The sequence below is a fragment of the Phalacrocorax aristotelis genome, chromosome 2 (assembly GCF_949628215.1).
Source record: "Phalacrocorax aristotelis chromosome 2, bGulAri2.1, whole genome shotgun sequence".
Lineage (NCBI taxonomy): Eukaryota > Metazoa > Chordata > Aves > Suliformes > Phalacrocoracidae > Phalacrocorax > Phalacrocorax aristotelis.
Genome location: NC_134277.1, coordinates 104,404,420 through 104,692,777, shown reverse-complemented (window position 1 = coordinate 104,692,777; position 288,358 = coordinate 104,404,420). Strand labels below are relative to the sequence as shown.

The 288,358-nt window shown below is 39.8% G+C and overlaps 4 protein-coding genes and 1 long non-coding RNA gene across 7 annotated transcripts; 2 read left to right on the top strand and 3 right to left on the bottom strand.

Moving 5' to 3' along the window:
* Positions 1-69,614: 69,614 nt before the first annotated feature.
* On the bottom strand, positions 69,615-197,759 carry FBXO15 (F-box protein 15). 2 transcript variants are annotated; one of them, XM_075084583.1, is made up of 11 exons: positions 197,562-197,759; positions 193,904-194,023; positions 191,783-191,887; positions 188,195-188,437; positions 187,709-187,918; positions 185,695-185,824; positions 183,251-183,333; positions 181,900-182,045; positions 133,238-133,350; positions 87,623-87,743; positions 69,615-69,687 (listed from the first exon to the last, which is right to left on the bottom strand). In XM_075084583.1, the coding sequence occupies exons 1-10, from the start codon at positions 197,678-197,680 to the stop codon at positions 87,645-87,647; spliced, it is 1,368 nt and encodes a 455-aa protein (XP_074940684.1). In that variant the 5' UTR covers positions 197,681-197,759; the 3' UTR covers positions 69,615-69,687; positions 87,623-87,644. The 2 variants fall into 2 exon arrangements, with proteins under 2 accessions (XP_074940684.1, XP_074940683.1); XM_075084582.1 differs by lacking the exons at positions 69,615-69,687; positions 87,623-87,743; positions 133,238-133,350 and adding exons at positions 172,552-174,100; positions 177,639-177,763 and having other exon boundaries at positions 197,562-197,754.
* A 1,249-nt stretch (positions 197,760-199,008) lies between these two features.
* On the top strand, positions 199,009-205,159 carry TIMM21 (translocase of inner mitochondrial membrane 21). Its single transcript, XM_075084584.1, has 6 exons — positions 199,009-199,542; positions 200,796-200,858; positions 200,958-201,055; positions 202,409-202,482; positions 204,491-204,596; positions 204,691-205,159. Exons 1-6 carry the CDS (start codon positions 199,227-199,229, stop codon positions 204,781-204,783), a joined length of 750 nt encoding a protein of 249 aa, XP_074940685.1. The 5' UTR covers positions 199,009-199,226; the 3' UTR covers positions 204,784-205,159.
* A 13,620-nt stretch (positions 205,160-218,779) lies between these two features.
* LOC142053934 (uncharacterized) lies at positions 218,780-244,535 on the bottom strand. 2 transcript variants are annotated; one of them, XR_012659378.1, is made up of 5 exons: positions 244,044-244,533; positions 226,058-226,097; positions 224,712-224,824; positions 224,343-224,420; positions 218,780-219,462 (listed from the first exon to the last, which is right to left on the bottom strand). It is a non-coding gene; the product is annotated as an uncharacterized LOC142053934 (long non-coding RNA). The 2 variants fall into 2 exon arrangements; XR_012659379.1 differs by lacking the exon at positions 218,780-219,462 and adding an exon at positions 223,212-223,644 and having other exon boundaries at positions 244,044-244,535.
* Positions 244,536-253,523: 8,988 nt separating this feature from the next.
* CYB5A (cytochrome b5 type A) lies at positions 253,524-268,076 on the bottom strand. Its single transcript, XM_075084580.1, has 5 exons — positions 267,728-268,076; positions 259,763-259,891; positions 258,072-258,101; positions 255,517-255,551; positions 253,524-254,695 (listed from the first exon to the last, which is right to left on the bottom strand). The coding sequence occupies exons 1-5, from the start codon at positions 267,869-267,871 to the stop codon at positions 254,617-254,619; spliced, it is 417 nt and encodes a 138-aa protein (XP_074940681.1). The 5' UTR covers positions 267,872-268,076; the 3' UTR covers positions 253,524-254,616.
* C2H18orf63 (chromosome 2 C18orf63 homolog) lies at positions 268,077-287,302 on the top strand. Its single transcript, XM_075084581.1, has 15 exons — positions 268,077-269,374; positions 271,125-271,245; positions 271,538-271,707; positions 272,382-272,460; positions 273,806-273,862; positions 275,280-275,391; positions 276,623-276,664; positions 277,652-277,728; positions 279,129-279,238; positions 279,887-279,983; positions 280,082-280,167; positions 280,726-280,909; positions 282,008-283,084; positions 284,062-284,178; positions 286,550-287,302. Exons 3-15 carry the CDS (start codon positions 271,574-271,576, stop codon positions 286,604-286,606), a joined length of 2,229 nt encoding a protein of 742 aa, XP_074940682.1. The 5' UTR covers positions 268,077-269,374; positions 271,125-271,245; positions 271,538-271,573; the 3' UTR covers positions 286,607-287,302.
* Positions 287,303-288,358: the final 1,056 nt, after the last annotated feature.

Here is a 288,358-nt window from a genome sequence, read left to right as displayed (position 1 = left end):
GAGCAAGCAGTGACAATTGCTGGCAGTGGCAAGAGGGCCTAAAGAGAGGGAAGGGAAAGTGGAGCCATAGTGGAGTGGCTCTAACACTCTTGTAGCAAACAAGGTTGCAACACAGGGCAATGAGATCAAGCATGCTCTGTGGATGAAGAGAAGTCCATATATTCCCTCAGTGCCAAGAAAAGCATCAATGTAAAACAGACTCTTAAAAGCCTGGACATGAAGGCTGGTCTTTCCTGAAAAATTTGCTAATCATTCCTCATTCCTGATGGTGTTCATGCTTCTGCAGAAAAAGGGAGGGAAAGATCAATTCTTTCATCAGTCTGTGAAAGAAATCATTGCATATATTTACATTGGATGTACTTACATTTCTACATGCAAATGACCCTTTTTAATCCAACTTCATCCCCCTAGAATCCCAGCAACTAACTCAGAGCACGGACAGAGCATAAGTACTAGAAAAAAACATTTAAAGAGTTCACCTGAAGGGAGAAAGAAGACAAAGACTAGGACCAAATCCTGATAGTTTCTTACCTCACAAAAGTCAGAGGCACTTTGCCTGCCCTGGCATCTCAGCCCTGAGTCATCATCTGGTGCTGACAAACCCTCCTTTCCCTCCCTGTTCCACATAATTTGAGGCTTTTTTACTTAACAGTTTGCTGTAACCAAGCCCAGGATAAGTAATAACCAGTGAATCCCAAAAGGTTTCAAGGTTTAATTCAGAGAAACATCTGAAGGGCTTTATATTCCTTTAAACTTAATGAGCTGAATAGCTCATAGGAATCAGGTCTCTCTTGACATTTCCAGTAACTTGTTTTTAACAAAGATTGAAATATTAAAACTGCTTCTCCTTTTGTTTCAACATTTCTTTATATTTTCCTAAGCAAAATCAGATACAATAGATTTGGGGGGGGGGAGAGGGAACAACAGAGAATGAAATTAAAGAAACACTATTTAAACGTACCTCAAGTTTCAAACAAAAAAAATCAGAAACAGTCTGACATTCTATCATAACAATATCTTCTTCAGTATTTTTTTACTTGAAATTTGCTTTTTGGGCTATTGAACAGGCCTAGATCTGAATTATTATCCTTGGATAACACAATCCTTGTGTACAAACAGCATTTATTTTCCGTAGCTCATGACCTGACACCTAAACTTTGTTTTAGTCTCAGTACGGACATAATAAAAGATAGGCAGAAACGTCACTAACTTGCTATGTGCAGCCTTGAAATCCAGTCACAGATGAGGTTTTTAAAATAAGCAAAGCTGATTCTGTTCAAATACACATGTAAGATTTTTAGAACAACCTTTCTTAATGTGCATTTTTCTTGTATGATAATTTTAGGTCTTTGCAAAGTGTCAGCCTGTGTGATTTCAAAGTTACATGATAGGACTACTCAATACTAATGTACATGCATCCTTGATAATTCTACCCCCACGGGGTTAATTTCCGTTTAATAACCAATTTCATTCCTATTCTCCATGCAGCGGCTGTCCTCTGCAGCCATGGCGCTACGTCACCCTATGACACAGTTAAGGTAAAAATGCATTCTGGAACAGATCGTTCCCTGCTGTAATTCCTTTGAAGCCAACTCATTTCCATCAAGGGTGCACTCAGATCACAGTCTTTTAAATTGGATCCCTCAGTACTTATTGAAGGTAATCCAGAGAATTACTTGTTTCTAAAAAATTATCATGAAACTTTTTCAGATACTACTGTGTACTATTTCAAGGCAGGATAATTTTATTTATAATATTAGTCTAATCTAAAACACAAAATAGCTTCTGAACTTTCCAAGACACAATTTCCTTTTAAGTACCTGAAGTGAAAAGGTCATACCAAAGATATTCTGAGTGGATTTAATAAACTGATAATAGGTCTGGGTCTCCAGTCCTTAAGTAGGGCTTGTCTTTGCTTACTTACCCCTAGTTTCCAGAACACAGAAAAGATTACAAATGCTACTTCATCAGATGTTAAACCAATTATCGCTACTTTTCTCTTAAACATAACATCTTTTTCCATTCCCTTTCATTTTGCCTTGTGTTGCTCAGTCTTTTTGACCTCCGAACACAGATGACAGGAGCTATTCCAACTGTATTTTTATATTTTTATGATCTGGATGTTTTTCCTCCACGTCCTAACCTGTCTTTAACAAGGCTAAGAGGTTGCATTAGTCTCAGGAATATAGAAATAGCTAAACTTTTGAGTTTCACATCAAATTTAATACCAAGAGCAGAGAAAGAGTATTTTATGTAATGTCAAAAATGAACCATGCCAGTTTGCTTGAATTCAAGGGGCAAGTAGGTCATCCCATAAAACCAAAATCAAATAGTCCACAATACATTTAGTATTTCAGTTAACCAACAAGGAGGCTACAATCACACCAACTGTATCATGTTAACAGATATGACTTTTCCCCCCCACAGAATATTAAAATTACAGTGCCAGTAGTAAAACAAAAAAGGTCTAGCATGATACTGTCAAAACGATGTATATGCTTGGGCGGTTTTTTGTCTTGAAAGCCAGACACTTTATCCCCAGTAAGGCAGGAACTTATTTTGAAATGTTCTATTTAACATTAGTACAGTCTCACCCTGAGCACTGCGTGCAGTTCTGGGCCCCACATTTAAGAAGGATGTGAAGATCCTCGAATGCGTTCAGAGGAGGGCAACACAGCTGGTGAAAGGGCTGGAAAGTATGTCCTGTGAGGAGTGGTTAATGACTCTGGGTTTGTCTAGTTTGCTGGAACGGAGGCTGATGGGTGACCTCACAGCTCTCTACAGCTTCCTGAGGAGGGGACGTGGAGAGGGAGGTGCTGATCTCTTCTTCCTGGGATCCAGTGATAGGATGTGTGGCAATAGCTCAAAGCTGCACCAGGAGAGGTTCAGCCTGGACATTAGGAAGCATTTCTTTACTGAGAGGATGGTCAAACACTGGACAGGTTTCCTAGAGAGGTGGTCAATGCCCCAAGCCTGTCAGTGTTTAAGAAGCATTTGGACAATGCCCTTAATAACAAGCTTTAACTTGGTCGGCCCTGACGTCGTCAGGCAGTTGGACTAGATGGTCATTGTAGGTCCCTTCCAACTGAACTATTCTATTCTTTTCTATTCTAAAACTTAAAAATTTCAAAAACTCTTAGAAAAAGACAGTTATCTCCTGCTAACCTACACTGAAAAAGTTTTGCTATCAGTAGGACTTGACCCATTTTCATGAAGCAAAGAACAATACAGTCCCCTCCTCACCCATTAAAAGAGCAAGAGCTGAACACCTTCTTTTGTCCTCTGCCATTTCTCCCAACGCTGCCATGCTGGGTCTGCCAATCTTGTCTCTGTCTTTCTTTGCTGTTCCCAATGCAGTTTGTCCCAGGAGATTGAGACAAGCTTCAAGTTAGTGGCGCTGGTCTGCAGAGGACTGGGAGACTAAGAGATAAATTTCCCTTTACTCTGTCAGCTAAATCTGCTTCTTAGTCATGTTGCAATGCGTGTGAATCAGCTGTAAATAGAGAATACCTTTACACCCTGGAAAAAAACCAGGTGATAACCCCTGCTGTTGTGCACATGAATCCCACACTGTCCAACAGCTGGACTTGCACAGAATACCACTATATCAGACATGAGCTATGCTTGGTCAGAGCAAGCTCCATCTTGCCTACCTTTTCCTGCCTCTGATGATTATCAACAGTAAGCACCTACATATAAAAACTAGGCAAATATGTAGCAACTTTTCCTGAATATTCTCTCAGCCCTTGACTTCAGAAGGAATTTCTGTGGAAATTCAGATTCTGCCCACTTTCTCCTGAAAAAAAGGGGACAAAAGAAACTGAACTGTAACAGTTATTGGTCCCCAGAATTGGTAACTGTGTTGCTGGTGTAACAAAATTTAAAGGTCAATGTACCATCTATAGTGTAGAATCTCTAACCACATTTTACCATCAGCTCCTAGGTGTCAATATCTCATGTTCACATAAAACCAGAGACCCACAGAACTGCATACCCATTGTAATAATTGACTGTTTTATTTATAATTTCTTTAATTCAGTGGAGAAAAATGTACTTTTTGGTGCATCTGACCTAGGCTAAACAAATAAAACAATGCATCAAATCATGTTTTCTCCTTATTTTCCCACAAAAACCCACTATTAATAGAAAGCACTCTATAATTAAGAATAGATTAGGTATCTAAATATTTGGTGCAACCTTAAAACTGCAGGTTTCCCAGACAGACATATCCTTCCCCGGTACAAAATTGTGTGCACCTCAGAAACTCAGCTTGAATTTTATACTAAGGTTGCACAAGTAATTAAGTAACATATTTCTTACGAAGGCTACCGCTTCCTATGTATAAATAAAACATTGAGACTTGGTATGCATACCATTATTTGGACATATGTTAAAATTCCTGATTGCAGCTGGCTAATTGCTCTATGATTTTAGATACTACAGTGTCCGTTTTTAATTCTGTCACTTGTCTGCTGTGCCAAAATCACTCACAGGAGCAGAACCTACAATTAAAACTTCTGCAATATGCAAAGAGGGACAGGAATGTGAATAATGTGCATGTAACAGAACTAGATGAGGTCAACCTTTGGCCTATCTGTTTCCTGAATTCAACTGATCTTCAGCAGGGCTTCGTTGCAATCCTGCCACGACATCTAAATGTATGTGACACAGAATGAGCTCAGTCCCTCAGAAACAGAAAAGAAAGGAAGGAATTAATCCACTGCTGTGTTATTAAGCAGTTAAAAGTACTATACAAACATGACACTTGTATAAAATCATGAAATCAAGGCAATGGAAATGCAAAAAGCCTGATAGTGTCACTGCCTTGTAGTGTAATCATTTCACTGCATGCTTTTGTATTTCTTCCTCCGAGACCTCGTCTACTAGAAGCTAAGTAACTCTATAAGTACATCAACCCTCATTAATTTCGACAGTCGCTACCTTCATAGCTGAAAAAACTACTTCAAATTACTACAGGAGTATAGCTTAAGAGGTGAAAGTCAGAATGCATATTACTCTAAAGAGTAACTTAAGATTTTTAAAATGATCTTGTGAATTGAGGATTCAGCATTTTCAAATTCTCAAAAGTTGCAACATAACGCCTTTATTTTTCTTCCTAGACACAGCTTAATTTTTCCCTCCTGCACCTACCAGATATCAAGAAGCTTCATCCTTTCCTCCTTAAGCATATCAGCTTTCCAGCCACACATTATCCCACACACCAGATTATGTACCCTGCTTCCTTTCTGCATATTTCTTTCAGGGCACTACCACTCCTGAATAGACAATAGAGACAGTCTGCGAAGGCAGGCAGGCCAGAATCCTTATGTGCTTCGTGATTACCCAAGGCAATTATAACTTTGCTCTTGGAAGAAGCTGGAGGGCAATGTTTATCATCATTACTGAGAGAAGCCCATAGGTTCAGATCCATTGAAAATGCTGGAAGAACACAGCCATTTTTGGAAAGTTAAAGTTACAGTTCCTTCAAAGATGATGAATTAATGTCTCAGTTTGTGCTTAAGAAGGTGTCAGTTGCAGAAAATGGTACTGTCTCCTTAATATTTTTTTGACAATATAAGCACGTGAGAACATGTCACAATTCACTCCCCTAACAACATTAAAACACATACCTTGAGGTTGATTTGTTCTGCTCATTCCAGACTCTTTCTTGAAGATGCCTCTTTTTCTTCGATGACTGCATGCCTAGTTGAGATGGCAGCAAAACTTACACAAGGAAAATGTGACTGAAACACACATCCTTAAGTATGGCACTGGCCCTGGTCAGTCACAAAGTCTGGAGGAGAAAATATCCCCAAGTCGGTGACACTCCAGATATGCAATTAATTGCCTACTGAAAGGGAGGACCAGCACCAATATGTCTCTGAGTCAATTGGTGATGAACAAGCACAACATAAGCGTGAATATGAGAAAACCCTTAAGAGAACTTGAAATAAAGTACTTCAGGTTCTTTCTCTTTTGCCATTCTTCACCCTGAAAATAATGCACCCTTCAAGCCCTAAATTATAGAGCATATAAAAATATACCACCTATGAAATGCTGACCATATAAAAAATTAACATCTTCCAAAATATATCTCTGGTGTTGATGTTCATATTTCTAGCACTAGTGTTCATATAATGAACACCTTAAAAAGGGAATAAACTTCAATAAAACAAAGACTATCATATATACTTCCTGGTTAGAAGCAGGATAGGAATCACAGAACCACAGGTTGGAAGGGACCTCAGGGATCATCTAATACAACAAAAAGTCACTGATGGGGATAGTTGCTGTGGATCAACAATAAGAACTATGGAAGTTAATGCTTATGAAAATGAGATCTCAACATCAGCAGTTCAACAGTTCAGTACCTAAACATTAATGCTAGAAATACTGTTTTGGAATAAATTGCTCGGTTTCTTTTTGGATTATCACCATCACTTCATTACATGAGCAGAAAAGCAGATGGTAATACCCCTCAAGAGATCAGCTGTTTTCTTGCTGAAAAAGACTTAAAATAGCAGAAAAGAGATCAACATTAAGAACTGTATGTGCCAAAAGCTAACTTCTAGTAGTGTATGATTACCACTCTTCAGTAAGCTTAGAAGAGAAAATTTCCATTGTCAAATGTTTTTTATGTCAACCATCACCACTTTTGGAGGTGATAATTAGTCAGCTAACACTCCATGAGGAACATAAACTGAAAACATAATATGTTTTTTTCTAAATAAAATAAGAAGAATAATTACTCTTCCATTGCTGCAACATCCCAAAGACAATAAAAGGAAACAGGTCTGAAAGTTGAGATAAAACAGGATAAACACAAGGCATCCTTCAGCAGCAATCTTCTAATTTTAAGTTCTAACTTCCACTAAAGGTTGAACTCCTTCTGACAAATTCAGTTCTACTCATATTCTCCTATTATGCTCCTTCCTGGACAGATTCAACAAATTATTTTGCATAAGAATACCTGCAGATTATCTCATAACCAACTTCTCAGAATTTAATCAGCAAGAATTTAGTCATATACTTACTGGTTTGCCATGATAGAAGTTAACTTTTTTCATTAGATCCTATTATGTTTACTATACTTATTGCACCTACAAAACCCACTAAAATCAGTTTAAATCTCCTTACTCTTAAAACTGAACTCTCTGCTAAGCCTATTTCAGAGATAATAATTTGCTAGATTTATAGTGAGTGCGTTCTAAATTGATTAATCAGAGTGTCTTGAGAATAAAGGTTGCAAGACCTATTCTGATTAAAGCAGCAATTTTAGCAATTTATGGAATTTTTTCTGAAACAAACTCCTTTGGGGCTGAGGTTGTTTATTGTTTGGCCTCAGTTCCATAACCTGGAGAAGGAGAGGGTACAGTATCAGTTAGTTATCCTTATATTTGTTTTTAGAAATTATTATCCTTATATTTGTCTTTAGAAATTATTAAAACTGCTACGATTTTTTGTGATATTCTAAGTTTTCTTAAGAAGTGTAGAAAATAACACATTTCACAGCAATATCAGACAGTATATGTATGCAAAAAAAAAAACAAAACGGATGTTTTAAAGGGAGGAGTTTAAAAGGCTTTTTAAGAAAGAGATGCCCAAACTACATGAGAGCTGTTAAAAAGCAGTACTTTTCCCAGTTTGGGAAACACAATGGCTTTTTTTGTTATTGTTTTAGAGTGGCAGCTAAACAGACATGATGACAGGTGTCCATGAGAGGAGTTGCTTGGCAGGGGGTGGATCAGAAGAGGAATGATACTAGATATGATAGTACTCTGAAGAGGATTATCTTCCCAGGATTGCTGTGGTGCCTCGCTTTGCCAGGCACTTAACTCTGCAAGGGGCCGGGGGTTTTGGAGACTGATTCAGCAAAATATCCTAATAGCAAATATATCCTTAAATATATCTACACAAAATGCCCTAGTGTAATATTACACACACCTTTAAACCAGCTTAATCTCCACGAGCCGTCTGTCTACAAAAATAATATTGTTGCACATAACCTCAGTCAGAAAAGCGCCAGACTACAAGCTTATGACACCTGCCCCCATAATCAGAGATACAATCTGCAGGACAAATTAGCCTGAATTGTTTGCTACACTTCCACTGATAATACTACTACCATGAGATTAAATATTTCTACACTATACTCCAGTTTCCACTACAAGCAACACAAGAAGCAATATGCCTCATCAGGTCAACTAGTCAGGAAAGAAACCCCACAGAGCAACCCCCAAACTAGAGAGATTCTCAAGTGTGCAAACCAAGACTTTGCCTGGTCTATATCCTTAGATCATTAAGCCATACCAACACTCATATTCCAGTGTAAGGAGGACTGTAGGCACATTAGCTATGCCCCTGGGCACTTCATTATCACTGACCTTTAAAATTCATCAAACTTCATCAGCAATAACTCAACAAAGAATGAAGGCACCAGTGCAGATGCCCTGAATGCTGACAATGTAAAGTGTTGACAACATACACAAACTCCAAAAAAAAAAAGCAAAACATTTTGTGTTTTCTGTGTGAACAGCCACATAACAAAGGCACTCCTGTAATTGTACTTGGCTCAGTATTTCATTGGATAGAAGGCTGCTTCTTTCATTCAAAACCCAAAATCCTTAGAATCCATTGCTGACATTTCATCTGCCACTATATAAGACCATCCTGTGTAAATTAGAGGATATATGTTCACATACAAATAGAGAGACAAGAGATTAATTCATTGCATTTAAAGGTGTCAGACAGGGCCAGGCTAGTAAGTCAGGTATCTGTAATTAGGGAACTGAAGCTTACATGTTCTTGCAGAATAGGCAGAACTGGAAAACAATTTTAATGTTTCTTTTTCTTTCCTTCATCTTCTGTCCTGAATAAACAAATAAAGTCCCTTAATTCTTCCCCACATACTTCACTGAGGGATGGATGAAATGGATCAAACCAAATATAGAGAAAATCTTAAAAAAATACATCACCTTGACCAGGGACGATGCAAGCAAGAGACTACAGTATGAGACTCTGGTAACAGGATCCTGGGACAGGTTCACTCTTAAAGCTTACCAAAAGACATTCAGGGTCTTCACCTTTTGTTGATAACTGAATGATTTCTTCTCACATAAACAGGCATTGAATCTGTCTAATGTTTATTACATTTATCTCTCCCCAATTCTTCAGTAACCGCCATTCTAACTCTAAAAGAGAGGGCTTTTGAGATGATAACTTGAGCAGTTCTTCTGTTGGCTGAAGACATAATACACCAAGCACTTACACAAGAATCTGCTGTTGGAATACCTAAACCTGAGTACCTGAGTCTAAGAGCAGCAAAATTGCTTAGCTTTAGCCATATTGCCAAATTCAGTCAGTACCCAAGATATGGTGACAGGCATTCCCTATTACTATATCATCAATACAACCCTTCAAAATTATCTTTCCATCCACTGAACCAGTTAGTTCTGAGAAACAGCAAAGACAAGGAACAGTTTATAATCTATCATTTACATTATCCTCTTTTATTGATCATAAGCTCAAATGTATCCCTATCGCAGGAATTATTTAAAACTCACTGAATTTCTCAGTACTGTACCTTCTTCCCTAATGAAAAATGTCCTTTAATTGCGCAAGCCTGTAAGGCCTGACTGACTTTGGCACTAGAGCTATGTTTGACTATCCTCATAGTACCTCTCTGCTTTGTTCTAGAGGTGTAATTCCATGTAATGTGGACATATAAGATCTTGCTATCTGTTTGAAAAGTCAGCTTGGGTTTCACAAAGCTAGCAAAATTCACCGAGGCCTTAGTCAAAATGGTTCCCACAGACCACAGTGCTCCACAGCACTACTGGTACCGAATTATCTCAGTTAAAGCCAACCAAGGTACACCTAATATGAGCTCCAGCCACACCTTGGAACCTGACCAGTGATGGGTTATTTATCCTCAGAATAATGTGCAGGAGTGTCTCTATTTTGTTTCCTATTACATTAACTTCTATACACCATAGTTTCAGCCAGGAAGCATTTTGAACAAAGAACATAAAATAACATTTGAATATTCCTTCATATGCTCTCTGAAGGATAGACTTTACACCAAGTATTAAAGAGGAGTTTCTATCAAGATCTTTCAAGCAGTATTCTATTTCAAGTATGAGAAAGATCTAGGAAGATAATGGCAGTACATCTCAAATAATGCAAAGTATTACCATTTTTATTTTGTTAGATTAACACATGCAGCAATTTCTAACATCAAGCTGCTCAACACATACTACACAGGTTCCATTACTGTTGTTTACGCTCAGTCAATATTTTAAAAAAACCAAGTCCACGTTTTACAGGTCTGCACAGGGCTAAGTAAGAAAATAGAAAGATAGAGTTTATGAACCAGATTTTTAAAAAAGCTTGTGCCAGCTTTACTCACCTTCCAATGTCAATGATAGTAGACAACACAGCCAACACAGGCCTATGTTTTTCAGAATCATATTCTATCCTTTTATGCTTTTTCTAGAGTACAGCTCATAAGAACCTCTACTAATAAACAATAGCTTGGAGCTGAATTGGCCTCCAGTAAAAACAGTGATCTGAATACTGTGGACACACAGTATGTTAAAAATCTGTTTTTATTTATTTTCACTTAAGAAACATGCTATATTTTAGAAGACTTCTCTACACTTCACAATATTTTAAAAACACAAGATCACAGAGAAGAAAGAAAATCCTCTTGGGCAACCTCACACTGGTGTGCTAATAGTGAGCATAGCTATTCCTAGTCAGCAACAAGCTTGGAAACAAGGTGACATGCTCCACTTTAGGTAGAACTGAGGCATTAATTGGAACAAACTATCACTTTGCTTGAGAAAAATCATAGGTTGTAGTTGCATTACTATTTTGAATCACCAGTCAGACCCACCCTAATGAAAAGGGTGAGTTTTAGGCCCTGATTGATTTCTGGGTGCTATGCTGAAAAGAAAGTATAGGAGCACAGTCCACCCACAGTGCACTTAAAGTAATTCAGAGCTGACAGGCAATAAAAGAAATATTGTTCCTCTTCTTATTTAGAAGAACAAGAATAGCTACATGCAATTTTATTTTTGAATTTGATAAGTGAAAAATGACTCATTTTATTAGACAAAGACCATTTAAAATGTTAAAAAAGCCTGCTGCTATAATTTGCATATTTTGAAAAAGAAATTGGTTCATCACAGAACATTTAAATATAGTATTATGAGATATGTGAAAGCCTGTAGATATAACAAATGGTTTACACCATATTGCTTTTCAGTTTTGTGTTACATTAATGGTCATAAAAAGTACACAATAAAAATCTTATGTAGCTGTTCATTTGTCATTTGATGTTTTGGACTATCAAGATAGGCATGATTGGAAGACAAAATCAAATTGCTCTGCTGAAAGACAGTAATAAAACAAAAAGAAATGGACTAAAAGGGAGAACCTGTTTTGAATCGTATGCCTCTTCCCTGCATTTACACATGGACGTGTCCATCAAAACTGCAACGGCAAATCATCACACGTGTCTCACAAAGTATATAACAAACTGACCTTGTAGCTTTGTTGCATTGCTAGTTCTGTGCCCCAAATCAGGCAGGTAATGAATATTTTACAGGTTGAGAGGTTGTCCTCAAATGCACATACCATTACCTCTCTCATACACACTTTAATTAATATATGTTGGTATAGCTGATAGTCATCTTTCCTCCCCCTATCCTTTTCCCATCTGGGCCATCAAGACAGAATGAGTGGCGTGGAGGCAAGATATACTTACACACCCAAGCAGGAAACATTTCAGTCAGGCTGCCTAGATAGATGTTAATATAGATGTAAAGTAAAATCTCAAGATAGGTTTAAAATATCATGTTGACACCATTAGAAACTCACTATAGAATTACCACTTTCCTATGTATAGTCAAAGCTTAAATATCCTCTATTTTGCCAGTTACTTAGTTTTGAAAGCTTAATTTAAGAGGGATAGTGGGGGAAAAAAAACCTCTAGGAGTCAGAGTAGGAGTCAGAAAAGATGATTTAGTATTTAAGTCACTGAGCTGGAATTCAGGACACACAGTTCAACCAAGTTCACTGCAGACATTTTTGTGTAATTTTAAAACCATCTAATTGAATCTCTCCATAAATCTCTTTTGTCTACAGTTTATTTAGGCTATAAACTCTGTGGGGAAAGAAGCGGGTTTTCTATGTGTATGAATGTTGCACCTAGCTCACTGGGCCTTGCGATGGCCACTTACACCTGAAAAATTAATAATGAGGTTGTACAACCTTTGTGCTTCCCCCACCACTCACACCTGAGAGGAGGACGGATGAGCCCCCAAAGAACATCTGCAAAGCAAATCGATTATCCTTCCCCCAAAACCTTCCTTCCTTCAGACACCCACAAATAAACTCAACTGCAGCTAGAAGTGGTGCGCTCAGAAACCAGTGCTACGCCAGCCAGTATCATCTGGCATTTTGTTTTACTCTCCCCATTTTCCCTGTGGATATTGTCTCTCTGTCCCGTGTTTTTACACCATCTAACAACAGAGTCCTGATCCATGACTTGGGATTATGGCACTCCTATTTTACCAAAAAACCCCACTCCCAACACACCACCCTGAGGGCTCCTGGGGATCCCCTGCTCCTCCCAGCCCCTAGGGAGCCCCCAGCCTGGGAGGCACCCTGACAGTGATTTTGATGCACCATTTTTACTCATTTGAAGAATAACAGTACAGTGGAATCCTGCGTAAACCACAGAGCTTTTATAAATTTTTATTTTATAGTAAAATAATTTTACATTTTTCTATAAAATTGGTGATAATAAGCACTGCAACCAGAGGTCTTAGGCTACAAACTATTTCATAGCTTTATTTCTCTGAATTTTTCTTGGTCTGTGGTCTCTTTAATTCTATCAAGTCCCTCAGTGAAACTTAGCTAAAAGTACACTTCTTATCAGGATGTAGGAAGGAGAGAGGGAATTGTAATCAAAGGTGTTACAACAGTTTTGCATTTCTTTTAATTTTATATTTCTTTTTAAGTGAAAATCATTTCAATGCTATTTAACCTAGCTGACAAAAAGTTAAAATCAGTGCAAAAGCAGAAGCAGAGAAAATGAGCACATCTAGAAATGAGAAAAGGTGAATTTGCAAGAAAAAAAACTTATGAAAAAGGTCTAGAATGAAATGGATTCATTTTTTGCAGGAAGCTTACTTCCCCTTTTTCACATTTTGAATCATTATCGTGTAATGAATCATTTTCACAGAACATTAATATCTCACATGGCTTTTTTACTTGTTAGGTGATGCAGCATTATAAGCTTTTCATTATGGAAAAAGGAAATTAGTGTTACTAACTTTATAGTGCAAAGTTCTTTACTCGGTGAATGAACTTGTCACAAATGTTAATAATTTTTTCTTTTTTTTTTTTTAATTTGGGAAAAGCTCTATGTATTATACCAGGCCAATTGCCCACATGCTTGTAAAAGTCTATGAAGGAAAGGGCAAAACTGCAACACCGATAACCAATCCAGCATTTCCTGATGAGATCTTGCTGATCTCAGTAATTCTGGGAACATGCTTGGCCCATCTAAGAAGTTGGAGAATAGCTAATGAATCAATGTGAGGTCCAATTTTCAAATGGGCCCAGAGTGAAATGTCACATGTGATCTCTTCATCCGCTTCACAGCACATAAAAGGTGCAAGTTTGTACACTGACATATAGAGTGAGGTAGAGTTCTGTATCTACCATATGCACAATAACCAACATGTTAAGGGTTCTGTGCAGAAAAATTATCTCCTTATGACATTTACATAAAGTGCAGCAGATCTGAAAATTGTCATATCCAAATTTGGAGCACAAACATTTGGTGGTTTAGGTTCTGTCAGTACAATTTCCATTTTAAAGGTTGGAAATGGAGAGAGAGGTTGTGATTGGCACCAATTATTTGAGTAGTATAACACGTAATCCTGATTTTTAATTCCAGTTCAGTAGATGATAAAAAACTTGCTTTGAAACATCATGCAAGGATTGCAGGTGGTCAGCAGATAATGAAAGATCCTGTTTACAGTAGCTAAAATATTTTAATTCTGAGGAAGTGATCATTACCTAGAGTTGAGAAGCAGTGTAGTCCTATACTTTTTGTGATAGTCCAGAGAACAACCTTATGATGTTAGAGATTCAGTTTTGCATCAGAGCAGCCCAAGAAGAAAATAGTGCTTTGAGTTACACCAAGAAGATATTTCAGTGGAGGTTTCCAGCTGCTCAATGTCAGTCTAGCTATCAAAGCTCCTTTTTCCTCTCTTTCACATCAGCAAGCTCTGATTTAGGGGGAAAGACTGAAGGGGGGGGGGGGGAGGGGGCGGGGAAAAGCACTGCAGAGCAAAGCTTAGAGAAACCCTGCAAGTTGTTCTGGAAATGTACAGCCATCTTCCATGCAGCCTTGTTCTGGGTATTTGAATGTTGTCAAGGACAGCTCCAGGCACAGATGAAGTCACTAGCTGCCTAAGGCAGGACACTGCAGAAGGCAGCAAGAGAGCCATGAGTACTCTGCCCTGTCAGTCTGTGCCAGTTCACCAACATGCCAAGCTTGTTATTACAGTCATTGTCAAATAGAGAGGCAGAAGGTCTTTCTTTTTTGGGGGGGGAAAAAAGTGTGTGTGCATGTGCGTGTATATATATGTATGTATTTCCACTTCTTCCTTCTCATTCTTCACCTTAACAATAGATTATGTCAAAGGAAAAAGTAGAAAGACAAAATATGTGCTATTCACAGTTAAATACAGAAAAGCTTACAAATTACCAGATCCAATTTTGGATATCCAAAATAGAGTCCCAAACCATTATCAGCACTTATCGTTTAGGAAGATGTTAAAATATCTGACTTGATAATTAAAAATGGAATTTATATGTATAGGTCCAAGATACAGGGCATACATACTTTTTTTTTTTTTTTTTAGTATGGGCAAGATGCTTTTGAACATCTAAGTTCTGTGGAAATTTCTCTATCAAATGGCATTTCATTTTGGATTAAACCTACCTTTACTAAATCAAGTTCTATTAAGCATAAATTGTTCACTACTGACCCAATTATGTAACTTGTGTGTGTACTTACCTGCCCACATGCACTCTGGCAAATGCTATAATTACCCTGATGAATCACAAATAGAATTTTCATTTTACCTCGCAAGTACCAGAAAGCAGAGGCTAGAACATGACTTGATTATATAAATGCTACCTTATTTCCAGGAATGACGACAGAGCTGGTAAAAGGTGTTGTTAAATATAGCTCTAAATGAGCCACCCTGTTCAGCAGATAGAGAGAAAACAAAATTCAGAATAATATAGAGAGAAAATAACAAAGGAGGAAAGACCTGAAAAAAAATCACCACAGACTGATATAAAAGCTGGAAGACAAAAAAACACCAATAAGCTGAAATTAAAAGCCTTCATAGGAAGGACGTTGAAGTGGGAAGACAGAAAACATATTACATAATGTAATACTCAAAAGGCAGGAAACACACAGCTGTGATTCTTCTCCACTTTTCTAATGTACTTAAAGCCACTCATTTCCACACAGACTATACATATGAAGCCACTGAAAAGTGCCAGCTACTTCTCCCGGTGTTCACTGTAATTTGCACTCAGCTGAATACCTCCATATCCTTTTTCTGAAGGGCGCTTATTTCAAATGCACTGGGACAGGAGGATACAAACTTTTTTTCTTACAGATACGTAATGCCATGGTGAAGTCCAGCTGTGTTCTGTCTTCTGACAACTCTTCAGATCATGTAAACCAGAAGGTGAGAAGGACATGAGAACATCTGCAAAGCTATTAAGAGAACTAGATGAGAGTGTCCTTGAGTTCTGCACTGTAGGACCCAAGAGATAACACCAGCTTTGGTTTGTTCTGGCTTTCCTTTTTCGGAAGAAATGTTAGAAAATACTTCCTATATTTGCTTAGAAATTGATTGTGGAACTCCCAGCTACTGTAGCTACATTTCCATAGAATGGCATCATGATTTATGAAGGCATCTTTACTTAGAAAAATGTTTAAGCAAATACTTCATGGGAATTTTCTTGGGAGGTAAATGTGTGCCTTCTGAAACAGCTACTGAAAATCACGATAACTTCTAATCCACCTGAGGGTTATTAGGTTACCAATCAAAATTTTTTTAATTATTTAAATTCACACCTTCTAATTATAAACTTTAAAAATATCTAGAAAAATAATATATATTTTGATATAGTTATGTTCTGATGCATGGGACTGAATTTGAGGTTCTGTTTCTCTGTTCTTAAATGTTGATTCTCTCTTTTTAAATCTTAATTAGAAATTATTAGGGGGTGGGAGAGTTTGTTTTTTTGTTTAATTTCTTTATATTTTTAGGGGAAGAAGGTACTATTTTTCCTGGTAAAAAAAATCCTAGTCTGGCTTTGATAAGAACACACAAGAACAAATGCAGAACCAGTTTCTAAAATTTAAAAAGACTGGAGTAGCAGCTAACACGGCTTTTTTAAAAACAAAACTTGTTAAACCCACCTAAATGCCTTTATGGCAGGGTAACAGGCCTTACAAACAGAGGAGATGCTGTAGGTGTTATACAGCTCAATGTCTGGCACTGTTTCATGTGACATTTTCAAAGCAAGCTAGAGCAAATAAGTCTAGCTGAAATTGCTTTTATGTGGATGCAAAAGAAAAAAAAAATGCTTACAGAGTATCAGTGGTTCACAGTTAAACTGTGATGAAGGATGTACTAGGTTACAGTGGTCTCTCCAGGATCTGGTACTATTCAGTACTGTCAGCAAACTATGGTAAAAGTAATAGGCTTATGAGATTGGAAGAAGATAGGAAGCTGGAACAGGCTGCAAATACACTGAGGGAAAGATTATAACTCCAAACAAATTAGAAAAATGACCTAAAAAAAGAGGAAAACAAAAATCATTAGATACATGCTTATGGGAATAATCCAACTTGCACAAACAGAGAATGGCAAAACTGACCTTAAAATTCAGTCCACAGTGAATCATGACCTTGAATATAGTCAACCTAGTGCTGTAAAAAACCTGCAAAGCACCATGCAGAATGCATAAGCAGGAGCATAACAACAAGTAACACATCTTCTTCAGTCCATACTCTTAAGTCTTCAGTTGTAAGATCTTGCCCAGTTTGGGGATCCACAGTTCAGGAAGGGCACGATCAACTGCAAACCATCCAGAGAATGATCCGAGATCTTGGAAACCTATTCTATGAGAAAAGGCTACTAGAAAGGCTGAAGAGAAGTATGATAACTGTCCTCAAATGCATAAATGGGTGTTACAAAGAGGAAAGAAATTTTGCAGAAGTAATGGGATGAAATTGCAGCAAGAAATAACTAAATTAGATATTTAGGACATCTTTCTAGTGGTGAAGAAGGTGGAACACAAAAACATATCCCCTACAGAGATGTCTCCCATCACTGGAGACCTTTGAGGATAACAAACACCTGTCAAAAGTTTTATTTATTTATATGTGCTTGTCCCACCATGAAATGAGATTACTTAGGTGATCTCTGAAAGGCCCATCTGATTTTGTTTTTGTTGGTTTCTTTAAATCTACAACTTTTTTTCAAAAGGGAAGAAAGGGAAGAACGTGAAGGAAACAGAATTTTTATTATTTATATAGTTAATAATTTTCACTATTCATGTAAAGATTAAAGTTATAAAAAAATATTACAAAATATTTACTTGTTCATTACCACTACTGCAAAATTTCATATCCTTGTAAGGCTAATCATGGTTCCATTTTGTACCTCAGGAAACATGATTTCCCCTCCTTCTCCCCTATAGAAGAGACAGGAGGGGCTTGTATCTTAGTTTTGTAAGAGGTAGCCATGCCCTTCAGCGATGATCATCACCTGCACCTTGGAAGCAACTCACTGTCTTGACTTCCTTTCTTCATTATTTGCCCAAACCTCTTTATGCTCCAAATATATTCTACCTACCATGGACATAAACATGGATTTATATATTTAAAAGCTCTAGAATATTCTTGCTTTGGAGAGTTCTTCAAAGTAATAGTAGAAATATTCCCTGTTTTCATATAGAGCAGACATTTTCCACGTTTGACTAATAACACCAACTGACCATTTCAACTCAGTAAAGGAAACATACAAAGCAGATCCATTTCTAGTTTTTTCCTCAAGACACTCTAAAGTATTTAAATCACAACTAGCTCCAAGTCTGAATTCTCAACTATCCCACATCTAAGGGCTAATTGAGACATCAAACCTAAGTATTGCTAGCAAAAACTTACATGTACTGAGCCATTTAAGGAGTTGTGTCCACTCTAATGTGCACAAAGCTTTGCTACTTTGTGATGCTTTTAAAGCCTGGATCATAACATCATCTTGCTCTGCAGAGGTATGTTTTGCACAATGAAAACAGCATTATTTCCAGACAAAAATATCTACATCTCTCACTAACCTTTTGAATTACACCTAAATGGCAGATATGCTACTTAAATATATACATTTATTCTTAAAGCTGGTAACTGTCATTACGGAAAGGCTTGATTGCTAGCAACACAGCTGTCATCTCTTACACGTCTGCATTAGTAAGTGCAAGATACTTATTCCTGCAGAACACCCCTTGAACACAGTATTAATAACACTGCCTCTAACATTTGCAAGTATTCAGCCTATGGAAGTAAATGGACGGCATATGAAAATTGTAGAATCCATTCTAAATAAAGAGGTACATAATTACATATTACCTACACGCATTTTGGCTGTGATACACTGCCAGAGCAGGACACCCCCTCTAGTCAGTACAGGCAAGGACAGAGTTCAATCTTTTTCATTGTATTGGACACTCAGGGAGAAATTCAAAGAAACGAGGCTTTTGAAAAAAACTCCAGCTTCTTTCAATGATGCACTTTTGGATTATGCAATCTGGAGGTGAAAAATTTATGTTCCTAAATTAATGATTTTACGCACTATTTCAAATGGAATCCAGGATCATACTGACTTTTCCCCTATGAATGCGGTGTAGGTAAAATAGGCAAACTGGTATGAACAACTCTATATTACCACAATACTTTATTCTATACAAACAAAATAATTTAAGCCTTAATTGCAATATAAACCTGTCAAAGTCTCTACCCACTATCAATGATCTACCTTAAAATCAATTATGCACTTTCATATCCAGGCCCAGACTTGTTCAAGAAAAGACATAGCCTACTTTGGAAAACACATATTATTATGTTTGCATATTCTAAGATATTTCCACAGGTATATAAAATTTTACTCCTTTTTTACCTTTCTCAAAGTGTCTCCTAAAACCTGTTATATTCTACACTGGGATTTTTCCCATCCTACTCTTTCATTATATATTCTTCATTTGTAGTAAGGTCACATTTCCGTAAAGAAAAGAGTTTTGATGGTACGCGTGAGAAAAATCCAACACTTCCTAAATGCAACACAGACCTAAAACCCAACAGTAGTTTGCACTTTATGAAGAGGAGAAAAGCAATTTTGATGCTTGATTAAAAGTATTTATCCACAAACAGTAACAGCAAAAATCAGCTAAATATTAAAAGAAATGTAGTTTAATCCGATTTCTATTCATCAGTGAGAACAATACGTATAAAAATAAAAATCTGAAATTCAGATTCTAATTACACTTAAAATACAGCCAAACATTCTATTTTTCTTTCAAAATCTGGAGAGTTTTTCCTTAGAGTCAAAACCAATGAAATATTTCATCATCATCTGATATTAATTAATGGCTTTGTATTGACCTCAGTGCGCACAGATGTTTTGCAAGGTGCATTCTGTTAAAAGCTACTGATAGTCTAAACACTTCACAGTAACTAGCTCTGTCTTCCTCCTCCTTGCGTTTCTCATGCCCTGAGCTAATTAAAACTAGGAATGATTACTAGCAATTTAGTGAAAAAGGCAATAATCTTCACATTTACTGAAATTGTTTTGACTTGGTACAACACTTATATTTTCCAAGCTAATCTGTAAACTAAACAACAAAGAGCACTAGATGTAAAGAAGGTTAAAATGTGAAATCCAGAGCAAAGACAATCAATGAAGATGCAATCGTTCATGGGAACGCAGAGTAGCTGTGGGAAGTCAAGAAGAGCTTATTAATTAGGCAGTGCTATTAACTTAACAGCCCAGAAAAAGCAATGTTTTGCTGAATCAAGACATTACTTTATTGCTAATATGTAAGCAGACATATGAACAGGCAGAGAGCATCATGTCCTTCCTGGCACTCAGAAGCATATTCCTGTTTGCCTACAATCTGAGCAACAGCCCCCACCCTAAACCTAGACTGTTGTATATGGGCATGCACAGCCATATATTTTGAGAAAATAAGTTTATGTTTCATAAAGTCAAGAGGTTAACACTCAATCTCATGTTCTGTGTCTGTGACAAATTAAAAAGCTTCAGTGAGTTTAAGCTGATGGACTTGTAGAGCAAACCAAGAAGTGCACAAGACCCTCCAGCAGTCAATATCCTCACATCCCTAACATTACCTGAAGAACTGGGTCTTCCACCACATGCTGTCCTAAATGGTGAAGATTTGTGATACACAACAGCCCCAGAAAAAGTAGCTGGCCTCACTTTAGTGGGAACAGAATAATCAGAATCTGAGTACAGTTATCCGCTGCTTTATATCAATTAAAGCTATCAAATTTGACATGCTTTTATAACCCTTCGAATTTCCAGTCCCTAAAGTCTCTGTTGCTGTCCCACACCAACTGGAATTCACTGGTACCAAGTACTCACTGTTGTGGAGATGCAGAAACAGTTTGATAGCCACACCTGAGATAAATCTGGAAGAGAAGGGCTTGTATAACCCTGTAGAGATCCTACCAAGGCCACCGACAGCTGTAATCTCACGCCTCTGTCTGTGACCATCTTCCCCACCTTTCTGCCAGTTACAGATCTTGTGGCACAGCTTATGGAGTGAAAGGAATGCAAGCTTTTCAATACAAAGTTTAGCACCTTGCTTAAGGCTACTTTTACCAGCAGCATTGACTCACTACTGGCCTTTACCTGGGAGCAGCTGAGGTACAAATATGTTTTGGTTTTTTGACTTTGCAGTGATAGCACTAGCTTCAAGCAGGAAGATGGTAACCATCCATTGGTAAGGACCACCGTAGCTGTTTCCTAAGGGATGGCAAGCAGAATCCTAACTGAACTTCCAGCCTAAATCAAGCCTACTAAAGTAAAACTGCCAGGAACATGGCTATCCTTGAAGCCAGCTGACAAGGATCAGTCTGCATTTATGATGGTAGAACCTTTTAGCCTCTGACCCAAACTGGCTACATGCTAAGACCTGTCAGGAGTGGGCCCTGACACATTTTTAACTCCATTTATGCCCAGGTACTATTTCACAGTGATTCACTCCAGTGCCTGGCAACCTTCCTAGGGAACAAATTAAAAGTACATGTGTAGATACAGAAACCTTTTTGGCATTGTCAAAATCCAGCTTATGGATGCATGAGTTGGTGTTCAGACTAGGCGGGGAATGACATTTTCTTTTCCTCACACCATTAAGTTGTTAAGGTGCAAGAGATTTCTGCCAGTTCCTTATGTAATAATGTATCATAACATGCTATCTTTTTGGACAGGATCTTTGACTGTATCATAAGATCATACCTTTCTGGTTCTTTTCATTCTTAAACTTGTAAGACCAAACATCGGAGCCATAAAATAACATCAAATTTTCATTCGTCATCTCAAAATGGCAAATCTTTGTTTACTCTTAAGACTGACACTTCAAAATGTCAGACTTTCTTTACATACACTTTTTTCCACAGCACAAGTTTATTTATAATTTTAAGAATACTTGGATGAAGTGGTATCATATATAACAAACAAGTCAGATAAACCAAAAACAGGTCAAAGGGCTAATACTATTTTCCACTCAGTGGAGCTATGGCAGAACATAGCCACCTGGCATCACAGAACTCTTCCAGGAATCTAATCAAAGAAGAGCTGAAAACACCACAAACACAGGCTACTCAAAAATAAGAGGTACTGGAAATTTCCAGAGAGACATGTTCATGGGTTTTCTAACATTCAAGTTAATTTTTTTTTCCAACTTATATTTTGATCCTCAGCTAGAGTGAATCTCTAAAGTTGTTGCGCTGCGTCTGTACTTCTTCTTGTGAACTTGTACTTCAACTTGTGAACAGCTTACTGAAAACCCCCTGTATTTATGCCAGCATCATTTTAAAATGACAGCCAGCTTTGGCAGTCAAGAAGCTGAACCAGATGCTCCGATGCAATTTCTGGAAACTGAAAATAAAAATACGACAATTCAGAATCCTGATAGGGAAGGTCTAGTACTAAAAAATATCTTGTCTGATCTCCAGAGCACACAGCACAAGAAGACTCCACATTTGGAGGAGCTCAGGCGTAACATCATGGAGCTACTTCAGCACATGCTGAGTGTGCTGGTTTTTTCTAGCTCCCAACGAAGTTTCACAAGCTGTGCTGAGCTCCTAGCTGCTAAAGCTAGATTGCTGGCAGTCTCTAAGTTAGCTAACATAAAGCCTATCTCATACAAATACAGATTACACTGAAGCTTTGATACTTTTTTCCACAGAATAGACATTAGTATATTCTGTCATAACTGCTTTTCTAGGGAAGACACAGAAAACTTGCCTCATATAGGGTTTTTTTTGTAGCTGCTCTGTAGCACAATGAATTGCACTGTTGCAGTCACTATGATAACATATTCCCATGTACGTTAAGCAAGATGTTTAACAAGGTACAATGTCTTATAATGTTTCTGCATTTTACTTTTTACACATGCTCTCTCTGTACCTCAAGTACTGCAAAATATCCCATATTGAATAGAAGGCAACTGCTATTGTGTGGGCTTTTTTTTCACCTGGGCTTTCCCTTTTTCATTCCTACCAGGGCAGACGAAATCATTGGCACCCTTGTTCCTTTTTGTTACCAAAAGGTGTCTGGAAATTTTGTGATACTAGCACTATTCTCTCTGCTCCGAACACTAAGCCTAGCAGGTTAACTTCTTTATGGAGGAAAAAGTCTGGGAATATTTCAGTGTAACTGGTTTCCTTAATATATCTATTTGCTACCCATGGAATAGAAATTGTCATCCTGCTTTAGCCTACTCCACCCAGGGACCTCTGCCAAAGAGGAGACTCGGGAGGACATACTTTCCAACACCCATATTGAAGTGTGATGATCTAATCAATACTTCTAAGTCATCTTTTGCATTAATACCTCTACTACCAAAAAGACGGAATATCTTGAGATTCCAACGCTAAGGGGATGGGGTTAGCTTTAATATTTTGAAGCATGAAAGTATTTCCTTTTTAAAAGTGTCCACACAGTGATATTCAGCCAAGTATTAAACCATTCTACTACTGCAAAGATATGCATCTTAGATGAAATTGTCATTGACGAAATTCTTACCCTACCAATAGGCCCAGGTTTTCACTTAAGCTGCAACAAATTAAATAGAACTCTTCATTATGCAGCAAAAATTAGATACCTCCAGAGTAGGAAACAAACTCAGGATGTAGCACACAGGTTTACTCTACGGAGATGTGTAAGGTTTTTTTTAACCCAGGATTGTATCAGTGATCCTGTTTGCCAGTGGAGTCCACACACAGCTGCACCTGCACAGCTGAAAAGATAATAAACTACAGCAAGGGAACCAGCCTCTGGGAAAAGAGGAAGATTTTACAGATGAAAAACAGCTCACCACGAGACTATGCTCTGACACCGGGCTCAGGGTTTTGTATTATTTCCTCCCACTTGTCTTAGAGACAACTTGTTAAAAACATGCATACAAAAGATGTATCCTTTTGTAATAAATTAAAGTAAAATGCTATTCCTTCTCTAGACTTCGAAATACTTTAGCACCCACAAAACATTGAACAAGCTCCCATCAGTCAGCGGAAAGTCTTTTAGTAATGCTAATGAGCTTTGTATCAAAACCAATAAAGGTTCCTGTCATTATCACCTGTTATCACCTTATATTTAGAGAGCTACATTCCCACATTTATAATAGAAATATAATTAGCTGCTAGCTTTGCTTAAGATCAACATCACATTTACAGAATGATAAGAAACATGATTTGATTAGCCTAGTGAGTTTTGTCATCTCTCCCTCATTTTCATTCCTTTTTTTTTTCTTATTCATTTAATCAAAGGTATATAATTAAAAATTGTATAGAAATGCTAAGACTTTTGTAGAGTATCAAGTTTGCCATTGGCCCTGCTGGAAGAGGCTGTTGATTTCACTAATGCGTTTTTTCTATCCAGTCTCTCAGCAACAGGTAATAAATTTCATTCTTTGCTGCCTGGACCTGAATAACCAGCTTTTCAACAACTAAACTTCTGTTGGAGACAGAACGGAAGAGTTAGCAATTCACCTGCGCACCTTCAGTGCAAATGTTGCCTCTCCAGGGAAGATTAAATTGATGCCCTTAGCATAGCTAGACAAAAAAGTAAGGATTCAGCAGAATAAATTTTTGCAAATGTACTGGCTAGCAAAATCAGACCAAATGCTGCAGGAAACTCAGCTTAAATCATTGTCTCAGCAGCATGGGGGAGTTCTGCTTTTCTATTTTTTTAATGAAATCCTATCAATGGAGAATAAAATGTGCAGGATGGCAAACAATGCTGTCAGATAGTAGATATCAAACAGGATTTTTTTCTCCCACCTCTGAGGGACTATAGCCATGGGCAACCCACACCAGGACAGGGACAGAAGGACCAAGGACTACAGCCATGGGTGACACACACTGGGGCAGAGGAGCAACAGAGAGAAAGTGTTATATGTGGTCCCCAGCCTCCTGCACTGCCTCGCCAAAGGGATTGGGAGGCATTGAATGTAACACCCAGAGAAAGGGAAGGTGAGACCACGGTGGGGGAGGAGGTGTGTCGGAATGAAATTGAGGTGGAGGGAGGGGAGGCTCTTTCCCAAGATGTTTGATTGTTTATTTTCTGTCTCTTATACCCTGAATCAGTGATGAAAATTTTGTGTTAATCAGCAATAATTAGCAAAAATAAGTAAAAATCCAAGGTGAGCTACTTCTGCCTGCAACAATGGGTAATATAGGTATCCTGCCTATATCTACCTATCAGCTAGATGCCTCAAACTCTGAAAGCGACGCAGGTAAGTTTTTATTGCATTTCATGCCTTTTTCCCATGACTACCATTATCAGCTGTGAGGCACCCAAATTCTGTTCACATTCCACTGAGATGAAAAAGAACCTGAAGTACCAAGTTCAGGCTAGATGTAAAGAACTAGCTGTAAAGAGCAGGGATTTTCCTGCTGTGGTCAGGTTGTCAGAACAAGATCCAGCTGATCTTCTGCCATATCATTCTCCTTGCTATTAGAGATCTCTTAAATCATGGCTTCTATTACCTGCCTATACAGGGAAACAAATGTCACCTAAAAAATCTGAAAACAGGTACAAACAATAAACTGCCTCTTTTAACATGCTGTTTTGCTGATGAATACAAAACTAAAGAAGTACATATAAATTCTAAGTGGGGAAGAAGCTATCAATCTTACTTCACCAGTATTTTGGAATAAGAACAGTTCCACAATCCTCAAGTCACTAATAACACGGTCCTTTGATAATTTGTTTTCAAATCTTATAACATGAGTTTATGTGTGAATGTTCATTTGTCTGAAATATTAGAGTGCCAATATACAAAGATAGTAACAGAAGCCAACTGTCAGAGGATTACATGAGACAAAATACATCATCACATCTCTCAGAAACTGCATTTTCACTTGCTTTTCTGGGCTTAGATTTTTGTCATGTATTTGGTTCTAGAAATATGAGATTGTTACTATAATATGAAAACAATAAAAACAGCTGAAACTTGAAAGGACTATAGGATTAACTGTCAATAAGAATGAAAACCTGAGTGTTTTATTTTTGTTTCAGATATAATTTTGGATCCAGAAACCAATTTGCATAATTTACCAGCACAATGATCGTTAGGGATTTAAGGGGACTCTGTAGTGCAGTTGCACATTTGTTGTGTGTTTACATTTTGCTGTCAGCCTAGAAATACCTAGAACTAAAATAATAAACAGCTACCAAATGCCTTTGTGGACCTAGACATAAGCTCCTGGGAGCTAGTAAGCACCGACATGAAGGAAACCCCTAATTTTAGAGGAACTTTTTCCACTTTTCAGACTAAACATACCCTAACCGTATGCCTGTTAGGATGACAGGTACTGCATATTCATCTCATGACTGCATTCACTGGAGGCTTCCAGCCAGGGTGAGAGTCACCTTATTCTGTCTCTAAAAGTTCAAGATCTGATCCAGATGTGTTTACTATGAGAAGTATGGTGAGTACTCAGAAACCATCCCTTACCCTAAGCCGCTAGGAAATCGTCAAATTCAGCAAAAAAAATTTGCACTATTATGTATTAGAGCTGTATTTGGATGATGTCTGTATCATTCCCAAAGGTTCATTATTGGTTTTACTTTCAGTTCAGAACCAGCTCCTTCCTCTCCCATGGTGGCACTCAAGATGTGTTAATAAAATAAATAGTTTTGCGCATCACATAGGGATAATGAAAGCTCCCATATTTGTGTAAGAATATCTAATCATGAAATAATTTTACATAAAAATATTTACTATAAATGAGTTAAAGTCACTATCATACAAGTGGGATTTTGGCTACCTCATTTAAAAAAAAAAAATTTAATCCATTGCCTCTCCCCTCCTTCCTCCCAAACTTTAGAAAGTATTTAAGGTTACAGAATATATAGTCTGAGAAATCTTCATGATATCAAAAACCTAAATTGTATAGATAAAACTCAGAAGCAAAGTTAAAATAACACACCAATGCAGATGAAGAAATTGTAACGGAAACACCGAACTGTAGAAATTGGAGACTTTTCATCTTGGATGCAGAAATGATGATTCTGTGATGTTTGTCATAGGAAGGAGGGGAGGAGGTGGTAGAGTACTTTCATACTAGCTAAATATAGTGCCAAATTCAAAAGCCATGAAGGTAATACTGCTGCAATTGAAAAGATGAAAACTTCAGTTTCATAACCCACAATACTTATGTTCAACATCACAGCTGACTTAACTTCAAATACATATTTTACCCACATCATACTTTATTATTTCCTTGCTGGAGTTGCTCTCCTTTTAATTTAAAAAGAAAAAAAAAAAAAAAAAGAAAAAAAAAAAAGAGGTTTTTCACTACAGCTTCTAAAATAAAAAATGATTATTAAAAAAATAGTCTTTAAAACTGAATTCACAAGATAACAGTTATTTGAATGTTTAAAAGAACTACCCTGGTGACTTCAACTGCACAAGTAACTCTGCCTATTTGATTTTTTTAAAGTTTACTATTAAAATCAGAGGATCAAATTGTAAAAAAATAAAACTTTTAAAAAAAGTGAAAGTTACTTACATTTTTAAGACAAACATTGGTAAACACAACCTTGGAGGAATTTTGCATCAGGAGAATGTTTTGAGGCCTTTTTGGGGTTTAAAAGAAATATTAGGGGTAGGGTTACAATAGACAGCAAGAGAAAGCCAGGATCTCCAGCTGTAGCAGCCTCAGCAAGCGGTTGCCTAAACTAGCGTGAGCTGCAAAAACTTCTTTTTTCAGCAGAAAATTTGTGGTTACTGTTAAATTAGAGAAGGAAAAGGTTAGATCTTCAGGTGCAGCGGGGCTGGGAAGCAGCTGCCCAGGCAAAGAGCAGGTGCAAAGGGAGCTGTCCTAGAAGAAAGTTCGCATCAGGGCCATGCCTCCAGGGTTCTGCGGATTTTTAGCATTATTTTTAGAATGTAGGTTAAGGCACAGAGAAAGCCTAGATTTTCCTGTGAGTGGGGCTATTAAGTGACTGTCTTCTTAGGTGTATGCTTCCACTGCTTCTGAGCTGGAGGAAACTCTTCTTCACTTATTGAAGTGGGGGGGGGGCATATATCTGAGTTTGTTTAAGGTAAGGTTATTCTCATGTTTCCTCAGGTCAAGCTCAGTTACATCAGCGGTATTCTTAGGATAGCCCAGTCATCACTACCTTGGTGAACTCGACCTCTTCCTCTGATGCACTTTCATACAGTATTCAACTGTAAAAAAAAAAAAAAAAAAAAAAAAGCCACTGGCCATTTAATATTCATCCATCTATTTTGCATTTTTAGCAGTTTAACTCATTGCCTTTAGTCATTTTGTTCTATAAAATTTGTCCTAGGAAAGAACTAGAAAGGGGTTAGGAAGCCCTATTTGTGCTTTGTGGTTAAATTCTCATTTTACTTACAGTGGCATCAATTTGGTATGTTAGGTAAAATAGTGAAATTATTCAGTGAGTAATAGGTGAAAACTATTTCACATCTCCTGAATCATAGCAAATGGCAAAGTGTTTCTAACAGCTCTTAAATCAACTGTCCTCTGTCCTGAGAGGCATCTTAATCTTTATCATTATCACATTACTTACTAATTGGTTCAGTACCATTAAGAAACAGCACTATGGGAAGATCTCCAGGCATTACAAACCTAAGGGCAATCATGATAGTTATGGCCTGGCTTTTTCTGACTCTGTGATTCCCTCTTTGCCTCTACCTGAGGTTCACCTTGCTCTGAGCTGGATGCTACACAAACACTTCCTTCAGGGTAACCATGGGAACCGAACTCAGAGCACCATCTGGGATGTGAAGGCTTGACCAATGTTTTTAACTTGCAGTGATGCTTTGTTTTAAGGATCCAGGCCTATCAGTACAAAGGCTTTTACAAATCAGTGCTTTCCCTGCCTGAAAAACACAGTGAAGGTCAGTGGTTGAAAATATTAATTCTGCATTTCAAGCAGAGATTTATAGTTCAGTGTAGAAAATTGTCCTTTTCAGTGAATAACAGCAGCAATAAGAAAATAAAACCATCTATCATGAAGGCAGGAATTCTTAGTAATCCCATGACCAATTTAAACAATGCACACATAGAACTGGAAATCTTTAGTTCTCTTTCTGTGTAACCCACTGGCTGTTAATCTTGCCAAGTCAGTCAAACCACCTGTGCTCTCTGTCTCTGTGCATTAACCTACATCAAGTACATAAATACTTAGTTGCTGAGCCATTTCATTAATACAAGTTTGTTAAGCTGATTTCCCAGACAGAGATAGTACTGGTGACCTTAATATAAAAAGTTATGATTGGTCATAGTGAGATGGTATGGCCAAGACAACTTGAATGTAAGAAAACTGTAACCTACAAAGCCTCCTGAGTAGCCACAACTGAACTGGATATCTAAGAAAAACATGATATCATCTGAGATTTATTCCATATTCTTTGTTTTGTTTGGACCATAAATATTCCAAACACAGTTTCTTCTTCCATTTGAGCTTCTGCTGCCTGACTGGTAAAAATGTTTTGGGTTTTGGTTTTGTTTTTTCCCACTTAAGAGAATTTTGTTTATGTTTAATTTTTTTCAGAAAGATTCAGGACTGACTAGGCTGCATTTTAGTGACTGACCCATTCTTAACACAATAATTTGCCCTCATCTTTGTTTATACCTTGACCCTAACCACCCCTCCACCTCCCTTTCCTCACTAATAAACAATTACTCCTAGATTGGCACACAGAGCAACTTAGTATGTACTCCCAGGGATGCCAGTGCTGACTAAAGTGGTAGTCTAAAGCTCAGATGGGTGGAAATGTGCCTTTTTAATAACACACCAAGTGCACAGAAATCCACAATTTAACTGCAAGAGGTTTATGTTAATACGAGCATAATGTTAGCTGCCCACTCTGCTTTCCCACCCTTTCAACCTTCATGACATGCAAGTTTCTATTGTGTTCAGCTTTAAACTGTATAGCTGTCCTCTATCCATTACCTGTAACAGCAATCCCAGACTTCATTTTGCCTCAAACAATATTGCAGTATCACACTAGGATATACCACTGGGTTTAATGGATCCCTGACTCTTCAAATCTACTGACTGCATTCACTCACAACTAAAAAACAGCATCTGTAATGACCCAATCTAAAGGAATCTTATTCTAATTTTTACTGCCTAAGGCTTTAGTAATAATCGACTGTCACCCTTTGAACAAGCATTACATAGAGGTTTTCATGAACACATGTGTAGAACATACCAAGTGAAGTCTGAGGTCAATTAGGCAAATTTCAGGTTTATCTGCACAACTCTTTTCTGTTTTCCAATAAATGCATCACTTGGAAAACACGACCAGTAATGTAGGCACTTTTGCAGTAACATAAAGTATTCTCTTGCTTTCACCACAAACCATAAATGGATTTCGAACTGTGCTAAAATCCTCCTTCCTCTCTATAAAAAAGTAAAGCAAAAATTTTTATATAGCATTAGATTACTGTATATTTATTGCTTGTTTTTTTGTAATTGTTGATGCTGTTACAATGCCAAAGCTAATTTCTTAGAGGCCAGTAGCTGTCAAGCCTGTATTTACTTTGATTCTAATGCTGCCTTCTAATCAACAAGCCAAATTGATGTTCTCAGGAGAAAGTTAAGAAATCAGGCAGCAAGTATTTCAAATCAAATTGATGTGGTAAAAACATAAGCTCTGCCACGACGGCATTTACCCTAGAGGAGGAATTATATTTGAGCCTGTTACTATCCAACAACTCAGACAGCATTTCAGAGATGAAGGGTCTTTTATTTTCCTAAAATAAAAAACACTGAATAACATTCTTATCAAAATGCTGGGACTGTGTAAATAGAAGGAACATAAATATCAAATACTCTGTTTCTGAAAGAGGACATCATCTTATTTCTACCATATTTGGAAGGTGTTTGGCACACCACTGCTTTTTGGTTGTCTGAATGTCTCTACACCCCCAGTCATTACCTTGCCTACCACATGCTCACTCTGGCAGAGCCAATCTTTACAAGCATATATAGCTGATAAAACATTCTTCCCAATGTGGAAATAAATATTACTAAAATCGTAAGTACTACTGTAGAGTAAACAAATGTGTGGGGTAATAAAGTGCCTAAAGACTTTGCTGTGGAGTCCTTAAAGGAATGAATCCTCATTTATTTGCAGAAGCTTTCCCTGAATTTACCCTTGTGTTTTCTCTTCTAATATCCCACATCTGTGGATAAGGCACAAAACACACTTTTGAGAATACAAGGTAATAAATGAGGGAGCAGTAAACTGCATCTTCTAGCACTGGAGAAGAAAAGAAAAAAAAAAACACTTCCTAGACTCTGATACTAAAAGCAGAACTCACCCCTGACCCCCACACCTGCATCTACATTACAGAGGGACATATTATGGGGCACACATAACAGGATGATGTACCACAGCCTCCCATGCAGTCCTTGTCTCTGACTAGATACTTCAACCAACGTAAAGACAACCATGTCATATGCCTTGGGGTTTTCTCAAGAAGAAAACCAAGCAGGCAAGAAGCCAATACTGTTTTTCTGCAAATCCTCCGATGTCGATGCTGGGGGTGCATACCTGTTTGCAGGCAGACCTGGCCAGCTGTAGCTCTCGGGAAGCAATGCCAACACACCCCCCACAGCAATTACATAGCATCAAGGTCACGAAAGCTGCTCAATTTCTTTATTTAGTATTATTCAATACTGTTATTATTCCAGCACAGTTACCAACCTTTTCTCCTAGTCAGACACCTTTGTTTTGTATTTTCTGATTTATTCAGACGTGATCAGATGTTTTTCTTTCCAGAGATGAGTTCTCAGAGCATCTTTGCTACAGATCAATACTCTGAGTCTGGACATCCAAGGACAGGCTCTCACAATCTTTGAGTCCAAAGCAGCTCATGAGAGCTACAGGTCATGCAAGTATGAACTACGTAATAAGTCTCAGCAGAAAATGCTGCCAAGTCCACTTGGATTTTTTTTCCATACCCACCAATGAAGAAAACAGACATTAGACTGCAACAGATCTTGTTTTCTGTGTGCTCTTCTTTCTTCCTCGGTCACATAATTGCCTATACTCCGCACATTTCTTCTGTTCACAGCAATTCACCTCCAAGCAAGGCACAGCAAGGCCCAGGAGAACAGTTTACAGACCAAATGCAAGGTCAGCAACAAAAGCTCTGATCACAAAGCAGTGATTTTAGGGAATAATATTTATCCCATTTATCTTTTGTTTATTACCATCATTTAAGCCATTCTGGTCTGTGAGCTGTTATCCAAAGGAACCATTCTCCTCCACACAGCATTGAGTATTCAACTTCTGCCACTCTCATCATACCGGTGCATTCTCTTTCCTATGTTAAGTGCCATCACCCGTTATCATCAGCAGTTTCAAATAGCTCCCCTGTGGAAACTAGAGTTTTATTATATATAGGCTCCAAATTTATTAGCCTTACCATGAATGTCACTAGAAAAGAATGTTTCAAAACTAAGAGAGGTAAAAACAATATAAATACAGGTAAAACAGCCTAGCTAACACTTCATCTTTGTGATAAATTAATGATTAAAATTACAATAAAATTGGGGTTTTATTGTCTTATCTATAACATGTGAGTTTCATTCTAAGATTCCTCCACTGTTATGGCTTCACATAAAGGTGCATACAAACATGTAAATCTGTCCCATATACAAACGTTGAACATCAGAATACGCATGCTTAGCTGCACAAAAAAAAGTCATGCCAACATACATCCATACTGCTAATTGTTGGCTTGATCTGATGAATAGTGAGCTGGCATCAGGACATTAGAACCTCAAGCAACAGAGGAGCTTACTCAGAGTCACATAATTTTCATGTTACAAATAAGAAACAAATACCAGATACGTTACAGAGGAGGGGGATCACTGGGGTATTTTTCTTCCCTACATCAGACAACTAAAAAGTCCTATAATTGACACCAAAAAAAAAAAAATCCAAAACCACAGAAAACCAAAAGCTCTTTCCTTATTTGAACATACTGGGTTGGTTTTTCTTCTAAAAGATGACGCACAGTAATAATATTTTGTCCTAGGAATCAGAAGGAAGCCAAAGTGTTCACCCAAGGATCAGAATCACGGGCATTCTGTGGATCATATCCCTTATAACATTCTGTGGTGATAAAAACCTGGTCTCATCTTCAAAAATTATTTACACTAGATCTTCATGTGCATGTTTCTTTCCATTTATTGTCATAATAACATATGCAAACTACTATACAGACAATACGTGCAAAGTAGCCATTTGCACGGAATTATTCTGGAAGTATGTGAAAAACAAAGTCAGCATTTGCAGATGAATTATGTATTTAAAATCAATACACATCATTAGTTTTTACACGGGCTTGAAATTCCTTTTACCTATGACAGGTATGTGATGATCAACAGACTTTCCTCAGATTTTGCATTTCAACCTCTGATTTAGCTAAAAGATTCGTAAAACTTCAGTTAGTAACCCTGCCTTTAGTTGCCTTCATAACCAGTATGTAAGGATTGATTTTAAAAGACTTCTACTGGTACTTTTGACAAGGTCATTCGGCACTTAAACTCCAAAGTTTATTCTGAGTGTCTGATATTTAAAATATCCCCAAAAATAGAGGAGAACTTTTGACATCTGGCATGTATGGCAGCATATTAATAACACTTCAGGTATATTTGTTCCGAACGCTATGAAATACCAGACATGTTTTTCTTCTTAAGGATACCCAGCACTGACAACACAGAGAATGAATGTTGAGTTTCTAAATTTAATACACAATTCAGTCACTGGCCCAGTGTTATAGCATACCTGTTTCAACAAATGGAACAGAAGTATTCATTCAATTCCTTCCAAACCTATAAAGATGTAAGTAAAAGAAGTATTACTAATTAATCCACCTAAATGTTTGTTATTTCTGCAAGGCTAGATTTGCAAGTAGAAGTAGTGTTATGTCTTCGTTTGGTTTTTGTTTGTTTGTGTTTCATTTGTTTGTTTGTTTGCTTGTTTTTTTTACAGTTAGGTAGCATACTTGAAGGGACGGACAAGCTTTTGGGCACATGAGCTCTCTAAGTCTGAAACAGAAGCCGCAAAGTCCAAAACCAAATACAATTTGAGCATAATTCCTCTTAGTTTCACCTGAGTCGCAGTTAAAGCACCTTAAAGAAAACCAAGGTGAACACAGTGGATAAAAGGAATGTTAACACAGAGAGGTCATGCCACAGTCAGATAACTCCTAAAGGCATACCTCATGAGACACACAAAAGGCAACAGGTGAAGAAGATAATACTGTGGCACAAAATTTAGGGTCCAGCAGCACCCTGAACTTCAGGTCCCAGGTTTGTTTTTGGGTGGTGTCCAGCCTTTGAGGATCAAGACCAAGGGACCACAGATCTCTTCTGTGAGATATTCTCACTTTGGTTCTTGTTCGTTTCTGATTGTGTATGAGTGTTCACTCCAAAATTGTTCAGATCCATCTAAATTTTTTTGAATTATATAAAACACCATAATTCTAGGACCAGTAAACCTTAGATTCAGTGACTGGTTCAGAGTATCCTCAAGAAGACACTTTCCAGTGTTGGTCTAATAGCTGTAATGTTCATCACTTCTCTTTAAGGTTGTAAAATATATTTTAAAAAATCCTAATTTTCTGCTTGATTCACATGAAAATAGCTTTGGCATTTATGAAAAATAACATATTTAAAAAAAAAAATAAGGAGCTGTTCTCAATAGCCTTTTAAGAACAACAGATAATCAAAACCAGCTAAACAGTTGCTACTGCAGAGACAAGAGCTAAATTTTATCACTATGTTTTAGGTCCACAGCTATATGGCATATGTTCTGCACTTCTTATTAACACTAAAATTAGCCAGAGTTATTTGCAAAGCAGCAGGAAATTCCACCATCCAACAGGACAGAGAGATTCTTTCTTTCTTTCCCCTTCCCCAGAAAGCAATGAGAGGAAAGGGGAATTTGGACTTCATGGACAGCCTCAGAAAAGAAAAGAGCAGAAGGAAATGCCAAGCCTTGATTATACAAAGGAAAGGGAGAAAAGATAGAAAAAGATAGAAAAGAGAGGAAAAGACAGAACGCTGTCAAACTCAGTGCTCCATTCACCTTCCTCTCACAGGGACTTGTGTCTCACTCTGATTAAAACCTTGGTAGCTAGCCTTATATCAAACATCCCAGAAGTTCAACTTGGTAAAGATTCATGGTGTCAGATCCATCTCTACAATGAACAAATCTTGCCAAGGTGTGTGTTTAGCTCATGTACTGCATAATATTTTTAATTTCCACATAACAGAGATCTCTTTGCTCTATCCATTCTTGCACTGCCCAGTAAATTTCACAGCAAGGAAAAATACGTTTGCAATACAGATGGAAATTATATCATTATAATCTTCTAACATACCAGGAAGACATGGGAAGTTTTAGGCCTAAAAGAAGTCAAAGAAGATGACCAGACAAGAAGTAGTAATTCTAAAGGAAAATATCATTGGTCAGCATATGACTTCAATTATTTTCTGGTTTTGAACTTACCAAACAGAAAGATGGGGTTTTGTTTTCCAAAGAAGAAAATATATTTGTACAAAAATTAAACTGCAGTCTTTTAACAGATACCATGTTAGTTTGACATACCCTGGTCATAAAGACAACAAAATAAATTATTCTATATAAACAGTGCTCACACTGCTAAGCGTCTGCAGAAAAATGTGCACACACAAAATGATTCAGCACATTCATTGCCAGGTTTTTAAATGGCTTTACATAATTTAATGAAATTTAAATACAGTAAAAGGGTAAAGCTTTGATGCCCAAACTCTCATTTCAATATTTTCTTTTTCATGAAGTAAGCAGAAATCCCCCATAGAGAGAGGCTTTAATTAGCTTTCTTCTAATCAGATTTAGAAATTAGACAAATAGATGGCTCAGAATGTATCTACTTTGTTTAGGATAAAAATGATTCCCAAGAGAACTTGAGACTGCAGCATTTCCTGTAACATAAATAGTGAAGTCTGTGTGGGAGGAGGCCTTATATCAAAATAATTTGGTAAAGATTACCATAACAGAGATGTTTAGGGTTTAGATTCTTCTCTCATCCCACATAATTTTTTTTTTTTTTTCCCTTCACATTTGAGTGAGTCAAGTAATGCAGATCTCCTGTCAAAGAGTGCCAAAAAAATTTGGTTCTTTTGAAAAGCCCTGTTTGCATAAGCCCATTTATGCACTTGAGCTTCTCTTCCCGAGTAGCTCTTCAGCTCTGTGCCGTGGTGCCTTTTTAACAGGAAACCTGAATAATGTCGAGCAAACCTGGGGCAGAAAAACACGTTTTTACATCCAATCTAAAGCCCTAAGTAGGATACAGCTCTAATTCTGGGTCAGAGTTACGTGAAAGTAGTAAACAGCTCCCTGTTTACTCCTATTTTAGGAGCAGAAACAATGGCTCTTCCAGTCTCAGTACAGGAAAAGACATGGACAACTTTGGAAAGTTTCTCAGTATAAACTGTCCACAGCTTGAAGGTGTGTGCTCCTGAATACATTTCCACAATAAGCTCAGGTGCATCTGCACCCCAGCAAACAATTTGAAGTGTACCTCCGCAGTGTCTGTCCTCAGAACTAACTCAGGCTGAAACTGTTCGCCATGTTAACGCGGCTGTAGCTGTTACAAGTTATGTGCCTGAGGAACGCAGAGAAGCAGGGAGTGTAGCGTGCCTGAGGGCTTTAGCCTGCATTTAGCATTATTGATACAATTCAAGTCACTTTAATTACATTAGAATTATCAGCATCAATTTTAGCTAATGAACTTAGGTATTTTCTTTCCCGAGCTTTTGAGGGCACCACATAGTCCTGCTCATATCTTAGTTGCTAAACTCTTCAAGGTCATAGTTTAACTACATAGTGGTTTTGACAGAATTTTCCAGTCCTTTTCATATTTTTTCTGTACACTGTCAGTGATTAACAAGACTTATCATACAAGTCTTGATCCAGAAAAGCACTTAAAGCAGTGCATAACTTTTGATTTCTTGACCTGACCATTTAATCTGACAAGACCAGGCAGACGCTTGTAGTTAAAGGCATGTTCCACTGCTTTGCTATTTATAAGTGAAAATGTTTACCACTATACAAAGAGAAACACAGCCAGGTAAAACATATCCCTCCTTTGGGTAAAATATAATGTTCTCAGATTTAATCCTTGGAGTATGCATGAATTTACTTACAATCTTGACATTTCCCCTGAAGATGCTCTTCAGGACAGGTCTTATTCTCAACTGCACTGGGAAAAATCAAGTCACAGATTTCTTCAGGCAGCTTTTTGTAGTAATTTCTTTATATTTAAGTATACAGGACCCAGCAGATTCACTTAAATCAAATGTCCTGTCTATTATCCTAAAATACACTAACCTCATTCTTCTGTCTCTCAATTTCAGCAGCAATTTTGTTCCACATCTCATTACGCTAATAAAGGGGGAAACCTGACTAACCAGAGAGTTCTAAAAGAATTTAGACCTAACAATCACCTAAACTCAAAGTAAATTGGTATTGCAATGAAAAGGCTTGAAAAACTCTACCATATCTGAGGCTTACCAAAAGCAACACTTAGAAAACTAGATTTTGACAACAGAAGTAAATACAGGTAGTTTACAAAGCATCTAACCATTAAACTGTATTTATTTGCTTGTTACACTACTAAACCTAAACAGTTCTCATGAAAGAGCTACTCATCTGGAGAGGTTTTATGCAAGGGACATTATGAAAACAGCCAAGCAACTCTTTTCAGTAAAGATTGGTATTTATTAGTAAGGCCTATTTATGAAATCCTGGAGATTAGACAGATAACTTGCGCCCGAAATTCAAAAAACTCTCAAACAAAAAAAGACCTCAAAATTGATATTCCAGGCTAGAGCAGAACATTGGAAAATGTCGTAAAGAAACAGGAAAGTGATAGTGACTTCCTGACTAAGTGCCTGACAGACTGTCCAACTATAATACGCACTAAATACCACACAGTTTCATAGATCATTAGTAACCAGATTGGTTACTCGAATCTCCACCTAAACAGATAATTTTGAAATATCTGCAAACATCCTGACACATCTGGGAATGTGTTTGCCCATCTCCCAGTCTCTTTATCCCAGCCATGCATTACAGCTCCTGTCTAATAAAGGAAATATTATTTTAATAATCTTATTGCAGTGAAAAAATTACAGTTCTAAACTGGATAGTGTCAACTCAACATGACAAAAAGTGTCCGTAACATTTGTCTGCTTTCTAGGAACAGCCAACTAAGATTTCAAGCCACTATCTCAATAGAGTAATAAATAGCATTAGTAAGTGGTGGTGTAAGCTGCATTCTGCATGACTGTACCAGTGTGTATAGCCCTATTCTGTAAATACTCACCTCCTGCAATGAACAGATCACTCAGTTCTCTGCATTGCTCCTTCTGTGGCCACTGTACTGACCATGATAACAAAACCAGAAACATACCAAATGAGAGCAACAGGTGATTTCACGTTGGTCACTGTAAACCTTGACCAAAGAACGCTCTGTTCAATATATCCACATTTCCTTCCTTATCCGACTCATAGGATACTTTCATGGAAGATATTTGACAACAGTTTGTGTTTTCAGCTGGTGCAAATAGATTCAAACGGAGAGGAACTTGCCATGTTGTAAAGCTGGAAGAAATAAGCATAATTTGAAAGTCAAAGCTGCTTATACCCTTTTGCAGATGTCAATACACCCACCAGCTTTAGAGAAAACATGAGAAGGCAGAAAATAGAGCAGGAGTTAGATACAGAGCTCCAAGAGTTTCATCCAGTCACTACTGGCTCTGGGAAGAACACGCCAATGCCAGCCAGCACCAGCCTCTGCCTCTGAATGTGCCTGCTCCCTTGCGCTGCCCACAACATAGGGCAGAGAACTAAGGGAGGAGGGGGGAGACCAAGTACAGTAGCCAGGCTTCCACAGAAATAAAATCTATTCAGCTTCACTCCTCACACCTAGGTGCGCACTCTAGAAAATTCACCAAACCGTAAGGGTTTCCAGCTGACTGGGATGTCTTTTTTCCTAAAGAATAATAAAAAAAACATTGTTCAGGATGTTTTAAGATTATTATTGTTGCTTTCTCCATTCTCCTGCCTGCCAAACTTCACCATTTTGTGAGACAGTATGCACTCAGAGAAATTACAAGGAACCTATTTTGTTTGCTTTTGGGTTTTCTGTCTAAACTATATAAAACCCCTGTGAAAAAAAGCATTATCACTTTGTCTCTCAAACATACAGCTTTTAAAGTCATTACAGAAGCAGAGAACAATCTATGGAAAAAATGTAGAGAATTGTGTACTTTGAAGTAAAAATAGAAAATACTCAGCTGCATACTTTTAAGTCATTGTACTTCAAAAGCATCATTCTGATTATCTCTCTTTCGGGAATTGTGCCAGTGCTAGCTGGAAAAAACACTCTTATCTAGCCATCAGCTACAAAATAGAAAAACAAATTGCAAGAATTATTGAGCTTTTGGAGTTTGGAATGATTGAGACCTAGTTAAAGAAACACATGCTACTTTGATTACATAGCAGCCTCTACTATGTGTACTCAAATAAGAATATACTATAATACAAGATTTCAAACAACATACTGAAAAATTAAATAGTGTCCCTGTATCCTGCTTTGTTTGGGGGGGTGTGCTGTCATAAGACAAACCCTTGTACCTTCCAGAATTATGTATATTCATGTCAGTTTACAAACTGAAGTCCCATGATAGCTAAGAAAGGAAGGACGTTAGTATAAAAGCAGAAAGACAGCAAGAAGGTCACTGTACAGCAAATTACAGAAAAATTTAAGTAAGTGATTTTTAGTCAAAAGTTATTAAAGTTCATGTGAAAAAGTATATATCCAAGTGAACAATCTACAGAATTTTGCCTAATTTCTTAGCCAGCTCAGTCCAAGGGTGTCTGTGATCACATTTGCCCCATGCAAAGAGCACTCACAAACCAGAAGAGCACTGCACAAGCTGGTATATTCCAGTTCCAGAGCATCCCAACACTGGTTCACATCTTGAAAGCAGCATAGCCTCAGCAGTAGCCGTTTTGTAAGCAGCATAGCTTCAGCAGGACTATGGACTTTGAGACTACACCAGTATGGTTACAAGTCAGCCCAAAGGAGCCTGAGTATCTTGGTCCCTGTGCTCCACAGCATGGCTTGGATCAGTCAGAAAGGTTACTTCAGAATCCTGAGTACTGGCATCACACCAAGAGCACTACGGAGTTCACAAAGTATCTTAAGTCCCTTAATCAATTTCCATATGTTATTACCATCAACATTTTAAATACCCAGCATGTCAGAGTTAAAATAATTTTATTTCCTGTACCCATATACCCCAGGCAGTAAGCACTAAAGTGCTATGAGAATGTCTCCAATTTCAGTGCAATTTCATGGCCGTAGTGACCGTGAGATGGTCGGTTTAGGATACTGCATGGTAGAAGCAGGGCAACAACTCAGATTACAACCTTGGACATGGAGAGGGCCAACTTTGGCCTCTTCAGAGATCTGCTAGGAGGTATCCCATGGGCTAGGGCTCTAGAAGGCAGGGAGGTCCAAGAGAGCTGGACAGTACTCAAGGACCAGTTCCTCTGAGCTCAAGACTGGTGCATCCCCAGGAGGAAGAAGTCAGGCAGAGGAGCCAAGAGACCCACACGGATGAGCAAAGAGCTTCTAGAGAAACTCAAATGGAAGAAGGAGGTTCACAGTACATGGAAAAAGGAACTGGCCACTTGGGAGGAATATAGGAATGTTGTCAGGGTATGCAGAGATGTGATGAGGAAGGCCAAGGCCCACTTGGAATTAACCCTGGGAGGGATGTCAAAGATAACAAGAAGGGCTTCTTCAAATACATCAGCAGTAAAAGAAAGACTGGGGATAGAGTGGGCCCACTGCTGAACAAGGAAGGGGCCCTGGTAACACAGGATACAGAGAAGGCGGAGTTACTGAATGCCTTCTTTGCCTTGGTCTTTACTGCTAAGGCTGGCCCTCAGGCATCTCAGCCCCCAGAAGAGAGAGAAAAAGTCTGGAGAAAGGAAGACCTACCATCGGTTGAGAAGGATTGGGTCAGAGGTCACCTATGCAAACTGGATCCTCACAAATCCATGGGCCCCGATGGGATGCACCCACGAGTCCTGAGGGAACTGGTGGATGTTCTTGCTGAGCCACTCTCCATCATCTTTCAAAGGTCACAGAGGACAGGAGAGGTGCCTGAGGACTGGAGCGTAGCCAATGTCACTCCAGTCTTCAAAAAGGGCAAGGAGGAGGACTTGGGAAACTATAGGCCAGTCAGCCTCACCTCCGTCCCTGGAAAGGTGATAGAGCAGTTTATTCTGGAGGACATCTCCAGGTATGTAGAGGAGAAGAAGGATATCAGAAACAGTCAACCTGGATTCACCAAGGGAAGATCATGCTTGACCAACCTGATAGCCTTCTACGATGGCGTAACTGGCTGGGTCGATGAAGGGAGAGCAGTGGATGTTGTCTATCTTGACTTCGGTAAGGCATTTGTAACTGTCTCCCATAGCATCCTCACAAGCAAGCTAAGGAAGTGTGGGTTGGATGAGTGGACAGTGAGGTGGACAGAGAACTGGCTCAACAACAGAACTCAGAGTGTCGTGATCAGTGGAGCAGAGTCTGGATGGAGACCTGTCACTAGTGGTGTTCCCCAGGGGTCTGTGCTGGGTCCATTCCTGTTCAACATATTCATTACTGGCCTGGATGAAGGGATAGAGTGCACCCTCAGTAAGTTTGCTGATGATACCAAGCTGGGATGAGTGGCTGACACACTGGAAGGCTGTGCTGCCATCCAGCGAGACCTGGACAGGCTGGGGAGCTGGGCCAAGGGGAACCTCATGAAATTCAACAAGAGCAAGTGCAAGGTCCTGCACCTGGGGAGGAACAACCCCATGCACCAGTACAGGCTGGGGGCTGAATTACTAGAAAGCGGCTCTGTTGAGAAGGACCTGGGAGTGCTGGTGGACTACAAGTTGACCATGAGCCAGCACTGTGCCCTTGTGGCCAAGAAGGCCAACAATATCCTGGGCTGCATTAAAAGGAGTGCAGCCAGCAGGCCAAGGAATGTTATCCTCCCCCTCTACTCTGCCCCAGTGAGGCCACATCTGGAGTACTGTGTCCAGTTTTGGGCTCCCCACTTTAAGAAGGACAGGGAACTGCTCAAGCAAGTCCAGCAGACAGCTACCAAGATGATCAGGGGAATGAAGCATCTCCCTTGTGAAGAAAGGCTGAGAGACTTGGGTCTGTTCAGCCTGGAGAAGAGAAGAGTGAGGGGGGATTTCATAAATACCTATAAATATCTAAAGGGTGGGTGTCAGGACAATGGGACTAGACTCTTTTCATTAGTGCCCGATGACAGGACAAGGGGCAATGGGCACAAGTTGGAACACAGGAAGTTCCAACTGAATATGAGGAAAAACTTCTTTCCTGTGAGGGTGCCAGAGCAGCGGAACAGGCTGCCCAGGGAGGCTGCGTAGTCCCTTCCCTGGAGACATTCAAAACCTGCCTCAACGCATTCCTGTGCCCCCTGCTCTGGGTGTGCCTGCTCAAGCAGGGGGGTTGGACAAGATGATCTCCAGAGGTCCCTTCCAACCTCTACCATGCTGTGATTCTGTGATTTTTCCTGTGTCTTTGCAGTTAACTGAAAACTATGTCGCAGCAAGAAAGAACAAGCTAAAAGGAACATGACACTGAAGCCTGGTATTGAGTTTGGTGCTTTGTAAAAGTGTCTTGTTTCTCATCTCTGCTTGCATCAGCAGGGGAAGCCCCCACTTCAGGTTCTCTGTGGCTGCCTTAAGTGTTCCTCCATGCAACATGCAGGGTTTTTTACAAATCCTATTTCGATATCTATAGTGTATAAGTCAACTGACTGAACCTATATCCCAGAAATTTTGTTGCCTCCTAAGCATAAAGATGCATCAGAGCTGAAATCCTATTATTAGTTGCTAGCCCCTCTTACATGTGACACAGATGGCAGTCCCAGCATCACTGACACCAGACCAGCCAAAAGCACCAATCCCATCTGGGTTTGGCACAGGTATAAAACTGCCTGTCTGATACGGCTGCTATGCCCCAATTTATGGTTCATGGAAGTTTCATTCTTTCTTGTGTCATCTGCAGAAAAAATTATGATACATCATCAAGACAGAGCGGCATGGAAAAATGATAGCAGATCCATTGTAAAGTCTTCAGTGCATACTTAGCTTATCTAAGTATTTTTAACAAAAGCAAACCATCACAGTAAGCTTATCAGTTTTTCAGCACTTCACATCATACAGTCATGGGTTTTTTTTATCTGATCAGAGGAGTCTTAAAACCCAATTAATGGACTTCATGGTCAAGCCACAGCCTCACCATCACCATTTTAACTCCTTGGAACCAGGCCAGACTGCTTAGCTGGAAGGAGTATTAACCAACAAACAGACTTGAAACTGGAAGGGGTATAGAGTTTTGCTATGCCTAACTTAGAAAACCTGCTCTCCTAGCAGATCCACGAAGCTCCTTTTAGTATCATTACATGCATGCAGAGCAATTATGTTAATTCTGCTAATTAGTCAGTATGGGTGAAGCTGTGGCCAAGATACAGTTTCCCAGCCCTTTCCCCATTATAAGCTGTTAGAAACTCCAGAAAAAGACTCAGCAACTCTTGGTAAAATTTGTTCCTATTTGGATTTAATCCAAGCCATTCTACACAATTCCATTAAAGCACAGCAAACGAGGCTAGGCATTAATGCATAACTGAAGTAGGTTTTATGCTGTCAACATGGATCAGATTCAGACTGGCTCCATTCCAGAATTATGCTTTTAAAAGCTTATTTAGAAACAAATTACATAGAAGATAAACAAGCAATTAACCAATCTCCCAAGAAGCTAACAATCAAAATACTCTGTGCCGATGTATTAAACATATTAGGTTGTTGCCTTCGTCTATCACTTGGTTCTGCATTACCTATGCTATGTGACTTTCAGCCAGAGCAAGGTCATAGTTAATTGACATAAGTGCATGCCACCATTTCTTAATTTTAAATTACATGTTTTTGTTTTAAGTACACAGCAATATGCTGAAAGTAAGATGGAATACAGATCAAGGAATGAAAATTTACAGATTCCATATGTACATTGTGATTTTCAGAGTACTCAGAAGGTAGGCTCACAAATATGCTGTTCACAAGTCTGAATGCATATCCAAACTGTGTATATTTACAGCTGTGTGATATGAATGACTTCCAGTTTAACTACCTGTATTTGTCACCTTAACATTGATACCAGCTTTCATTACTTCAAAATTAATATGGGGCCAAACCCCAATCACTTTATTCACATTGTTACATTAAAATCTCATAAGAGATGAGGCAGCTTGGAGTTCAGTCACATCTCTGCACGTTGTAAATTTTCATTTGATTTAATGAAAATTAAATCTCTGTCTGATTTGACAGAGAGGCTGGGGCCTAGTTTCTTGTTTCTGCTGAAGTTTGGGAATGAAACAGGCAGAGTTTAAGACAGTCACTTCTTAGTATGCTCAGGAACAGGGCTTTATAAACCCAAGGTCATTGGGAAAATCTGAAGCAATTGTTCAAAGCCCTTACTTTGCATGCTTTTAAGGTTAGCAAGACTCCAACTAGAAAAGGTAGTGACAGCCAAGAGCCAGAATAAGTGACATAATTCTGTCTGTAAGACCACATAAGAAAGATTTCACCACTTCGGGCTCAGTTGTTTCAGGTTAAGATTACAAGGTAACTGCCCTACTCAGAAAATATATTTGTCACATAGTGCCTGGCCAGTGATCTATTATACATCTCTGACTCTTCCTTACAAAGGATCAGCTAGCTTAGCCTATGTATCCCTTCAATGCATTTTTGTATATCTGCCTCCTTCTACTGAACCTCTCGCTTCCTCCTTTCCACAGTTGTGCTATGAGTGATCATTTTTTTTTTCTTTTCCCCCAAAAATCCCTCATGTATCACTTCCAGATGTGAGCTTGTCTTCTCCTCCTGTTTCAAAGTCATATGGCATTGAGCTAACTGAATTATTTTGATACATATTTATTTGCCTCTTTGATCAAGCTGTTGTTCACAGGTGCATACTATTATAGATCTCAATTCTCAATTTATCATCAAATTTCTACAGCTCTACTTATTTAAAAAAAATATGGTTACTCATGTCCTTTGTTACATTAACATGGCTTTTTTTTTTTCTGTTCCTCCTATCCAATGTATGTGCATAATTACTAGTTATAGCTATTGAGGGTGGAGTTAACAAACTACAATCATAGGCATGAGTATGAATGGGGCACTCTTCATGGGCAGAACCCTAATGAAGGGGGGTCCAACTACCCTAGCAAGCAAATGCCACTGTCAGAGGATAACCAAGGCTTATATTCACCCATGGCAGTTCCTCTCATTCTGCCTTGACAAGGCACAAATCTCTGAGCATATTTTCTTCCCACTTTAATTTTCACGCTATTCCAATTTCTGAAAAAAACACCAATGGAGAACACCATGGTGAGGAAAGAGCATGTAGTCTCAAACCAGTAAGGAGATGAATTTAACTTTGTTTCAACTTAATGTTTCATATACCTAATTTGGGAGGGGAAGACCTTGCTACAGGGCTAGAATAATAGTCACAATGAGACACAGAAAGTAACAAATGGCTCTTATAGTCAGGCTTCACTTTACATACTTCAGTTTTGTATTCTTATGTTGGTGGAAAGATTCAAAACATCTTCAAGGCATGGAGAAATTGACCATATTTGCAGGACTTGAGGAAAGATGGATTTACATGGATGTAAATATGTATACCACTGCAGTAGAAGTGAGAAATTCCTAAAAGAACTTGATCCTGGAAGTAAGTGGGTCGCTACTTCTCCTACCTGTATCTTTCGTGCCTTGATACAGTGTTCCCAGTAGCTTCTTTCAAGCTAAGGTCTCTGTCCATCCACCAGCTACTCATCCAATGTCTGGTCTATTGAGGCTCTCTGAGGTACCTTGACAGAGTCCTGCCTGGAATACCTAGAAAAAACATCACCCCACACTGAACAAAGAAAACAGAATTTGGAAAGGACATATGCAGTCCATTCCTGCACCAACGCATCTTCTGGTTTTCACACAAAAATACTTCCTTTCAACTCTCATCTGACATCGCAAGTGATAGAGACCATTGTCAGCAGTAGACCCACATCAGCTGTATATGTGGCTCCCATCCAAAGACAGCACCAACTGCCACATTGCATATAAATAGCTGTCACTCTATCAGTGTCTCACATGTGTGTCACTCAGTAGCTAAATTTGATACTGGGCAAAATTTGCTGGAAGGCAATTAAGTTCAGCAGCTTTGGAGATGACCAAAGTGACTGCTGTACTCAGCACAGACATACCTCAGGGACAATGTATACACACACCTGCCTGGGACCACCTTCAAAGACAGCTTCCTCCACAGACATGGTATCATGGTTTAGCCCTAGTCAGGAACTAAGCACCACACAGCCACTCACTCACTCCCCCCAACCTCCCATGGGATGGGGGAGAGAATCAGAAATGTAAAAATGAGAAAGCTCATGGGTTGAGATAAAGACAGTTTAACAGGTAAAGCACAAGCCGTGCACACAAGCGAAGCAAAACAAGGAATTCATTCACTGCTTCCCATGGGCAGGCAGGTGTTCAGCCATCTCCAGGAAAGCAGGGCTCCGTCACGTGTAACAATTATTTGGGAAGACAAACACCATCACTCCGAATGTCCCCCCCTTCCTCCTTCTTCTCCCCGCTTTATATGCTGAGCGTGACATCGTATGGTATAGAATATCCCTTTGGTCAGTTGGAGTCAGCTGTCCTGGCTGCGTCCCCTCCCAGGTTTTTGTGCACCTGGCAGAGCATGGGAAGCTGGAAAAGTCCTTAACTAGTGTAAGCGCTGCTTAGCAACAGCTAAAACTTCTCCACATTATCAACACTGTTTTCAGAATAAATCCACAAAACAGCCCCATACTAGCTACTATGAAGAAACTTAACTCTATCCCAGCTGAAACCAGGACAGATGGCCTAAGAGCTTGAGTCCTGAAAACAACTATCAGAAAGGTGGATCAGACTCCTGTAGAGTCTGGATACAGCACTGTTTCTTTGGAGCTCCCCTTTTGGTGCTCCACCTAGTTTCCTCCAAGTCAGCTGTCAGAGCTCTTTCCTTACCTGGCAGCTACTCTGGATGGAGAGATTTGCCCGTCTTCTTTGTCGAGGATCTGAACCAAGGTGAGCTCATCCTCCTGCCTAAACCTCTCAGTTCAGAAAGAGGCAAACTGTTGTGGGGACAAGTAAGCCCCACTGAATGACACACTGTACCTTCTGACCCATACACCTCCCTGTGTGCTGAGGAGGTGCCTAACCCCACACACTTTCGAACATACACACCAACTCAAAGATGGGTCCATACTCACTTCTAAGCACCTCATGTCATGTAACTAGAAACTAGAGATCTTTGTCAAGAATTCTTGGAGCTCTCTTAATAAAGCAGGAATGAAGGCTGTCATCTTAAAGAAGTGCTGGAATTGGGATGACCAGGCAGAAATAACAGTATGCCTTAGCCCTAAGTGTTGAAAAGGAAAAGGGGCATCCTGCTCTGTGAAATAATTCAGCTGAACCAAGGAGCTAGGGAGAAGTGTTGAACAGCGTGATCTATTTGAGTCGTCAAGTTTGACAGCAAATATAGGCTCTTGGGAAGCATGCTGAAGGCTGCCAGCTGACACCTTTGAGCTGTCTCAGGGACAGCCTTCTGCTAAATGGTGCTGGTATAAAATAATAGAAATCCTGCAGCACAATAAACAGTGGTGGGTAGGTAACAAGATGCCTGTGTACAGAACTCAGAAGGAGGACAAGTGTTGAAGGGCCTTGTAAGGGTGTTGTAAAAGGCTGTGATATAAGTGTCGGGTCTGACCACATCTGAGGCCGTTGGCAGAGTGAGTCATACACACATTATCCATTTTTTGTTACTATTTTTTACATTGACCTATTCTTTCCTGTCTGCAAAATCCTTAGAAAGCAAACAGTAACACCATGAATATGCTATAGTTATTAGGAATATTCCAGCTATTCAGCTTGTGTACTAGAATGCTGAGGTACAAAGGTGCATCACTCAGGTGGGATGCAGACAGCTACATTTTCATCTCCCTGTTCAGCCACAGACTTCATGCATGCCCTATACCACCAATACAATCATTCTGGAAAGTGGGACTACATCCATCTGCAAAGTCAGAATAGTAATACTTCTGCAGGGGTATTACAACCATAATGGTCTGATATATATGCAGAACAACTGTATAAGCTCTGCTATACGGGGGTCATACCTTAAAGCAAATGGGAAGGCAGTGGATGTACGTGTTCATATGCAACCAAGTGAATGACAGCACAACTCGTTCAGCAGCTCTACAGCAATGTCATTTGTCCATGTTTTCCTCACACCTATCTTGCCCTATATTATTTGCAGCTGAAGAAACAGCCTAGGTGCAGCAAATGCAAGAGAACATCATTGAGAAGCTGAAGGGCTACAACACAGCCACACCATGGCAGCCTTTCAGAGATGTTACACTCACTTTTCTGTATTTCTTCTGTGAAGTAGAAGCAGGACCACAATTAAGTAAATCTTTGGATGCATCCTTTTCATGGCTACTTGGAGCCAGCACACACAAAGCATTTTGTTCTCTCCCTACGAAGTATTCTTTCTACAAAAAGAACCCACACTGTGCCTGCATGTCAGAATTCAATAAGATAACACAGACAAGAACAAAGCAAAGAAAACTTTGAAACTTTAGACAACTGTATGAAGGTTTTCCACATGCTGATGTGGGCCTCAGCAGCAGTAAGGGAGCAATTTTTATATGCTAATGAACTGTTCCTCTATACAAAGCACAAAGCCCTCTCCTTCAAAACCAGGCATGTAAGTCATATCTTTGTCTTACTAACCTTTTCCTCAGGAAAATACACAGTTGTCTGTAACTGCATAACTAAAAAATTCTGAATTTAGGCCAAGATTATTTTTTATCACTTACTCCGTAACCCAGCACAGCACCACAGTGCCTTATGCAAATCACTTTTTCTCCTCTTATTAAGTAAAGTGTCACAGAACTCTTGGCCAATTTGCAATGTATAAAAGTGAGACCTGCTGAAAGTACCCACAAGAAGAAGTGGCACTTCAGCTTCCCATCTTCAGAACAGAAGACAGATATGGGCGTGCAGGCTGCAGGAAAGCACGGTTCACCAGAATCATCAGCAAATCCTTGACTATACACAGGGCTTGAATTTCCACATTCAGAGGAATCATTTCTGTAAACAGGTGTTCTGGCAATGGTCTAACTTACTAATGGGGCTGTTGCAAAAGAACAGTTGCAAAGATGAAAAGCCTGCTCTTGTATCCTTGCAGTCGTATATCATTAGATTCTGCAATACGGCGGTCGTATTTCTACAGCTCCCAAATTGGAGTGATATAAATTTTTCAAAAATATGTCAAAATACTTTTTCTTAATGCTTTTTCATGCATCTATTTGGCCACCTTTCAAACAGCCCTACCACTTTACACTGCACAAACAGAACTAAGACATGGGCCCAATCCTGCAACTCTTACTTGCTTGTATAATTCCTCACACTACCCCACTACAGAAATTGAATCTCTCCTGCTCCCAACTGCATCTGCTCTCCTAGATTCCCCATGCTGCTCATGTCCTCATGCATTGCCCCAGTTATTCCTCACTTCTATTGTCCTTAGGTGTCCTTCTAGTAGGAAAAAATACATATTTACATAATAAAAACATGTAAATAAGCAAGTGTACATATGGTAATATTTGTACCAAATTCTGTTCACACTCTTAACAATATCAAGAACTTAATCCTTGCAGCTGACTTCATTTTCTCTTAAATATCTTCAGTGTATGTTACCTGTCAATTATCCTGATAATTAACCTCCTCTAAAGATGAAGGAATGTGTTTTGTTTCTGACTTTAGTTTCACAGGAGAGAAATACTCAGTATGTTAGGTCTTCTTCCTGTTAGCAGTTATCACCCTCCATGTTGTGAGAGGATAGCTAGCTTTCTTGAGCCAGCTTGAACTGGCAAAGAGATAAGCAGAGTCCTTTACCTTTTATTAATTTACTATAGCAAGTACTTTCCCTCTCCTGCTCTGCTACACTTAGAAGTTGCTCTTAGTTGCTAACAACTTTTTTTTAAAAGAAGCAATGAAATAAGTTTTTCATACTTGCAAATCTCCCATATTTCCAAACAATGTATTTCTAAAACATATGGTGTACATACAGTAAAAAGAAACAAATAATGCTGACAAATACTACTTGAAGAACATTAACATGAGATTTAATGCAGTGTCACTCCATTGTAAAGGAATGTAGAAGAAAATCATGGCAGCCTTTTAAAATATTTTAAATTCATGTTTTTATTGCATGTTTAAACCTTACCAGTTTTTGTAGTCTACGGGTTTTCAGAACTGCTAGTGATCTGCAGAGAAAATGCTCAAGTGGCATGCCAGTTTCTTTGGAAAGGCTCTTTCCTCAGTACACAAGCCAAAAAGCTGCTATTGCTGATAAGAGGTAGCCTGATCTATCAAACCTCCTAGCAAGCAAAGCCAAGCATTTCTTGTCCTCCTCTCATCCAGAAGTTTAACATCCTTTGATCTCAAAGCTGGGAAGATGTTTACTACTTTTCCCAGGCAGCCCATTTCCCCCCACATTCTTTCCATAAGTGAAGTGGTGCCTCTGGCCAACTACTGCCACAGAGGCTGACCAGCAAGGCTGAGATCAGGGACCCCAGCCAGCTTCTGAAACTCTCCTGCTCCCAACCACATCTGTTCTCCTAGAGTCCCCATGCTGCTCACGTCCTCATGCATTGCCCCAGCTCTTACTCCTTGTTGCTCCTTAGGTGTCATTACCTCTTTTCCCCTCTTTACCACCAAAACTCCCAGGCTCTGAGACCCCAATTTTACAGGTGACTTCTGAGGATATGAGGAGATGACAGTGGGATATTCTTATCTCCATTTCCTCTATCGCACTCCCTCCCTTATCTCATGCCTGGCTGATGGGAATGTTCCTCTACAGATTCCGCTGCACTAGTACCTCACCTGCTGATAAGAAAACATGAGTTTGAGTACAAGTTTCAATATGAGCGAGGCCAGTGTTTAATAGGGATATTTTTTCTAGTTTTAGTGACACTGCCAATGTCAGAGCCCAAATTTTAATGAGTGACAAACGCCTACTGATTTTGAGACAAGTTTTCTTTCCCTTCATGCACACACACACTTTTGCCTTTTTTCACAGGCTGAAACAAGAGTTTTTGAAACAGGACTTTGTAGGTGATGGGACAAATTATCTGTTGACTCCAACTACAAAAAATTTTATAATTTTTTGCAACTGTAGTTGCAACTGCAACTACAAAAAAATTTTATATATACATGGACTGGTAAAAGTCAACACTACTGCAATTAGCAAAAGGCATGTAGACACACCTTATGGCAATAAAAAGTTAGCTGTATGGACACCATTGGAACTAACATAGAGTGAAACCACTCTGCTGGGACTATGGTTAAAGAAATACTACCTACTCGGCATCTTTCACCCTGAGAAATGCCAACTCTTTAATACTATCAACAGAAACTAAAATGTAATGCCAAGACTATAACACTCACCACCGTTGGTTGATGCTCTATGGAAAGAAAGTGGAAACTTCATTGCTGTGCTTGAAGGAAAGAATAATCTAGCAAAACAGTAACATAACTCCTCACACTGGAAATGAAGCAAGGTAAAAGGACTGGCACCTTCTTTTCAGCAGGTTTTCAACAGACTCAGAAATGCTTCGAAGTATTACAAATAGGGTTTTCTTGACAGAAAATGAAGCCTTCTGAACTTCTTGCCATCTCACCCCTTACCTCTATGAAAAGGAACCAGATGTTTCAGATGTGATTGCTCAAAGAGAGCTGCTTGTGTCTATATTTAGAACTGTGAAAATCAAATGGTCTAAAATCCATGAAAAGTGGTTTGTTTGTTTTTTAATCTAGTAATTTAGCATTGGGACAAAAGTGCCTTTCAATTTAGAACTCTAAATGTGAAGAACTGGTTCTCAGAATTATTAAAAACACACAACTGTCACTGACGTAAAAACCCAGTTCACAGGGTCATGGGGCAGGGGGTGGTGTGTCCTATTATTGTAAATTATCAAACTTGGCTTCCTCTCACTTCAGAGTGAACTAAACACATCAGTCATCTTTAAAGCAAAGTAAATTCAGAAAAGCAGGGGGAAAAAGACCCAAGATCCACAGTTCTTTTCTCTTGAAAGAAAGTTTTGATTTCAGCAGAGAATATGGTTTTATTCCCTGAAAAGATTACTTCCAACTCCTGTGTTACCAATATCATAAATACACAGATCTCATTGGGTAACATCAACTCAAGAAGAAACCATGTTTTAATTTATCATTTGCTATATTCCTGAAGGTTTGTGAGAAGATCATAACTTTTATATACAAACTTGTATTACATATAAATAACATCTATTTAAATGAAATTTTAATACAGCAAAAAAATAATCTGACCACTACCCTCCAGAACACCTTTGAGATTGTCTCTCTCAGAATGTTGACAAAGCCTTAAGGGTATTTTAAATCATTTTGTTTAATGTAATCCCTTTTACATGGTTCTGCTGTGTTCTATTACAATCTTAACAGTTTCCGTAGGAGCAGCCAGGGAATAGAATTGCCTTGGGCGTATCAAGAGATGTTTGTCCATCAGTGCTTGAGAGGACAGTCAGTTGCTGCTGCTGCTGCTGCTATCACATGTTTCTTTGATAAGTTATAACAGAATAATCAGTATGGAATTGTGAGATTAAAACAGGAGAGTTATTATAAAGGAGTTCAGCTTCCTAGAAAGCTGCCTAGAAGTGTCTTGCTAGTTCAACTGAAGTAAGCAATACTGATTGTTAGAGGTGCATTAATTCAGGAAAATAACTAGCCAGAACACCCCATTAATTCTAACCCAAAGCCACAAATAAAACACCTGTTTAAAAGTAATGGACTTTATGTCACTGACAGGGTAACATTTTACCTGACAGTATATTCTCACGAAGATTGTGCAAGTCATCTACTTGACTCCCAGCAACTATCACAATAATTATTGCCTTATCGGTCGATATTAATAAAACAAAGCATGCACACAGTACATGTGCAGGATTAAAGCCTACATGTTTGTAGCTATGAGGTTTATCAAAGAATCACAGAATCCCAGGTTGGAAGGGACCTCAGGGATCATCTAGTCCAACCTTTCTAGGAAGAGCACACTCTAGACAAGATGGCCCAGCACCCTGTCCAGGGGACTCTTGAAGGTGTCCAACATTTATGTGTTATTTCAAGCAATGGTGTAATAGTCCTGTTCCAACACCTTTTCTGTCTTTGCAAGTCTAAGTTATTTGATTCAGATTTTTACAGCAAAATACAAACTGCAAAACAGACTGCCCAAAATATTAATATGCAAGGCTCAGTTTGATGCACATGTTCTTTCTGAAAAAATAGAAGAATAACCCATGCACATACACCAATACAAAGCTTATCAAGAAGCTACTGTAAAACTTGTATTCTAAGGTCTACCTACAAAGCATAGTATAGATCAGCTTTTCTCAAACTGGAGCTCAAAATAGGCTGCAATCACACAATCGTTCTCTCTTCTACTACTTTTGGTATCACACAGCCGGATTCTGTGGAGATCCCGCCACAGAAACAGAACCTCACATGCAAATTAAACACATTGTTCATTGTTGAGTTGAAAAAAGAAGGTTAAAAATCTAAAACTCAGAGCTAACCATGCACTTGTGTGTATTAATGTATTAAACAACTCAGATAAAATTCTGACATCAATAATGGCCACATCCATGCTATTCTTTCAGATCTACTTGGGACTAGACTCCAGCCAGTATATTTATATCATTCAGAACTAGTTCTAGTAACTCAGTTCCGTGTAAACGCATCCAGCTGAAAAAACACCATTGAAAATATGCCAGAAAGTGATAGGGCTAAAGGGATAAGCAGAATTAAAAGACCTAATAAAAAGCCAATGAGATGATAGGAAGATTTTAACGTGTTCCATTTGTTAGATGCTAGTTCAGTATTTGCAGCAGAACAATCTTTACTTGCAAGTCAAGCAAACCGCAGAGGAGATGAGGTATATTCTCAGACTTTACTGTTTAGTTATTTCAAATTTGAAGGTAATGCTGTGCACCAGCTTGGGTCTTCATTTTTTTATTAATGGTGTTGACTAGAAAAACTGTTCCTAGCTGTGCAACTTCAGAAGCAGTTTTCTGAACAATCATTCAAGTGGTGGTTTATGACTATCAAAAGATGCAGTTTACAGGAGAAGTCAGCCACCTCTAAAAATGGTAACAGCTCATGTTTCAGTTCAAATACTAAGTTAAAAAGGAACAAACTTCATGAACAGCTTTGTAGTCTGAGCCCAAACTTTGATTTATGCTGTCCATCTCACTGGTTTTAGTCTTATCAGAACTCAGTTTGTAGGGCCTGGCACATATGCGTTAGTGTATATTGGCAGTGGAGGTGGTTTTTGACAGAGATGGGGACACCTGAGGATATGATAAAAAGGGTTAATGACAGCAGAGAATCCTGGGTCTTAAAGAATCAGATAAGGAAACTTTTATAAAATCTGCTTGGGATATTTTTATAAAATCAGCTTCAACACAAGTCAAATTTAAAAGCAAAAAATATAGTTCAAGTAACAAAGCTTTTAAAATCTGATTACTGTCTTAGTGGTGTTATGCTATCTTTCTGCATGTAATTTATTAAGTGCATAAATAAAAAAGATATAAAGAAAGATTTTTACTTTACTAATTAATTCCGAGAAGTTTTTAAAAGGCGTATAGAGAAACCCTTGTAAAATACAAAAGTTATTGCTACACTACTGAATGTAACAGGCCAGGGAGTCCTCTTGCCTTAGGAACCGAGCGCAGCGCAGGACAGCTCAGTTTATAGCTACGTGGCTGCACTGTCCTCTGTTCAAAATACCCCACAGTAGCCACAGCCAGCTTCCCACTGGAAATAACCCTCGCAAGAACCATGCCCAGGGAGCAGCTAGAAGAGTGCTAGTTGGAAGGAACCAAACGATGTGCTAATGAGTAGTATAAATGCTGGTCCTCAAAGGTCATTCTCTTCTTTACCAGCAAAGGCATAATTAAAGATTCTTTGCACCATTCAGTATTAATGCAAGACTCCAAATAACACTAATGAAATCAATACAATGAGTCAAGAATAATGTCCATTACCAGCTTATTCATCTATTATTTCCCTGAAGCTACTTAATGTTTATAAAAAGTACACCAAATTACATTTTACTAGTTTTATTAGATGCTCTTTTGGCACAGCAAAAATCCAGATGATGCTATATTTTAATTTTAAAATGTACTTATTTCATGGAGAACCTCTTAATCTTTTTCACTTTTAATCAGTCATTCTATATTATCATCTCCAGCTTGAATTTTTTAAATTCATAATTAACACAGAATGAACTCTCCGTAACTGAACAGAATTTCAATGAAAATGAAGATTTCCTTCAGTGGGAGAGATTTTAAGGGTAAGCAGTGAACTCAGATGACTGGCATTGTATTACTTCTGATGGTCTCCGGCACTAAGCCTAGAACACTGCTATAGGTGAAGCGTTCACCTAATTCTGATGAGTGGAGAAAGGGGGCAACAGACGTGAGAAACCAAAAGCTGTTGAATTCTTCACAGTAGCAAAATTTCAGCCAACAACATGCTTTTTCCATTTGCATTTTTGCTGTTATGGTGACTTTGACACCTTATATCTGAACATTCACATTTAAATCAGGGAGGGAGGAAATTAATAAAAAGTAAACCAGTAGTGGACAAGCTAAATATTTGGGTTTTTTTCTTTTTCCATGAAAAGCAGCCATTTGAAAATACTAAGCAGCACCAGTGGCAGTAATTTTTAGCATGGCACAACAAGGTCAATACGTTATTAACTTTACAATTCTTTGGGTAATAGATGAGACATGTTGAAGCAGCTTTTGGTTCATTTGGTATTATCCTCGTTATGGCTTTAGCTGGCACAAGGGATCAATATTTCTGAGCATTACACTAGTCCTGAACAGACAGAAGGACATATTGTTTATTTGGCTGCCTAGCGATATCTGACACAGGAGCCTATCGATTATATTATGGTATGAAAACCAGTGCCAACTAAAAGGATTGTTAACAGAACACCACGGTATGGTTACTCAAGAGCTGATTATTCAGGAGCAATCAAAAGATTAAACCTGGCAAATAATATTTAATCTTGAGGTTGGCTCTCTAGCAATCTCTGCTTTTTTAATCTTGCAAGGCTACTTCTCACTGACTTTAAATATTCATTTTATGAAGTGGTGCAGGATTCCCCAGAATCTACTTGATTTCAATTGCCAACAGTTAAAGCCTTTGGCAAAAATTATCCATTTAAGCAAATACAGCAGCTAGGCAGGAGATGGAATTACATTACTTTCCTACAGCTAGTTATGTTCTTGCCCAGTGTGTCCATTATTGTCCAGAAGCTTTTACAAGCACCATTACCCTAGACCCTTTAAAAACTGGCTGTAATGCAAGGTTAAATCTCTCAACTGCATTAAATCTCAATTCAAACAACCTCATTGTTATCACATATGCATTACTATTAGAGACACTCATTAGCACATCTATAGTTAAAACTAAGTTGTGGTTTTATAGCAAGTATCAGGTACGGAAATTTGATCTGAGGCCAAAAATGTCTACTGGGATCATTTGGATTCCTCTGTCTAGTCAGGAGCAGCCACAAGAATTTATTAAAATGAAAGGACATTTTGCAAATATAAGCTTTTCCCTACTGCCCCATCCCTTGCAATCAAAACCGTGTTCACCCACCAGCTAAGATAGGGAGAATATTCTGAAACCAGTTGAGAAAGAAACCTTAGACATACATAGGGTAAAAGAGAAGAGACAGGATGAAATAGCCTAATCCATGTCATAGACTTCTGGGAGTGAGGCCATCTGTATTGCAATACTTCACTTAATATCAAGCCTTTCCTCTGCATCGCTTGTGGCATTTGAAGATCTTTTAATATACTTATGATATATAATGGGCTGCATCTTGTACATTCTAACAAATGTTACAAAGGCCAATTAAGGCTTCCTACATATGGAAAAAGTGTAAAATTTAATTAAGATATCTGTCTTTAGAGTACAGACAATGGACAGCATCTGTTTTGTTTCTCAGCTTGAAACTCTCAAAATGGGATTGATAGGATCACAGAGAACCCTCTGGAAGGAGGAGCAGATTACTTCTGCTCTAGAGAGTATGCTGAGGGGTAAAATCTTTTTAGACTGGGATGAGGCACACAGACTTTAGGATGGGAAGAGGCAGAGAATGAGACTGAGGATGGAAAAAGCTCTCAGCATACTAAAGAGACTAAGACATTTCTGAGAGGAACAGGAAAGAAACACACAACCCAGTCCTTCCTGGTGGACCACACACCAGAGGAACACACAGGCTCTGATGCAACTCAAAACACATTAAACCCCCCAGATAGGTCCAGACACAGGAGACAGGACATAGGGACAGATTCATAAATCTTTTTGGTTTTCTTACTTATTCTTTTATTTTAAAGTTACCTATTAAGTTTTCCTCCTAATAAAACCTTTTCTAAAAGTTATTTTTAGAATCTTACAATTCAGGTCAGAAGCACCACAGGTATTTTTTGAGAATCCTCACTGTAAGGACAAATAGACCCACCTGAGGTCAATGGCTAAATATGGATTCTTAGTCAGGGGAAAAAAAAAAAAAGCCAAAACATATTTTAAATGATATAAGCATAAGATTCAGATGCTCTAACTTGATTCTTGATTCAGATGCACTAACTTGAACTCTCTAACTCTTTTTACCAGATAGTTTGAAGGAAAACACTTATTAAAGAAATATAACAATAATCAGGTCCTGAACTTAATGCAATGAACTCAGTTTTCTTGTAAAAGCAATAGATACTGTTATTATGTAAGATTTCCTTATTCTTGGGATAGGCTTATTCTTATTTTCCTCCTCTCATTGCGCCATACCAGAAATTTTTTGTCACCTATTACCTATTGTGACAGTCATACATAATTTAACTCAAGCCTTCCTGTTTCTCTCTTCCTGTTCCTGAGAACTCTCAATTTGGCTACGATTCTTACCAAACTGACCAGAAGAGCGGGCAAGGATCCACCGTTGTTTCACTATAATTTTACAATGTTGAAGTAGATACATTGATATACTTTACAGCCACTTTCTTTCACAGAACTTTTTGTTCTGTTGTCCATTTACAACTTTGGCCAAAACTGTAGGATTTATTCTTTCAACAATAAAAGCACACTTTTGGAAAGGTTGAAGGAAAACGGTCAAGGGATTTTCAGTTTAAAAGCTCTGACTTAAAATGGTTTGCAAGATTACCCTTTTAAAGATCAAGTGTTATGAAATTAAACGTTCACCAAATGTTTGAAAGGATCTTCAAAGGAGACATCAAGGGATGCAGAAGCATTTTGAGATAAAGGGCATTATAAAAGGCCTTGATACACAGCAGCAGTCAGCATTGCATGTTAGAAAAAGCAAAGAATCTTTCTAAATAAGTTGTGGGGGCAAGTTTTCCACAGATGTGCTTTATGTTACAATCACATTCACCAACATTCAGCTACACTATTAAGAAATAATATTTATCAGGGCTTGTTTGGTGCTAGTCGTTATGCGGTAAGAATAGAAAAGAGAAGAAACAGAAATGCATAGGAGCAGCCTTCACTCCCATTCTTTTGTCAACAGAGTGACAGCTAACCAGGTGCAAAAACCTCCTTGAAAAATATTGCATCTGCATGTCCTGGAATCACAGCAGAAGTTTTTGTTACAAAGATAGCCTTTCAAAACAAAAACTTCAGACAACTGGTCTGTCATGTTGTTTACTTTAGACAGGCAAGTAACATAGCTGCCGAACAAGCTAGAATATGCAGCCCTTAGACTAAGTGCAAGCTTTGGTTTTTCGTTTCTAAATAGGGTTGTTACAAACAACAACAACAAAAAAAACAAACAAACCACTTCTGAGTTCCTCAATAATTTATTTTGGTTAGCTAGGGAACCACCAGGAGTACTCAAAACTACACAGAGACAAATTCTGTTGTCTTATTTTCTCGTGTAGAACTTCACTGAACAAATGCTCCTTCTCTCAGTTAGGGTATTTATGGATTAAGACAAAACAAATTGCAAGGGTGGCAAAATGTGTTTGTTGGTGACCAAACTGAACAAGCACTAAGTGCGGGAATACCTTGCCTGTTTCTGAAGAGATCAGCCAGGTTTTACGGTTTGCTAATTGTTTCCACGAGACCTTCACTTCTGGTTCCCACAACCTTCTGTTCCTTTCCATTGTCAGAAAGCTCTTTCTGTGGATTCCTAGGGTTAGTCGCTTTTTTTCCTGTTCCATACGTTAAGGCTGCAGAAGCAGAGCAGCGGGGATATTAATGGAGTGCTAAGTAGAGCAGCGGGAAGGTAAATGGAGCAGCAGCCAGCAAACAACCAAAAGCTGAAGGAAAATACTTGGTGAATTGCTTCTTTCCCTCCTTAGCACTGAACTACATGACGGTGAACTGCAAAAGTACTTATTTATTAAAACCCATGTGACATACTAGATGTAGAAGCTGAAGGAGAGCAGGCTGTTTAGATTTGTTAAAGATGTATTGTCTAGACCAAGGGCATCAATATATTCTAACTATTCTTTAAAATTTACTGTGGGATGGTCAGAACCAGAAAAAAAAAATAATCTACAACTTTATTTCACAGAGTCTCTATCACAATATGTAAAGTACCTCCCGTTTCTTTTTTCCCAAGATATCAACTAATGATTATTTCAAGGGACAAAAACCTCACCAAACAGCATAGGAAAATAATGTGTCCAATTCTCTTGCCATGAAGACTTCATTACATATCTGTTTAGAAATAGCTTTTAACAGAAACGACAGCAGCATCAAAATTAAGTAGTTCTAGATGGATGTTTTCCCTCATTTATCTGTAACAATAGGTTCTGGCCTTTTGATATTGTCAGATTTTTTGAAAGCAATAGGTGGGTTTGGTATATTTTCATAATTGCCTCTGGATGTTATGCCAAAGTTGAGTGTTTTTCAAATAAACAAAAGGCTTACAACTAAAACTTTTCAGTTCCAACATACAGTTGCTACTGTATTCTTTTTACACATCATTACGTATCTAAGCCTCTTTCGGCATTGCACCAGCAGAGGCAACTGCTACTTGTCCAATGGATGCCTTTGTTCCTCCTCCTCTTCCACTTGCAAAGAGAAAAATGCATGCAAAGTTTTCCAGGTGCTACTACTGTTAGCTTTTTGCTTTATCTTTTTGTGCGGTGAATAGCATTGAAATATACATTAGCTGAACTTTACATCACTGTTCAATGCAATATCATACAAGATTAGAAGATGTTTTAATTTTAAGAACTGTTTTACATGCACACTCATTCTTTCATAGTCAAATGCTCACAGGAATGAAGATGCACGTTTCCAAGCAGTCTGTGCAAGATGACTTGTGGTGAACATGGCGATCAAGGATCATCAACAACCACTGAATTCTTAGTATGTCTTCTGTCGTAGGCTGGGAACGTGCTGGCTTTTGGATGTAACTTTTATACAGTTTATGACTTGACAGTGACTGCAAACTTTTAATCCTGTGTCACCTCTATGACTCATTAAACAACACATATTCACCCTTTGTGTCTTCTTTTCTACCTATAGCCTGTCCTTTAGTTTAGGCTTTCTTTTGATTCCCTAAACTGAATGTTACTGAGAAACTGCATGCAGATGTGCTATGATTTTATTAAAATACCGACCTAGATGCCATCAACACATATAATTCTTTTACCTCTTCTTTCACCATTTCCTCTAGTGCTTTCACACCCAAATATTCCCATTCATACATTCTTTATACTAACAGTAACATTTCTATTGCATATTTCTATAATCCTTTCACCTGAACTTTAGTCTAATCACATCACGTAACTTCTGCTTCAATCGTATGACTCTACTGAGAATCAATGTCATTCTTTCCAGACTGAAGCCCTGAAGCAAAGATTAAAGTCTGTCACACTTAGAGTAAATATGAGATATCTAGAGACTTTCATTTTCTCAGAATGATTCTAAACCTAACTGTAGTTCTTAACAAAATCACCTCTTTCAAGATCAAGAAAGCACCCTCAGTATGTTTGTGGATGATACTAAACTGAGGGGAGCACTTGACATACTGGAAGGCTGGGCTGCCTTTCAGAGACATGAAAGGTCTGAAAAAATTACTCTACAGAAACCTTATGAAGTTCAACAATGGCAAATGCAAAATCCTGCATCTGGAAGGAACAGAACAAGCTGATGATGTCTGTCTGGGGAGCATCTTTGCAGAAAAGCACCTAGGTGTCTTAGTGGACAAAACGTTGAGCATGAATCTACAGCATGGCTTTGCAGCAAAGAGGACTAACCACATACTGAACTGCCTTAGCAAGAACATAGCTAGCAGCTCAAGGGAACTCCCCTCAATTCAGCAGCTGTGAGACAGCATCTGGAGCACTGTGTTCACTTTTGGGCTTCCCAGTCAAGAAAGGTATGGGCATACTATAGCAGGTCCAGCAGAGGACAGTCGATACCATTAGGAGGCTGGAGCATACTATCTGCGAGAAGGGGCTGACACAGCTGAGGTTGTTCAGTCTGAAAAAGAGACTGCTACAGGTGTGGGTGTGAGTGAGGTATGTGTGTGTGTCTTACTTCCCTCTTTAAATACACCCTAATGGAAAGTATCAGTGAAGCTAGATGGAGCCAGACTCCTCTCAGAAGTGCATAGTGACAGACTGAGAGGCAACATGTACAAGTTGCAGCATGGGAAAGTCCAATCTGGTTTCAGGTAAAAACTTTTTAACTCTCAGGGTCCTCAAACACTGAGCAGGAGCCCAGGGCAGTGGTATTATTTCCATCCTTGGAGATATTCGGCATTTAACTGGACAGAGTATCAAGTAACCTGATATAACTTGAGCCTGTTTTGTCCCTTCCAACACAAATTATCCTATGAGTACTAAAGAAGCCTTTGCAATCAAATGCTCCCTGTAGTCTTATTCACATGAATGAAAATCTGGCAGAAGAATACAGTTACAAAGTTTTAGTTAAAAACACTAATCATTTGGTAATGAAAAGGAAAAAAAAATCAAGTTACCTAATTTGTGCCAAACATCTGGAATAGGGGCATACTACTGTTTAAGTCACCTAGCACTTTTCCAGATATTTTCCAAAGTCTGCATTTCAATTTCTGCCACACATGTACAAGATGCTTTCCTTTTAATGAAAAAGTTAGAGAGGAAACAATATCTTGTTTAACGAATACTTCAAAGTTAAATTGAGTTTCCAGGAGGATAAAAAGCTGACAGTTCTCTGCCTATATCCAGTCCATTTCTAATTCCGGGGATGTATATGAGTGTCCCCATGCACCTGTAACAGGTTCCAGGAGGGGGAACTACAGAATTATTATCCTACTGCTTTAGTCTCAAATCTGACATCTAAACGTCCTCTTATTCCTAGACTGGTATTTTCTGTGAACGCTGACTAGTTGCCTATTTGACTGAAATGGCAAAAGCCTTTATTACAAGAATCTAAAAGTGTGTGTTTTCCCAGTAGGGCAACCGTTACTCATAGAAAATAGATTTCAAACTCTAACAACCTTGTTTTTATCAGACTGTATTAGGAAACAACTGACCCTGACTTCTCTGCTGTGCTTTGGAATTGTAATACCCTAAACCCTCGTTTTAGATAAAGTAGCTTCAGGGACTATTTTAAATTTATGCAACTCATACTAATTCTAAGGGTAAAGTAGTTTTCCCCTATTGTTAAGCAACCAAATCAAGAGTGTCAGTCAGTCAGTCAGTCATTTGGTATCTTTTCCTAGTTAATGGGGGAAGATTATCATCCCAGAGGATGGTTCAGCCTCTTATACAGAGATACTTACACAAGAGTTGCCAGACGTTGTTACAGAGAAAACCTTGATCACTAGATCTCAGATGGATAACGTTAAAAGATCACATATTCTCTGGGCCTACCTGGAGTGAGAACATACATGATACTACTTGCCTGATTTGGTGTCGGAGCAGGAAATGGATATGATCTCTCTCACCAACAAAGAGCTCTCCTATACCATACCAGTCTCAGCAGAACCCCTTATTGAGAATGTTCCATGCATTTTTTGATATAGTTTAGTTTTCCCTTATGTTTTAAGGAGTTAAATCTCACTTCAAACATCTGGTATTCATCTAAATCCCTTCATACTAATTTTCAAAGTCACGATAGTCACATACTAGTCTTCCTTTAAGCCACTGTTATTAAATAGAAGCAAGAGTTAAATCACTTAATAGTCTTATTTTTTAAGAAAAAAGTGTTTTCACTCATAGATCAAAGTCTTAACTTCAGTATGTTTCAACATCCATCTGCGTCCACCTGTGTAACAACACAGATTTGTAAATTCAGGAGCTATATATTAATTTAAGAAATATATCTAGCTTCTTAGCATTCATATGTATATATATGTCTATATACAATAGATATTTTTGTAGATGTTCCTTAATCCAATTATCCCAAAAAGCTTGTCTAAGGCTTAGTGATCTTCACATCCACAAGATACTGAGAAGTAGATACAAATGACACTGATAAGAGCAGTGTCAAATGTATTTTTCCTTCGCTTTTCAGTTTTGTGGTTGCAAAAATTAAAATGTTAAGCAAACTGAATACAAAATGTGATGCACCATCAACAACAGCCAACATATACTTAATATTGTCCTTATTTCGCTTGTTCTATACAGCAAGATATATTTCTTATTAAATAACTACACTGGGACTATTCAATTGGTTGTGAAAATTTTTGCTTGAATAACCACATAAAATTGTATGACAAAGTATTTCTAAAGACTTATAAAAGTTAAGACCCAGAAAAAAGTTAAAATGTTTTAAGTTGAAGTCTTAAAGAAGAATTCAAAAAACAGTTAATCAACTAAATGCCTACTTGTCACTGAAATTCACTGAAGTTGGGAACTTCTTTCCTACCCTTTGAAAAAAACAAATGTGTAGTCCCCTGTAGAGGCACTCAGTTTTCAGAAAAACTGAGCAACAGCCTTCATGGAGGGAAAAATAACCACTGTCTACTTTTGCAATCAAGTTAAGTTAAAAAAAAAAGACAAAGTCAACCCCTGAATCAGGATTCTTTCTAATTTTAGGACTAACACAAACGTCACTACCTCTATGCTGCCCATATGTATTTCACACAGATTTACAGAATAGTGGGAAAAGTCCATCTGAAAACATGCCAAGACCAGATTTGGTCTTAAAAAATCTTTGGTAATTTAAAAAATTAGGTCCATGTCTTCTGCTTTATATTTTAACACACCTAAAAATTCATTTTCAAGTTGATACCTGAAAGCAGACTGAAGGGAAGGAGAAAAGAGGAAATACCTGGTTTCTTCTCCCTCATCCTCCCCCTTTTTATTTTGTCTGATATATGGGTGATTTTTCAGCTGTCGTTACCGTGTTCTGACTATAAGGATCTGTCAAAGGCTGCCATCCAACTCTCTAAGCAAAGGTCACTCAGTGGCAGGGATTGGGAAGTATTAGAGAGCTTACAAGGAGAAAGAGATAATGACAAAATCCAGTGTTTTAAGCCCCTTGCCATACTCCTCCCACAAAATCCTCATAATGAACTTTCTATGCTATGAGATTTTGGGTTTTTTTAATCAACACTGTGTTGTAAGTTTCACTGAAAATAAATTATATATTTTGCTACATCTCTTCATATCCTGGTTCAGCCCGCTGGATTTCAGCTACCAATGTACAGAACAGATTAAAAAATAAGCAAGCACCAGTCTCTAAAATAATCTCTATACAGGCCACCTGATTCACAAACATCTCTTATCCTCAGAAGCAAAATCAGGTCAACAGTGAATTATGTTTTAACCTATTAGTATCCAAAACACCTAATAACCCATGAAGTATCAAATGAGCCTACAACCATATGTGTAGATCAGAAGTTAAAACAGCTTCTCACAGTGCATTGCGACAAGCATGCTTAATGGCTTCCCAATAAGAACAAAGGTGAAGCAAAAGCAGTCAAAGAGGAAAATGCCAAATTATAAGCTTGAAACCTCCACAATTCAACATGTTAGAAAAGAAACTACAGCAGGATTTGATAAACTACTTGGTTGAGTCAACAGAAGAATGAATTATTGTGGAAAACAATCAGGTCACGTGAAGATAATTAGACATGCTTCTCATCTAAATGTACTAGTTCTCTGATGTAAGGCTCTATAGTTATTATATTACTGACAAATAATACAGTTGTTATATTAGTGACAAATAATTACCGTATGTGCCTAGTTATACAGGGTATTACAGCGTTCAAGTAAAAAAAAGAAACACCTGCATCTTTGCGATTTTCTTGGGCAAAACTGCTGAATCATTTTGGTGATTTTGGAGTTGCTCTCCATTTTGGCAAGAGAGCAGCTCTGTGGAAAGGGGCCTGTGGGGTCCTGGTGGACAGAAAGCTCAACATGAGTGAACAGTGCTGCTGCTGCGGCCAAGAAGGCCAACAGGATGCTGGGTGGCATCAAAAAGGGCATCACCAGCAGAGATAAAGAAGTCATTATCCCGCTCTACTCAGCGCTTGTCAGGCCACACCTGGAGTGCTGTGTACAGTTCTGGTCCCCGCTCTACAAAAAGGATGTGGACAGGCTGGAAGGGGTCCAGAGAAGGGCCACCAAGATGATCAAAGGACTGGGAAGCTGCCATATGAGGATAGGCTGAGAGAGCTGGGTTTGTTCAGCCTTGGGAAAAGAAGGCTCAGAGGGGATCTCATCACCGTGTACCAGTACTTAAGGGGAAGCTACAAAGAAGATGGAGACTCCCTTTTTACACGGAGTCACAGGGAGAGGACAAGGGGGAATGGACACAAGTTGCTCTTGGGGAGATTCCGATTGGACACCAGAGGGAAATTTTTCACACTGAGGACAGTCACCCATTGGAATAATCTCCCCAGGGAAGTGGTTGACTCGGCCACGTTGGACACCTTCAAGAGTCCCCTGGACAGGGTGCTGGGCCATCTTGTCTAGAGTGTGCTCTTTCCAGAAAGGTTGGACTAGATGATCCCTGAGGTCCCTTCCAACCTGGGATTCTGTGAAGAAAATAGTGAAGAGCAGTAACACAGAGTGCAGAGCTGGAGCCTCCAAAATTTCAGATGGGACCCTGCATCATCAATTGAAGAGATGCTCTAGAGCATCAGGATGGGTTAGAGGGCCAGTCCACATTCCACATCCAGCCACTGGCAAGAAAATAACTTGCTTTTAGAAAATCAAAGTGTGAGAGACAGGTATGGACCAGGCTTGATTGCTTCTGGGATTTTCTTGAAAGACATTCTCAATCTCAGCCACTTCCTCACCAGAGTATGTGCCAGGCAGAGCTAGCAGGCAAGGAAAACACTTCTCTATCCATCTCACATCAAGTGTCATTAAAAAAGGAAGACAATTCATTTTATAAATCCTCTTAGCCTAATGTCAGATTACTTATATCAGAATGCCTTAACTGATACCATATTGTTACTATATGGCAAAATTAAGCATATGTGAATCTTTTATTTATCAAACGCTAAGACCTTTAACACTTCAGATATTCTTTTGCCATTTTAGAGTTAATGCTATATTTTCTGCACTTGTAATTGATTTCCTTACAGTAATCATAAATATTGAAAATCATTTTTACTTTAAAAATATTGAAAAGTGCTTTCATCTATAGCTATTCTGCCATATGTCTGCAGTATAGGATCTCGTGACAGGTTATAATCAGTTAGAAGAAAAACAAAATTCTGGTATCATTAAAGCTATAGATGTTCCTTCATATCTTCCTAGGTAGAAGCTAGCACAGGAACTTTTTCCTCCTAATCTTCCATCCATCTCCCTCTCTTCAAAAGAGGCTTCACTGAGCAAATGAGAAACATCACGGAAATTTTTACCTTGGTCAGAATTTTCAGTTTCTCCTTAAATCGTAATGCGATTGCATGCCAAGCGCTTTGGGGTATACCTGATCTATGGTCTCTGCAGTAGTATTCCAGTTAAGGACTCTGCATAGAGTAGGAAAATACTTGCTGAATATTCAGCCACATATTTTAGTTACGCTGTTTGTTACTTTCATATTTTGTTTCCATCAACGAATTAGCACTAATATAAATGTTCATAAAAGCAGTATTTCTTTGTTTACAAAGTCCAATATTTCAAGGAAGTGCTTCAAGAGTCTTTCTTAAGTTTTGTTTGTAAAATTCAGCATCTACAGTAAGTACTGCATCACTCCCATTCCACTCATCCTCCCTGGGCAAGTTCTAAAACTAGTTAATACACTATGAATGGCAAATGCTGCCAGCTAACCTGCAGGCTATGTTAATTTAGTTATTTAAATTATAACCTACCTTTATATAATGCACTGGGTGTTACTGAATCTGCTGTCCCACATGAGATCCTCAACGTATTTCTGCCGAAAGCGGTCAGAGACTCAACATCACATTTCTAAAACTCGGTCAAAGCAGAACTCTACAGCTGACTCTGGGGGAAAGGAGGAAGATGAAAGGAAACGTGGCAAGGTCAACTGAAGGAGTAACAAATTACTTACCAAAACATTTTTAGTGTTGACAGTAGTTCAAGGCTATTTTTAACACAATTTGAAAAATGCAAGAAAAGAAAGAGGAGAAAACGAGACTATTACATTGAAAAGACAAAGGAGAGAAGTAAGAACATCCTTAGGTGCAGTAATTTTAGATGCTACTGAACATCAACAGTCGCACTGGGAATAGAGTTGAAGTGTTCCAAGAGACAGTGAAAGTAAAGGATCACAAGCAAGATAATGCATCCTTGAGCAGTTCTAAGTCAGCTTAGTGAGTGACAGCAGTAACTACCCAGGCTTTCCAATGTGTTACTGGGTTATTAAAAGCTAAGAAGAATTCAAGATTAGCGATGCATCACCTTGTTCTAGGTGAAAGCAAATTATGATGATTTAAATGACGTGCACATTTTAATTAAAAATATTTTCATTAATTGAATCCAACTAAATATTTCAACTCACACAGTTACACAAGTCACCATAACATAACATTAAAAAACCCCACCCTATATTACACGCTGACATTAAGAAATTTTCATCAAAAAAAATTCTGTAAAACCTCGAGTACTAAAATAGCTTTTTATAGATCAAAGCAATGGACTTTAATATTTTAATGAAATGCAAAATAACAAGATTATTGAGAAACACTTGTGAACTTAAGGAGTCTCTTTATGGATGTTGCTACTCTAATCTATAATTCTACCAATAGTAACTCCAGTAAAGGGGTGAAAGGCTTTAGACATTCCAACTGCCATCTCCTTTTTTCATACCCAACATGCAATACTCAGCGCTCTGCCAAAATCAGCCTGCTCATACAGGCTCTTGCATCAATAAAACCAGGGAGATGCTTGAAGATCTTCTCAAAGCATATACCTGGTGATTAGCCACTATATGTCTCAGAAGGTACAAGCTCAGTGTACTTTTTAGAGGAGCACACAGCAGGGACTATCACGTTATGCTGAAGAGAAACTTATTTTCATTACAAGACATTTCTTACCTTTCACTCACTTACATGGAAGTGTATACTTTAAAATTAACACAGAATGTATTTTTGCCTTGACCATCTCTTCATGTCTCCAAATTAAAAACACTGACTCCTTTTTCCTGCTCTTAAGATCAATTACCTTCCATGTGGCAGCAAGCTCTTCCATTTCTTATTTACATTCAATTTTCAGCCATTTTGTTAGAAGAAAACAAATAAAATCATGCAAACAACCTCAATCTTAGAGCTAACAGTTGTATACAGATTAGGTTAGGCTAAAATTATTTACATTGATACTTTAAATTGGCTGTTAAGGGGAAAAAGGACTTCAGACAGATGATCTGATCTTGGCTTCCACAGACTTGCTATACAGCAAGTCAAAATTGCTTCTTTATGGCTACAAAAACCTGTAATTAATTGCTGTAAGTCAAAAAAGACCATAGTTACTGATTCTTGGGCATTTACTTTAATCCCAAAGTCCAATAGAAAATACACATTTATTCATAGATTTATGTCTAAAAATCACTTAACACCTGCAAGGAGCAAAACAGATGCCTTATTTTATGTATAGTTTGGTGGCAGATTAATAGGAAAAGAATAATATTAACAAAATATTAAAAACAAGTTAGTACTGTTAAAACTGTGATTGTATTCTCAAGAGTATATTCACTTCCAGAAAGTTACAATATACATGTTAGCATGTCACAGAATATTTTGCATGTACAGAGCCAGAAACACCTAATGCTCAATGCTTGCAAAGGTGAAAATTTGCTCTTTAGAGAATATATCAAAATGTCTAAAAATTACATCAAAGAACAAGTACTATGGAAGTCATTTGAAGTGTTGTAGACAGTCGACTGTTGGGGTGGGGGAGGCTTGCAACACTGATATCAATACGAGATTGTGCTAAATATCCCATTCTCTCTTTGCATGCACTGGCACTATGCAAACAGTGGCACGAAACAAGGTTCTTCAGGGTGTATTCTGTCCACAAGCCCAGGTATGCACACACGTACATCTACCGAGGCATCCTATATGTGAGAATAATGAAGAGAAAGGTTAGTCTTAAACACTTTTCATTTACCTTGGTCATTTAATGCTCTACCTACAGCTGTCCAAAGAATGTTCCCTTTGAGTTCTGAAGGCAGTTAAGCCAATTCATAACTAGCACAGAGTTTACATTAAATTTTTCACATGCCTTCTACAGATGTACTAAAAATTGCCAGAACGGACCCACAGGAACTATTGCAACTGTGAATCTAACTACACCTCCAAATCAAAACTCTGTTAAAGTTGATATTAACTGGACACATTAAATAAGAATAAGGTACATTTTAGAGTACTAATTACATCTCTGCAAACAAGTGCTAAGTTTGCTGGATTCTAGATATGATAGCTGAGAAAATGTGTTGTTAATATGCATCTACAACATTATGTTATCTGTCTCTGAAATTCTCGGAGGAGTACTCTCTTCCTCTATCAAGATCAATTCATGAGTTATGGAGAATAATTTAAAAAGGATAGCGTTTTTCCTATATAAGAAATAATCAACCGCAAATGAAGCTGAACAAAGTCCTAGAGAGTTTTAAGTTTCTGGTACTCCATTAACATCACTAGGGTCATAAAAATAGTCTGACAAATACTAACGTTCTAAAAGGGACTGTGTTTAAATTGATTTTAAGTCAAAATAATAAATTACTTTTCTTGTACGTTCTAGGAAAGCTCCTTGTGTATTGCTGCTTGCTGTACTGCTGTAGAGCTTATCATCTTACTGTGCTGTGCCATGGAACATTTTGATAACAGCAATGGCCGGGTGCCTGGGCTGGCAGATGGCCTGGGCATCACTGCTGTTTCTGTGCTGCTGCACTGGACAGGCTAGAACTGCAATGTGAATTTGAGTCGACGGGACTGTGACCTGTGGATGGGTCCATGTGGGAGCAGGACACCCCGAAGCATCTGTGGCTGTGGATAAGTCCACACCAAAGCAGGAGCATCTCGAACTGTCCGTGGCCATGGTTATGTCTGTGCTGCAGCAGCAGGTACACCTCTGAAGGGATTGTGACCCAAGGATAAGTCCACACTGGAGAAGGTACACCTTGAAGCATCTTTGGGTGTGGATAAGTCCGTGCTGCATCAAGTACACTTTGAAGAATCAGAGCCTGTGTATGAGGTCATGCTGGAGCACCTCAAAGTGTGTGGCTGTGGCTAAGCCCATGACAGAGCAGGTACACACCTGGAGGGACTGCAGCCATGAGCAAGGCCATGTTGGAACAGGTACCGCTGAGCAGTGCTTACACAGAGTCAAGGCCTTTTCTGTTTCTCACCCCACCCCACCAGGGAGCGGGCTGGGGGAGCACAAGAAGTTGGATGGGGACGCAGCCAGGACAGCTGACCCAAACTGACCAACGGGATATTCCATACCATATGATGTCATGCTTCAGCATATAAACTGGGGGGGGGTGGGGAAGAAGGAAGGAAGGGATGGACATTCAGAGTGATGGCGTTTGTCTTCCCAAATAATTGTTACACGTGATGGAGCCCTGCTTTCCTGGAGGTGGCTGAACACCTGCCTGCCCATGGGAAGTAGTGAATGGATGCCTTGTTTTGCTTTGCTTGCACGTGCACGGCTTGTGCTGTACCTATTAAACTGCCTTTATCTCAATCCACGAGTTTTCTTTTCCAATTCTCTCCCCCATGCCATGGGGGAAAGTGAATGAGCAGCTGGGTGGTGCGTAGTTGCTTGGCGGGGTCAAACCACAACAGAGTGCATTATGTGATCTTGGGTAGGAAACAGTAAATTCTTTGAACATGAAAAAACAGACTCCCTGCTTAAAGGTGGTTGGAGTACAGTATTACAACACTATGAAAAAAATTATTTATTTTTGGTTTACATGTTTTTCTCCTTAATATTATGCTAATGCCAGGTTCTGTTTTGAAATTACAGAATTTATCTAAGCAATAGAGAATTACAAAAACAAAAGCAGGAAAGAGGAAGCAAAGGACCAAATCTGTAATTTTACAGTTTCTTTCATCCAGAAAAGTTTTTGCTATTTGTCTAGATTATGATTCTTATCAATGCAGTTTCTGAGCTTTTTACATCTATTAATGGCTTTGTGCTCCCCAAATAACTCTGAGACAGAAATATAAACTGCTAGTTTATAGAGAAAATGAATAATCCTTCCTTCACTTAAAAACACACAAAAATACTTTGGGCAACACTGGAAAGTGAATGCACATTCAGATGTACATCTCATTTATTAAGTTAGTTTTCCTTCCTGGTAAGGATGGATGTGACAGTAGCTCATGTAGTAACAAATACTTTACATGTATTAAGTCTCAGTAATAGCAAAGGAATAGCCCCAAAAGGGATCTAATTTACGCCCAGCCAGTAACTTACATCACCAGTGGAACTGGAAACAAACTCCCTGAACTTGCATCTATGATGTCAGAAAAGCATTTACAAAATGACTACATTTACGCATTTTGCAGTATAATTTGATCAGAAAAAAACAAAGGGATAAATACAGCAAAAAAGATATTTCACTTCCACTTGAAATAGAGGATTAGCCCAAAAGAAGGAAAGTAGATGGAAGGGGCAGCCATGTTTGCATGTCCCATCACATATAGCTTCTGCTGTTGAAAACCTGGGAAATCAAGAGAAAATTGAGCCCAGAAGACTATGTAACCTGCAACTATGCCGCATATTTTTTTCTGCTGACTAGCATGCTTAAAATGCTTATCCTCCTGAACTTAAGAAGTTATAACAGCAACAAAACTGTTCAAGAATGAAAACTTGTTTGTCTTATTACCTTTGAGAACTGCAGCAATGCCTGCTTTTGAGAAGTATCCTTTTAACCTTGAAAAGGATTGGTGTCTTCATGCAGTGATGTATGGGGATATCTGCTCAGTAGTTATGAGCAATCACTTCACCTTGCAGGTTATATCTATCAGTAGACATCTATGCATTTGCACGAACCAGTTAATCACTACATTGTATGGGCATTGGCTGGATTTATAACCACAACTTTAATAGTGCAGTTGAATCCAGTTTTAATGTTCGGGGAAATTATGTCACTACTGTGACAAAATTAGAAGTTTCAAGAGGGGGAAATAAAATAAAACCACAAAACAAACAAAAAATTCAAAACAAAACACAGGTAAGGTTCATCTTTGGAATTCTGATGCCATATCAAATTTTTTGTATGCAATTTTAATCCAAATAACACTTAAAAACCACTACTGTAAGACAAAACAATAAACATCTGACAAACCCTATTATATCCATGACTCAGATGTAAAACAGCAGACTAACTTTCCGTCCAGCAATGCCCCAAATTACTCAAAATGTCATTTTGACTCCTTTTTAGAAGCTTCTTGCTTTTGTATGCAATCTAATAATCAGCTATTCAGGACAGCAAGGAGGTAGCTCAAGGAGTGGATTGCAATAAGAATACAGATGTCACTAGCAATGAAAAAAAAAGCAATGGGAATTACTCTGTGACATCTTAGGGCACTAATGTAACATATATTTTAGCTTTATTCAGAACATTGAATGTGTAAGTCCCCAAGTCCTCAAGTTTTTCATCTAAGAATCTGGGAAACGTTCTTAAAAAATGAAAACCATTAAGAGCAATAATAACTAAAACCCAAAACCAAGAAAAAAAAACTCACAAAATAACACTCCAATACCCACCTTCCATTTCTGTAACATCAACAGGCAGGGTTAAACCATTTCACTTTCTGTTTCTCAGATACTAATACAGTAATTCCCCCCTCCTCTACCTACCCAACACAAAATACAAAAGCCATGGATTGAGATGCCTTTGCCTTCTATGTTTTACTGGTTCGTTCAACAGCCTTAAAGCCTCCTGTCACACTTAGGCTGTCACATATTTAGACTTTCCTGGGCATATCTTCTTTTCCCACTTGGACATTTCTACTTCATATACTACATTGGGGTGGGTTGTCCCTGGCTGGATGCCAGGTGTCCGCCAAAGACACTCTATCACTCCCCTCCTCACCTTGACAGGGGAGAGAAAATATAACCAAAGGCTTGTGGGCTGAGGTAAGGTCAAGGAGAGATCACTCACCAATTACTGTCATGGGCAAAACAGAATTGGCTTGGGGAAATGAGTTTAATTTAATTACCAGTTAAATCAGAGTAGGGTAATGAGAAATAAAAACAAATCTTAAAAACACCTTCCTCCCAAGCTCAACTTCACTCCCAATTTCTCTACCTCCTCCCCTGTAAGTGGGGCAGGAGGACAGGGAATCAGGGTTGAGGTCAGTTCATCACACATCACCTCTGCCATGCCTTCTTCCTCAGGGGAGGACTCCTCACACTCTTCCCCTGCTCCAGTGTGGGCTCCGCTCTCCACAGGTCCACAGGTCCTGCCAGGAGCCTGCTCCAGCACAGGCTTCCCATGGGGTCACAGCCTCCTTCAGGCATCTTCCTGCTCTGGTGTGGGGTTCTCCACGGGCTGCATGTGGATATCTGCTGCACAGTTAACCTCCCTGGGCTGCAGGGGCACAGCCTGCGTCAACACCGTATTCACCACGGGCTGCAGGGGAATCTCTGCTCTGGCATGTGGAGCACCTCCTCCCCCTCCTTCTTCACTGACCTGGGTGTCTGCAGGGTTGTTTCTCTCACATATTTTCACTCCTCTCCCTGGCTGCAATTGCACAGGGTTTTTTTTCCTGCTTCTTAAATATGCTATCAGAGAGGTGCTACCACCATCATTGATGGGCTCGGCCTTGGCCAGTGGTGGGTCCATCTTGGAGCCAGCCAGCATGGGCTCTATTGGACATGGGGGAAGCTTCTAGCAGCTTCTCACAGAAGCCACCCCTGTAGACCCCACTGCCGAAACCTTGCCACGCAACGCCAGTACAACACATCTTTTGTATCTGAGACTTGACAGCGCCACCATGCATCATAAAAATATGTAAGTGTATGCATTTCCAACCAAGAAATTTTGAAGAACAAGATGCCATTGTAGGGAATTAGGAATGGCCCAAGACTTTTCTTGCTAGAAAGCACCATATTTACAGAGCTGCATATTACATTTGATGTCAAAATAACACCAGCAGAGAACTGAGCCACTCTTATCAAAACGTTCTCCAACTGAGTGAAGTTTGAGACAGTGAAGACTATTGTGTAACCCTCTACTTAGGTGGCCTTCACAGAGGAGCGCAGGCATGACAGAGTGAGTGGAAGGGACACGATGGAAAGAATGGATTTAGCAAAGCCAATTCAGTAATGCTCAAGAGTAGTCTGTGTCCATATGTATGCATTTGTCTGTCTACATTGTGTATGATCCTCTTTGTTGTGAAAGAAGTAATAACTCCGCAAGCCTAAGGAAGACCAGTCAAACAATACAGGAAAGACAATCACTTTTCCCTACTATAGATGGCACCATCAGCTTTAAGGAAAGCAATATTTTTGTCATTACCTCTGCAGAATCCCAACTTTCCTTTGACTCAAAGTACAGTCAGCAATTGCCTTAATATCAGGGCTCAAAGAGCAGAAGAGAAGCTGTGGAGCTGTTGAAAATACATGAGCCACAGGCAGGGACCAAATGAATGAGCGCTATGTATAACACATGAGATTTGACAGATCTGTAGTAGCTGCTGCTAAATGATTCACAGCCCTAAGAGAACCAAGCTGACAACCTCAGAAATCTTTCAGAGAAATACTGCTTTTGTCAGCCAAATCACAAGTATTTTTAAAGCCTTCCAAAAGAAAATGAGCAAAGTTCCTCAAGACCAAGGAATAGTAAGAGCAACATGAGTGGCACTTGAGGATCAGAGAGGTAAAAAGAAATTAAGAGGTAAAACTTTAAACATGATAGATTAGATTTAAATCAACTTCTCAACAGTTAAACAGAGGGCAAGCATAAACAAACAGAAAAAAAAAACCCACATAAATATAAACCCTCCATCCTTATGGCTTTTTGTGTATAGACATAACAAAACTGAGATGACAGTAGGACCAGAGCTGTTACTCTGTGCTGATGAGAAACACAAATTTAACAACAGTCAAAATGCCATCACTTCAAAATGTGTCACAGACAAGGTTCCTCAGCAACTAGTTTTCTAATCCTATCTACTGAAAGAAGCTTCTCTGAGTGCAACAATGCATAAGACATCTCCAAAATTCCTGGTTAACATGACAGCTTTGTACAGGCAGTACTTGCTTATGCATAAAGGTAAGGGCCGTACATGTTGAAAGCACATGATTCTTCAGATACCTGCTCTTGGAAGGTTCTTGCAAACACTTGTCATCTCAGAGCAGAAAGGACCGGTAATATATTTGCTAGGGGAGAAAAAAAAAGAAAAAGTCTTTCACTCCAGATACTCCAGATATAAATACTGTTAACTTACCCTACAATAGAATATAAACATACAAGACCCCCAGTTCATCTTGAGTTTAGAAATACACATGGAAATATAATATGTATGCCTTTGAAATCCAGATTACCTCTCCCTCCTTGCAACATCACAAGCAGAAACCAAGCCTTACTTCAGTACTGGATTTGATGGATTTATATGCATCATTTATATTCCCTGTTCCTGGGAATCAATATCTCACTGCTTCAGCTAGCCAAAAATCCAAGCCACTTCTCAGTGCAACCTTCCTGCCACAATTCAACTGACAAGTACACAGCTGCATTAAAATTTAATGGACTTCCTAGATAAACACTTGCTTGAAGACCTATGCAGAGACCTGGGGAAATTACAGTAATTATACTCAAATCAACCACTTCTACCCATCTACAAAGTTAAGTAAAACAGTTTAACATTTTCATTAAAAAGGAGAAAATGAGGTAAGTAAACAGAATAGCAAGAATTAATTCCTAAAGTATAACCAAAGCCATAAAATTTCAGTCTTTCCCTCTGCAGAAGCAACTGAACTCTTCAGCCAGCTGCTTGCTTTCCCTTCACTCCAGTAGCCACCGTCCACAGTTTGAGGCTTAAGGCTTCTAGATAGCAAAGCCTGATTTGGCTGCACTGATCTGCTGGTCTCAGCCAGGCACCCGTTAGTCTGCAAGCCATGTCTCATCTGCAGCTTCCACCAGCCACGCCTTACATCCAAAGCTCCTCTAATTTTTTTCTTTACCAACATGTATTTTGCTGTTTGAGATCTTAGAAATTTCTTTACTGTGTTGAGAACGAAACAGTCTCTCAGCTCACTGGAAACCTCAGCAACAACTTGTGTCTCGGTCCAGAAGAGATGTGCCTTTCTTCTCTCTTTTCTAGGTTGTTCTAGGTTGTTTCCTTTCCGTGTTTAGATGAGTGACTTATAACTTTTCTTTTCTATTAGAATGCATCTTAAATATATCACTACATCTTGAACAACACAATCGTGTTTCAGGTCTATTTGTTAAGCCTTTCTTTGAGTCTCCTCCTTTCCAGCAGATACATATCAACAAACTGTATCTTCCAGCACCACTCCCCTTCCAGTTCCTGGGGAGGGTCAAAGACAGGGATTTAGCTTTTTGCTTCATCGGCTTGCCTCCGAGTCTTTCTGCCATTGCTCTTATAACATTTATCCTTCCTTTTGTTACCTGAGGATTTCACATGAAGGAGACCAACGCTCTGCAGAGCAAGCATCTGGTTCAACAATCCATACGCATTTGTACTCGCACCCAGATTCCTGAGTAAGTTTTCTAAAAAGATTATTTTCATTAGCTATGAACAGACTAATCCCTGCCTGGTCCATACTGCCTTTGGAATTATCCTCTTTCACCTATTAAGTCTGTGTTTTTCAGATTTGTCAAAATAAAAAAGTTACACAAAGTGTCTTCAAGGCTTCAGATGGCTAGTTCGGTACAATGACTGGTTAAAACACTAACATCTGTTTCTATCACTATTATGCTCATTCATGCTTTATGGAGGTGGAGGAAACAGAAATATATTTCTTTAATGTCTATTGCAAAAGGGAATTGAGAAAAGTTGTGAAAGATAAAGCAGCAGTACTGCCACAAACAGTAAAAATATTTAGGATTGGTATAAGGTGGTGTTTTTCATAATCAAATTTCTGCTCAGCATTAGGAGGAAGCAACTACTTCTGTGAAGTTTTAAATATGTCATACAGCAGTATGTCTCAGGTACCATGCAAATAGACTAGCAATATTTCTAATTGAGAAAACTGTGTATTAACTAGTAACATGCTTGAAGGAAAAAGTTAATAGATTGACTTATTTTAAGTTGCTGAAACAGGGCAATGGGACAGAATAAATAACAAAGGAACAGAAACCAAAAGCAGGAAGTTAAGTCAAAAAGGAAGGTTTGAGGGGGAAAAAATGGGTAAGAACTTTTTTACTTACACTGCTGTAAGAAAGCAAGACTGCTCTTGTAGTTGCTGACCCTGTGATGATATGGAACAGCCTGTTTGGTAAACAGTATTTGATATTTACCAGCAGACTCTCAAAGGGAAAATCTCTATGGGTATTCGAACCTCCTTTTGCTTTTCCTAAACATGTCAGTGAAGAAAGATATCTCATGCTTTTAGCCACCATCAACAGAGAAAGATAAAACTGAATCCATCTAACTCATTCCTAGTGAATGCAATCTTGAGAACAAATGTTCCTTCTCTCCCATACACACACACACATCCCTAGTGACAGCAATACAAAAAATTTGAGCATACTTAGGTGAGCAAGAACAAATTGTTTAGTAAACAAAGTTAACAGTAATCGAACGTGCAAAACTGCCTTATCTGAATCACATATAAAAGCCGTTCAAAAAAAGGCAACTACTTACGTAAAATATGTTTAAGTCTCCACATTTAAGTATGCGCAGGAGTGCTAGCTAATTGTGTGTACACATATCTATCTTTGCATTTGGAAGTTTTTTCAGAGTTTTCTTTTTCTGCAATGAATTATAACATGTCACACTACACTCAGCCATGGCATAGTTGATAACAAGGACTACTACAGAGTTGTATCTTGCACACTGAAGTTATGACTAATACAAGATACTGATTTAATAAGCTGAAAGAGACATAGCAAGTCTATTTTTATTCTTCAACAGTCCAGTATTTGTTACAGATAAAGCTATTTAAAGGCATAAGTGAATATATTTATTTGCTAATACTGCTAGGGGAAAAGAGTGTTGACGTAAAGAATAAAATCACTAATAATGGTCATTCATTTTCCCTAGGCAATGCTAGAATTTCACACCCTTAGAACTGCACAAAGCCTAGGAAGCAACCCTGTTCCTAAAATCATTTACTCCAAATAGAAAAGTGTTCTAATACGGCCAAATCTCATAAAAGTGGAAAATTTAAATCACAAATTTGAGATGTACATTTTTCAATCTGACTTGTTAAAAGATTTTTTTTTTTAATGTATTGACATAAACATTCATTTTGTTGCAAAAATGCAAGGCAAAATAATGTCTGTTTCATGTTTCCCCAGCTGAAAAATACAAATTATATCTGTGAAATGTTGATGTGTGTTTCATATTTTCTAGTTCGATTTAAAACAAACTGTCTCTCTCCCAGCTTATTCTTTCAATTTTTACCCCCATATTTAAACCAATTTCCTTGGTCTTACTGGTTAAGTTCTGTCCAGTTCCTAAGCCAATTATCTGGAACTCGGGAGCTGGGTGCTTACTTCTGTGTAAACTTCCTAACCAACAGGTAAAGCAAGAATCAAGTAGTAGCAACTCATTAGGTGAGTTACTCCCATACCTAACAGAAATTTGTTAGAAGAACCTGATAAAATATGATCCCATGTAAATTAGTGCATATCATTCTGGTTTTAATGCTTCTCAGCTGACACCAAGAAATACAAACATGGACCCTGGAGTATGGGGCAACAGAGTCCCAGTGTTCATACAGGACTAAATGCTCTTCACAGCTCCCTAGAAGGATTTAATGAGTCATGCACAGCACATACTTCCCACACACTTCTAGAATTAGGCATTTTAAAACATTACAGCCACAAATATTTCTGTTTCTCAGTGGCTGGAGTACACCTTGTATCCAGTAGCTCAGCGGCTAAATCAGTTGTTCAGGAAAGCACTATGCAATGTAGCCTCTTCAGCCTAAGGTTGAAATACATATATTTCACCACAGAAGGAACACCTTTGGCATACACAGCTGTCTGGTCTGAGATAATTTACCCTCCCCTTGAAGCTGTGCCTCTTAGTAAACTGTGATTCATGATTTACTAGACCAGAAAGCGGACTGACTCATTGCAAGAGTATGACCCTCTCCTCTGGGGATAAGGATGTTCTCTTGGGAGAATACCTCAACCCCTTCACCATGACTATATGCAGAATCTCATTGAATTGCATGAACACATGATGGTCTGCTGTCAACAAATACTTAGGCCCACATGAGGCCAAGAGCTAGCTAAGCTTGACCTTACCAGTCAAAATATAAGCTGAGTCTGTGATACTACAGCTAATAATACAGTTACAAGACAGAAAAATGCAGGAAGTGATCCATAAGGTGATACTGCCTACTGAGCATTAAAGGTAAAAGAATCCTCACTAGTCTCATTCTCATTCAAAAACCATAGTGACTGTGGTAGACTGACACCAGCTAGCAAGTAAGTCCCCATGCAGTCAGTTACTCACCACCCCCAGCAGGACGGGGGAGAGAACTGGAAGGGCAAAAAGTGAGTAAAATAAGTGAGTATAATAAGTGAGGAAAAAGAAAAAAAGCAATCACTCCCCGCCAGCAGACCAATGCCCACAAGTCCACCAGCAAAAGCTGCCTTGGAAAAAACTCTTCCCAGTTTTTATTGCTGAGCATGACATATATGCTATGGGATATCTCTCTGGTCAGTTTGTGTCAGCTGTCCCAGCTGTGTCACCCCCCCCAGCCTCTTGCCTACCCCCAACCTACTCCTTGAGGGGACGAAGTGAGAAACAGAGAAAGCCTTGATGCTGTGCAAGGACTGTTCAGCAATAAATAAAACATCAGTGTGTTAACAAAACTCTTTTTTGGTCACCAGTCTAAAACACAGTACCATATAGGCTTCTACAAAGAAAATTAGCCAAATTTTCCACCCCAGCCAAACCCAGTACACACATAATCAGCTTGGACCACTTTCACGCTCCTTTTGATTTCCGTGTCCCTATGTTTTGTCTTCCTTCATAGAACCAGATGCATAAACAAGCAGAACTATCTTATGACTTTCAGCTCATGAAACTGACTTTTTTTTCTCCCACTTATGAAGACTTGGATGTTCAGGCACTGGCTTGAGATACTGCATCTAGCTGCTATAAATCAGGATTTCCTTTTAGTAAAATCATTGTCATTCAGCCAGTACCCGTGGGAGCACGGGGATGCTGTGAGATGAGAAATATTAACATGTGGAATGGCTGAGGGCATAATAGCACACCTGCTGCTATCACCGCAGCCCATGGAGGGCAAATGAACTTAATTCTTCACTTTCTGTATGCCTACAAATAGTTCATTTTCAAAAAGAGCACTATATCTAAACTGTAGATGAATATGTTCTAGAAAGACTACACATTATGGCAGGAACAACACGGAAAGATCTCATTGTGAACCAAATCAACACCTACACCAACAATCACTCATCTCCAGACTTTGAGAGGATTTACAGTTGGAGGCAAATACTACACTTTCCAACCTCTGACTTACTTGTAACAAGCACCAAGATCTTGGTAACTGGAGCTCTACAGCTGCAAAACATTACACAATCATAACATGATTACAAAATGATCAACAACAGTTGCAGCTTAACAACAGTGATACAAAGCTGTCAGCGCAGGCTACAGACCAAATGCTCACCCAGTTCAGTTTCTTTAGTGGCATTTTGGCACGGCAGCCAGACGGACATCTGGTCTGGCTGGTGCTTTGTAACACATAAGGAAGACTTAAGTGGGACCAGCTCAACTCAGGCAGAGACAGCCCTCCTTCTAAAGGAAGGAGGAGAGCGTGTTGTCACACTCCCGCATTTCAGCTGCCCTCTGCTTGCTCTACCAGCTCTGGGGAGGTTTTACCACCTGAGAGAAAGGCACCCCAACCCATGACACACAATTATTTACAGCAGTAGTTTACCATGGCTGCAGTAAGCATGCAAGCATGGCATAGATCTGTTGTTTGCTTCTTGGCCCTGGGAATGTTAGGTCTAAATTAGGCCTACAAGTGTTTCCTGACTCCATAAATAATAAACTCATTTTCAGCTGTTGCCAAACAAAAGAACCAGGAAGACTGAAATTAACATTAATTCTGGCACATTAACACTGGCATAACAAGGGACTTGTTTCACCTTAGCAACCTTGCCTGCATCCCAGTATCCTTTTATAGAAGACATTGTATAGCCTGCATCCCATGTGATGTTACTCTCCTATTCAAGCCAATTAGAATTTTTCAAGTAGGATTTCCTGCTACCATGTATTTCAAGATATATTGAGGATGTTCCCATCATTTATTATGTAATGTCATCAGTAAAACCAAATCTTCCTAGGCAAACGCTGTCTATATTATAGTACATATTGATTAAATACATGATTTAGAAAATTAAACGGTCAATGAAACAACAAAAAGCTTTTTTCTAGGATGAGATATTTTCAACAGGCAAGATTATTCTCTCTTGCTTTAACTCGTTTACAAACTTCCATGACAAAAATTTGCGTTCTCCTTGATTAGTATATCCTATATTCTATATGTTAATGAAGATATTTTTTTCTTCATCACTTATGGGATGCAACTATGGTCATAAGGTATGATGCAAAAACCCTCTGGGACATGATATGCTCCTAGCTGAGTGAAGTTTCACTGAAGGATATTGTTTTTTTCAGACTAAAGGATCCAGCCTTAGCTGGCTTTACTGAGCACAGGAAAACTACATACTACTGTTTAGATCCAACCCCATGCCCTATTTGGTTGCATTTGGGTACCAGGTACCCAATTGTCTCCTATGCTGTAGCCTTTACAAAGTGAATACCAGATTCCCATATATAGCATACAGGAGGAGAATAATAGAATCATAGAATGCCCTGAGTTGGAAGGGACCAATAAGGATCAAAGCCCATCTCCTGTCCCTGCATAGGACAATCCCAAAATTCACATCATGTGTCTGAGGGCATTGTCCAAATGCTTCCTGAATATCATCAGGCTTGGCACCTTGACTCCCTGGGGAGCCTGTTCCAGTGCTCCACCACCCTCTGGGTGAAGAACCTTTTCCTAATACCCAACCTAAACCTCCCCTGGCACACTTTCCTGCCATTCCCTTGGGTTCTATCATTGGTTACCAGAGAGGAGAGATCAGCACCTGCCCCTCCTCCTCCCCTGGTGAGGAAGCTGCAGACCACGATGAGGTCTGCCCTCAGTCTCAACTTCTCCAGGCTGAACAAACCAAGTGACTTTAGCCACTCCTTGTATGGTTTCTGCTCTAAAGCCTTCACCAACTTTGTGGCCCTCCTCTGGACACTCTCTAGTAGCTTTGAATCCCTAATATACATCCAGTTGTGATGGTGCCCAGCTTGCAGAGGTGTTTGTGAGGACAGCATGTAGTTCCTTTCACACTTCTCACCCTGAAGGACAACACAGAGCTGACTACTGTGCAGCCACCGTGCCTACAGCCTGAGTCTCCACTCCATTTCACGTGTCATGATTGTGCAATGGAAATCAATGAAGTTACAGAGCCAGAAAATTGGTGAAACAGAGACTGGCCCTCACTCCCTGAAGGGGCTTCAGTTCACTGCTGGGAGAAACAATCCTTGAAAATACATTTGTCAATCTGGTTCCATTTATATCAATTAAAAGTATTGCTTTTGACTTCAAGGACATCTAGTCATATTTGTGTCCTGTTCAGAAAGTACTTGAGAAGCTCTTCAAGGGAAAGGTCTTTTAATCAGGTAGAGGTTAAAACCCCTGCACATGCTAATGATGCATGGCTTTTAAACAAAGTTATCAATACTCTTTAAATTTGAAGACAAAAGGTATTCAAATGTTCTAATGCAAAACAGCAGGTTTCAGGTCAAATTTTTTAAATGGCTATGATTAATCCTCTACATCTGACATAAAGAAAAGATCTGCAATAGATGTAAATTTAATCTAGGGCTGGCAATTTACACAAGATAAATTTTAAGTTATATGCAAAAATACACTCGCTTTTAAAAAAAATTCATTAATTCACATGAAACAGATCATGCAGTGAACTGCAGTTTACCAGCAGAGAGTGGGACACACTTAACGAAATGATGGCTAGTGATTCATACAGTGAACTTCACTTACAGTCTCACCAATCACTGCTGATGTTTGTTAAATAAAGGACAGGTTAATTACATGATACAGCCTAGCTAAGATGGTAACATATCCCTCCAGTTAAAGTTGTTTTCAAGTTTTTCACACTGATCCAACCAAAAGTTAATATATTGGACTAATTTTTTTCATATGAAATAGAAAATGCCATATAACATGAATAAAGAAATGGATTATAAAGGGTTTTTGCCATCTTGCCTTAAAATAGAGAATATCATGTGACACTATCAGGCATGTAAGCTCAACGTAGGAGCTCAGTTAACCGAGGAACACAGCATGGGAGTAACACTGAAAAGACATACTGTGTTTCAACCTTAAAAAAAAAAAAGAGAGAAAAACGTTTTGATTACTATTTTGTTGCAAAATATTTAGAGAGGTGGATATAGAATGAGATTAAGTTTTGGATTATTAAAGGGCATGAGAAATTAAACAAGTAGAGCATACATTTCTGTTTTAAAAGGAGAGTAAAGGAGAGAACAAAGAACAAAACCACAGTCTTTTTTCATTATGCCATTATTTCAGACTCTTCCTACAGAAGAGTAAGGGTAAAAGTGAGAAAACTCATGGGTTGAGATAAAGCCAGTCTAACAGGTAAAGCACAAGCCGTGCACACAAGCAAAGCAAAACAAGGAATTTATTCACTGCTTCCCATGGGCAGGCAGGGGTTCAGCCATCTCCAGGAAAGCAGGGCTCCATCACACATAACGGTTACTTGGGAAGACAAAATGCCATAACTCTGAACGTCCCCCCCTTCCTCCTTCTTCCCCCAGCTCTATATGCTGAGCATGACGTCATATGGCATGGGATATCCCTTTGGTCAGTTGGGGTCAGCTGTCCCAGCTGTGTCCCCTCCCAGCTTCTTGTGCCCCCCCCCAGCCTGCTCGTTGGCAGGCCAGTATAAGAAGCTGCAAAGTCCTTAACTGCTTAGCAACAACTAAAACATCAGTACATTATCAGCATTATTCACATCTTGAAACCAAAACACAGCACTATACCAGGTACTAGAAAGAAAATTAACTCTATCCCAGCCAAAACCAGGACACCTCACATTTGAAGATGATATTTAAAAAGATCAATCCTGGCTGAAATCATCAGACTATCGTTTTTTAAAGGTGCCTATGGTTGGGAAGGTTACTTCAATAGAAACTGGCTGTTCAGATGCCTGCCTGCGAAAGTTTTATCCCCTATCAAGCCACGTTTAGCCTGAAGCAAAGTTAGACCTAAGATAAAAATCTTGACAAATTAAAATGTCTTTTGAATGGGAAGTTAATCTTTTTTTTTTTTTTTAAAGTATATATATTTAAGTGTATATACGTATTTTGCAAGAGCCCAAGGCATTGCAGAAATTACCAGAAACAAACATTTAACAGTTATAATCATTAACCACAGCAATTTTTTTACACTTTTCAGGAGGACAGAGCATCTGCTGAGCCATACAAGCAGTTTACGGCAAGTGTCCTGAAAATACACCAGAGTGCCATACACTCGGAGAGAAGCCACATCCACTTATGCAAATTAGCGTGTATTATTGGTAGATGTTCTTTTTTTTTTTTTTTGTAGGATGCCAGTCTGCGTAGCAGCATACATTCATTGAAGTACCAAATGCCCTCTGCTTTCCCCGACTTGAACAGCAGCGGCACATGTTCCGCATCCTGGAGGAGAGTTCAGTGCAGGTCTGAGTGCCTAGTGAATTACTGGCCTCATCTAACAAAGCACAGCCGTTTCACATTCTGTTTATAGACGCATCATGGTGATGCATAGACCTTGCCAAAGGGAGAATTATATAGCAACACTCTTTACAGTTAAAGAAACTTAGCTAAAAATATAGGTCTTACAGCAAATTGTGCTCCTATTTCCTTGTGATTTTTCCATTAACAGATTTAACTAAAAATAATGGAGTTTTAATAAAAATAAGATGTTACTAAATCAGATATAGTGTGGATCTTTAAATGCATCTTTACGAATCTCTCTCTATTCAACTTCATAAATGAAAGAATAGATTTTGATTAATTTTAAGAAACACAGTTACATGAGCCAGCTTTTCCCCTCTGTCACATAGGAAGGATTACAAACAGGTTGTGGCTGAGCTTCTGAGCTTCCACTGTAACGTCTCACCCTTGTGCACCACCCCAGGGAACTGTTCATCATTATAACCTGTAGGGGAATAGACAGGGATCGGCGACCGGAAGATTACGGGATGTGACGGAAAGATAGACTCCTCCCCATAGGAGTGGCAGGAACAGGAAGCGCAAGAGCTATATAAGCGTGTGACGCAGCTAAATAAACGGACATTTTGTGTCCATCATATTGATGTCTGTGCATCACTGTCCCCAGGGTGGGTAGAGCCTTGTGTCCCGGAGATATGCGGCCCAAGATAAGTTCTCCCGTAGAAGCGTACAGCTACAATAACCACTGCCCTCCTTTGAGCATGAAGGGCTAACACGCCACAGGGAGTCTTCTCCTATGATTGTTGAACTCAAAATGTTTTGGTCAGACATGAAAGAGGGGAAGTGGATGAAAACCAGCCTGATCGACGCAGCATCTGCAGGGAGGCCAAAAAGCTGCACGTTGGTAGCGCACAGGCAGGACTATGATCATAGAATCATAGAATGTCCTGAGTTGGAAGGGACCCTCAAGGATCTTCAAGTCCATCTCCTGTCCCTGCACAGGACAACCCCAAAATTCACATATGTGTCTGAGGGCATTGTCCAAATGCTTCCTGAATATTGACAGGCTTGGCATGGAGACTGCCTCCACGGGGACCCTGTTCCAGTCCTCCACCACCCTCTGGGTGAAGAATGTTTTCCTAATATCAGCGTTGAAGACTGAGGTAAAGAAAACATTAAATATCTCTGCTTTACCTATGTCCCTGTTTGTGAGGTGACCATGCTCACCAAGTAATGGGTCAATGTTATTTCTGGCCTGCCTTTTGCCATTAACATATTTTTAAAAGCCCTTTTTATAGTCCCTCACGGTACCAGCCAACTTCAACTCCAGTTGAGCTTTGGCCACATGAACTTCCTTCCTACAGTGGTGAACAGCATCTCTGTAGTCCTCCCATGTCACCTGACCTTGCTTCCACTGGCCATATACTTTCTTTTTTCGCCTTATTTCTAGAGGAATAGCCCTGCTTAGCCAAGCCAGCCTTCTGCCTCACCTGCTTAACTTCCTACACTTCAGAATTGCCTGCTCCTGTGCTTTTAGGAGGTGGTACTTAAAAAGCGACCAACACTGAGGGACCCCGGCACCTTTGAAAGCTTTTGCCGAGGAGACCTGATGAAGTGGTACCCTGAGCAACCTGAAATCTGCTCTCCTCATATCCGGAGTTGAGGTCTTGCTGTCAGTTTTCCTCCTGTTACCATAGATTTTAAACTTGATTGTTTCATGGTCACTGTGGCCAAGGCAGCCATCAATCACTGCTTCACCCATGAGACCTTCTTTGCTAATAAGCAACAAATTGAGGAAGGCACCTTTCCTGGTTGGTTCCCTTACCACCTGTACCAAGAAGTTGTCATCCAGATGGTTTAGGAATCTTCTGGACCTGTTTGTACCAGCTGTGTGCTAGTCCCAGTTGACAAGTTGAAGTCCCCCACAGGACTTAGAGGCACCCTGTAATTCCTTAAAGAATAACTCATCATTGTCATCATCCTGGCAGGGTGGCCTATAGTAGGCTCCCATGACAACATTTGTTTATTTGTCTGTCCCCTAATCCTTACCCAGAGGCTTTCAACTGTGCCATCACCAACTGCAAGCTCCTGGTGATACGGATGTTGTCATGAAACTGCACAGCTGTTGGGACAGTCTCAACTTGATTTTGATGCAGTCCACCAACAGCGTCTGGAAAAGAGAAAGCAGAGATGAGCTGAGTTGGTTAAGTCATATTTCCCTTCATATTTTGTCAGGGCAATAGAGAAAGCCCACTTTCACTCTTAACGCTGCCCCAGTAACTGAAAGAATAACAGGTTGCGCAGGATTCAGTGCCAGTTTTGATAAGGCAAAAAGATTCTAATTTCTCTTCACTATAATTGAGCACAAGCTGGCTTGTTAGGAATGCTGAAAAAGTACCAATGACCTGATGAAGTCCATTGTTCATGCTAGGAAATGCACCCTCGTCAAAGCTGGGACTTTCTCACTGGCACACCAATTCCAGCTGAGTTTATGGGACGACAATCACTGTGCACTGGCTCTGTGCTCACATGAAAGAAAACAACTTTAAAAGCTAAACTTTCCAATACAGTTCACAGAACTTCTTAAAGCTCTTTCTAACTCCATTGTGGAATAAAAACAAATTTAATACCTATGAAAGTGTTCAGAACATGGAGTATTACCAATCTGCCCGGCACTTTAAACGCTGTGCAGTGGTTCCAGCTTTTGGAAATTTTATTCATCCCAGCTTCCTCTCACTACAGTGAGTAATTGTTCTGTTTCAACGATTTTCATAGATCATCCCTCTTTATTTCCTTCTAAACAATGCATTTCTATTCAAAACACTGATCAACACTCTCCTCTCAAAAAATAAAACACTACCATATAGCAGTTCCAAGTTTTATCCTGTAGGCCTATCACTCACCTCATTCTTTGGGGCTCTTTGCTCTCAGGTGGTTTCAGGCTGAAGCAGTTAGATAAAAGACTGCCCAAGTACAATGATGCTACCACAATAAATGGTAGGCAGGCAATATCATCACCTGAGCACCAGCACTGCAGCAAGCACCATGCTACGCTGTAACGAGGAGCTCGGTTACAGAAGATGATTTCATGAACTGAAGTTTTGAATGCTTACTAGATTGTAAATCCTATGGCGACATTTCCAAGAGTAGACACGCTTTATTAATGTGCCATTACAAACATTTTTATATTCTTTCTCTCCCCATGCATCCTCACAATCAGTTATCACTTGCACTGTCCCACAGGCATGGCCTAGTGCTGACTCAGTGGGAATTAGTCTTGACTGCACCACTGTACATCACCTATATTAGCTTTTTTCTTAAAAGGCTCCCACTTAGATCCTGCTGTTTTATAGTTTAACTTAGATTCTGCTGTTTTATAATTCAGGTGTAGCACTCAGAAGGGTTTGGTTTTACTTTGAGATGTGTTTAACAGAACTGTACCTAAAACCATCATTCACTTTTATTGAAATCATTCATGGTGTAAGTTTTAGTCTAAATGAAAAAGAACATAGCATTTCTACAGTGCTAAAATACAGGACCTTTTTCTACGCAGAAAAAAAGAAGTGTTGTTACAGAGTAAAGACTTAGTATTTAAATGTTTGGTTTATTTTTTCCTCAGTGTTCCACAGTCAGTGGAGTTCTCAGTACTCAGGTACTACAAGAACAGATCTGGGCTCAGATCCACAGTGTTAGTGTACAGTATGTCCCTTTCCTGAGGTTCAATATACAGTGGGGTATTTTGTACAACGTAAGTCTCATTCAAACCCTCTGCACACAAACAACTGTTACCCAAGAGAAATGAGTAAGAATCCTTCAGCTGGAGAGTGGAGGACTTTGCTCAACTTCTTTTTACAGGTATTAGGCACCAGTACTTAGTTTCAAGGATGGCCTTCACGAAAGGCAGGCAGGAGCTGTGAAAAAATCAGTGGGCTATTATCACATTTCATCTTGTGTTCTTCACAGCACTTCAGACAATCCATTTTAGATCCTAAACATTTTGATCCACAGCCTATGGCAGGTCAGCTCAACATTTACCAAGGTCTGAAAAAGAAAGGTACTGGCTCTACCTTTGCTGGTCCATCCAGGCACAGCTTGGCTATGAAGCTGAGCTACAGCTGGCCCTGAGAACCCTGCGCTGCATCTCTCTCTGCTTCTAGTGCCGTCTAATTCTCTGCCAAGAAAAAGCCAGTTGAGGGAAATCTAAATGCCTTCTGCTATTTCTGGCACAGGGAAGGACTGCAAGGTATTGTTGTATCCATCTGCATTTTCAGCACTGAAGAGCAGGTTGTTTATTCCATGTCAGGCATCGGATTTCCCCATATGAAAGGCAGAAATACATGCATTGCCACAGACACAGATTAGGGAAAGTAAAACAAAATCACTCAAAAAAAAAAAACCAAAAAAACCAAGAACCCCAAGAGGAATCATGGTGGGTCACCTCTCTTACGGTTTTCTACAATGAGCTGATCACAGAGTGGCTGCGTGTTTGCTGACAGCCAGATAGTTACCATGGAAAGTTTTATAAAAATAAAGATACAAAACAACAATTACAGTAACACTGATAAATCAAGTAGACCCTTAGCTATACATTGTACCACATTATATGTGGAGCACTGAGGTACTTGATGAAGGCACTGCAACCACCAGAAAGATTTTCTACCTGAATTGAAGCACGAATTAATAGAATTCACAAGATGTGATGCAAATATCAAGGTGCGTCTAGCACTGGCATTGCTTTTGCTAACTTGCATAACTTCATCAAATTTATGACTTTGTTTCAGCTCCCAATAATTTCTGAGCAACTGGGTGGATATCTGCTTCTCAGTTTTATAGCATTGACATGTCTTGCAAAAGCTTATTTTCCAAAATCCTGAACTTCTAACCCAAAGCATCGATATAGGGGTACTTAAATTAGTTTTCCTGCTCTCCAGTTAGTAGACCCTCCTCTACAAGTTCAAAATTAAACATTTGACATCTATTCTAGTTTCCTGCCTAGGAAAATAGAAAGAAATCCTTGGAGACTTTACGTACCCAGTACCCTACTTGAATCCGAAGGAGCTGATATTTAACATCTCTACACATCTAGGTATTGTATACGTGCAATGCATGATTTATGCCTCTGTGTGTGTATATGCGTGTGTCTATATGGCTATTTGTTGCGTATACACATAACGTGTATGCAGTAAATAAAGAAGTCAGCTCAATGCACAAACTAATCATAGATAGAAATATATTTTATTGCTACTTTCCATTTATTAAGTCATGTTCAAAAAACTCCAGGGCCTAAAAAGAGCTAGTCTGGCCCTCAAGTAGCAATGGCTGAGCTAAAATCCATTCAATCACTTCACCCCTCTGCCACTTCTCCCTTCATAAGCAGGGAGGATGTATCCAAGCAAAGTGGCTTATTACTAATTGCAAAATCTTCATTAACATTGCATTATGTGCCTCTCAGCTATAGAGGACTGACAATGCAAAAGATGTCAAGAGCTTATCAAAACGTGCATATAAATCCTTGGTCCAATATTCAACATGAATATACTAGCAGCCTCTGCTTCAACAGCCCAAACTGGATAAAGGGTTGTTTATCAGCTGCTAACCAGGAACAAAAAGGAAATAACCTTAATTTCCCAAACACTCAGAGCTGTTTACATCATTCTTGTGCCCTTTAGGTAATTAGGCATCACTTCAGAATGAGAAATCCTCACTGTAGTACAAAGATATCTGGCTGTAAACAGAGCCATCTATGGCACTTCTATTTGTAGAAAAGTCCTAAAAACAAAAAGACAGCTAGGAGAGGTCTTTCTCAGAGGCATCCAGAGCTTAAAGGAAGTCACTCCATAAGGACCACAGATACTTCAAACTCAGGAGAAAGGATTCTAGACAAGAAATACCAAAACAAATAGGAAGGCATCTTTTTGCTCAGGTGTAAGAGGAAGACTGCATCTTACATTTGTTTCACTTGTAACTTGTCTACAAATGCCTAATCAAAAATCTGACCTCAGATAGAGTGATGTAGTGAAGGCATGACATTAAAGGGTGATCACAGCCCAACGTGGATTTAAATGGAACCAACAGCTGTGGATTGTTTTCGCAAGGGCAACAAACCAGGATAGAGCAAGGTGGTATTCCAGCAACGGCCAGGGCACACCACCTCCGAGCCGTGTTCCCATGCAGCCACAGATATGCACCGAGAGCGCTTCAGAGTCCACAAAGGATCACTTTTTGGAATGTGTTACTGACTGTAAGGTAAGACTCATTTCTGCAGGTGCAAAATGGCAAGCTCCTCACCCATGTGCTGATCAAGGGGCTAACACCCTCCATCTCTGAGCAAAGCCTCATGTTTTTAGCAATGGATAACAGCAAACAGGATATGGAGAACACTCCGAACCTCTTTTGTACTTTCCACCTTTTTCCTGCTTCTCCAGGAGACCAGGGGAGTCAGCGCTGGAGCTCTGGCAGAACATACATTATTAAGAGTAGCACTTACAACTGCGACCAGCCGTAATGAACCAAATGAGTAAACATCCAACATCCTTTATCCAAGTTTAATTCTACAACTGTATCAAAACAGAATCAGCTACTCTGGAACAGAAGTAAAAAGCTTTCCCAGAGTCATGAACAGATTTTTGGATTTCAGACCTTTCTTCCACTTTTTCTTTACTGAATAATATATTTTAATGCCACTGAGTGAGAAGCCTCACTGAGCACTTCTTACATAGAACTGAGATCCCAGATGGTATCCTACTGTACTTTGGATAATACTTTTATCTGAGCTACAGTCAGTGATAATTAGAAATTAATAGCTCAAGGCACATAGTATCCTGAGAAACCTATCAACCTATTTTTTAATCTTGAAATTAAAGTCCAAACACTTCCCATCATGCAAAAGACTCTATGCATTCTAGAAATATTTCAGTCATTAATGTAGCATTCCATTTACTTATAGCCAGCAGTATACTAATTAAAGTCAACATGGGATTTGGAGATGACCTGGTAGATTTCTTCCTTCTTTTTCACTTACTTAATATCTGATGGCTATCTTTAATACTGTTAAGATTCAAATACAGATGCATGCAATTTAAAAAACCATTTCCTAAAAATCTCAGGTTTTTTACTGATTCTGCCTGGGATGGAGTTAACTTTCTTCATAGCAGCCTGTATAGTGCTGCGCTTTGCGTTTGTAGCTAAAGCAGTGTTGGTGCCACACCAATGTTTTGGCTATTGTTGAACACTGCTCGCACGGCACCGAGGCTTCCTCTCCAACCTCACACACACAGAGGCCAGTAGGCTGGGGGTGGGCAAGAGGGTGGGAAGGGACACAGGCAGGACAGCTGACCCCACCTGACCAAAGGGATATTCCCTACCATAAAAGTTGTGCTCAGCAATAAAATCTCAAAGAAACTGGCAGGACGCAGGAGCATTCATTATGGCATTTGTCTTCCCAAGAAATCATTACACTCATTTGAGAGGGGAGTGAGAGAGAGGTAGGGTGGGTGTTCTGCTGCTTGGTGGGGTCAACCCACCCCATTGCTCTTTCTGAAAATTTTCTGTAGTTGACTATCTCCCTTGCCTCCTGTGCATTTCCTTTACTGCATCCAAATCACCACTTAAGTGATCTAGCAAAAGCATAGCTTCTCCAGTTGAAAATAGGCCACCTCTGACTTCAAGCTGATCTTGGTAACAAAGTCATAAAAATTTCAGAACAAAAAGTAAGCAAATAATCTGAAACAAGGAGTTAATTTAATTTATTATATACATATAGGCAAAATGTTTTCCAAATACTGAGCTTTGAGGGTCGTTATTTTTCAACAAATAATACATGAGAAAGATCATGTGTTTCTATTAAGGGCACCAATATCACCCTCCAATTTTGGTGCAAGCTGATCAACTTCTCCTGCTGATAACCAATTGATCAATATTTACTAGAACAGTATGAAGAACTACTTAACAATTTCAGGAAACTATTCTTTTACATAGACAAGACTTTCACAGTGCAACTATTTAATATTCCAGAAATACCCATGCAGTGATAATTCTGTTTAAACATTTATGCAAGTGAGGCCCCAGCTCCATCAGAACCCACTATGTTGGGAAACAAGCTTCTCAGATGATAATAGTCTGCTTCTGCCCTACATCCCTGTGGCACAGGGACACCACCTTTCTTTACTGATAAGACACCAAGGTAAATAAGAAAGACCTTGAGTCCCAGTGCCCAGCTTACTCTCCTGACCTTGCAAATTTGATAGGCAGACTGTAAGGAGTGAGCAACCAGTTTCCATGTGTATACAAGCAAACATAGGGGTAAGAGAACAGCCTGCCCATATCTAAGCAGGATGCACCAAATATTGAGTTAACACTAATTAAAGGCAAGTCTTAAAATGCTTTGAAATCCCAAGTCCTCCACCTTAACACCTGCAAATAACCTGTTATCTCCCAGTTCCACATCAACCTTAATACCAGTGAAAAACCAATAATTATATTTCAACTGCCAAAGTTACAAATCCTCACAGAAAGGGGTGGGCATTATTAAAAAGTTCTCATGGAAAGGAAATAAGCGCGTCTGAAACTATTTAAACACCAAACATACAACTATTACTGAGGAAAACTGGCAACATGTGAAATGTTCTTTTGAAAGCAAAGTGAAGTATCGGAAAAGGAGTTCTGCAAAATGAATGAAGGCAAGATCATACTGATTTGGTTAGTCTTTGCCATTGTGTCAGTTTTCCTTCTTTATGCTTCAAGTCTCAACAAGCCTAAACAAAGATTAAGGAAACCTATTTAATGTGTCCTCATCGGAAAAAGACTGTAGAACGGCTACAGAAATACTTGTGAATAGCATTGCATTTTGTTGTTGCCTATCGGTATGTAGCACACCATGCTAAATTCAATACATATGAACAATAAACTGATTTCAATTTCCATGCAAAAAAAGCAATTCATTGTGCTGACTACAAACTGTACGGGGTGGTGGGGGGGGAGGTGGAAGTGAAAATCAATGAAAAGCATGGTTATTTGATTATATGGACAGGTTTAATTGCTGACACAAACAAGTGTACTCTTCAAAGTCAGGAGTACAAAAGGCTTCCATTAATCCTTTGCATACTTTCTTTCAGTGGCTAATAACAATGAAACCAACACTAACTCCCTGGCTACATATAGAATATAAAGTAACAACCTACAAACATTAACATTTCAAGAGCAAAGAAAATGTTTTCAGTATCTCTTTACTAGCAAAGAACACAGAAAATTAAAATGGCAAAGATCTTCACATAACTGGACTGTATTACATTTGATGGCAACAGCTTCCACCTTTACCATATTTTCAACACTTCTCAGAAGCAGAGGACAGTTGTGGCCTAACATACTACATAAGGGACAGAGACAGCACACACTTGTCTCTTACATCCATTTATTGCTGCAATAATGTAAGAGAGGATGCCACACAAAAATAATGCTGCAAGACCTCCTTCAGGAAATTAATAATGCCATAGGAAAGCTCATTTACAGCACATCATTCACAGCAGTTAAGCTTAAAGCCTCCAAACACTACCCATTTAGGCGTTGCAGAAGTGCATAGCTGGACTCTGATTCAGCTGGTGAGCGGTGGAAAGGAAATATTAATGCCTATATGGCCTTTTCCAAGTGAAAAATATTCTTCATCCTAAAAATAGTCCACCCTCTTCTGGCATATCTACTCCTGCTTAGAGAAGAGAGTTTCAAACTGAAAAGCCTGCAGTCTAAATAGCATCTCTTGTCTTTTATTGTAGTCTTACAAAGACAACTGCAGCAGAGAGATGAAGACAACAGACCAGGAGAATGCACACAAAAAAACCCAAACTGTGCTTTTATCAAATATCACCCCTCCTCTTCCCTCATCTTTCACGTAGGGAATACCTGAAAGCTCACACTAATAAAAGAATAAGCATTTGCTTGAAAGTAAGGGGCTGAGAGGACAAACATAGGGACACCTTACTAAGGAGCAGTCATCGTTTTGCAAGCAGATACCACCAAAGACACTGAAAAGGCTACTCCTGAGGCTGGTCCCTTTTGGAAGAACAAAACCATTATCTGACAAGAAAACTCAGCATCTCATCCACATTCCCTTACACTTTGTACCTAATACTGAAATAGCTTCCCTCCCATTAAAGTCTGAATAAAACCATATTAATCTTCAGAAATATTTTCACACTGTCTTCAGGTCAGCAGAAAAACTTAGAAAATGAAGAAGCCACCCAGAACAGCTGTTAATAAAAAAAATACTACAGTGTTTTGAGTTTGTGGGGTTGGGGGTGCTCCTAAACAAGCAACTGAGAAGAAGTGACAAGTGCCTTGGTGAAACCAACAGGACTTCTAAGCTAAGCTGGTTTTGGTCTAAAACCCTGACTACGCTCTTGCTTCTTAGGGTCCTTAAGGTTTAATACTTTGCACGTTGGGCCTTTATTGGCTCAGATTTGCTAACAGTTTGCCGCTTTGTTCTGGTTTCAAAAGGCTCTGCAGTTGGAACAAGAACTAATCAGAACATGTCCAGTGAAACATGTCAGTTTTCACCTGGAAGATATCCAAGATGTGGTAGGAACAGGTTCCAGCTAAAGAGATCAAAAATAAAACCTTGGCCTTTCAAAATTGAAAATGGGAACTCCTGTGCAATTGTGCTGTGCACCACCATCAAAACACTCCAGTTTTGTTCTAATGTGGAAATAAAAAATAATTTAAAAAAAAGCCACAGCCTGCAATCTTCAAAAAATGGATGAGAAACAGAACTGTGCTCTCTGGTCACTTTGACTAAAATACTCAAGATACTCAACACCTAGCAATGTATGGCATTGAACTACTTTGTTATAATTTTAAGGAAAAAGAATGAAGGAACCTACTAAATCAGTACTGTGTCACTATTTTTCACTAGAAGCATACAAACTTGAAGTTACTTTCAACAGCTCTTAACTTCTCAGTGTTTAGACAGTATTTTAAGTAGAACCTCCAGGCCTGCATTACATGGTCTCATTTGAAAGTATGACACCAGCATGTTCTGAGAGCGTAGGGGTAGAGATGGGCTCACACTAGCACACATGTTCTTATGCCAGAGACATCACCAGACTCATCTGCTGTAACAAAATGAGGATGAAAGGAAGTATCAGTTTGGGATCTTCCTTTGTTTCTTCCTGCTTTACCAAGATATCTTCCTTTATCATTTGCACAAAATTCATTATGGGCTTTTTGAAGTAAAACATTGTGAATCAGGTCTTACAGACTGTGCCATATATCTGGTTCTTCAGACTCTAAACCCAGCTCCATGTTAGCACAGTCACCACTTAAACATAATTACCTAATGATCTAGAAGAATATCAACTATATGCAAAAAATGCACAAGCATAAGAAATATTATGTAATTCTAAACAAAAATCAAATGCCAACAATATTTCCCCGTAGTGTTGGATGTGTATGTGTAAGAGAAGAATGATACATTCCTTAAAAAATTACTGTCCTAATTTATGAAATCCTCCAGATGTATTTCACAAAGCTTGTCTGTCCCTAATCACCTTTTTTTTATGTTCCTTAATGTAACATTGCCAGATAGTCAAAGACTCCTTCACAGCTTATAGTGGGGACGCTGGAGTGCCTTTCTACCTAAAGTAACAAACTACATTCTCATCAGAGATTTGCAAATCCTATGGAGTCACTTACATTTGGAAACCAAATTCAAAGTCTGGAGATCAAAATAAGCAATGAGCACACACGACAGTCTCTTTGCCATGTTCAGGGATTTTATCATATGCTGTGATTAAAAAAATAAAATCCAGTGTGATCCAACACTACAGGTATTTTACTGCACATCACACCCAGCAAATGTTTTATGGAGCTGCATTTACAAAAACCCCACAGATTTTGCAACTGTTTTGAATCGATGCTGCTTCTGGGATTTCTTTATAATCTATATGTTCAGCTAGTACCATATACATGGACGGGAATGGGTCATGACATCTAGCCCCTCTGTTCAGACAACGTAGTGCAACAGCCACTCAGTCCAGCAGATTGCTTTGATGACTGCTTTACACATCCTTGCACAGAGCAGCCACAAAGAACTTGCTCAGACTTTGCAACATACCTGAGGCTTGCAATAAAAGGGCCATAGACAGAACTGCAATTTGACACAGGAAGAAGAAATAATATTTTAGCATTGCCAATGCCTTGCACTCCTGTGGGGCCAAAGAACTTGTTACCTGGGATCCCGAGGCGCTCCCAAGCAGCTAGCCATGCTGTACATTACACACAAACCACAGCTTCCCCATGGACTCTGTCAGACTTGGCAAATACAACAAGGAAAGAAAAAGGATTTTCTCTCCTGATCCCCACAGCTGGTACAACAGGTTAACACATCAACACACACCAGTCAGCCCCTACAAGCAAATCCTTCTCTACTAATAGACAAGTTCAAAGCTTCACAAAAAGATTAACACCATCACCCTTACCATCACTATGCCTGAAGGTGGTGGACCCTCACTCTGTCTGGGTACAGCTGTTAGCACCCATACCATGACACCTTTATTCTATTACCGCCATGTCATACGATTAACGCACAGACACATCAGAGTTGAGGTGAGGATTTCACTGCTTTTCACCTCTCATTTCCCCTCAGTCCCTCACCTTCTCAGAACATTATCACCCCGGAAAGCCCTTCTTGTTTTGCAGTTTCTACTACACATACATATTTCATTAAATGTTTGTATATTCTCAACCTTCATTCTCCTGTCTGCACGTATTGATTTCAATCACCCTCCACTATTATTGTCTTCTCACAACTGAGTTATTGGTATGAAGTACTTTAAACTCATCTGTGTGAAAAATAACCATGGACAAAGCAAACTGCATTGCTTTAAAGGTTTCTTTTAATAGTTCAATATAGTCACAAATTAACTTTCTGCAAAATAAAACATGAAAAGCCTCCACTATAAATAGAGTTCCTGTGAAAAGTCATCTTACTCCACTGAAAACACCATACTCAAAAGGTAAAAATAAAGAGCCTTTCAAGAAAAATAGTCTAAGTGGGGGTAAAACTTCCCCCTCTCTTTTTTATTTGTGAAGTTTAAACTTTCTCTGTAGGTTTAAATCTCTTCCCACCTCCTTTTCAGCCAGAAAACCAAAAGCACTGGGGTCCCAGTGACGAGGAATGACTCACCCACAAGTGCTGAGTCACAATCACACCACATACAGTCTTACATCTTGATGGAGCATCAAATTCAATAGCTTTGCTTAGTCATTTGAGTTTGCTGTAATTCCTATATTCACTCGATTCCAAAACTTCGATTTCTGATTTCTTATTTTTGCTCGCAATATATATATTCAGTTATATAACTCTTATACAACTCTTAAAGCTGAATTTTTGCAAGCCACCACTAATCCTAAATCAGATCCCAAGCTTAAGACACAAGGTGTGTCACATCAAATCCAAGTGGCCAGTATGCCACAGGGCACATTGGTTTCACTTGGAACTGCTGACCTTCCACTCCTTGGACACCTACAGAGAATGCCAGCTGACATCTGAAGACACATGCATTAGGACTTCATCCTGCCCTGACTCATTTCAGCAACAACCTACCATCAGCTTAAAAGCCTGCCCTTTCCCTAGGAGGGTTCCTCAGCCTGACAAGGTCAGACACAGGAAGCGAGTGTTCAGCACTTCGCGCAGAGGATAAAGTATTTGACCATGATTAAACAAGTCAGTGTTGGAGCGACAGATTTCCAATTGCTTAGTCATTTCAGTTTGTTACCTTTTGTCCTCTCTGGAGGTAGACAAAGCAAAATTACTTTACCCAACTGTTTATCTGTTCGTCCATTTATTTATATACAGAAGCTGCTAAGTTTGGCCAGAACTCAACAAAGGTAATTAATAAATATATTTCTTTCCGCAGGAATTTACAGCAATGTTTCATCTAATTACTCTTAGCATTTCAGCCATAATCCTGAGAACTTCTCTTAAAGGTTGCAGGCAGGCTAGCATGGGGGGATGAAGGAAACTCATCACTGACAGAGGGAAAGGCAGACTCAGTAAATAAGTTTCTGATTACTACCACAATGCAATACCTACAGGAGGTAATTATCATCATACTGTTATTTGTTCTTCTGTCTTCAGGCACAGTTTTTGTGTTTCTTCACTGTCCATTTCTGCAGCAGCTGCACTTACATGTTTTATGCTGGTTTAGTGGTTAATAAGTCTGTTGTGCTGAAGGCACACGGTCAGTTAAGTACTCTGGAAAATTTTCCTTTATGAAAAGGTGCTTTGAGGAAAGCAAGGGTCAGCTCTGTAGATTTCTAGGCATAAAACAGACAACACACACTCAGATATAGTTCACAGAAATTGTACAATAAAGGTTGGATGTCTTTACCCTTGCTGAGGGATAACTACAGCTTTGAAGCTTCTTTGGCCAGCTATTCCGACCTCAGCAAGATTCAATAATAGCATTAAAAAAAAAAAAAGCCAACTGAAAAAGTAAGCATTTGGCCTTTGGTCATAAGAAATTAAGTTGCAGGCTGTATGTTTTCCATGGGCTGAGGTTCCCAAGTCCTCCTCCTCCTCTTCCTTCTCTTCAGAGCTTTGATGTGAGAAATGTTGGAAAGCTGCCATTGATATCAAAACTGACCATCAGGACCCTCAGCTGGAGAGAAAAAAAGGCAGAACACCAGGACAAATGTACTAAATACTATACCAATAACATACTTATATAAGGCTCATGCTTATTCATTCAAACTGTAAAAAGGCACTTTTAAAATCTTCAAATCCTGTTTTTAAAAGGGCCATCCACTCATGCAACTCAGTGACCTTGGTACATTGTAAAAGCCAATACAGTTACCGAAGACTGATTTCAATAACTTTCTGGAAAGGATCCAAAGCAGCTTTTCATTCTGCAGTCTCTGCATCAGAGAAAACATCCTAATACAGAGAAAGGAAGACAGACTGTATCTGCTCTTGAACCTGGTGTAAGAAACATGCAGTTTGTGGCTACCACCACAAACTAATACTTTACAACATATTTTCTATGGGAGTGTCAGACAACAACACCCTGCTTACCATGGCTACACGCCAAGGCTAGCAATGAACTACCACATTTCTATTCCTGCATCAAATAGTGCAATGTTTGCTTCAATACAACTTCTTTTTTTTAGAAGCAGAAGAATTTTACTTAAGAATGGTGGGGTTTTGTCCATTGTAGGCAAGGGAAAGTGCTGCAATGCTGCTGTTTTGCTTTTTAAAACACCTCATTACTAATAGCAAATATCCAGTAGTTTGGTAGCTGTGTGATTGAGCATATTTAAAATATAGTATTCTACCACTGGACCCATCAAACCAAAGAAACAAAAAAAACCCCCAACCGACACTGGTAATTTTTGCAGTAGCTAAGTGTACCGAGATATTAGTCTATACACACAAATGAGGATCTTCTCATTCAGAATACAAATCTCTCCAATACTTAAATGCTCCATCAGGAGTCTTGGACTGCACCTCTCTGCACACAATTTAAGCTGATTTCTACAGGATGTCAAACAAATATATTCATAGGGACAGAGCATTACTAAAACAAATACCAAGACATGAAGAAAACCAGACTTTAACCAATAATTGAACAGAGCCAGTCCAGTCTCTCTTCTGTGATAGCACTGCTCATGATTTCTTTGCACATCTCATCGGAAACTATTTAAACAATGGCCTTTTCATATTTTTGTTCTCACAGATCTTTCTGTGAAATATTTATTCATGGCAAAGTGGACTATATTGTTTATTCGTGATTGGTCCAATAGTGCTTTTTTGTTCACTGGATGTGCAGTGCTTGCAATGAAGTTTGAAGTAAGGAAGCTTGCCAAAACTCTAAAGAAAAAAGCCCAGGAAGTTCAAGGTTCACCAGCCTGTTAGCAGGGGGAAAAAAGGAAAAGAGTAAAAAAAAAAAAAAAAAAAAAAATCACATCCTTTTAAGGTTTCAGGCCTGGCTTCAGAGCAAACTCCTTCAGGAAGATGCCTTAGTGCACTCTCAGGTCTTTAAGTGACCCAGCAAGACTTAAGAAGAAGTCTAAGAGATGTGGTGAATCAAGAACTCATTATGATACTGCTGTCAGGCCCCTCATCCATCAGATATGTCCGAGGAGGAAAGCCACTTAAGTGGTTACAGATAAGGTCTAACCCTTAAAAACTGCCAGAATTGAAAGAACACTAAGTACTCAGCATTACTCCTGAGGGCTTTTTGTACTGTATTTATTAAAAAAAAAAAAAACAAAACCAAAAACCAACACACAAACAACAACAAAAATAAAACCACCAAAAAAAACCCACACCACCAAAACAACTCCAAAACAAAGAAACGAGATTAAGGGGTAACTTGTATTTCTGAATCAAAGCACAAGTTTATAAATTGTATAAAGGCACCCATTTCTATCTGCATGGCCTCTTTATGAGTTATCCAGGTCAGTGTATTTGTCATCACACATTTTCTTTTCAAGCTTTCATAGGGTACAGGGGAAAAAGACATGTCTAACCATGTCAAATGATCCGCAGAATTCTGACAGACGTCACATACAGATTAGCAAATTTGAGATCAAAATTAGGAAATAAAATGTTAAGATATTCTTGTTCAAGTAATTACCAAGCACACTGCAGCCAAAACTAACATATCCTAATGTGTCAGTATACCACTTCCTTTACGTTTCCTGTCTAGAGGAACTTTGCTGCACACTTTTCACATTTGCAGTTTGGCCTACTTCAATTTATGTGGGGAGCAAGTGCCACATGAGGGATATCATGGAAAACTAGTTAGACAAGGTGCCTTTACTCTTTTATTCTTGAGTTGTATCTTGACTATCCTCTTTCTCTTGATCTCTTAAAATGAGATAGAGAAATCTGTGAAGTAAGAAAGCTTTGCCACAAAATCAGGTGTTCTCAGAACAGTGTAACTGCATTGCTGATTAGACAAGTGTTTTATCAATTGCAAGTCCATAGCTTCTCTTCCCCACCCCCATTTTTTTCAAATAATAATGAATACTAGTTAATTATAAATTGCTCAAATCTTGCACAACTGCAGCAGCAGTCCAAACAGATAAAATTCTTAAAGATATGCTTAATGACATGCTATAAGCACAAATTAACCAAGGCAAATACTTTCTTCAAGATTCTATTTTGCAAGTATAATATCACGTAAATTCTTCATCGCATTTGCCCATCCATGCTCATCTTTCCCAACATAAGTATCTTTGAGATCAGCATTTAACTCCCCAATCAGTACTACATCTTCCATCAAGGACTCCATTGTTTTACTTTCCAATAATATTAAAACAACATCCTGCCATCCTTCCTTAGGATCAAAATAAGGTAGTATTGCTCCTATTTTCTGCTACAATTATCAAATCTTACTACTTTGGTTCTGTGCTTGTTCCGTTTTATGCTCTGGATAACTCATTAAAATTTAGCAAGTTCTGCCCCCCATTATAACCCTAATATTCCAACTTTTCTTCTTTTCCTACCTTCATTGTAGATTAAAATATTATGCAGGTAAACTCTTGAGTACTTTTAGGCACCACCTAACTCAGTTTTACAACAGTGACATGAATCCTTCAAGTGCAACCACAATACAAGTTCAAAATCCTTCAAATCCAGCAAATAAAAAGCATGATTTTCCTCACGCAGTTCTAGACAGGAGGCAAAGGACCCCAAAACTTGCATCTTCACCAGCATGAAATAACTTACTTTCAGCACCAGCTTCAAGATCCTCAAACACTATCTTAGCAGGGACTCCAGATTAAAAACATTAAAATTGCTTATAAGTAATCAAAATGTTCTCCTGAGGGGGAAAGAAAGAAAATCAAGTCCTTTAGGACTTACCAAAAAAAAACCACAAACCCTAACAAACAGAAAAAAAGCCAAAACCAGCCAAAGTAGGTATCCTTTGTCATGGCAGGTTCAAGCAGTACTCTAGTACTTTTCCAGTATTTAAGACTCAAAAAAAAAAAAACAAACAACCCACCACAAAGCAAAATAAAACAAAAAAAAAAAAAGAAAAGAAACTAGAAACCCATTATTTTACAGGCCTTCTAAAATTTTTATGTTACAGAGGCAGAAGACTCTTCATATTTCTGGTCAAAGTGAAAGCAAGAAGCACAAGAAGGAATTTGAAGTAGTTTGCATGAAACATCCATGTCAGTTTTGTACATCCTAAAGAACTAGATATTAATGTAAATAACAAAAATAGACTTGATAGAAGTGTTTATGGGCTAATTTCAGTTTTCCTAAGATCCTAGAAGTAGCCGTTACTAGTTATGTCACCACATTACAGTTAACAGCACAAACAAGCAGCAACTCTTCCAGCCACCACCTAAAGCTGTGGTGCATACATTTTATAAAAAAGTAGGACAAAACCTGACATACAGTTTAAAAGCATTAACGCATCAGAGAATGCATTTGTACAACCTTATTTTCAGAACCTTCATAATATGCCAAGTCTTTGTCATCAGAAAACTTCGGCTGAGCAATATGGCACCACCACGACAAGGGGGTCAGTCAGCCGTTCTCACAGCTGCTTTGCAACCCGAAAGAAAAGGATTACTGACGGCAGTTCTGCTGACAAGGAGACGCTGCTGGCAGGAAGACGTGTGCCACTATGTTACTTTCCAGCTGGCCTCCACAGACAGTAATGCTCCTGTACTTTGTCATGTGTACAAGGTGCCATTGAATCCTCTGATCCAATTGCTCAACCTGAGTAAAAAAGCTGATGGAGGATTTCAGCTTTTCTGTTATCCAGTTTGTTATTGAAGCATCTTTTGTGCTATTACTCTTTCTTGTTTCCCCCCTAGATATAACTGTTAGTCTGATGCATCTGTGCTGTAATTACTAACAAATGGCCCAGTTACAAAAGCTCTTACCTTACTGTAGTCAGATGGGGGCAAAATATGGGATCTTTATATAGATATTGCTGTAAACACACCAGTACTGTATATAAGAAATTCATATATATTTGAGACCTTCTTAGATAAAGATATACGTCGCCCTCACATTATTTTCACCTCCATCTAACTCACTGGATTTTTACTTTTTTCCTGCACAGAGTCCCTCAGTCAATTACAGCAGGTAGCAAAAGCCTTTCATCTTTCTTGGACAAAGTAAGGCAGCAGGAGCAAGGAAGTTGGGGGCAGAAGTAACTGTTGTCAAAAACAAGCTTTCATTTTTTTCAAAGGGAAAACCTACCAACCACATTGGGTGAACAAAAGACTATCACCATCTTATCGTGCCCGTAACAGAATCAAAGTGCCAGAAAAGTTTCCAGAGATCATCTAGTCTGTCCTCAAGCTGGATTGTATATATCTAAAGCAGTATGTATGGCTAATTCAACCCACTTGTAATAAGTAATCATTTCACACAATTCAGAATTTAGCTATACAGTATGTGATACCGAGAGGAAGGCAAGAAAGCCCCAACAGAAATAGGGGCTTGATATTCTAACTCTGGGACAGGATTAATGCTTGCACATCTGAAGGCTGAACAAAAGAGCTGATAGCAGTGAGAGGTATTTTTCATTGCAAAATAGCCCCCAGTTTTGTTTTCCCTCCAGTGATGCTCTTTTTTCCTTTAACCTACTCCTTGAAAAACAGAACCTGCGTTCTGAGGTGATTAGGAGATGCAGCCTGATCACTAAGGACACTTCTGGCACTCCAACACCCTCTTAGGTTTTATCCAGAGTGGGAGGAGCAGCTTGAGATGGTGATAACCAAGACAACCAGGGATAGATATTTGGGTATAAAAAACTTAAAACAAGTTTTGTGCATAGACTTCTGTATTTTAACAGAACTTTAATTTTTGTAGAAATGGAAATCCTCAAGGAAAACCAGAAAATCTATTTACTCTAGACTCACCCCAAAGTCCTTCTTTTATTTTTCATTTACAAGAAACAACCTACTGTATACAGAATGCAATAATTTTTTGAAAATATACAGACCTGAAAGCTACAAGTTTTCTCTCATAAAGCTGGTAGGGAAAGAGACAGAAATAAAGAGGCAAAAGGATTTTCCCGCCTCACAAGATTTTCCCTCATTTTTCCCTGCCCCAGCAAAAAAACTCTACAGCCAGTAAAGCCACCTTGATTTCACTTCTAACACTGCCACATACAACCACGTATGAGGCTCAGTTCACACTAGCTTAGAGATACACATTAAGCCACCGTAGCTTTCCTCAGTAGTGTACAGCTATCACACTGTTCATCGCGACACAAACAGCAGGACTGCCTTTGGAGAAGAATCAAACCAGTGGAAACATTCCTACATAGATGGGGTCCTGCAGATGAACCCAATTTTGTCAGCACCATGAAAGAGGCATTCTCGTAGCTGCTAAAGAAAATTGATCCCTCCCCATTTTGTGTTACAGAAGAACCAGCTGTTGAAACTCAGCATATGCCAGTGCAGCCCCATCTGCTCAACACTGGCTGCAGAAGGGCATACACAGTGAAATACAGAAAGAGAAAACGGGATCCTATACAGCCCGTCCTTTGAAGAACAGAGGGTAAGGTAAAGATTTTTGTATGTCTCTAGGCCACAAAGCAAGTCAGAATTCACTTCTGATCCTTCACTTATCGCTATTGCCATGCAAGTCATTATGTTCTTTGAGATATTTTGCTGTCCATGCATCCCCACACTAAAGCAAATCCTCAGTAAATGGCACTTGTTATCCAAGGTCCAGACAACATCTAAGCTTCGAAGAGAGCACAGCAAATGCGAAGAGGCTTGTCTGCATTCACTTTCCCAAGACTACCTGTACCTTTCACCAGGATCAGCAGCGTCCTTCATTCACAGTAAGTACTGTTTGTGGAAATCTGTGCAGAGCCCTGGGTCCCGAGTGGCCTCTCCCATGGCTCCTCCTTCAGGCTCTGGCAACCATCCAGCATCTCCCCCGAGGTGTGCAGCAAACATCCCCACAGATGTGACCCTGTTCTCATGAGAGTCCAAGGAGCCAGCTGGATCCACAGGACGACAGTCCAACCTCTCCCCTAGAAAGGTGACATTGATTACACCACCCCAGTAAGACAAACCCAGATGGCTTTCCCTAGCGATTATGTTCCTGAAGACACCACCTCATGCAACAGTGAATGACATTTCACAAGGTGTCATGCAGAGGCTCCAGAGGCTTAGTCTGTAGATGAATGCACTTCTGTAAAAGCATAATTAGGTCTCCTGTATACACACATTGAATTACCTCTTCCCATTGCCAGGCAGCTCAGTCTAATAGCTCCTAAACAACAAACAGGATTGACTTCATCTTTCTGTTTAACTTGTCTTTGAAGCTACAAACTAGCCAAGGGACTTTGCAAGTAACTGAGCTGTAACTGAGCACTTGAAAGTTCATTTAAAATTAGTCTGGGTCTTTGCAAAACCATGGGTAGTACCAGTACCAGAGCTTCCTTTCTTCTCTCAGAAGTGCTGGGGGGTTTTTAAACTTTACTTCTAAAATATACAAAACATTTTGTAAGCCAAACCCAATGTATTTCCTTTTCCCACCCCCAAGGAATCTAGCCTCAGGCAGGTAAAGGCGGCTCTCTGAAGACAGTCCTATCTTCTAGTCTGAGCAATTAATCATCTTAATAACTGTATACTGTGGAAAAAGTCAAAGAAAGCACTTCATAAAAGCAAATCCTATATTTTACTGTTTCTCTCTTTAGAAAATTTAGGAAAAAAAAAAAACAACTAAAAAAAACCCCAAAACCCAAAACCAAACAAACTGATGAACTTTGAAACTATGTAACTTCAAAGTTTTCCCAACTGGCGGAACATACTGGATGATTTATAAATGTGTTCTGTAAGTAGAAGGATGAACTGCTAATGGCAAGTCACAGTTTGTGCACCAATTCTTTAAAAAACATTTTGAGTAAGGACATATTTTTGATCCAATACACTTGCATAAAGATATCACTATTGCTTGAATTGATACTGAATACCAAAAAAAACATTTTTGGAAAAAAAAACCCAACCCAAAACTAATCAAGAACTCCAACCAGCAACCTAAAAAGACCTCACCCTGTGATATTACAGTTGCACTATGCGAGCTAACAGAAATAAGCTGTTTGCTAAAAGGCTATTTAGAGAAGACCATTGTCAGTACTTAATAGCTGACATGGACCATTGAGTAGGCAAAGCATCTCTGTTCTGCAGAGTGAAAACTGCTTACCTGGGACAGATCTACTAAGCTGTGCAGCTTCATTGATAGGAACAGAATTATAGACATGACAGTACCACCGAGGATATTAGATCATAAAGGAATGAGACTAAAAGATTACTGTAGTAACTGATGGACTGTTAGGGCCTGGCAAGTCTATTATTTTTTCCACTCCTGATTTCTTAGCATTGTCATTCCACTGCTAATTACCTAATTAAAGGAGCTGTGTGATATTAACAGCACATCTACTTCTTACAGAGAACACTGAAGATTAAGAACACATGGTCCCTTGCCACCTTTGGAACAATGACAGAAGCAACATTAGCAAAAGAAACAGCATGCTTTTTATTAAAAAGTCCCTAAATTCTCCAAGAACATCAAGTTGATAACCTGCTGACAAACAGAGCACCTGCGAGTTACCCCCAGCCTCAGAACACCAAGCAAATGCCACATACGATGAAACACAAAATTTACAATCCCAGTGTAAGATGAGAGGAGCTAAAACTTCATGGGGAAACAGACAATTCATCTGTCATTTTAGGTATTGCATATCATGATTCACAGTGTCAGCATATAGATGCAAGCTTTTACTTAGCAGCTTGCAAACAACTGTCAGGAAAGTGTTGGGGTGGCTTGATTTGCTGATAGGCTTGGGGTGCAGGCAGTGCTCTCAATGGGCAGCGGAGGCCAAGAATCCTGGAAGCAAGATTAGTTCACAAATATGAAATGGCAGCAGAACTTGATGCACTGCCTGGACTTTAAAAACAGAGTAAGAAAATGCCATGCAGAGGAAGCATGAAAAGCTTTCTGTTTCAAATATCTTCTCTCTTAGCAGTGTGAGTGGGTCCAAAAGCAGGATGACTCTTCTAAAGTAGCTCAACTTTCTAAAAATTAAACCATGGATCAGTAGTTTTACAAGTACTTTATTCCTGTCCGCTTTGTGCCAAAATGATCAAATATCAGCTTATTCCTCAAGCTCGGCCTAATTCACCATATTCTACTAGTGATACTAAGTGGCTTAATTTTCAGATGTTCAGTTAACAGCCTCTTAAAAGAAAAGATCTCATTTTGAAAGGCAAAGCAATAATTCAGCATTTCTAGAAAGCAAAGAGTGCCATGGAGGTGCCTCACTCGGTGAATAAAATTGGCGCATGCAACCGTTCTAACTGCTTTTTAAAATACCGGCCTTAGTGTTGAGCAAAATAAGCAACCCATCAGGACAGTTGCACATGTTCTTTTAGCCAAACTTACAAAAAAATCCCCTCATTTTATCTCCTACTATTCCCTTTATTCCCAATTTCTTCTCTTGCCTTGCCTGCAGCCCTTCCTAAACGTATAGTCAACACTATGCACAGACTTATTCAAACAAACAAAATCACAGTAGTGGGACAACTATTGATCCCATCTTTATAATTTTTAGATTGTGCTCAAGAACCGAAAAATGGTTTTCACTTTGATTGCTCCAAGGCCAATAGCATGCTTCACAGGCTGAAGGACTGATGCAGGTCATCATAAAACATCCCTTGAATTTCTTCAGTACTGTGAAATTTTTCATTGTGTTATCACAAAGTCATCAATTTCAGTACATATTCATTTGAATAAATAGTCGATTCATACCTGAGAACTATCTATACGTTCAGTTTTATACAGACTCAGGGGTATACATTCTACCTTTACTTCTGTCAACTTAAAACTTTAAATTGAAGTTGTTGGAAGGATTTTCTTTAATGATGTTCATTATTACCATCAGTAACAAGCTCAGGTTCTGGAATACTGGCAAAGTTTTAGCTCTTCATAGCGCCCCCCTAATACTTTTGAAATATTTTGAGAAACTGATCCTTCACACCAAATGTTCCCAAGCATAGCCTCTAGAAGCTGCATTAAAAATCTGTAGCTTATCAGTTTAGCCATGTTAAAGAATGTTTTTACAGCAATTTTTCACAGTACCTCCAAGGAACATAGCAATTCTCGGAAAACATTCAAATTAACCATAGTCCACTAGTCCTTAAAGTATGGGAACCTCCAATTTAAAAGACAACCAAGTTGCAACATGCTGCTGTCTCGAAAATGTCCAGCTGCAGGTGACTTTAGAAAGCTCCAAAATGTTTTGTCCAAGCATGAAAGACTAGATTTGTCATAGTATTAGTCTGCACTACATAGGCTCAAGAGGATTTAAGCTAACAGCATATTCAACCATTGAGCAGAATAACTGCCAATTTACTTCCAAACTCATCATTTTGAGTACCATAGCAGTTATAGTTCCCTCTAAATTCTGTAGCTGAGATTACTAGGGTGCAACATTTACTGTAACAGAAGAAAATATTAAATCAAACCAACCAGTTAATTTGTCTTACTAGCCAAAGACCTTGCTAGAAGTCACAAAACCCAATTTTTTTTCATTCATGCTGAGGTCCCCACAGTATATTTTTACTAACTGCACCATCTACTGGCAGAATCTTAAAACTGTTTTCAATCTATTCCCCCTACATACAAATTTTGATACTTCAGTGACTCTCAATCATCTAACAACCCTTGGAAGATCACAGGCAATTTCTGTGATGTTCATAAAAGACAATAAGAAAAGCAAATCAATTTTCAGACTTAAACTAGCTATTAGTATGCCTTTACCTCAACTGGAAAACAGTACCTAAATCAAAGAAAACGGAAATCACTCTTAGGAAGCACTACTGTTTTAATAGCTGAACTACCTCTAGCACCACCCCCCAAAAGAAAACAAAACAAAAAGATCCATAAGACACGAAATATTTCCACAGATCTGGTTAGTGTAATTTCAAAAAAAAAAAAAAAAAAAAAGAAAAGAAAAAAAGCAGGACCACAGAAACTAAACTTTGAAAAAGGACTGCATGAGAAAACAAATCTAGATGGTGTGCCTGATAACTGGGATAGCCAAAGAAAATACTATCATTCTTATTTTTACTTTTTCGTGCATTCAAAGTTTACAACTCATACTCGTGCCAAAGCAAGCAAAGTGAAAACAAGCAAATAAGTCACCTGTGTACCATCTAGCCCATAAACATCAACTGGTACCAATGTTATATCAGTAACACCAGTGACTGATTACTGGGGCATCATAGCAGTAACAGATCACTGGTAGGCTTTCCCCAAACAAAACACTATTTCCCAGTGCTCCGCAGTTTTTAAAAAAGTTTCATAATACAGACTGGATCTGTCTTAAACTTAAATAGCAACAGGAACAGCAAAAAAATATACAGTTCATGTTCAGAAACAGTCACTGATCACAGTAAGCTCATCTTTTCATTTTTATCAGGTCATTTAAAACCACTTCTGTCCTTGGCTATATTTTGCTGGGCTCAAAGTCTTCCCCTCCTCTTGCCTGCAGTGTCCCTGCCATTCTTCACTGGAAAGAAAAAAACCAAAACACTGGACCAGTTCTCTGCCTGCTTCTCTCTGACACATGACAAGCTGTCATCACTTCTACTTGGAAGGGACATTTATTCAAAACATACTCTATCAAGTACACAAAGCCACTCTCCTGTATCTAAAATGAGGGACCTGGAAACACTTCCAAGCTTCCAGCAGAGATCCACATCGTAACTGCGTAAGTCTGTAACAGAACAAGACCTGGGGACGTTCACTGCTCCCTCACCTTTGAGCCTCATTTTTCTTATGACAAGAAGCAGGAATAAGAGCTACCATATGCTCTGGCCAAGCCCTTGATCTGGAGGAGTCTGGGTCAGGGATCACAGAGCACACCGCAGGACAAGGGCATTGTGCAGTTGCACTCAAGCATGAAGATGAGCAGGGAGGAGAAGAGAGAACACAGGCATGCCACCCAGAAAGATCACCCAGCTCTTTGCTGACATACAAGAAATGCTGGCTTCTGAAGGTTGGTTAGCGTGCTGCATCACATCCTTGCTAGGTACCTAGAGCAAGCTCTGTGAATACATGCCTCGCTTTCCCAGAAAGCTTCTGTATCAGCAGTTGATCACAGGGTCCATACCTTTGCTCACGTTAAAGGGCGAAAACCATCATATGCAGGTATAAAGAGAAGCTAGTCCAGGCCATCTGTAAGAGCTCAAATTTAAAAAATGGTTGCAAATTCCTCTGAAGTTTTGGCCATTGATCTAAGCAAAACACAAGGTTAGATAAATTACTAGCCCTATTCAGAAAGGCAACATCTATCCTCCTTAAGATCTACATTACCAATGGGCTGTTTTTACCTCAGAACAAGGGACTAAATAGTCTTCCTACACACACCAATTGCCACTAAATTACCATGAGATCTACTCCAGCCCACACAAGAATCTATTTGTACCCACACTGCAGTTTTGGCAGTACATCAGTTACTTTGACAACCCTCACAACTGTAAGAATACGTATAAACCTTGATCCAAAGATAAAATACTGCTTTCATTTAGCTTAAAATAGCATTAGATAAGCAAACCTGCCAGCTTTATTAGAACACCTTGCTGTTCTATTATGTTCTAGGGGAAACCATCTTCTCCCTTTTACCTCTGCCTTTCTGGTAATTTGCAGCAATACACCAGGGAATACAAAGAGCTCAAAACCTGCAGCTGACTCCCCGTGTCAGCCATGCTAACTATTTACTCCAGGTGCCTTTCATTCAAATTTAGCAGCTTGCAGACTTTCACTGTCCATTTGTTAGGTGAAGGTAAATTGGTGATCTTTTGTTCTGCGTAGTTTTAAAAGGCAGATAATTGCAGACAGATAATCATGGGTATAGCCTGTAGCCTACCATCAGTCCAGATGTACACCCTGCTGACCTGTAAAGAGACAGGAATCAGTGTCAGAAAGATGCTGCCTTATGAATTTAAAAGGCCCCAGGGAAGAAGGAATGAAGGCACTACATACCTCTCCATTTTTACTTCTTTCTATTAGTGATTATTTCTGATGCTTCGCTGGTTTGAAAGACTCAGTGATTGAATACATCAATTGTTTGTGCAACGTGTCCTTGCCCCTCCTTTCTGTACAGCTCAGTAATTTGTCTCAAAGTTATACATGACCAGATACACATCCACTAGTTGACTCCAGGTGCCCCAATAGTGCAGCCATGAATTTGGCTTCACAGCTTCTGCGCGCTGCCACCTTTCCCAAAATTTCCAAAGCTATCCATACTAGGATCAAAGAGGCTGCTCTACCCTGGTCACAGCCCTGCAGCTCCTACTACCCTGAAAAGGCTCTTCGTGTTGTAAGGAGTAGCAAACCTTCAGAGCAGAGTGACACTCAGCTGTTCAACACTACCAATTTGGGAACCATTATCTTAAAGGCTGAAGTATGAGTCTTTCTCTGTTTTCAGCTCTACATCTGCACCAACAACAACTGGTCTTTGTTTTGCCTGGGTTCTTCAGCTGCCTCCGTGCCTCTCCAGGCTTTTTTATTGCCAGAGCTCTTCTCCCCTACAAAGTACGCCTGCTTAGAGTATATCAAAGCTAACTGGAATGTGGAAAAAATCAAATGGTCAGCCAGAAGTCGAGGATTACAGAAAGTGGAAATTTTCTCTCCCTGACATATTCAAACACTCAAACAGTCTAATTTGGAAGGCAAGTGAATATAGTACCTGCAAAATAGCATTAAAAAATAGTTAATCTCCTTGCTTTCAAGGAATTGTGCAGGATTTTGAAAACAAACACATATTAAGAAGGCTTTTATCCCTCTTTCTATTGATATTACAGCTTGAACACTGTAAAAAAATTAATTTTATCACTGATATTGCAGTAAGTTTGTTAAAGAAAATATACCACCTATCAAATGCTGTGAAGCAAGTAAGCAATCAAAGACTATTTAAGAATAAAAGATAAATGGAAGAGGGAATGGGAGAAAAGAAGGAAAAATATTTATGGCAATTCCTGTGATGCAGGAGTATTTCATTATACTGTTAAAATAGCATTTTCACAATGTAATTATACCACAGAGTAGGAATGATTTCGCTATAAATTTACAGGCTTGGCTTGCTAGGCTTGAGCAGGCAGAAAGAACTTTTATCTCAATGGTCCCTGACACAATATTGCTACACAAAGATAACACCTTCTAACTTTTTTAATTAGTTCCACATGCAACTCCGTACACATTTGGAAATTAGGAACCAGAAGAATGTAGTTTTTCCTAAAGTCTTGAAAAAAGAAAACATCATTTTGTAAAGTTCATCTCCAAGTACAAAACACATTAACATCCACATGCTCTCACCTAACCTCCACTGGTCTCAGGAAGCAGATACTCAATCTTCTTCCATGTAAAAATCAAGAGATACAGAAAATTATAGAAAAGAAAAAATAATAGGCCTATCTAGGCTTAAGTTACACTAAAACATGAGCAGACATTCATTAATAATCTACACATCTGTAGATTATTAATGAGCCTTTTGCCAATTTCTGCCATTACGGTTTCATTAAGATGTAACATTCATCCTTCTCTGCCTAAAAGGGCTTAGAAGGCGCTCAGCAACACAGAGGAAGGGCTGAACACAGGTGTCAGGGAGCAGGGGTCTGCTCTGCAAGGGAAGCCAGGCTGGGATCACCGCCCAGGCAGGGCATTGCCCCACAGAACTTGAGCAGAGCCAGGGTGGGGCCAGTACCAGGGGCTGGAGTCCATCACACAAGGTGAGATAGGGTCAGGGTCAGTCTGGGATGTTCAGGCAACAAGTCAGGACTGCTAGAGGCAGAGCTCTGACCAGGGCTCCATGCCACAGATCAAGGTCCCAGGTGAGGCTGGTCAGGGCAATTAAGGCTCTGAAGCAATTAAGGCTCCCTGAGCCACGATAATAGGCACTCATTGCAATAGCATGGTGCTATAACAGCAGCTAAAGCTTATAGCCTTTGTTGGTTTGTTTCCTATGGTTCTACTTCACCTTTCTCAGTACAAGTGCCTTAGTTAGCTTTGTCTCTTTACTCTGCGATATACATGCTAGCTACTACTTACTCCAAACTGTTTTGCATTTTCCTGCAAGAAAAGAACACCCCTCACAGGACTATCTGCTTGCCTTTCCTGGAAAGAATAGCTTGTTCTTTTCACAGGAAGATGTGGAAAAATAAGAACACCTTACTTCAACCTCAATTGCAGGACTCTCTTTTCTTCCTTAGCTATGGTCGTTGCCTTATCTCTGACAAAATATTCACACCATAACAGTTAGTGACAGTCCTTTGTGATTAGTCACCAGTTTCTTCTCTGCGCTGTGATCTTACTGACACCTTCTGCTCTGACCAAGCTGCAAAGCTATAGGATAGCAGTCAGTCACCTATTTTAGCTGGGATAGCTGCCCTCCCATGTTCCAGAAAGGCACCCCAAAACTACCTTGATGATCACCAACGTCAAGCGGAATGATGCAATCTCCATTCTACAGTACAGGAAGAACACAAGGAAAGTATATTTTTTCTTAAAATTCACATTTAGACATATTTAGAGCAAGAAATAATGTACGCTCCAGAATACCTAATGCCAAATTTTATTTAAATAATGCCATATCTATTGAATCCAGAAACTCAGATGATAAATTAGAGACACTTGGAAGGGAAACAAATCTTCAAGTAGGCTAGTTAAAAATACCTTTATATTAGCCAATTTTATTGTTTTATTGAAAATATATCACCTGTTACAATGGCAATACCAAAAAATATTTTGTGAAGGCAAAGTAACATACTTCTATTATGCACAACTATTTTCCATTTGTTGAAGTGGAATTTATAGTTGATGAAGGTGAACAGAGGTGTTTGCAGCTGCCTCAGATGCTTCCCAGCTCAACTGAGGAGTTTCTAAATGAGAGAAACTAGTAGGCAAGTACTGTGAATGCATATGCATATGCATTGTATACAATGCCAGCAGTCTGCCAAATACAGCAAAACATTTTGAACATATCAGGAGGGGGAATAAGGACTTCTTTGGGTTTTGAACTGATATTTGACTTCTTGATGTCCAAGAAGTTTGAATAAAAGCCTGATTAAATGACACCTACCCAACGTTCACCTCATTGACCTAGTGGGGGACCACGTAGTATAAGGATCTAAAAACAAAAGTTAGCTGCAAATTCAAGGGCATAAAGAGCAACTTCTTCACCTACACATGGTTTAGCTTGTTGAATTCAAACCCACAGCCATCATTTAGATGCAGCACCTTCTAAAAAATATATTGAAACAAGACTAGCCAGAATTGTTATTTCACAATACTACAAAGCATTTTAAGAACTCGTTTTTCATGGTGTGGATTAATTTCTTGGTGCATGTCAAAATGAGCTGATGTTCAGGGATATCAGCCCTACCCTGCCAACTGTATGAACCACACGCTGCTTTGTCTTATTCAGCATCTGTGCCTTATTTTGAGCACAACTCCAGCTGTAACAGCCATGTAAATCTGGAATACATCCAGTAAAGTTAATGAACATGATTCAGATTTTTACCAGTCTGAGAGTAGTTTGGGGCTTCAGTAGACAAACGGACCACAGGCTGTGAAACAAGCATATTGAGAATGAGGAAGTCCATTTGTTTAAGGACAAGGATGAAAATAAGCATGAACAGCTGCCCCCGTCACTTGCCAGTCCATCTAAATGAGGCAAGATTCCAACTGGAAAGAATTGCACAAATATATTACAGAGCATATGAAAGCACTAAAGGCTGCAGGGACAGCTTTACTTTAGAGGTTTCCTGAACCGTAGGGTCTACTTCACAAAACTGGATCCTGTTTGCAAAATAAAATCCTTAACTTCATAGTTATTTGAGTACTTAAGTTTTGAAAACTTCCTCCTTGCCAGTCTCTCCTCTCCCTACTTAAGTCAAAAGAAATTAACTTAAACAAGGCATACCTGCCGGGGCAGCGGTGGACAGGATTCTAGTAGATTGTGATTTGCATTCAGCTCTCATTTTCTTTGAATACAGATATATATATATTTTTATATAGTTATATGTGTGTGTTATCCCATACAGGTGTAAGGATCCATTTTTTGTGAGCACTTCACAGAAGACTCAATGTTATTTAGCACCTATCGCCCACAGAGATCCTGGGACCCAGCTAGAGTTCCTAAACAAGCAGATAGTATAATTATAAAAATAATACATTTCTGCAAGAAGTTTTCAAAGTTAACAATCTAATTTAACATTGTTCCTATCATACTCAGAGCTGCCCATGTATTTCTACCATCCTCTTCAGTTAGGTAAACACACTAACAGAAAAGCACTTTCCAGTGGGACCATTATAGTAACAGCTGCTTCAGTTTTCAGTTTGTACAGAAATTTCAAACAGCCATAGCTGATATATTTTTTCAGTGATAACCAGTGAAAAGCCTTGAGCTCAAAAATCTCCAAAGAAAAAAATCTCCTGTGCCCTCTTAAGTGATTTTACAGCAGAAACAGAATTACTCACATGAAGTGCAAGCAATGCCACTTCCAACATGTAGTCTTATGTCCTCATCCTCCCATCCCTAAGCCTGCTTGCTCTCTGCTGTAAAGGCTATCTTAGCCTATTTTAAACCCAAAGGAATAAAGCAGTAACTCACTTCATTATGATCCACAAATGTTAAAACATAAGTGATCCATATCCAGCCTGCAAAACCAGACTGGAACAGCAGTTAGCTGTAATTTTAAAAATCTCTCAAAAATTGACAATACAGGCTGAGAAGCTTATTTAGCACAGTGGTTTTCCTTTGAGGTTGAAGTATTCTGTCTGCGGGAAGTAACTGTCCTGTCAAGGAGGTTTCCTGTCCTTGCAAGTTACTTCTGTACCTAGAGACTGATAGGTGGCACCACTCCCTTGCATAAAGGTTAGCGGATGACTTTTCCCCAAAATGCCCACCATTGAATCTTGGGCTACACCACATTCTGAACTCCGCCAGAATGCTGGGACTAGAAATCAGAATTTTGATCGTAAAAGTGTCAACATGGCTTTCAACAGCTAACCATCTGAGCTCTTCACAAGCCTTTCAGCTTTCTGTTTTCCATGCCCTTCAAAGAGCAGAGGTAGTGAGGAAAGAACAATTTAATTTAATAAGAAGTCTCTCTCAGAGAAAGAAGCTGAATGAACCTTGGTTTCCAAGACTTATGCCAGTACTATAGCCACTGAGGCATCCTTCCTCCCTATGTTCCCCTCTGCTGAAAGTTCTCACCGTAGAAGAAAAATCTTTCACTAGCAGTTAATTTATTTCCCTAAGATTATGCTATTTCAAAGTGTTATCTTCACACAAAGCAAAACATTATGAAACCACTCATGAAGAAAAAAAAAAAGGGTATTTGCTTCTGCACCTCTCACTCTGAAACCCTGTCTGCCTCGTTGGGATACTGCCATAGGGGCATGCTATAACACCGAAGCCAATGCTGAATGTCACTTACTTGGCAATGACAACTGCAAATGCAAAAAAGGCCAACTGTGCATTGACATTTTGTGTCCAATTCACACATTTACACACCTCATTTGCTGGACTCACTATTTGTATTCTTTCAAAATGAGACTGAAAAAGGGTTGTTTCATTTAGGGAAAATGGAATCAAAACAAAAATGAGTGCAGCTGACTCAAGAAAAAGAAATAGATGGAAAATTAGCTTATTCTCAAAGTGTCAGGACTATTTCTCTGCTTTTAAACTTCTTGGCTTATGATTTTCACATCAGAATAAGTCAAAACTCCTATCAGCATTCCTGTCGAGTCATATATTTTATAGAAGCAAGTAGATATTTAATATCATTCTTACTACCATTGCTCATGAAAATGTATTAAAGGCCATTTGGTCTCGTGGCAGTCCTTAAAATCAGATTTTGTCCTATACTAGCACTGGAGAGATTTTGCAAACTTGCATGAGTGCCGATATCCTGGCCTGGCCCGTGAGAAACTGAAGTTCAAACATCTCTTTGCCAGAGGCAGGAAAATCTATGCTAAAAACCTTTGACTGAAGCTGAGAGCAAGAACTTCAGTCCATGTATCCCAAATCCCAATATCTAACCACCAAACTTCTGTTTCCATCTCTATTTATTGAAATCTCTACTCTTCATGCCCTCTGTTACCTATTAATTCTACTCAGATCAAGCGTAACTTCAAGAACTCAGAGGTAATATAATTTCTTAGCAGCTGTTTTACATAATACTCCTTTAACAGGACTGTGTATAAAAGTAACAGTACATAAGCACACAGGTGTGTGCTAGGCATGGAAGGAAAGTCCCAAAAGTTAACACTAAATTTCACGAGCAGGGGCCTAAACTGAGAACTAGAACATGAAATCCTAATGCAAAAAAAACAAATGCTGCTGAAGAGCCTTTCCAACAGCGTAGAGCTTAATTTCTGCCTAATCAGCAGCCACCTGTAACTGTGAAACCCCATGTCCTTTCATCAGGCCCTAACTACAGTCAGCCCACAAAGCACAAAAAAAAAACATTGAACATGATTCTCCCCAGTGTCAGTTTGCTGAGGACAGTGATCATGCAGCTCTGATACATCACTGTAGTTCCAACTGCGTGGTATTTTTCCAATTTGTTAACACAGTGCTCTTTGGGGAATAGAAGCACTACCTAAAATTCAAGATGTAGTAAAAGTTCTCTGTTGGAAACACAAATTGTATTTTAAATTATGTGGTTTGTTTCGGTTTCTTAAAAAGAAGAAATCTACTTTGGAGGTGAAGTTTTGAAAGGGATAAAGTGATACAGAAAGAAGAAAAATTTCATGTAAGCTTTCAGTCATCCCTACAGTCAATCCAACTCTTTAATGCTTCCCCCACCAAACCCTACAGTTTCCTAAACCTGGTCTCCTGTGGTTTAAGGAACTATGGTTTCCCGTTGTAGGAAAACTATGGGGACTTATTTTAATGTAACACTGATCTGTGCCAAGAAACAACTTAGTGTGGTGTTGCAATAAAATATATTAACTAGTTAAGGAACAGAATATCTTTATTTCCTCTAATCAGTGTATGTCTGCATTTGATAGACTGTCAATTTTTTACCAAAGATGGACTATGCTGTTTGGGTTTTAATAAAGACAGTGCATAACAAACTAACATTTAAAAGAAATTTCAAAGCAGACTTTCTTTTTCAACACAGTTAAGAGCATTAATATTTTCTCTTGCCTTCAGTGAAAACAACAAGGATTTACACCTCTGATGTTATTAGCCATTTTAGCCATTCTTTATTTCTCCAAACATCTGCAAACTATGGTACTGAAAAGAAAAATACATTTAGGAGCTGTTCATATTGTCCACAGCTGAACTCATTAACTTCAACACCACCTCCCCGGTTTCAAAAGAAAGAGGTAACTGACAGAAATAAAAAGGGTGAAGAATGAAATAAATAGATGCAGGTTAAGAAGGATGGCAAACCTTGCACTTTGATGAAGTGGCTTACTGAAAATTGAGAACACAGTTGAGAGGCAGCCACTGGCACATTAAACTGGTATTAATCAAGCTGAACTTGTTAACAAGGAGAGAAGTAAGGTTTGTTTATTCTCTGTCTCCAATTCAGCAGTAACAGAAGCATATGCATGAAAAAAAATAGCATCCTACTTATTATATCCTATTATATCCTATTATATCCTACATCCTACTTACTATATCTTAGTGAAAGAAAGAACAAACATCTAAGAGCTAAAATGCAGCCCAAGGTAGGTTCTTTATAGCTGGTCATAGGTAATTATCACTAAAATCTCCCCCATTAAGGTCTAAATGACCGAGTCAGGACTTAGAGCAAAAATCCTAAGCAGCTGAGAACCTAGTTAAGAGTATCTGAAGCAAGAGGAAAAGAAAAACCTGTTTGTATTTCTCATTGCAGAAAAAGACCAGCAGACCAGCTGAACACAAGGCCACGACAAGGGCTAACCCAATAGTGTGTTTGTAGTTAGTGATTACTTCCCTTTGTGCAGCACCTACAAACACACACCTGGAACAGTGTCCAGTTTGGGGCTTCCCATTGTAAGACAGACACTGACAAACTGGACATGGTTCAGTGGAGGGACACTAACATGGTTGGGGACTAGCGCACAGGGCATACACAAGGAGACGATGAGGGAAATGGGTGTCTTTAGCTTGAAGACAAGAAGGATAATGGGACCAAATCACTTTCTGCTTCCTCATGGGTGGTTGTAGGGAAGATGGAGCTACAGTTTTCCCAGATGAGCACAGTGAAAGGACAAGAGTGAAGAGGGCTTTAAACTAAAGTTGCCAGAGGAAGGGAAACTCAGTCCATCCTCCTCCCAGCAGTTTGATGCCAGTGCCAACAGTAGTTGTCCAGAGCCTGGAGGAGGATCACAGGTCAGCAAGAGAGCACCTGAACAGCAGCACAAAGGAATTCCAGACACTCCAGAAAATAAGTCAGCTTCATTGGAGGCCCAACTTAAATGCCTCTGTGCAAATGCATGTAGCATGGGGAATAAAAAAGAAGAGCTAGAGACATGCGCAGACCTGCAGGGCTATGATCCTCTTGGCATCACAGAGGCATGGTGGGATGGCTTCTATGACTGGAGTGTTGGAATGGAAGGATACAGGCTCTCTAGGAAGGACAGACAGGGGAGACAAGGAGGGGGTGTCACCCTCTCTGTCAATGACCAGCTGGAGCACATGGAGCTCTGCCTGGGGATGGATGAGGAGCCAACCGAGAGTTTATGGGTCAGGATTAAAGGGAGGGCAGGGACAGGTGACATTGTGGTGGGGGTCTGCTACAGGCCACCTGACCAGGAAGACTGAGAAGATGAGGCCCTGTATAAACAGACAGGAGCAGCCTCATGATCACAAGCCCTGGTCCTCATGGAGGAATTCAGCCACCCCAATATCTGTTGGAGGGACAACATAGCACACCATAAGCAATCCTGGAGGTTCCTGGAATGTGTTGGTGATAACTTCCTCTCCAAGTGACAAGGAAGCCAACAAGGAGAGGTACTACGCTGGACCTTGTTCTCACCAACAAGGAGGGGCTGGTGGGGAAGGGCAGCCTTCACGGCAGTGACCACAAAATGGTGGAGTTCAAGATCCTTAGGGCACCAAGGAGGGTGCACAGCAAGGTCACCACCCTGGATTTCAGGAGAGCAGACTTGGGCCTCTTCAGGGATCTGCTTGGTCGAGTACCATGGGACAAAGCCCTGGAGGGAAGAGGGGCCCAAGAAAGCTCGTTAATGTTCAAGGATCACCTCCTCCAAGCTCAGGAGCGATGCATCCCAACAGACAGGAAGTCAGGCAAAATCACCAGGAGGCCTGCATGGATGAACAAGGAGCTCCTGGGAAAACTCAAACACAAAAGAGGAAACCTACAGAGAGTGGAAGCAAGAACAGGTACCCTGGGAGGAATACAACGAAATTGTCCAAGAGACAGGGATCACGGTAGGAAAGCTAACGCTCTGATAGAATTAAATCTGGCCAGGGATGTCAAGGGCAACAAGAAAAGCTTCTATAGGTGCATCACTGATAACAGGAGGAATAGGGAAAATGTGAGCCCTCTCTAGAAGGAGACAGGAGACCTGGTTACCTGGGATATGAAGAAGGCTGAGGTACTCAATGACTTTTTTGCCTCAGCCTTCACCAGCAAGTGCTCAAGCCACACCGTCCAAGTCATAGAAGGCAAAAGCAGGGACTGGGAGAATGAAGAACTGCCCACTGTAGGAGAAGGTCAGGTTCAAGACCATCTAAGGAACATGAAGGTGCACCTGTCCATGGGACCTGGTGAGATGCATTGGTGAGTCCTGAGGGAACTGGCAGATGAAGTTGCTAAATTACTATCCTTCATATTTGAGAAGCTGTGGCAGTCCAGTGAGGTTCCCACTGACTGGAAATGGGGAAAAATAACCCCAATTTTTAAAAAAGGGAAAAAAGGAAGATGCGGGGAACTACAGGCCAGTCACTCTCACCTCTGTGCCTGGCAAGACCATGGAGCAGATCCTCCTGGAAACTATGCTAAGGCACATGGAAAATAAGGAGGTGACTGGTGACAGCCAACGTGGCTTCACCAAGGGCAAATCGTGCCTGACAAATGTGGTGGCCTTCTACGATGGGATTATTGTGTTGGTAGGTAAGGGAAGAGCAACTGACGTCATCTACCTGGACTTGTGCAAAACATTTGAAACTGTCCCACAAAACAGCCTTGTCTCTAAATTGTACAGACATGGATTTGACAGATGGACCACTTGGTAGATAAGGAATTGGCTGGATGGCCACCCTCAAAGAGTCACAGTCAACAGCTCAACATCTGAGTGGAGACCAGTGACAAGTAACTTTCCTCAGGGGTTGGTACTGGGACAAGTGCTGTTTAACATCTTTGTTAGTGAAATGGACAGTGGGATTGAAGGTACCCTCAGAAAGTTTTCTGATGACACCAAGCTGTGTGGCATGGTCAACATGCTGGATGGAAGGGATGCCATCCAGCAGGACCTTGACAGGCTTGAGAGGCGGTCCTGTGTGAACCTCATGAAGCTCAGCAAGACCAAGTGCAAGGTCCTGCACATCGGTCAGGGAAATCCCAAGCACAAATACAGGCTGGGCAGAGAATGGATTGAGAGCAGCCCTGCAGAGAAGGACTTGGGGGTGTGTTGCAAATGCAGGTTTGTGGATACGGCTGACTACACTAAACTGTCACAAACACAGCCTTGTGTATCCTGCACACTATACCAAATATTCGGGAATATGATTTCTTACACAGCTTTAGTTAGTAATTTAAGATTTATCAATATTTTGGAGATAGATCACAATATTACGTTGAGTAATTCTTAAAAGCATTAGGCAATTTAAAACAGCAATTTGATAGAATTTTTTACAGTCAACCTAGCGACTTAATTAAAGATTTGAGAATGGCAAGGTTCACTCTTTTACTTACAGAGGAGAAGTGCACAAAGGAAAACTGAGGTATACTCGAGTTAGAGTGGGATTGTGGATGCAGGGGATAAGGGGGACCCTCCCGTTGAGTCACGAGGTTGAGAATAGACCCCGTTGTTTTCTAAACTTCTTACAAAGAGAAGTCTAGGTGCAGCTAGGTCCAATCTTAGTCTCAGACTTGGTCAACGGTTTATAACGACAGGGATAATATCTATTCAAATTGCACACACACATACACACACCAAGGTTAACCTGTGAATAAAATTTCCCTTTCTGTGAGTTTCACAAATTACTCACTTTCATGTGCTGCCATTCATCAGTGCACAGCTGGCAAACCTCGGAAATCAGGCCTCTGAGTCCTCGCAAAATCATCGGCAGATGATCTTTCAGTCCTTTCGAAATCTACCCTGAGAGGCGTACCAGCCCAGGGGGAGATACAGGGTCACACAGCCCGCTGTGGTCCCAGAGAGTTCAAAGGGTCTCCCTCTTGGATTGTTATAGGATTGAGATGATTGGCTTCGGTCAATATTTTACATTCTGGCCACAATTATGATACACAGGTCAGGGAGAAGATGGCCCAGGTGCGGACAGAGATTTCCTGGCACCCAAGTGGTTATGACCAAGATAACAGCAAGATGGGTCTTATCCTGAGACCTCAGGGTGGTCGTCATGTGCCATTCAGGCAGGACATGGCCCAGGTGTGGACAGAGATTGCCTGGCACCCAAGTCATTATGACTAAGATAACAACACAATAGGGCTCATTCTGGGATCCCGGGAGGGGGGCGGGGAGTGGGTTGCGGGGCTGCACCACCACAGGGTATTTGGCTGATGAGAACCTTAACATGACCTGGTAATCTATGCTTGCAGCCCAGAAAGCAAACCATATCCTGGGCTGCATCAAAAGAAGTGCGACCAGCACGTTGAGGGGCGTGATTCTCCCCTTCTACATTGCTCTCATGAGACCCCACCCACATTCAACTCTGGGCCCCCAACATATGAAGGACATGGGCCTGTTGGAGCTAGTCCAGAAGAGGGTCACAAAGATGATCAGGGGCTGGAGCACCTCTCCTAAGAAGACAGGCTGAGAGGGTTGGGGTTGTTCAGCCAGGAGAAGAGAAGGCTCCAGGGAGAGGGACTTTTTACAAGGGCATGTAGTGGTAGGACTAGGGGTAATGGCTTTAAACTGAAAAAGAGTAGATTTAGATTAGATATAAGGAAGAAATTCTTCACTATGAGGGTGGTGAGACACTGGACCAGGTTGCTCAGAAGTTGTGGATGCCCCATCCCTGGCAGTGTTCAAAGCCAGGCTGGATGGGGCTTTGAGCAACCTGGGCTAGTGGAAGGTGTCCCTGCCCATAGCAGGCGGGGTTGGAACTAAATGATCTTTAAGGTCCCTTCCAACGCAAACCATTCTGTGATTCTAAGAGCAACAGTCACTAGTTGCAATACTGCAAAGTACTGCTAGATATAAAAGGGAAAAAAGGTTCACAGTGAGCATGGATAAAAGTACTAGAACAGATTGCCATGAGAGGTCTGTGGATCTACAGTCTTGGAGCTTTAAAGTTTAAAACTTTACAGCACAAGGCCATAAGCACCCTGACTTAACTTTGAAGCTATTCAGCCCTTGTTTCAAGCAGGGCCTTGATGTGATCTTCACTGGTCCCTTTCAACATTGTCATTGTAGAATTCAAGGATTTCTGGACTTTATTTTTAAATATAGTTGCCCAATATTATGCTCTAGGTAAAGCTAGACAAGTTCTTCTTTCATGTCACCAAGTGCTAAGAATGATTCTACACAGGTCAAGAATCCAGCAGGTATGGAGAAAATCAATGTACTTCCCACCCAAGGACTCAGATTCTGGTGTGCTCATGAACTGGAGCAATGTAAATGATAGTAGTGATAGCTGTCACACAAACAGGTGGAAGAAACAGAGCAACGTCTCATACCAGGTAAAAAGCGTTTATGTGAACAGTAGTTGGAAAATGCATCCAGTCATTGTAGCCTCAGCTTTGTAGCTGCATTAAAAAGGATTTTTTGTTTCACTTTAGATTTGTTATCTGTAGTCAGACTGTGTCCTCCAATGTCAACCATGCATTAGCAGTACGCATTCCCATCATGAGCTATCATACAGAATATGGAGAAAAGCCTGCACCGTGACCTCGGCCATTCTATAGGTTTCAGTTAACTGCACCTACCAAACTGTTTTAACAGAGAAGTTCAGCTTCCCCAGTGGCCCTTGATTTGTGTGATATAACTTCAAACACTTACTTTCATTTGAAAGCCAATTACAGAGTATGGTGGTTTCTATTTTGGTAAAATAAGAATTTAGTTATATTGAGAGCCAAGAAAATGGAGGACCTAGAAGAACCGTGGGAACTGCCTTCTGCAGCAAAGGTCTTCCGTACCTTCTAAATTCAGTCTCTCTATTCTACCCTGCCTGGTATGATACTAAATACTTCATATGCCCAAAGAGTATAATCTGATTCCTTCAAACAGAAGACCTCCTTTTCATTAATTAAAAACAAAGAAGCCAAACTAAACTTATTGTCTAGTGACAGTGGTACCATATCTTAAAAATAGCTACTGGGATACTGTGTCATCATCTAATTACAGCAATACTGAGGCAAGTGGAAACCATACCTTGAGGGAATAACAAAGTTGCCTGAAAAGCTCATCTATCTAAGATAGTAAGAAATATCTGTATTAATGGATTTAGGCATCAGGATTAAACATTAATCCAGTGTATCAGTGGAGTATTACAAAAAAAAAAACACCTTGAGTTTGCATTTGCATCCAACTAACATTTATACTATTTAACATAGTATTGGTTCACACTTTCTTTTTGCTTCTATGAAGAAAAACACATTTACTGTTAGAAATTTATTTATGAAAATGTAACCCTCTCTCTTCCTGCCGCCTAGGTCAATTTATATCTTGTGAAAACCTACACCTTCCAATATATTTCTTGTCTCATTAGAAGGTAATGCACACCTAGCAGTCACAGCAACCCCTCTTCTGCCCCAGGAATCCTTGGGGTTGCTGCACAGATTTCTTCCTGTCTTTCAACTGATTAAGGAAATGTTCCGGCGGCACTCTACTGGGAGAAGAAGCACTCACCATCCCTCTGTAGAAAGAAATGTCATTATCTGGAAAGTAATGAACAAGCAGAAGACCACTTCTTCAGCCTCAAAATCAAGTGACTTTTACAGGGGAAGCCTGAACTCCAGTCCATGTTCTCAGGATGTTGTTGGTTTGATTATTACACACACACACCCTACTCCCTTGCCCTTTCTGCATATCCAATGGCTAACCAAAAATCAGGTGACATTTATCTTGCTCCCTGCCCACATTCACAGCAACATGCAAAAGGTCCAAATGAAGAAGAAACAATTGTCGCTCACCTCTACACAAAAATTCATTATTTACTCATCTAAAGAGATGACGACTGATATTCAACTCCCTCTGCAGTTGACGGGAAGCATGCCTTCTCCTGTGTGAGGCAAACTAAGAATAATGTTACAAACTGTATTTTTCCAACTATTTTTGACATCCCAACCCAAATCTGTCCACGTACAACAGGTATAATATGAGACTGAGCTTTTGCAGAAATAAGCTGCTACATACAGAACCTACTGTTGAGCTCCCAGAGGCACCAGAGGGAGGCAAGATCTTTGGCTCAGGGAAGATCCTGGCATGAAGAGTTATAAAATGAAGGTAAACTTCCTAGAAATAACCAGACTTCAAGTCAGAAAAAGTTAAGATGCAGAGAAGAGCATCAGGCCCAGAATGTTTTGGGTTCAATACTCGAGGGGTGGCAAAGAAAAGGATTGTCTTGCTCCTACTTAAGCATCAAAAAGCCACATAATTTGGATTCCTGATCCCTTTTTCATATATAGCTGCAGAACCAGTAATATTACAAACCAATCTGACCATTTCATAATAGGAAAAGATTCCTCAAGTGAAAGTTTATTGTAGGAAAACTGATGTTCCTAATCCAGTCAGGACTGAGAGTTCATCATTCAAGTTTGCAATGTTTTTCCACAGATTGGAATAAAAAAACAAACAAAAACAAAAACAAAAAACAACTGCCAGAGCACTGAACACAGCACTGCTTCCCACACCCACAGGTCCTCAGCCTCGGGAAGGCTCTTCCGACAGACTATCTCACCAGGCTCCTGACAAACTCAAAAATTTGTGTGTCACTACTCCCACTACCAACTTCAGGCAGCCAAAGAGATAATAAACAATAAGGACCATATGATTCCCTAAGGCAGAAGGAAAATGAAATCAGTACTTATTTCTGTGAAAGTGTCATCGTTTTCATGGACAATCAGCTGCTGGTGGCCATCAGGTGCTCACCATTGCTGTTCATTACCCAGTAATAGGGCAGAGAACAGACAAAGGTGTTCTTCCTAACGACTTCCAATCCCCATTTCCAAACAAACACACACACACCAAATGCTGCACTTCGAGGTTTCTGTACAATTCATTAATGTTCATTCTCTTAATCAAGTAAGGCATTCTGTAATCATGCAATAGATTCTTAAACAGAGAGCTTGCCTAGCTTTCCTTGGAAGCCTTAACTTTTATCGCTGAGCAGAAGTCATGAGTGTCTTTATTATTTTTTTTTAAGATCTAGGAAGTAATTAGCTGTATTCCCAATACTTCTCCTTTAACAGCAAGGCAAGTGTTATTTCTTACATAGCTATATTATGGCTGCGCTCAGGGATACTCTTCGGTATATTACAGAACCTTGTTTATTGCTCTCAATTTTTCCACAAGCTCTTCCCTGCCACATCAGTTTAAAAAAAAGAGAGGAACCGAAGTCATATCCTTCGCCACTAGATACCACGCAATACCAGCTGTTACAGTCATAAGTAGAACTCATCCTATTTTCATAGGAACCAAACAGCTGCAAAAGAACTAACATCTAAGCATCTACGTATCATAATTTGGTAACAAATACGTTAAGTGTACATAAACATAATTGTTAAAAGGTTACATATCACTAAGTACAAGGGTGTTTGGACATCTTTCCTCGTACAGGAGTCATTTTCAAATGACACCTCAACCACATGCTGAAATTTGGAATAGGAGTGCTGATGAGAAAGGGCCAAGCACAGCTTCATCAGATTCGTGGGTTCAATTCAATACCTGTGGCTAATGCAAGCTTTTCTACCCATCTGTATTTTTATATTGGGAGAATTCTACTTTTCAGATGCATAATATTCTGTGTGTTTCTTCCTTTGGATGCCATTTTTCAAATGTGATTTTGCCTATTTCATAGAATCTGCTTTTCTATTTCAAATATTGCCTTTTTAATGGGAATTAAATGATGATTTACATGAAAAAAGATGACTAAAAAGGAGCACCACATATCCCCACATATCCTCACATTCAGAATCACCAAGTAATTGCAGTGATTGTTCTGACCTTGTAATTCAGCTTAGCAAGGATGCTAACAGAAAAAGGTCTTGACAAGTTATCCCACTAGGTAATTTGATATTTTAGATCAAATAGTGATTTGGTGTTCATTTACATCGTTAGTCACATACAGTAGACAGAACTACACCAGTGTTAGTTCTTACAGCTTTTTTTCACAACTGTTGCCTGAACCAAGAGATGGTGGTAAAACAGCATAGTACTGACATCTTCTGGCATAGTTTTATTGAAGACCATGAACCACTTAGTCTGATCAATTCAGTAAGCGGGCCAAACTCAGTATTGTAGGCATTGATCAGATTCAGTCCAAAATTATGTATGATTTCATCTAACCCCAGGAATGGACACAGACACAATGTAAAGAAAATACGAACTTACTACCAACTCCCAAGCACCATATCACACCGTGGTTATCCAGCAAATTTCAGGCAGTCACACTGCAGAGTCTGTTTTCAGTGCCACCATCTACAGAATGCCCTACGTTTGATATGATATAATTTCCCAGGACAGACTTGCTGGTGTCCCCACATTAATGAACAATGAAGTCTCAGAAGAAAATATTCAGGAGATTTTTCCAGTTGTGGAAAGAGTAGTACATATTCAATAGCTGTCACTTATTTTCTGCAGAGCTTCAATGCTTCTATACATGATAACAATAAGATTTTCATGCCTAAAATTAACAACGTGCACAGGTGTCTGTCTGGACTGGGCTGAAAGCATGGCTAGGCCAGTGACCCTGTTACATGGTTTAACTCACACACAAAAGCCACCAAGGCCTTTGGGAAAGATGCAGGGTTCCCGAGTTACTGTCGTCACAGAACCCACCACATTTTTTTATTTTGCAAAAGATAGACTAACATCAGTGATAGTTTTCAGTCAATAAATGTGATCATTTGACTCTGCACATTTAACGTTCTGCTAGCACATTCAATTGGCTAAGACAACTTTACTCCTAAAAAAAATGGTGTTGGTGTCCAGTTCAATATAAATCAATCATCTTCCTCTCTAGAGACACTTCTTCAGTGACAAGCAATGAGGTTTTTCTATCCTAAGCCACCGGTTTTGTGCTCCACGGCAATGCTCATGAGCTACTTGTAAAAGACCCACAAAAGATAACCAAGAAAAACAACCTTACTTCTACTGGAACTTTATGTATAATACCATAGAATAGAATTTTGAAATAAATGCAAGAACAGTCCATTGCTCAAGCAGACAATAGGTGAAATGCTCTGCACACCACCTTGGTCTAAGGTGGTATAACACCGAAATGTATAGTTTCGCTGCTGAAGGAAGACATCCCCAGACATGGAAGATGGCATTCACATTTGCATAATTGTCCATTTGTAATAAGGTCATGTTCTGCAGCTCATATATGTTTTGAACACTTCTCCGCAGCTGTAGCCTCATCAGAATCAAACGTGACCTTCTAAATATGCTCTAACTCTTCTAACATTATTCAGAACCAACTCCATTTAAATCAGCAGAGCTGCTTGCAGACCAACGTGCTGCTGAGCTGAATAAAAGAAACAGGTCTTTGCATATCTAATTGTTTAGCACCTCATATCTTAGAATGAAAACAGGATAGAGGCTCATGTAGGAATTATTCCTCCTAACAGGAAGAACAATGCTGTGACTTAAATATGTTCAATTCAGTTTAAAAACACCAAAAAAACAAAAACACACACTTTTTTTTTTTTTCTGAGAATACTATGATTTCAAGGAATGTATAATAGCTTCACATTTATCCTCTGCAGGTAGAAAGATGCAGGACTGATGGACTGAACATGAAAAAGCTTGAGCCACTGACTTCAAGCAATCTATAAATTCTTGTGGAATCTTTAAAATCATTAATTACTAGGAAGGCTTCCTCATCCCTCCACCCTTTCATATTACGAACTGGAAAGAATAACATGGAGCTGAATCTCATAAAAGACGACAAATTAACAATCCTAAAGAATGACTGGTCAAAAGACAGCCCAAACCTCTCCTTCAGCTGACAATTAACAAAATCATAAAACCCCATCTTCCAGATGAAGCAGGGAGGAGAGAAGTTGATTCCACACTTCCCAAAAGTTAGGGAGGGAGAGAAGAAATTTAGAAGTGCATCCGCCAGACCTTGCAAAAGCATTTTCAATGCAAGGATTTACTGATGTTACACATTCTACCAAAACTCATACTCCCACCTATTCGGCCAGTTCAGAAACTGAACAAAAACTGAAAAACTTGCTGGGCAACAAAAAGAAAATACAGTTTGAATAAGGAATAAATTGCTATAAAAATGGTTAATGAATGGTTGGATTTGCATGGAACAATGAAGTTAGTCTGCTTTTAGACTTTACATAAACAAAAAACTGAAAGTTCAGATGATAAACAGGCAGCAAGATCTCCCACATGAAGCAGGTACAAGCCAACCTAGGTGCAGTGTCAGTGAGTGTTGCCAAGGGAGCACTCAGCAAGTCTGTAAACTATTTTTAATCATTGCTAAATTAGTTTGTTGGAATTTTGGAACTATTTTATCTATATGCATACACCTCCCCAAGTTCACTGATGCAGAGCAGCTTCTGCAGGCTGAGCAGCCGAGATTCAGAGGAAGAGAAACAACGACCTGAACATTTTCTTTTTTTGTTTCCAAATGACACACTGAGGATGCGGAGGGGGGTAAATATATCAGTATCCTGAAGAGCAATGAAAACAACTAATTTTCCAACTTCATTAGAAGCATTCATTTTTGGTTTTTAAGCCTTGGAAAAGGCTATAACTTATACAGTAAGAAAACTGACAAAATGTACTCTCTGTTACTACATATTTGGTTCTTGTAAGATAATGCTAAATGAAATTACTGCTTCTAAGATACATACAGTGTCGCAGCTCCTGTCCCAGGAAGTAGCTTGTTTCAGGGACTTAAACATCGCTACCTGGCTGACAAAAGCAAAGGCTTCCCCAGTATATACCCCCCACCTTTAATAAAAGGCAAGGTTGTTTCTACTTAGACATGCCTACATACAATGGTTTCAAATTCTATTTGCTCTACTCTTTTATCTTTATCTCTCCCACCTCTTGGAAATCTCTGCCCAAGCACCAACATGAAGCAACGAACTGCCTAGTCAACCATTGTAGCCCAGGTGATAAAGCAGAGAGAAAAACAGTTTTCCTGCTTGTCCTGGTTTCAGCCGGGATAGAGTTGATTTTCTTCATAGTAGCTAGTGTGGGGCCATGTTTTGGATTTGTGCTGGGAACAGTGGTGATAATGTGGAGATGTTTTAGCTGTTGCTAAGTAGCGCTTACACTGGTCAATGACTTTTTCAGCTCCCCATGCTCTGCCGGGTGCACAAGAACCTAGGAGGGGACACAGCCAGGACAGCTGACCCCAACTGACCACGGTATATCCCATACCATATGACATCATGCTCAGCATATAGAGCTGGGGAAGAAGAAGGAAGGGGGGCACATTTGGAGTGATGGTGTTTGTCTTCCCAAGGAACGATTACATGTGATGGAGCCCCGCTTTCCTGGAGGTGGCTGAACACCTGCCTGCCCATGAGAAGTAGCGAGTGAATTCCTTGTTTTGCTTTGCTTCCACGCATAGCTTTTCCTTTACATATTAAACTGTCTTTATCTCAACCCATGAGTTTCCTCGCTTCTATCCTTCCGATTCTCTCCCCTGTCCCACCAGGAAGGGAGTGAGTGAGCAGCTGCGTGGTGCTTGGTTGCTGACTGGGGCTAAACCATGACACTGCTATGTGCTATTGCTGCTCTCTCTCCCTATCTACACATCACTCCAAATAGACCCATATAATCCATGCCCTGCCCCCACAAAGAAAAATCAAGGACACCTCTTCTCCACATATCCTGTGCAACAAGAAAATATAGAAACATTCTTGAAAAACCTCTGAAAGCACTGGTGTGCAGGGCAAGCCCATCTCTAAAACCTTACAGAAATATCTAAAATTTTGGCACATAAGAATTTAGTTTCACTGCATAGGAGTGGTCTGGCCAACGATTAAACTTCAAGGTCAGAGTATTGTGTTATCCTCTTGGTGGCTCCTAATTCATAAACAAGCAGAATTACGCAGGAAGCATTTAATCAAGAAGTACATTATGTGGGATGGTGATGATCATTTCATCCACTACTGTGCCTTTTCTAAAGTGCAGGACTGAAAAAAAGAGCTATTTTCCCAGTTCTGTTATATCTTAAATAGATTCTAATTACTAATTGGAAAGAAATAGCTTTTATAATTTCTTTTTCTCAACACTTTTCTGAATAATCAGTAGACATTGTCAACTGTCAAATGCACCTGAAGGCATAACTGAGGACAGGAAAAATGATCCTGATTAACTGCATGGTTGCATCTGAATCTCCCAGACATCCAGACAGGCAATTCCGTTGCACAATGTGATAAGCAGCATCCTGTAAAAGAAGAAAAAAAAAAGTCACACAAACAAAAATCAGAATACTAGCTAATTGGACACATGTTTTCATCCATTAGATATGGAGATAACTGGTTCAGAAAGAGTTAAGACTTGCAGTTAATTTGTCAATTCCTTTTGTCGTGTGAGAGACCACCACTAACCTTCCGCAACATCATTATAAAAGTATGACGTATGGTACAGACAACAGTTTATTGTTCTAAGATTAGGTAAAATAAATAATAGCAGCAGATTAATTTCTAGTTTCGCAGTTACCATTGCCCTTTATTTATCCTTTTGGTTTTTTTATCACGCATTTCTTCTTCCAGCTCTCATGAATTCTATAAACTGCTTCATTTAGAAAACACCACAGCTAAGCCAGCTCTCTTCCCACCCCCAGCACCAAGCAAAAAGGAAGGGAGCACAGTCACTCTATTAGCATCTGCCAACTTCCTCCAGGCTGCTCCAGGTAGAGCAGATTAAAAGCAAACACTTGCACACAGATTTCTCAGCAAGCAGTTCTTAAAGAACATGAATTAAAATGATTGCTTGGTGGATGGGAAAGCAGTCATAAAACCAGTAAACACAAATCTGAGATATCACCCAGTTATGAAATATTTATCCTTGTTACACCTCACTGAAGCTACCCATCACTGAAAATGGTCCTAGCTATTAATCAGCCAGATTCTTGCACTTCAAAAGCAACTCGCTGATCATCAAATGACTTCCCGCCACCTGTCAGGCAGACCCTAGAACATGCAGCACAGTAATACACCAACTTTATTCCTTTTGCAGACGGGACTAAGGACTTTAAAAAAGCAGGTTTAGCAGAAATTTCTCCCTGGTAAATTCCCCTTCCCAGCCCCTTTTCCAAAAAAATAGTAACCAAAACAGCCAGTTGACCATTTGACCGAATATTCATTTTCATGCAAAGATTTCAGTTTTTCAGTCATTCCTCCCACCAAGTCACGTCTAATGTAATTTTTTTCATTCTGAAGTCAGCACTTGGATTCAATTAAAAATAATGACTCAACCTAAAAATGATGCAATGCAAAAATGTGGATTTAAAAAACAAACGGTTTCAGGTTGTGCTGAGATTGTTCAAACTTAAAAAATAAAAATTCTCATAAGAGCAGATATTTCCAGACCACTTGACCCCAGGGGCTTCAGTGCCACCCCTACCTATCACGAGAAAGCCTGAATGAACTCTAACCATTCCATAAGCACCAATTCAGTTTTTAAGAGGTGCTCAAATAAAAGTATGAAAAAAAGGAGGGTGAGAAGTTTAAACTCATGCAGTGTCACAGGAAAGACTCTGTGAAGATGAAGCATTCACAGAAATATCTGCTTGTTTTTTACCTCTCTCTAGAGATCAAGTTTTCATACAGCAGTCTACGTACCCCTAGACAACGCTGCACTACACTGAGCCAGCGTCACCACTCAGTTCATACTAGATATTCACTTCTGAATAGGACAGCCCAGTCATCCCCACTTCCTATGCTTTGGTTCGATTCCCAAAGTGGTTGGAGAGCACATGAGCTTGATTCCTTTCAGGTGAAGCCAAACCAAAGGTGCAACTGCTTATGGGTGGGTGCTCAGTCCACAGGATCAGACTAGACTAGGTAAGATCAGATCAGGTAAGATCCCTAGATGTACAGCACAGGTACTGGTTCCTCTGCAGCAAATGTTTTGCCTTTGAGATCCACTGAAAATGAGCTCCATTACTTCCCAGCATATTCACAGGCAGTAAGGGTTCCCCCAGAGGCAAGTTACCTGTGTGTGCTCATCCACCAACATAAATGAAATTTTTTAAATGCTCTCACTGGAGAATTCCATTCTTTCTCGTTCCATAAATCAATAAAGCAAAACCAACTGCCCTGGGTAGTTATTATTACAAAGAATAGCTATATATGTTTTATTTTCAGAAGCAGAAACCCACACTCGTTCTTTTTACCTCTGCCAGAGGCAAAAAAAGATTAACTTCACAGTCCTGCTCTAAAAGCCAAGCTGAATTCTTTGTGAGCTCTGCAATCCTCACCAGTGAGCAGTGTCTCTGTATCTTGTGCCTGTTGTTTATAGCCAGTGGGAAACCCAGCATTGTGAAGGGGAACATATTTAACTAACTGATAGTAGTAGAAATTGAAGGGTACCTGTCAGTCCAGAGAGAAAGTGCTGAAAGTGCAATTTGCACTTTGCCTGTCTCTACATTAATGATTAATTTTATGTCAAACTGCAGTAATTGCTGCTCAGATCCTCACATCTTCACCACAGCTAGAGAACAAATTCAGAATTAAATATTTACATGAAACAATCAAAACGTGCTTTAGATTCCTATTGCCACCAGTTACTAATTCAACTGTACTTTAATGAGAACATATACCTTGAACTAAATTAAAGCTTTCAACCATTCCATACTTACATTATTCTCAAAATGTGACAACCTTGCACTTTTTAAATTATGTTTAACATAATAAAAATCCTATTTGCTTCATTTCTAGAAGTATGGCTATTTGAATCAAAAAACTGTCTTAAGTTTCTGAAAAAGGGAAGAAAAAGCCAACCTTGTCCTTCAAAACACACACCTGTGTTTTACAAAGCCTTCATTGAACAAAAATGCCTTTAGCCCAAAACACTATCGTTTCCTAAAAGTCATCTTGTTTCCTTAAAAAGAGGTAACTGGGCTAATAATCTTTTAAAATTCCTTATTATATACACATTTTGTGGTAATTTGAAACATGCTAGGACAATCGTTAAAATTGTAACTCAGTACAGAATCATTGAGAATTCAATAAGGACAGGGTTTGTATCACACCCCTAATACATTATTTAAAAGACTTTAGCACTTCTGTTATGCAGCAGCCTTCCCATATTCAAAAGAAGAGAAACATGCCTGCATCAATGTACTGTGATTTGTCACCTGGTCTCTCAATGCGGTATTAGCAGCTTAAGAGCCTTTGGGAAAGCCAAACACTCTGATTGAGGGCGAGTCCCTCCAAGGAAACATTTTTCAGCATTCAGAGAGCTTTCAGAAAAGCACTGGTACAGGAGCCAGAAGTGTGGTATCTCACAGCTTCTCTAAGTCAGCCTTTGACATGATAGTACAGAATGTGGAACTGGTTTCATAGAAGCTAAATTACTGCAAAACATTAAAAAAAGTGCCAGTTTAAAAAAAATGTTCATTTATCTTAAGTTTCTGGTCCCTCTGAAGTGACATGGAAAAGCACTACAGGAAAGTTTAACCCCTGGCTTGTGGCTGGGGTCACTGTTTTCTGAAGGTTCTTCCTCCACGCTGCTTCAGCGCGGGGCTGCCCCTTTAGCTTTCTGCTTAAAGTACAAGAGAAATCCTATGGGAGCAGCTGGGCAAATATAGCACAATGCTGGCTCAAGATAGTACATCCACTCTGTCTTTTGCATGAATTTTATTATCCAACTGCACAGGTCAGAAAAAAAGCTGCTGCACACTCCAGCCCAGCCCCAGAAGGAGTGTCCCTGAAGCATCTACCAGAGACAGATAACCTGCAGGCGGCTCTAATGCAGGTACTCAGCCTCCTCGCACAACCAAAAGCATCACGATTCTCTGGATGAGGGCTAGGCGGACAGATCAACTGTGCAGTACACAGCTGGTCAGAGGTACAACCTTTTGCTCAGAAGGAAATTATAAAGTTTCTAAACTATTCTAAATAGTTTTTTGAGGTTGAAGTTTAGAAACTTTGCTGGCCAAGTGAAACTTGTGACACCAATTGCACTGCTTCCTGGCATGCACTGCATGGCAAGAACCAGGCCAAGGGCAAATGTAACATCAGAGTTCACAGACACTTAGAGGTAGAACAGAAATAATTTTTAAGCCTTTGCCAGCTAGGGATTTAGTTTCCATTAGAAAGGAAAAAACCGAATCTGTCAGTAGTGACAGAGCTGACTAACAGGCATATAATTGTGCAATGCAACGTCTGCTACTTGCCAATAACGTATTACATCAATAGCTAAATGACTCAGTCACAAATCAATACAACTAACTCAGTTGTTCTTACTCATACATAAACATTCCAGATTATTTAAAATACAGCACTAGATTTACCTTCTCGGGGCAGAGCTTTGGAGCAGATGAGGTCTGCGCAATGCTCATGCTTTCAGAGCTCCGCATACAAAACAGGAAAACAAAGTGTTACGTAATCTATGCCAAATAGCCATCAGGCTATTCCCACATAAGAAATATTGCATTTTACCATCCACAGCTGGTCATCTAGAGGTCTTTATATGCCCCAGTATGACAGATTTAGTTTTCCTCACTTTCTTTATCAGGCAAACTGCTATCATCTTAGAAACTGATCATCTTTGCTCTGTCCAACCGTGGAGGTAAAAAAATATTGATCAAGGACCAAAAGTTGGTCCACATTTTGCCACCATTGCAGAAGATTTTCAAGAACATGGTTAACCTGTCAGTAGTCCTAACAAAGTGAAGGCATTCATTCATATGCCCACCCAATTCAGCAAGGTACATATCCATGTTTATGTTCAGACTGGAAGTATCTTCAGCACACTAATTAAAACATCAAGATGGCTGATCAACCCAAATGAGATGGCAAATTCCTGAAAAATACTGATTTTAGATATTGATTCAAATATTTAAACTACATTTGCATCAAGCTTTAGCTAGCAAAACAAACAAACAACAAAAATCTATTACAAGTAACACCCCGGTGATTGCACATTCAGATAAGGATAGTAGATATGTTTAAACACATGAAGCCAAACTATGCTCACAAAGTTTCAGATTCCTTTTGGGAATAAAGTTTTTAAAGTACTTTGATGACACAAAGGTTGGGTTTACTTTTCCTTGAGTCTTCTAAGATTCCTCTTATATCATCAGCTCTTTTTGTCCTCCAAAGCCTTTATATCACATTTACTAGATACAAGCCTGAACCGTTGAAGCCAGAATTATTGAAGATCTGACAAAACTTTTTCATCTCCAGAGGGCTCTGCACAGGGTGGAGCAGAGGCCCAAAACACCTCTTCAGCCCACCTGTTCACTGGAGCTTCAGCTCTTCAGCCTCCTCTACACTCTAGTTTTTAATTCCTTAGCCATGTGTTATGACTTAATGAAGAGACGATCTTACAGGTAAATCAATGACCTTACTGCATGTGACATTTCCTATGTTCCCGCACAGTAAAAAGCTGAGTATCATAATCTGGTCCGTAGGGCCCTTTTCCCTAAACTAAGTACAGTATATATGTAAACTGCCTATGCATGGATAGGCAGCTTTCACACCAAAAATAAAAATATAAACCCACTCTAAACCCCAAGTAGATTTGTAAAAGAAATGATGTGTGAACCACTGTGTGAATCCCTTTAAAAACAATACTCACTTACATGTAGCTCTAGACAGAGTACAGCAACAGTCACCACAGGTAAGACATGACTTAAAGACAGCCACAAGGATTGGAAAAATACAGAACAAATTCTTCTGACAAATCAGGAAAAACATACAGTCTAGTGCAAGCTATATAAGAAGGGGGATGAAATATCCTGCAAGTCTGCTTCACATTCTTCCACAGTACCAAATATCTAACTCCACGGTCAAGCAGGCAATTAGCAACTAGATCTCTGCAAGAAGTGGTCAAGGAAAAGTAACAGAAGGAAAACAAACCAAGGCCGATTCAAACTAGTGTGGACTTCAAGGCATAGGTCTGCAGCAACTGATGTTGTACTGTAGAGAAACACATTAGAATATATAGAAAATTATTCACCAGTGAAACAATGTACCATCTTTTGGAGATGAACTGAGTCAGTGTTCTGTTACACTAACTTTCCTGCAAGGAAAAAGATGAACCTTAATTGCACCCCCTGGCTCACTGGCTGGTGTAACCCAAAACATCCAGGCGGATTCATCAGTATGTGTAGACCAGCAGCAAATTTTATTTGCTATCTATAAACTAGGTAGAAGCTGTTTCTGAAGTCTCTATTCCTCTGAAAGGAGGAAATTAATTTGAATTTATACTTGAGAAGAGCAAAAAGTACTGTAGGAGGGAAGGAGGACTGGATATGGTTGGAGCAGTCTGTGATGCCCATCCTATAATCTCTTATTTTGAACGCCCTGTGGACCTTCTACAAATGGGGCTGAAACATCGTAAACTCTTAAATCAGAGCTTTAGGCAGAGACCTGAAGTCAGCCAGCCAGAGTCTGTCTGTACTGAAACACTTTCTTTAGTTAGAACTGTCACATCTCTAATGTTAAAATGGAATTATTTAGATCATTTACAACATGCTAAGTGTGTGAAGTGTGTGATTAAGCCACTGTTTCCTGAACAGGAATATAGCTGTCGCTTGCTGAAAAATAAAAATATTTTATTTTGAAAGGTAAAATTTATGCGTATGCAAATTCAGCTGTTATTTGAGCCAAATGAATTCCTATATTTTACAGTTACAGTTAACAAACAAGGAAGACCAGATCTAGCAGCCAAATTATAATTGCAGGGAGCCCTACACTGAACCAGCTTCCATGGACTTCTGCTAGCATCAGGACACCTATAGTCCCCCTTCTAAAACAGAAAACTGGAATACTTCTAAGGTATCAACAGAGGCCAGCACATCCACCAGGTTTGTGAATGGAAATGACATGGCCTCAGAAAAACCAGCACTCTGCTCCCTGGCAATTCCATATATGAATAATAAAGTAACAGCAAGCATAAAGCATTTGTGACATTATCCCTCAAAGCCCATGAGATGACACTGCACATTTGATGCACACATGAAGACAGGATCAGCTAGGTACATTTCAGTCATTCCTGGCTCTCCTTACATTGCCAAGGTAGAAACATGACACCTTGGCGCTACTCCAATTTTTGCTGAGTAAAATGTACCAAAGCAAGGGCAGCCTGCCCCATTGCTGGGCTGTCCTCATGGGGAAAAATTGGTTCCTCACTTGCAGTCCAAACCCCTTATTTCAACTTTTACAAGTGGCCTTTTGCCTCCTGCCCACGCATGGCTGGTCGTTCTCCTCTATAACCTCCCTCAGGCTTGCAGGGCTCCTGCTAGGTGCCCTCGAAGCTGTCCCTACCCCAGGCTGAAGGAGCCCTTGTCCCTCAGCCTCTCCCCACAGGGCAAGGGCTCTCACCCTGACCATCCCAGGGCCTCTGCTGAACTCACTCCAGTTTATCAATGTCTGCCTTGCACTGGGGAGGGGGGGTTGTCCAAAGCTGGATGCAGTAGTCCAGATACAGCCTAACAAGTTACAAGGAAAAGGGGATAATCACCCCCCTTGATCTGTGGTTAATGGAGCTTGACTTGTAGGTTATGTGACCGCAAGCAGAGTTCTTGTTCCTCCTAATTGTTTCCTAAGCTGCATGCATTTATATACATGTTTTGCAAAGGTGTCTTTTGCCCTGGTTTATCATTCCTTAAGCTTCTCTTGTGCCTGTCATTCTTCATCCTCACCTACAGTATCCTTACTTCCCACGTTGCTCCTTTCTTAGGCTCTCCTCACCAGTTGGCCAGCCTGTTTGCAAAGGTGCTTTTGCTCCCTTTGGTCTGGTAGATTCTCCTCTCCCCAGCAATCCTTGATCTTCAAAGAGGGTCCTGCAGTTGTAAAAGCTAGCTTCCTCTCTACAACACCAGCTCTAGCTGGGTCCCTAGACAGACAGGTCAATCTATTTTCCATCGTGCCTGGTGCAGCACAGATTGCTTCCCTCCTCCTGCAGCCCTTCAGCCAGCACACTCCTCCTACAGGCAGGCCACCACATCCCCCTCCCCTGCCCCAGCCCCAGCTCAACCTCCAGGGCTTTGCTGAAAGCCCACACTGTGCCAGGGGAGCAGCTGGAGCAGAGGCCCTGCCCTGCAGAGCAACAGTGTTCAATGGCAGCCACTGAGCAGACCTGCACCATCTTCAGTAGAGTTTGGCCAGTCTCTAATAGTGTAAAGATTTACAAAATTTCCTTAATGCAGATTCTTTCTCAAAAAATTACTGATATCTGTCCCCTGGTAGAAACAGGCCCTGGAATCAACAGGGCCCTTCCTGATCCAACACAGCAATCCCTAAGTGTAATTTTGCTCATAGGAAGGCTAATAAATAAATAAGATCACACCCCTTTATACAGTTGCCTCTTCAAGAAACAGGCACTATCCAGTTTTCATTCTGCACCTAGCCGTAACAGGCCTTTTCTAGCTTTTCAGTCTAATAACAGCTGATAAAAAAGGGAAGCCCAAACAACTTGCAGAAGTCTCAGAAGGGCATCATGAGCAGAGAGACACAGACAGGGCACAGGCATGGAGCAGTTGCACTTGCCATGGCCACTGAGAGTAATTAGTGCACAAAATTATGCAAGAGTATCAAGCAAAAATTAGACTTCTTATAAAGTCAAATTTTTCACTCCCAGTGGTGATGGTCAGTGCTGTTGTGAGAGTTGTAACAGCCCCCAAGAGATGGCAAATATATACATGCACTTTTAATCACTGCAAAATGCTGACACTTGTTTCTGCCCCAAATCCTATTGAAAGGCCTGTTTCATATATTGAATCTAACACTCTCATATACATATTTTAGGCACACAGTTATTATATACCAATGCTAATATAATGACTGTCAGCTATCAAAAGGTTTTTTAGAAAAAGCTTCCTGCAACTTATTTCAAATTGAGCTTGAATAAGTACCTCTCTGTAGAAAAGTGCTCTACTGAATCTTTAAAAGCAACTCTGAATTCAATTTCTATTATAACAAACCTGATGTTCGCTGCTCCCTGACTTTGCCCAGCTCACTTGTAGACATTTGGGGTTTTCTTGCTCCTGCACCTTCCACGAGCCCTGCCAAAGACCATTCAAAATATCAGCTTTGGGCAGAACTCATAACAGAAAAACTGTTAGCATTTTGGAGTGGTTAATGCAAACAAAAACAAGCTGTGCCCTTACTCCATAGGAATTTATTTTCCAGGTAAATCCTTTCCTTGATATGTCTTGTTGGAGAGTAACTCCATGACGCAAAGTAGCTCTCTCTAAGGTGCTCTCTGTGTTCCCCAGGAAGGTGGAAAGCTGGGCTGGGGGCCAGGAAGCATCATCACAGGGACTTGCATGCTTGAATTTCTCCTTGAGTTTTCCTGCTTGAGCACGCCAAGGTAAAACTGAGTTTGTATGGCTTTGATATGAAATCAGAACCTAGAAGTCCTCCAAGTCAGAACTGGGGGCCTTCTGCAGTACAGGAGCAGAATATTAAAAGGCCTTTGTAGAGTCCTGCCAGCAGGTCAAGAGAGGTGATCCTTCCCCTCTACTCAGTACTGTTGTGGCCACAGCTGGAGTGCTCGGTCCGGTTGTGGGCTCCCCAATACATGAGAGACGTGGATATACTGGAGAGAGTCCAGCAGAGGGCCACAGGCATAATGAAGGGACGGAAGCACTTCTCCAATGAGAAAAGGCTGAGAAAGCTGGGACTGTTCAGTCCGGAGAAGAGAAGCCTTGCAGAGGATTTCATCAATGTGGACAAATATCTGAAGAGAGGGTGCAAAGAAGATGGAGCCAGGCCCTTCTCAGTGGTGCCCGGTGACAGGACAAGAAGCAGTGGGCATAAACTGAAAAACAGGTGGCTCCACCTGAAGATGAGGAAACACTGCTTTGCTGTGAAGGCGACTAAACACTGGCACATGCTGCCTGGAGAGGTTGTGAAGTCTCCATCCTTGAAGATATTCAAAAGCTGTCTGGACACGGTCCTGGGCAACTGGCTCCAGGTGGCCCTGCCCAAGCAGGGAGGTGGGCCAGACGCCCTCCAGAGGTGCCTTCTAACCTCTACCATTCTGTGATTCTGTACTTACATGTTGTTATCATTTAAATTCCTAACCCAGTAGGCACATGATGGAGGGTGACAACAAAAAACAAAAAAGAAAGAAAAAAAGGCTACAGACTTTGCACTGTATACAGAGGAAGAGCAGGCTCAGTGCTTGCAAGTGTTTTTTTGCCATTTTGTTTACACCTTGCTTTACTTAAAACAGAATTATTACACAGCTTTTCTATCTCATGGCCTGCATGAGCTCTACATTCCCACCCTATTTCCTCCCTTTTAAAAGAGAAAAAAATTATTGACTTTCACCCCTCCAACAAGATGTCAGAACTCATCTCTCCTGTGCTGTGCAGTAATATTAGTTACTAACAGCCACAGAAAACCTTTACAAAGTCTCAGGGTGAAGTCTCAGGTATTCGTTATGACAATGACATCTTGCAAAATGTAAAAAGCTAGTCAGAATGTATTAAGTCCCCCATAAATTAAAGGTGGTATTTAATTCTGTTCTTAAGCCCTCAGTTCTGGCTGCTCTCCAAGAGCAGAACACAAGCTAGCCGTTTCTAAGAGTGGGAACCGATCTGAATAATCATGGGTGAATGTCACATATAGTCCAAACAAATCCATTTACCACTCAATAAATGAGAGACTAATAATTGATTCTTCCTATAAAGTGAGATCTGGGGTTTCTAGAAATCACATTAGATTTTTCCCTAGTCATAAATTCGTATTTACACCTGGCTCCACTGACACATACTTATATAATCAAAGGAAGATATTGATCCACTTTATTAGGCATGAAAAGCATTTAATTTCATGCTGGACGCAAGGGCAAATGGAAACATTTTGAAACAGTGGGCTTTTAAATATTTACTCTGAATAAAAAATAGTAGCAAGATGTGAATACATGATTAAATCAAAGTAACAGTATGCTATCCTACTAATCTAGAAATAAAATTCACTCCCATCAAATATTATCACTCGTTCAAAACACGTTAATTACATAGCATTTTCCTTGTACCTTTTTCCTTCCTGATCCCATTCGTTTCCTATTTTAAGTCAAACTGGTTTTTGTGTGACCTTAAGAAACAAAAGAATAACAGACAAAGAACAAACAAAGAAAATCAAGAACAACATGAAAACTTCAAACTGTTTAGTGAGCTACCTGAAGGCTTTTAACAGAAGGATTGACAGAGATGTCATTTTCTAGCTACTAACAATTGAATTATTATTATGATTAGTCACACAGAATTTAAGAAGACTGATACTTGATGGAAAAAAAAAATACTTCAAGTTTTAATGTATTTTAAAAAGGATGCCAGACGAAGAAAAGCTTTACCTATTTCACCTAGGTACTTGTGGAAAGGCTGTCAAAATCAGGTAAGAAAATAATGCACGTATCTGAAGATTCAGGCTACAGATAACAGTTAAGAAAACTTGATCTTACAGAAACATGAATTCCTAAAGCATTTTCCCAATTTACTATAAAAGAAAGTTTTCCCAACACATTCAATATGAAAAAACAAAACAAACAAAAAAAAACCCAACAAACAAAACCCCACACAAACCAAAATCAAAGCAAAAATGTGGGTTTGTGTCAATAAGTTTTAGCACCACACAAGATACAGACGCTAATTTGATCTCGGCATGCTACAGTGAAAGAAAACAAGCTCAATCTGAAGGCAACCAAAAAAAGTCAGAGTTATGAGCTAGATTTTCAGCTCATTTGCGCCAACTGAGAATCTCAGTCATATACTTGTGCAACCACCGTGTACAGGTGTTGCTTTACTGCCATGGTGCTATATAAGAGTAACAAACACCTCCACCTGGAACTCTTAATTATAGATGACAAAATATAAATCACTAGCTTGTTGCAGCATTGGAGGCCTCAAGATGTGATCCATCATGTCTACATCCCAAGAAATAAATTAATCCCTCTGTTTTGTTTAGCAGAAGGCAAAGATTTATTACATTTATTTATAAGCATGATCCTATTGTAAGAAACAATGAGGGCCATGCTTGCCTTGAGTCCATTCTTCTGGCATTGCCTATAGCATTTTGCACTGATATCATTTGATACCCATCCTCTGCAAGCATAAAACAAGAGATTATGGTGCAAGGCAGTAAAGAAGCAAGTGCTGTATCTTAATACAAAGTGAATCCCATGGGATATTTGCTCATATGAAGAGCCGTCCTATTCATGAACCTCCATGAATTACAAAAAAAATCACAATATGATCCAGGCACATAAGACTATTAAATGTTCACTGAAAAGCATCAGCTACTTACATATATGTGTGTATGTGTGTGTCTATATATATGAACAAATGTAGTTTGTCCAAATCACTAGTTATTGTAACCTAGGCAGAAGTGGTTCTTCAGCTGCTCACTCTCAGATGTTACAAAAAATGCTACAAACAAGCCTGAAAAAATCTGGAAATTTAACAGCCTTGAATAGTGACAACCGTGTTTCAGTGATGATACGAGGACAATCAGAATTTGACGGGGCGGGGGGGGATTTTTGGCAATTGAAATCAATTCAGTTGGGGTACTGAATAAGGGTTTCACACAATTATTGTATTTCACTATTCTCTAGGCTCACCCATGTTGTTTTGCAATATGATGTATAGGTCAGGAATGCAGGCAGGAACTTTTTAATAGAAGGAAAAATTGGCTGGGCTGTGGAGACACTCTGCCAGGAAGAACAGCAGGTGAACATATCAGTTGTATGTGTATCATAAGGTACTATATCCACAGCAAGGCTAAATTACTCTTCAGAAACAAACTTCCTTGACCATCATAACTGTGATCACCAACATGAAGGTATATGCTTCTACTGATGATACAAACATAGAACTTTATAGTCCAGCCAAGCAGAAAAAGCCCAAATTCTAGACTAAGTCTATGCATACTAAAAAGACAATGAAAAATGCTTTGTTGTTTCATATGAGAAAGGCTTTTCATACAAAGAGTATTTGGGGGGTGTTTTGTCTCTCCTTTTTCAGAAGGTTTTAATTGCCAATTATGTGCACTGTCGTTCCCAATAGCACAGAGCTGTGGATACATGATAGGCCATAAGGCCTGCAAACAAGTATGGATGTACGTGGCATGTCAGCATTTTGACAAAAAAAATCCTGCTACTTGACACACACAAAAAAATATCACCACAAGTATTATATATCTGAACAAAGTTGTCAGAGCGCTAGATTCCTGAGAAAAGCAACCAACAATAACACAACAGCTGCTTAAAAAAACAACCAATCAAAAACCTTTCCAGTCTGTAACAAGATGCATGTTCTCACTAGAAACACAATATTGCTATTGGTAGTAGAGGATCTTCACTGAAAAGGATTAGCAAAATTATGCAATTTAGGAAATTAATCCTCCATAAAGTTCCAGGAAGGGGTTGTGGTTTCTCATACGTTTTGTGAATAATTAAACTCCTGATTTAGGTGAGTTTATAATCACACGCTCATTAAATTGTAAAGGTGTAAATTAAGCCTTACTGCCACAGATCAGATATATCCAATCAAGGCTCAGGTCACTGCTGTCTTAAATCCAAGGTTGATGAAAAAACCAAAACCAATTACAACAGTAGTGGCACTTATCTTCCCTCCCCATCTCTCAGAGAACCGAAATCTATTGGGTAGCTCAAAGGATAAATATTCACAGTGCCACTCTAGCTACATCCAGCTGCCACAGACTTGTGTTACCAATTATGGCTTGCTCCATCCTGTATGAGGGCAGCAGCAGACCCACTTCCTTCATTACACACACTGCCAGTCTTAAGATTAGTGCTACAGAAGACACAAACACCTTTGTGTTGATCTCTGCAGTAAGGCAAAGAAGACTTGGATGGATACAAGACCTAATGCAATCTGCAAAAGTCAACAACAGCTTGTCCACTGCGTTAAACTCTGTGTAAACAGCCAATGTACTGAAAGCTGTTTTGTTTCCTCAGATTCCCTGCACAATTGATCCATAATCATCTGAGTGCTCACTGAAGCTTAGTATCCTACCTTTTTCCATTGATTGCAAATTGCCTGTTCAGTTCCCTAACCTGTCTTTCAGCCAAAGTTGTGCTCAGTGGAAAAGGCAGTTTGCAGTGTCTGGCTGTTCTAGAAACAGCAATGCAATCACACAGAGTATGCTGGTTCAGAGTTTGATTCCTCTGAGAGGTATCCTTGTTGTTTTCTTTCAGCCTTGGGGGGATATATAAATGCAGAGTTTAAATTGAGCCCACGTCATAGGTTCCCAAACCTCTGCATGAGGTAGCAGGAGAGCTAGAAAACCTTTTTGAAACAAGATTGCTGAACTCACTACAGTTAAATCCCCATGTACAAGTGCTAACATCACAAAAATGCTCATCAGACTTGGCAATAATTGGCTAATCAGCTGGTAAGCTTGCTAAAGAAGCCATGAATGGGAAGGCTGAAGAGACAACTACCTTCTCCTCCAAAGAGTGGTAAGGCCACAGACAGAGGTGGATCACCGTGGAGAAATGCCACCGCCACCAATGTCTGTGCTTTGTTAATTAGTTCCTAGGACCAAATAGTTAAATCAGTTTCTAGGACTGCCGAATACTTTTTCTTTAGAAGGCAAGAAAAATAGTAGGTCTAAGTTAGCAAGTCAGGTTCTGATGAAGAGCATATCCAGGTAGAAGAAAAATAGAAGTCTTTTAAATTCATATTTAATAGCAATTAATCTGCAAGAAAAAAGCAGGGCTGTGTGATCCAGTTGGTGGTGATCCAAGAAAGAAGCAATTGACACAAATATCAGACCTGTCCAGACTAAAACACTTGTCTGAAATATTTAAACCAACTGTGTTCTAAAGAGGAAAAAAATAGCTCAAAAAATATTTCTGTAAAAAACAGTAAGAGTTTCAAGAAATATTTTAATACCCCTTCCATTTCCATTTGTTCCCCCAAATCAGTAAGCAAGAAGGCAGCTGTGTAGCCTTTGGGGTAGGTTTTTTATTTGTCTTAAACAAAAAAGATGTAGTAACCTTTAATTCCTCTCAAATAAGAGGTTTCAGGACACAGGGGTGTGTACTATTTCCTTTATAGATGGGCCTAAACAAAGACTGGCCAGAATTCCCTACTGTGAATGTTGTTCTTTGATCTATTTGAACTCAAACTACTTTAAGTAAAATGTTTAAATTAACATGCACAAAAACCTCAGCATGCCACTGATAATGAAATGAGAAAATCAGCAAAGCCTAGTGTAAAACTTTAATTGATTCTGAGGGTTTTTTTGGTCAGTTAGAAAGTTAATTTATCTTCCCTATCAGCTGGCAGTGATCTGCAGGATAATGAATGCAAGTGAAAGAGGGTTCATTTATTTCTTGACTAGCAAATGCACGGTTGTCTTAACTCACACAAAATAGTTTTTAAAGAAACCCCAGTGAACTGGAATGTATGTTAGTTGCTTTTATACTGTTTCCAGATGATCAGCAACATGAAATTCTGAGTTTTTATTAAGCTTAAAAATACAATGCTGTCTTTAAAACAATGTACCTATACATTTCATGCTTCCTTCCTTCATTTCTCACAGCTTGTTTTTCAGGCTAAGAAAATCCTATGCTCAGAGAAGACAGGAAAATTGTATATTACTGCTAACTTGTAAGTGAGGTTATCCACAACTGCTTTCAAAAGGTGCTAAGTATTTTCAAAGTTCTCTGTCTTTCTAATTTAAACTTTTTCCAAGGAAGATATCCATTTCGTTGTTTAACCCTAATGATACATAAAGCCCACATCTGGTGCTGCACAGGTGCCGGATTGTGGCTGTCCCTCTTACCCTCCAACACTTCCCTAGTTCCACTGAGCAGATTTAGGCTAGCATCCAATCATCCAGCAAAGAGCATGCATGTAACTTCAGAAAATGAGTAGCGCCATTAACTTTAACAGACAGCCCGTGTGCTTAGACATGGACATGCATGTGTTGTAAAACCAGATCACCAGTTTACTACTACCATTTAAAAGTTTACAGGCATCCTCACAGGGCAAAGAGAAAAAAAAAACCAAACCAACCACTGCAGTAGTGAACATATTAATGACACTCTCATTTTCTCATTACTGAGAAAAAATGGTAGACTTCAGTACCAAAGAAATTAATGTACCTGTTCACCTTCCTAAAGCAAAGCATTCTTGACATTCTTTCTCCTCCAGGAACAGAAATAAGTTCAGTAACTCAAGGCAGGGTTCATTCTTCTTGAAAATGTAAACATAAGGTACACCTAGTACTTCAACCTTGCTCCTCTTGCAAAGGCAGACAATTATCTACTACAATAAAGAATGACAGAACATGACCAGGATACTCTACTGTGCTGCACACACGGCATAATCTGTCACTTCACTGTTCATTCACTGGAAAGATGGTTTTGAGCATGTTTATTGTTATCTCTTTCTTTTCATCCATTTGTGTATGCACTGGTATGAGAGGACTTACAAGAGAGGCTTTAAATATCAGAGGAAATCTGTTCTGTGTCTTTTTCCTCTGAGAAGCCCTGAAAGCAGAGATGGTGGGAAGTGCTGCTTGATCAATGACTCCCAGGTTGCACTGCAGCAAGAGGCTCAAAGAAATCTGCAACAGAAGGCGCAATGACAGTGGATCCTTCACAAACACTTCTCTGACAATAAGACACTCTATTCAATTAATAGAAACTAAATTCAGCTTTAGAAGTCCCAGAATGAAAATGGTTAGCAGGTGGGAGAATATTCTAGCAAATAATCCTCACAGGCTTGCTCTAGCCTTCTGCTCTCCCCAAGGCTTTCTTTTAGCCACTGTTGAGGAAGTAAAAAAGACAAAAAGGACTTCTCAAAGACAGCCTGCTGAAAAAGAGTTGGACTGTAGCCAGACAGTGTCCCCCATGAACACCGCCCTAATGTCCTTAAAGTCACATCTAATTATTTTCATTTTCTTATTACCAGAAATTATGGGTTTTTTTCTGGAATAAACACGGTGCAGGAATACAAATTCTGCCTTTTGCTGCCTTGTAAGAATATTAGACTTGTGCCTTAAATATCATGGCACCAGTTTATTAAAAGAGAGAGGGATAAGTTAGCTCAAAGAGTTTGCTACAATAATTTAACAGGTATTATAGTAAAATCTGAATAAACAAGTTACACTAGCAGAGTATGTAGGTATTGCATAATGCAACATTGTGATGCATGAACAAGACATTAATTACAAGATCAGAAATTCTAGATACTGAGTAATGGATTTTTGCCTTAAACTATTTAAAAAGTACAAAACTCATACTAGAGTCTCTAGTTCAAGTTTATACAAGCTGATGGAAAAAAACCCAAACTGGTCAGGAAAGGAACAAAATCAAGAAGCAGCAATGCGATTTATGCAGGACTGACAGAAACCAGCAGAAAGTAAGTACTTATGGGTTCTAAGTATTACAGGCTCTAAAATAAGTATTTATGGGCTCTACAATAAGGACTTACAGGCTCTAAGATCAGGTTGGACTCAGACTAAAAGTCAGCCCAAAGCAAGGTTTTGCAGCCAAGTTCTGCACTTCCAAAGCCAGGTTTTATTGGTGAAAGCAGCTGACAGAACCTCACCTACAGCTTTATAAATAGTCCATCTGCAGTCTTCTTCCACCCCTGAAGGAAGTCCTGGCCACACTGTCAAACTTCAGAGCTATCTGTCTGTCTGCTTCCATATGCCTTTCACCCACATGGTTCTCTTGCATTTGAGCAGTGCTCAAGGACTCTAAACCCCGCAGAAATGTTGCCATCACAGTGAGTGCTTTACGAGGGCTGCAGGAGGTAACGATTCAGGATATGCAAGTCCATTAATTGATCATTTTACATTTAGCTCCAGCAGGCAATCTTAGCTACATGCTGAGCCATAGCAGTTGCTTTCTAAGCAAACACTTTCTCAAGTGAATGCTCCTGTACTCTCAAAACAGCTTTGCCTTTTTTTAATAATCTTTTAGAAGACAAAAAACATCCTGCAGCAAATTCTTTCTTCTTTCAAAAACTACTTCCAACTGTGAGGATTTGACAGGAATTGTAATTTCACTAGTACAGCTACAGCACACAAACCATCTCATATATATATATTCTTTCCATTCATGTTTTAAAATCTCTATTACCAGCTTCTCTGTAGGTGTCTTCCAACTTACTGCCGGATCACCTGTTTTCTAATGCTAAAACAGATTCACATGACAAATATTTTGTGCTATGAAAAAAACTTCATCTTGCTTAATAGTCCAGCCTTTTCTTTCCAGTTCAGTAAAGGCACATTGCAGCAGGCCAGGATTTTTCTAAGTTCTTTCAACTTATAGAAAGTGTAATACTACATTCCTACAAGAAAAACCTTAGTAGAGGAATATAGACAAAGTTTTCATTAAAAAAAACCCTACATGCTGTAGGCTATTATTCTGGATTTTATTTTTTAAATCCAGCTTTGATAATTTTGAAAATATCTGCCTAAGAAATTCCATGACTGACCTCTCATGACAGCGTGTGACAAATCTGCATTTTGAGACTTTGGAATTAACAAAGGATATGAATAGTACATTTCCATCACCTCTACGTCTCCAGTATCTTGGCAAGCCCAAGTTAATTGTCACTCAGAATGCCTTTACATTTAAGTCATTTTAGTCTGAAAAAAAGCAACCCAAGCCAACAGAAACTCAACTGGTCAAGTTCACAGAAGAAACACATGTGCAAGTCTAAGTAGTCAGCATATTGCTGGGCATGTAGAATATTTCTAAGTTTTAGAGGTTTCAGATAAACTCTTGTAACACAGGCCCTCACCTGAGACGGAAAATAACAGAACACAGACATTTCACAGAACCATTGTACCAATCAATTTTTTTCAAACAGATCTGGAAAGTTTTGCCATTTCCTAATGCTTAAAAATGCGATCTTCCCAATCACCAGGTGGGGGGTGGGGGCAGGAAAAAAAATCAAAGTTTGCCATGATCCCATTAAAAAGTATGAGAGATACAAGCAAAGTAATAAACATTTAAATGGCAACTGCAGTATATTTTTTGACCTTTATATAAAACAGAAAGTCTGTAAGAAAACCTAAGTCTGATATTTTTCCCATTTAAAAATCAGAGTTCTTTCCATTTTTCTAAGAACAGAGCTTATTATTTTCTTAAGGGAACAGGGTGTTTGTTTCCCAACCCCATTTTGTTAATTAACCTTACCGAGTAAGGCCAAAGGAAGCAACTGTAGCTTCTATAGTATCAGCTGTGACAGGACCATGTTGCTTACAAAACCTAATTCAGTAGAGAAGTTGCATGTACCATGGCAGTGCACAGCCTGGTTTCAGTACAGTGTTTTTTTTAAATCCCACACAAGCATTATTTGTGATATTTCACATAAGCTCTTCTGTAAGCTACAAAGTCATCACATGACATCAAATATGTTGTATTAGCAACCAAGAATAAAAGCAAGCACATGAACAGGTAGTTCTCCACACAGGAGATACTTGGAAATGTGCTATAACTACAGATTAGAGGTAGTAATGAACACCAAATTAGGAAGGGTGGCAATCTTCTTTTCTACTCCAGTGTTTTAATTGGAAATTAATTGGAAATTGGAAGGAGGAGATATTGGGAAAGAGGAATGGTTTTAACGTTCAAAGTTTTAATTGAGTCTCTAGTTGAGAAATACCAGAAGTGGGCGTAGTCCAGAAGTGGGCTTACACCTAAAAAGTTTACCTGAAATTTCATGAGGTATTTTTTTCTTCAGTGGGTCACTGCGTCAATACCATGAATTAATCAGATCAAAAAAAGGGTAGTTTTCTATTTGTCCATGAAAATGAGAAGATTCTTATCTTTTCCTAGGCAACCAGGGGAATACAAGCACTAAGTCCCTTGTTTCACTCACAGTGTACCACCACCCCTCTGCCACCCAACACATAAATGACACATAAGAGGTAATGATTGTAGTGTATAGTACTCAAAGCTCTCAATCCTTGTCAAACTGCCTCTGTAGCAGATGAAAAGAAGAAGCAAATCATGCTCCAAATTTTAAAGAGTCTTCCAAGCAAGATTCAGAAACTACAGACAAATAGAGTCATAGAATCATTAAGGTTGGAAAAGACCTCTAGGATCATCAAGTCCAACCGTCAGCCCAACACTACCATGTCTCCTAAGCCATGACCTGAAGTGCCACGTCTACACGTCTTTTAAATACCTCCAGGAATGGAGACTCAACCACCTCTCTGGGCAGCCTGTTCCAATGCCTGACCAATCTCTCAGTAAATAAATTTTTCCTAATATCCAATCTAAACCTCCCCTGGTGCAGCTTGAAGCCATTTCCTCTCATTCTAGCACCAGTAACTTGGGAGGAGACCAACACCCACCTCACTACAACCTCCTTTCAGGTAGTTGTAGAGAGTGATGAGGTCTCCCCTCAGCCTCCTCTTCTCCAGGCTAAACAACTCCAGCTCCCTCAACCTCTCCTCATAAGACTTGCTCTCCAGACCCTTCACCAGCTTCATTGCCCTACTTTGGACACACTCCAGCAGCTCAGTGTTGCTGTCGATAAACCTAACATCCGCAGTTCTTCACAACATCATTAGTGCACACATGAATCCACATGACCCACCAAAGAAGAATCGGCATAGCTTTTGTTAAGGGGAGTGACACCTCCCAGATTCCTAAGTTTGAGGAAAGAATTAGGAAGCAGGTGGACATAGATCCAGTTGACACAGATTGCTGAAGGCTCTTCAGAAGAATTCATAAAGGAAATAAACAGCCATGGGAAGAACTTCACATGGATGAAAAATCCTAATATAAATTACCATTAAATATTAGAAGACAGAAGAGTAACCATTTGTCTGCCTACTCTAATACCTCAGTGGAGGGAAGATACCTTGCAGTTTCATATATTCACAAGCAATCTAAGAAAAAAGGTACAGGAAGTGGTACAACAAAGTTTGCCAGCAATATTAACTTAAATTGGGAGAGTAAAGGGAAGTGCCAATAGGAAGCAGTTCCAAAAGCAACTCATGATTATGTGAACAAGCAGTAAAACAGCTGATATGAACTAACACAATGATGCAATCATCTAGATTGGAAGGAATCTCTGGAGATCAACCAGGCGAACGCTCTCGCCACAGCAAGGTTAACTAGATCAGGATGGCCAGGGACTTGCCAAGCTTAGTTTGGAGTATCTTGAAGAACTGCAATTTCACAACCACTCTGGACAGCTCATTCCACAATCCTCAATGTGAAAAAAAAATTAGTCTTAAGTTAAGAATTCCTGTGTTTCAGTTTGTGGTTATTGTTTCCCCTCACCGGCACTGCACACCAAGAAATGGTTCTGGCTCTGTCTTCTCTCCACCATCCTATTAAACAGCTGAAGACAGCAAATAAGGTATCCCCCCGAGCCTTCTTTTTCCAGCTGAACTAATCCAGTTCTCTTACCATCTTTCCTTCTAACATCATGTGCTCCAGCCTCTGACCATCTTCATGGTCTTTGCTTGGCTTGCTTTAACATGTCAATGTCTGTTTTACATCAGGAAACTCCTAACTTGACAGAGTACTGCAGATTTGGTCTCACGAGTGCTAGAGGGGATTAATATCTTCCCTTGATCTGCTGGCCACAGTCTTGCAAATAAACCACAGTACGTGGTTCGACCTTCTTCACCACAAAGGCATGTTACTGCCACAGTGTACTTACTCAACATGAAGTGAGGCACATAGAAAAGAAAATTTTGCCTGCATAGTTATAAGCTGTGAATCAGCTGTCACTCAGAAATAGTAGAGTTTGTGTTTTCTGTTAAAATATCAGCCCATTTCTTTTTGTCAATCAAAAAGAAAAAAAGAAGTCAAATGTTGGCTAGCTTCTGAGAGGGATCTGAGACGTCTATAAAATTGCAAGTAGAATTGACACACTCTCTCCAACACAGCAGTTACATCATTAAATGAAACTAGCAGATCATAAGTGCAAAAACAAATAAAGGAGATACCACCTCACACATTGTGTGATTCAGCTGTGGAGCTTCTTGCCCCAAGCTATTATGAAAACTAAAAATTTGCAGACAAACACAGAGCAGACAAACACATGAAGGAGGGGAAAAAAGTACATCCAGGTTGGACTACTAAATACAGACATACACATTCGTCTCAAGACAGCCATAAGACAAATCACTGGAACTTAGAAGACTGCTTGGTAAAAAGTATCCTCATGTATTTGCTTTAGACTTCAAAATATTACGTAGGCATCTGCTATAAACAGCTTCAGACAAAAGGACAGATGAAATTCTGGTCTCATCCACAACACCGTTCCACTTAAAAGTAGATGTATTAGAGGTATCTTATGTAGGATCTTAAATACAGGTCTTAATCTTACAGTTCACAAGCACAGATAGGCCTTCAAACACACAAAAAAAGGGAAGTAACTTCAAAACACAAAGGCCTGGGAATGAGCAAAATACATTATTTCTTATCCCAAAAAGAGCTTAGGACAACCACACACAACTGCAATATATTCCAGTTTTCTCAAATTCTGTTCGGTTATTTATAAACATTTGAATTCTGAATAAGAAAGAGCATGGAAAAGTTTTACAAAATTAAGACATTGTGGATGGAGGACACATAGGAGGAAAAAATTTACTCCAAATGTTCAGTGAAAAAAGTGGCTGTGAAAGAAAGGTCTGAAACCAGAAAAAGCAGTTCTCTTATGAAGTAATGGGAAAGAGAGACCCTTTCAGTGCTGGAATAGGAACAGAGAAGGAAACCAGGAAAGAAGAATGGGAAAACCACCAAACAAGGGACAGAAAACTTGAAACCAAACTAAAAGGAACAAAAATACAATAAAGCTTTCCTTTAGCTCTCATATTTCTGAACTGAAATTGCAACAGTACTGATGCAAATCCAAGAAAGCAACCAAGAAAGACAGGATGAACTGTAATACCTGAGAGATACGAGACTCTGGGAAACAGTACTACCAGGACGCAGAGGTACAGAAGGCTGAGGAAAGAGAGGGAAATCAAGCAGGGAGAAGAGCAGCACAACACAAGAACTATCACAGCATTTTTCTCCATTCTCTAGGTTCATGATAAACACATGCTGAAATTTTTCACAGACTGGGGCTTCACTGAACCTTGAGTCCAGCTAAAAGCCTTCAAATATTTTCAGAGGTGCCTGCAAAGAAATTACAACATAGACAAGCAGCTGTTTGAAGCGCTCATTCTATGAATGGTGCAGATCATAGCCACAATTTACATCTGAAGGATAATTTATTACACGTAATATTGGTAACTCAAGAATTCAGGATCTAGCACTTCATTTTCCTGATGCACTAAGACATAAAACTTTTTTCCACTCTTCATCAGTATAATTGACATTGCCATAAGTAACGATGTATCAGCACCATCTAAAGTCCTTTATATGCAAATTATTCTATTCTGTTAATTAGCATAATCTCAGAATTACTGATGGAAAAGATCACGTTGCATAAATAATGAACCTGCTCAGAAATCGTAATTTCTAGAATTAGAAATGCAGTTTTTGAGACTAAAATTCTGCTTTGCACTGGAAGAATTTGAGTCCTAAACTATAACAATTTTATTTTAATCTGTTCACCTTGTTAAAGAGGTAACTCCAAGTAGACTTTCACTTCTTGCTGATACTTAGCACAAAGCCTTGTTTGTTAAACATCAAAGCTTCTGTAAGTCTTGGTGGTATAAGTGAGCAGGGTAATATTATCAGAAATTGGAAGCGCTGCAAAAAAAAAAAACCCAGTCCCTACTAAAAATACTGAAGGAAACTCCATTTGCATATAAGATGATGCAAGGACATATTTCAATATTGAGAACAAAATTCGAAATCTACAGGAAGATTCTGCTGAAACAATAACATCTGTCAAAAAAGGTCAGAGAGTTAATGAAACAATAAAGTATTAAGTCAGAAATAATAAATAATACACAGTTTTATACCTTATTATGCAGTTTTGTAGTGTCATAATCAATCCTTCTACTTAAGGATGTCATAAGCCATCAATATGGCAACAAAATGACAGATTGTGATTTATTTTGAGAATATTCAGAAGTTAGTTACATAAGTGTTCTGGGAAATTGTGCTGGTTTTGGCTGGGACAGGGTTAATTCCCTTCACTGCGGCTGGCAAAGCGCCCGTGGCACACTGATGCGTTAGTTGCAGTTAAGTAGCGGCTCGGTGTCGCCAAGCAGCGCCTGCAGCAGTCAGGGGCCTTTCCAGCTTCCCGCGCTCTGCCAGGTGGGCAGGAGGCCGGGAGGGGCGGGGCCACAGCCGAGTCAGCTGACCCCGACTGGCCAATGGGGTGTTCGTTCCGTACCATGTGACGCCATGACCAGTACATGCAGTTGGCGCATGGAGGGGAAGTTGAGGCTCAGGGACTGGCGGCGTCGGGCGGCTGTGTCATGTGCTGTTGGTTTTCGTTGTTCATTCCCCCTCCCCTCCCAGGTTTCACCTCTCTCTCATTATTTTCCTTTTCATTGCATTATTGTTGTTGTCATTATTATTGTTTAATAATTAAAACTGTTCTTATCTCAACCCACGAGCTTTCTCACTTTTACCCTTCTGATTCTCTCCCCCCTCCCACCAGTGGGGGAGCGAGCGGCTGGGTAGGGCTGAGTTGCCGGCTAAACCACAAAAGAAATGTAGTATAAAACATCCCTCAGCTAAAGTATTAATGCTGAGGTGAAAGTAACAGAAGTGTTGAGGATGGAGTGAGTTTGACAATGGCTTTCTTGCCCTGGATGCATGAGGGAGCAATTATTTTAGTCATTTTATTGTGAGGCGCCTTGCAAAAACAAAAACTTTAAATGAAACTCTGCAACATAAACTTCTGTGTTGACATTTCAGAAAATGGTAAGCTTAAAAACAGCGGTAACCACCAACAACAACCACCCTTTACAAAGCTACCCACTTGAAAGATTTACAGCACCTCAGTGTTTTATGTGACATCACCAGAACATCTTGAAGGCGTCAGAATCAGAAGAAGCACTGCAGTGCTGGAAGAGTTAGCGTTAAGAGAGCCTGGCCACTTGGTACGTCGATCAGATCTAAGCACTGCAGTTACCAGAGCATTGAACCCGTTGCCTTCCATAACAATGCATTACTACCTTCTTAGGAATTTACTCAGATCAGCTTTTACAAAATAATTTCCAGTCACCTCCAGATTCATCATTCCTCTCAAAGGGATCCTTTCCTGCCTTGGGTTCCAGAACAGAGATCGATCACAGGCAAGAGGCAGAACAAGATATTACCTGTATTCAATGTGTGAGATAACAGGACATCCACTATTCTCTTAGAGGTAAACATTACTAAGCACAGCTACTTATGGTAATAAAGCCTTCCAAAAAGTGGAAATCGGATATTATTAGTCTAAAATAAGAAGGCAGTCCCTCTTCCCCTTTCTAGCTTTTGCCAGGAGGGGAAAAAACTACAAAGAACACTGAGGAAGACACACTAGACATTCACATACTAAAGAAACAGAGACTGCATAAGAGACTTACGTTAGAATATTATGCCCTTTATAGCAGTAATTTTCATTGACAGATTATGTTTCCATTGAGTCATCCCCCTACCTCTGATGCAATTTTTTGTTCTTCCCAAACTGCAAATACACCTTTTCCCTGTTGGCCAAAGACAGTCTTTGTGCTGCAGTTTTATCTTTATTCCCATATGCTACAATGCATGACAATGGGGTTCTGAGACAACATCGATGTTTCACACAGTGCAGATAATTTTGAGTGTGTTTGAGTCTGCATTGTCCGTACTTATCCATTTATTCAAATACATACCAAAACCAGTAGTGTGCACTAAAGAGAACCAAATGAGTCTACAAGAATGTTGTTCTACCTTCCCTAGAAGGAACATCAGCCACTGTGAACAATTCAAAGCCTTTAAATGTCATCAGCATGTAAGAAAATGGAAAATTACACACCAATGTATATCACAGACTCAAGCGCATTTTCCAGCTGCTAAAATAAATTGCTCTCACATGCACAACAGAACAGTTGAAACAAATCATGTCATGCAAATGCCAGATTAAAACCATCTCAGTTGAGCGTAGTACACAGCATGCAGTGAGTCTCTAACACTATAAGATCTAAAGTGACGTTTTTGGGGAAGCATCATGGCCAAAGAATTACCATAATTTAATAATAATAATAATAATAATAACAACAACAACAACAATAACAACAATAATGTTTATAAGCTGTTCCACAACGACAGCATTTTCCATAGCACCATAATGAATTATCCCCAGTTTCTTATTAGAAGTTTGCTGTTACAATGCACATCTTGTTTCTTGTCTCAGAAAAGTATGTATTTCTTGCTAACTGCTAGAATCATCCTTCAGCTGTCACTGTGGCATTGCATACTACTTAAGATCAATCTACTTACTGCAGACAACATCCACTTGCCAAATTATTGGGTTTCAACACAAGCTGAACCATCCTAGTCCAGCAGGTATAAAAAATATTGTACAGTCCTGTCACATTACAGGTGTGTCTCTTTACCCATATCTCACACATAATAGTCTGGCTCTTGTCTACCTTCAGATGCTGCACATCAATTCCAGAAGCGTACCCTGTAGATTTAGTTTTGGTTTTGTTTGGTTTTTTTTAAATCAGGAGGACTGTCTAATAACTAAGAACACTTACAGTTTTTCAGCCTTGGGGCTGCTTTTTTCCAGCCTAAACCATTCTATGATTTTGCTGTGTGTTGTGCAGAAGAATTCAGAAAAATACCCAAACTAACATTATGCTTCCAGTTCTGTATCTACTCAGTCCTATATGAACATGGTAACCCTGTCTTGCCATAACTATACTGTTCTTTGAACCTGCACATGGATCTACAAATGTCTCTGAGCAGTGGAGTTTCATTATTTATCTCAGAGTCATCTTTTGCATCCTGAAAGCAGTAGTGCATAACACGGTGCTAACACATCTTCAGTCAGATGTCTTTCTCCGCTGCACTCTTACAACACAGAAATGGTGAATAAAGAACATACCTATGGTGAAAGATGTAGGACAGTTATTCATATTAACCATGTAAATATAACTTTTTCAACATTTTTACATTTTTGCACAAGCAGGAATCAGAACAACGGCATAAAGAGAAGCAGTTACCTTGGACTCTGGCATTCCATAGGATACTATTCCATCTGGGATATTTTGATTTCTTTTACTAACTGCTGGTTTAATAAAGTCAAATAAGAACACATCGAATTGCTTTTCGAGTTTCTAAAGCTCAGCACTTCAGAAGCTTCCACCCATTACTTCATCATAAGTAATAAAAAATGGTGGTAGATCTTCCTAAGATGCTGCCGTTTGTACTAGCAGCCTTCTGACTCTCAAGAGGTAACAGAAATTCCAGGTCAACGTTTAGGTATAAAAGAAATGTCATCACCTCTACACAAAATGAATCTTCAACAGTGATGGTGTAGTATCTCAGTAAGGTGCAAGAGGGTTTGGAAATTAGCTGGGAAAAATGCAAACCGGAACAAAAACGCAACAGCCACTTTTAAATGGGATCACAGATCTGTTTTAACAGCACTGACAGTAGTAAGATTTATTACTTAGTTATGTTCTTCACACTTAACAGAAGATACACAATCCGAAGTGTCCTCAAATATACACTATCACTTCTCCCTTCCATGTGAAAGCTTAGGATAAGGCGGGGAATGCTGCTTGTCTGGTGGGTGCCAGCGGGTGACCCACTCCCTGCTTTAGTTCCAAATAAATTTTTACCACCCAGGAACGGGCAATTCAGCAAAAACAACCAGCTCAGTATAACAGATCTTAAATATGTATTTCAGACACTTTTTAATTATCCTGTGATTTGTAAGTCTTCAAGATTCGTATTCTCACACCTACTTTCACCACCACGCAGTCAGACCCCCGGAGGGGAAGAGGGGCAACAGTAAGGAATCACATTGCCAAAGGTTGCCCTGCCAGAGGCATAATACAAATTATCAGATCTTCCAAATCCTGTAATAAAACTAATACTTAGGATTACTCCCTAAAAACTTTGCTTTTTGAGGTGTTTAGGTAAAACAGAACATATTCTGAATCTATCCAGCTTCACACTGTGCAGAAAACCGAGCAGTTCTAAGGGAGCACTAAACAAAAACATTGTTATGATATCAAAGACAAATATATAAGTCATTTGCACAGCATGGGCAGTGAAGAGTTTTAAAATCTATATAAGCTGTTGATTCTCAGTTCGTTGATCAAAGATCTACTGGCGGAAGAAACATTTCAAAGTAATATTTTGCTTCAGCTTAGATGAACAATAATGTTTTAGCCATACAAATTCACTATGAAGAAGTGAAACGTAACCCATTTTTTATGCAAACCTTTGCAGCAAAGTCTAACTCTGACTCCACTTGCCCATTTTACAATAGAACCGTCCTGGCTTTTCCACCCAAATAAAGTAATTCATATATACTACAGGAACTATTGCAGCAGGATACAGAAACCCTGGGAACGACCCAGGCATAATGGAAAGAAGTAGCCTGGAACAGAATTCACCAAGGAGACAGGAACTGTAGATGGCAGCTAGAATGCAACTGAAAAAGCATTATTCTACACAATATGTGCAGAAGCCCAAAGGTCACAAGGAGTAGAAAGTAGACCTGTACACTCAGTAACTAGCTCTTCAATGAGTGACTCTAGGGCAGTGATAAACAAGGACATATAATCAAATGATTCCTGACCTACAAACTAAAGATTGCTAATCAGTGTAACCACATGGGGAGAGCAGTTACTAGGAAAGGACATTTGCGCAACTACCCCTAGATTTCCTGCTGCAGTTTCAAGATCCACTGTCTGGAAGGAAGGAAAGGGAAAGGACATGAACCTCATTTTTCTCAGCCCAACAAAACTGACCCAGTTACTTTCAGAATTATTTTCAAGCACCCATTTCCAATTGTCAACCTTCACTTCTCAGAAAAAAATCGGGGTTTTTGACAAAGACCTTACAAAATTATCTTTCTCACAGTAACCTGATTAGGAACCATTACAAGGAGATGCATTTTACCATTACATGACATGACTGCAGGTGCTTCAACACAAGAACAACGCTTCCTGTGTTATGCTGGATAGACAGAGAAAGAAATTTTCCAGTGAGCACAGGAATAAACCTTCTCATAAAGGCAATGAGGGAAATGTGAATACAACAAGCAAATTATGTATTGACAGAACCTTAGACTTTTCAAACGTACATTCACATGTTTAACTACGCTTATCATGTAAATCCTGTTGGGGTTAAACCCTTTCCCACAGATATGCTTCTGTCAATATTCTCACTGGAAGAAATCTGGGACTATGGGAGATTTTATTCCCAAAAAGCCAAACTAGATGTATGCATAGATACTCAAAGTGAGATGTTGTAGTAGATGGTACCTTTCAAGTTATCGGTTAGCATCCAGTCAAAGGAATTCAACATAGCTGTCTTTCATTATCAGATAAGATATGCTGCCTTATAGTTATTTCAAGGCAGCAGGATAAGATCAGCCACATAACTGAAAAGAAGGTAACACAGATATAAACTGCTTGCATGTCAAAACCCGTTTCTCCCCACAGTTAACTGAAGATTGTAACCAAACTGCAGGTTTATGCTACTGCAAGATGGAATTTCTGTATGACGATGATAACTTGCTGCATCACCTTTAGTATCTCCAGAGGTAGCAAATCTGAAAGGACATGACTGCTGAGCTACTTGTGTATGTCCAGAGGTGACATTCCCAGGGTGAAGCTGCTGATGAACCTTAGTGCCACCCATGCTGCACCATTCCTGATCTACTTAGAACATCTCTGCCTGAAGGAAGCATTTTCCACAGCCTTAAATTCACTTAAAATGCAAACTAGGAAAAGCATTGCCTATAATATCAACAGGGGTTTTTTAAAGCCAATGAATAAGATTAGCCAATTTCCGAGCAAATTACAAAATTCCCTTCAGTCCAAAGTAACTCATTAAACTCCCTTATGTGTTAAAGTTAAGGCTAAATGATTAGTATGCAATTTCTTCTACTGCGTCTGTAAGCCGCAACAGAAGTTAAGCTAAACATTTTCACAAAAGGACCCTCTTTCCCCCACTCCCTATTTTACAGCCTGAGAATTCTAGCAGCTCAGCTAAATCTGATATGCCTGTGTGAGTTCTCTCGCTACCTGCCACAAAGTTACAGGAGTGTAATGTGAAAATAAGCATCAGTGAAAGTGGCAGAGAAAAGTGCTGGTTTATGATTTATGTCCTTTACAGAATAGGTGGCTAGAAAATTCACTAAGTCCCTGTTGCCAGATTGCAGCTACCATACATATTAAATTCATGCTTCAGTTCACATTTTCCTTACAAATGGCTGAAACCTGTTCTATAAACTGTCCAGTTCTGCCAGTAGTAAGCAGATGCTACCAGTGTGACATATTCTGTACAGACTTCGCTGATTTACAGGTTTATATTATATTGGAATCTTCTGTCTCTCAGTTGCTTTAATCCACTGGGCAGCTACGGTTGTTTTCATCAAGGACATCAGGAATCATCCTAGACTTTCCTAAGATACTCAGTTCCACACTTGTGGGAAGAGGCCAAACAAGGTTTATTGTGGTCTCTATGTGGCCAGATCATCTGCCTGATACTGATGAAGCTAAAAAAGGTCCTGGCAGCTCCCAGCAGCAAACATACCAAATACTCACCAGATAAAGGAACACAGGACATCCCCTTGATCCCCTCTATGGATACAGCTATTAAGATAAGGGAGAGGCAGTATCTTACGTAAAGAAGTGTGGGTGGGAAGAAACAGGTGAAGAAGAAAAAGCAATAGAAAAAAAGAAAAAAGAGGTAGAGGTTGAAGCCTGAAGTACAGAACCTTTTTCCCACCTTCAGCTGCAACCCTTGCATGTGCCATTACATACACTGACCTTTTTCCTGCAGTCTCCTGCTGCCATTTCCAAGGAGGAGCTGCAAAGACTACCATTTATTGGCAACATTTGTTGTACCAGCTTTACATTGCATTTCCTGAACCCTCAACAGTGGTCCATAGCACAGGAGACTGGTATCATCAGTAACACAATTAAATCAGAGAAGGGCTAGTCCAAAACTCCAGTAGATTACTGCTCAGTAAATTGCCCAGCTCATGGGTAAACTGCATTCTGAGAGACATCCTGGAAATAAAAGAAATTCACCTCTCCATAAGGATTAAAACAAACCAATGGGTACCTTGGGCGATCCACACTGACTTTCTGCATCCACTCAACTTCCATCTCTCTTTTGGGACTCCTCACGACAAGCTCTTTGACAAGCCATTTGATCTGCCTTGGTGCAAGAAAGTGCATGGACTCAAAGGCCTTAGATTTATCTCACCTTCCTCTGTGCACCTTAGCGAGTTACTGAGGGTGGGAATCCTATTGCTACAGTCTTTCACTACCTTCACAGGAAAGAAAGAAGTTCATGGGAGAAGCCAAGGCAGGGAAGCATTCATTTTCCTCTAAGACAGCAGAACTTGGTACTGCTTTCCAGTTCGTCTTAGACTGCTACACAGGAAAGATTGGTAGTAACCAGTGCCTCAAGTTACCAGTTGTTGCCTATCCTATACCCTCTTAGAAGTAAAGTAGTTCTTTGCTGCCTCATACAAACACCTTTAAAAGAAATACATCTAGCAGGATGTATTTCAGGGAAGGACAGCAGGGAAGGAGAGAGCAGGTAAGCATATGCAAGATGGAATCATTCAATGAAAATAGATTACAAGGACAGCCAGACTACCAGCTATTTTGGTGCCTTGAGAAGCAGCACTTCAATGGTAGAAAAAATGAATGCTTAACTGCAGGTGACCTTGCACAGATGCCAGCTGCTGCCCATGTGAAAAACAGAGTGAACTGTCATGGGCCTATCTATGAACAAGACTCTGTACGCAAGTTCGTGTGTTATTTTATACATCACATTGAAACAAGAAAAGGAAGTGAAAGGAATGAGATTGCTCTTCTCAGGAGCTGCCTAGAACGCCAAGTGCACAACAAGGTTAGCAAAAGGTGGTGGGTGCTTCCATAGGGCTAGGAATCCCCACGGGAGGGGGCAGGGGCGGGGGTGGGCGCAGTGGGAAGGGAGGGGAAGAGGGAGAGACATCCAGTGTCTTAAAATTGCCTCTGGGTCTTGAAAAACAACTTTACAAAAACTCAGTCCTTGGAATAAGATTCAAATTGCAGATTTAAAGGAGGCAGCAAATTATCCACAGCTAGAAAATGTATTAGGATCACCTGGAATTGTAAATATGTTTTCACACACAGATACACACATGCTCTATGTATGTCTACACAGTGAGAACATAAATGTAATGAAAGCTTGGCAAAAATTACTAATGAAGGCCAAAAGGGGTAAATCAACTTCCATTATTCTTATCTCTAAAAGAGATTACTTTGTCAGAGAAGAATCTCAGAGGAACAAGTAGCTGCTACAACAAACAGTGGGCATTATTTTCAGTTGGATGAAGCAGTCATAAATTTGGGGCAGTCTGCTAATGTCTGAGAATCAATTTCTATATAAATTCCAGCAAAAAAAAAACCAAACCCGGAAGAATCAAGACTGGTTTTATGCTAATACCCAAATATTAGTTGGAAACAGGTCACACACGATCACAGAATGGCAAGGATTGGAAGGGACCTCTGGAGATCATCTTCTCCAACCCCACTGCTTGAGCAGGGACACCCAGAGCAGGGGGCACAGGAACGCATCCAGGCAGGTTTTGAATGTCTCCAGGGACGGAGACTCCACAAGCTCCCTGGGCAGCCTCTTCCACTGCTCTGTCACCCTCACAGGAAAGGTTTTTTCTCATATTCAGGTGGAACTTCCTGTGTTTCAGCTTGTGCCCATTGCCCCTTGTCCTGTCATTGGGCACTATTGAAGAGAGTCCAGTCCCATCGTCCTCACACCTGCCCTTCAGATATTTATAGGTATTGATAAGATCCCCCCTCAATCTTCTCCAGGCTGAACAAACCCAGGTCTCTCAGCCTTTCCTCATAAGGGAGATGCTCCATTCTCCTGATCATCTTGGTAGCTCTCCGCCGGACTTGCTTGAGCAGTTCCCAATATTTATTCCTTCTCTGTCAGCTGAGCCTGCCCAGTACATCTGGCTTGCGTTCATGATCATACTGTAACACTTCTTGCTCTCCTTTTGAAAGAGTTCCATACCGACTTGTTTTTCACTGCTGACATGCTCTAAACACCGTGCACATATTGGAATGGAGTCAGCCCAAAGAGCAGCAAGGGCAGGGTATAGTGTAGAGTAAGAAAGTTGTGGCAACACTTTAATATGGTTTTCTGGGAAGAGTAACAGTGAACTTGCATACGGTCAGCAAGTTAGTGCTCATGTCTTGCCCAGATTGCTCATGGCAGGGGTCAGGCTCTTTTCTTTTATCTCTTCCCTGAAAGCCTTCTTCAACTGGGGGAACTAGGGAGCCCAGAACTGGACACAGCACTCCAGATGCGGCCTCACTAGGGCAGAAGAGGAGGATAACCTCCCTTGACCTGCTGGCCACATTCCTTTTTATGCATCCCAGGTCATTTGCTTAAATTGGATTTTTAATAGTCAAGATAAAACTATCAACACAAATCAGAAAACTTAAATCTTCTTCCTCTTACTGAAGTGAATTCTGCCCAGTTTCACTGCTAGCTAATTTATTTCAGCTCTCATAGAGATACGAGATTATAAATGGCATGTACACTGGAAATCCTTACTGCTGAATTAGTAGGAATAAACATAAAGAGCTGAGCCAAAGCACCAAGCAAAACTCCAATTTTAATAAATCCTGGAATAAATGTCCCATGTAACACAAATATGGATGTGCAGTCTGACTTGCAGATGGGCCTCTCTTTGGACTTCAAAATTTGCAGACATCTTCCTCTTTGCACTAAAATATTATTGTACACAATTTGCACAAAATTACTGCAGGTGCAAAATGAGGGACCAAGGCACAGCAGAAGTGCTCTGGGACAGTAAATTAAAATTCCACATTTAAGTGTATCTAGTAACCTAAATGGAAGGCCCCCAGCACATTAGAGTACTTGCAAACAGACACTGTGGGAAGATGCCAGGAAAAAAGCCTCTGTCTCTCAAAAGCAATAAACTTTGTGGCACTGGGTTTTTTCCACTTTCTTTTGCTGGCTAGTGAGAATGAGGCAATGTATGAGTGTACTCATTGGTAATAGGTAAACTTTTGAATTCATGTTTTTTTGAGAAAGAACCCACTGTTGCAGGCTGGCTTTTAATGGAATAGAAGTACACAAAGCAATGCAAATTTTTTCATATACAGTTCAATAACAGACAGGTTAACTACCACTTCAGTTCTAAAGACTATCCTAAATCAACCCACATGTAGAGGTCTCCAGCTGCATAAAACTGGAGTCCCATACTTAAGCTTTGATCCTTCAGGAATACTAACTAAATTGAGCATGAATCCTTGGGATCCACAAATTCCTACACAGACACAAAAATTAGTGAAAATTGAAGGCCAAAATAACTGCCTTCTGCTCTTGCTTTGTACATATCAGAGTCTGTTCACGCAAATTTATTTGGGGGAAACTAACTACAGCCATGTCACTCCCCTCCAATCCCACACCTTGCTACATTTGTTGTATTATCCCAACCTCAAGGTTCACTTCCAGCAGTCTCAGACTGGTCACGTGCCTAATTTCCAATTAGCTGAACCAACCATTTCACATCAGATGAATCTTTATTCTGTAAAGTGTTGCAAATCTTTAATTGGGCTTAGGACTTGAAAATATTTATATAATTGATTTCTTCAGGATACCGTGGAGGGAGAAGCAAAGCAGAAAATGGATTGTTAGCACTAAAATATCACCTGCCTAAAGCACATCAGGAGGTAAGATTCAGACATAAATCTGCTGGTCCCAGATCAAAATATAGATCATAGTCAGTAACTTAATGGCTTGTCCATGCAAGGATGTTTGCGCCATCTTCTTTTTTAAGAATATATATAAGCTGTAAAACTGAAATGCTGAGATTAAAAATGTCAATTACTTCTACTAGTTGCTAAAGACAATGTATTTCAAATTCAGTCTTCACCATAAGTCCTACAATATGTGAAAGCAGATGCAAAACTTGAAGTAAAAAAATTACTAAGTAATTGTAGTGTTCCTTTACTTATTCATTAAATGTCTTTTCAGGATAGCATAACATTAGCATTAAAAAGTTCAGTCTTTCCTCACGCAAAAATATTCCACTCTTAGAAATCTACTCTACAGTAGAATTAAAACTGAAATTTTAAGATCCTTATATACAGGTGTAAAAATTAGAACAAAACATGGCGGAGAAGTCATAATTACTGTGATGGGATTTTTTTTTCTCAAAAACATTCTTTTACCTACTATATCATGCAGGTAGCAAATTTGCAATAGAACAATTTTGTTTCAGAGAAACAGAAAGCTTCTGTTAAACATTTTCACTGGGTACACACAGAGACCTCTCTGAACATTTCTAACAGAAAAAAAATAAGGGAAAGTTGTAAATCCAGGTGTTATAAAACAAATGAGATAACAATGAACAAAGAACCACTGATAATAACAAGAATACTGACTTTATTTATTCCAGAATTTTCCGAACATTGAGAGTTTTCAGTATATTTCTAAAGATATATTTTTTGTCTTTACTCATTATTTCCAGATTTTTCTGAACATCAGGAGGTTTTTTCCAGCATATTTGTAAAAAATGTACTTTTTATCTTTGGTGCGGAAGAAATACTGATGATACTGAACCCTGATAAGCTAAGCATTTGCCTTAGTTTGAGGGTTTTGGAGGTGGTGGGCTTTTGCTTAATAGTTACTTTCCAATCCCTGCAGACTAAACTGATTTATGGTATTTCAGTGAATAAACGGGGATGTTATCTAGCTATTCCACTTTCTTCCCTACCTTGCATTTTTTTAGGTAAGATTTAATCAAGACAGCTGAATTCAACTTTGTGCATGACTGATTCAGGAAAGAGAAAATTATTAACATGCATTCCTAGTGGTCCGTATGCAGAACAAAAGTAATCCTACCTACCAATGCATGATCATTATGTGACTTATAACTGCATTTCCGTTCAAAAGGTGGATCTCTCTTCAAAAAGAGATAAACAACTTAAACCTAGAAAGAATAACTCCCATTTCAGTTCTTTTGTGTGCTTAAAAGCCTTAGTTTTCAACTTTATTATAAATGCTTCTACAACTGAAGTAGCATTAATACAGAATAACACTACTCCTCTTTCACAGAAGTTTCAAGAGGCACAGCACAAGAAAAGTCCTGAGTGGTTTAAAATTTAGAGTTAGAACAGAATAAGCAATGCTTTGACACTCAGTACAGTAAATCTGTCCTCACCACATACAACTCTCCAGTTATCCTTGTTGCCACCACTTCCCATTCTGATTTATGGTGGGAGCAAGAGACAGGAAACAATGACGGAATTTAACTTTTCATACTGACACTCTTCCAACCCACTACACACAAGCAGAGATTAAAAGCCATCGCTTGTTCACATTTTAATTTCTCAAAACACCATTTTATCTGTGCAGTTTCTAATGCAGTTATGTTTGAGCACAGATTCAGTCATCACAGCTTAATGAGTCCCTGTGTATCAGGTGAGCTGCAGTAATAAGCCAGACAGGCAAAAGAGCAAATGCTTTTACCTTGATCTCCTTCTAATTGTTTGAATGTGTTGGAACACCTGGTAAATACAAGGTAGGCTGCTACATGACTTGCTGGATGGTAACTCATTAAGATATACAACTTGATCACTTATCTAGATTCTTAATCTGAAACAGTAGTAATCCGTTTCAGCTCATGTAGCCAGATTTAATTAAAAAAAAAAAAGGCAGTGCTTGTTTCAGAAAGCAAGCACGTGACAATGAGAACAGTTTCAACAATATCAAGACCATATCTAAATATCTAATGGATGAATACAAATAAAAACATGCCTGCTAAGTAGGGAGGGAGAGACGAGGCAGGACAACAAATATCATTGATGAGACTGTCCACCATACAACTTCTTTCTGTATTCAATCACGTGTATCAAAAGCACACTGGAACAGAAATGCATTATGAAAGCAGAGCTGGTTCTGTAACAGCAATTGCAAAAAGATGGGAAGAAAAACCAAAGCAACTGAAAGGCCAGTTTGATCACTAGCCTACACAAAGACTTCAGAAATACACAGCTGCTATTAGCTCCCCACTAAAGGAAGTCAACTGCAGTAAAGAGCAAGGACTACAGACTGGCAGTGTTAAAATGAAGGACAATTCTTCAGATGATACAAACCAACACAGTTCCAGCCTGTATCAATAGAAGATCAAATTAAGTGCTCAAGAATATTAACGAATTGTTCATTGAAGACATTTTTAATTTGCAAGTACCTCTTTAAAAAAAAAAAAAAACCAAAACCAACATGGAAGCATTTAGGTACACAGCAAACACCTGGCAAAACAATGACAAATGGCAGGATTAACAATAGATGTAGTTCTGTTATGAAGACAGCTCCTCCACTGTTGGAATAATCTCATAAAAGCCCATTCAATAAATCACTCTTTCATACTAACAGATTCCTTTTCAATGCAATGTAAACTTATTATGTTAAATGAGCACTATTATGTTTGCAATAACATGAACATAAGAACTGTTTTTATGCTTGCCTACCAGGTAAATCACCCTTCTAAAAATATTACAGTTCTATCTGTTGTAGAGTACTTAAACACATTTAAAAGTTGGCAGCGGTTACTCTTTTTACTTTGATGAGTTAGCCCCTGAAGTGCACACAAATACAAGTAAAATCTTTACATTTTTAATTTTTTTCCACTTACATATGCTTATACTTTCTTTCACAGGGATTGTCCCACTACTTGGATAAAATGATGCAATTACAACAAAGACACATTGTCCTGTCTTCAGCACAGAACTCTAACAAAATCATTAAAAGCTGCTGCAAGAAATGCTGAGGCATGAAGAGAAAAATGTGATGTAAGGCTTAATGTCACGACCTACTGTGTATTTCGATCATCAGATTCCAACTGGTGCCTCCATTTTTCCTGTTTGTTCTAACAGCTGTCTTTTATACAGCAAGAATCTTCATCGCAGTGGGACGTGCAAGTCATCCTACCATCTTTTGCACCAGGAATATAAAAAGGGACTTAGCAGAAGACTAGCTGAAGATTTTATCCAAACATGTAGGTTTTTGGAACAGTTGATACTTTCTTTCATGAAAAGGGCCAGTGTAGTTACCTAATGTCATAATTTTTCTTTGTGGAGGTTCAGTGTATGTCCTAACTTACACAAAGAAAGGAAGACGGGAGTCAAAGAAATGGAAGTTTGAGGGAAGCCACATGTAACTTTCCAGGTTTGATCATACCAGTGGTAACTACCGAACTTGCTTCTGCTGTGCAAGTTAAAAGCAACTGTTGGCTGAAATTAAAGCAGCGTATACATGGCAAAATGCTGCAGAAGGTTTAGGTCAATCTCAGGCCTATTTGAAGGGCTAAAAATGGATTCTTAGTCTCCTTATCTTCAGAAAGGACAAGACTATGGTTCTGTTACTTCAGTGAAGATATGCAACAACAGCTCTGCAACAGTTAGGTCCATTTTTAAAGGTCTCAGACCACCATTTGCTTGGGTCTGCTGCATATACACACACTTGTTTGTGAACAGCGGGAAAAAGCTAGCAATAGCCTGAGGATATTCTGCTATGCCTTGTATCACTTTTTAGGTTGAAAGTGCCACTAAACACTTACCCTCTTCCTCATTAATTCAGTTAGTAAACTTTCAGGCTACTAGATAGGAGTATTGTGGGTAGGGACAGCACACACTGGCTTCATTTCGAATAGTGACACCTGAATTTGCTATAAAATATTCAATCATATAAAACAGATGCTTTAGAAATTGAAATTGCTTTTAAAAGAAAGTACTTCAAAAAAAACCACAAAACAACACGACACCCAAACACTAGAAATAAAGCAAAAATTCAGCTAGAATGAGCAGTGATGGAACCCTTACCATTTTATGGCTGCTGAGTGCCCATTGACTTTGCCAGCTTCACAGCAGGTCAGAGAACATACTTGCACATCTCAAAGGATCAAAGCAGACAGAATAATTCTGCATCTTCATTTACTGGTTAGCAGTAAGGCCAACAACTGAGAGGACTTTGGGACTGAGCTACCATTTCCTTGCTAAAGGTGGTGACTCAAAGTCTAACTTCAGGCAAAAGAAAATCTTGACTGGCCACTTGTCTGTGCAGCATCAATTTCAGCATCTGTTGTTCTGGCATTCATCACACCCAGTCCACTTGTTTAAAACATTTATATTACTTCAAGGGATTCCAGTCACCATCAGCAGTCAATAAGAAAGGAGACAGAATGCAGCTGGATCAGGGCTTGTTACACTGGCTGACCACCAAACACAGAACCGTTTCCGTTTCTTCATTAGGCGAGGTTATACAAGTCACACTCGAATTGAATCAGCCTTAACTTTATTATTTTCCAAAGTTAAATTAAGAAACAACCCTATCATTGTAGTATAGTTCTCCTACTGTATCTGTAAGTAGAGAGCACAAGTGCTTACACATCAACGTTGCTTGCATGAACCCATTAATGTACTTAAACGAATAAAGAAAAGAGAGAAATTATTTTTAAGGAAATCGCTACCATAATAGAGTCACACAAGTCAATAATATACTTGTGTTTTTTTCTTAACAGAGTACGGTGAAACCACACAAATTTGCTTTGGTTTGTGACAGGCTACGGAATGATGCTGAGTCCCAATATCATGCAAATATTTATTTTTTTTTTAATACAGGGAGTAGAAGATTTGGTCCTATAGTTACTTCAAGGAACCTGAAAGATCAGGAACATACATTCAATTTTTAGATTAATACTTTTTGTTAGATAAACGGTATCAGATACACATTGTTTCGAAAACAACTGAACGTTATGTACATTCAGTAAGAGCAGACATCAGACCAGCTGTGCTGATAATTGGGACACTTATTCATAGGCCAATATGAGGCAAGTATCTAGGCTCAAATCAGACAGAAGGTTAGAACATGGGAAAACTGAACAAACAGGAATTTAAAGAAATTTCGTAAAGGATATTTTATGTGATTTTCTTAACAAATGCCTTAATTGCCATACTGTTAAGATCTGTGACTTCCTGTCTATCTTTTAAATACTCCACTAGAATACATTTAAGCAAAGTATTTTCTGAAAAAAAGTATTTTTGCATTTAACAAAACCTGTTAAAACCTGTTATTTACCAATAACATTCTAATAACATTCTGAAGGGAACAGCACACATGCTATTTACCACTAGGCATAAAAGTCAATATTCTCAAAAACAGCGTAGCTTACGTAAGGTGAGGCGTGTCTTCACAGTATGGCTCTCACAAGAAGCAATTCATTAACCATAGTAACAAGTATCTATATAAAGGAAAATATTCCTAAATATAATTTCAATACACCCAGTACCAGAAACAAACTAACCATGTGATGTTCAACAGAGAAGAAAAATATTCATTTATATCAACATCTCTCTTCAATCCCTCCAATGCCAATTAAAAAAAAAAAATTATGCAATTGAAGTTGTTACTGAAAAACTAAAAAGCACAAAACTTGCAGGAACAGTCTTGCTTATTTGTATCACTTTTAAACAGCAAAAGTTCAGTGTTTTTTTTTTGTTTGGGTTTTTGTTTTTTGGTTCTGTTTTTAAGCCAAGGAAATTAGTGACCTGATTAAGTCAGTAGTTTGTTCCATACCAGTTATTTACCTTTTTGGTGTTTATATAAAGCACCAAATTGACTATAAAATACTCCTTGGTTTCTTCCAACCATACTGTCTCAACACAGACTCTACCCTCTGAATCTGCATAGTCTGTGGTATAGATATGACCCATGTAGTCATAAAGGCCGGATGCCTTGGAAGACAGTTCCATGTAGACTGGGGCACTGAAACACCAGAAGGGCTTTCCAGTTTCATCCAAGAGAGTAACATCCATCACGTAGCAGCCCTACAAACACAAGCAGAAGAGATTAATTCCCTATGCCATGGCACAGTAAGTAGATCTGTCCCTGATTTTAGGAGAAATATCAAGGGTTCAGAGAGCAATTTTTGGTATGAAGGCTAAAACCTCACAAAGTAATTGAGAGTGCTCCACTGACTACTGCAAAGCAACAAATACTCATCTATTGGAATCAAAATTGCAACCTACTGACATCAAAAACTGTGCTACAGAAGGCAGCACTGCCAACCTAAATCAGACATTGTTTCTTGAACATTTTTAAGCCCTTAACGTCTGTGTTTCTCAATTATTAGTCACCTTACCATTCAAATAATGAATGTCCTTTCAAAATGAGAAAGAAACCTAAGTTTAAACTCAGGTGCTAAACTTGTGTGAATGCAGCAGTGCTTGCAAAGATACTCAGAAATCACCCCCAAGGCAGTGTACGCACACAATTACCCTTATATGCCAGCTATAAATGCAAATGTACACAGCACTTTTTGAATGCCTGCAAACTTCAGCTCCCAAAAAGGTAATATTAACGTATCTTTCTACCCTCCAAATAATTATTCCTTTTTAAAATTCTTGAAAATATTTCTTTAAACACTACACAATTACATCATTCCATAATGCTGAAGTCAGAATGCCAATTCTTGGGCACTTGCAAACTGATGGTTTCCACACGTGCTTTAAAAGCATATGGGTTGTGTGTCATTGTTAAATCATCAGCTGTTACCTACTCTCATGAGTTCTGAATCACTAAATGAATCAGATTATCTTAATTATGCTGTATATATGCATTACTTCCAGGAGTATCATATGCTCCAAAAGCATAAACAAACCAACATCACATATTGCATGCCAAAAAAAATCAATTTGGAATGCTTTACTTCACTGTACCACATAGTTGTGCTTCCGTTGCTTTAACATTTCTTTCACTATTACTGTACTTCAATCAAACAATAGAGAGCAGATGGCACAAACTTAAGAGGTAATGCAATACATACAGTTTTCCTAAGTTTGTTACCTTAGATTATGCTGAAAATACAAAATTCAAACCAAATCTGATGATCATTTAATGACTTATATGAGCTATACATTTACTTGAAACAAGAAAGAATTACTATTTTCTGGTCTGACATCTTACATATCAAAAGCCAATTATGAAAAGTAAAGCAGGGTGACCTTGAGTGTAGGGGGCTTTTTCTTCCCATGTATTTCCAACTACTTGTATTTCAGTAATTACTTTTTTATAAAAAAAAATACTCAGAAGTGCCAAAAATCCGTTTGGTTTTTTTATTTTTCCTTAGAGTATTGGACAAAATTCAAATAAATTCAAAGTAGTGACATGTTCTGCTGCCGTGGCTGATTTTATTTTGCCTTCACATGTTTTAAGAGTTTGAGAGATTTATATTAAAAGCCAAACTGAATTCTATCCACAACTGTGTGCTGACATGTGCCATCTCTCACCACAAAATGAGGTGTTTAAAAAAACCCTGATATTATTTATTTTTCCTAGAAAAAAATATTCCGTATAACTTATGCTGTAAGCACATAGTACAGAGAGAAACTAAAGGCTACAGCCATAGCTCTCTGCTTCCTCTGACAGTTAATTTCCCAGATTTTTATGTGGTACTTACGGTTATTTTCATGGAAGAAAAAATTCTGCCAAGCAGCTGTAAATCATGTAAAATCATAGAATGTTTTGGGTTGGAAGGGACCGTTAACAACCATCTAGTCCAAACCCCCTGCTGTGGACAGGGACACCTTCCACTAGATCAGGATGCTCAAAGCCCCATCCAACCTGGCCATGAGGGTTTCCAGGGATGGGGCATCCACAGCTTCTATGGGCAAGCTGTTCCAATGTCTTACCACCCTCATCCTAAAAAAATTTCTTCCTAATGTCCAGTTTAAATCTACCCTCTTTCAGTTTAAAACTTGGCCCTTGTCCTGTCACTACAGGCCTGGGTAAAAAGTCTCCCTCAGTTTTTCTCATAAGCCCCTTTTATATACTGAAAGGCCACAATAAGGTATCTCTGGAGCCTTAATTTTCTGATATCTGCCCAACACAGCAGCAAGATTTCCTACCTCCTAGCATATGCTTTTCAAGCAAATGAAGCATACTCTCAAACATGTTCTAAGATCCCACTACTTTAAACATGCAAATAGTTCTAACAAAATCAATGGAGTACACAATAAAAATTAAAAAATGAAATAATTCAAGTCTCAAATTTTTCAGAAGCCTCAAAAAAGCACCTATTCTGCATTATGGTTCTCAATGAACTTTCATGGCAATCAAATAAAGATGGCAAAAAATTGCCTTAAAAGCATTTTCTTCTTAGCTTGAATTTTTTCTAATTACCAACATAGAATATTTTTATTAACACACACAGGGGAAAGATTTGTCATTCTTTTGAAACACCCAAGTCAAAGAAGTTCAGTACAAACTGAAAACAGATGGAAGTGAACAAACCTGTCACTTTGTAAACAAGGAATTTGAAGAAAAAAACCATTGCTATGAGCAATTAGAGAAGAGGACTGATGGAAACTGCAATTCAAACTCAACCGCAGTTGATGTTCCCAACAGATACTAGCAAGTTACTAAGTTTTAAGATAATTTTATATTACTCATTGCATAGGAAAGCTGGCTGACACTGTAAACCATAAAGCAAGTATGGTAATGTTTATAAGCAAAATACGTTACCAAACAGTATCCCATTCTGCACTTATGCAGGATTAGCAGAAAGGACAGTTTTATTAATTTTTACTTTTTTTTTAAGTGCCAAAATTCAAATCAATTGTTGAATAAAATAATTTTTCAGTAGTGCTTAAGTTACATTTATCAGAATTTTTGGTACTCCTGAAATGTCCATGCAGCTGAAGTACATTTAAAAATACATGTCTTCACCACTATTGCAAAATCTACAAAACTACTCTCAATCTTCCTTTAAAATAATTGTTTTAGGAATATTATACAAAAGAACAAGTGAGAAGTCCTCGTCCTCTAGAATACAAACAGTTAACCCAGCTGACCCATGCACATGACTGCACGAACGTGGACTGTAGTTCCTGCCTGCGTCCATCAGAGTTTTAATATTCTCCAACAGTTCCTAATTTTCATTGAACATACATGCTACAACATATCTGCACAATATTTCCCTGGAGTTCAAGACTTATTGCCCCCCAAAAACCCCACCAAACAAACAGAAAACCCATAAAAAAGCACACCTGCAGTACAGTTTGGGGTTTTTTTAGCATTTCCAAGCAGGGCTGGTCAGTCACAGCAGCTTTGCTGAGTAGAAAGCATTGGAGACATCACACATGCATAACTGCTCTATCATGCAACCTAGGCTCTAAGACAGAAATTATAAAACTATTTTTCCTCAAAATTCACATTGTTTTTCCAATATTTGAATTGAGTTATTTTTCTAGTTACACACACCTTCCACAAATAAAAACCGTTTTTTAAAATTAGCATATTTAGGATTCATAAATCATTCTATTTTGAGATAAGCATTTCCAGAAATAACAAATATTTCTGACTGACCTTTACGTTGCCTTTAAACACATCTGTTTCCCAGGATAAGCCAACTGTCCCAATAAGTGGCAAGTGCTTTGTATTATCCTTTAAGCTTATAACTGTGAGCCTCAAATACCCATTTTCAATGTCACCTGAAAATATTAACAATATATAAAATTATACTACTACAAATCACACTAAGCCCAAGTACACTGTAAATGTTCTCTCTGCTTCTCTCCACGTCTTCAGTTTCCTCCCACTCACCCATAAGGAACTTTGACACCAGCAGCTAGATATCCAGCACATTACAGAGAATTTAAGTCACAGTTCAGGGCTTTGATCCCGTGATCCACGGTAGAAGCAGCAGCTAAAACACATTTGGTATATTTGAGTATAAGAATCTGAATGCCACTAAAAGGACTTATGCAAGGATGCAAGGTTCTATGTTCAATATTTCAAATTTCATGCCACCAGTGCCTCCATCACTGCCCACTCCTCAAAAGTCAAGATCAACACATTACACATGAAATAAATCATGAGACACCCCCCTTTTTTATTTTCTGTCTTTTTTTTTTATTAATCTCTACTCTGTATGGCAACTCAAATAAATGAATAAAACATGGTATAAGGATAACTATCAGTCCCCCTTGGAAACGATATTGCATCATTTAAACTGACAAGCAGTATGCCTGCATTTGAATCAAGTTTTTAAAGTATGGATTTTTTCATTTTTTAAATAGCTTCCCAAAGGCTCACTTTCAGTTTTTGACAGAATTATTAAAATTTCTTTCTGATTTCCGCCCCCCCAGACATAACCATATTTTTTTGGTGTATCTTCCTCTCCTCCCAGAACAGACTGACTTCTTTTAATTGTTCTTTTTTCCCTTGCTATTGGAGGAAGGCAGTTAACCAGCAAGTCCAACAGTCTTTTTACAGGAGTACCATAACAACAAATAAGATCTCTGACTACAAAAAAAAAAAAAAAAAAACCAAACAAAAAAACACCAAAAAACAAACCACCACATGCAACTGGTTCAAGGAAATTTTTTTAGGGCATATCCTGCTAAGAAATCTGCAGGCATGATGTGATGGACATTGGGGTTTTTTTTGTAGTCAGAGATCTTATTTGTTTCACTGTCCCCTTAGAGTATCTACAGTCCAGAATTTATGCAAGACACATATAGCAGCAAAGGAGCACTTTAATCAGTATAGGTTACAGGGAACGTATTTCCAAATAAAGGGAACACCAATACAGAGAACATATATCATGTAGACAAACCTCAGGGGAAATAAACAAATAGTCCAATAGTTCGAAGGCACTTATGTTAGCTAAAAGCCAAGCAGCATTGTTTAGCTAAACAAGTCTTTGTTGCAAGTTGTAATTTCATTGTTATTTTCACAGGTAAGGCTGTGCTTAGCCCTAATACCAGTGGCAACAACCAGCCTTACCATGCTGAAATGGTCTTTTACACTTCCAAATCAATCTTCAAGGTCAAGCAAAAACATTTCAAATACATGGCGTGATATTTCACAAACAAATCTTAAAAGTTCTCTAAACACACAAAAATCACTCCATTACATTTTGCAAGAACAACACATCGACAAGAAATAATATTGAAAAGCCAAAGCTTAAGACTTCCAGATGGCTACAAAGTTATGCTTAAAAAGTTGAAAAATAGGGAAATACATTCCAAGGATGTTTATTAAAAAGTCAGATGTAGTGTTCATGACTTCTGTGAGTCATATGAAAAGCCTGTCACAGCTTCCTGAAAACAAGAAAAGTTTTCTAATACATTCAATTCAATTTGGAAGTATTTAGCATATTCACCCTGCAGTATCTGTCAACAAGACCATATTACCAATTCTGTTTAAACGGAAGGAAGCATAAAATAAAATGCTAAAAAACAGCCAAAACAGAGCAGCAAAACAGCTAGTTACTGCAGTGCAAATATTAATAACAGAATAAAAAAAAAAGATCTGAAGCCATATATACTCCATCCACTTGGTTCAATGAAGTGTGATATAACTTTTGAAATTTAATGTTAAAGATTTTGCAGAAAGAATTGAAAATAGAGCAGCAAAATGAACCACAATATTAATGAACACTAACAAAAAGCAGACAAAAATAAACCTAAATGTGAACAAGTAAATCAGATATTTTGCAGAATAACATGGGCATTCCCTGGTAACATAAGAGTGTCTACAGCTTCCTAATGGAAACAAGTAAGTAAAACACCAGTATCATTCCTGACAACTGATCTGTGTCTCAGGCTGTGGAAACTGCCATTGGCATGTTACATCATTAATTTAAAATAAATCTGGATTGGGTAGAGAATTTTAAGAAATAGCAATACTTCTCACTATGTTGGAGACCTCCATGCTTCAGAGCCCTCGCAGAGAACGGGACGAAGAGTATCATTAGAACGGAGCCGAAAAACAAAGCGCAAAACATCATATACAACCAGCCTGGACAAACCTACACTGCTGGCCACATTCAGAAACACCATCTTTACCAGAAAGAGCAAAGCAAACAACAAATTACTGTGAAGATATATGACAGCAGCCAGCCATGAGCAGCCTCACTACATCATTTTTGAACACAAATTATGGGGGAAATCAAGCATTTTCCAAAAAGAAATTATTGTGCAAGAACATGGAAGGGGCTAGATGACAAATGAGCTTATTGCCTGCAGAACCACAGCTTCAGCTGGCTGATGTCCTGTGAGAGCAGAATCTAGCGGCTGTCACACAGCTAAAGGACACAAAACCAAAACAGTTCAGAAAACATTCGTGACCATAAAACAGATTCTCTAACTAGCAAAGTGAGATGGCATCACAACTGTAGCTCCTGGATAATTGCTACAATTTGCATAAACATCAGCTTAATATTTAACAGAAGTAGCTTCTGATCGGCAAAAAGTCATACCAACAAAGAAAAGTGTGTAACATACTGCTTTCTCTTGTACAGCTGTATTGTTAGGAGCATAAAATTTTCACTTTAGAAAATAAAACATGACATTTACCTAAAAAAAAAAAGAAAGGCAAAAAAACCCACACAAAAAAAAACCCAAAAACCTAACCTGCTGGCCAATTTACAGAAGAATTTTTTTTTGAGAATATAAAGAAGACTCCTGTATTGAACACCACCTCAGGAGAGATTGCTATTGCTATATAGATAGAATTTCACTGAAGTTTTACCCTTATAAGTATTCCTTCTTTTCAAGCTCGGAGCTTTTCAGGAATCTAAAAACATGTATACTTCAAGTTCAAAGAGCTACAACACTCCACACTGTGCACAAGGCTACAGTCTAAATGATAGATCTTGGTGTCATCAAACACAAATTAAAAAAAAAAGTCATGGGGAAATTTGTTCCATCACTGTAACAAGCACTCAAGCCTGATAACAGTGCCCTCTACTGTCTTAATCAAAAACAGTATTTTCTGAAATAAACAGAAGGCTCACTAGTACTGTTACCAGAAGAATACTGGGGAGCAATAATTACAGTGTTTAATTGTTTAAGTTTAATATTTTAATCTACCTCTGCTGACAGAAAGGCAGCTGTGTAGTCGTAGGCAGGGCTGTGCTGAAGTTAAGTCAAAAGAGAGATCACTCATACATTTTGCAAAACCCTAGCAGAATTAAGTCGGGCTGTACATGAACGACAAGGATAGCCAATCATGTCTATTAAAAGAAATGCTAAAAACTGAAAAAAGAAACAGAAGAGTTAAAAACAATCACTGAAATTGTTTATTACATAATGAAAGCATGTCAGAATAGGCAACCTTAAATTGACCTAAATAAAAGCTATAAATCTTCAAATTCACACTATCTTCTAAAAACACATTTCAATATTTAATCTGTTAATGCACCTGAAGTATACTTGAGAAGAATTCTACAGAAATAGGTCTCAAAAATGTATGAGGACAAACTTACTCTCCCTTATAATATATAAGTGGAAGGAACATCAACCTGCACCAAAAGCCATGCCGCTGCATTATTAACTCAGCACTGAACCAAACAAAAATATCCTGACAATCTGCAGAACTTGTATCTCAGGCCTGACACTATGTCAATGTAATAGCAGGCAGACTTCATATAGAGCAAGCTTACGGCACCACACAATGCACCATGCAGATATAAAGAAATCACACAACGAACAAAAAGATAGCTTATTCTTAAAAATCCATTTCAGTTTCTCCCCTTGAAACAGAGATATTGGATATAAGAAGGAAAAGATAAGAGCAGGGACCATTTTAAAAACAGACATTACTGTTCTGTCAACTCTACCTTTTCTGCAGGAGAGGCGCTTGAATGTTCCACACAGGTAGGTGCAGCTTCCACCATGCATATCAAGATGTAGACTGTAGTCATGCAGTCCATATTCTGGGTCAACATCATCCAATATAGGTTTGTTAGGTGGAAGGGCATATTGACTTTAAAAAAATAATAGTAACAGAATTAAGCAAGGGGGACTGACTTAACAGAAAGAGAAATAGTAAATAGCCCTATGCTGAGACTATCATCTTACGAGAGGCTGTAAAACGAGAAAAAAATATTAGAAGATACAACTTTTCTTCTTTATTAATGCTTTTGAAAATTCACCATACTTCTTTTAAGCTGTCTAATGCAGTGCCTAATAATTGAAAGTTAGCTGTCCAGCCTAGCCAAAGGCAGAAAATATGGCAGTCAACTTTAAAGGGTACATCTGTTAAACTCCGAAATATGGATTTGTTTACACACACACACAAAAAAGGCATCAGCTGAACTTCAAATCCAAAAGTCAACTAGCTATAGACTTTGCTGGAAAAGGAGTTATTAAATCATTTTCTCTGTGCCTAACCTAAAACGGAACCTACTGCACACAAATGACCAGAAGAGCCCAAATCCCAGAGGCAGCTGAGCAGCTCCTACATAGGATCCTATTTGGCAGTAAGGGAGATGGTGTTAAGTCTTATCTTCTGTGTGAAAAGAGCCATACTAAGTTATAGACGGCACATAAAACTACCAGTAGGTACAACAGTATTTGAGCAGAAAGCTGAGGGGGTGAGCTCAGGGGAAAATAAATACCCAAAATCATTCTCCAAAGCTAAAAAACGCAATCTTTTTAAACAGTTTAAATTGTATAAACAGGTATATGATACACTGCAATATACACATACACAAATACTTCATAGGAAATCCAGCTAGTTTTTCAATAGGACTGGAATATAAATGCAGGCACCTTACCAGCTTACTAGAGATTTTTTCTCCCCTCTTACACAGCTGAAGATTATTCTCCTACTTCCTAAAATGTCTCCCTCTTTTCTAGGTCTTTCAGAAGGATGAGGGAATAAAAGGACTGCTTGTGAAAAGGGAGAAAGTATGGGCAGTGTATTTCTAACTTTCTAAATCCAGCAAGTGCTAATACACTTGTATGACCAAATTATCTGCGTAATAGCATAACAATGGCAACATTTTAGTATGAAAATACTTCTCCAGCTTTGTATATAGCTACTGTAACTATTGTTTATATTAAACAAGAATAGTTAATAACTGCCTAAATATAAACCTCTTACCAGCAGCCAATTTTAAGTGTAAAACTCAAAGCTTTATTCAAAAGGTTATCGTTATTACCCACAAAGGAGAAACTGAAACTTACACAGTAGCAGAACCCAAAGTGCTTCTCTCAAGAAGTTGATGATAATGAAGACTCGCCATAACAAAAGCAATTTCATTTTTCTCCTGAAAAGTTAATTAAAGTAGATGTATTTTCAACTGGAAATACTTTTTTCAAAAGGTCTTCCCGAGCATTAAAATTCATAGATAAATGCTGTTGCTTATTACTCTGCCAGTTACTGTAATAATGTTAATATTGGCTTGCTTTAACACTGCTACTGTCTTTTCAGAAGAGTACAGAATATCTGTAAAATATCACAGCATTTCTATATTATGGGGAAAGGGAGGGAAACTTGCTATGCCAGGGAAAAGGTTAGCAGCAGGAATCCATGAACTGTACTTCTGTAGCTTCTACTTACTACTTCAAACTGGATATCTAAAAAGAGAAACAGGCCTTACTCCCAGCTACTAAATAGCTATGCATCAAGCTTATTTTCATATGTAAGGAACTATTTGCAAAGAGGGCTAACATGAGTGAGGAATACAGAATTATTCAATAGAAATATTGAATTTCAAAGTAAAACCCCAGACATCTTCACCAGGTTACATACTCTTGGGAAAACAGTTAAGACATACTTTCTATAGGCCTATATAGCTCAAAGAAAACTTCAGAGGTCAATGCGAGAACTGAGGACTAAACAGCCAAAGTTTATCTACTTCAAGAACACAGAATGCTAGGACTTCAGGCCTTTTTTTTTTTTGTCCCAAAAGAAAAAATGCATTTTTAAGTCCTACGTTTGCAGACACATAAGTCAATAGCAAAATTATTCACTGCCAGCAGCCTATTACTGTCCTGAAAAGCAGGCTTTCTCTGAGTTACCAAACAGAAAATGATAGCCCCTACTTGAACAGTTTTGGGTTTTTTTAGCTACTCCTGTAATTTTGTAGTGCAAAATTACAGCTGTGAAATACATAATGACAGAGATTTATCAGTCACAGAGTCTCTCAGTCTTTCTTTATCCAAATATCAGAAGGCCCATATAACCTGTCCTTGGTTGTCAAAACTACTAGCATCAACAATCTCTGTTATGCAGCTATGCATAAAAAACCAAGATGTGTGGCGTTTACGCTTATTACACCCATCTACAGTTTAATGTTACTCTACCCACACAGAGAATAAGAACAGCTGTTCAGAAAAGTAAGTAGGAAAAATACACTAGAGTGAGGCACTCGATGCTTACCAACTTGTGGAACATGGTTATGACTGAACCAGCACTTCAGGTGCTGGAAGAGTTCTCTTTCCAAGCATGGGAAGGGGTAACACACTAGCAAGACCACAGGGACACCACCACCAATCTACTAAACTTCTGAAGATACAAAAGAACCGGCTCTTCACTTATCAGAGCTTTTCATAGATTGAGACAACCCATAATAGGCTTGTGCAAGTCAGCCAGTCTCAAATTTCCTAGGAGATGGACACCTATATAAGAAGATTGAAACAAATATTCCTTATTTGGTTTTAAACAATTCCTCTAGTGATTGTGTATATTTGAGGTAGCAAGAGTTTCCAGCTGGAAACAAGATGCAGCTTAGAGCAACTGTTCATAGGCTCCCTGAGGGAAGTTCCTTGCCAGTGCCAAATAATGTAAGTCTATGTTATTAACACGGCTGGGGGAGGAAGGAAGGGCTGCCACCTCTGAATTCAGTCCAAGAGCAGAACACCTGACATAGGCTTCCACAGCACCTAACAGTATGCAACTTCAGGCAGGCACCTAGGTTTCCATGTATTCAGTGCAAAGATGCCGATTCCTTTAGAGAAGCCTACTTCAGATATTCTGCACTGCTCTCTAATAACATTCATCTCTACACGCAGCCTACAGAGACTGACCCCTCAACTTAGACACTTAATACCAAGAACTGGATATCCCCAAAAGGGCACGATTTACAGTGCTCCTACTGCTGAAGCAGGATACAACTACCTGGTGGTGTAGATTAAAGGAAACAACTAGCGAAGTTGCCTTGCAGGAATTTATCACTTTGAGTGATGGGGACAGGGCAAGGCATGAGTCAGGGAAAGAAGCACATCTCTCCTCAAACCATTCTATTTAAAATGTCTTTAGGATATAAAACTTTGGCATGTGTAGACTGCAAAACAAATACAACTGAATACAGAAATAAGATCAGTACAGTATCTAATATACTATGATACAGAACTGTTCTTTTAATTAGAGGTGGATTTTTTTTTAAAAGTACAGATCCTCCTGCAACAGATCTTTAGAATACAATAAATCATCAACTAGCTGTCCCTACCTGTATTTTCTTCTTGTTAGTTTAGACAAGATCTTTCAAAATCCAAAGAAAAGAAGGAAGATGGAAAAAAAACCCAAAACAAAAAACAGCAGCAAAAACAACTCTCAAAAAACTACAAGGCAAAAGAGCCTGTTTCTTCAAGTCATGATAAAATATTGAAACAAAAAGTTATCTTACCTTCCAAAGTCCTACTAAGAGTCCTGGATTCAGACTGAAGAGCTGGACAAGTTTATCAGCACCAACTGCTGCACTATTTCCAGTCAGGTTAGCAAGATGGTATTCAGCAATTAAGGAACGTCGACGAGGTCTTTGAAAAGAACATACAGAATGTAGCAACAAGACGATGTCTCCTTATTTATGTAAAAGTTCAGCCTAAATTCATTTTTAACTCTTAAGTCTGACCAACAGCACAATGAAAACAGTTTCGAAAGCATTCAGCATGCACAGCCATAAACTTTACTTCTGAACAACTACAGCACACTAGCAGGATCTCAACACTAAACAAGAAACAAAAGCCACCATAGGGTGGCCTAATATACTACTTAAAAAAGAAGAAAAACTTATATACTTGCCCAATATTTCAAAATAGCCACAGAATTACTTTATCATTTGTTTTTAATACTATGTTTGTACTGGATAGAATCACTGAACATTTGTCAGTATGAAGCAAGCTACTAAGAAGGTAAATTCTTCCTCCACAGAAGCAAAATTCCAAGGAAAGGTTCAAACTGTACATGTAATAAATTAAAAGCTTCTGTTAAAGGAAGCATTCCGTTTTTAAAAAATTATTTCCACATTTGAAGCGACTTAGCTCCGTAACACCCTTTAACTAGAGTTCATACTTCACAGGTGTTCTTATTGGCTAATGATGCATAAAAAAGAACAGAGTCTGCGTTACCTCTTCAGAATGGAGAAGTAACTCCTTCTACAACCCTTCACAAACTTAGGCTCTTATTTAAAACTGTTCCTAGATTATTTCCCAGTAGTACCACAGTAGTATCGCCTACCACAACACACTGCTAGGAAGACAGCAACTGACAAGAACTTCATCACATTACCTTGAACTCTAAGATTTGGGGCAGGGGTGGGATGTCAACCCTTTCCATCCTTAAGTCAGTCAGGCTGGTATAAATACAGGGACTTTCCTGAAATCCCTGCACTAGCTCCTTATAGTCTTAACATTCTGAGTAACATTCTGATATTTGAGACCTCATTACCTTCACATATATTCACAAGCTTTAACAACTCATGATTCTGTGAAATAAATACACTACTTGCCTTCAAGTTTTCTTTTACTATGCTCTACATACAAATCATGATCTTGGTAAAACAACTACATTTCCCACATAATTTCACTGCAAGACGTGTTTAGCTGACTTTACACAAAAGGCTTCTCTTAATTTTTTTAGGCAAATATTTTGCTTCTGTTGGAGGAACCATGTTTTTTGTAGGTGAACAACTCTCTCTTTTCAGAGCTCTACTTCTAGGGAGTTTGCGTAAGAAGCATGTAGCTGATACTGCACATACCAAAATGACACAGAAGGCAGAGACGTGGAAAACTCTTTGACAGCAACCAAATAGATACACACCTCAAATACACACCTTTAATTTAAACACCTTTTCTCAAATTATAATGCCAGAAAAATACTGTACACACTTAAGCTACAAAACAACAGCTATCCCACATTGTGCTGTGGACTTTTTTTTTTTATATGCATGCACATGCAACCAAACACCAAGTTCCTTAAATTCACAAACACACCTATCAGATAGAAAAAAATAAATGTTAGTAATGTTGATTGCCTGAGCGAAGCCACATAAACATTGATGAACTGTTCCAATCTAAATGTCTCACATTAAATTCTCCTAGATTTACATGTTTGTTTCATGCTTATTTGTATCTATGCCTTAGATTCAGCTCTCCAAGGCAGGACCTATCAGCTTGCATCTTGCATGCTAGAAGCTACATTAACCTACGAATTAATGTCATAGCTTGCTGAACTGTATTTATTTCTGGCTAAAAAAGCTGTATCATTGAAGAAAAGGACACAGGCTTTGGAAGAAATGCTACAGAGAGGCTTTCTAAGAAAGAATTAACCTGTTAGGTCAAACCAAGGCTGGATAGCTCCTACAGACACATTATCAACCATTTACACCAAAACCCGCTCAAAAATCCTATGTTAAAACTCACCCATTCTTGCTGGCAGCTCTGCTTTGGTCAGGAAGCAATGGTGTAACTCCAAATAGTTTTATGGTTGACAGGATGTCTAGGCATGGCCAATTTGTACTATACCAAAGTATTGTGACAGATGTGTCCTTAAATGATAGGTTTGCCTTCTCCGTTACATATTCCTTTCCATTTCTGTCCTTTAGAACAATTATCCAACTCAAGCCAGAGGCTCTGTTATTTAGAAATTGAAAGGGGAGAGGGGTGTTTAAAAAAAAAAGATTCTCAAATGGACAAAACTTAAACTATACTTCCAACAGAATTTTCACATTTCTACTAACTGCTACTTATGTTTCTCAGGCTAGGTCATTTTTAGGCTATCATAGCATCCTCCCATTATGACATACATTTTATAGCTCTATTTCCATATCCCCCCCAGTGTTTCCAAAGCCATTAATATTCTGTACATTTTTCTCGAGTAAACATTTTCTGTGACAAGGCATTGCTTACTTCATAGCTTCTTTGTTTTTACATGGAAGACCTGTATAAGGATCTACAGGTTTAACGAGTCGCATTACTCTAGTTTTGACAGCAGCTATTTGTTTGAAGATGTATTCTTTCTTCCAGTACCCAGGCTCTCTATCATGTAGAGCAGCACTGCCCAAGCAAACAGTTTCTGTTTGTTCAGACTTCATTTTCCAAATTGTCCTTTTTGGATGAAAACAACTGGAATAGATTTTCAGCCAGATTCCACTGAAAATAAAAGAACAAAGAGGAAAACCACATAAACTTCAAGAATAGTTACTTAATTATTCTTACATGGATGTCCCAGCTACCACTGAGCATAATGTTGGCACAAAAATATAAAGTCCTAGTTTATCAGCAAACTGGGTTTGATCTAAGTTTCTAGAAGACCAGAAACTGTAGCCTCCTAGGTACTAGTCAAGAAAATGGAAAGGCACAGTTGTACGGCTTTCCCCTTTTTTACCTTCCAACAGCTCAACAAAAACAATCTGGACCCCTCAGGTTTTTCACACAGATCCAGCTGAAAGTGGAATGGAGGAAGACAGAATCACCAATGTTTGGTGGTGGTACCACTGTCATGTCAATCCCTTCTGCACTCTCTTCTGAAAAGCTCAGAGACTAGATGACTTTTTGAAGAGGTGAAAGAAACATGCAACAGGAATAACGGGTTCATCTCTTTCCTCTTTGGAAAAATATGAGGTCACATTTCTGCCCTCCACCCCCCCCAGTATCTCTAGGACAGTTCAGGGAATACTGAGTGCAAGAAGTTACAAAAATTCAAACAACAATCTGTGAATAAAGGTTTCCAATAAATTTTCTAATTTTAAAGTTCTAGCCACACAGCCTACATAACTGCACTGAAGAAAATGAATAGCAACAGAAACAAATTCTCAAGAGAAATTTGCTACCATTTATCAACAAGATTACCTCTACCAGTCCTCGCTTATCCCCAGGCAAACTTACATTAACGTGCTTTGCAATGCATTTTTCTCCTCCTTAAAGCATTACAGCATTCAAGGACTGAATCCATCCCACACAGCCTCCTACCAATAAAAACCACTCTTACTTCATCAGCTGCTGAGAATAAGTCCCCACGTGCTACATGCCGAGAGCCAGGCTCTTTGTTATGGATCCAAACATACTCTGGAATTTTGCAAACACCTTCCAGCCTGCTGCTCTGCAGATATATGTGCAATCTCCCACTGCCATTTTTTTGAGTCAAACCTGTTTAAAACCCACAGACCCATAAGCTTCTATGACTGGTAAAGGGGGATTCACAGTCAACATGAGCTTCCAACTTTCCTTTCACCAAAATCGAGGCAGGGGGCAGAACATGAAGAGCAACCCTATAAGTAAAACAAAGACTTAAGATACTTCAATTCTGAGACCACAAAGAAAAGACAACTCAGTTATCAGATAGCATAAACCATTTCTGATGGAGGGAGAAATTCTTATTTAACTCCAAACCAGCTAAGAGTTGTGGGATGATGAAAACAAAGAAGCGATGTCCTTCACACACCATCATGAGGTGAAATTAAGCTGTGTATCGTCCAACTGGTCTTATTCAGCCTAAAAAGTCCAGTAAGATGTCCTCCTATAACAACCTCCTGTTAACTAGAAACCCCTTCCCAAGACAGACATCCTTTCTTGAATGGGGAGAGATACTCAGCATCTGGCTGCATGATGCTGAAGACAGGGTAGGCATTTCCTGCATTTTGAGGGTACATTCTCAGGCAATATAAGCTGAATGAAGACAGACTTGCCACCAACACCTACCACTCTTCTCCTCACTCTCAGTTACATATTTTGCTTCTTCCTTTCGCAAAACAGCATTGTGCCAGCAGATGAGAGATCAGTTCCCAAAGCTCAAAAATTCAGTCAGGGCAGGGAGGCAGAGGAGAAAAAAAGGGCGACTTGGAATCACTGGTGTTTAGGGACTTATCATTGCCCCTTCATGAGGAATCTTCAGAACAGGATTCTGATTCTGCCTCTGACTTCTGAAGAATTCAGGGCACACAAATCAAAAAGGCATTGAACAGGGAATCATGAATTTGCCTCTTTCACAGCTGAATACGTGTCACTTTCGCCTCAAAGTGTTAAGTATAATATTCACCTCAAGGCCTCTTTTTGGACGTTGTTACAACAGTTATAACAAGCTAACCCAACCTCTTACTACTAACTCAAATGCCTCAATCAGACACGCACCATTCTCAGTCATCCCTTAACCACAATGGCAATAAGATCTGGGTAAGGCAAAAAGATCTCCCCCTGTGCTCCGGCTTCTCACTTCCTCTTCTTATACAAGCACTTCCTGCTGGTGATCAAAACCCTCAGGCTTTCAGACAGACCATCTATGTGAGCTTCCCATGCTGCACAGCAGGAAGGCTGGAGTAATACCACATGCTGGGACAAGGGGGATGCAGAAAGGGGGGTCAGAAGCATTTCCTTGCCTTCAACAGTTACATTGAAGACATCACAGCCAAGGAACTGTTAAAGTGCAGGCATTAACTGAAGAGCTCAAAGACAAAGCACAGCATTAGGCAGCACAGATACATCACGATGAAAGACTGATGGCCCTGTTGCATGAAGGACAGTATCCTGTACACCAGAACAGCAGAAATATCCTCAAAAAGATACTCTGCCTAAAACCAAGATCAGATTTGTCAGAGAGGTATACAGGGACTTCAATTAAAATGTCTGTTAATTCACCACAAGATTTAGGGACTCAGGAAGGTCCATGGAAATCCAGTGGGAAGCAGTGACCTGGTCCCACTGAACCAGTCTCCTACAGAAGGGAAAGTATCTCTCTCTCAAATCCCATTTGAGTATACACAGTAATCTCTGTCGAGATTAGAAAATGGTGATAGACATTGTTGAGATGGAGACAGATGAATCAGCTTCCCTTAACAGCCACAATGATTTTATCCTACCTTACTATCCTGAAGTGGAAAATGCATATTAAGATATATAATTTGTGTCAACCACGCCATTTTTACCTACATGCACCTGCTGACAGCCTCAAAAAAAAAAATCTGGATTATTGCCTTCCCTTTAAAGTCATCAGTTCTAAAGGTGTCGGTGCCAATGTTAACTGATTCACTGTACAAGTTCTGGCAAATAAGTGAGAAATGGATGAATACCAGATGCTGCAACTTCCTACACAGGAAGACATTTCCTCATTTAAATAACACGAATGCAGGAGAATCCTGAAAAAACAATACCACTACTATACACCACTAAGGATTGCCTGAACCAAAAATCCTGTGCAGGTGCCTGTGAATACATATATATGCAAATTTTACAAGAAAATAAATGCCAATAGCAAAATTTCAAAACTCCGTATTTAGTTTTAGCCTCGTAACTCCCATTAAACTTAACAGGGCTTGCACAGCTAGAATTCCATACAACCTGTTGCACTGTGAGCTATGCTGTCCGTTTTCATCAAAGTAATTGCCAGTAGGCACATGCATCTGTGCTCCGACATCAGTGAAACTAAGTTAGAAAGACTCATAACTCAGGTAAACTCAACTGCTGCACAGTTAGGACTAGCACTTATGCTTCCCTCTTCCTTACTTGTCACTGGCCAGATGATAGAAGAGCTTATTCACACAACCAACACACAACAGGGACACAGGATCCAAATAGGAAAGTATCTTCATCAGCATTTCTGATGGCATGCTGGAAAACAAGAGAAAGAGAAATACCATTAGACTTGCCTGCAAACCCCAGAAATGACAATGGCAAACAATTTTAATCCCAAACCAGACCAAAACAAAGAAGATAGAAACTACCAGCTTATAAACGCACAAATCAAAACTCACCTGAAGAGTTTATTTGCAGACCTTTGTTTCTGATTTGTCACTCTGATCTAAAACATTTGCTTAAAACAATTCACTACAACCTATTCAAGTGACACAGTGCAATTACGTGAATTATACAGATTTCATACATATTCATGACATATATAATATATATCATAACATAATGATGTATATATACATATATCATAACAAAAAATGAACAACATAAAAAAACATAAGTAGTTATGGGTTTGTATTTTCATTGATTGAACTTTGTTAACTTTATACTAGTTTCACATGAAACTATCTTGTTCAACTTCAGTTTCTCGCTGCTTGTACCATGATTTTAACACTTAGTCAATAACCACCAGTATTTGCCAGAACTGCTTCACTCACTCTCCTCCTGACTGTGGTGTCAGGTCTCAGGATGCACCAGGACAGAAATGTCTTAGTCAAACAGTAAGATCATGCTCTACCTCATCAAAGTCTTCAAACCACGTGTGCTCAGGGGTCTCACACAGTTTTCATTTACATCAACAGAAAGATGTGAACTTTAAACTAAGAGCTGAGTGGTATCTTGAGAACATTAATGTTTCTGTGCTTCGGTAAGGCTGCCTGAAATGCAGGTGCAACAAGCTCAACATAACCTGGAGCTGAGTCACCATGATTTCTGTATTAACAGACAGAAACCTCATACCCTTCAAGTAGTACCCAGTAACTGCACAGAGTTTAAAAAAAAGATTTATTTTATACTCTAACTTTTGGCACATGAAAGTATGGTAACATTGAAATCACCACTGAAAATAGAAGCTGCTGTGAAAGTCAACACCACAGCTGTGTCTCTTGCCCATTTACTATCGTGTCATTTACAGCAGCTGCTGATTTATAACACTTTACTCCAGAAGCATATAGCTTTCAAGCATAGAATTATAATAATACCAATACTCCAAGGTTTGTATTAAAACTCAGAATCTTAGTTGCACTCACATAGGGCAACTGTGTCAAAACTTCCATGGTTATTATGTAAAATAACTCAAACACTGTAAGGCCAAAGCAGTTTGTGCATTTATTCCAGTGAGAATTTAGAAATGATCCCTTAAAAAGCTCTAAATTAGCTAATACGCTTGATCTAGGATTCTCAACAGTAGTTTTAAAAACTGTATTATTTTTTCTTTGAGGGAAGCTGATAGGATTTTTTTTTTCTTTTTTCTCCTGTCTTTCCCACCTAACAAAGAGCATAAGGGATTGAACTGGCCATACAATGCAGAACAGAGAAATGACTACACAGGAAGCTGTAAGATGTATAAAACAAAGAAAATTAATTAATCTTTCATGTAACATATTCACAGATGGTTTTAGTAGAAACGTAACTAATTTTCAAGAAGAAAGCAAGTTACGATTATACTGAAAGTGCCCTTTCACTGTCAAACAGGGATTGAAACATTCACCTTGCAGCAAATATGCAGCAGCCACTTTATTCCTCCCCTCTCATCCCACTCCACCATCCTAAGCCTCTCTATACAAAGCAACAAGCATCAAGAGAATATCAGAAGTTTAATTCCAAACTGGCTTTTATTGAAGTAGTACAGTAACAATTTTTACTCTCAAGGAACAACACGGTCCCTGATTTGCTAAAGGCTTCATACAACTTGGAAAACTTACACACTTCATACGAACTTAGAAAAGGAAGCGAGGGAGAACCATGCCAGAAAACATAAGACGGTCAACACAGGATCACAAAGCAGGCCAGGAAAGCAAATCTTTTCTTTTCAGCGTAGAACATCTGACATCAAAATCTCCAAGGTTTGAACGTAATAATAGCAGGCAGTCAAAAAATGGCTTCTAGTCTGCTAGGGGTCTTCAACTCTTACCCTTAAAGTAAAGTCCTACTCACCTCTCAATGCACAAATTAGGTTTCGGTTTTATGGAAGGTGTCAAACGCAGACTTTTAATTACAGCATTTGCAGTTTCAGAACATTCCCCAGGCCTAGCAGCAAAGCTCCTTGACCTATTTCTAAGAAAGAAAAGCTGTTAGGAGCCACATCATCACAAAATGAAGAAATACACATATCATGCACATGTAGACACCACATCTCAGCTGAGGATTGAGGGAATACGTCACATGGTAACTCAGTTCACAAATTTAGACAATGATCTCCAAGTCAAAATACCTGAAACCAGGTATTAAAACCCATTATTTAAACCCCTAGGTGTCTCTCCTATGATTAATCTCTCCCAGTAGTCAAAAGGGAATAGTGCCACACCACCAAATCACTTTGAATCTGGTAGAGATCTATTAATGTTAGACAGCTGCACCACTGTGGCCACCATAATCACGCTCCAGATAGGCCCCTGCAGCAAGTCAAGCTCACTGATTAATCTTCTGCTTTGCAACATGACTCCAGAGATGTTTTTGAGCCATCCAAGTTTGCTAAGCTACTAAAAGGTATCGAATAAAACAATACCTTGAAACTTTCTCAAAAACAGACAGGGCTCTAAAAGAACTCCCTTGACTACAAAACAGAATCATATTTTAAACAAAGTTATAGTCTCATTTCAGATTTTTCCCCTGCTAAAATACTCGCAACTCTGGGAGATAAGTGTTAGTTCAACAGGCAAGATGCGTATCAATGTTTTTATTGCTCATTAACACAATTTGGACAGAAATTACTTTCTCTTACTAAAGAAAGCAACTTTGCATATTACTAACACAAATAAATTCTTACAATCCAAATGGCCACACGATTTTTCCAAGATTTTTGATACTGAGAACTCTGTAAGCAAATACTATCATTAAACCACATAGAAATATTCAGATGCAGTTTCAGTCTTAATCAAATCCCTACACTTTGTACCCACTGATGCCACAGAGCAGGCAGAACTCCCTATATTCTCTGTTGGTGACAGTCTGTATCGACATCTGACTTTCCAAGACCTGGTCAATCCAACTCTGGGTTTCTAAGCAACCAACTGACTGGGTGGGGGGGGGAGGCGGAATCAAATTTTTGAAGTACAATGGTACCATGTACATTTAATGTACACTGTTCTTGAGATTGGTTTAAGCTCAAAGAAAAACAGAAATCAGAAGAACAACTCTGTCCTACATTGTCAACTGTGCTACATAAAAATAAAAAATCCCTGAAGGATTTTTTACCCGAAATTGTTACAAGCGTAACAAAAAAGACACACACATTTCAGCTTGGGTGCCAATCTCTTAACAGACTAACAAAATTAACAACTACCAAAAAGTAACTGTACGTCAAATATGCCCTGAAGGTCAAGCAAATGTTTTACTCATGTATTGTTAGCAAGAAGTACACTTATATAACGAGATGAGGCTGTAACAAACTGCATTTTTCAAAATCCACTAAAAGGATTTGCAGACACGAGTCCTGTCCAACAGCAGCAGAACTACCACTTGTGTATCTTTATGGGCAGCATAGCCAAGGCTATTTTACCCTGTGCCTATGCTGAAGGCACAAAGATACCTACTTTGGGCATACCCAACAGTGACACGCCTACACAGACTAGGAGTAATTCAGATCAAGAGCTGGATCCTGGATTTTGCCACACTTTAACTAGTACAAGCATAACCTGCATTGCCTTTATTCAGTGTCGTGGTTCAGCCTCAGCGGGCAACTGAACACCACGCAGCCGCTCGCTCACTCCCCCCACCCCGTGGGATGGAGAAGAGAATCGGACGAGCAAAAGAACTTGTGGGTTGAGATAAGCACAGTTTAATGATTACAATAAAATGATAATGATAAATGATTATGATAATAATAATAATGTTAATAAAAAGGGAAAAGAGGAAAAAAACACAGAAACACAAACAATACAACCGCTCACCACCCGCCGACCGACGCTGCCCGTCCCCCGAGCCGCGATTGCTCCCTCCTCCCCCGGCCAGCCCCTCCCAGGTAACATACTGGGCATGATGTTACATGATATGGAATATCCCTTTGGTCAGTTTGAATCTGCTCTCTTGGCTGTGCCCCCTCTCCTCCCGGCTTCTTGTGCACCCAGCAGAGCATGGGAAGCTAGACATGTCCTTGACTAGTATAAGCGCTACCCAGCAACAGCCTAAACATCTGTGTGTTATCTCAACAGGCTTTTTTTTCCATGCTAATTTCAAAGCACAGCACTATACCAGCTAGAGTGAAGAAAATTAACTCTATCCCAGCTAAAACCATGACATTCAGCCATTCTTGCTTTCTTTTTAACCATTCCTTGCATTCCCCTCTTCTTCATCCCAAGAAGGAATTTCTGAAGAGAAATGTTGCCTACACGTGCCTTGAAAACTTTGATGTAACACCTACCACTTTTGAAAGCTTCATTTCAAAAAAAAAAGTACTGAATTTGTGAATCTTCCAAAATAAAAATATTCTCAAGGTAAGAAGAAACAACAGCAGATCCATAGCATAAACTATTTTTCAAGGACTGTATGTGTTAAGATTTGAAATTAGTACTAACAAAATGCTTTTACTCCACATTGACAAAGCTTGCCTCCCCAAGCCACAAATCAGTAACAGGTGATACTCCCCCTCTTCAGAGACTTCTAGTAACAACTGCTGTGCTCTTGCTTAGAGGCACAACCACCTCAATTGTTATTTCATGAGCTTTCAATTCGTGGGGCACAACTTTATTGCAGCACTTTGACTTTCATACACCGTAGTACTTGCAGCATGACTTTTGGTTCTTTGCTAGTCAGGATTTGTTAATCTATTTCAAAGAATGTATAGAAAGTTGTAAATAGTGACAAAACCTGTCGTCTTCTTCAAATGTTAAAGCATGCCTGGGGAAAAAAAGAGATGACAGTAATGTTTTGACATCTGAGTTTTGGGGTTTTTTTTCCTCAGCTACCAATTCCAAAGTCTTTTAAAAAGGTGGGTATGACCCATTCCATTTCCAGGTTTTAAAAAAAAGGGGGAATGAAACAGCTATGAAAGCCAAGGTTGTACAAACAGGTTAACAGAAAAACCTGCTTTCTCAACTTTACTTGCGAGATTGGTGCTTTCAATATTTGGAAGCTGAGCCTGTACTACATGAATTAAGCTAATCCCACCTTCCACAGCTAAATCCTCCCATTTGTTACAAAGGCCTAACTACCCTGGACACGTACATTAGACACTAAGCTAGCCAGTACTTCGCAGACCGGCTGCTGCTTGTTACGCTTCCTCCTCCAAGCTCCAGCACGTACCCAAGCTGCAGCCCCGCCACCCAGAAAACAGCGCCTTAAACCGAGGCCGTCCGTGCACCCGGCAATGCCTGTGTCTCCCATGGCCAGGCGCATCGCCCCTGGGCAGACATCCCTCTCCACAGGGCCACCGAGGGAAAGCCGAGGCGAGCCTCGCGGCCATGAGGCAGCGGAAAGCGAAGGCGTGCGGCGGCGGCGGGGAGGGGCTTCCCACAGGAGCAATGGAGTTGGGGAAAAAGGACTAACCGCTCCCCACGGGCACGGCGGCCAAGGCCGAGCGGCACCCCGGGGGCGGCAGAGCCCCGTTCAGCGCCCCCCGACGGCCTCGCCTCAGGCGGGGCAGGGAGGCCGTTACCTGGGCCCGGCGGCGGCAGCAGGAGTGAAAGGCCGCGACGGCCCGGCCCCGGCGGCGCCAGAGGGAGCCGCCGCGCCCCGGCCGTACTGCCGCAGGACCCTGCCGCGGCCCGTCGCCATGGCCGGCTCCGCCGCGGAACAGCGCCGTCGGAACGGGTGGGGGAAAGGGGGCGCTGCCGCCTCCCCCGTGAGGTCGCGGGGCGGGGCGGCGCCCAGCCCGGGAGAGGAGGTGGCGGCCGGGGGCACCGCCCCGGGGAAGCAGGCGGGTAGGCGGAGCAGGGTTGCGACCTGCCCCCGTGCCTCCTCCGCTGCCCGAGGCAAAGGTAGCCTGTGGGAGCCCGTGTTCGCACGCAAGGAGTTTATTTTTAATTGGAGGTGAGGGACACCGGCACGGCGTGGGGTTCCCGGGAAGCCTGGTGTGGGGCAGGCGGAAAGCGTTCACACACCGGGGAGCCGCAGCGACCCCCACCGTGAGCCCCCGTCGGGACCCCCGACGGGTGCCCCACCGCCCCCCACGGGGAGCTCCGCTCGCCGCCCCGCCCCCCGCGAAGCCGGAGCGTTGTCCCAGAAAGCGGGTGTGTGCGGGACGCCGAACTACACGCAGGGCGGGGGCTGCCTGTTCATCGCGGTTTTGCGCAAAGGCGGGTGCTGGGTGGTAGCCCCACAAAGCTAGCACCCCACACCGAGAAATTACGAGGCATTTATACAGTTAGATGGGTCAGTCACAGCGAATATTCACTCCCCCCAGCTAATAATTGGGTAGTTTCTTTCTCATCTTCAAGGCACAGCTCCCTTTAAATTTAACACGCATGCTCAGAGGGGAAGGGGCTTATTTGAGTAGGGGGGTTGCTGGCCTGGGGGCGTGATTTTTAGTATAATAACGGGGAGTTCACTAAAGGGCACTTTGTTTTAGTTCTTATCAACATCCCAATTAGCTGCCCTCCTCGACTATACACTTCATCCCCCCGTTCTCAGTGTCTTCAGAGGCGGGATCTTCGCTTTTATCAGTCTCTCGGCTCTCTTCAAGGATAGAGTGGCAAAACAAACACCTCCCTATCTCTCGGCTCCCTTCTCTGGCCGCCAAATGCTGTTTTGCAAAGCTCACGTGGTTCACTGTTATTACTTGTAAGAAAATTCCATTTTCTTCGGGGTATCAGTGGCACGGTCTTCTCAGGTGTTCTGGTCTCCGCTCGCGGAAGCGTCAACTGCAGCGCTTTCACGCACCTGTGCGTGCAAGATCAGAAAAACAATTTGGGAAAAAACCCAAGCAAACAGAAAACCAGCTTAACGAGGCTGAGCCGGACGGCGGTGCCCGGCGCGGCGGGCGGCCCCCGCCGTTGAAGGGTGGGCAGCGGCTGCAGCGACCCCGCCGGGCGCCGTTCCCGCCCAAACTACGGCTCCCAAGCTCCCGCTGCCGCTTCTTCCCCTCCGCCCCCGGGATTTCCGCCGCGGCAAAGGCGGGCGGCGGCGGCTGTGGGCGGGCAAAGGGCAGTGGGTGCTCGTGGCCTGAAGGAGCGGCCGCGGAGCCGCGCTGAGGGCGGTAGCGTTCCCTGCCTCTGCCCCCAGGGTTCGCCCCCACCCCGGGAGAGGGGCAGGATCTCGCCGCTTAGCTCGGCTGCCTCCGCCGTAGTTCCCTCAGGGCGCCCGGGCGCCGCCGCGGCCCGACATGCTGCCCGCCTCCCTTGTTGGGCGGGCGGGGCAGCGTGGCCCGCGGGCGCCGGCCTCCCTGGGGAGGTGGCTGCTGGCTGCCCCGGGACGGGCCCGCCTGGGGCCGGGGACCGGGACGGGCCCCTGGCCCTGCCTCTGCCTGCGGTGGCGGCGGCACCAGCAGCAGCCGCCCGCCCCGCTGCCCCGGGCCCCCCGGCTGAGTATCGGGACGCGAGCGGGGGCGCTGAGGGCTGGGCGGCCGGGCGGTGATGGCAAACAGGTCTCCGTGCAGAGGGCTCGGAAAGAGGAAACTTTGCTGTCGGCTGCCCAGAAAGGTAAGGCGGGCGGTAGCCACTGGTGAGCGCCGATACCGAGCGCTGCCCGGAGCGGCTGGCGCGGAAAAGGTTACTGCTGCAGGTGGGGGTTTAGAGCCCCGAAACTCAGGAATGGAGGGGAAAAAAAAAACAAACCATTCTCAGAAAACCAACGAGCCCTTTACACATCGTGTTGTTTTCAGTAGTTGATGCATTTCAGCGTATGTATTGCACAAAGAAGCAGAACAGAAATTATGTGGCTTCTTCCCAACAGCTTGTTGATCTAGTTTTTAGGTCACATCGGGGATAAGATGTAGTAGTCTTTCGTCACCTTTTTCACAAGGAAAACCCGTCACACGCAACCTGTCTCGATGCTGTTATAACAAGTTTACTTCCGGCAAAGTTGTCGAAGCTCCACACGTGGTTCTAGTTTTTTTACATGACGGCTGTCACTTTGGTTGGTCTTATCAGTGAAAAGTGGTTACTACGTAATTAGCCCCAGAAATTCTAAGTGCTTTGAAAAGGTATATGAAAAACATCCTCAACTCATCAGAAGGATACAGGAAGAAGAGTTATTAAAGTTTCCTTGATAACTTGTGATTCACCAAAAGGCACACCTTGTCACTTAAATCAGTAGTCTCTTTCCAAGTTCTCGAAAATATTTTGTAGCAGAGACTCATTTTTTTGGAGTATGTTGACACTTTAACTAGTACATTGCATAAAAACTAATCAGGCAAGCTGTAGTAAATAGTCTCAATAAATGAAATATATTTTAGTCTAATATCCTTTTTTATTGTTCACTTGATTGAGAAGTCATAAGTATTTTCTGTGTGTGCAATTTTTAAGCTTATGCTTTTTTATTTTTACTTCTCCCTTTCTCCTTTCTCAGCCTAAGGATTGCAATGATTGTGCTTTATATGGTGGCTTGAATACTGCAGTGCTAAATAACTCATTAGTTCTTAAAAAAGCTCTAGCTCTTGTGTACACAAAAAGTAGCAATAAGTGCAATTCTGGGTCTTGAAGACATGTAGTAGGAGAACAGAAAATAATACAACTTGATATAGAGGTATAAATATGCCCTGCACAACATAAGAGATGTTCCACGGTCTCTTTCTTTTAGTGGTGAGGCATTACGGAAGCTGTTGTTGGAATTTTTTCTTCTGCCGAAATATTATTTGAGGTGCAGACTAATAGAAGACCATTTATGTAAGAAACCTGTGCAAGTCTTAACTCTCCAAGATTGTAACTCCTGTGTTGTTTTCTGTCTATTTCAGTGAAAGAAGCTGGAAGAGACTTCACCTATTTTATTGTGGTGCTTGTTGGAATCGGTGTTACAGGTTATTTTTAAAAATTACATTCTTTATCAGAAGGTGCTTTTCATTAATTCCATCGAGTTTGATTAGTTTTCATTCCATCTGCTGTTGTTTCTGTTACAGGTGGTTTGTTCTATGTGATTTTTAAAGAGCTATTCTCTTCTTCTAGTCCAAGTAAGATCTATGGAGATGCCTTGGAGAAATGCAGATCTCACCCTGAGGTTGGTTTTTGAACCTTAGTCATAAGTTTATGTTTCTCAGTAGTTACTGTCTCTCTTTGAGGTAAAAGCTTGCACGAGGAATCTCACAAATAAAGCTGCAGGAAGGCCCACATGGTGCTTAGCAGGCAAACACCAGCAGATCTGCCTGTGCTTTTAGCTGGCCAGAGGTGGGTCAGCTCCAAGTTGGAGCTTACATTAGGACAAGTTACTCAGGTCTGAGCTTGAGTGAATTAGCCTGCTAAAAGCCAAGTTCAGTGAGTGTACCACAGCACAACAAACTGGTGCAACAACAGTGCCCTTTCAGAGCATGTGCTTGCGTCTCCATGCAGAAAGTCATGTAGACATAGCTAAGTGCCTACTAAATGTGGTATTTACGGAGTTCTGCCAGTCAGGGAGGCAACTGGTCCCACTTAAGCTTTATAGATCTAGCCTGCTGCCTTTCCTCAGCGCAGTTTTTCTCTTGTGACACTTCACTAGGGTCCTGTCATTCTGCAAATCACTGCATAAGTGTCCAGGAATTTAAACTCTTCATTTGAAACACAGTTAGCATTCATGTGGCTAGCAGGAAAAGGGAAAGAATAGTCATGTGATCCCACAGTCATATAAGATAGCTAGATGTAAACAAAAATCAATCTAAAATTAGATTTTAAAAACCACTACTTCAGGCAAAACAAGAGATGCATGGAATAGCTTTCAAGCAAAGTTGCCACAGATGCCACTAAGGATAACCTAGAAATGAAGTGACAAGTTGTCACTAGAACAAAAACGAAGACTGCTTAGGAAAAAGTTTGTAGAATTAAAATTTCTCTCCAGTACTTATACAGTAAAAATCACCCTCCCTTTCTAACCAACTTTAAAGTAAGTTTAAAACTAGGTTAATTTGGTCTGGCTTAATAAATCTGGGGAAAAAAAAAAAAGTCATTGAATTTCTTAAACAGTAGTGTTTTTAGATACCATGAAGGGGAGTGCATTTGCATTTTAAACTTTGAAATGTATTCTTTTAGAGAAGACGTGAGCAAATGTTTCATGCTTTTTTCCTTTTTACACAAAATGTCAGTAAAGTTGAAAATATACAGTAAGAAGAGATTAAAATGTCATAATCTCAGAGGATGGTACAAATAGAAGATGATAGTAGGATTTATTTTAGACATGTAATATGTGACTGTGAAGAAAAGCACTGAAATACAGAGACATTTTCCTTACACTGTTTTCTTTCAAAAACTCTTCTATTCTTGACACATCAGACTCGCAAGGGGCATTTTGTTCGAAGAAAATGCCTTCACAGCAGGGATGTGAGCTGATACTATTTGAATGTGATATCTTCTGACAACTCAAACCTCTTTTCTCTTGTAGATAATTGGTGTTTTTGGTGAATCTATTAAAGGTTATGGGGAGGCAACAAGAAGAGGAAGACGACAGCTTGTCAGGTGCCCTTTGGTGTTTGCCCTATACAGACACTAGTTTTTGCACACCTGAGGCATTTTGGGTCGCATAATAGCAAGTTGGATCTAAATTAATGAGCTGTATGGGATGTACCCTGTCACTTGTGAGTGAAAATGAAATCAGTTTTTTACAGTATCTCTTGTGTGGCACATACATCGTATGTGCACTGTATTTAGTGGTAAGATGGCAGTTCTGAGTGCCTCGAACCAAGCAATGGCCAGCACAGTAAACATAGAGCTGGTCTTTCCAGAGAATAGGTCGAGTCTGAAGAGACCAGTACAGGGGCCTAGGCATGCATCTAGGGAGCAGGGATCTGACTGAAGTTTACAGTCTGAAACCCTCAAATAGAGTAAAATTGTTCTTTGATAAATTGTTCTTCGAGAGTTTTTTCTCCTTTTGAAGCAGTAATTCTTATCAGCTCAGAAAGAGCAGGAGGTGGTAACTTTCCGACTTTCAAGATTCCAGCTTGCTCTGTTTAAAGCTGGACTGGGCCTGACTGAACATGTTGTAGTCACTGCAGTGACTGTTGTCCCTGAGCTGATTCGCAGTATTGACTGCCCGTTTCTTATGTTCTTTTTTGGTACTTGAGGCCTCATGTCTACCGTGTATTTAAAAGAACATCTCTCACTTAAACCTTTCATGAGTGTGTCTATTCATTAATCTGCTTTTGAGGGAGACAACAGAACTAATTCTTACAAAATGTAAATCCTCCCTGCACTATAACCCAGTAGGGGCCTTGTCTTTATTGGGATTTTTGACTTGAATATATAGGATGGGACATGTAAGCCCAGATACACAACTTGAACCATGAAATTGAGAATTTTTTTTCCAGAGGAAGGTGATTTTTACTGGTGGAAGTTTATCTTTTCACCAGACTGTGAAAAAGTGCTTGAACTGGAGCTGCTAAATGAAAATGTTTTAAGCATCTGCCTGTAAAAAAACCAATGTAAATATGTAAATATATTCTATCAGCTTTCCTAGTATTTAATTTCCATCATTTTGAAAGTCTAGTATTTTAAATAAAGCTTTGAGCTGAGGACTGTGAGATTGTAGCATTTGTGTCTGCAGAATAAGGATGACCTTAAATGTCTCAAAAACATACAGATTTTTTTGTGTATGAACAGCTTGAACGTGTATTTACTGCAGTAAGGCTCTTCGTTCGTCATTGTTCTCTGTAACCCATCATGTCACCTTAAACTGTATTGGAAGTTTAATTCACAGTGTGTACCTGGGCATGACTGGTGGAAATAAGAGCTTGGTAGCATGCTGCAGTTAGTAATTTCAGTAGGAAACATAAACTGGCACCAGAACTCTAGTTTGACCATTAGTTTCTGGAAGTGGTCACCCTGAAAGTGATGTGACCTTTCTATTTATGTAATATTTAAGCATAATTGAACTCCAGTCTAAATATCAGTATTCAGGTTGGAGTTCTGATATCAGTCATACAACTCCAGTACAACAAAGTTAGTGCCAAAATAAGTAAAGCATATAGTAAACTGGTTTGATGTGATTTAACCAACCTGATAATTGGGCTGACAAAATATTCTTTGTGGGGTTTTTTTGCTTGGTAACTTAGTTTAAGTGACTAAAAAACATGCCTGGCACTCTTGGTGAGGTGGGTGTTCCTTTCTAGATACCAGGCTCTGAATCTGGGGGTTATTTAGAATAAATACAAGGAAATTCCGGAATCTTCAGCCATTGGATTGCTCTTGAGTTTTGAGGGGAGGACTGGGGTGAGGACTTTTAAGCGCTTCATCTGTTAATCCTCAACTGCTAATTAGGTCTTTCTTCCAACTCCACTCCTCCTTGTATGCTTACGAAAAGCTTGGAAAGAAGAATAGAGAAGGAATACATGGTAGCATAAGGACTGCATCGGAATACACTTTCTCACAAAATAGTTAAGCAGCTTAACTAGTTAAGAAGCTTAACTAGCATATAATATGTATCCTTGCTGGGTGGGTTGGGTTTTTTGTTTTGTTTTGCTGTTTTTAGTCACATTGAATATATAAAGGATGGACTGAAACATATGCGTTTGAAGTTCTATATTGAGGGCTCCGAAACAGGGAAGCGGGGAACGGTCCATGTGGAAGTCAAAGAGGTATGTACAATTGCTTGATACAGCTGACAACCTTGGTCTTGAATTTAAACTACCAAAGAGAAAAAAGCAGAGCCTGAAATTGTTTTCCTTACAGAATCCTGACAGAGGAAGATTTGAGGTCCGCTACATATTTGTGGACGTTGACACCTATCCTAAGAGAACCATTGTCATAGAAGACAACAGATAGCCAACGTTCAAAGTTGCTGCATCATCTCATTGAGTATTGGATGATACTGGTGTAGCCAGTCTATGTTTGAATTGTTTGGTGTTCTCGATTGTATCTTGAAGCTTTGGGGTTGTGCTACAGGTCATAGCCTCTCATAATAACAGACACAGGATTTGAAGTGAAGCCAATGAAAAATAGTAGAGCCAGCACTTATGGCAAATATTTTGACGTAGGAAAGTAATGGCTCATAATAAACAGTTTGATGCTGGATAATTCTTCTACACACTCAAAATCTGAGTCTTCCAAGATGTTAGGTTTGGATGGGGAGCTTTTTGTCTTCCTTTGCTTGGATTTCCCAGTAGCACTGCAATAAAGTGGTATTTTAAGTGTAGACAAACTCACTGTTTTCATTCTGGAGGGCTTTGTGTAGATAGAAGGTAAAATAAGAATGTATATTAGTGATGCAAAGGAGATCTAGCCCAAAGGCGTGTAAGAATGTGGATTTTGGTGGCACACATTCATGGCAAATGACTGAAGATAAAGACTTAAATATTGGTCTCTTCTAAATAGATTAACAGCACACAGAACAGCAGTACTGTTTGCTCCTTCCAAGGTTTGCCATGCCGCTCCGCTGAGTAATGGCAGTGTTGTAGCTGCTGTATACTGTCTACAGTTTTTTTCCATTAAGTTGACTACATCTTCTGGGAATCAGATTCATATAGGTTTACCCAAACGCAAAAGGTCCATTCATGACTAAACTTCTCACCTGGGTTTCCTCCTTTGTGCAACATGGCAGATAGCAAGTCTAACCCTGTGTATTAATAATCAGACTTAGTTGTGCCCATCTATCAAGCAGCGCCAACCAAAAAATGTCAAGCTTTAGCTTATATTTAACTGCTTTCTTAAACACCAACTAATGCATTGTTCTGTAGTTACCTAGCATATGTTATGAGCTTTTTAGTTCACTAGTTAATTATCCCCACATTAAGCACACACTGATGTTCAGTTATCAGCCCTTGTTATGAGTTCATTTAACAGTATGTTTGGACTGTTCTAAAGTTCATGCAATATTCCCTCATACAATGCCACAGATATCATGTACAGACCTTTAGTAATACTTTACTGGACTTTAGCCATCCTGTTCATCTGTCTCCCAGTAAACTCATTCGCATCATCTCAACAACTAAACATAATACTGTGTTAGACCTGGTTAACTTTGCTTTATAATAAGCACTACAATCTTGATTTCAGTCAGATCCTCATATTGTTTGAAAGTATTCAACGAAGAGGAAGCACGCATTCATCCCAGTTTGTGCGCAGAGCAACCACACGTTGTAGCGGAGCAGCCGCCAATGTCAGTCTGAGAGAGACTGCAAGGTATTCCGGCGTTTCTACACTGTATACAGTGACTTCTACTGCGCAGGCCAGAGGGATTTTTACAAAACTTGGAACATCAGTTGAGATTGACCAAAGTGACGTCATGTCCATTAGTTTCAGGAGAGTTACAAATTTGTCTGCTTTCTTTTGTCCCTTGGTGGATGCTTGTCAAGACTAACAAGCCCATAATTTTACACACAGTCAAAAGCTACGAAAGTCCATGTCGGTGGCTCCCTGTTGAAGTATGAGAAATGGTTTTGGTGCTTGATACATCGCCATGAAGTAACTTTGATAAACTTTTATTTTTACCTACAGTTTTTGACACCATTGATGTCCATCTGGGAAGACGTCTTTAATGAAAGCAATCGACTCCCATTGTTCTTCGTGTTATTTTCTTGAAAGCAGTAGAACCAATAACACCTTTTGCCTTATGCTTATGACTCTTCCCAAATCCTAGCATTACACCTGCCAGAGCTTTTGTTTCAGTATAAATCTGCAAACCAACCTAACTGGTTTATAGCCTAGTTAAAAAAAATGATGAGGCTCTCACTGTCTCATTGCAACCTGCTGCAGTACTGACTGACGGCAGTACACACCGCAGTTACCTGCCACTGCTCATGCTCATTTGCTATAGCATGTGTCATACCATGGCGGTTACTAAAAATCACCTCTGCAAGGGTTTTGTCACAAACGCAAGATGGAGCAGGTTGTCAGAGCACATCAGAAATTTTGCAAGCTCTATATGTTTGTGATCTAATACCACTAGCCTTAAGCCCATACTGTACCTTGAAAAAAGTGTGATCTTCACCTTTTACGAAGCAAGACCATATAAAAACACACAGTGTAAACTTGGAAATGTAATACTATTTTTGCCCTTCATTTATGAGTTTCTACTGTATCAAACTGCCTGAAAGCCACTGTAAACCTCCATGTTGTTGTGGTTTAGCCGCATGTGAACAACAGAACTGACAGGCTAGGTTTTTTCCTACAACTGCGCCACAGCTTTGCTTTCTTATTAATCCAGCTGTGGCATGTTTTCGGTGGACTTCACTGGTGGAGAAAGGAGTACTTCCTACAGCAAGAGGTAAAAAACATTTTTTTATAGTAAATGGTATAGGTACAGCAAAGAGGGCAGCCATTAGGTTTTCGTCTGTCTTCTTTTAGAGCCTTGTTCACACTCAAAAAAGAAAGCCAGGACTAGAAACTTTCTGGGAAGGATAAGATTATGACCTCACATAATGTCTTTCCAACAGTGCAGGTACATGGAATTCTGTGTCAGGCTTGTGGTAAAACGGCAAGAATTGGCCATTGGGTTAATGTGTATGTTTGGCTTCAGCTTGAGAAAACAAACTAAGAATTTTATTTAATTACTTGCAACCAGATTTATTTACAGGTTTTTTCAGTACAAGTACTTCCTAATGTACACAGAAATAAAATGTATTTCAAGGGTTGTGTGAGAAAACTAACTGTTTGGAAATCCAGTCCCTGGTTGCTTGGTCCCTTTGAGACATCAGAATAGAAGTTTTTAAAGTTGTCTGCAAAGCTGTCAGTACCATAGTTCTTGCACTAAGTGCCCTTGTCATACTTCAGCATTTGTGTCAGGCCTCAATATCGTGCTCCCTAGCTGGGAATAAATGCTACAATTACAGGTGTCAGGAGAAGTCTTAGCAAAGTCAACTTAATGAGTCTGTCTGGCACTTTGGCAACTAGTCCAGACCTGTGTGAGAAAAATGGAGACAGACCAAAACTGGCAATAAGGGACACGAGTAATTTAAAAAATGTGGATGCATGTGGAGTTGTCCACAGTGCAGCTGACCTTCACAGTTTCTCCATGATGCTGTGACTGAAAGCAAAGTACAAACCTCTGATTTATACATTGTCATTTCTCTGGAGAATCCAGAGAAATAAGTCAAGCTTATTTTCAGTTGGGGTAGCTCCAATATGACAGGGTTATAAATAAAGTGTTTCCTATCCTCTACTTACATGGCGTGCACTGTTGTGATTTTCACAACTCATCTTTCTCCTGTGGAGTTGCAAGAAAGCAGGTGGGTGAGAGCACTTGCTCAAAGCAGCAGGATACGCAGCCATAGTGGCACCCTCCATACACTTTGTAACAAACAAAATATCTCACAGGCTTGAAAAAAGCTGCAGTGGAGGAGTATATTGTATATGAATCATCTTTGTACATCATCGTGCTTTGTAAATAGCAGAATACTGGAGAGGCAGGATAATACTTTGCTTGTAAAAAGTGGAAAAATATTGTCGTTATAAATGTAAAATTGTAATTATCACCAGGAACGGCTAATTGCTCTTTTCCAACTAAAGCTTAGCCCTCTTTTATTTTGTTGGAGTCCAAGGAGCATAGCAAGTCAGTCAGTCTCCCCCTGGTGGGAAGGGGTACGGAGCCCTTGCAGGGTGCCTTCAGTCATCCTCCTTGCTGAGGCTGCATTACGCACCCTGTTATGGTTAGGCCTAAAAGTTGTTCACAGACTAGGGAAGCCGTAACACTTGCAGCCCTATATCTGACAGCCTCCTTTCCTCTTGGCCACATCCCTCAACCTCATCACCCCCAAGGAGAAAATGGAGAAAGACCTCAGTATCTGTAATTAGCTTCTGACATCATGTATTTCTAACCACTGACATGAGCTGTGCCCCTGGATGAATCGTGTAACACAGGTGTTCTTACCACATAGTGCTAGTTACTCTCCTCTTGGCAAAAGGCCACATAAATGGAGGGGATTTTAGCTCTAGAAATGTTCTCCTGTAAGTTCAGGAGAACATCTGGTGTTCCCTTTAAAGCTGCCTTTACTGTGGAATAATTAAAGTGCCCAAGAAGTCGTGTACTCCATCAGCGTACTTTGTTTACAAGCCCTGTTACCGAAATGCTGGCTAAATGCAACTGTAAGAGAGATGGGCATCCACGTACAAAATGTTCAGGAAGCCAAATGGCAGTGAGATCTTCACTGGTGTCTCTGTAAGAAAACTATTTAGCTTTAAATATCATTGCCTTCAAAACATTCTGAAAAGCACAATATTCGGTTTAAACTTCTCTCCTTCCCGTCTTGTCTATGCCTAGAAGTAGCATTTATCAGGATGTGTCCTCAGTGCATAAAGTGCTCCTCATGAGGTTTTTTTACTGCCTGCATCACCTTGCTCACTAAACAGATATACAAGGAGTTTTTTGGGGGATTTTTTTTTTGTTTCTGGGATGGGGGGACATAGCTCTCAAGGAAATAACTTTTCCTGCTTTGTGAAAAAGCTAACAATATACTTAATAAAATGAAGGCAAAATAAAAGATGTAGCAGAAGAAACCCACCTTTACCTGGGCTTAAATATATTGGTGTTCATAATTTGGACAAATACAAGGCTCAAATGCTTTCAAATCTCAGTAGAGGAAAGCTTTTGGGAATCCTTTTTCTAGTAAAATCTCTTCAGTGAAGAGGAAAAAAAGGAATTTCACAGCTTGATTTATTGTCCTCCTCCTAGCTAGATACCTATCACCAGTGAGATTATTTAAGCCCCTTAAGATTTCAAGAGTATTAAAGTTTTATATGTATGTAGTTTGGCTTCAGAAAAATAACTTAAATGGCTCTTGCTAACAGAAGTCTTGTGGGAACTAGTTACTTCTCATCATTCTTGTGCGGCTGAAGTTTTGCCAGTCCCTATGGACAAAGCTGGGATCCATGTTTAAAAAATTATTTTCTCAAACCCTATTTAAAGCAAGCAAATATATGGGGACACCTTCATCAACATTAGGTGAAGAAAATTAGTCCAGCAAGACATGTGGTTTAGAGAAATGATCTGTTGAGAACTGATGTGTTCCAATTAGTACCGATTTACCTGGTGGTAGTTTTGCACTGGAGGAGGACAACTGCATTCACTGAGTTCAAACAATGCTTTAGAACACCCCTGTTGTGATTTTGAAGACTTAGCCTAGATTGCTCCTTAAAAAGTTATCCCTGCTTCACTGGGTCACTGCGCTACCAGTAAGCCGTGCGGAGCTCCTTCTGCACGGCAAGCAGCTCAGACTGCTCAGTTCTCTCACTGGATGATGCTTGGCTGGGGAGAAAACAAAGTAACTGGAAGGTTCAGTTTCACTTTTCAGTAAACACAAGCAATAAACATTTCAGCGTTTCCTTTTTAAGGTTTTTTTCCTCTTTTTCTCTGGGAAAACACAAAATTATAGCATATGCCGGTTACTTTCTGATGGAAAACTGTCATGTTATTGTTACTAAAGCCATGGGAAAAATGATTGCCAGGAATTCAGAGCCAAAACAATGACATTTTCATGGAAATTAAACACATATTCCAGAGTTAAGTTTTGATCGTTGCAGCCTTAATAAATATATATATGCTCAAAACCCTGTTCTCCTTTAGGAAATGAAAATATGTCACTCACCAGCAAAATGCTGTTTTTCCAGAAACGTTGTCTGGCAGGCTACTCAAAATGAACTTGAGGTAGTTGTGCAACCTGGTCTTAACTTTCTCGTCTCTGCCTTCATTTTTTGTGGATGCCAGAACTAGTGTGTATTGTATAGGCAGCCAACATGCTTAGAGCTGGTTTGTGGGAATAATAATGTTACTCTGTCATCTGCATGACCTCTATTTGAGTCTAGGTCCTGTGTATTCTTGCTGTATCGTGACAAAAAGAAATATTCCTTCAGGAAATTAATTTTGTGAAAACTTTAAAACAGCAAAAAATGACTGCTCTTTCACTAAGCTTCAGTCAACAGAAGGTCATGCAAATAAAATGCAATTTTAGGCTGGGAAAGAAAAATGTTGTTGTGCATGACTGATTGAGTTTAAAAATAACCTTGATACATAAATAATTCCAGTGTGGAAATCAAGTTTCAACAACCGATTTAGGCAATGGAGTCATGATCTTGAGAATGGTTGCAAATAAAGGCATGTCTGGGACAAGAAACTTCAACAAACTCACTTAACAAACAGAGAAGACAGAAATGTGCATAAGACAATTATTGTATCACATGCCAACTGCATAAATAAAAAGACAAAGAAGATGCGCTGGGGGTTTTCGCAGTTATTTTCAGTTCACTTTGTTCTCAGCCTCATCTCACTATCACAAGGGATGCCATCCACCCCAATACTCATGGGATTATTCTAATGTGTAAATTACCAGCAACCTAACCTGGTAAAGATTAGGTCCAAAAAACACTGGGGACACATTTTGAGTCAAAGCTCACTTTTAGGATTCATTACAGCCTGTCAGCTGATGGAAATACTTAAGGAAAGCACATAGATTAAAAAAAAGATTAAGGCATAAAAAGTTTCAGGAGGCAATCTTAAAGATGAGAGTAAGGGCTCATAACTGGCCTCTGTATATGGGGTTGGGAAGTCCGCCTGAAGATCCAGAATAGAGTTGGCACTGGAAAAAGAGAAATTGAAAAGCAAAAAGATCTCCCGCCATACCTTTTTTCTTTTTAAAAGGCCTAATCACTGGAGAGATATTCACTTGCTCAGAATACAGAATAATAATACTCCAGTGCACATGTACACATTCTCCTTAGACAAGTGGGAATGTATATCACTATGATATAATATACCAAGGAGTATGAAGCAATGTTTCCAAACTGTACTGTAAATACTTGCACAGCAGAAGTATTTGATAGTTTTTCTTAGAAAGTTCTCTGGGGTTTTCTGTTCTGTATGTGTTATGTACAATAACCTATAGGAATTCTAGAAGAATGTGAATTAATACCATCCTGTATTCCAATTCAGTATATTTAGATCTTCTTAATAATGATATATAGTTAAATGTTGAAAATGGAGCAAGTGTATTTTGCAAATAAAAGGAAAGAAAAGGAAAAAAAAATAAAAAAGCTGGTTTGGAAGTCTTGTGGTTGAACTTGGAAGAAAACATTTGATTCCCTTCACCTCATACAGGTCATCAAGGAACTGTTTGTAACTCAACAAATAAAAGTACCTGTTTCAGCAAAGCAGTTAAGTTTGGAAGACCTCTGTTTGCTGTGGATCAGATGAAGGTTTATATCCTCTCAGTGTTCAGTTTCAAACTAGCACATTTCATTTTAAATATCCACATAAAAAATAATACCAGTTATGGAAAAAATGTAGTAAGTAAGCTTATAATTATCTACATAAAGGAGATGATGCAGTACATCTAAAAGAAAGTAACAGGGATTTTAAACTAATACAAAATGACAGTTTTAGTTGCAGTGTATGACAAGTACAAATGTTTACCCATCTATGTTCAAGTTTGCTGTATGTACTTTGCCATAGGCTTTTGCCTGAGCTGGCGATGTGGGGAGAGCACGTGCACCCCAGTCCCTCTGGCTAGGGGTGGGATGCCCTCACCTTCTCCAGCCGAGAGCCATACTGTGGCACGTCAGCCGTGGCCAGTGCCCAGACTCCCACCCACTGCTCCCCCCGCAGTGGGATGGGGGTGGAAATGGGAAACAGCAGGAACAAGAAATCTTGGGGTTTGGGATGAAGACAGGGAGATGCTCACCAGTTACAGTTGCAGGCAAAATAGACTTCAAAATTAGCTCAATTTGTTGCCAGTTATTGCCATTGTCCATGTTGCTGCGAGGCACAGCACCGTGGGCAGCCTGCCGCGGTGGTGGAGCACGTAGGGAGGCTGGCAGCGGTGGCATCTCTACTTCCAGATCACGTACACACGTCTGCCTCCGCATCTTAAAATCTCCTGGTACTGTGCTGGGAAAACTTTCCAGGATAATCATGTTTATCCAACCACCATTTAATTACAATTCCCCTTTATCTGAATCACAGCTATGATCTCTAGCTTGAATTGCCTTCTTGTGTTACTCCTCAGTTAACTCTATTAACCTTCATTTATCCAGGCACATTTTTCACTTTTTATGGGAACAGGGTCATTTTGCAGTTTCAATCCTAATTCTTTTTTTCCAGTAAAAACATAACAGTTTCAGCCATAACAATGTCTTATCACAGCTGTTTTATACACAGACATGGCTATATTCATATACACATACAATAGAGCCATACATGGCTATATTCCCTGAGATCTGATTTGCTTCATTAGCACTACAGCACCCATAGAGGAGCTGGAAATGAACTGCTATTTCATGTGCTGCCTGGGGCCATACGTTACCTTATGTTTAATAACATGAAGCCAAATTCCAATGGTAGAGGACAGATTTGCAGAATGCTACCGGTTGCTTTTTGGCACCCCCCGCCTCCTCCGTGTGGCTGCAAAGCCACCATATTCAGGTGTGTGACACTGGTAAGGTTAAAAGTGGTGGAGAAAAATAGCTGAGACATCTCAAGATTTAAAACAGAAAGCAGCTTTCTATCAACAGTCTTGAGCATCATAATAAAAGCCTCATAATAAGCCACTATTTTCCCCTGAAAATATCTGTGAAAGATATCCTACTTTACTAATTTTTTTGTATTCTTCCCACTCCTTTTCCCGGAATTTCTCTTTTAACACTCTTTTTGGGAGTCCTGCCAGCCTCTACATATATTTTTCTTTTCCTTCAAAATATTATGCCTAACTTCCATGTCTGCATTTCTCTTCTTTACCTATATTTAATTTAGCAGAATGAAAGCTGAGGAAGACATATTACACCTTCAGTTTCCAAGGTTTCTAGAGCTGGCGGCTTTTCTCCTGTGGCTTTCCCCAACTTTTCCATCATGCTGACTCACTTAAAAGGTGGTATGAAGTCAATGTCTACAGCGTGTAATTCAGCATCATGTGGATGACAAGTGTTCTTACAGCTACTAATTATTTTACCGTATGTTTGGGTAAGTAAAGTGAAATAACTTCAGGGAAATAATTTTAATTTTACTGAGTGTCTGATTTCTACATGAAATAGTGGCAGTGTAACATTCAGTGTATTGCCTATGAAAACCTGGAGGTATGATTATACCAGTATACCACATGATACTTGATGGTTTATATCCAAGGAATTCACCCCTGCCCCATCAAAAACTGAACAATTAATCTCAGAGAACTACGTCATCCAAACCCGCCCTCTGCCACATTCTGCAACTATTCGCATTTTAATGTGGCATATGTCTCTATATAAATGCCTGTATATGCGTATACATATATAAATATAGAATGTTGTGCATATATGTTATATAATGTATATTACGTATATGTAATAGAAATACCTACCTACCTACTTACCTATGTATATATATGTGTATATGTTCCTGACCTCACCTTGCTAAGCTTTTAATGTAACATGAAAGTAAACCAGCTCCTGAGGCCGTTCAGAAACAGACACCTACCATTACTGACCAAGTCATATTGGAAAGTAGGTCTCCAGTGATGTTCCTGAGATCACTGTGCTAAGCCATGGGGGCCTCACAGGTGGTGAATTCTGGATGGTGGGTCAGATCAACTCCTTTGTTTTTTAACCGATGTCCATCACTCCATCCAAACCTTAGATGACTGACATCTACAAAAGATCCAGACATCTCTCAGTGGCAAATACTTCAAGGGGAATTAAAAAGAAGCAATCATATAAGCAGTAGAATGTGCTAAGTTTAGAGCCAGTCAACTCTAATCTTCTCTCCTGCACTGAGTGAATCATGATGGCAGTTTCTCCTTGATAATCCCTCGCCCTGTCCGGCATTGTAATGGTAAAGGCCAGAAAAATAGTGCTGCATTTGCTGGCTATTGTCAGCCTTTAGGATGGAATATCAAAATGAAAGTATACGGATTATAATTTTGTGTGTGTGGCTTTGTAAAAACATGTATTTTTCATGTTGAAAGTATTAATTCTAAATGAACTGCTGATGCCACAGTGAGCCCCATTTACCCACAGCAGGGATGTGACATAGTGACTTCCTTTCCATGGAGGACTGGCCCTGTGCTTCCTAAGCGAAGTGTTCTTACATGACATCTCCAAAATAATTATCAACCACAACATAAATATAGAATCATAGAATCATAGAATCATTAAGGTTGGAAAAGACCTCTAAGATCATCAAGTCCAACCATCAACCCAACAATAGAATGTCTCCTAAACCATGCCCTGAAGTGCCACGTCTACATGTCATTTGAACACCTTACAGGGGTGATGAGTCCACCACCTCTCTGGGCAGCCTGTTCCAATGCCTGACCACTCTTTCAGTACAGAATTTTTTCCTAATATCCAATCTAAACCTCCCCTGGTGCAGCTTGAAGCTGTTTCCTCTCATTCTAGCACCAGTAACTTGGGAGGAGACCAACACCCACCTCGCTACAACCTCCTTTCAGGTAGTTGTAGAGAGCGATAAAGTCTCCCCTCAGCCTCCTCCTCCAGACTAAACAACTCCAGCTCCCTCAACCTCTCCTCATAAGACTTGCTTCCAGACCCTTCACCAGCTTCATTGACCTACTTTGGACACACTCCAGCAACTCGATGTCCTTGTAGTGAGGGGCCCCAAACTGAACACAATATTCCAACACATACATGCACAAGATCAAAGAAAAACTAATACTCTAAAAAATGTAACCATCATAGTGTCAAGAAAATGAGTATGTATTCCATGGAGTGAAGTCTGTGTTTTTAGATTTAACAGACTTCTATGAACATTGCCAGGCAACGCTATGATCAGTGAGCAATCTTTCCATGTGAGAGCATTAAACACTTTTGCTATATGCCCAGTCTGATGTGGTTACATTGCGGTAGAGTTCAGGAGCAACCAGCACACACATATCCACATTGAGGTCATCGTGATGACTTAGAAAAGGTTTTGCTGCTGTGCCCGTTGGTGGTGTACTCGTGGGAGTCTCCACCTTTCAAATGGCAGACATTTGATGGCTTTTTAAAAACTATATTCTGTTCAGTCTTGGAGCCACAGGGAAGGTTCCTGCCTCTAATTCAAGGGTCATTCATCTCTTCCCTAGGAATAAGGTGGCTTGCTGGAGGCCAGCTCTGTGCACCATGCACGTTCCTCAGGCCATGCTTTCTGCTGTGACTCCATACAGATCTCACTGGGATTTTAAAGACAATAACGTGGATATTTTTGGAACTGCCTATACATCACTGCCGCAATGTACAGGATTATGTGGAAAGAACACTTTCACACTGAAATAACTTGCATAGTAGAAATCAGGCCTCGTCAGTAATGATACAAATATTTTCTGCATCACATAAACCAGTAATGAGCACAGGGCTGGGACTCAGGGAATACTGGTTCTAAACTAAGTTCTGTCACCCATCCCTTCTGTGGGCCTGGAGTGAGTTATTTTGTCTTTCTCTTTGCTATAATAGTCACTTCTCCCAGAGGAGTGTTGTGAGAATCAGGTATTGAACTGAAGCTGCAGAAGGCCAGGGCAGGTAGGCAGAGCCCTCAAAGCAAAACAATGAGTCTAAGAAATCCAGAGGGGTGGGTTTTCAGAAACTCTTGAGCACATTTCTTAAACACATTTCAAGTCAGTTGCTCAAAAACATTTTTTCCAGCAAGAAGATCTCATCACTTCTGTCTACTAAAGTCATGAGTAAAGAAATGATTACATGTCATGACATAGGAAAAAAACCTCAGAAAACCAACCTTTCTCTCAGGCCATACCTCAGGAATCCATGATTATACAGGAAGCTTCGTAGGAAACTTCTCATATTAGCGCTGATAATGAAGGCCCAAAGTGTCCAGTAGCCCAAGCCTGTTATTCCTGGACATCCCATGTCCCTACACTGCAATTCATCTCCACTTTTAATGAAAAGCTTTTTGGTCTTGAAAAAGAATGTGACAAGAAGCAGACGCTCACTTTTAAACTCAAATTAAAAAACAGAGCAAACCAAAGAGCTTGATGCATAACAGAACTAAACCCATTACTGGAGGACAGTATGGACTTATCTGTACATATAAAGAATAAAGTACATTTCTCTGAGCTGGATGCAGCTTTCTTCTGATGCAAACAGGAGCCATAGCTCTGCACACCGTGAGTGGGAGCACATGCGTTGCTCCACAGTACAATGGGCTGAATGACTAATAGCAATTAAAAGTCATTGAACTGCTGCCTACTGTAAATGACAATGCTGTAATTTACAAAATGTGATCTGGAAGAACATTTTAAGCCTAACCATCGCATGGTACTGCAGGGTTTTCTTTTTACCCTTTTATAGCTTAATACCTCAGAAAGGTTTCCTTCACTAAGCCAGTGGGTCTGGCTGGGGAGGAGGAGCAGCGAGGCTAGAGCACAGCTCCTCGTCTCCAAGCACAGGGTCAGGGTGCAGAGCCTGCGAGCGCAAGTCCCTTATGAGCACAACTGCCCTAGGCTGAGAGGGGGGGAGCAAAAGCAGGCCTGGAAACAAGATCCAGCCAAACATGGGTATATTACCTTACACTGCAAGTGGTGTAACAGGTAGACTGGTCACGATTTTGCTCCCTTGTCTGACTTTTAGTGGATACTGTGAAATATTTGCAAAGACAAATTTGCAGGTTTTTTTTCTCAGACATGCAGCTCATAGACCTTAACCTACAGCTGCTTCGCCTCCAGGATTACGCAGATGATCCCTGTTCAGGAACTGCTGCCTCTCAGAAACGACAGCCTCCAAGCTAGCCAGCGCATCGCAGCAAATGGCCAAGGAACAATCCCGAAGCTCAAGCGTGCTGGCAATGGGCAAATTATTTGTAAGAGGGAACAAATATATGGGAACAATAAAATAGTAATCAATCCACCTGTAGTTCACAAACAAGAAGGACAGCAATAATTGATTAATATCTCTTCACTGTAAATAGCAAGTCCAGCTGCATCACACCTGGCTCTCACTGAATGTTACCTTAAAAGTTCGTGGAAGTAAGTGGAAACACCTATGACTTCAAATATCTTTTTAGTCAACACTTGAAAGTTTTACATTAATTAAGCTTACTAGGAATTCTTATAACAGATTCTCACTGATCATGGAAAAAAGTCACAAAGTTGAGAGCAGATCTTGATTCTTCTCATATGACAAAAGTAACAGATGCTGCAGAAAGGATTGAGCTTTCCTAACTCTGAACTGGGATCTTGATTAGGAGACAATAAATAATACTACCCTAAGCCTGTTCACCTTTCTTTTCAACTCCTTACAGTATTCCCTCTACAATCTTTCCAGATTTCAGGAAACAGTACCTCATTAAGTCCTTCTTTATGTGCAAAGAATGCACGTTCCCTCGGCTTTTGCTATAATTTGTAGTTTAGCACCACCTTTCTAGACACCAAAGAATGACAGCCTTGCACTGCCAGATCTTTTGCCTTCAAGCCTTCACACAAAAGCAAAGAAAAATGAAAGTACAAAGAAGGGTGGCTATTTCCCCATCTATTTTAATTACTAGATATTTTCAGTAATGAGATAGAGTTCCCCATCCTCAGCAATTTTTAGACAGCAGCTTTTAGCAACTATCCCACAGACCTGTGCTCCCTGTAGCACTCCGGTTATGGCAGCTCTATCAACAGCTGTGGGTCTGTGCTGTCATGGTTTCAGGGCCCACGGCTTATGGTTCCAAGCCATGAAAACTGAAGTTTCTAACGCGAACTGTACTTTATGCTGTATATAGCATATTTTCATATTAAAAAGGAGGTTGTGACTGCTTGATCTGAACATTGTACCTTTCCTCAACGTTCTAGGCAATAAGTTTCAACCTATTTTCTACACTTCATCATAAAAAACTGTTAAAGAAAGAGTTTCAATTATTGCTTGGGGAAAAAAGAAAACCAAACAACACAGAATTAACAAATGTATTTCATTGGCAGTCTCATGGTCCACAATATAAACATTTTCTTCCATAATCCAAGGAGTTGATAAGAAAAACAGTGAAGGTGACAGATGTAAGGGCAACTGACCTGCATTACATCAAAGACAAGCCCACACCTCAACAAAAATTCAAGTGAAGCATCTAGGGTTGTTTTTTTTTAATGCATTCTTCAGTTTTCCCCTTCTGTGTGTTCCCCAGCATGCCCTCACTTGCATGGGGCATGTCCAGGATCAGCTAACCAAGAATAAGCTTCATCACAAAACTACCTCACAGTCACCCTCTGCAAAACCTCCTTCTGTGCTGAGCTCCTTATCTTGTGACCCAGAAGCTGCATATACCCCCCACGACACAGCCCATTTTACAGAAGTCTGATGAGTTGATACTTCAAAAAAACCAAGAGGTCTCTGTACTTCCGCTTGGCTTGGTACTTCACTTCAGTGCTCTATCAGAGTCTCACAGGAGGTGCTCCCCAAGATATGGTCATAAAATTTTGGGTGACACTGTTGTGGCAGTCCTGCCTGCATTTCTCAGGATGGCCCAGTGGCTAAGCCGCCCACTGCCAGGTTGGATGCTGAAGCTGAATCCCCTCTTAAGCCTTCGCTTCCCTCTCTGGTTGTAAAATTATTCTCTACCTAGAAAACATTTTTAATAAGGGTAAACCTCTTAGGCATTTTGTGTCTTAGTTTCTTTGCCTATGCAATTACTCAAGCATAATCCAACTATGAATGTAAAGCGAGCCCTCATTTTCATCTCTTTTGGAAAAGAAAAAAATACCAATGTTGCATATAAAGCAACCATTGCACTTTCCCTGCCAGGTGTCCACCCTTCCATCACGTACCTTCATTTCCCAAAATCAGAACCCCAGTGGCAACCCACAGTGGTTTTAGTTATGGCAGTGAGCTAACGAATGAATGTTTGCTGTCTCTGGGCAACAGCACAGAGAGATGATAAATGAAAAGAGAGGAGCTGCAGGTGTCAGCCTTCAAAATGTTCCCTGAACTCCACATGTGAATCATTGTATCCTTTCTGGAGGCACCCTCAGGAAAATCCATGTGGATGGGTCCTTTGAGATGGCTTAGTTTAATTTCTTTACACTTTTGTGTGGATATTTGCATTCAGAATTAAAAAATTAAAGTGGCCTTAATTTCATTTACTTAATTTCCAAGGAGAACTAAAGCAGATCAAATTAAGGACACTGTAGTTCTATCTAACAGTGTCCACATAAACCTGCAGAATGCAGTTTGGTTTGCTGTCTCAATTCACATCCTTAGTTTGTTTGGACAGCATTTCCAGTGTGGCCCTGCGAAGGCAAACACCAAATGCATTACTGTTTGAAGAATGTCACGATAGTGTGCAAAGCTAAACAGATACATATTATTTTCCTGTCCCAATTAATGGAGCCTATAAATATTTCCACAGACATCGCTACTCAATAGAGGCAACTGTGTAAATAGGCCTGCACGCTCACATGGAAAGTATTTTTGATGCTTCTGTTAAAATTTGAATTTGACTTTAATTGCACCTGGAGTTTGCATTAAAAAAATGTATTATATCAGAGGGTTCTTTAAACTGTATATGACATTTACACTTGCAGAAATTACTGTTTTTCATACAGACATGCCCAGTGTAAACAGATTAACTCCAACTTAGCAGAAAAACTATTTTTAGATGTCTGTACTTCCCCTGGCTTTCCCAATTCTTCTCAGACACCAGTCATTATCCCTAAAAGCCCTCTCAGGTTCCTCAGTATCAGACGCAGACCAGCCACTGTCTGGGACAGGTAGCTCAGTCAGGAAAGCTGTGGGGAGGACTCAAGCATCATGGCATTTTCCAGTAATAATATTTATATCCCTGGTTGATTAAATTGATTTGGGCAGGCTCTGACTTCTCTTTCTAGAACACTAGCACTGTAGATGAGCCAGTGGGTATCTCAGAGGTGTTAACACTGAATAGCAAGCCCTTTACTGCTCTTGTCCATCAAAAGCTGTGGTCCTGGTAAGCACAGCCCACAGAGCAGGCAGCTGTCCTGGGCTGACAGTAGTTCTCCATCTTCCTCTCCATCACCCACAGCATTGCTGGCAGCGGCAGGGGTCCAGACAGAGGGGAAAGCAGCACCCAGGGACTTTTTGGCCTTGTGAAAGAGTGGCCTGGAGAAGGGTCTGTGGGGTCCCTGTGAGAAATCAAGTCCAGTTTGAAGCAGAAAAGCAACAGCGTGGGAGCTATGGACTCAGTCACTTCAACTTAATGCTTTTCTTCATGAGTGACTGACAAGTAAGTCAAAGTATTATGAGCAGTAAAAGATTTCTACCTCAAATATACTGGCCTGGAGAAGACACTTGTTTGCAAAGCGGTTTTCTGTCTTTCAGGTAAGTGAACTTTACAATTAGCCTCCTGAGCATGGTATTTGCATGAAAATTATGCCATTAAGGATGGTCTCTTTGTCTTCCAGCTGCTGCATTTCAAATTTGACAGCATTGCTATGTTGTTAGAAATTTGAACAGAATGAAGGGCATACAGAGAGAACAGAAGGCACACAGTATTAGCAATTATTGTTTGATGAATACAAAGCAATAGCTCCGACTATAAAAGCTAGAAAAGTCCTGCTTACAGTTGTTTAACAACTTGGAATTAAATTTTACACAATGAGCATCTGTTAACAGCCGATTTCCAAACACATTCCTTCACCAAAAGCTTCAGCCAAGAGAGTTCGCCCATTTCTGGGGCGAATGCTGAACAAAAAACATGTCTTCGTTTCTCCTCTGCCTGATGTAAAATACCAAGACCCTCTTCTGGCAGGTCCAGCAACATCCAGTCTGAAGCAGGGATTTCAGATTTTCCTGCAGACAGCTTCTGCTGCAGAAATGTGGCCTTTTATCCCCATGAAAATCCAGGCAAATTTTGCCACTACACCAAAAAGTGATTGTTTGCTTCCTACAGGCCAGCGCCGATGGGTTCTGCCTGTGGCTATCCCCTAGTAACTGGGACTGGCAGCCCTTCCTGGGTCATGGCACCATCAAATGCCTTCAGGTGCCGAAGCCCGCGCACCCAGGGTGACCGTATCCCACTCTGCCCTGGCTGCTGGGTCATATCCATGCAGATTTCCTGCTGGGCAGCAGGAAATCCCCCAGAGCCTCACAAACAGCCTTTTCCCAGCAACCCACCCTTTCCTCCAGGATTTATGGCAAGCAACAGGAAATAGTTTTCTTGGAAAACTTTTTCATCACATTTTTAAGAGGTAACATCTTACTTATTCTTGACCAAAACTTTTCTGTGTGCTGACAGATCCTTGCATACTTCACGCTCAGGAAGGTGAAGCCAGCTGAGCAGCTCGACACTGAACTGGAGTTGTGTGGCTGCAAAATCCATTCGGCAGACCCAACACAGCTCCCGCGGGGAGACTAGGACCTCTACTTGGGCACCCAGGAGATGACTTCTGATTAAGGCAGAGCTGTGAGATATTGCTATAGAGAAGAATATGAATAACTAAAAAAAAAACTTATTTAGAAATTTGTTCTGACATTGATTTGTTCTATTTTATCCTCCTGTATGTTGAGAGCACTGGTCGCTTATCCTCAGTAATTGCAGCAGCCCCAGCAGATGCCTGTGGCAGGGGCAGGGACTGGCAGATCTGCTTTAATTAACACATCCCACCTCACCCTGGGAATAGGTGGCTCCTTCAGCCACTGTGTCTCAGTTACACCCAGTCATGTCCATAAGCCTTTAGGTTTTTACAGTCGCCATAGAAAAGGTGATAAGCACGGGCTGGAGCAGAGATCTACAGCAATAGAAGAGGATGTTTTCCCAAGGTGTCTAGAAACACCTCTTATCAAATGTTTGCAAACTCCCATGCACTGCTACCATTTGAACAATTTGAAAAAATTACCAAATCGTCTTAGGTCACTGTGTAAACAGTTTAACTTACAAATTGCACTCTGCAGATACGCTGGGGAGAAGGCTGATGGCAGATGGAGTGAGGACCCACCAGGATCCATCATCTCTTTGCTTGATCACTTGGGTCAGGAGAAGATTTATTTCCAGGGCCTAATGGCTGAAACTCCTTAGTTTTAAGCTCAGCTCAGACTCATTAAATCCACTCTGATGCCTTCAACAAGTCTCTTTTTCCACTTCAGAGTTCCTAATATGGTAACTGGATTAATCGGTGTTTACACAGAGCTTTGTGATGGAAAGTCTTGGTAAAATGTGTTCTGTAGATTTAGCAATGTTCGGACTACAGATTCAAAAAATTGCAGTAGGAAGTTATTCAAGGGTCCTCATTCAGCAAAATACTTCAGAGCGAGTTTAAAATCAGGGATTTCGGTTAAGAACTCCACTAATTTCAAGCCTAACTTTATTAATTACTTATACAATATGAGCAGTTTTCCATGTTGGCATGCATGCCAGATTCAACACTGTTTTATTTAAAGGTGTAAGCAAATAACATTTTTGTCAGACATCTGTAAATCCTGCTGAAAATGTATCATCAGAGTTATTTTGCATAAATAATTTGTAAACGTACGTTAGGAAATTTTAAATGTTCAGAGGCAGATGCCTCTTGCGCATCCCTGAAGAAAGATTGAGAATAAAAGTGTCTTTAACTGTTTAGAACAGATGGTAGGGCAATAAAATTGCTGAACAGCTATAAAGCAAGCGTCAGAAAATGACATCCATCAGAGAAGAGCCAGTAGCACTGAGGTGCACAGGTACAGATATTGGAGAGAAGTTACTTAAGAGTCAAGAAAATGAGACTTTTTATCCCACATGTTACACTCTGTCAGCCTCGATGTCTTTTTGGTCCTCCGGACGCCATTCTGCAACTGAATGACGAACAAAAAATACAAATAACTGCTTTCCTGGAAACAGCTCTAGCCATATTCAGCATTTATCCCTCATGAGCAGCAGTGGTTGTATGTTGTATCTATTACTATTTCTTCACCTACCAGTGCTGAAAACAGTGAACATTTTTCACTGTAAATTTGAAATATGCTATCACACAGTCTGAGGAACTGTTTTTCCCACTCTTCTCTGTCTTCTGCTCCAGCTGGCCCTGTTACCACTTCCATGCAGAACTGGAAGGAGCCACGTTTCCCTGCCTGGGCAGTCAATGACAATATTCAGCACCTGATGTACTCACATGTGTGCTCATTAATGATTTCAGCGATACAACTGTCTGTCTCTCTGCTACTACCTCTACTTCTGTGGCTTGCAGCAACTGATTTTCAGACTTCTGTAAATAATATTTTAGTAGTTACTAAAATTATTAATCATTACATTATTACTTTTACAGTTATCTCTAGCACTCCAGAGCTTAGTGAAGAGCTGTAAAACAACATTTCTAAACTTTTTTCTTGTCTATCTACTCTGGAAGACCATTAATCGAGTAGCTTATTTGAAAAGGTAAAAGGTTTCAGGTTCTCTCATCATCTGCTATCTTCAGACTTTGAAAGTCAGCAGAATTCTGATGTCCAACGTCATCTATTCCAAATATCAATGTGTCTCTGTAGGACTTTCTTACCTGGTGGTCTTGATGTCTCTGCGGGTTCCTCACGATCCACATAAGAATTCTTCTTGTCTTCAGTTGTTTGACTGAAAACTTTGGAAAAGAAGAATCTTAGAATAAATGTTATGTTCCAAAGGACATTTCTAGATTTTGCAAGCTCAGAATTTAAGACACTGAAAAAAATAGTAATGCCCTTTTAAGAAAATGGAGTTTTATCAACCCTAACAAAATTTTGTTTATTAAGTGATCTTTTTAGTTTGTCACAAACTGTGATGTTAACATCACCTGTTCACAAATTTCTTATCCTTTTATTTTCCCTATTTAGATTCTTGAATTAAATTTTAATATGCTCTGATTTTCATCACAGTCATAGAGCCTACAAACCTGTGAAATGAGAATCTTGGATGAATCATTTGACTCCAGAAACAGAGGATTTATGCACATCTCTTCAAAAAAAAGAGTAGCACTGAAACTCTTGTTGGACTGCAAGTAGAAATCTATAAATAAAAGGGAAAGAAAAGTTCACTTTTATTTTCCAAGTTTAATCAAATTCAAGGAATAGGCAAGAAAATAAAGTAGGAAAAGTAGATTAGATACTTTAAATCTTTCTTTTTGATATAAGAACTCTTGGTGGGCAAGATAAGGATTATTTATAATTGAAAATATAATTTAATTGTTTAATCTTCATTGTTTTGGTTCCACTGAGAGTGCTTGATCACGTGTTGGCCATGGAACGGATGTCTTTGAGGTTGCACAGGGCAATGAAAATCATATGGCAGTTCCTAAAGAAGTGGAGCTAGGGCTGCTTCTTTCTTATAGAAGTACAGAAAATATCTAGAAACGGAAAAATCTCTTCCCTTTGGCAGTTTCTTTAGAATTTATGACATGCAAAAGGCGGCTTGAATTTTATTGACAGCTGGAAAGTTCACATCAACTGACTCAACACAGTAATGTCTGCTGCCTCAGATCTGCTGATGCTCTATTTTCTTTGGGATTCATCACCACATAAAAATCAGTCTTTGCTTCAAAACTGTTTTGTGGTTATCTAATGCTTCACACTACATCACCATGTTGCAATGACAGGCATTTTATCCTGAATGAAAAATAGATTAAAGGTAGCTGGAAATGCAGTTTCTTTGGTTTTTTTTTTCTGAACAAGACCAATATTTTTTCTCTATTCATAACCTACCTTGTTCAGCTGATCTTTAGAAAAAGCAGGTATAAGATTTCACAGTGCTTTTGTCTACATCACGTGTCACTTTTTACACAGCTACAGTTACATACTGTAAAATGGGAAAACAGCTTCCAAACAAGGCTGATGGGTTTACAAACTTTTTCTGATGACCAGCAGTCTTGGCTGGACTATTTGTCTTTCCGTGCTGTATGTCAGCAAACTATGACTCATACCAAATTCACATAGCCCCTAAGAGGATAGTATGAACTCTGGCTAAAGTCAAATAACTCAAAATTTTTCTGTGTGAACAGGAAACAGATTCAGCACAAATCTTCTGTTATAACTGAGATTAACATAGTGGTAAAAGGCCCATAGCAGGCGAAAGAATGAGCTATTGTGTTGGGTATGCCTAACAGTTTCTGAGAACTGAGGAAATGTCTTCCAAAGTCCATGGGTAGTACTTTAGAGTCAGTAAGTCAATGGCAAAACTCCTACTGCCTTAACTGAACTACCTCTGCCTGGATGGCTCTTCCCAGATATTTAATCGCACACTTGCCTGGAATTCATCCTGGCAGGACAGCCTGCATGCACGGATCCTGAATAACACAGGAAGAAAGAATTTGAAATAGCTTCATTGGCATAACGGCAAACATGCTAATTAAAATGTGTTGCATTGCAAAATAACCATCAGGAATGTAAACATGAAAACATAATAACTATTGAGAGATAATAACTTTTAATCCTTCTCTGTCATGCCGCCATTAAAGCAGAAGCAGCTTATTAGTTCAAAACACATACCCTTTTTTCTAGTGCCAATGCAAAGTATTTTAGCATATCATGGCAAAATTCAAGAGAAAGTGCACACTAATTTACATGACCATATACTGAGTATACAGCCTATGCAGTATTTCTTAACACAGTTCTTAGTCAGTTAGGAGAAAACCTTAAAACTATTAGATGAAATCACAGTAGCTTTTAGTGCTTGTACAATCCTCTGAAAATTTCCTGAAATGCAGCCATCCATTTTTTCAACTAGTAAATACCTTATTTGAGCCAGAGTATTTTCACCAACACAATTCTATTTTTCACACACAACTTTTATTCTTGTTTCCTACAACGAAGCCACACTAGCAGCAGTCCCTTGCCCTCATCTGCGACGGTGTGTATCTCTGCACAGCTGGGGGAACAGGGAGTTTGCACACCGACAGCTGAAGCGCTTGGTCTCCTCCTGCCGTTCATCCTGCCCTGGGCACGGGGATGGTTGTGTGCCACTGACCTGGGTGTACAGCTCCACGCTCTTCCTTCTCTCACAAAGAAAAGCGAAGGAAAAAGATTAAGTTCAAACTCCTCTTTTCCTTTGAGTCTTTAGGTGGGCATTCTATAAATACACAGAGATTGAAGGTTATTAGATGGCAGCCTTATAAAAAAAGATTTGTTTTAATGAGGGTTCATTACTGAAGGGTTCACTCACATTAAGGCTTTCACCTTGACTCTTGCCTGGCAGTCATAATAAATGAAAGCTTTACACTACCAATTATTGAACAAGCATCTGATTCCTTTTATGCCAGAGAGTTCAATGTTTTACTTACAGTTGTGGCACATGTGGCACATGTCTATACTCCAAAGAAGTAGCTGGGAAAATCCTACCCCTTTATCATTAAGTGCTTGCAAGAATTGCTTTGCTTTGCTACTAGAATATGGGAGCAGAGGGTTTGGCAAATCTAAATTGGTGTTTCACTGAAAAATGGTTGTGCAGAAGGTTGCAACAAGCAAGTACTGAAACCAGCCAGGTCTTCTTCTGTACACCCAAAAGGCGTTAAAAAGAACACACGGTACATATATGCTGAAGGCCTATACTTCCAGGAGTATTGTGGCAGCATGTAAAACTAAGGATATGTCTTCACTGTACAAAGCAGTGCTGGGGAGACATCTGCAAAATCTGAGACAGCCAAAGCAGCATAGATGTGTTAGGTTCATGCCATGCCAATGCTGAACCTTACTGTTGCTCAGGCCAGATATCATGCTCTCACAACCCAGTACAAACACTTTGTACTGAATAGACAAAAGCTCAGATAAAATCAAAATGGACGCAGTTGAAGAAGTCATCAGCACCCACAGAAACTACGCTCAACAGTTTTCCTCCAGCTTTGTCCAAAAGCCCGTGCAGACCCTGTGTGTGATCTGTCACTTTTGCACGGGGCAGGGAGCACACCCAGCAATGTTTTCTGAATCCACAGAGCACACAACCTCCACATCTGCGATTCAAGTCCCCCATGGCTACAGCTTGCCTCTGTTTCATCGAAGGCTTTTGCTGGAATCTGCTCTTAACACTGCCTTTGACCTTAATGCTTAGACTCCTGTTTGCTAAATTGATCATTATAGGTAAAGTACCCATAGGACACCACAAGGTCAGTGCAACCTTGTGTCAGAACAATGTAGGCACCCAACACATCTTTGCACTCGCCAGGATGCATAGCCCCACGACAAAATCCGGAAACGCATGGGTCCCACCCACACACACATTAGGTTATCATACACCACTCGGTGCCCCAGGGAGGTAACAGCGATGCCCTCGGCCCTGCTCCCTCGCTAATGCTTCCCCTCTGCATTGCAGGCACCAGCCACGTCTCCTCTCAAGTCTGATTAAGGCAATTACTCAGTCTCTTCTGAGCAGCTGTTCTCAGCACATATTTAGCTTCACAAGTTGCCAAGAATTTAGAATCCAAAGACCTTTCGATGTACTTGCACAATGGAGTGTTTGTTGGAGAAAACCAGCGCGCACGCACCGTTTCAGCTTCAGCTGTGTCCCAAAATTGCAAACTGTGCTTTTAGACCTGAGAAGTCATGGAAGAGACATACTCTTACGAAAGTAATCTGAAGCTAACACATCTCACATCCCCAGCCAGCACCGCCAATATCCAAAGAAATGTTAAAAGGAAATAAATGAAATGGAAACAAATGAAATGGAAACTAAGTCAAAAATATGCTGTTACTAAATATCTGCAGCATGCTTATAAACAACAGCTAGGGACTTTCCAGAAATGTAAAACAGGATCATCTTTTCCCTGAATAAATTACTAAACAAGGGCAGGCAAATGTCAGGGGATTCTTATACCCGAGATACACTGGGAAGTCACCAGAAGTTATTTAATTAGAATTTAAACGAAAATAAATTTTCATAAACAGTGGGAAAGTTCTCAAACTCAATCCGGCTGATTATTTTTCACCCAAAGTTACCCTTACAAAATTTTGCCTATATTTGAATAAAGGCTAAGAGTCATTCCGCATGAAAAAAAATTGTCCGTTGGGACCACAGGATAATGCCAGCTGGATGGGGGCTCAGGGCACCTCAGTCCAACCTCTGAACTCAGACCGGCTTGGTCAGGGCTTTGACCACTTCATCCACTTCTTACCACAACAGATTTTTTCCCCCCTCAAAGTAAAGGAAAGGAGAAAATATGAGAAGAAACTGTACTGATTCAATCCAAGGAACCACCTAGGCCAGGATCTCATCTCCAGTGGTGCTCCACCAGCTGGGGCAACAAGACCTGCCTCAGTCGTATCCTTTGCGCTTGGCCCCAGGCCGCTTCACCTGATGCCCTGGTTCTGTACTGGAAGAGAGGGTGTCAGTCCCTCTCTGACCTAGTCGTACCAACCACGATTTTATACCACTGAGGAGCTACAACAACAGAATTTCCTCCTTTCCTTTCCTGGATTGTTCCATTTCTTAATTTGTTTAATTAAAAAATGCACACTAATGAGCCCACAGACCAACAGTGCCCAATGTCTGAGCTTTCAAATATGACAGAAAGGGCGTATTCAAACATGACCAGGTTAAGAGCAGCCAAACCATTGCCTAACAGAAAATAACACAGGTCTAGAAAAATACAGGTTTCTCTATGACATTCTGGGTGAGAAGTTTGCACAAAATAATGTGTTTTTCCCCAAAAAATAGAATTCTAGGAATGAATAAACATTCATACTACAGAAACTTTACATGATTTTACACTAAATTTGGTTTTCCAGAAAAATCTTAACTGCCATGTTGAATGGGAAAAAGGAGCATTTTAGCTTAAAAATGCAACTAATTTAAAATTCATCACTTCTATAGCAATGTTGTAAATAAGTACTTTTGTAGGCTACAGGAGAGGTCCACCCAAAAACCTGAAGGCAACAGAAGCACCTTCTCTAGGACATACACAGAGTAGAACAGACATCTCAGAATCCGTCTTGTGCAAATGTGAACAAGCTCACTTTGCTTGCTTTACTTTCATGGAGGGTATCAACTCCTGATCTCGTAAAAAATGCTTTCAAAAATGCTTTTTATTTATGAAAAGTAAGACCCAATTGTTAGGGTAACTCATTCTGCCTGCAAAATCCATGTATATGTACTGGTGTTACCTTAAATATTTTTCAGCTGCAGGTAAAGAATTTTTTAACCCAGGACTGAGAGAAAACACTCTCTCAAATTCACCATTAACTCATATTGTTCACCAGCTTATAGATGTGCTGCTTGTGAGACTGAACTGCTGGCATACTGCAGAGAAAGTTTGATAGCATTTATCTCAGCCACGTCCCTTGGAGGTGATGGGTTGCCCGGGTTCACTCATAGCTCCTGCTAAGGCCTGGGATGGCAGTTTGCTAGCTGCAAATAACAGAAGAGAATAAATTCCAAAGAAGAAGAATTGCTGGCCTGTTCTTGTATGTGAGGCCCATTTTTATATGTGATTGATTTGGTAGTTCGAGGCACAGAAACATTTGTATGTTACTAGCAGAAAGTTAATAGCTCCTTTCTTTTGCTACAAGGGCAGCAGCAATAGCTGCCTGCCTAGTGGAGTCTGTCCCACTTCTCATCAGATTTATCAGGAATGAGATCAAATGAGAAGCATTTTGAATCCTATTCTTTAGATGAATAAATCACAATTGATTCTTTTGGGACATTTCAGCCCGGTTGTGCTTTAAACCCTTCTCCAGAACATACGCAGTGACACACCACTCATCCCCGGGAGCTGCTTATGTCTACAGTCAGTTTTGTACGCCTTGCCTTATAGTACTCTGACACATGCAACTACCCACCGAAACACGTTTAACAGCTTTCCTCTCCTTGTATTTATCTAAAACTTTTGTGGTCTGTTCTTCTTGTTTTTCTCTGAAATGAGAGTTTTGGACACACCAAGCAAAGCTGCTTTAGCATCTTGCTGCTGTAAAGCATTTGGTTAGAACGTGGTCTGTGTTTCCTGATTTAAGGAATGTTACTGCATGCCTTAAGCCAAAATGGCTGTAAGAGAACAATTCTTGCCTTAAAGAAACTGAAATCATACAGGGTTGCGTGGACATAATTAAAGAAATGTACAGGCACAAAATAGGTATTTTGAATACAACTCAGAAAAAAAAAAAATTTATCAAAATCTACTCAAATAAAACCTCTGATGCATTTTTTTCGTAAGCGTTTATATATACCTGAAGATGCAAGTTTGTTTCGAACAGACAGGCTTTAAGCAAGTGTGGGAATGAGGCTGGGTACCTACACTGTCTCTAAAATGCATTTTAAATCTGCTGACTTTACAAGGTCAAACAGTCCTTACATAGTCAGCCCCGCAATGCCTGCCAGAGAGCTGTCAAATTAGGGTTTTTCCTTTTTTTTTTTCTTTTCTCATCTTCATTAATTAAGGTCTCACAGGAGAGAAGGTTTCCACGTTCCAGCAGCACCAACTCTATCCTACTCTTTACTAAGCTATTTAACCTGTGCTGAAAACTGTGAAGTGGCTTCAGAGTTTTTGACTGGCTTCCTGATTGCAATACAACATCAATTCTGGTCCCAAGTGCGCTTGCAGGAGAAAAACAATTTATTCTGAGCTCTTAGCCTATGGGTCTTGCCTACATTAGGGAATTTTTACAGAAAAATCCCCAGTTATTGCAAGTAAAGCTGAGGAGATATGCATTTAATGTGCTGCTGAAAAAAAAAAAGAGAGAGGTGCCCTGAAGTTTTGTATGGTAATACATCCAAAATTAACATTTGAAGATGTGATCTCATCAGAGGGAATGAAAAAGATCTAATTACAGATGGGTCTTTTTACATCAGTATTGTGATGCTAACAACTCTAAAAGCCAGAAATAATTTATTTTAATTTCTAAAATATGCATAAATGACTTCACATACAGCCTGGATGCAAATTTACTGACACAGAAGACACTATTCTTGTCGTGTGCAAGAGAAGAATTGCTCTTTAAATATAATTAAAATCCTCAGAGAGACTAGTTTAAATATTTAATGAATTTCAGGTCTTCCTAAAGTGATGCTGATTATTTTTCAGATTCCGAACCCTTCCAGCTTTGGGAAATGTTTTTGCTGTGACTTTATGTATTTGCATAAATATCTCATAACACTGAGACCGAAATTTAAAGTTACCAGGGTGGTGCATGTTTTTTTTCTAATTGTAACGACTACAGTACACAGGATGTGCATAGTATCTGGCAACTATAATGTCCCTGCTTCCCCCACCACCCCTCACCAGGTTTGCAGAAAATACTGCTCTTCAAAATACATAAAGAAATAAGTGGAAACTCTTTAAATATTTGTTAACCCTGTCTTTCTGCACTATGCTGAGTATTCTGTGGATGAAAACACATTAAATAATAGGAGTATAATGTGTGTGGCGAGAGATGGGGCCTGTGGGAGAGGCAGATCACTGAAGGAGCAAGCTGGAAGGGAGCAGCAGCCCAGCACTTGGTCACAGGCTCACAGGACCGTTCCGGCTGGAAGGGAGCTCAGGAGGTCTCAGTCCAACCTCCTGCTCGCAGCTCTGAGGTTAGACCAGGTTGCTGAGGGCTTTGTCCAGTTGGGCCTTGAAAACCTCCAAGGATCACTGGAACCAAGATGCTTAAACCACATCAGTTGTCTTGTCCACACCACATCTCAGCCCTACTGCCACAGCCCAGAGGCTGGAGGCAGGGGGTGCTTTCCCCCCTCAAGCCACAGGTGGTCCCAGGGTACGCATCGAGCATGGACTCCCTTACCAAAGCTGCACATTATGGCAATGCAACCCTCCAGAACTGTGTTTGGCATGTCCCAGATGGCTGTCTGAAAGCTCACTATCCCTTCAGACCTGCCTCACCCCTTCTCTCAGGTCTTCTCAATGGACAGACTCAGAGCAGGTTTTAGCAAGCGGCGAGTGACTGTGAAAGTCAGAGTCAACCAAAAGTTTGTTCACAGCTTATCCCCCTTTAGCACTTTGCATCAAGCCTTCCTACAGAACTAAGGATAATATACAAAAAAGTGGTTTTAATCAGGATACAAGGCACTTATGCAAATTAGGCTGCCTATCCAGTGTTTTAAAATGTACCAACTTGTGACTAATTCCTAACTCATTAAAAATTTTGGTACCTAATCCACTATTGAATCATTCAGTTCTCTGCAGCCATCAAATTAAGCAGGACTAGAAATGTGCCATTTCCTCACATTTCATTCTTGATTGACTTTTAACATAGAATCAATCTGGCACCACAATGCATCCTCTGGCATCAGACATTACAATTTAACCACAGGAAACATCATTCATGCAGCCATAAGGCAGTAAAAGATCACAAGAGGTCAGCTAGCCTCGGCCCTGCTTCAAGGCCAGAAAAAATCACACCTAAAAATAAACTGTCTAACCCGAAGACCTTTGCCTGTAGCAGCTCCACAACCACCCGTGCAACCTCTTCCATTGATTCCTATCCTCGGTGTGTTATTGCAGCACGGTTGGACCTGCAATCCCCAAATGTGCTCTGATCTTCTCCTGCAGAAGAGAAACAGCTGTTCCCTGTGCAGTGACGGTACTCCGTGACTCCTGCCTAACTGTACCACCTTTCTTCTATCTCCGTGATAGAAGTCATTCACATCTCCAGTTTCTCAAAAATGTTGAATGCTAACCTTGTTCCCCTGTGTTCACACCTTCTTGTATCCAAGGAAATCTGCACAAGAAACACCTTGAGCAAGGTGTAAATTACCTGCTTTCTAACCAGGCGTGAGCCACTAGTGACGCTGTGGCTGGGCACTCTCCATGCCAGCCTCCCACGGGTACTCTGTGTCCACACAGAACCTGGTCATACACTGCTGTCCCTCAGGGCATGCAGTAATGGCTTTTCCTTTGCGGCTGTCTAGTTATTTTAATGAGTAGCATCGAAATTCAGTATCTCTAAAACCTTTGTCCTACTGCCATGTTTATTTGACAATAGCAAATCATTTCAAAACTTTTTAGGGGAAATAACACACACTTTTGATTCCAAAAGTAACAGTTCTTTAGAAAATAATAAGTGTAAAAGATAAGTTAATACATTCTGTGCTCACATTAAGTAAATAATTTCTTTATTGGCTGAGCAAAATCAGATTAATCCACACCTGAATCTAACATTTTGAGCCTTTGAGCATCTATTTCTGCTACGACTTTAAAATCCTGGCATAGGATGACAGCTTTTAAAATAGGTACATTCTCAGGTCTGGAGAAGGTGACATATTTTCTAAACGTTAAGAAAAGAACTGATGAGTTACCTGTTCCACCAGAAAATATATTATGATACTCATCTTGCTTTCAGACGTAGTGGGTTTTATCCAGAACAGCAAACCTGGAATAAATGCTTATCTAGTGCATGACTCTGTTTTTAATTTGGAAAAGGTTTTTTGCTGTTTTATTGTAATGGGAAAGAGTCCTGTTGTTTATCCATTGACTTCATAATATTCCAGATCCAATAAACTTCTGATTCTCTTTTCCTCTGCTGTCAAAGCAGCTGCTTGAAAGGAAAAAACCAACTATTCTTGCTGCACCAGTACTTTAGATAGGTACAAAAATCTGTAGTTGATGTATTTCATCACTAGAGGGAAATCCATTACAGTGCTCCTCTTAGTAGTGCTGGTAGGCACACTATTCTCCAGAGCTGCAAAATGTGCAACAGGCTTGAGTTTGGATGCAAAACTTGTAGCAACCAATTATGACATAGGGAAGACCGTTTTTCCCTTTCTCAGAAGGGTGCCCAGGGGAATTGTCCCTAGCCTCATCACATCACACCAGAAAATAAGAAGGAAGAGGCTGGAGCACAAGCATTCCCGGGAAAGAGAAAACCCCAAACTGGGCCAGCCTTAGCAGTCCAACTGTACTGCAGCAGCGTCTCCAAGCCAAAACCAGGACAGAAAGCTATCTCTCCAAGGGGGGCTCAGGAAAGAAGAGAGTGAAGCCTATTTGCACCACCAGCCCTCAAACCACAGGCATGTGGAAGAAACAGCAGCATTTTGAGACACTTGCAAAACCCACTTGCAGCTGCCTTTTCCCTATGTAGTCTCCATCTTACACCAGAGCTCATGTTCCTGTTGACCATCAAACAGATATTGAAGACAGCTGGTTCTGTCCAGTTTTAAAGGCCTGGGACCAAAAAGCCAATCTGCAAAATAATGATCATAAATAAAAAGCATGGCAAGCAGAGAGCCAGGGTGCTGTGAAGGCAAATCTATTGCACTCTGCCTCATAGCCTTGATGTCACCTTATGTATTCCTGCACTCGCTCCCTGCCTGCTATGCGTACTGCAAGCTTTCAGGACACAAACGTGCTGAATGTGTACATCCTTGTCTTGCTGGCCCCTAGCCTGCTGGCTGCCAGCACTGCTGCCTGGGGCAGCCGCTCACTCCAGCTCTTGCTGCACATCCCAGTGCAAGCGCAGCACCCATCCTCGCCCAGCTCCCAGCTCCCCAAGGGGAGAATCCCAGCTGGCACCTGCCCTGGGTGCTGCTCCCGCCCTTGCCTCGCTGGGGATGATCTGCATCTCTCAGAGAAAGAAAGAAATGAAAGAGAACTGCTAACAAGGGAGCAAGCCTGATTTTCAGTGCTGGCTCTTAGGGATTTTATAGTACATTTTATTTTTTACCTCATTTCATAGGAGCCAAAGCAAGTCAAACTGAGAATAGAAGAGGATTTCATGAGCCACTGCCATTTTGCATTATGGTTTGTCCATTTCTAGTTTAAATGTTGCAGTTCATGATAACGAACTGAACTTGTCTCCAGAAACAGCATTTCATGCTGTTTTTACAGTGACCCTCTGTGCCAAAACACTACAGAAATCAGTATTGTGTGTCCATCTGGCATCAATTATGTTTCTTTTAATCAAAAATTCATTTCTAATGGAACATAGTTGCTGCAATTCAGTTCTTACTACTTTTATTTTCCTTTTTAAATAGTGTTATACTCCTTACCATTCAAATATTGCATCTAAATGTCAGGACATTCTAAACCTTGAACTTCATGTTATGAATGAAAAATATAATAAAGAGATTTCTGAGTAATTTCTTGATAGAGAGATCCTCACTTTGCCATCCAGGCTTTCTGGTTTTTCTGTTTTTCTCTCCACTGCAGTGGTACATACTAGTAACTACTTTGCTGCTCTGGTGTCCTACACACAGATGCCAAAAGATGGAGTAAATCTTTGGATTGTCACAGGGTTAGGTTGACTTATACTGGCAACATCCTAAGCTTTGATTATCCTTCTATACAATTTCCCAATTATATTGTTCCTTTAAACCACTGCAAAGCAATTTTCATCTTCTTACACAACTTTGAATGCAGCTGAGCATTAAATTACAAGATTTTCAGGCTTCACAGATGAATGCCTGAACCCAAGAATCATCAAACCCTTGGAGATCAGACTGAAGAAATACTTGCTATAATTCTAGTTTTGAACAGCTGTCAAAATCCATTTAAGTTTCAAAGTTTATTCTGTTCCAAAAACTGGAGTAGTTCTGTGTTTGCATATTGAACATCTGAAAAACCAAGACGCAGTAATATGTGTCCTAGGAGGTTTTTTCCTCCTAACACTATTTTCTTCTCCAGTGAACATATATTTTAGCACACATATTATGGCCATTTAAAAAGGACTTATATGGGATTTAAGTGCTATTCCTAGAGAACAGCAACTAGCAGAGAAAAGAATTTGAAGGAGAGCAGGAATAGAGGGAGGAAAAGAAAAAACTAGGGAAATCTCAAACAGGTTATCAGCAAAGGCTGGTCAAGACAGGCTGGTGGAGACACTAACAACCTGCCTCCACCCTGAATTAGGACACCACCTCCACCTCATTGCTGCAGGTCACTTTTTGCTGTGCAGACATGCAGGATTTCTACATTTGCCTGTGTTGGAGCTAGAAATGCCAAAACATCCAGGATTCAAGCCTGTTTCTAGATCCTTTTCCACCAAGAAACAAATATCTCAGGAAAAAGAAATTTAACCTGCAGAAATCCATAAATAGTAGCCCCTTAGTCACGCAGGTTAGTTATCCTATAGCTGATTTTCCATACTTACATGTTTTAGAATAGCAAGATAAATTACAATAATTTTCTTTACTCACTGATTTAGCTAGAATGCCTTATGACAAATTTCATACTGATGTTTTCAGGGAAAATTATACCCTTAGGCTGGAGCCAAGGAGTAACCTTCTTGTGGTACTTGTTTGCATACAAATATATCTACATATACAGAGAAACTCATAGAAATATCTCAGTGGGAAGGATCCTCCTGACTACATCTAGTCTGATCCCAGCTCAAAGCAGGGCCAACCTTGAAGTTAGATTCAATGTTAAAATTAGATCAGATTGCTCAGGGTCATGCCTAGTCAAGTTCTGATTATCTCCAAGGTTGGAGATATATGCTCTTTCCATAATAAACAAGTGGCTTAGATCCAGAGCACAGGCAGCTCAAGGACTTAACTTTTCCCAGTTTATCTGCAAAATAAATTAAGAACAGTAATGGAAGGGATCATGTGGAAGCAAAGACACTTCATCCCATTCACTAGACTCAGATCTGGGCTTGGACTATAATCTACTGTTCTGTGATTAATTTCGCTTTTCCATTCCCAATGTTTTACTCTCACCCTAATAACACAAAAATCATAGGTATTTTTCCCTTAGGGGAAAAAAAAAATTACATTATATACAGGTATGCAATTTAAGGGCTTAAATGAAGATCGTATCAAGATGTTTCCTTTTATGTTCTCTCTCACACAGATTCTGAAAATCTTCCTTTACTGATTAATACATTTCGCGCAACCAAACAGTCCCAAGTTTTACTGGCAGGACTGCACTCTTGTGCTCTTTATCAATGATGAGCCTTTTCAAAGAGCTGTAAAAGTAATTAGTCAGGCTTTTTAATAAATCACCTGGGGAAAAATTTTCCTTTTCACCAGCTCAGAGTTGTTAGTAAGCAAAATAATAAAATCAATTGGCAAAAAATATGTTCATTTCACGGTAAGTTTCAAAACATTGTGGCATCTGATGTGTTCAACACATATTTTAAAAGGCTGTGCAAAATGTTGATATTTTGCATTATGAAATATAATTGCTTAAAGATATGAATTGTTTTGGAAAAAGTTAGCACAGGCAATGTTTTAAATACACAAAATATTGCATAGCAACAGGAAAATTTTCAGCTACATAGGATCCAGGTGAAATACAGGACCAGACTAGAAAACAAAGGCTGCTGTAGCTTAAGCCAAAGTAATTTCAAATATTCTTGACCCCGCTGAAGGTCTCTCTTCACTGCCGAAGGCTGCTGAGTCCAACCATAACTCCATTCTTCATCCATCAGTCACGGCCACTGCAAACCTCTCTCTTATGACGATGGCTTATACTAATATGCTGATTTGTAAACTGGGATATACGCCAGCTGCCACTGGCACAGAGCCGTGACCTCCAGCAGAATGGAACGAAATCCACCACTACATGTCTGTCAGAGCTATTAGGCCCAGCAGCACACAACATTAAAGCATTTGTCCTCAAATGAAGAGCAGACTCCAGATTCCTTCTCCCTTTACCTGCCCATCATCTCTTAGAAGAAAAATTTAGCCCCACTTGTGTAGCATGCTGAGCCCCAGCCTGTCCATGTTCTCAAAGGATACCAAAGCCATTCCTTTCAGATCAAGCCCTCGAGGACTTTAAGCAAAAGGGCATCTATTTTATGGTTCATATGATCAAGGTATCATTTTTTTCAGCCTGATTAATGTTAGGACATCTCTGGATGCATATACAAATGCTACTGTAGTCATGGGGGAAAATTAAGTCAGACAGAAAGGTTTTTCTCTGGATACTAAGAGACCCTGGGTTAAGAAACACCCAGCCATGGTTTTCAGGACCCCCAGTTTTGGACACTGGGGGATACTGTCATCTGGCTTCCAGCGCCATCAGCAACAATACATCAACAGTAGGAAGTAAAACAGGACCAGGGCACAGGCCCCTAGCCCAGGCAGCCCTACACAGCTAGGAGGCTTGTGGATGGCACAACATGCAGAGTGGCAGGCAAACCACCCACAGAGGATGAGTGCATCTGAGGAGGCTGCTGCTTGCTGATGGAGCTGAGCTTGCTGGTGTAGCACCTTTGCTCCACAGAGCAGTAGGCAAGTGAGACAGCATCATGCTGAGATGACCACAAACCAGGAAAGTCACTTTCTGTAACCCCAGCTGAAATCTCTCTGCTAGCCTGGGCCTCTGGTAAATTGGGATTGCCATCAGCTCCTCTTGTCCTCACTTCCAGGCAGAGTATCCAGCACATCAACCTGTCAGTAGGTTCAGAAGCATGATCCTAAATCTACCCTTTAACAAGGCCTCATTTTTTATTGTCTAAGCAAAGGCAGCCCTTATTGTGAGCCTAACCCAAGCCCTAGTGCAGCCTGTGCCATACTGTCCCCAACTTGTTTGCGTGCCATTTCCCTGTTGGGACATCAGAAGCCTGCCACGACCCACCAAGACACTTGCCCTGTGCTTCAAGTCACCAGCCTCCAAAAGCTAAAACCACAACTGCAGCATCAGCCATAATCTTACCCCACCTGCTGTACGACAGAACATGGCAAGAAGTCCCAAACCTGAGCCCTCAGGGCTTCTTCTAACTGAGACCTTATTCTTGTTCAGTGAACTCAAGCACAGATCTTACACACCACAGCCTGCCTCAAAATTGACCTATGCTGATTTCCAAATCAGCTCCCTGTCTGTCCCAGCCCTTATTCCTATAGAATGTCCCATCACTGCAGCCCAAATGCAAAAAGCTGCAGTTCCCTCCAAAATAAAACATTACCTGTTCACATCAACTTCCAACAAATCCAGTGCATCTAAACCATACCCCTAATCCTCTACATGTGCTTAAAAAGGCAAACCTGATCTAGCTGTCTTCCTCAACACATTTCACTCAAGATATTCTGAGACTGCAGACTTAAAAATGAATAACCAATAGCTCAATATAGAAAATAGAAAATGTCTTAAATATTTATTTCCCTAATGCCTCACTTCTTTAATTGAAACCTGTATTTAACTCGAACTACAAATTATCCAAAGGCACTCCTATCAGCTCAAGAGCAAAATCAAGCTAGAATATGTTCAACCAAACTGGGCTCTTTTTCTGAATGCAAGACTTACCTCTATATTTAGACCACTGAAAAAACCTGCTCCTGCAAAGCCCAATCAAACATTGTACCTGTTACTAGGAAAAAAAGGTGCTTTGCAAGCCTAAAATGCACAAATGCTAACCTAAGCCCTGGGTGAAGGGCCTTTTGAAGGTGGAGACTTAAAAAAATGCCCTCAGACCATGACAGTGCACACCCACAGCTTGGTGTAGCTGCCTTTTACATCAACTTGCTCCACTGGAAAAAAGGGTGATCCTTCCAGAAAAGACTCAGAGGAGCAGCCCCATGAGTTAGCCTGAGCTCACGGTAGCTCAGGATAGCTATTTCCAAAAAAGAAACCAACGTGTGTCAGAAGCATTCTATCAATCCTCATTCCAAAAAAACTGGACTCCGAAACATGCAGCAATAAATTCAAATCTTCCTCAGACCTAATCCCAGAGCCCCAACATAAAAACTTTTTCTGCCTCCATCATCCTCCCCCCAACACTAAAAACTGTCAAATCCCAAACCAAATCCCAAATAAGTCTTATTTATTCTAAATAGCTCCAAAACACATACATGGTCCAAAGTATCCCCCACTTAGAAATCAGGCTGATTAAGGAAGGAGAGTGAGCGTAAAGGTAGGAATGTAAGTTACTGAAACAATAGCCAAGCGCATAATATGTTAATTAATAAATAAATTAATCCTCCCCTCCAGCCTAACAGGATTAAAAATTAGTGGTTTTATTTATCAATAATAAATGTTATTGAGTCATTGCTGTTGAGGAGACACCAGGGATCAACCAGCAGGCTGATGCCTGCATGGGTCTCTGGACAAGCCTGAACTTGTGTTCTTTTGGGGACCCCCACACCAGCACCCCATCCCACAGGGGATGGCTGTTCGGGGTCACAGACTCATCCTGAAAGAAAGCAGAGGCCTAGGATTAATTTTGAGGCCACATGCACTTGATGCCATGGGCTCAAGGTGGGGACTTAGACCCTGCAAAGCCCGATGCAGGCAGGCAACTGAGCTGATACAAGCTCACCGGCTGGACCAAGGACTGCTCTCCATGTTCGGCAACATGACGTTTCAGCCCCGGGGCTACACGGGATGCCTAGGCTAGGATTAAGTTTGGGGTAACTTTTCAGGACAGCATGAGTCCTCAGGTTTAAAAACCAGGGCATCCAGGACACACTGTGGGCTGCAGCCTTGTAAGGACAGCATGGCTTTTGCAGGCCACAGACTTTGCTTTGACTTTGCAGAGCCTCAGGACAGAGATCTATCAGGCTTGCTTTGTCTGAATTTGTCTAGACCTGCTCAAAGCTTTCCTTTTATTTGGTTTGATTTGTTGCTGTAGCAGCCATTTTCTAATGAACTGGTAGCTGTGCCTAACTTTCTCTGCTTATCTCCGTATAGTATAACCACAGCTTTTATCCAGATAGTAGTAACACACAGCTGTTATGTGTGACATGAAATGTTTATGACCTTAACAGAATGATGCAATGCAGAGAAACACAAGCCTGATATGAGAGCAGAGGCCTTGAAGATGGGTTCACAAGAGGTGGTGTAGAGGAGTACAGGCACAGGGTGACAGAGGCGGGGCATGGGATAACACTGATGGCTGCAGGGCTATAACCAGCACAACAGTGGCCAGCTAGAGAAGTGCAGACCCGGGAGCTGAACAAAACCCATTTTAGGAGCAACAAAAAGTAACAAAACCAGTTTCTAACATAGTTAAAATGCACCATATATAGTAAATTCAGATGTAACGTAGAATTGCAGACTGATGAAGAACAAAGTGCAAAAGGCGTTGGGGAACACGAAAATGACCCTAAGTGGATCCTAGAGGAGGAGGAAGAAACCACTGACTCCATACTCCTTCTAGCAAAGGACTCGGGATGCTGTCACCTCACCATACCAGCTCCCCCAAGGCTGAAGACATTGACCCAGAGGAGCAGTGGAAGGGTGAGCAGGACACCAGGGGAAAGGGGTAGGTCCTAGGTAGTGCACGCATAACAGTTTTGACTGTATTTTCATTATTATTATTACTACTGAGGTTTTCCATAAATAACAACATTCCTATTTGTTTCCCTCCTTCCTGCTTTGAAAAACAAACAGAAAAATCAATCTGCATAATAACATTTTTTTTATTAGACTACGAAGACTTCAGTTATACTAACATTAAATGTTCGGCATCCCCTGCCCTCCACCCATAAGAAGATTTTGAATGTCACAAGGCTTGTACAAGCACGGATGTGCTTAGGGGAAGGGTGGCAAGGGTTGCTAGACTCTGGCTAAGGCTGGAGTCAGAGGTTGGTTTAAGGTTGGGTCCATAGCTCAGGTTTGAAGGACTCTTCCAGAAAGTGTAGAGTTTAGGCTCCAAGATTTCTGTCAGGTGTGGCTGAGCTAAACCAATGTCATTCACTGCATTCCCTTCACAGCTGCAGCTACATTTTTGCAGGCATCCCTAACTAACAAAAGCATTGGTCCTTGTTCAGTGACCCTGTGCAGAGGCAGAGCTCAGTGACCCATGCAGGCATCAGCTGACAACTTAACTTGCCACTACCTTTTTTAACCTATCAGTTGCCTTGCTGTATCCCAAATCCCAGCTGTGGGCAGGTTGCAAGCAAGGATGATGGCTCAGACTTACATAGACCCATGAGTAGGAGTAGGCTGGAGGTGAGCCTAGCTAGTACCACTGGCACTCCTGCAGCTTCCTGCCTCCTCTGCTGCTGCCGCCCAAATCTGGGGGCTGAAGCTTGGCAAAGGGTCATGCTGTGCCAACAGGAGGGGAAAAGGAGAGAGGCTGCCCAGGGAGAGACCAAATATGTTCACTGTCCCCAAGACAGTCTCGCCTTTCCCTTGGGCTTCCTGTTCTCTGGTGCCTCTGGACTTGGCTTAGCTCTCAGGAAATGCATTACTCTGGATGCTTTTCCTTCCACTTTGGATACTGGACCATGACAATGGCTCTTAGGCAACAGAAATAGTTAATTAAGCAGCAAACCTCTGAATGGAGTTGTCACGCAACAGAGCCAATTTAATTCTTTTGCCTTGGACTCTGGCCTGCAACTGTTGCCTCCGCACAGTCCAGAAGGACGCAGTCAAAGTTCAAGTAAACAAAAAATTATTGGTCTGCTCAGGCACCTGGGAAGAAGAGGAAAGATAAACTAAACTGCCTGAATAACTAAAAAGATTGATTGGTGATAAGAGGTTTATCCAAGTTTTGCAGTGACAAAAGATAGAAAAAACATCAAGAACAAAGCCCTGTCTACTTATATTTTTATGAAAATTGTTCTAAATGTAGACAGAGTCAAAAAAATTTACTGAATAAGTAGGAGGAAAAAGCTTTTTATCATTCCCCCCCTTTTTTAAAAGGAATCAAAACAATTATAAAGACCTTGTTTACTTAGAAAAAAACAAAAACAAACACATTATATTCTTTTCTTTTTATACACTTCATGTTTACAAATAATTTACCAAGTCCAAAAAATATTTTGACCTACCATTACCCTGGAAATAGAAATAGATCTTAAGGGGTTTTTTCCTTCTTCTTTCAACTTTAGATGTTTTAGCAAATGGTAATTTTTACAGAACAAAAGACAACACTACTTTCATTCAAGATGTCAGCTTCATTATGTCTCTTCAGTTAAGCCCACAGACTGACATAATATTCCCCATCGCTGTAGAAAACATTTTTGACAGTTAATCAACTTAACAAGATTCCTGCAAGGATCCCAGCATTTGCTGTTCCCTTAGTGCAACTTTGTGCTGCCTTGCTTCTAAGGTTACTGAATTTCTTTTCATTAACGTGCACTTGCGTGACACAGCTGATCCTGGCACATCTTCAAAAGAAGCTCCTGAGCAGCCTCTCACAACACCACAGAGAAATGTTTGCTCTGAGATGTTAGCAGTTTTCAGAGGTGCCTGTGAAAGGAGCCTTGCAAATAAATCCTTCCTAACAGAAAAGAAAGAATTATGGAAACACAATAGGCATCCCTAAAACATCACCTTTATGACCCAACTCCTCTACAGCTGGACATTTGTTTAAAAACCCTCAGCTGCAGCTAATTAAACCCTTGGCCACAGAGGCAATCAGCAAAGTGCCTTCAGCCAACAAGCCAGCACTGGCAAGCATTGAGAAAACACATGAATACAAACCCTCCTTTTCTGTGGTGGGTGTGCAGCATTTCTTCCTCCTCTGAATCTTCAATACTTTAAAAAAAAAAAATAAATCCCACTAAGAATGAGGGAATCATTCAAAAACTCCCCTGTGCACAGACCAAGTCTCTCCACCACTCAGAGCCCTGTTATTTCAATCAAGGTCATGGGAGTTAGCTTGAGCTTACGGTCAGGCAGCATTTGGCCCAGCATTTTTTTAAAGGCACTGAGTTTTCTTCCGCCTCTGCCTAACTTTCAATTAAAGGCGTAGTAAAACTGAGGGAGTGGGACTGAGCAGGGTATTTATACTGGTCCCCAGCTGCCCCTGCCTGTGGCATACTATGCATCACCCATGATAGGGAGGGAAAAGCCTTGAAGGAAGAAAACACAGCAGCAGGAGCACTTACAAAAGCCAGGTAACCCCACATGGCACATATTTCTGTAATTTTATCTTAACAAGGAAAAAACTTAATAGATTTTTAACCTCAACCTCTTACAAAACCTTTTGTTCCTCACTGGTCATGTTGTCTGGCAACAGAGCAGCTCTGTGTTTGGGCTGAGACCTGTGTCACAGCTGTGTTTTGGCACAGCTACAAAATCCAGGCACAGGTTTTGCTCTGCAGAGGTGTCATTAAGGACTTGAGAGAAAAGGCAGACGAGAGCTATTCAATCTTAGGTAAAAATCTGAATAGGTGTTTTCAAAAAGAAGAAGGATTTTTCAGTGCTTAGTTCTCATGGATGAGTAGATAAGCTTCAGAACTGATTTTTCTGTGAGAGCTTTCCCTATTTCTGTTATTAACATATATCTATGTTTTTGCAGCCAGATAAACAATTAAGAAGATACCTGCGTCCTGTCAGCAGCACAGAGCAATAATCCATCTATTTTGGTATTTAGCAACCTTAGCATAGTAAATCTGTTTGCTTTGCTCAAATATTTCTAATAAATACTGTGTCTCTGTCATGGTTGTGCCTCTGAGAAGTGCAGCTGCCTCAGCATTAGGTTGCAAGAGGCTTGGAGTATAGGTGGAACAAGTGGGTGAAGGTGGCCTTGTTTTACCAACACAAGCCCCCTTGTGAATGCAGCTTCACTGATACAAAGCAGCTTTAAACTGAGGCAACAGTGCCCATTAAAATGGCATGAGGGATTAAAATGAGGGATCAGCCTGGTTGCTGCAACGAAGCACCACCGAAATGCTCTGGAGTAAGGATACGCTCTGACACCTGAGGAAGCGTTGTCAGCCAGAGTGTGGTGGCTTAGTAGTGTACAGGAGCCACAATGTGTGAGGAGCAGGGCAGGAAGACTGTTGCTACCCAAAGATAACTCTAGAAATCCTCTGTTTTTGAAAATTGAAAAAGTGTTGCAGGACACTCAGAAGGTGGCACTGATATCCCTAAGAAAATGGAATTTTTGGAACTGTCCACTAAAGACAAAACAATGAACTATGCGAGCCTGGCAAAACAGAAGTTGAGGGCCAGAGATGAAAACGGAGAGATAGGGAAGCACTTGTTTTGTGACTATATCCTTGAGGAGAGCTGAGAGACTGATCAAAGCAAACATCCCACCTCAGAAGCCGCTGAGAACGGGGTGATAAAGCGTATAGTCAAAGAGAACAACTAATTGGGATGTAGATAAGAACTAAAACGAAGTGCCCAGTAGGGGAACTATCCTCGTTATAATACTAAAATCAGGCCTATAGGCCAGGAACTGCCCTCCTCTGATAAGTCCCTTAATCTATGAGCATACGTGGTAAACTAAAAGTGAGCTGTACTGTTACGTTGGGGCGAGAAAGAAATTAACCAATTATTAGCTGAGGTGTGTGAATATTAGCTGTGATGGACACATTTAACTGTATAAATGCCTTGTAGTTTCTCGGAGCGGTGTGCTAGCTTTGTGGGTTACTACCTAGCACCAATCTTTGCACAAAAATGAATCAAGTGAAATACCTCTGTTCTGTGTGTAGTTTGGCATTTTGCACATGGGGCGAACGAACCCACTTTTCGGGATAACAGCATAGGAAAAGCAACTCTTACTTATTGAGAAGAGTTTCTCAGAGTTTTCACATCCATGTGCTTTGTCTTTGATGCTCACTGCCTGGAGCAAACCTTACTTCTATTTTAGCAATTAAAACTTGTTGAACTTGCACTTACCTTCCTTATCCATTTCTATCACCAGCAATTTAAAGAGCCCTGATGAGTCCCATATGCTATTTCTATTTTAATCTCTGAATTGCTAATACTTTTAATCTCTGAATTGCTTGGTGACATGGTAACTCACAATATCATCAGAAAATGGAGGAACTTTTGGATGCAAGCTTCAGTATTTTAAATACTACAGTTTAAAAAAAAATGTAATATGTTGGTGAAACTTTGATTTGTCTTTTAGAGTGGAAATCAAATCAAGTTCTGACCTTGTGAAGCCATTGAATGTACCCTATGAAATTTTTATGACTAGGGCAGAGATATGAAATGTCTGCACTCTGGCTTGGGCACATTAAATTGTGATAATAAGATTCAAACTGTCTCAGGAAATGGAGAAATCGGGAGAAGAATGATAACCAGGGTATACAATTTATCTTTCGCTAATGTCTTAGCCACTTAAACTAATTTTGATACTACTTTCTATTTATAGTGTTTATAGTGCAACACACTGATTTTGTTATACTTGTAGGGCCCATCAGCCTTACTTCAGTCCCTGGGAAGGTTATGGAAACAATCCTCCTGGGGGCCATCACAAGTCAATTGAAGCACATGATTGGGAAAAACCAACATGGCTTCACTAGGGGCAGATCGTGCTTGACAAACCTGGTGGCCTTCTATGACAAAGTGACTTGCCTGGTTGACATGGGGCAGGCAGTGGACATTGTCTACCTGTACTTCTCCAAGGCCTTTGATATGGTCCCCCATAGTCTCCTCCTGGAGAAATTGATCCGTTATGGCCTAGGCAAGTGGTCTGTGCAGTGGGTGGGGAACTGGCTGACAGGCCGCACCCAAAGGGTGGTGGTAAATAGCTCTTTCTCAAACTGGCAACCTGTCGCTAGTGGAGTCCCCCAGGGATCGATATTGGGCCCAATGTTACTCAATATCTTTATAAGCGATCTGGATACCGGCATCAAGTGTAGCCTGATGAAGTTTGCTGATGACACCAAGTTGAGTGGGGAAGTAGACACCCCAGAAGGGAGAGCTGCTCTGCAGGAAGACATGGATAGGCTGGAGGAGTGGGCCAGCAAGAACTTTACGAAGGTCAACAAGGACAAGTGTAAGGTCCATGCACCTGGGAAAACATAATCCAGGAGTGCAGCACAGACTGGGATCTACCTGGCTGGAGAGCAGCTCTGTGGAAAGGGACCTGGGGGTCCTGGTGGACAGGAAGCTCAACATGAGTGAACAGTGTGCTGCTGCGGCCAAGAAGGCCAACAGGGTGCTGGGTTGCATCAACAAGGGCATCGCCAGCAGAGATAAAGAAGTCATTATCCCACTCTACTCAGCACTTGTCAGGCCACACCTGGAGTACTGTGTCTAGTTCTGGTCCCCGCTCTACAAAAAGGATGTGGACAGGCTGGAAGGGGTCCAGAGAAGGGCCACCAGGATGATCAAAGAACTAGGAAGCTGCCATATGAGGATAGGCTGGGAGAACTGGGTTTGCTCAGCCTTGGGAAAAGAAGGCTCAGAGGGGATCTCATCACATGTACCAGTACTTAAGGGGTAGCTACAAAGAAGATGGAGACTCCCTTTTTACACGGAGTCACATGGAAAGGACAAGGGGGAATGGACACAAGTTGCTCTTGGGGAGATTCTGATTTGACACCAGAGGGAAATTTTTCACACTGAGGACAGTCACCCATTGGAATAATCTCCCCAGGGAAGTGGTTGACTCGGCCACATTGGACACCTTTAAGAGTCGTCTGGACAGGGTGCTGGGCCATCTTGTCTAGACTGTGCTCTTCCTCGAAAGGTTGGACTAGATGATCCCTGAGGTCCCTTCCAACCTGTGATTCTGTGTGTTTCTGTGATTCTTTGATATGCTGAGCACCTGCTTGAATGGATTTGTGGTCTACACATAGCTGATTTATGCAGCAAGATGCTAAAAAATACATATGCCTAAGTGACCATGTTTCTGGAAGAAGGCTATCCTTACTCTAGAGCATTTTTAGTGCACTTTGTTGCATAGATTGGGCTGATCCCTCTAAACTGAATGCTGTTGCCTCAGTTTAAAGTTTATTCGAAGTTTTAAAACTGAGAGCATTTTTATGATATAGCAATCTAATTTCTGTGGAAATCCTGTTTTCTTCATGACATTCATGGTCACTGATCTCCAAAGGATCATAGCCAGGATATGATCAATGAATACTAGAACTCATAACATTTATGTAACACTTTAAAAACCTAGAAGTTCTTTTTTATTGTGTCAATAAAACAAGTATTAAAGTAAATTTAGCCTTCTTGTAATAGCGTTGTATGAGTGGATTCAAAATGAATTTAAGGGAAGGTTTACCCAAAAGACAGAATGACTAGAGTGCAGTATGCCAGAAAAAATAGCATGCTGAGCAGCATACGTGATCCCCTTGCTTACTTTTAAATAACACTCCATAGTGAAGCACACGGCCACAGTTCATCACAACGTTCACAAGTGGTGTCTCATTTTGTGCTCCTTTTCAAGACAAAGTTTGTACTCTTAATTCATTCCATACTTCCTCCAACTTAGATTTTTAATTGCTCTGATAGCTTACATAGTAAACAAAAAAAATCTAACGCTGACGTGTACGAATTTGTATTGATAAGGGAATTTAGACTCATCTGCTTGCCTGCAAACCCCATTACTGATACCCTTTTCAGCAGTGTTATCAGAACTACCGAGCTCTCCAAACAAGATCAGATTCTGCTTGCATTGGGTATTTTACACACAAGAGTGAAGTCCCTGCACTGATGGGTTTAAAATATGTGGATTTTTAAAGCAGAAAAAGAATGCAGTTTGGTGATTTGTTATTAATGTTAACCCTAGACTTTATATATATATATATATATAAAAGCAGCTGGAAGTAAGAAGGCTATCTATTTTTAAGCATTCATAATGGCTCATGCCAACTTTAAGAGAAACTGAAAGGTTCCTTTGTGGAAGCATGTGACAAGTCTGGAGCTGTGTCTGTGTGCTTCATGCAAACCAGAAGCGAGGCCCAGCAGAAGCCAGTAAGGTCATGCCTGCAGGAATGATGCAGACACATCCAGGCTTGCTCTAAACTATGCCAGAGTTCACCCAGGCTGTAAAACTTTGTCCAAAAACCAGGGTAAACATTCAAGCAGTACATCTGTTCCAGTGAGAGAAAAAACAATGCCGGATTCATAGTGGAGGGAAGAGAGTAAGACTTTGTAGGTTAGCAGTTTGAGCAGAGCTCAGAAAGAAAATCCTGGATGATAGTCCTTGCTTCACAGGCTACTTCTCTTTTCTCCAGTCACTGTTCCTGCTCTTTCTCACCTGCTGACACTTATTTCTGAATGCCAACTTACTGTATGACAAAGCACAACTTGTTGTGAAGAGTCTGATCCTGTTGATGTATGTTGTATGTGATCTGAGACACCACACTGGATCAAGACTCTCATGGGACCATGAGGCAGGAAGGTCTTGTTTGGTCACACTTACACATCTACTAGATGTTGAGCTTCTCAAGCATGTGATCATATATCGTTAGGCAAAGGTACAATAATTTATCTTGCATGCAACCAAGACCAAGAGCAGCCCACCACCAGGAGACATCAGGGAGTAGCTAGCTTTGAATCTACACACCCTAGCTTGTATTGAAGTAATGGGTTCACCCATATCCTCAAGTCTGAAAACCTTCTATGATAACAGAGTATGTAACAACCTGTATTAGTTTAAGTCAATGGGATCAAAAAGTAGTTCTGCAGAATCACCTAAAAATAAAACAAGGTTTTTTCATTCTAATCCCAGAAGCTGTGACTGCTCAAATACCAACTTCCCTTTATTATTCATAAATTGCTTGTCCTCCTCAGACTGATGCAGACAATGTTACTCATCACAACACTACTCTGAAAATGGATCTAAATAAACACAAGTTGGGAACCCATTCAGTTTACAAATGAAAGCACACATTTTCTTGTTTCCAGTTACCAGTCCTCCACCCTGTGGGTTTCTAAGCTTCAGGCTAAGCTCTTACTTCATGTGCATCCTCAACACCTGCATAGGCAACACACCTATCATGCTCTTATGGACACCCTTGCAAGCCATGTTAAGACTAGATAAGTGACAATAAAGGCTGCATTTACCCAGGACCTACTGTGGAATGCTCTCACCCTGCAATGGGATCAATCAGCTCTATCTGCAGACCATAGTCTATGGAAAAAGGCAAGATTTCTGTGGTAACTCTGCTACTGGCTTTTGTTCCTGGACTCTGGGGAGCTGCATAAGTTCTGTGCTGTTCTGTCCAGAGATACCAAAAACCCTTCCCTAAGGTTTTCCTGTGCGTAACTCTTCCTGCCTTACAGTGCAACTTTCCTCTCAGTGAACAGAACTGACAGGTCTTGGCAGCACGCTGTCTGCTTAAGTGCAGTAAACTGTCAGACACAGGCTCAGAAATTATACTACACAGGATAAAAGTCAATCTATTCCTTATACATGAGACTCTCCAGTGCAACTGAGTCCATTCTGAGCTCTGGGTTAGCAGCCGTCAATAGAGACCAGCAGTTGCATTGTACATCCCCAGTTTTAGAAGCTGGCAAAGAAAATACCAGGGATTGTTTTATACACGCTTTTCCATGTAATAAGATTAAGAACAAGTCTAACTAGTTTTCAGAAAGAACAGAATCCAGCATTAACCATTTCTCATTAATTAATGTGCTTGTCTGCCCACCTACTTATAAGCCAGGTCATTCAAAACTCAAAATATTTCAACACATAATGAATTAATTATGAGAAAGAATGTCATGTAGTATGAAAGGAAAGTAAAATTCAGACATATGATCTGTCAATTACAAGCTTTACCTCAGATCTGGCCAGGCATTAGAGCTAAGCATAGAGGAGTATGAGCTTCCTTCCCCTTCTTGTTCCTTCTATATTATTTCTGAACTCTTTTTCTATATTCAGGAGAAAATGCTGTAATACTATTAATGTTCTGTATATGTATGTTCTGTATGTTTTGTATGATACTTCAATAAAGCTCATTCATTCTCACTGACTTTTGCTTAATAATCCTCACTGCCAGCCTTGCAGAAAATACAGAAAGTTTTGCTCAAAACGGCCAAGAATTCATAAGCATTCATTTACCCCAATAGCGCCTTCCCCCTTTTTTTTTTTTCTGCCTCTGAAGAAAGATATATTGCCACTTAAAATTTGTGATCAGCTTCCATTTGCCTAGCTTTTACTGCTTGCCAGATCCTCTCTAGCATTCTGCAAAATCCTGACTGCAGCACAGCATTCAGCGCTACAGAAAGGCACTGGACCACTGCACCAAAGCAAGCGAGCCAAAGAAAGGGACAGCATACTATTTTTTTCTCATCATAGCAGAGGGAGCAAGTGACCAAGTTGTGCTGGCTTTACTCCACAGACACCAAGAGAAAGCCAAGGCCGTCTCCGTTTAAGGGAGCTCTCTGCCACTATGCGTTCTTGCGAACAGAGGAGAGACAAATGAAGGCCAAAACCGCAAAACCCAAATAATTTATTTCAGGATACAAAGGCACTATAAACGTTGTGAAGTTGTACAAGTTAACAACATGAGTTGACATCTGATTTAAAGCATCGACCACCAAAACCAGCCTCTCCAAACAAAAATAAGTATTAAAGCCAATACCCAGACAATTAGAACAAGTGCCTTCAGATCAGATCCGAGGACAATGGATTTTGTTCTGAGAAGAAAGCAGACTCGGTCCATTCTTTTTGCTGTCGACTGGTTTTTAATAGCATAGTCATTCATGCCTCACCACACCCATGGACTTCTCTTCCTCTCATAATCAAAAGCTAAAAAAGTAACATAAAAACTCCTCTACGATCCCCTATGGAAAGCAGCTCTAACCTTAGGATATTAAAAAGGAAAATTATAAGCCTGGTTATTTTTTGAGTCAACAAATTTATCAGCTTACATTTAAAATCCTTAAACAGTCATGTCCACCTCTGAGGAAAAAACTTACACCAGCACTGGTGGAAGGGAACAGGAACAGACCAACTACAGGGAACAAGCTATGTGCATCTACATTAGCACTTTTGGAGTTTTTGGAGCATTGCCTACTCATCTCCACTCACTGCACTTTCAGTTCACATTATGGAAATCCCCTGCACACACCAGCTGGACTGCTTTTAGATGGAACTGAGCTTGCATAGGTACTCAGGATTGCATAACATGCTCCAGCCCCCAGTAAACATCCAGTATATGGGACCCAAACAGAGCTGTACTATACTAAGACTCCCAAAACATACACAGCATGGAGAAAAGGCGAGAAATGTTTTGCCTTATGGATCCTCTTTGATTGCACTACCTTGTCTGCTGATGTGGATGTAATTATCTCAGTCTGAAATCCTTGGGGGGGGGGGTTTTTAAGCTTTCTAAAGGGCTCTTTGCCTCACCTAGTCATGCAAATTTAAACACTACTTTAAAAACAAACAGAAAATTCAGTACTTCAAACTTGGTTTGAGTCTAAATACCAACTCAGAATTAATAAATTCTTTAAAAAGTTACCTGTAAAGTCAAAGCCTGAATTTTTAAACTCAACTTCATCACATTCAGAGAAAAAGCCAGGGCAAGAACAGAACAAAATAAACTAGTGCCAGACACAGTCCCAAACACTGCTGTTTATACTGCAGGTTAAAATTTCCAAGATAAAGAAGCTGATGGGATCTACACACAAGCACATATGCATTGATATCTGTAAACTAAGGCTGACAGAGCACATGAATACAAATGAAGAGATTCTAAACACTTTCACAGCTGAAGCCATACGAGATCTCCTTATTTGCTATAACAGAAAAATAATTCCCCCAGTAAGGAATTCTTAAAGGAGTCCTATATGGACACATTTCTACAGATGCACAATCTCCTGAAGTCACAGCACTTCCTCTCCCCTCCAATTTTTTTTTTTATTATTAAAACTGGTGTTTGCAGTGTGTACTATCTCTCAATTTGATTTGACACAGGACCTAACATGCATGCATCTTCCCTGGTGCTGCCAAAAGGCAACCCTTGAAACCGTGTTTTAAGTCCTGGTATATGCCAGGGAGGCAGAGCTTACACGGCCAAACCACTGTTAAATGTTTTCATCAGCATAACCTCAACACCAACTGATAACTTATCTATGCTAACTGCTCCATGGTACACTTTTCCCACTTTTTAATATGTGACTTCCCTGCACCAGGGAAGTATCTTGACTTTCAAGATGCACCATCAAACAGGTGCCTCTGAGAAGTGTCCCAATATGGAAGAGCATCCCTTCCAAGGCCTTCAAAAAAGATTGAAATGAACCTATTTGAGACAGCAAGGGTAAGCAATTAAACTTTTATTCATGATCATTTACATATGACTAAAAATGTTCACCACAAAATGCAAACTTTCAGTTATCTTTTACTTAGCAGTGAAAATAGTCATCTCTTCATAGTAAAGCACCAAGGAGCACATCACAGAACAGTCAGAAACAGATTCCACATATCAGTTTTTCCCCTCACAATATACATGACAAAGTTAAAGATTTTATAAAAGTCTAAAAGTTCCAGATCAAATTCTAGAGTCACCTGAGTGCTTGGCAGGAACAGTATTATTTAGTAGCAGTTGTATTACCTGTAGTGGAATTTACATAGCACTTTTTTCTTCCCTTTTTTTTTTTTTGTCTCCAAAAAGAGCTCCTTTTCACAAAACTGAGACAGACGTAATTGGGCCAAACACTGGGTTTCATGTTTCACCTGAATTTTATAATGAGAGCCAAACAGAACAGTTTGCTAGTAGGAATATCTACAACAACTGTAAGAGCAGATGTCAAGAGGAAAGGAAACAAAAAAACCCACAAAACAAAAATAGCCAACACCACAACTCATTATAGCTTGAGTGGTAGGGCCCAACTGCTTACAGGCACCTGTATCTACTACCTCACTCAGCTTTTCCCATTATTTTTAATTAGCATTTTATTCAAACATACTACATTAAAGAAGACAACATGATTTTTTAAGTTAAGTTGTGTACATGGACAAATACATGCACACAGTTTTGGTGGTCATTTAAAGCTGTAAAATTTATATGTAAGAGTCCTATGGACCCCATTACAGATTAAAGAGAAATAACCAGAATCAGTGTGTTACATACAAAACAATATTCTAACACAGAAACCAATACAGTTATCAAATAATTCATTAGAGAATAAAGTTGTTATACAAAAAGAGAAATGCTGCCTTTTTATCACTTCAGAACAGCAACTCAGAAGGCAACATTAAGAAAAGTGCACAGCAGAAAATAATTGTTCAGTTTTCTGAAAAAGTTGAATTTTTCATCAGACATTACGCTTTTGTCTGGAAACGTATTGGGTTAGGATTGCTTCTATTTTCTCTGAGATAAGTCTCTTCTTGCATTAGATCTCAGTAAGGCGCTTACTCTGACATGTAGGAACGATACATCAGGGCCACGATAATTGCTGCTATTGCCGGGATCACCCAGTTGGACCATGAACTAGAAGGAAGTTTTAGAAACAGCAGTTTAGGAAGTGACAACCAGCAAGTTTAAAAGAAAAGTAATTGCTTAAAGAAGTCATTCCTCCCCACCCCAACAAATACTTCAAAGTTAGGGCAACAGAACACCTGGGCTGGCCAGTAACACTCAAGCCAAGTAAAAAAGCTTGTACTGTTAAAGCTTTGTACTAGACCTTACAAGAAGTTTGCTTACTAGAGAAGAGTAGACTCTAGACATGTTTAAAATCATGGCATGCTGCCCAGAGTATTATTTATTCAAAAGCCATTTAAGTAGCAGCATCACATGACACTTTTAAGCACCCAAGCTCCCCACTCAGGGGGGCATGGAACAGTCCTCTGGGGTTTCAGCAGTAGGCACCTGTCAGTAGGATATAATTTTACAAATTTTGATTCAGTGGTACTCCAAAGTGGTCTTCCCCCCACCCTGCAATTCCAGCAGGTTTCCCTTCTTATTTCCCCTAGATGCAACAGTTATAGCAAGTTTTAGAAAGGAGGTGTCCATGTTAGTGAAAAAAAAAAAGTCAGCAATGGCACCAAGCATCTTCTATTCACCAGACAGCCTCCAGGAATGAAGGCCTGTGCAACATAAACCATTTGGTAGAGACTGATACGTATCAACATGAGAAAAAAATCTAGACAGTAAGCTAACATGCTTGTAAAGTGGTACCAGATGCCAGCTTGGACTTCATGTGCCACCCTCTGGCACCTAAGCTTCCAGCAGACAGAAGCTATTCAGCTTTCTAAGCTTCAGAAACATAATCAAGAGGAACTTAAAGTTTGACGTGAGGTATCATACTATACCTGGCATTAGACTGAGTAGTGGTAATAAGAGTTTCCTGGAAAGCAAAGCATAAAAAGATATTTAACATCAGGCAGACATCCCACTCCATTTTAACTACCCCCTCAACTTCTCAAAACTCATTAAGTGGGACTAATTTAAAAGTAACTCAGTGCATTGCATTTGGAAAGCATTTTCTCAGAATTCTTATTACAGACTGTTGTATTAGAAGCTAGCTAGCAGCAGTTTTAGTCAACATTGCATCAAAAGTTATTACAAAAAATACCACAAGGAATTTTGCTGCAAGTTTTCCATGAAGTTAACTTCAACCTCAGATTACATTTGAAAAGTTTTAGTCACCTAAAAAGCAAAAGATCCCCTTACTTCCCTAAAATCTAATTGAAAAGACTCTGAATTAATACACAAGTATTTCTCATATGGAATCTATATGAAGAAAGCTACTAATTTACATCCACAAGGCTTAAACTAATTTTTAGTGTAGTGTTTCAGATTGCATAAGAATCAGTCAAATTATTCTAGTTTTTTCTGATATTGATTTGGACTTCTTGTTCAGTTTCCACAGAAAAAGAAGCGCTACAAGATCAAATCCCACTTGGGTACATGTGCACAATTTATATAAAGACTTATTAATTTGAATACTACTAATTGCACATGGCCCTAAGTGCATTCAAAAGATCCAAGCATTAAAACTGTACTTAAATTTAGTGGTACAAGATCCATCACTGAAAAACTAATTGCTTCCCTATAAGAATATTTGCAGTTCATTTAAAGAGCAAAAGATTCCTAACATCCTCTCACAGGTTCTAACAGGCTGCTTTTTCAAGCACCCAAATCATCACAGGTTTACACGTGACAAGTACCATGTTTAAAAGAGTAAGACTCTGTGATTGCATCTGTATTGGTTTTGTGAACGCCTCCATGAAAAGCTAATCCCAAAGCCAAACAATATGGAACAGCTTGTGCACACGCTATCAAGGCTAACATCTTATACAACAACCAGCTTGTCACTTCCAGGGCCAGGGGGTGGCCCCCACACCAAGACAGTAAGAGGAACATGGCCCAGCTCATCAGAAACCTGTTTTTAAACAGTATGGCACTGGACATGTACAGTGAAGGTACTTCAGATACAGTGCGAGGACGAGAAGGACATTTGAAAGCACAAGGCCTTCTGGTGGCTCCTAGAAAGCCAGGGCACACAGGGCCTAACCTGTCATGTTACACTCCCAGAGCGCAAGGCAAAGCCAAACTGCCTTATCAGCTGCACCCACATGTCCTGCTGGAGGAAAGTGCTCCGGCTTCCTTCTGGAATGATGGGACACACATGTAGTGTAGATAACTATGACAAGCACTAAAACAAGGGAATAAGCCAAATAGTGTAATAAAAAGTCATTTGGATACTTCAGCCAAACTAATATTTTAAGTACTTCAGTTTAGTAGTTTCCTGTGAGCTTAATCAAAGAACAGTATTACTACAACATGCACTGTTTCTTAGTTAAATTTATAGTGGCTGCTCTTATAGCCTAAGTGTAAGTTGCCCTGAATTTCAAAATAATTCTGAACAGCAGATGTTATTCTTGGTGTGAAGAGGCTCTGAATTCCAGTCACCACTCCATTTCTTATTTTTATCAGTATACTAGTTCCAGTCCTTAATCAATAATAAAATTAATAATTGCTACAGCAAACATTTCAGTGTGTGTATATATACACACACACGTTTGTTTTACTTTCTTTCCTTTAAGTTATTCATACTATTGGAAGATCTTACAAAAATTATTGCTTCTTAAAAATAATCTTTCAAACAGCAAGAGTAAGAACCTATTCCTACTACATTTCATTTAACAATAATCTTCAACTATTTCTTAAGTGCACTGCTGTACTCTTAAGCCAGCCCTAAGCAAACATCCTCTATACACACAGCAGCAGCAGCAACTGTACAAATTAATCCCTGATGCACTTGCTCCTGTAAGGGACATCTGAATTTTATAAGTTTGATAGTTGAGTGCCAACATAACTTTATTCTATTAAAGATAAGAAAATAAATGCAATACTGCATTGGCAGAACACTCAAGATCTACTGAAACAGTCAGGAAGCAAGCAGTATTTGCACCTTGAAAAAGATTCACAATTGCAAATTAACTTATCTATAATACAGCAGTCAAATGCCTCTACAGTCTATATCTACTAAAGCTACCAATCTATTTTTAAGCACCACATTTTTCCACACAAACACATGGTAGTTTAACCTATTCTGGCTACAAACTGATTTTTTTCTTAAATTGAATTCTAGTAAGCCACTGACTGGTCCTAGACTCACCTTTTTGCTATAGTGTAATGCCATCACACTTAGTGACCTCTTGTTTCGAAACCAGATAAATTAAAGAACAGCTTACAGGAAGAGTAAGTTGAAGCCAGATCAACAGGTTTAAGATATTCATGACCTGAAACACTACACTTAAATCAAGCTGAATTATTTTTGCCTCTGGGGGTATACCATTTACAGAGACACGGTGCCTAATGCCTAAAAGAAACAATGTGGCATTTCAAGAAACACACTTACTGTTGGTTTCTGAAGCTTCCCTCTATCATCCTGCAAGAAAACAAGCAAAAAAAAAAACCATTTAGACAAAACCCCAAAGCATTCAAATATATCACTAAATTCAGTATGCAATTCTATTCTGCTAATGCATACCTATTTTCACCCAGAAAACAGACTTGCAACAGAGCAGGTGTCAGTGTATGATTTTGAGCTACCATAAAGATCTCGTCCTTAAATAATACTTCCCAGTATTCCACAAAGAAGCATAACCCAATTCTCCAACATGTTTTGTTACCCCTCATGCCCATGTTTTTGCATTGCCTTTGTCTCTAAACAGTACATATAGCCTTAGCTTATACACGATCATGTTAGTTTACTTCTACCCAGTCTATTCATATTAGTAGGCAAAGTCATCTAACCAGTTTTGGTCCAACATCCAGTACAAAGGTCCCAAATTCTGTGCATCTTTCACATACTCATTAAGTTTTACTTGAAATAGTCACATTCATCACAAAAAAGCCCAACAGTATATAATCTTGACAGTGCTGTATCTGTACATTAAACTATCAAGCTGTTTCATATCAAATGAAAACAGGCACTTGTCAAACAAGGAAGAACTGGACTGGTAGCCAGGTTACAAACAACTTTACTGGCATCAGCTGCCATCTGAAATAGATGACAAGCCTGCAAGGTTACTAATGTGCATCAAAGCAGAATTATTTGTTATTAGGAGAAGCTACACTATTAATATTTATCAAGAGAGGACCTAAGACAGATACAAAATCAGGAATCTTACTGTGAAATATGCTACTCAAGACAGTGATGTTTACCCCAAATGCAAGACAAAACATGCACAAAACAGAAAAGAGGAAAAGATAAGAGGAAGGGATGGGCAGTAAAGTAGAGCAGACTGGCACACTAGCAAGTGGTTTTCAACTACTGAGATGCAGGAAAGGTTAAAAAAAAAAGCCTATCTGAAGGAAGCTACGGCAGCAGTTCCGTAGCTAGAAATAAAGCCTTCAAAGCTTGAGGCAGAAGAAAGGTGCTGGTTAAAAGTACAGGAAATGGTAAGGACAGTATAGAAAAAAAGGAAGTGACAGGTAATCCAGTGAGAACTGATCATAAGCAACCCTGACAACTACAAGTAGGGAACACGGATACAGGACAAAAACAGGGGAGCCAGATAAGGGAAAGACAGAGCATCAAACTAGAAGATGCTTATAGTATCCATTTTCTAAACACTCATATGAAGAGCCAGGATTGTACTTTTAGATCCAGATGGAAGCCTGGCATGTATATTGACAATGCTGGAAGAATGGCAGTGGCTGTCAGTAATGACTCTGCATATTGACATAAGAAAAGGTCTAGACACTCTGATGTATCACCTTTAGGGGTTATAGCGTCTCATTACAAAAGCTCACAGGGTACACCAGAAATGGCATGAGTCTGTATTCAGTTTATTCAAGAACTAGGCTGTAAAATATTTCAAAGCAGCCAAATTTTTAGATGTGACTGTACTTACGCTACAATAATCAAATCCCTTGACATTGGGGGGAACCTGTCTCCAGTCCAGGTCTATCCACAAACAGCTGCAAGGCTAACACCCAACCAAAATAGCAGCTCTCCTTTATTTTGAAGTAAATTACCAGAGAAATAACTAGATGCTAAATTACTATAGTAAACAGCCCGTACTGGTACTCTCACATACTCACCGGATGAAGTTCCCCAACAATAAAGCTTTCTGACAGCGTCCTTGCATCTGTGGAATGGCCAACATCTTCAAAGTTCTCAGTAGCGTCTCCTCCAGCTTGCTCCCTGAGGACCTCTTCTCCACCTGGGTGCTGCAATTTTTAATGAGTTTGAATTTGTTACTGAAAACCATTCCACATTCTAAACATGGAAATGCTTCATTTTGACATTTCTGAAAATATAAAAATTGCCCATGCAAAACCAGCTGCTGGATTTCTTAGAGCAAACATAAGCCTCTCTGAAGCCAAAACCAAGGAAGCTAAGCTTCTACTCCATCAGTGATGGAGCAGTAAGAGGCCTTACCCCTAGCAACTAAAGCATTTAGAACATTATGGGAATCAGCCAGTCTTTTAATAGCCCAACTATTATCTAAGGTTACATTCCACTTCTGCAGGAAACATACATTTTTATCCAAACAATGCTTTATACAGCAAAAGGATAAAAGACAAAAGGTGTAAGGGGTATTGAGAACGTTCCAGGTAGATGTAACAAAAAGCTGTTCGCAAGAAGAGTAATCAAGCACTGAAATAAGTTGGCAAGGGAGCACACAGACTCTCCATCCTTTCAGTTTGCCTAGACAAGGCGCTAAGGAACCTGACCTTCAAATTAATCCTAGTTTAAGCTGGGAATTGGACCAGATAACTTTCAAGGGTCATTTCCGAAAGAAATTATTGTATGATTATCTAGTAAGCCAGCTACTTTGGAACTGCTTAAACACAACTGAAAGCTCATACAAGACACTAGAATAGCAATTTGTTTTTAGCCACACTGCTGATAAAACCACTGACACATAGAATAGTCATCTCCCAATATCTCCAAATACCTCAACCCATCACCATTCCTTTAACCTAAATCCATGCCCTCCATTAACTTTTGTTCTTCCTCAGGACACACTTTTGGGACTGCACGCAGTTCCACACTTCCATCCATCAAATAATTCTGTCTGTACATACTGCAAGATCTACCACATCTTCTAGTTCTGTGGATTTTCTCAGCTTCAAGTTACTCATTCATATAACAGATAAGTAACATGCCACAGAAATTCACCACTCAACTTTTAGGTAGGCAACTAGTACATAAACACAGAGAATGATTATGTAAGCAGGATGAAAACTCTTTAGTACTGCTGCCTTGGATTAAGGCAACCATGAAATAAGTTCTAACACTTTACCAGTGTCAGAGGAAATAAGGCTTTGGAGCCTAAGTTCTGTTTCTAATGCTTCTGACTACAGGATCTAAAACGATGAACATAGGCAAAATTTCTACAATTTAGGGTCATCTTGCCTGGAGCATGGCTGAACAGAAAGGCTGTGTTTAGTGGATTAAAGAAATGGCATGAACATTTCTGCTGATCTAGGCAATTCAGGTGAGCATTTACTTCGAATCCACCATATTAACCTCCTATCAATCCTTCTCTTCCAACAAAAATAAGACTTGTTCATATGGATCAGGAAGACACTATTAATACTAATTTCCAGAAGAACCAGAACTCCAAAACTTTAATCTTTGCATAAAAGGCAGACATTTATTTTAATAGATTAAGTTGATCTTTTTTTAAAAAAAAAAAAAAAAAAACACAAAATAAAACAACAAAAAACCCACAAAACTAAACAACCCAACACTTTTTTTAAAGCACCAAGATACTACAGCTAGAAGGGTAAGGGAACCCCACCATGACTAAGCAAAAGCAAGATTAAGCAATTGATAGAGAGATTAGGCACAGCAGTTTAACCCAGAAAGGTTAAAAGAGCGCATGCAGAGTGAAGATTATGCAAGCAGACATGCAAATACGGCATGCTCACCAAAATCCTGCCCTTGAATCCATTCTGATCAGTATTCAGGGAAAAGACTGGACAAAAGTCAAGGGATCACTCAAGTTCAGTGCTGAAATGTATAGTACATTTAAGAAGCTCAACTTGGGTCTAACAGGCTCTCCCAGATATTGCCACAACTAAGTCTTCAAAGAAATCCTTCAGTTATGTGGGGTTTGGATTTTTGGGGGTTTGTTTTGTTTTTTTTAATACAATGCTAAAGAACCGCACTCCCCAAAATAGAAAAATATATGTAGCATCTTCAGCAGAAAAGGCAGCAGAATTCCTTGGAAAACATCCTTAACAAACAAGACATCAACAAGTAGCAAAAGGCACCAAAGTTAAACTACTAAAGCACTAGCAGCACGTACACTTGCACGCATGCATTGCAATGAGCCCAAACCCTTCTCGTACAAGTAGATAAAACACTAGTTACTCCAGCAAAGTGCAAGATCACACGGTGTACACTAGTTCCCCGCAGAAATTCACCAACTAGCTAACAAGTGGATACCTACCAGTATAACCTGCATCTACACTAAAATTATTTCACAGAGTACTTTAACAAGCTACCTGCAGGTTGCTGACTACAGAACGATCATATACTAATTGTTCCCAAATCCCTCCCTTGTGCCACTACAAAGCAATCATGTAGCTATATGGGCAGCTTCAGTGAGGCACTCCGGCTTTTCTCTGTAGAATTAGTTTTTGGTCTAATTAGTAACTGATCCCTCTGTCTACAAAACCACAATATTAACGTCACCACAGTGACCGTGACCAACCCCCTCAGTGGCTATCGCACATCAGCTGAAGGGGACAACCTCCCCCAACCTCTGCTACCATAGCTGGACAACTGGGAGTATTTTTTCCTCACATCAGCAAGACTAAGGTAGAGAGAATCACATAGAGTTCCTAACTTACGCAACCTAGCAGATGTTTCTAGTAACCTACCATACAGACATAAAAGTACTCTGAAGCTAAACACTTTTCTTTTAGACAGCACCTCTGCTTCAAGATGAAAACTTGCAAACCCTCTGCAAACAACTAGCACATAATACAAGCAGTTAATGAAAAGACTTTGCCTCCCCTAATGAAAGGGAGCAACTGTAATGTCTCACAAAGTGCAAGAAGTGACTTTTCTATCAAAAGCTGAGCATTTTCCATGGTTCAGTGAGTTTCTCAGTTTGTTTATACAGGGCCTTTGTTCACACTTCTGCATGGTAAACAAAGCTTGTGATCAGAATTTCTACTTTGATGAAGAGGCTCTGGATAGCCCCTGGAACTGGAAGCCCACAAGACTATCCAGATAATTACTCCTAAAGGGAAATTCTGCTGACACAAACAACTAAAGTATTTTTGCACATAAAACTGTGGTTCAAGGGGAACGAAAAAGCTTTTACTGGTAAGTTAAGCCAGTCTAGCTCATTCCCAGGACATTACCAATATATGATACGCAATATCATATATGATATATATAAGATATGCAAGTTACAAGCAAAACAGAAGGCTGTACAAAGCCAGCACTGGTACATAGCATAGACTAATTCCTAACAGCAGCACATCAGAAAGTTTTAGATAAAGCAAATGAGCAGTTAAACTCACTGCCCTCATCTGGGTCAGGAGTCTGCTCACTTCATCCTGAATGCCTACCACCTCTTCTCCCCCCTCGCTACAGTCACATAACTTTCTCAGTATTATAGTTTAAGACAAAGTACTGCTACCCTAATTTGCAATTCCTGCCCCCTTCCTATACTGGGAGAATCAAACCTACAGTCCAGTTTAACTTTTGGGGAGATTTGCCACGGGTGGACACCTTTGCTGTCTCATAAATTCAAGTATTGCTTTCTGCACTACAGGGAATGAGAAGCAGAAAGGGGCAGCGACAGAGCCAAAAAGACCCAGAGAACCTCAGCTTTATCGTGCAAGGCAGACAGACTAACACTTGTTTGTTTTAGGAGCACTTTCACATAGCCTGAACAGTTCTTAAAATTATTTCCCTCACCTTTTTACGTTACAGGACAGAAATTCTATACTCATGTAAAATTTTAGGAGCCTAGGAGAGTAGATCTCTTTATGAGAGGGTTTTTTTTGAAAACCATCGTTCGGGTTTTAGATGAACTGCAAAAGAAATGCCCAGTAGCTGTGTGCCCATTTCCTCCCTTCTAACACAATTAGAGCTTGCAGCATCTTGCTTAGAGTGCTAGGAAGTGCTATTTTTCAAAGCATTTTCAAATCTTACTGCAAGCTTCGTGAGAGCTGAAGAAAGAGATTAACACTGGTTTTGATCCTTAGACTGCAAGGTCCTGAAATGAAAATTCATGTGATACACTGACAGACTTCAAAGCTTGCTGTACCGGCACCTTTCGTTGTAAGTTATTCACTACCTTAAACGGGGAAGGTATTATGCTACTCCTCCACAATATCATCATACTGGATGAATGTAACTTACCACCACATAGTGGAGAGAACATTTTTCATTCTGACAGACTAAAACAGTATTTGATTTTCTGCACTTTATTTGATCAGCATTACAAAACACCTTTTGTGGGAGCTGTCCATTCTGTTTGAAAACAGCACTACCTACAAAAGAGCAAGTTCACTCCTTACAAAAAAAAACCCCAAACATTTTCATTGGCCATTGATATTTTTGCTAAATTATGGCAGCATCAACAATTGAAATAACCTAAACAAATTCTGCATGAGATGAATATTAAATATGTACCATAGTTAGTTTCCAGAATAAGGAATTTCTCTCAGGTAGAGATGTTCCTGTTGTTAGCTTCTCTGCCTAGCTTGAGGAATCCCACCAAGTTCCCATAAAAGCCATAGGGAGGGATGTCACCACAATGGGAAGTGGATCAGGACACTGATAATTTCATTCTTATTTTTATAGGCCTAGCTACTCTTGTTTAGCTCATTAAACTGATGTGAAAGCCTGACTAGTGGGATTGCTTTATTAAACTATGGAGAAATGCTATCAAGCATTACCAATGTACTTAATCTATTAATTGACATTTAATATTATTCACATATGTAATTATCTGTAATACAGTTATAGCCATAAGATCCTGCTATGAGTACATATGCATTTCTAGTAGCTATTTTCCCTTAAATGTTGTAGGACCTGAAATTATGAAAAGATTTCCCAAATTTTCTCTAATACAGGTCCGACAGACTTTGAGTCAAAAAGATGATTTCCAGGTTTCTGGTCTCAAGAAGAGTCTTTCATGCCAAGAGCTTTCAGATACTGCATTCCAAAAGCTGAGGTCTCTGGATTTCCTCTCCTAGAGGATATACTTTGATAATCAAGAAAAATCAGAGAAATTTATATTCAAGTTGTAAAGTTTTCCTGAGGTCTGCCATTTTAAAAAAAATATATATATAAAAAGCAGTTGCTGGAATTTTAATCTTCAGTAACCCCTGCGTCAAAGTACACAATCCTTTCCTCCTCCAGCACTTCATCTGTATTTCAAATTATCTCTTTTAAGCCTTGTCCTTAGGAAACCAAGCTAATACGGTCACCCTCCCATGACCATATGCCTCCACTCCTTTTCAGCCTCACCACTCCTGCCACATCTACATCACCAGCCTCAGTCCACTTACTATCTAACTTCAATCAAGTGTTCACAGAGGCTGATGGTTCCCAAAACCCAAACAAGTTTCACTGAACACCTACAAGCTTTATAAAGAGACAACAGCTGGACAGAAGAAAGACACCTTTTCAGTACAGTAATGCAGTGAAAAGCAGTAGCATACTTTCACTTAATAGGTATGAAGGCATCCATAGTGTCTTTAGCACTGAAGCACTGTAAAGTTTTCAACTTCATAATCAATAAAAAAATATTTCCATAGGTTAATGTAGTGACTGGAAAGATTGCTTGTCAAATTAAAAAATGGGACTGGTGAAGTCAGCTTCCACTCCCTAGTAAACTGATCCTTTTACTTATTTACTGCTTTGGAAGAGCAGGAATGAGGTGATGCTTTAGCAGTGCATCCTCTTCAGTACTACTGGACTTATTGTAGTAGCCTACATTTTATTCTTGAAATATTTTATGCTTTTCAAACTCAAAAGAAGTAAAGCTGCAAGAAGTAAAACCGAGTTTGACCAATAATGCTATTGAAACAGCTAACATAATCCCCATTTCACTGAGAAGCATTTACTATACTCCAGAATGTACCAGCAAGAGGCTAGCTCCAATTTCTCCTCATCTGTCACATGTAAATGCCTCAGGGTGTCTGACAGTACTAAAAGAATTAGCACATCACTTGATAAATTAACCTGGTATCAAAAGCATTCAAAAAAGACAGAAAGAGTGTCCTATGAAATATTTTAATCCAAGGGTTTTATCCCAAAAATCACAATATCCAAGAGCTTTTCTTAGAAGTGTAGATTCATTTAGATACTCTGTTGAAAACAGTTATCCAGTCTCATGCATTTATTATCTCAGAACACGACCCAGAAATTTCAGCTTCACAATGTGCCATATTCTATTGAAAGCTGTTTAGTGTGAGGCTAGAGTTTGACCCATATGCACCAGAACGCATCAGGCATCCCACAGTTTTCCAATAAACTATTTAACTGCTTAAAAACAAACCAAATTCTTTCAATATGTTGCTGAATTAGCAACATTGTCCTGAAGGCTGAAATGAAGACTTTCTTGGAGAAATCTGCACAAGGTAGTGCCTCTTAGTATTTACCGATTTTATCACACATACTTAAGGAAGAGGCTGCCAGATTGTGCAACTAAAATCCAAAAGCTCATTAGATCCTGGTTTCTTTTGTCAAGTGGTCTTTTCTTGGGTTGGGTTTGGGCGGCTTTGTGGTTTTGGTTGGGTTTTGGTTTTTTTTGTGTGTGTGTGCACGTCTGTGTCCCCTTCCCCAGTCTGGAAGTGCTGGTACAATTATATATCATCCAAACCTCATCGAGTTTCCAAGAACAGCTACTTCAGTTTCTCAGGCTGCATGAGAAATTGCATTCTCCTCCAGGGCTTCTATAAAAACAAGTTGGCCTTGTCTGCATAACCAAACAAACATTTCCATATCTGAAGGATGAACCAGACCAGGGACAGAGCTAGATGAAAAAATAATCAAAAAAGAGATGGCAGATCAGTTTCACAATCCACCTTGCTGAAAAGCCAATCAATTTGTGCTGGCACACAGCTTAAGAACAAAATACTACCTGTGCCAACACCGCCTCTGAAAAATCACTCAACCTCGTATTTGCAAAATGCTCAATTTAAACTTTTAATTTCAAGTGTTTACCGCTACAAAAATAAAAAAAAAATCAAGATGGGGCTACAGAACTACTAAGTCTTGATTTCTGTTGAGTCTCTACCAGCCTGAGCTGTATTCTCAAGGAAATTAATGTAAGTCTACAATAACAATTTTTAACAGGATGCTTGATATTTGCAGATTGGGAATAATGGGAGTGAGGGATAAAACTCAACATATCACTAATAAATCCTAGCTATATTTAGTACTGAAAAAAATTGCTCAGTAGTGGCATTTCTGCATCTCCACAGAAGAATGTTTTACTCCAATAACTAAAACGCTTCTTTATTAACCATGACCATCAATGATTACATCAGTTGTTGACCATCAGCAAGCGATCAAAAGTGTCATTCGTTAACTGGGGGGGGGGGGGGCAACAACGGCACGCAACCCGACCGCTGCGCCCTCGCAACTCGAGCGTGAGCCCTTCGGCCGGGCAGCGGCGAGAGCGCGGAGCCCCGGGCGGAACTCCGGCCGCTACACCGGCACAAAGTCCAAAGGCGGGTGAAGGGAGGACGCACCTCCTCGCAACGGACAGCGCGCCGGCGTGGGACGGCGTGCCCGGCACACGCGGGGTTCTCCTACCTGAGAGGCGGCCGCTGCCCGGCCCGGCCAGTCCGGGCCCCGCCGCCCTCACACCGCCGTTTCTCAGAGCACTATCGCGAGCAGGCGGCACCCTGCCGCGCCGCGCCCGCCTCCCGCCCACGGCCTGCCGCCGCCGCCCCGGCCGCAGCGCGGAGGAGCCCCCGGCGAGCCCGCACCGCCCTGCGGGGCTCGGGGAGGGGGGCGCCGGTACCCGCCGCGTCGGCGGGCCCCCCGCCTGCTCTGAGCCCTCCCCGCGCGCCCACCTCGTCCAGGAACTTGGTGACATCGTAGATGCGGTGGTGCAGGACGATCCAGGCGCTCTGGCTGTTATTGTGCTTCTGCACCTCCTCCAGCCGGTAGTACCGGCCCCGCCACGGCTCGCCCCCGGTCTCGCTGGAGCCCACCATGTCCCCCACGGCACGGCCCTTCCCACAGCCGCTGCCCCGCCGGCTCCGCCGCACGCTCTAACCCCGCTCCCACTCGCGCACGCCGACCGTAGCCCCGCCGCAAGCCTATCACCGCCCCCTCCCTCCCTGCCTCCCTTCCAACTTCTCATTGGTGGAGCGAAATGCCTTTCAAAGGTGTCAGGCTTCCATCGCCTTCCTTCGCGGAAGACCGTGCGGCCGCGCCGGGGGGGGGGAATGAGACTTTCCAGCCCCGCCCTCTCCCCACGCCGCGTGACTCGCCTCACGGCGGCCGGCACCACCCGCGGGCGGGGCGTGCTGTGGTGGGAGGTGGCACCGGTGCTCGCCATACACCGTACGGTTTCACGCCAGGCTGGGACGGGGGTGAGGGACGCACCCGGCCGCCCCCGGTAGCCCTGAGCAGCTGGCAGTAGGGCCCTGTGGCGGCCACCCCGCCCCCCCGGGCTCCTGGCGCTGAAGGCGGGAGGCACGCGGACGGCGGGGCGCCCCGAGCAGTCCCTGAGGGAGCCCGGCATGAGGGGCGGCCCGGCCCGGCCAGAAGTGCTTCTTCATAGCTCTTCCAGAACTGCCGGCTGTCGCGGGAGCCCCTCGCCCTGCCGCGGGAGAGTTCCCCCAGGGCACCTTGAGCCGAGCCCTCCCTCCGACGCCCCTCGCCCCTCCTGCCGTGGTGCCGGCCGTGCTGAGGGCACGGGGAGGGGAGCCTCAGCCGTCTCTGCGTGGCGCCCTCTCACCCGCCCGTCAGCCGGTTTCCCTTCACTTCTCTTCAGCTAAAACGTCGTTCCTTCACTGGCCTGAGATGTGTCTGATGGCTTTGTTTGCTTGTTGGGCCAGAATGGGTATTCCCCCTGTCCTGTCCCCCTTCGCGGCAGCGGCGCACTGCACTGCCGGTGCTGGGTAATGTCCGTACGCCATTTGGGCGCCTCGGCAGCAATAGCCCCGTATCCGCTATAGCCCCCGCACACGCTCCAGTGTGATTACAGGCTGGTGGTTTTTTTTTTTTCGTGGGGTTTGTTTACAGCACAACTTCACTGACATAAAATTGAGAGACCCCTATCGCTGAAGGTGGTATTTAGGTAGTTGTTCGGTACCCAGTGCGTTTGCTATTGGTTATCAGGGTGCAGGACAGCTTCTTTGCTGAATGCCACCACGACCTTCAGATCCCCTCTCCAGTTCATTACAGTCAGCCTCAAGGGAAGAGTAGCTACTGTTCCTCGCAGCTTGGCGTTGTTCTCAGCTTTAATAGAGTTGTTACTGAAAATAACAAATAGCGCCGCCGAGCTCTGTGATTTACCTGTCTGTTCTGACAAAACCAGCAATAGCCATTCTCTTGACTGACGTCCTGTTCGGCTTTGCAGGAGCTCTGTCATGGTTTCAGGTTCATGTGTTGTGATTATCAACATCTAAAATTGTAATTTCCCCCACAGATGCTGAGTTTTTGTACTTGTGCAGAAGGCAGCTGGGTTTATTTCCTATGATTTATAACTGGTACGTCTCTCTTTATCCTCTCCCCTGAAGGGAGAAGCCATTTGCAAGCACTCTGTCCCATTAGCTTTTAAGATGACTGGGAAGATTTAACTTATGCTGAATACAGCAAGTGGTTCCCGCAGGGGAGTTGGCATCAAACAGCAAGCGGATCGCTGGAGCGTTGCAGCATGTGTTTTACAACATTTTTGCCACAAAAATCCCAGTTGGCCATTTAGGATTCTTTTAAACATTATGAAAACTGAGGACACAGCTTTCCTTTTCTGTGTTTGTAAACAGACGAAATTTTTTTCTCATTTGCTTAAAATGGTCCTTCCCTTAAGCTGTGGCTTTTGGAATTCTCTGGTAAAGTGATAGTCTTGCCTGGCATTTTAAAAAAAAAAAACTTTTAATGATGCTAGAAAAAAACTTGAAATGTATTTTCCTTTAAGGGTAAGAAACAAGGCAATGTTATTTTCTTTGAAAACCGCAGTTATAAAACACTGATCTTGTGATTTTTCTAGGATAGGACCAAGGCGAATCTTTTAATGTGTTACAAGGCAAAGCAAAAGCAGAACAGGAAAGTTGTCTTTGACATTGTTCCCGAAAAAATTTTTCCAGTTCATAATTTTTGAACAATTTGCAAAATTGCTTTTCGGGTGAATACCTGGTGACTTCATAAAATTTGGAAATAAAATATTTATTGCTATCTTCACTGTGCTGGTAAGGCCATTTCCAAAAAGGGTTTTAGGGTTTGGAGGGGGGAGAACTATTAAAAGAGCTTTTTCTGGTGTGCAGTATTTGTTCCTGGCTTTTCATAACAAGCAGAATTTTACCTGCCTGTTTTTCTTTGAAACACTTTGATTGAGAAAGGTGCTATAGTTAAAAGGTGTATTTTCTTTAAATAGTTAAATGTTAGATGTTCTTTTTTGTCATAAATATTGTGGTTCCTTTACGCTGAGCTTGGCCTGTGCCGCAATACCTATGAGCATACAGCAGGCATCCAACAGGCCATATAACAGCCACGACTTCATATTACTCCCACGCACATGAAATTTGTTAGTATTGCATCAAAGAATCACACTCTCAGCATAAAATTCTGGTTCTTTTGGTTCTTCTTTTTGGTGCTTTTTAGGAATTTTCAAAAATGATGGAGTTGTAGCACATCTCGGTGCTATGGCAGTGAATATACATGTATTCTGTATTCTAACTTTGCGTGAAGTATCAGGCCATGTCCACTTCAAGGTAATGGTAGTGGCCTGAGCCCAGAACTGCCTTATACTCTTGAACACGAAATATAGTCAATAATTTGTATTATAAGGCAAAGGTTAGGATGTGAGACATGTTTGGTAGAATCACTGTATGTGTAATCACTTTCCATTCCAAATGCCAGCTACGTTTTCTTCATCTTTTGATAAGTATGTAGGAGTGTGTGTGTGTGTGTGTGTGTGTGTGTTAAAAATTCTCAGCAAGACAAAATACTGTTCTTCATACATTTCTCCTTTGAGGGTAAGAACAGGAGAAGAAATTGTCTGTGTTTATTATTAGTCATAAAGCTGAATGTGATTTTGGATTAGTACAGCTTTCGGCCTGGTGTAAGGCTGTACTCAGTGCTGCATAGGTTAGAATATGGTGTTCACCTGTCGCTTGAGATGGATTTAGGCAGGGAGCACACAAGTTCTGTGTACCACTGGGAAGGGAGCGTGGTGTGGGGAAAAAGGAAAAGATTTCCAGTGTGCCTTTGTATTTCTGTGGTTTTCATTCTCTCTGACAGACTGGCCACAGTCTGTGTGTGACTTAGTGAGGACATCGCTGTTGAGATCCTGGCAATTACTTTCTTGCCAGTCGGGAGGGGACCAATATCGCAGAGCGATTCCTCACCTCTTGGATCCCAGGTAGATTCCAGCCCCAACGCAGACTGAGAAGAAGGTGGAAGGGATGCTTTTTGCCATTGTCCTTACTCTGAATATTTTGACTCTTGTAAATAATTATATTTTAAAGTAGAATGCATTATTTATAGCAAAAGTACATTTAGCTGTCTGGTTTAGTTGACCAAGTTACGTTATATTGCCTGCCTAATTTTAATCAGAAGATAATTGATTTTTCATTTACCTGATACCCTATACTTACAAAGTTCTGTAAACAAATATCTGCCTTATAAAAATGAATTAAAATTTTTCTTTTAAGACCCAGGTGCCACTTTGGGGCAATCAACAATATAACATGAATGACACCAGGCACCAGTCTTTGTTCTTTGTCAATCTGCCAGAGCTACAAAAACTCTGTGCCACTACAGTAATGCTGAGTTCTCAGATACCGGAAACTGAGACAAGGACTACACAGATAAAGATTTGCAGGTAAAGCATTTTGAGGATTACTATTTTCAGTGGTGGTTGTTATTCAAAGATTTTATTAGCAGTACTAGAATTAACTGTAATAAAATCAGCAAAATTCTTATCAGCAGCAAACAGTATGCAGTTTTTCAAAACAGGCGTTTTTTTGGTGGGGAACTTGCTGGCTGTTGGGGGAAAAACACATCTCTGATTTTAAATGTTATCAGCTAAAACTAACAAGGCCACCTGCTTCAAATTAATTAATAGTAAAAATTAAACTGTGTTCACTTGCAAAGTTGGAATGCTTTAGGTACATCATTTGAGCTATTTTATTGCTTTATGTAGGTTGAGACTGAGTGAAAAGAGTACTCGGAAAGCATTTGTACGCTCCTTAGTGTTCACCAAGAATTATGTTATTCCCTTTAATAGGCAGGGGGAAAAATGAGAAATTCTGCCAAAAGGAACACTTTTGGAGAGTTCTGTTCATGTGCCAAAGGTCTATAGTCTTTGTCTTAGAACACTGTGGGCGGGTTAAGAGCAAGTATCTTGGACTAGTCCAGTATATTATACTGAAACACTGGAAACTGATTAAAAATTGAATGTATTATGTTTGCAGAAGGTGAGGAAAATAAATTTAAGCTGAGAAAATCAAGTATGGAAAGTTATTTTTTAATTTTTTCTAACTTTTTTGTTTACAGACAGTTGTTATTCCTGCATCAAGACATCCTTTCTGCACCTGTTATTGGAACACTAAATCAAATTTCAGTTGTAATGGCGGTCAGTATCAGTGTGTAAATAAGTATATGTAGTTTCATACTGTCACGGATGAGTGGAATGCACCTCACTCAAAAAAGAGAATCAGCAATTTATTTTATTGAGCTAAAATAATAATTTGACAGAGTTCAATAAGTTCAGTGGCAAAGTTGATCTTATCAATTACTACGTGGAAGAAACATATAAAGGAAAATTGAGTTAGAAGGACTCATACAAGGACTGGGGGCACGAAGAGTCAAAAGGACCCTCGCATTGAGTCACGAGGTTCAGAGTGGACCCCCTTGCTTTCTAAAATAATCTTTGGAGCCTAGGTGCAGCTGGATCCAATCTTAGTCTCAGACTTGGTCACTGTTTCATGTCTAGTGGAATTACCTGTACAACGTTTATAATATCTGAGTAGCTACGTGGATTAGTAATTCTTCATAGTATTAATTCAGCATGCTGTCAGTCACTTACTGAGGATCTGTTGTGGGTAAGGGATGTCTCCACCTTGGGTAAGGAATCACTAAGAGGCGACCTTGCTCAAGGGGACAGTGGCCTGGCGTGCAGGCCAGCTGCCATTCAGGTAGAGCTCAGACTGGGGCCATCCTGATTTCAGTAGTTATAGGGCAAAGGAGTTGGCTGCTAGTCAATGGCATAGAAAAGACAAATGTCGTCGGTTTAGCTCTGATATATTGTTTTGTATTTTCGTTATCTTGTACTTTTGGGTTTCAAAACCACCTTTTGAAATACTTTTCAAGGCATCTTCACTTGCTTGTACATGAGCCAGGGGCTTTCTAGCTCGCAAGTTCACCCCAAGGGCACAAGGCCTGTTGCTTCTTGGTCGGCCTGAACCAAAGTACAGCTTTGGAGTAGGAGTCCGGTGTATCCATTACACGTACATACATACTTCTCTAAGAAGTGTTTTGTTTAAGGATCAAGGATAAGTAAAATTATGTCATTTAAAGCAAAATTTATTTTTGTGCATTAGTAATGTAGAAGACAGCGTATGTCTTCTGATCTTTTGATTAAATGGCCTTTTCAGATGGTGAACCTTTTGTGGAACAGAATCAATTCAATTGGTATGGTGCCACCCAATTCACAATGAGAGCAGCAGGGGCAGAGTTCTGCCATTTTGTTTTGGGCAGCCCTTTGCTTGCTTGTTAATGAAATGAGATTACACTATGACAAAGGCCTGAACTGATTTTAATTATCATTCTCCTTTAAAATACAGGATGTGGTGTTTGCTTTAATTATTCCTTAGCATGTTTTTCTTAGGCAAAGTCTTAGGCAAAGGATCAGAATTTAATTTAGGATTTGCTAAAACACCCCTTAATTTCAAACGCTTGATTTTTTTTTTTATTTTTAGATACCATTTTACAAATCAGGAATATGTCAAGCCTACATAGAGAAACAAGGAGCTACCGTAAGTCCTGAAAGATGTCACATTTATTAAGATTGTTATGCTTGTCTGCAGTTGCTGCTGCCAAAGATGAGTATTTTTTGTACTACATTTGCACTACGGAAGCCAAGTGCCAGGTTAAAAAAGTCTGTCCCATAAACAAAATGTCTCTCACGAATCTGGGTATAGTAACTATACTTCATCAGAGTCAAAAGTTTTAAGAAGTTCCTGGGCAATTTCACTACATTTCTCTGCTGCAGTGGGATCCTGGTCCTGTTCAGGAGGGTTTGCCAGAGGGGTTTGACCTTAAGGCAACTACAGGCCTGTCCTCTGGCCCACAGACATGCAGCTCCCCTGCTGGTGTCACCCCTTCCGCATGTGCCCTGTAGGTTCCACAGGCGGAGATGTTCAGACATCTGAACTATCTCCCCATTCATGTTTTGTGTCTATCCAACCTGTGTAGGACAGTCTCAGAGAAATAAAACAAAAACACAGAGAAGAAATGGAACCCATGAGCGTAACAGCTGATATATTTTTAGACCATTATGCGTATGCTCTACTATCTTCTAGTATGCAGTGTTTGTGGGTTTTATGAATGTACGTGTGGACACACTAAAATTGCTGAGTTAAAAGACTGCTTGTAAGCAAAGTCAGTAGCTCTTGTGATTCATTTGCACAGCCTGCTGGGTGTATTTTATCTTTGTTCCAAGAAGGGTAAATGGATATCTGGATTAGTAAAATGTATACTGCTCAAATATGCTTAACTTAAAACACTGCTTTATGTTGACATGTGTAACTCATCTGTCACCATTAGATTTTCCAGCAGATTAGTAGTACAAAGTATATTTAATAACTGTGACTTGCAAGCAGATCCTTGCAGGGTCTCATTAGAAACATCCTCTTGGAGGTGTATTAGTTAACTCTTTTTAACCCATTGTAATTAGTTTATTTTTCTTGACTAATGCTAACTGTTAATAGAAAGCTGTGCAGGACGGGCAAGCAGTTGGGCAAATCATACTGCTGGGTGAACCAAGCTACACTTATCTATTGCCCTTGTGATGGCAGAAAAATGTCTCTGGTCGTGAGTTTGCCAGCAGAGTTAATACCTGAAAATTTTGGATGTTGTGCCTATTGTCTGGAAAGAGATACATATCTAGTAAAGTACTCCATAGAGTTCAGTTAATCTTTTCCCCAAGTCTATTATCATCAGCCTCGTGAAAACATTAAATGAATTGTAGCACACCTTACTCTGAGGACTCATGAAACCTAAATGCCTACATCAAATAACGTGCTAACTTCTTGTAGAGGAAAAGTAGTGTAACATACACTAGGATTTGGCTCCAAGATGCAGTAGCAATATCTTTGAATTTTGACTGAAGCCTTTAAAAACACCTGTTAAATTATTAATAATGTATTTTTCTTTTCTCTCTGATATAATTAGCTGGAAGCACCACAAACAGTTAGTCCAGCCATTCTCCAAACCTGTCTCTCCTACACACTTACAGCCAGGCTTGCACCCAGATGGAACAAGGCAGGTCATCTCTTGGTGCAAGGTATTTGACTCACGTGGGTCGGGGATCAAGTGTTTAGTTTTCAGTTCTTTATTGTTGCATTTATTGTCTGTAATTTAACTTCCGTAATTATTTTATTTTCATCATTATTTCGTTCAATATATTTAATTATTTAATTAATTTATCCTATGATTTTTTCCTTTGGTTGCATTTTTATTGTTCCTTTATCCAAGTTCAGTGATTCAACTTCAAACTCTGAATGGACCTAACATTCACTTTTTCATCTCCCTCCTCATCTTTGTTATAGATCAAACAATTATTTCAACTAAACGCAACATACCAGATTAGTAATTTCCAAACCAAATATTGTTGAAGAGTAAACGTCTTCTAAAAATTGGGCCTGTTTTTCAGAGTCATGCTTTCATCAGTGACACATCTGCACATGGTTTTCATGCTTTTCCAATACAGAAATGTTTTTCTTTCAGACCACCTCCTTCTACCAAGTGCTGTCTTTTTAGATGGTATTTGCTTTGCCTGACATCTGTCTACTAACTCCTGTGTAGGATAAATGTGAACTACCAAAGTATGGAAAAATGGATGTGTTTCAGATACTGTGGTGTGCTCTTACTAAGCTGAGCAATTGTATAGATCATTCCAAATATACCTTGAGAAAAGTGTATATGTTATTGTCTTATTTCCAGCCACAATGTTAACAGTATCTTCTTTTCAGTATCTTCAAAATATATAGCTCTCGGAATGAAATCAACTTATTCAGGAATAGCAGCTAGAAGTAGTGGGCTAGATAGTAGCTGATACAAAACTGGTTTCAGTGAAAGGCGTTGACTAACATCAATGCGACCCTGGTACACGTATCTTGTCTACTCATCTATGTTGCTAAAGCTGGGCAAAACTGTTGGTAGATGGTAAAATATGTAGTAATAGTATACAGATTTGCTTTTGAACCTGATAAATTTATTAATTGTTAATCAACTAAAAATATTTCTATGTATAAATTCCTTACTGAGGGGAAGAAACAATGTATAAATTGCTGTTCTCTAATACACTTTCATATATCTTTCTTTTTTATACAAGGTATTAATGAATCAGTGAAAAGTTAATCGATAGTGGGGTTTTTCTCTCCTTAAAAGGAACAAACCTTTCAGCATTCATGACATGCACAAATGAAACTGTGATTTCTCTTTTTTTTTTTTTGCATAAAGACATCAGGCATATGGTTTAGACAATAATGTCGATCTGGTTTTTTTTTATTAAGGAAGAGATTTTCTGTCTCATTCAGGAAGGCAAAATGCTGTTGGTAAGTACAATATTCTGTTCATGGTAAACTTGTGAGAGCGAGGTATAGTTATATGCTTTCATGTTGCCATGATCCTGCTAGTACCAACACAATGCCTTTTCATTTTTCACTCTGAAATAACCTCGGTCAAAATACACTTGATGGCAGATGATGCTCTGTATGTAATAGTTGTCAGCTCAACTGCTCCTTTGAAAAATTGCCCACAAAAAAGGTAATTTTTCTACTATTAAACTACAGCCATAGATTGAAATTTACCATTTAAAAGTTATGGTTATTACAATTAAATGCACTTGCCTCTAATCATAAGTCTTGCAAGTGATGTGAATGTTCCGTAATAATAGATAGGAAAACGAACTAAAGTGCCTGTCATGTCAGTACCACATTTGCTGTTCACAAAAGTTAAGTCACAAAGCATGCGGCTTAGCTATTGCAAAAATTACGAAGTAATACCTTAATTCCAGTATAAAAGTTAAATATTACATTTGGGGATATTGAAGCCTAAATTTGTAACAAGGGGCATATGTTGAGGCACATAATACATTCAGTTCCTGTGCTAAGAGCTTGCTCAGAGCTGGGTGGATGTTCTGGAGATGTGTCAATAAATGCTTGCGTTGCTCACATAGTCTTTCCTATTGACTACTCTGGATGCATAATAAGGTATCTCAGTACAGCCAATGGTTATAATAACTACATTTGCTCTGATAATGGGTGTTTGTGTATCAAGGATATGAATAGCAGGCATCCAGTTGCAGGGACAGCCATGAGTTCTTGGGGACGTGTACTGTATGGATGGTAATTCATTATTATTTTTATTTGTCACAGTTAAAATGCAATTAATTTTAATTTCCATGCTGAGGAAGGCTGGTCTTTTGATTTTCCAATGCAGCATTTTGACTAACAATTGCTTTAAATAAACATTTGGATTAGCTTTCTGTCTAACAGTTGAACTGTAGTTCAAAACAGCTTTATGCTTTACTTTTATTTTAGTTATAGACCTCAGTGTATCAGAGAGGCAGCTTTGCATCAGTGTGGAGGCTTGCTCAATACGGTTGCCACCCCCTGAGGTATAAAACAGTTATATTTTCTATGACTGTATTTGTCTTATTAGTCTTTATCTTCTTTTCTGTCACGTGACTTGCGATTAGCATGATGAGGGTAGAAGTGCTTATTTCTGATTGCATTAAGAGAGTAACCATATTCAGTGACTACCTGCATCTGCTCTAAGTGTATAACATCCATATCATATCTATATTGATGCATTCTAGCAAGCATTGTAAAATTGAGATTCTAGACTAAATAAGACACCTTTCGAAATGCTAATAGAATATAGTAGTAAAATGTCTTTATGATTCTAGATTTCCGCTAGCAGTGTTTTCTAGAAGGCATTCACTCTCTCACTGTAATACGTAGGCAGTTCTGAGTAACATTTTAGAAGTGAAGCTACAGGTAAGTTGTCAGCGCTATGTTTAATGTCCTGTATATAGTTATTCTGGAATCTGCTTCATGCTCTGTGCAGCTTCCAAAAAATGAGAGCAGCCTGGATTATGCTGCATGTAAGAATAATTAATAAATTTTTTAAGAAATTGTGGCTGAGGTTGAAAAGTTGCCATCCTTTCTGAGAGCCATATCACCTTTGTTGAATATGCCCATACATACAGGGGCATATTTGTCAGGCTTGCTGATTTCTTCTGAAATAAGTATTTCTGATCCAAACTCTTCTTTCTTAGAAGAGAAGAATAGGATTTCTTCTGTGACCTAGTTGAACAGCATAAACATTAAAGCTTTCTTCAGGAATCCAGTTCCAAAATGACACAAAGCAATGATGGAAGCGATCATGATGTGGCTTCATTATCAGTTTGATCATTTTAGTACTTTTCTAAAACAGAAATGGCCAGATTTCTTGTCAGTGAATAAATGTAAACCCTGGTGGATCATAGAGAGAGAAAATGTTTCTCAAATCTCTGTTTGATTGGCCCCTACAGTCAGATATTTTCACACCGTGAAAATAGTCACAGGGTGAAACTATATGTTCCATTAATTCTGTTGCTTGGATCTTTGCATTTGATTAGGCGACGTGGCATACGCAGTTGCTAGACTGTCAAACACGGGTTTCTGATTTGAATTTTAAAAAATGTGCATGGAAGTGAGACAGTTCTTAGTTTGAGAAATTCCTTCTGTACTCCTACTTATTAAAACACCTCAAATAAATGAAGTTTAAATTTTGCTGATATAAATAACCTTTAAACCTTGTACTTGCATAACTTTTGGAAGTGTAGGCTCTAACATAAGATAGTGTTCAATTTGATAATGGGAATATCTTCTGAAATAAGCAGTCTGTGAGAGCTGATGAAAGAATAATAACGTATAAACTTCAGTGTATTGTGAGGTGTACTTATTTTTGAAAATTTTAATTTTGTACTGCTGTAGAAATATTTGCAAATAACCTTTTTATTTCTGTTTTAAGCTGACAGATTTTGATATTTCAGCAAACACCTTAAAGTTGTTTGAGAGCAGTGAAAGTACAGTTATTCACCAACATTCCATATTAAGTAACTGGTGCTATGTTTTGCCAAGGTAGGAATCTGTTTGCATTGCAGCAGAAACAAACATTTCCTGGAATGGTTGCCATACAAATTGTGAATTTGATACTAGTGATAGGAACACTTCTGTTTTACAGTCTGTTTTACATTCAGGAATCATTCTTTTTTTATTTCTATAGTCTCAATGTTACAGAAAATGAGAAAAATTAATCAGTGAATCTTAAATTATACATTTAAATATTGTTTCAATTTTATTAATCTGCTACTTCTGTGATATGCAGGAGCACTAATTTTTCTCTAATTTTAGCAGAAAGTGTCAATTTAAAGAAAAAACATATTTCCACCTTTGCCACAAAGTATCTCTATTTTCACCTATGATTTTCATCATAAAAATATGAAAAGTAATGATATTGTAATCTTTTAATAATGTATTGCTTTTGTTCTACATTCACTGCTAGTGAGTATTACAGACAAGAGAAATTAGACTTGTACGTGCCAAGTTCTTTTTCTGTACTTCAGGAAATATACAGGCTGAAGGTATCAGTCCTCAAAACATAAAAATAATCCATCAATACTTTCAATGCCAAAAATCAGATTTACTGTTTTTTTCCAAAAGTCCAGGTTATTTTCAGCTGAGTTTTATGACACCCTGTCTAAGCATCCCTTCTTTACCTATGCACAGCATGAAAATGGGTCAGATCATAAACATCAGCCACATAATTCCTCCAGAATCTCCTTTCCGTTCATATAAAGAATTTCAGATGCACTGGAAGAATCTGGTAAGACACAACATACACTGCTTTTTGGATTTCCCTCCCATTTTTGTACCTATTGAATTTGTATTTGTAATACATGTTTGTGGTGGTTTTTTTTTCAGTATGGTTATATTCTTCCAGAGGAACTTGAAGATGCAAAAATATACCTCAGTGTTTACTTCAAGCCAATAGGGGAAAGGTGCTTTACGTATCCTTTCAGAATATTTTTGTTACATTTCCTCTACTGCACTTCTAGCGAAGATCTAAGTCTTAATTTTTGATTGTACCACATTTTCTTCTTCTGTAGTTTCATAGAAGTCAGTGGAGAATTATTTCACTAGTGAAATTAGAACAAAATATTTAGTCAAGTCTCTTTGTCCTAGTATTGAATAATAGTAAGTCAAATAGATCAATTTGCTTCACAGGTTCTGTAAGCATGATAATGCCACGCTAAATGGGGATGTAAAAGGAAGACCTAAATTCCTGTAAAAATATGGCCAACAAAGATTTGTTTTAAAGGGAGTTTTCCTGCTAGGGAAGACTAGAGTAAGGATTACTTAAATTGAGTAATCTTTCCTATGGTAGATTAGTATGGTATAATTATGTTGAAGTCCTGTAACTTTATAAGCTTCAGTCCCTTAAGAAAGTAAGTGATTTTGTTCAGCTTTTTTTCAAAAGCTTTAGACATGTTCATACTCAACGAAGGATGATTCATAATTATAGAAATGTAAAGAAACTTGTTATGTATCCCTGAACACTTATTCAGGTACCCTTTAAGTTGCATTCGAAGTCAGCCAGTGCAGTATTTCCCTAGAACAGATTCGGAAAGCGTGTTGACCTCTTTTCTTTCTGACATGAAGCGTAATCTTTCACATCTCTGTGGATTTCCAGTAAAGATGACAAGCAAGGCACTTTATGCTACACAAGAGCTCTCCAGGGCTCTGGTACGTGTGAGGTTTTTTAATAAGCATATAATGGCATGTACTTTCTTAATGTATGAAGTAGTCTTTATCATATTCAGAACACAGTAAAAGCTTAAAACTATGCTCTTCACAATGACTATCAATGATGTAACTTTTAATTAAACATGTAATTGAATATTATGTTGCTGTTGCCATTGTTATGTTCTTGTTCACATCACAAATACATTAAAAAATTAGACTTAGTGTTATTAGTTGCTATCAATATTTGCAGTTCTATAGACCTTATTTTATAGTTGGATATTGAGAACTTTCTTACACTTCTTCCATAACAACAATAATAACAACAATAATTATTGTTATTATTACTACTATTGTTACAATTTCTTTAAAGAAAATTAAGAAAAATATAAGTTCTGTGGACTTAAGCATTTAAAAAACACTCAAGTTGTAAGATTTACTCCATGGTTGGTGATGGAAAGGAGGCAATCAATCAAAACTCCTTTAAACTCCTTGGGGTTGTGACAAAGGCTGAGACTCAAATTTCTTTGGTAGTAGTGTGTGAAAGAAGAAATGAAGTAATTAATTCCGAACAAAGAATTGTGACAGAAATTGCAGAGATTCTAAAATACTATAATCCTCTTTCAGAAAGCAGTTCTTGTTTATGTCTCTTCAGTGATCAAAGCTAGAATGGTTCCTCTTTGTCATCTGCAGTTTTTATAGACATCTGAACTGTCTTTTGCTCAGAATACAGATACCCTTAGAAGTCTCAAGAGACAAGGAGCCCTGTCAATCAAATTCTCTGCAGAACCGCTCAAAAGGGCTGGGCATTACCCAATTGGAAAGCATTAAACCAAGACAATGACTGTAATTTAAGTCTTTACTTCTGAGAAATACAATATTCCAGCATAGTTTATAAACAAAGAACTGGGGGAGGAGAAAACAAATCTTCATGTATAGTGACAACAAAATATAGTTTAAAAATGTAGTTTGTTCCAATTCCAAACAGAACATATGGTTATATATTGTGATGTCTATTAGGCAGATACCATATAGTAATCCATTAGGGGGCACTATCAGATTTTTAAACCCAGTTCATTAAATTTAGCAACTCTTGTTGTATTGCAGGAAATAAAATCTAAGCATATGCAATTGGCTGGTGAGATGGTTTATGTAGTATCTCTAACGCAGACTCCTCCAAGAAAACAGAGTTTGCCTAGAATTTCTTCACCGTGCAATATGGAAAACAGCCACTGGATGGAGCGTTTGATCAAAGAGCCAGAAACACAGACTTTTTCGAGGCACAGTAAGGGTACAGAAAAGGTTAGCATTGACGCAACAGAGAAATCAATGAATAGTAGGCAAGTACCAGGAGTACCAGAGTTGCCAGTTGTGAAGTCGTTAGGAATGCCTGTAACTTCAGCTTTTGAACTACCCCCCGCAAAAATCAGCAAAATTATACCAATTTTCAAAGGGAAGTTGATGCGGATGAACAGAAAGACCACAAATCTAATGGATGGGAAGAAGAGAGAGAATGCTGAAAAACATTCACCCATAAAAATTATGGGTGTTTCATCTTCTATGCTGACTGTGTGCAAGTCCAGCATAACTCAGGTTTACAAACCTGTCCAAAATATGTCAGTCAAAATTCCTACTTACAGCAGCGTACTTCAGGTAACAAACACGAAAACAGATGCAAAACACTGTATACCTGTATTTCAATGGAAAAGAGAGTCTGGTGGACAAATGACTAATTCTGGGGTTTTTGATAACTCAGCTTCAGGTGGGAATTCAAGCCAAGTCAATCACAAAAAGGCAAATTCTCCTTCCTTTCTTAAGACTGTTGGGTCAGTGCTTCAGAAATCGAATGTCAATCTAAGTCTGAATACATATGCTTCTCCTGCTTCCAGTGCAAGAAGGGGAAAAAAGTTGGCAAGTCAAAATACCACCCAAGCTCTTGAGAAACGTCACCAGTCAAAGAAAGTACATTTGCAGATTTGTAAATTAGACAATGAAATGACAAATTCTGGTTTATCACAGCAACAAACAAAGAGATCAAATGAAGAAGCAGGCTTAAATATTAATGAATCTGTCTTAAATGATACAGTGTGCATCCCCAAAAATGAAGAATATAAAGCAGCATGCCGTTCTAAGGACTATATCGCTAAGACAACCAGTTGTCATTCCAAATCTAACTCTGAAAAGGTACGGTAAATAATAGCTCATTCTCGCTGATTCTCACAAATTCAGTATATTCTGAAACAACGTTAAGCAATAAAGAGCATGGCTTTCATCATGTTCTACCATCATTCTCAATATAGTTTTTTTTATTTCTACCATATAAGTTAATTTTTTCAGCCGCTGCTGCTTTTTTTCTGAAAAGGAAGATGGTTTACTATGTTGTCTGAGATACACACTTTTTTATTTGAGACTTTTAAGGTGGGATAATTAGTTTTCCTTTAAGACAGTTTATCAGTTTATCAAGATTTGTGTGAGGTTAACACAGTGAAATTATCAGTGTTTGGTCTGTCTTCATGTGAAACCATATTTATGAACAGCTCCTGGAAAGAATCTGGAGCCTCATCAGTTGTGTAGTGCTGACTGCAGTGTGTGTAAGTCATTGTGCTGTTAGACAAACATGGAAGTTTTGCAAATACAAGTTTAATTTCAGTTTCACTAAAAGCACAAGTTGCAACAGGAAAAATTCCTACTGTGCACGTGGAAAAACAGTCTTCAGAGTGAGAGTGGTTAAGTAGTGGAACAAGTTGCACAGAGAGGTTGTAGAGCTGTTACTCTTTCAGATTCTCAAAACTTCATTGGATGGGGCCCAAAGCAATGTGATGTAACTGTGAAGTTAGCTCTGTTTTGACTAAAAGTTCAGGTTAGATGACCACTAGAGGCACTTTACAACCTAAATTTTCTATGATTCTGTCTGCATTTCAACAAAAAAAAAAATAGCTGAGCTGATTTCAGTGCAATTGTTATGAGGATGATATCCCACAGATCGGGCGCATGGATGAAATATGTTGTGCTTATCACTTTTCACACCTGTAAAGTGTGATTTGGTAGGCTATTTCAAATGTGTGTTATGAAGGCACCTTTAGAAAAAGTAGGTCATTTTAACAAGTAGGAAAATACTAGTGGTTTTTGGCTAATGAAAGTATAAACTTCTATACTTTAAGATGATTACAGGGAACAAGTATCTGACATGTGAAACACTGACCTCAAAACCGTCTTCCTCAATCAAGGAGAGCAACATGGAAACATCTGTAAAGAAAGGTTGTGCCAGAAGAAGACAGGTAAAAGCCCCCCACACATACACCCCTTAGGCCAGTCTACAAGGACCTGAATTAAGAGATAAAAAGGAAAATTTAAATTTTTTCATTTTGTCATGTTCCCGCTAAAACAGGGAAACCAAGAAATCTTACTGAGCCTGCTCTGATAAAATTAACCTTAACCAGGATAAAATTAACCTTAACCATTGGTTATGTAACTGTTACTTCAAGCGTGCATTTTGTCTCCTGCAAAAGATACTAATGAAAGGAAAATGTTTAATGATGTTACTTAATGTAAATATGTTTCTGAAGCAGATTTTCTGATTCTACAGAAAACAGTTTTATCATGCCCAGTGTAACTATGGGCATTCTCATTAGCTCTGTAAGTGCTTAAATTCAGCACATTCTGTAGAAATGAGTTCCAGAAGGCTATTTGCAATTCATTCTGGGTCGTTAAAAGTTATATTCTCTTAATTATTTAATATATTTAAGTTGTTACTGTATTACTAGATGCGGTCAGCAGCAGCAATTAAATAGGTTCCTAATATGACTTTTTTTCTTTTTATACTCTTTCCTCTGGATGCTGCTCTAATGACAATAGTGTGTACTTTTAGATTCCTCTTCAAAATATTTGTTTCATTATTCTTAAATATTGCTTTTACCTACTACTGGGCTACACTTCTGTTTCTAAATAGCAGTTCTTTAAAACTCAGTTGTATCTTCTACCTCCTTCTCTCTACAACCGCATTCCGTTTTTACTACCTACAAATTAGGCCCATTAGGAGGAACAGGTCCCAGGTCTCCAATGCTCAATACGATTGTATTTTCTCACATAGATATGTATTATTTTTGCTAATAGCCAACTGAAAATCCTGTGCAATAACTGTACAAAATAAGCCAGGAGGAAAAGTTGCACGTACTTAACTCCCTTTTCACCCAGGTTCCCTTGCGTTTTTTTTATTTCATTTCAAGCATGACCATCTGAGGTCTCATTACCCATGCTTGATCTGAAGTGCCTTTGCCTAGTCATGTGTTGCAGTATATAAACTTACCTTGTCAACATACTCGTTAACTGTTGATTAAGAACTTAAGAGTATGTATCTGTAATTCAGATTCTTGCACTTAATTTGCATTTGTTAACATTAAATTTTATCTATCATCTTTTTGTTTTGTTATGCTTTTAAAGCCACATACAAGACAGCTCTGTAACTTTTAATGGTAATTAAAAGAGCACAGTCCGTCCTATCCCTGCAGTTCAGAAAGGGCCAGTAGAGCAGCCTCAGGGGCCTGCTGCAGGAATACACTCATACGCTACAGCTCATGCTGCAGCAGTGAAGAGAGGAGTTGGTGTGGGGATCGCCAGCCCAGCTGCTCTGAGCTGGCCCCCTCCACGTGCAGCTGGGAAGGGCCCTTCCACAGGGCCACGACTGAGTCACCAGTTAGAGGCCCAGCGCCACGATGCTACAGCAGTAGCATCAGGAGTCAGTCTCGCAAAGAAGGAAAGAAAATCAACTAAAAATAACTGTGGCCATGAGAATAACAACCCCAGGGGTCTGAGTACTGAAGGGAGACTTCCACCATACTACAAATTAAGTGCTGAAGTCCTTTGCCTGCCACTCGGAATGACTCAGCCACACTAGGGCTTGTGAGCATGGAGCTGGCTCTACAGCTTGGGCAGACTGGCCTCGTCTGGCAGCGCTGCTGGAATGGGAAAGGGGTACTGCCCTGTCCTAGCCATGAATTGCAAGTGCCCCATGCCATTCCTCTCTCTCCAGGCAGGGTGTGAGTAGCACGGGTACCAGCCTGAGCCCTGCAAGCTACTTCTGTGAAGCGGCAGGAGGCAGCAAGTTCTCGCTGTCTGCCTGCCACAGTACCAGTGCAACACTGCCACTGCTGGAGCCAAGTGAGGTGGATGCATAGGTCTAGGGGATGTTCAGAAGGTCTCAGGAATAGGAGAGGCTATTGTCTATTAACTGGCATAGAGATGGAGCCTCCAGTGCTCATTAGTATGAGTCCTTCTCTCCAGATTAAAGTACAACAGTGCTGACTAGGGACACTGCTAACCACTTCTCTGAAGAGTAAGCCTTTGTAATTATCTCAGGTTTGGACACCAAAAATGATCAGTTGGTTTTGAAAGTCTTGGATGCCAGCTTGGAAAAGTATATTTTCAAAATAGGTCTGGTTTTAATTATTTACCCACCGTACATATAAGCATACTTTAAATTAGATTTGCATTGGAAAGTAAAAACTTTTATTAATTACTTCTCATATCATTCAATTAAGCATTTCACACAGAAACAACTTTTTAGTTGAGCTGTTAGCTTGGTATTACTGCTTTGTTTGCCTTTTTTTTTTTCTTTTGCCTTTTTGTTTGTTGTTTGTTTTTTGTTAACAGAAAGAAGAAGGTTATTCCAAGTTAAAGAAAGCCAAAAGAAGCAAGCCTTCTGTTTAGGCTGTTCCGGAGTACTGAAAGAAAGCTCTGGGTATGCTCATTGCAAATTTTAAGTATTTTTATTTATTAAAATAATATCACATATCTATAATAGTTCCTGCTCTTTTGGATTGTGATACTGACATCAGCTGTCTCCAAATGAATCACTTTACTGAACAAATGGCTTCTAGAGGAGAATAACAAGGTAACAGAAGCTGAGTGTCTTTGTTTTATTGAACACTAGTAAATAAAGCTTTGCTTTTTTTTTTTTTTTTGGTGAAACAAGCAACATTAAATACAAAGGTATCTTGTACTTAGTAGAATTTAGAATTGGCTTAAATTTGTATTTTGATCGACTCATTTTCTTTCAGACTAAAATAAACCTGTTTTTTGTGCTGCTGAGTTTTATTTGAATCTGAGCTGAAGTTAAAACCATGAATCATTAAACTTAGGCTATGTATGTTATTTAATATCATTACATGAAATGAGGTGACTACATGATTTTGTGGTTAAAATAACTTCTGCTATTGCATCAGTGCCTACAGTTTTGATTCTGAGAAGCTTTGCTCTGAATTTATTATGTATTACTACACACACATTCAGAGTGCATGTTTTCATTTGAACACTTGAGAATTACTTGTAAGTTTTTAAATTTACTGTGTAGCAAGTTTTACGGGTGACAAGGTCCTACAATGGAAATCAGTGATGTAGTCAACAGGAAGGACTTGGATCTGTAATTCATTTTTTTTTTTTAAATTATCTTGCAAAAAGAGTTAGTTTTTATGAATAACATGCCAAGTTGCACAGCCTCCTAAGTTGTCTCAGAAATCATAGCATAATCATTTCTTCTTTGTTTTGCTGGTGAAAATAGCGGGTATGTCAACAAAGTAACGTGAGAGAAGTATTTAACATTTCAAGAAGTTGGACATTTGATGCTAATACTAAATCATTCTCATTCATTCTGTTTTTTGCAAAATAGCAGCAATGAAGTTCCCGAGCCTTTTCCACTGTTCTGCAGAACTGTTCCTGTTGCTCTGCTCCTGTGTTGTCATTGACACTGACCTTTAGTTTTAGTTGCCAAATTTCATTTAGCAAATGAGAAGCTACAAATACATTGCATATAGTAATAATAATATTATTTTATGTGAAAGTAATTGCTAGCATTGCTGTAAGGGTATTGTATGAACACAAGTTGAAGATGGGATCCACAGAACAGGAATTAGGTAAAAATTCTCAGCAGTTTTGTCTATAAGGGCTAGAGATCTGTTGGACCGTTTCTTGTAGAAGGTGAATTTCCCCAAGCCAACATTTAGGAATTTCTATTCTAATTAGAAAGCTGTGGTACACGAATTTCAACAAAGCGATCTTTCAAATGCTTTTGTGGTGGGAAATATTAGGCTAAAATAAGACCTTTTCATATGGTGTATAAATATAGTAGCTTGAGCTGGTTTTATGAAGACACAGATTTAACTTAAATTTGAAAATATTTTTATGGAATGTGCATGTGGTGAAAATATTTGTGTTTTCATTGAAAAAAAAATCTAAAAATGTTTAGCCTTTCAATGATAAAAGCAACTTGTTTTATGATGGGGGAAAATTTGTTTCCTGACCAAATCTAGTATCAGAAATAACCTTTGGGCTGTGTTCTTTAGTAGGTTGTTGGTACCTAAGTATTTGAGGTATACCCCAAAAAAATAGATGCTCTCATAACATTATTGCTATTATCCTCTCCGTTTTTCATTGCTGCAGGATTGTTCCAGGTTAGGGTTGATC

Bases quoted from the DNA above. Each gene is read 5' to 3' on its own strand.
- FBXO15 (XM_075084582.1), bottom strand. From the start codon at position 197,680: ATGGCGACGGGCCGCGGCAGGGTCCTGCGGCAGTACGGCCGGGGCGCG. The intron at 187,919-188,194 runs GTAAGCAATGCC...TCTAAATAACAG, and splicing joins AAAAACAAAGAAGCTATGAA to AGCCTCTGGCTTGAGTTGGA. The intron at 185,825-187,708 runs GTGAGTTTTAAC...TTCTTTTCAAAG, and splicing joins AGAGCTGCCAGCAAGAATGG to ACCTCGTCGACGTTCCTTAA.
- TIMM21 (XM_075084584.1), top strand. From the start codon at position 199,227: ATGCTGCCCGCCTCCCTTGTTGGGCGGGCGGGGCAGCGTGGCCCGCGG. The intron at 201,056-202,408 runs GTTGGTTTTTGA...TTTCTCTTGTAG, and splicing joins AATGCAGATCTCACCCTGAG to ATAATTGGTGTTTTTGGTGA. The intron at 202,483-204,490 runs GTGCCCTTTGGT...TGCTGTTTTTAG, and splicing joins GGAAGACGACAGCTTGTCAG to TCACATTGAATATATAAAGG.
- CYB5A (XM_075084580.1), bottom strand. From the start codon at position 267,871: ATGGTGGGCTCCAGCGAGACCGGGGGCGAGCCGTGGCGGGGCCGGTAC. The intron at 258,102-259,762 runs GTGAGTATGTGA...GTTTTCTTGCAG, and splicing joins TTGTTGGGGAACTTCATCCG to GATGATAGAGGGAAGCTTCA. The intron at 255,552-258,071 runs GTAAGTGTGTTT...TTTGCTTTCCAG, and splicing joins GGAAGCTTCAGAAACCAACA to GAAACTCTTATTACCACTAC.
- C2H18orf63 (XM_075084581.1), top strand. From the start codon at position 271,574: ATGAATGACACCAGGCACCAGTCTTTGTTCTTTGTCAATCTGCCAGAG. The intron at 277,729-279,128 runs GTATAAAACAGT...TTCTGTTTTAAG, and splicing joins TACGGTTGCCACCCCCTGAG to CTGACAGATTTTGATATTTC. The intron at 280,910-282,007 runs GTGAGGTTTTTT...GTTGTATTGCAG, and splicing joins TCTCCAGGGCTCTGGTACGT to GAAATAAAATCTAAGCATAT.